General features: G+C 44.9%; 1 protein-coding gene across 5 annotated transcripts; it reads left to right on the forward strand.

The window, feature by feature from the left end:
• Positions 1-102,096: 102,096 nt before the first annotated feature.
• Positions 102,097-242,410, forward strand: gne (glucosamine (UDP-N-acetyl)-2-epimerase/N-acetylmannosamine kinase). 5 transcript variants are annotated; one of them, XR_011885311.1, is made up of 13 exons: positions 102,097-102,181; positions 134,747-134,923; positions 147,981-148,432; positions 162,656-162,808; positions 181,227-181,439; positions 185,446-185,533; positions 190,388-190,598; positions 192,018-192,147; positions 205,655-205,876; positions 217,897-218,079; positions 221,390-221,503; positions 229,313-229,870; positions 241,850-242,410. XR_011885311.1 is itself a non-coding variant. In XM_072252154.1 (12 exons), the coding sequence occupies exons 2-12, from the start codon at positions 134,763-134,765 to the stop codon at positions 229,546-229,548; spliced, it is 2,163 nt and encodes a 720-aa protein (XP_072108255.1). In that variant the 5' UTR covers positions 102,097-102,181; positions 134,747-134,762; the 3' UTR covers positions 229,549-234,752. The 5 variants fall into 5 exon arrangements, 3 of the variants coding, with proteins under 3 accessions (XP_072108255.1, XP_072108256.1, XP_072108257.1); XR_011885310.1 differs by lacking the exon at positions 241,850-242,410 and adding an exon at positions 237,590-237,877; XM_072252154.1 differs by lacking the exon at positions 241,850-242,410 and having other exon boundaries at positions 229,313-234,752.
• Positions 242,411-252,513: the final 10,103 nt, after the last annotated feature.

Consider the following 252,513-nt stretch of genomic DNA (forward strand, 5'->3'; position numbering starts at 1 on the left):
TGGTCATCTCTGAGGCTGAAGTACACAGGTATTTCCAACGAGTGGACAGTCACAAGTGTGCGGGACCGGACGGCATCCCAGGGCGAGTACTCAGGATGTGTGCGGCACAACTGGCAGGTGTGTTTACAGACATTTTTAATCTTCCCTCTCTCAGTGTAGAGTGCTCTCCTGCTTCAAAACATCTAGCATTATCCCTGTATCTAAAAGCACCAAGGTAACATATCTGAATGACTGGCATCCTGTCACATTCACCTCAATAATAAGCAAATGCTTTGAGAGGCTGGTCAAGGACTACATCTGCAGCTTGCTACCACCCACACTGGACCCCCTACAATTCACCTACTGACCCAACCGATCGACAGATGACACAACAGCCACTGCTCTACACACCGTCCTTACACTTCTGGAGAAGAAGGATGCTTATGTGAGAATGCTATTCTTGGACTACAGTTCAGCATTTAACATCATAATTCCCTCCAGGCTCGACAAGAAGCTCAGAGACCTCAGCCTTCACCCTGCCTTGTGTAGCTGGATCCTGGACTTCCTGTCAGATCACCGGCAGGTGGTAAGAGTGGGCTCCCTCACCTCTGCCCCTCTGACCCTCAACACAGGTGTCCCTCAGGGCTGTGTCCTAAGCCCCCTCCTTTACGCTCTGTATACCCATGACTGTGTCGCCACCCACAGCTCCAATCTGCTAATTAAATTTGCTGATGATACTACATTGATTGGCCAAATCTCAAATAATAACAAGGCAGCCTACAGAGAGGAATTCATCATCCTGACACAGTGGTGTCAAGAAAACAACCTCCCCCTCAATGTCCCAAAACCAAAGGAGCTGGTTGTGGACTACAGGTGGAATGGAGATGGGCTAACCCTTATTGACATCAATGGATTTGGGGTTGAGAGGGTGAACAACTTTAAGTTCCTCGGCATCCACATCACTGAGGATCTCATTTGTTCTATACATACCGGTTGTGTGGTGTAAAAAGCACAACAATGCCTCTTTCACCTCAGACGGTTGAAGAAGTTTGGAATGAGTCCCGAAATCCTAAGAACTTTCTACAGGGGCACAATTGAGAGCATCCTGACTGGCTGCATCACTGCCTGGTATGGGAACTGTACTCCCCTTAATCGCAGGACTCTGCAGAGAGTGGTGCGGACAGCCCAGTGCATCTCTAGATGTGAACTTCCTATGATTCAAGACATTTACAAAGACAGGTGTGTAAAAAAGGGCCCGAAGGATCACTGGGGACCTGAGTCACCCCAACCACTGTTATGTACACGCAACAGTTTAAAAGAACCAGCAGCAGTAGGATACACCTGGAGCCTGGTTTTGATGTTAAAAACCACTATTTATTAGTAACTACTTAATATAGTGACTTAAATCAGGTAAACCAAATGTTAGCAGTGTTATGAATATGTATGTGGGTGAATACGCGTTCAAGCTCGAGTGGCAAGATCTAAAGTCTGACGATGGTAATGTAAGAAAGTTCAGTTCAATGCTCGGAGTTGGTGGGGGAGAGAGAGGTGTTTGTAATCCACAAAGGCAGAAGAACAAATAAACAAGTGCCGTCGGTCTTCTGTCATCCAGCTCCAAATCCACTCTCGAGTTAGCCAGACGCAGCTTATCACAAAGGGGACCGTCTTCGAGGGTAAGCTACCACCCAGGCAAGGGTAGACACACCGGTAGCCTCCACAGAGTCAGCCCTTCTACATACCGTGATAGCCACTGATCCATTATCCTGATCGAACCTCAACCCACCCTTGTGGGCACTCGAAAGTTTCATTCAGTGACTCTTCTGTCACTGGCTTCCTATTCATTGACCGGTGGCTTTGACCGGTGTTCCACTCTGTGTGTCCCGAGTGAGTCATCTGACCTTGCTTAAATAAACACGCTGCGAAGCATCTGTAGCATCAACTGTCCATCACATAACTCCACCTCTCTCTCACCATAGCAACCCAGAAGCAGGCAGCAGTACTGTAGTCAGTTTCTCGCTCTCTCTTTTAAAGGCACAGTCCATGTCCATCACACTACAAACTGTTCCAGCTGCTACCATCCGGGAAGCGGTACCGCAGCATTAAACCCAGGTCCAGCAGGCTCCGGGACAGCTTCTTCCACCAGGCCAACAGACTGATTAAATTACGCGGACACAATTGTATTTCTAAGTTATTGACGGTCCTGTTGTATATCTTACTGTACATACTATTTATTACAAATTAATATAATTTGCACATTGCACATTCAGACGAAGACATAACATAAAGATTTTTACCCCTCATGTATGGGAAGGATGTATGAAATAAATTCAATTTGAGTGAGATGAGGAACTGCTATGTGTTTGTTCTTCCAGAAACCTGGTTCCAGGACAACATTCGTGCAACATCAATCTATAGGCCGTGACACTCAGGGACTTGGGTTATATTATTATTATTTTATTTTTTTGTAACAGTATGTTTTTCTGCTATCAAAATTTTATGCACTGTGTATGAGCGTTGGTCTGTGTTTTACACCTTGCCCCCGGAGGAACACAGTTTCACTTGGCTGCAGCCATGGGTACGGCTGAGTGAACTCCAGGACCTTGAACTCAGGTTGGTTTTTGATATGCAAAATGACTATATTCTTCCAGCCGAGATATTTCAAACTGCAGAGTGACCCGGGACAGTGTGGGCTCTATATTTCTATATTCTGCTGGCACCGAATCAATGTTCGTCTGCAGCGTTCTCCACAGCCAGCTCCATCCGATGTACAGACTCAGCAAAGTGATCAATAAATACTGAGCTGGTGGATTGCATCAGGCTCTGTACACAGGCAAAGTAATCTGCAGCAACTCGAACAACCTCAACCATTCATTACAGGGGCAGATCCAGTATTCATTCACTGACCCAACAATTTCCATCTCCATAGCTTCCTTCAGTGTCAGAAGATGCATGCACCTTAGCTGCCATAGGAGTTGCCACAATTTTCCTGGTCAGAACTTTCCACAGATTGGTTAGCCTCTGAGAAAGACAGTTCTCCTCATTTCAGCCCTAAACAACTGACCCTCTCCCACTGGAGGATGCACCACTGATTTTGGAGTCTCCACCAAGAGGAAGCTGCCTCTTGGCATGTACCCATGGATATATACAGGCCCCCCAACAGTGGCTGGGATGTGGACCACAGATTACAATGGGAAATAGAAAAGCCGAGACAAAAGGGCAATGTTATGGTAGTCATTGGAGATTTTAACATGCAAGTCAATAAGTCGATTGGGAAAATCAGGTTGGAAATGGATCTCAAGAGAGTGAGTTTGTTGAATGCCTCAGAGATGGCTTTTTAGAGCAGTTTGTCATTGGGCCTACTAGGGGATCAGCTATACTGGATTGGGTGTTATGTAATGAACCAGAGGTGATTAGGGAGTTTACAGTAAAATAACCCTTAGGAACCAGTGATCACAATACGATTGTGTTCAATTTGAAATTTGATAGGGAGAAAGTAAAGTCTGATGTAGCAGTATTTCAGTGGTGTAAGGGAAATTACAGTGTATGAGAGAGGTGTTGCCAAAGTAAATTGGAAGGAGCTGCTGGCAGGGTGTCAGCAGAGCAGCAATGGAATGCATTTCTGGGAAAAATGAGGAAGGTGCAGGACATATGTATTCCAAAAATGAAGGAATACTTAAATGGTAAAATAGTACAACCATGGCTGACAAGAGAAGTCAAAACTATTGTAAAAACAAAAGAAAGGGCATACAACAAAGCAAAAATTAGTGGATTGGGAAGCTTTTCAAAACCTACAGAGAGCAACTAAAAAAATCATTAGAAGGGAAAAGATGAAATATAAAAGCAAGCTAGCAAACAATATCAAGGTGGATAGTAAAAGATTTTTCAAGTATGTTAAAAATAAAAGAGAAATGAGAGTGGACATAAGACTGCTAGAAAATGAGGCAGGAGAAATAATAATGGAGGACAAGGAGATGGCTGATGAACTAAATGAGTATTTTGCGTCAGTCTTCACTGTGGAAGACAACGGCAGTGTGCCTGATGTTGTAGTGTGTGAAGGAAGAGAAGCGGGTGCAATTACTGTTACAAGATAGAAGGTGCTCAAAAAGCTGAAAGACCTAAGGGTTCATGAGTCACCCAGACCAGATGAACTGCACTCTAGGGTTCTGAAAGAGGTAGCATCAAAGATTGTGGAGGCATTAGAAATGATCTTTCAGAAATCACTGGAGTCTGACATGATGTCAGAAAGACTGAAAAATTGCAAATATCACTCCACTCTTTAAGGAATGAGGAAGGCAGCAGAAAGGAAATTATAGACCAGACAGCCTGAACTCAGTGGTTGGAAAGATGTTGGAGTCAATTGTTAAGCATGAGCTGATAGAGTACTTGGTAACACCAGGACAAGATAGGACAAAGTCAGCATGGTTTCCTTCAGGGAAAATCCTGCCTGACGAACCTGTTGGAATTCTTTGAGGAGATTACAAGTAGGATAGATAAAGGGGAAGCAGTGGATGTTGTATATTTGGACTTTCAGAAAGCCTTTGACAAAATGCCACACATGAGGCTGCTTACCTAGTTCAGAGCCCATGGTATTACAGGGAAGTTACTGACGTGGTTAGAGCATTGGCTGACTGGTTGAGGCAGTGAGTGAGAATAAAAGTATCCTTGACTGTTGGGCAGCCAGTGACTAGTGGTTTTCCACAGGGGTCAGTGTTGGGAACACTTCATTTCATGCTTTATATAAATGATTTAGATAATAAATAGATGGCTTTGTTGCCAAGTTTGCAGATATACAAAGATTGTTGGAGGGGCAGGTAGTGTTGAGGAATGGGTAGGATGCAGAAGAACTTATACAGATTAGGAGAATGGGCAAGAGAGTGGCAAATGAAATACAATGTTTGAAAATGCATGGTCATGCACTTTGGTAGCAGAAATAAATGTACAGACTATTTTCTAATTGGGGAGAAAATCCAGGAATCTGAGATGCAAAGGAACTTGGGAGTCCTTGTGCAGAACACCCTGAAGGTTAACTTGCAGGTTGAGTCGGTGGTGAGGAAGGCAAATGCAATGTTAGCATTCATTTCAAGAGGTCTAGAATACAACAGCAAGGATGTGATGCTGAGGCTTTATAAGGCACTGGTCAGGCCTCACCTTGAGTATTGTGAACAGTTTTGGTCTCCTTATCTAAGAAAAGATGTGCTGGCATTGGAGAGGGTCCGGAGGAGGTTCACAAAGATGATTCCAGGAATGAAAGAGTTTTCATACGAGGAATGTTTGATGGCTCTGGGTCTGTACTCGCTGGAATTCAGAAGGATGGTGGGGGGGGATCTCATTGAAACCTATTGAATGTTGAAATGTCGAGACAGAGTAGATGTGGGAAGGATGTTTCCCATGGTGGGAGAGTCTAGGACAAGAGGGCACAGCCTCAGGATAGAGGGGCACCCTTTCAAAACAGAGACGCAGAGAAATTTCTTCAGCCAAAGGGTGGTGAGTTTGTGGAATTTGTTGCCACATGTAGCTGTGGAGGCCAGGTCGTTGGGTGTATTTAAGGCAGAGATTGATAGGTTCTTGATTGGACATGGTATCAAAGGCTACAGGGAGAAGGTCAGGAACTGGGGTTGAGGAGGAGATAGAAGAAAAAGGATCAGCCATGATTGAATGGTGGAGCAGACTCGATGGGCCAGATGGCCTAATTCTACTCCTATTTCTTATGATCTTCTTCCAATTTCCAAAGATGTACGGTTAGGGTTAGTTATTGGTGGGCATGCTCAGTTGGAGCCAGAAGCATGGTGATACCTTTGGGGTACCCAACATGATCCTTGTCGATTTGATTTAGCATAAAGGGCACATTTCACTGTATGTTTCAATGTACATGTGACATATAAAGCTAATCTTATAATCTTACTCTATCACCCCTCAGAATATGTCAAAACATTCGTCAAGAAGGTGAACCCTCGCAAGGTGTCAGGGCCCTTTGGTGTACCAAGCAAGGCTCTGAGAACCTGTGTCTACCAGCTGGCTGGAGTGCACAAGAACATTTTCAATCACTCACTGCTACAGTCAGAGGTTCACACCTGCTTCAAAAGAGCACCAACCATGCCAGTCCCAAGAAAAGCTGTGTGAGCTACTTCATGACTATTGTCTGACAGCACACCCACCTACTTTGCGAAGTTATGAGGTTAACTCTAGCCATGAGGTCATGTTTAGAATCAACTCCAGTCACCAAAGTCTCTTGCAGATTTCTATGGAGGATTCTGACTGGTTGCATCACTTACTGGTATGGAGGTTCCAAAGCACAGTGTCACAAGAGACTGGCTTATAAACTTAGCCACCCTAGTCCAGTGGCCCTATCTGAATTAAATTCCATCAACCATTTTTCCAGCTTGTCCAGGTCATGCTGCAAGCATTGTTAACCTTCCTCACCGTCCACTACACCCCAGTCTCAAAGTTCAAAGTTTAAAGTTCAAGGTAAAATATATTATCAGATACATACACATCACCAAATACAACTCTGACATTCTTTTTCTGCGGGCATACTTAGCAAATCTATAGAACAGAACCTGTAAACATCAGGAACTATAAACTGTAAACGAACTATGCAAATGAAGCTCGAAATAAATAACTATAAATAACAAGGATGATCATAACATGACTGAGTCCACTGTGAAATTAGAAAAAGAGAAGCTGAAATCTGATGTGTCGGTATTTCAGTGGAGTAAAGGAAATTACAGTGGCATGAGAGAGGAACTGGCCAAAGTTGATTGGAAAGGGACACTGGTGGGAAAGACAGCAGAGCAGCAGTGGCTGGAGTTTATGTGAGAAATGAGGAATGTGCAAGACAGGTATATTCCAAAAAAGAAGAAATTTTCGAGTGGAAAAAGGATGCAACCGTGGATGACAAGAGAAGTCAAAGCCAAAGTTAAAGCAAAGGAGAGGGCATACAAGGAAGCAAAAATTAGTGGGAAGACAGAGGATTGGGAAGTTTTTAAAACCTTACAAAAGGAAACCAAGAAGGTCATTAAGAGAGAAAAGATTAACTATGAAAGGAAGCTAGCAAATAATATCAAAGAGGATACTAAAATCTTTTTCAAGTATATAAAGAGTAAAAGACAGGTGAGAGTAGATATAGGAACAATAGAAAATGATGCTGTAGAAATTGTAATGGGAGATAAGGAGATGGCAGAGGAACTGAATGAGTATTTTGCATCAGTCTTCACTGAGGAAGACATCAGCAGTATACTGGACACTCAAGGGTGGCAGGGAAGAGAAGTGTGTGCAGTCACAATTACGACAGAGAAAGTACTCAGGAAGCTGAATAGGCTAAAGGTAGATAAATCTCCCGGACCAGATGGAATGCACCCACGTGTTCTGAAGGAAGTAGCTGTGGAGATTGCGGAGGCATTAGTGATGATCTTTCAAAAGTCGATAGATTCTGGCATGGTTCCAGAAGACTAGAAGATTGCAAATGTCTCTCCGCTATTTAAGAAGGGGGCAAGGAAGCAAAAAGGAAATTATACACCTGTTAGCTTGGCATCGGTGGTTGGGAAGTTGTTGGAGTTGATTGTCAAGGATGAGGTTACAGAGTACCTGGAGGCATATGACAAGATAGGCAGAACTCAGCATGGATTCGTTAAAGGAAAATCCTGCCTGACAAACCTATTACAATTTTTTGAGGAAATTACCAGTAGGCTAGACAAGGGAGATGCAGTGGATGTTGTATATTTGGATTTTCAGAAGGCCTTTGACAAGGTGCCACACATGAAGCTACTTAACAAGATAAGAGCCCATGGAATTACGGGAAGTTACATACGTGGATAGAGCGTTGGCTGATTGGCAGGAAACAGAGAGTGAGAATAAAGGGATCCTATTCTGGTTGGCTGCCGGTTACCAGTGGTGTTCCACAGGGGTCTGTGTTGGGGCCGCTTCTTTTTACATTGTACATCAACGATTTGGATTATGGAATAGATGGCTTTGTGGCTAAATTTGCTGACGATACAAAGATAGGTGGAGGGGCCGGTAGTGCTGAGGAAATGGAGAGTCTGCAGAGAGACTTGGATAGATTGGAAGAATGGGCAGAGAAGTGGCAAATGAAGTACAATGTTGGAAAGTGTATGGTTATGCACTTTGGCAGAAAAAATAAACGGGCAGACTATTATTTAAATGGGGAAAGAATTCAAAGTTCTGAGATGCAATGGGACTTGGGATTCGTACAGGATACCCTTAAAGTTAACCTCCAGGTTGAGTCAGTAGTGAAGAAGGTGAATGCAATGTTGGTATTCATTTCTAGAGGAATAGAGCATAGGAGCAGGGATGTGATGTTGAGGCTCTATAAGGCGCTGGTGAGACCTCACTTGGAGTACTATGGGCAGTTTTGGTCTCCTTATTTGAGAAAGGATGTGCTGACGTTGGAGAGGGTACAGAGAAGATTCACTAGAATGATTCGGGGAATGAGAGGGTTAACATATGAGGAACATTTGTCTGCTCTTGGACTGTATTCCTTGGAGTTTAGAAGAATGAGGGGAGACCTCATAGAAACATTTCGAATGTTAAGAGGCATGGACAGAGTGGATGTGGCAAAGTTGTTTCCCATGATGGGGGAGCCTAGTACGAGAGGGCATGACTTAAGGATTGAAGGGCGCCCATTCAGAACAGAAATGTGAAGAAACTTTTTTAGTTAGAGGGTGGTGAATCTATGGAATTTGTTGCCACGGGCAGCAGTGGAGGCCAAGTCATTGGGTATATTTAAGGCAGAGATTGATAGGTATCTGAGTAGCCAGGGCATCAAAGGTTATGGTGAGAAGGCGGGGGAGTGGGACTAAATAGGAGAAAATGGATCAGCTTATGCTAAAATGGCGGAGCAGACTCGATGGGCCAAATGGCCTACTTCTGCTCCTTTGTCTTATGGTCTTATGGTCTTTTCAAATGCCTTACTGAAGTCCACTGCCTTGCCTTCATCCACTTTCCTGGTAACGTCCTCAAAAAACTCTATAAGATTAGTTGGACATGACCCACCACCTACAAAGCCATGCTGACTATGCTCAATCAGTCGCTGTCTATCCAAATACTTGTATATCCTGTCCCTTAGAATTACTTTCAGCAACTTTCCCACAGCTGATATCTGACTCACTGGCCTATAATTTCCGATTCTCTTTAGAGCCTTTTTTAAATAGCAGAACAACATTGGCTATCTTCCAATCTTCTACTACCTCCCCTGTTAGTAAGGATGATTCAAATATCTCTGCTAAGGCCCCAGCAATTTCTGCGCTTGCCTCCTGTAGAGTCTGAGGGATCAGCTTGTCAGACCTTTGGATTTATCCACCCTGATTTACTTTAGGGTAGCAAACACCCCCGCCTCTGTAATCTGTACAGGATCCCTGAAGTTGATGCCACTTTGCCTCACTTGAATGGCCTCTGTACCCACCTCCTAAGTAAATACAGACACAAAGAATACATTTAAGATCTCCCTCATTTATTTTGGCTCCAAATGTGGAATACCATTCTGATTTTGTCCCTTGTAATCCTTTTGCTCTTAACATATCTGTAGAATCCTTTTGGATTCTCCTAATGGTGACTGACAGGAAATGATAAAGTTGTGGTGACTGGAGATGTGGAGGGGTGGGTCAGTGGCTGGAGGTGTTGATCAGCCTTACTGCTTAGGTAAGTAACTGTTTTTGAGTCTGGTGGTCCTGGTGTGGTTGCTATGTAGCCTCCTCCATGATGGGAGTGGGACAAATGGTCCATGAGCACAATAGATGGGATCCTTCATGATGTTACTGGGCCTTTTCATGCACATTCCTGCATATATGTACTTGATGTAAAAATGGAATAAAATGACTTACAGAGGCATGAGAGAGGAGCTTATCCAGGTGGATTGTCAGGGGATACTAGCAGGGATGACAGCAGAGCAGAGGTGGCTGAAGTTTTGGGAGTAGTTCACAGGCTCAGGATAGATGTGTCCCACAGAAGAAGCAGTTGTCAGATGGCAAGGCTAGGCAACTGTGGCTGACAAGGGAAGTTAAGGACTGCATAAAAGCCAAGGAAAGGGTATATAAGGTAGCAAAAGTGAGTGGGAAGCTGGATGATTGGGAAGCTTTTAATATCCAACAAAAGGCCACTAAAAAAGCTATAAGGAGGGAAAAGATGAAATATGAGGGCAGCAACACGCATAAAAGTTACTGTTGAACGCAGCAGGTCAGGCAGTATCTCTAGGAAGAGGTACAGTCGATGTTTCGAGCTGAGTCCCTTCGTCAGGACTAAGGGTCCCGGCCCGAAACGTCGACTGTACCTCTTCCTAGAGTTGCTGCCTGGCCTGCTGCATTCACCAGCAACTTTTATGTGTGTTGCTTGAAATTCCAGCATCTGCAGATTTCCTCATGTTTGCGTTTTTAAATAAGAGGGCAGACTAGCCAATAATATAAAGCAGGCAAAAGTTTAGGGGTAACATGAGGGGGAACTTCTTTACTCAGAGAGTGGTAGCTGTGCGGAATGAGCTTCCAGCAGAAGTGGTTGAGGCAGGTTCGATGTTGTCGTTTAAAGTTAAATTAGATAGATATATGGACAGGAAAGGAATGGAGGGTTATGGGCTGAGTGCAGGTCAGTGGGACTAGGTGAGAGTAAGCATTCGGCACGGACTAGAAGGGTCGAGATGGCCTGTTTCTGTGCTGTAATTGTTATATGGTTAAATGGTTATATAGGTTACCAAAAGTTTTTTCAGTTATATAAAGAGTAAAAGCGAGGTGACAGTTGATATTGGACCACTGGAAAATGATGCTGGTGAGGTAGTAATATAGGGCAGAGAAATGGCAGATCAACTTAATGAGTACTTTGCTTCAGTCTTCACTGTGGAAGACACTAGCAGGGTGCCAGAGGTCCGTGAGTGTCAGGGAGCAGGAGTGAGTGCCATTGCTATTACAAAGGAAAAAATGCTAGACAAACTGAAAGGTCTTAAGGTGGATAAGTCACCTGGACCTGGACTGCATACCAGAGTCCTGAAAGAGGTTGCTAAAGAGATAACGGATGTATTGGTCATGATCTTTCAGGAATCACTTAATTCTGGCATAGTCCTGGAGGACTGGAAAATTACAAATGTCACTACACTGTTTAAGAAGGGAGGAAGACAAAAGAGAGGGAATTATAGGCCAATTAGCCTAATCTCAGTGGTTGGGAAAGTGTTGAAGTCTATTATTATGGATGAGGTTTCGGGGTACTTGGAGAAAATGATAAAATAAGTCAAAGTCAGCATGGTTTCTGTAAAGAGAAATTTTAACTGACATATCTGTTAGAGTTCTTCGAGGAAGGAACAAGCAGGGTGGACAAAGGAGAGGCAGTGGACGTCATTTACTTGGATTTTCAGAAAATGTTTGAAAGTGTCATGAGGCTGATAAAATAAAATAAAATCCTGTGGCGTTAAAGGAAGGATACTGGCATGGATAGAGAAATGGCTGACAGGCAGGAGACAGAGAGTGGGAATAAAAGGGGGCTTTTCTGTTTGGCTGCCAGTGACTAGTGGTGTTCCTCAGGGGTCAGTATTGGGACCGCTACTTTTCACATTGTTGGTCAATGATTTAGATAATCGAATTGATACTTTTGCGGCAAAGTTTGCAGATGATACGAATTGGTGGAGGGGTAGGTAGTGCTGAGGAAGCAATGCGATTGCAGCAGGACTGAGACAAATTGGAAGAATGGGCAAAAAATGACAGATGGAACACTGCTGGGAAATGTACGATAATTCTTCAGTTCATTACATGTTCATTGAGAATTTTGAATTAATTTGGTAGGACAGGAGGAACCACAACTTCTTCCAGTTCTTATGTTCATATTCATTAAACCCTTGTTTACCTACTGGAAAATTATTTCAAAAGATTTCTCACTTGAGGACCTGAGCTGTAGGGAAAGGTTGAACACGTTCGGACTTTATTCTCTGGAATGTAGAAGAATGACAGGAGATTTAATTGAGGTGTACAAAATTTTGAGGGGTATTGATAGGGCAAATGTAAGCAGGCTTTCTCCACTGTGTGTGGGGTAGACTACAACCAGAGATCATGGGTTAAAGGTGAAAGGTGAAATGTTTAAAGGGAACATGAGAGGGGAACTTCTTCACTCAGTGGGTAATGAGAGTGTGGAATGAGCTGCCAGTGGAAGTGGTGGATGTGGGGTCAATTTCAATATTTAAGATAAATTTGGATAGGTCCATAGTTGGGAGGAGTATGGTGGCTATGACCCAAGGCATAGGCAGGTCATATAGACTAGGCAGACTAGTGGCTCGGCACAGACTAGATGGGCTGAAGAGCCTCTGTGCTGTACTTTGCTATGACTCTTGTGTTCTATTACTCCAATGCAGATCCTATTCTTTTCCTGTTACACTGATGATTGGATTGGTTCTGTACAGAATGGGAACATTTCGCTACATTTGCTGCCAATTTCCACACTATTTCCATTTCCATATGATCTACATCTGCCACTGCATTTCCCTTTCTTGATACTCCTGTCTCCATCTCAGTGGATAGGCTCACAAATAAAATCCATTTGATCTTTGACTTACTCCCTGTTTCCTCACCCTCAGTAACGGGACCTTCGACCAAATCTCTGGACCTTATTATCCAAACTTCTCTCTCCATTGTTTAACAATCTTCTTAAACCCCACTGATTACAAGTTCTGTCATATCTTACCCACCCTGTATAGTTCAGAATGTAATCTTTTGTTCCATTTCTATTTGCAAAGCCAAGTGCTCTGCCAACACAGGAGTTATGTTGAAATTCATTGTTTTCTTCAGTTACATTTTACTGACTGGTGTGTCACAATGCCCATTGGGAGGTGAAATCCTCTTTCCCATCACTAATTGAAACCATTGGTTATTGACTAGTTAGTGATTCGTTAGGACATTACTCATGACAGCTGGGAGTGGGCGGAAATGGAAACAATAGTAATAATAAGTGTCTGGATGGAGAAGACTGGTGGTGATGGCAATGCATGTCTTCTGTGACAATTTTGCCTATTGAGCTGATGGTCTCTCATTCCTCTATTTCTCCAAATTTGCCCTTCCTTTTCCTTCCTCTATTGGCACGAATGAGAGCAGAAGGAATTGGAGCTGGTGACAAGCTGGTAGCTAGTTGGAAGGTCGGTTAGGAACATGGGAAACTATTTTGATTGATGGAATGGCAACACACTGAGATCCAGAGGGAGCTGAAACAAGCCTCTGCTGTGCATCATATTTATTAATTGCCTGAGGGAATATATAGAGTCATAGAGAACTACAACACAAAAACAACCTGTCGCTCCATTCTACCTGAGAAACAAATTCCCCCTAACATGCATCTCGCAAGAAACTGGAGAAACACACAAGGGAAGAGGAATAGGAGATGGGAATGGAGTGAGATAAATTATGTTTTGAACTATATCTTATTAACTAATTTTGGTAATATTTTGCTTTATGAAATGTGTGTGATATGTGTTTTGTTTAGGTGTATACATGCATGACAATAAAATTGAGCTTGAACTTGCAGAGTCAGGCAGCATTGAAACAGCCCAACTGGTCCATTCTGTCCATGATGCTCCAGCCAAGCTCGTCCCACTTGCCAGCATTTGGCCCATAACCTTCTAGACCTTTCTAATCCATGTACCTGTCCAATGATCTGTTCAAAAAGGATCTAGTGCTTTCCTGGTGTATATGACGAACAAACTATTCTCCGGTTTCCAGCCAGGTACAAGTATTGATTTTAACCAATGTTTCAATGACAAGCTCTGCCATCGTTATCAAGGATGATGCCTGGGCATGTCTAATCCGATGGTATTTTTACCCCCATCGTCCATCCCTCCCAATTGGTTAGTCTTCATCCAATCAGGTTTCTGCACTCCCACCTTGTTTACAATTGTATTTCAACTCTTACTTAGAGTGAGACCTTCATCTTTGTTAAAATACTTTTTCTCTCATTTTACTTCGATAGTTTCCTTCACCAAGTGATCCCAAAAGCCATTGGCGTGGCACAGTGGCTTTGCGCTGTTGAAGTTTATTTAATACCATTACGAATGTAATGTTCTGTTACCGCTGATTATTCCAGGTAACCCAAACTGTGCCAGTGGGCTTTGAGTGTGTGCCTTCAGGCTTCTGTACTTCCTTCCTGTGGGAACAGTGAGAAGAGGGTGTGACCGGGTGGTGGGGGTCCTTAATGATGGACAGCCTCTTTCTGAGGCACTGCTCGCTAAAGATGTCTTGGATAATATGGAGGCTACTGCCCCAGATTGACCTGACTAATTTTACAACTCTCTGCAGCTTACTTCGATCCTGTGCAGTAGCCCCCGCCTCCACATAACAGAGGGTGAAGTAGCTGTCAGCTTACTCTCGACAGTACATCTGTGGAAGTTTTCAAGTGTTTTAGGTGACAAATCAAATCTCCACACAGTCATGTGTATACAGAGAGTAGAGCAGTGGGCTAAGCACACACCCCTGAGGTGCGCCAGTGTCGATCATCGGCGAGGAGGATATGTTATCACCAATCCGCACAAATTGTGGTCTTCCAGTTAAGAAGTTGAGGATCCAATAGCAGAGGGAGGTACAGAGGCCCAGGTTCTGTAATTATCAATCAGGACTGTGGGAATGATGATATTAAATGCTGAGCTATAGTCGATGAACAGCATCCTGATATAGGTGTTTGTGTTGTCCAGGTGATCCAAGGCTGTGTGGAGAGCCATTCAGATTGTGTCTGCCATAGACCTTGTTGAGGTAGGAGTTGATTCTAGCCATGACCAACCTCTCAAAGCATTTCATCACTGTAGATGTGAGTGCTACTGGGCGATAGTCATTAAGGCAGCTCACACTACTCTTCTTGGGCACTGGTATAATTGTTGCCCTTTTGAAGCAGGTGGGAACTTAGAGATTGAAAATGTCCTTGAACACCCCCGCCAGTTGGTTGGCACAAGTTTTCAGAGCCTTACCAGATACTCCATTATCCTTGCGAGGGTTCACTCTCCAGAAAGACAGCCTGACATCAGCCTCCAAGATAGAGATCACAGGGTCACCAGGTGCAGCAGAGATCTTCACAGCTGTAGTTATATTCTTCCTTTCAAAGTGAGCCAAAAAGGTGTTGAAGCAAATCACACAAAATGCTGGAGGAACTGAGCAGGCTAGACAGCATTGATGAAGAAGAGTAAACAGTCGACCTTCATCAGTCCTGGTGAAGCATCTTAGCTCAAAAGCTGGAAGTACTGCTCACTTACGGAAGGTGAAATGTCTTTCAGAGGCTCTTCTTTTCCGACGTAGTGATTGCCGCAGGATTACTGTTTGTTTTGCCATATAGGAGGTCTCTTGCATGTGGCCTCTCTCGCACTACTGTGTCCAGAGCAACCTCTTCACGTGGCATCCTGCTCTCACTGAGTTTGCAATGTCATGCCACGGCCGAGTGCAGAGCGGTGTAACTGGTGGGTAGGCTGGGCTCAGCAGCCTTGGCTGGCAGTCTGCCTAGGAGAGGGACAATCCAATACCAAACTCGGATAGAAGGGGCTCGTTAGTCTTGCCAGGCAGTCTGCCTAGGAGAAGGAAAACTCCGATTCCAGACCCACATAGTTGGGACTCGTTAGCCTTGTCAGGCAGTCTGTCTCGGAGAAGGAAAATTCTGATACTCATCCTACAGCCTTGCAGTTGCCACAGTCGTCACAGCTCACCATGCCATTGTGGAACGTCCCCCAACATAAAGAGCAGAATTGGTCCAAAAGCACCAATCCTCACTATGAACCTACGCATCGCAGGAGGGAAGAAAAGTCCTACTGCGATGGAGTTTTCTCTCCTGATCTTCACAAGCGAAGAAGCAGCCATCATCATCATCATCACTGCCATTCATGGTATTGGATTTTGTCTTGCAGGAAGTAAGACATAAGACGTAGGAGCAGAACTAGGCCATTCAGCCCATCGAGTCTGCTACCATTTCATCATGGCTGATTTATTATCCCATTCAACTGCATTCTCCTGACTTCTTACTGTAATCTTTGATGCTTGATCAATCAAAAGCCTATTAACCTCCACTTCAAATGTGCCCAATGACATGATCTCCACAGTAATCTGTGGCGATGAATTCCATAGATTCATCACCCTGGGTAAAGTAATTCTTCCTCATCTCTGTTTTAAACGGACATCACTCTATTCAGAGTCTGTGGCCTCTGGTCCTAGACTCTCCCATTATCAGAAACACCTCAGACTCATCTGAACTAAACTCCATTTGCCATTCCTCGGCCCATTTATTCAGTTACTAAGGACTCCCACCTCTGGTAATATTTGATCTTCCGTCCATGGACTCACTTTACACCGCACGCTGTCAGAGCAGTGCTCCCAGGATAATCAAGGACACGACCCGCCCAGCCAACACACTTCTTGTCCCTCTTCCCTCCGGGAGAAGGCTCAGGAGCTTGAAGATTCGTATGGCCAGATTTGGGAACAGCTTCTTTCCAACTGTGATAAGACTGCTGAACGGATCCTGACCCGGATCTGGGCCATACCCTCCAAATATCCGGACCTGTCTCTCGTTTTTTTTGCACTACCTTACTTTCCATTTTTCTATTTTCTATTTATGATTTATAATTTAAATTTTTAATATTTACTATCAATTTGTACTCCAGGGAGCACGAAGCGCAGTATCAAATATCACTGTGATGATTGTATGCTCTAGTATCAATTGTTTGGCGACAATAAAGTATAAAGTATAACCTTCTTTACTTTAATGAGGACTGGCAGTAAGGTAGTCTGGGGAAGAGAACAGAGCAGACTAATTTTTTGTGTTTGTACCCAAGAGCTTCCTGTTGGAAAAGGAAGAACAGATTACTTTATTAGAGAGTATTCTGGACTTATGTGAATATGGCAGATATTAATTCAAATGAGAATCAGTCTTCAGTTCTTAATATAAATGTAAATAAGTTCAGGAAGCTTGCAATTCATCTTCAGTTCTTATTGTAAATTGCAAGCAGTAAATTGAAGTTAAACTGGCCCACAGACCAAGAGACTGCATGTGCATCAGCCTAACATTAAGACAATGGGGCTGTGTTAATTGGTTTGCATCAAACCAGGCAATATGGGTTGAATAATTTGCACCATTGTGACTGGGTTTCAAGCCGACAGACCAGACAGATGTTGTCACTGAGTATATCAACCATGATCACAGGCATAAGCAATCGGTAGTTTTGTGTACACAGAGAGAGTCATGACAAACTAATTTTGGGTGTCTGGCTCTGTAGAAGTTTTTAGAATATTTGAACATAAAAATGGCGCCAGAGGGTGACTTCTCCCAGAGCATCAGCAAAGCAGTTTAAATTCTTCTTCTCTCTAATGCTTTTTGTTTTCAAGGTAGCTGGGGGCTTGTCGGAGTCTGTGATCTATAGCTGCATTCAACCTGCTATTCTTCTCGGCGGTGAGCTTCTGTTCACAGAGCTCATCAATTGGCTGCCTTTCGATATCTCCAACGGTAACCTGGAAGACTGGCGTCTTCCTATGGACGGCTCGATTCCCTGCCAGTGTTATCCAACTGAAGCGTCGTGAGAGATCGGAACTTCGAGACAGCAAGTGTGGCTGTCAGAGGCCTCTGTACGTGGGTGATCACGCTCTCTCTTTCTCGATGGTGGGGGGAGCTTGCTGCCAAGTTTTGAGTTGGGGAACTCAAAGTTAAGAAGTGACACTGCAGACTGTAACAGCGAGCTGTTGTCTCCCTTCTCGCTGTGGAGGGAGTGACATCTCTCCCTTGTTGGTGAGGGAGAGCCCGTGGCATGTTGAACTGTTGGGTGAACAATGGTTTTTGATGGATTGCAGTTCATGGTCTCTCTTTGCTGTTGCCTGCATGGTAGGTGGTGGGGGGCGCTGATGCTCACTGCTCGAATAAGAGGGGCAAGGGGAGGGGGTTGATTCTTTTGTTGCTGTTTGTGAATGGCATGGGGGAGGGGGACTTAGAGGTTCTTACAGTTTTTCTATCATTCATTCTTTGGGGTTTTTCTTCAGTTCGGTGGATGTCTGCGAAGAGTAAGAATTTCAGTTTGTATACTGTATACATTCTCTGATAAATGGAGCCCCTTTGAACCTTCATTATCTGCCAACATGCAATTCAAAGGAAGCATTGTCAAACCAAAGTTTTGAAGTAAACATTGTCACTGTAACTATTGACATTGTACTGAATCACCTGCTGATTCAGTACAACATTTGATCTTAAGGGTATAAACATGTGATGGACTTTTGGGCCTGCGAGCCTCTACCGAGAGTGTCTCCAGACTGACGCCTGCTTGTTGTGTTGAGTAAAGACTTTCATCTCACCGGCTTCAGTGTCTCTCTGGTGACTTTGATCACAGTCACAACGACCTCATTTCCCAAATGAATGACAAGAATAGACTGAGATTTGAAATACAGTTGCGGGCTGTGCTTTCTGAGTATTAAACGCCAGTGCAGGCGGTGTTTTTATTTTGGGACCTAGAGGAAATTATTGTGGTATTTTAGGAATAGCTTGTAGTTGGAATAGAGGGATTTGGTTCAGATGTACACACGTTATACAATTCCCCCAAGGCCCAAGGCACACTACACACTACCCACCCACATAAATTGGGCAGCGCTCAATAGAAATCCAGAGTACTTGGTGCTCAATCAAAAACACCAGCTTCTGCAATAATAATACTCAATTATGTTCTGCTTGGGTGGTCTCCAACCTGACAGCATGAACACTGATTGCTCTAAATTCCAGTAATTTCTTCCCCCCCCCCCTCAATTTTCATTACTCATCCTGGCTCGTCTGTCACTCCTTCTCTTCTCCTCACCTGCTCATCACCTCCCACTGAGGCCTTTCTCCCATGTCCACTCTCCTCTCCTATCAGAATCCTTCTTCTCCAGCCTCTTACCTTTTCCACCCATCACCTCCCAGCTTCTCGCTTTATCGCCCCTCCCCCATACGGCTTATTCATCTATCACCTGGTCTCACCTATAACCTTCTAGTTTGCCCTCCTTCCCCCCCCCCCAACCCCACCTCCTCACCCACCTTCTTATTCTGGGGTCTTCCCACCTCCTTTCCAGTCCTGAGAATTAGGTCATTTGGCCCATCGAGTCTGCTCCACCATTCCATCATGGCTGATTTATTTTCCCTCTCAACCCCATTCTCCTGCCTTCTCCCTGTAACCTTTGACACCGTGACTAATCAAGAGCCTATCAACCTGCACTTTAAATATACCCAATAACTTGGCCTCCACAGCTGTCTGTGGCAATGAATTCCACATATTCACCACCCTCTGGCCAGAGAAATTCCTCTTCAACTCCATTCTAAAAGGACGTCCCTCTGTTCTGAGGCTGTGCCCTCTGGTCCTAGACTCCCCCACTGTAAGAAACATCCACTCTGTCTTGGCCTTTCAAATAGGTTTCAATGAGATTTCCCACCCACCCGACAGGCCCAGAGCCACCATGACCCCTCACGTGTAGCGTTCTCAGTATATCCCAGAGGAGCAGGACTGAGAGGGACTGTGTGCAGGATCAGACAGTACACAGACCCTCAGCCCAATGTACAACATCCCATGGCCCTATTCTCCCCTTGTCTTCCAAATATTTATGTCACAATCAACAGATTAATTGATTATTATCCCAGTGCTGATTGTGAGCGACACATGCACAAAATTCTGGAGGAACTCAGCAGGCCAGGCAGCATCTATGGAAAAGAATAAATAGTCACCATTTTGAGCTGACACCCTTCATTAGGACCAGAAAGGAAGGGGGGAAGAAGACCCAATAACAAGGTGGTGGTGGTGGGGGGTGGGGTTGAGAGGAGGACAGGCTGGAAGGTGATAGGTGAAGCCAGGTGGGTGGGGGAGGAGGGATGAAGTAAGAAGCTGGGAGATGATAGGTGGAAAAGGCAAAGGGCTGGAGAAGAAGAATCTGATAGGACAGGAGGGTGTTCCATGGGAGAAAGGGAAGGAGAAGGGGCACCGGGGGAGGTAAGAGACCAGAGTGGGGAAATTGATGTTCATGCCATCAGGCTGGAGGCTACCTAGATAGAATACGAGGTGTCGCTCCTCCATCCTGAGAGTGGCTCCTCCATAAATGGATAGACATGTCAGAATAGAATTTCTTTATAATCTGTTCAATTCTTTACTATTGTACTGCAGTAAGTTCCTGAGTGAACAGGTTTAAGCTCCTGTCTAGCCTGACCTTTTCTGTGTTAAATTCCAAATGAGAAGTTGTAATAAATGTAGACTTCAATTAGTTGCAAGAGCAGACAATTTGCTGAAGCCAGTAGGTTGTCCCTACATGAGAACAAGCCCAAACACTCCTTTAAAATTATAGCACTAATACCCTTTTTTAAGTTTAATGATGATACCACTGGTGATGGCTGAATCAAAGGCAGCCATGGATCAGCATATACAGGAAGGTAATTGAACACACAAGCTTTTCCAGATAATGGAAATTCAGAGCAATACACAAAATGCTGGAGGAACTCACCAAATCAGGCAGTTGACATTTCAGGTCGAGACCCTCCTTCAGGGAGATTGAAAATCTAGTTGCATATGCCACAAGCTCTACTCAACGTCAGCAGAACCAAAAAGATGATTATTGGCTTCAGGAGGAAGCAACTGGAGGTCTATGAGCCAGTGCTCATTAGTGGATTGGAGGCAACTTTAGATTCCTTAGTGTTATTATATCAGAGGATCAGCACCTAAGTGCCATTACAAAGAAGTCATGACAGCATCTCCACTTTCGCAGAAGTTTGCATAAATTCAGCATGGTACCAAATACTTTGACAAACTTCGATGGAAGTGTGGTGGAGAGTATCCTGACTGGTTGTATCATGGCTTGGTAATAGAGTCATAGAGAATATTAGAGAAGTACAACACACAAACAGGCCCTTTGGCCTATCTAGTCCATTGCAAACCCATTTAAACTGCTGACTCCCATCGATCTGCACTGGGATCATAACCTTCCATATCTCTACCATCCATGTACCTATCCAAACTTTGCTTAAACATTGAAATCAATCTCGTATTCACCACTTGTGCTGGGAGCTCATTCCACATTCTCACAAACCTCTGAGTGAAGACGTTTCCCCTCATGTTCCCCTTAAACTTTTCACCTTTCTGCCTTAACCCATGACCTCTGGTTGTAGTCCCACCCAACCTCAGTGGAAAAGACCTGTTTGCATAAACCCTATCTATCTCCCTCATAATTTTGTATACCTCTATCAAATTTCCTCAATTTTCTACATTCTAAGGAATACAGTCCCGACCAATTCAACTTTCCCTTATAACTCAGACCTGGCAACGTCCTTGTAAATTTTCTCTGTATTCTTTCCACCTTATTTACATCTTTCCTGTATCTAGGTGACCAAAACTGCACACAATGCTCTAAATTGAGCCTCACCAACACCTTATACAACTTTGACATAACATCCCATCGCCTGTACTCAATACATTGATTTATGAAGGCCAATGTGCCAAAAACTTTCATTATGATCCCATCTACCTGTGACACCACTTTCAATGAATTATGGACCTGGATTCTCACATCTCTTTGTTCTACCACACTTCTCAGTGCCCTACTCTTCACTGTGAAAGACCTACCCTGGTGGGTCCTACTGAAGTGCAAAACCTCACACTTGTCTGCGTTAAATTCCATCTGCCATTTTTCAGCCCATTTTTCCAATTGACAAAGATCCCCCTGCAAGTCAGGATAGCCTACCTCACTGTCCACTACACCCCCAATCTTGGTGTTAGCTGCAAATTTGCTGATCCGGTTCACCACATTATCATCCCAATCATTGATATAGATGACAAGCAACAGTGGACCCAGCACTGATCCCTACTGCACACCACTAGTCAGAGGCCTCCAGTCAGAGAGGCAACCATCTACTACCACTCTCTGGCTTCTCCCACAAAGTCAATATCTAATCCAATTTACTACCTCATCTTGATTGCCAAGTGACTTAACCTTTTGACTAACCACCCATGCCGAACACTTTGCTGAAGTCCATGTAGAAAACATCCACTGCCTTGCCTTCATCCATTTCCTTAGTAACTTCCTCGAAAAACTCTATAAGATTCATTAGACGTGACCGACCACGCATGAAGCCATGCTGACTATCCTCATTAAGTCCATGTCTATCTGAATACTTATATATCCGGTCCCTTAGTATACCTTCTAATAACTTTCCCACTACTGATCTCAGACTCACTGGCCTATAGTTTCCTGGTTTATGTTTAGACCATTTGTTAAACAGCAGAACATCATTGGGTACCCTCAATCCTCTGGTACCTCCCCTGTTGATGAGGATGATTTAAGTATCCCTGCTAGGGCCCCAGCAATTTCTGCATTTGCCTTCAGGAGAGTTCGCGGAACACCTTGTCAGGCCCTTGGGTTTTATTCACTCTGATTTGCTTCAGAATAACAAACATCTCCTCTGTAATCCGTACAAGGTCCATGAACCTGATGCCGCTGGGCCTCTCTTCTATAGACTCTGTTTCTGTCTCCTGACTAAATACAGATGCCAAAAAAAATTTAGATTTCTCCCATCTGCTTTGGCTTCACAAATGGATTATCATTCTGGCATTCCAGCGGACCAGTTTTATCCCTTGCAATTCTTTTGCTCTTAGTGTGCCTATAAAATCCCTTAGGATTGTCCTTCACATTGTCTGCTAGAGCAATTTCATGCCTTCTTTTAGCCCTCATGACTTCTTTCTTGTGCCCCTTTGCATTTCTTGTACTCCATAAGCACCTTATTTGTTCCTACCTGCCTATACCTGCTATGCACCTCCTTTTTTCTCTTAACCAGGACCTCAATTTCTCTTGAAAACCAAGGTATGCTACACTTGTTATCTTTGCCTTTTATTCCGACAGGCAGATACAAGCTTTGTGCTCTCAAAATTACACATTCAAAGACCTCCCACTTACCAAATACACCTCTGCCAGAAAACAGCCCATCCCAATCCACACTTGACAGATCCTTTCTGAAACTATCAAAATTGGCCTCAAACCCACAGAATCTCAATCCACAGAACAGACCTATCTTTTTGCATATTTATTTTGAAACTAACGGCATTGTGATCATTGGAGGCAAAGTGTTCTCTGACACAAACTTCTGTCACCTGTCCCGTCTCACTCCCTAATAGGAGATCAAGTATTGCACACTCTGTCATTGGGACTTCTATGGACTGATTAAGAAAACTTCCCTAAACTCATTTGATAAACTCTGTCCTACTTATAACAAAATCACCTACTATAACAACCTTACGTTTCTTGCAACAGTCTGTGATCTCTTGACAAACTTGTTCCTCAGAATCCTAGGACTGTTGGGTGGTCTGTAATATAGCTCCATTAACGTGGTCATAACTTTCTTATCTCTTAGTTCCACCCATAACACCTCACTAGACAAGTTCCTGACAGAACACTGCCATGACATCTTCCATGACAAGTAAAATAACCACTCCTCCATTAATCCCTCCCACTCTGTCACATCTAAAACAATTAATTGACCTGGATGAGGAAGTGGAGGAATGGGTTAGTAAGTTTGCTGATGACACAAATGTTAGAGGTGTTGTGGATAGGGTGGAGGGCTGTCAGAGGTTACAGCAGGACATTGATAGGATGCAAAACTGGGCTGAGAAATGGCAGATGGAGTTCAACCCAGATAAGTGTGAGGTGGTTCATTTTAGTAGGTTAAATATGATGGCAGAATATAGTATTAATGGTAAGACTCTTGGCAGTGTGGAGGATCAGAGGGATCTTAGGGTCCGAGTCCATAGAACACTCAAAGCAGTTGCGCAGGTTGACTCTGTGGTTAAGAAGGCATATGGTGTATTGGCCTTCATCAATTGTGGAATTGAATTTTGGAGCTGAGAGGTAAAGTTACAGCTATATAGGACCCTGGTCAGACCCCACTTGGAGTACTGTACTGTGCTCAGTTCTGGTCGCCTCACTACAGGAAGGATGTGGAAGCCATAGAAAGGGTGCAGTGGAGATTTACAAGGATGTTGCCTGGATTGGGGAGCATCCCTTATGAGAACAGGTTGAGAGAACTCGGCCTTTTCTCCTTGGAGTGAAGGAGGATGAGAGGTGACCTGATAGAGGTATATAAGATGATGAGAGGCATTGATCGTGTGGATAGTCAGAGGCTTTCTCCCAGGGATGAAATGGTTGCCACAAGAGGACACAGGTTTAAGGTGCTGGGGAGTAGGTATGGAGGAGATATCAGGGGTAAGTTTTTCACTCAGAGAGTGGTGAGTGCATGGAATGGGCTGCCGGCAACGGTGGTGGAGGTGGATACGATAGGGTCTTTTAAGAGACTTTTGGATAGATATATGGAGCTTAGAAAAATAGAAGGCTATGGGTAAGCCTAGTAATTTCTAAGGTAAGGACATGTTCGGCACAACTTTTTGGGCCAAAGGGCCTGTATTGTGTGTAGGTTTTCTATGTTTCTATGTAACAGAACCCTGGAATACTGAGCTGCCAGTCCTGTCCCTCCTGCAACCTAGTCTCACTAATGGCTATAATGTCATAATTCCAGGAGTTGATCCATGCCTTGAGCTCATCGGCCTTTCCTATGATGTTTCTTGCATTGAAATATAAGCAGCTCAGGGCATTAGTTGCACCATGCTCAATCTTTTGATTCCTGACTTTGTCTGAGGTCTTACCAACATCCGCCTCCACAACCTCTCCACTAACTGTTCTGGCACTCTGGTTCCCATCCCCCTGCAACTCCACTGTGCAGCTTTAGAAAACCTTCTCACTAGGATATAAGTCCCCCTCCAGTTCAGGTGCAAACCATCTCTTTCTGTACAGGTCCCACCTTCCCTGGAAGAGAGACCAATGATCCAAAAATCTTATGCCCTCCCTCCTACACCAACTCCTTAGCCACGTGTTAAACTGTATAATCTGCCTAGCTGTGGCCTCACTAGCACGTGGCACATCCTGAGATCACAACCCTGGAACTCCTGACCTTTAACTTAGCACCTAAATCCCTGAACTCCCTATGCAGAACCTTGTCACTTGTCCTATCCATCTCATTGGTACCGACATGGACCATGACTTCCGGCTGTTCAAAGCTCCAAGAAAAAACTGCCATGAGTTGTCTTTTTCTACTCAGTCAGTGGACCTAGAAACATAGAAAACCTACAGCACAATTCAGGCCCTTCGGCCCACAAAGTTGTGCCGAACATGTCCCTACCTGAGAGATTACTAGGCTTACCCATAGCCCTCTATTTTTCTAAGCTCCACGTACCTATCCAAAAGTCTCTTAAAAGACCTGAGTGAAATTCTCTAATCTCAAGCTTCTGATCTCCTGACTGGTTGTTGGTCAGAGCTCTAAAAAAAATCTGCCATGAGTTCCTTCCTTTTTCTACACCATTAGTGAGCCTGACTGGACTTCCCTCCTCTCTAGCTTCTGATCTCCGGATCAGTTGCTGCTCAAAGCATGGTATGGAAACACCAATGCCCAGGTGCAGATAAGTCTACAGAAAATGGTGGACGCGGCGCAGCCCATCACGGGGTAAAACACTCCCTACCATGGAGCACAGCCCAAGAAAGCAGTAGCCATCATCAATGACCCTCACCATCCAGGCCATGACCTCCTGTCATTACTACCCTTGGGCAGGAGGTACAGAATTTCAGGTGCCACGCCACCAGGTTCAGGAAGTTAATACCCCTCAACCACTGGGCTCCTGAACTGGCACGGATAACTTCACTCACCCCAACACTGAACTAATTCCACAACCTAGAGACTCACTTTCAAGGACTTGACAACTCATGTTCTCATTATTTATTTATTTGTACAATTTAGCTTCTTTTTTAGCCCAGAATTTTGGAAATTCTACTGTATTATTTTTTACAGTAAATGCCTGCGGGAAGATGTAGTATATGGTAACATGTATGTACTTTGATATTAAATTTACTTAGACTTTGATTTTGACTTTGAATTAAGATCCTGTCTCTCAGTTGGGCAGGTTTTATAAAATATTTGAGGAGCAAATTTGAAGAATGAATGACAGCCTAATCTGCACAGTGTTCTCCAGAACCTGCTGATCCAATGGAAAAGGTTGCTGATGTCTGTAAATGTCATCTCTGTTCTGATGGAGCGCTTTTAAAAGAGACATTTCTCTTATGTTATATTAATATGGCATACTATTTGGATTTGACCTATTTTAATATTGACATGCTATGTAGGGGAGAAAAATCACATTTGTTCACAAACAAATTCCTCCTTTATTTGGTAATTCTAGTTACTGAGTAGTGACTTGTAGCTTTATATTCTTATAGAAACATAGAAAACCTACAGCACAATACAGGCTCTTCGGCCCACAAAGCTGTGCCAAACATGTCCCTACCTTAGAAATTACTAGGCTTATCTATAGCCCTCTATTTTTCTAAGCTCCATGTACCTATCCAAAAGTCTCTTAAAAGACCCTATTGTATCCGCCTCCATCACCGTTGCCGGCAGCCTATTCCACGCACTCACCACTCTCTGAGTAAAAAACTTACCCCTGACATCTCTGTACCTACTCCCCAGCACTTTAAACTTGTGTCCTCTCGTGGCAACCATTTCAGCCCTGGGAAAAAGCCTCTGACTATCCACACGATCAATGCCTCTCATCATCTTATATACCTCTATCAGGTCACCTGTCATCCTCCATCGCTCCAAGGAGAAAAGGCCAAGTTCAGTCAACCTTTTCCCAAAAGGCATGCTCCCCAATCCAGGCAACATCCTTGTAAATCTCCTTTGCACCCTTTCTACGGATTCCACATCCTTCCTGTAGTGAGGTGACCAGAACTGAGCACAGTACTCCAAGTGGGGTCTGACCAGGGTCCTATATAGCTGCAACATTACCTCTTGGTTCCAAAATTCAATTTCATGATTGATGAAGGCCACTACACAGTACGCCTTCTTAACCACAGAGCTAACCTGTGCATCTGCTTTGAGCATCCTATGGACTCGGACCCCAAGATCCCTGTGATCCTCCACACTGCCAAGAGTCTTACCATTAATAGTATATTCTGCCCGTCATATTTGACCTACCAAAATGAATCACCTCACACTTATCTGGGTTGAACTCCATCTGCCACTTCTCAACCCAGTTTTGCATCCTATCAATGTCCCGCTGTAACCTCTGACAGCCCTCCACACTATCCACAACACCTCTAACCTTTGTGTCATCAGCAAACTTACTAACCCATCCCTCCACTTCCTCATCCAGGTCATTTATAAAAATCACGAAGAGTAAGGGTCCCAGAACAGATCCCTGAGGCACACCACTGGTCACTGACCTCCATGCAGAATATGACCCTTCTACAACCGCACTTCTGTGGGCAAGCCAGTTCTGGATCCACAAAGCAATGTCCCCTTGGATCTCACGCCTCCTTACTTTCCAAATAAGCCTTGCATGGGGTACCTTAACAAATGCCTTGCTGAAATCCATATACACTACATCTACTGCTCTTCCTTCATCAATGTGTTTAGTCACATCCTCAAAAAATTCAATAAGGCTTGTAAGGCATGATCTGCCCTTGACAAAGCCATGCCGACTATTCCTAATCATATTATACCTCTCCAAATGTTCATAAATCCTGCCTCTCAGGATCTTCTCCATCAACTTACCAACCATTGAGGTAAGACTCACTGGTCTATAATTTCCTGGGCTATCTCTACTCCCTTTCTTGAATAAAGGAACAACATTCACAATCCTCCAATCCTCCGGAACCTCTCCCGTCCCCATTGATGATGCAAAGATCATCACCAGAGGCTCAGCAATCTCCTCCCTCACCTCCCACAGTAGCCTGGGGTACATCTCATCCGGTCCCGGCGACTTATCCAACTTGATGCTTTCCAAAAGCTCCATCACATCCTCTTTCTTAATATCTACATGCTCAAGCTTTTCAGTCTGCTGCAAGTCATCACTACAATCACCAAGATCCTTTTCCATAGTGAATACTGAAGTGAAGTATTCATTAAGTACCTCTGCTATTTCCTCTGGTTCCATACACACTTTCATAGAATATAGAACAGAGAATAGTACAGCACAGTACAGGCCCTTCGGCCCATAATGATGTGCCGACCCTTAAACCCTGCCTCCCATATAACCCCCCACCTTAAATTCTTCCATATATCTGTCTAGTAGTCTCTTAAATTTCACTAGTGTATCTGCCTCCACCACTGACTCAGGCAGTGCATTCCACGCACCAACCACTCTGTGAGTAAAAAACCTTCCTCTAATATTCCCCTTGAATTTCCCACCCCTTACCTTAAAGCCATGTCCTCTTGTATTGAGCAGTGATGCCCTGGGGAAGAGGCACTGGCTGTCCACTCTATCTATTCCTCTTATTATCTTGTACAACTCTATCATGTCTCCTCTCACCCTCCTTCTCTCCAAAGAGTAAAGCCCTAGCTCCCTTAATCTCTGATCATAGTCCATACTCTCTAAACCAGGCAGCATCCTGGTAAATCTCCTCTGTACCCTTTCCAATGCTTCCACATCCTTCCTATAGTGAGGTGACCAGAACTGGACACAGTACTTCAAGTGTGGCCTAACCAGAGTTTTATAGAGCTACATCATTACCTCGTGACTCTTAAACTCTATCCCTCGACTTATGAAAGCTAACACCCCATAAGCTTTCTTAACTAGCCTATCTACCTGTGAAGCCACTTCCAGGGATCTGTGGACATGTACCCCCAGATCCCTCTGCTCCTCCACACTACCAAGTATCCTGCCATTTACTTTGCCTTGGAATTTGTCCTTCTAAAATGTGCCACCTCACAATTCTCTGGGTTGAACTCCATCTGCCACCTCTCAGCCCACTTCTGCATCCTATCAATGTCTCTCTGCAATCTTTGACAATCTCTATACTATCCATAACACCATCAAACTTTGTGTTGTCTGCAAATTGCCAACCCACCCTTCTACCCCTACATCCAGGTCGTTAATAAAAATCACAAAAAGGTCCCAGAACCGATCCTTGTGGGACACCACTAGTCACAACCCTCCAATCCAAATGTACTCCCTCCACTACGACCCCTGCTTTCTGCAGGCAAGCCAATTCTGAATCCACCTGTCCAAACTTCCCTGGATCCCATGCCTTATGACTTTCTGAATAAGCCTACCATGTGGAACCTTGTCAAATGCCTTACTAAAATCCATGTAGATCACATCCACTGCACTACCCTCATCTATATGCCTGGTCACCTTCTCAAAGAACTCTATCAGGCTTGTTAGACACGATCTGCCCTTCACAAAGCCATGCTGACTGTCCCTGATCAGACCATGATTCTCTAAATGCCCATACATCCTATCTCTAAGAATCTTTTCCAACAGCTTTCCCACCACAGACGTAAGGCTCACTGGTCTATAATTACCCCGATTATACCTACTACCTTTCTTGAACAAGGGGACAACATTCACCTCCCTCTAATCCTCCGGTACTATTCCCATGGACAACGAGGACATAAAGATCCTAACCAGAAGCTCAGCAATCTTTTCTTTCACCTCATGGAGCAGCCTGGGGAATATTCCGTCAGGCCCCGGGGATTTATCCATCCTAATGTATTTTAACAACTCCAACACCTCCTCTCCCTTAATATCAACATGCTCCAGAACATCAACCTCACTCATATTGTCCTCACTATCATCAAGTTCCCTCTCATTGGTGAATACTGAAGAGAAGTATTCATTGAGGACCTCGCTCACTTCCACAGCCTCCAGGCACATCTTCCCACCTTTATCTCTAATCGGTCCTACCTTCCCTCCTGTCATCCTTTTGTTCTTCACAATATAGATAGACAGACAGATATACTTTATTGATCCCAAAGGGATAGTGAAGAATGCCTTGGGGTTCTCCTTTACCCTACTCACCAAGGCCTTCTCATGCCACCTTCTTGCTCTCCTCAGCCCCTTCTTAAGCTCCTTTTTTGCTACCCCATATTCCTTAATAGACCCATCTGATCCTTGCTTCCTAAACCTCAAGTATGCTGCCTTCTTCCACCTGACTAGATTTTCCTCCTCACTTGTCACCCATGGTTCCTTCACCCTACTATTCTTTATCTTCCTCACCAGGACAAATTTTATCCCTAACATCCTGCTAGGCATCTGTTAGTCTTGCTTTACCATGGATCTGCGCCTGGAAAGTCTCACTCTCCAGGGCGCAGGCCTGGGCAAGGTTGTATGGAAGACCGGCAGTTGCCCATGCTGCAAGTCTCCCCTCTCCACGACACCAATGTTGTCCAGGGGAAGGGCAAGGGCCGATACAGCTTGGCACCAGTGTTGTCGCAGAGCACTGTGTGAGTAAGTGCCTTGCTCAAGGATACAACACGCTTCCACGGCTGGGGCTCGAACTCACGACCTTCAGGTCGCTAGTCGAATGCCTTAACCACTTGGCCACGTACCCATCCTGCAAGAGATCTCTAAACATCGACCACATGTCTATAGTACATTTCCCTGCAAAAACATCATCCCAATTCACACCCGCAAGATCTAGCCTTATAGCCTCATAATTTGCCCTTCCCCAATTAAAAATTTTCCTGTCCTCTCTGATTCTGTCCTTTTCCATGATAATGCTAAAGGCCAGGGAGCGGTGGTCACTGTCCCCCAGATGCTCACCCACTGAGAGATCTGTGACCTGACCCGGTTCGTTACCCAATACTAGATCTAGTATGGCATTCCCCCTAGTCGGTCTGTCCACATACTGTGATAGGAATCCGTTCTGGACACACTTAACAAACTCTGCCCCATCTAAACCATTGGAACTAATCAGGTGCCAATTAATATTGGGGAAGTTAAAGTCACCCATGATAACAACCCCGTTATTTTTGCACCTTTCCAAAATCTGCCTCCCAGTCTGCTCCTCGGTATCTCTGCTGTTACCAGGGGGCCTATAGAATACCACTAGTAGAGTAACTGCTCACTTCCTGTTCCTGACTTCCACCCATACTGACTCAAAAGAGGATCCTGCTACATTACCCACCCTTTCTGTAGCTGTAATAGTATCTCTGACCAGTAATGCCACCCTTCCTCCCCTTTTTCTGCCCTCTCTATCCCTTTTAAAGCACTGAAATCCAGGAATATTGAGAATCCATTCCTGCCCTGGTGCTAGCCAAGTCTCTGTAATGGCCACTACATCATAATTCCATGTATGTATCCAAGCTCTCAGTTCATCACCTTTGTTCCTGATGCTTCTTGCATTGAAGTACATGCACTTTAGCCCTTCTACCTTACTGTCTTTACACCATTTATTCTGCTTCGCTTTCCTCAAAGTCTCTTTATATGTTAGATCTGGCTTTACTCCATGCTCTATACTTGCAGTTCTCACATGCCCTTTATCCTCCTCCACCTCACTATCTGCTCTGACACTCTGGTTCCCCTCCCCCTGCAAATCTAGTTTAAACCCCTCGGAGCAGCACTCACAAACCTTCCCGCAAGGATGTTATTGCCCCTCCAGTTTAGGTGCAACTTGTCCCATCTGAACAGGTCCCACCTTCCCACTGTCAAACTTCATAGGTCCTATTCTTTCACGTTTTATCCTCTTGCTCTTCACATACTTGTAGAATGCCTTGGTGTTTTCTTTAATCCTGCTCGCCAAGGCCTTCTCATGGCCCCTTCTGGCTCTCCTCATTTCCTTCTTAAGCTCCTTCCTATTAGCCTTATAATCTTCTAGATCTCTAACATTACCGAGCTCTCTGAACCTTTTGTAAGCTTTTTTTTTCTTCTTGACTAGATTTATTACAGCATTTGTACACTACGGTTCCTGTACCCTTCCATAACTTCCCTGTCTCATTGGAACGTACCTATGCAGAACTCCACACAAATATCCCCTGAACATTTGCCACATTTCTTCTGTACTTCTCCCTGAGAACTTCTGTTTCCAATTTAAGCCTCCAATTTCCTGCCTGATAGCCTCATAAATCCCCTTACTCCAATTAAACATTTTTCTAACTTGTCTGTTCCTATCTCTCTACAATGCTATTGTAAAGGAGATAGTATTATGATTACTATCTCCAAAATGCTCTCCCACTGAGAGATGTGACACCTGACCAGGTTCATTTCCCAATACCAGATCAAGTACAGCCTCTCCTCTTGTAGGCTTATCTACATATTGTGTCAAGAAACCTTCCTGAACACACCTAACAAACTCCACCCCATCTAAACCTCTTGCTCTAGGGAGATGCCAATCGATATTTGGGAAATTAAAATCTCCCATCACGACAACTCTTATTATTACACCTTTGCAGGATCTGTTTCCCTATCTGTTCCCCAATATCCCTGTTACTATTGGGTGGTCTATAAAAAACACTCAGTAGAGTTATTGACCCCTTCCTGTTCCTAATCTCCATCCACAGAGACTCCGTAGACAACCCCTCCATGGCGTCCACCTTTTCTGCAGCCGTGACACTATCTCTGATCAACAGTGCCACACCCCCACTTGTCTTGCCTTCCTCCCTGTCCTTTCGGAAACATCTAAAACCCGGCACTTGAAGTAACCATTCCTGACCCTGAGCCATCCAAGTCTCTGTAATGGCCACCACATCGTATCTCCAACTACTGATCCACGCTCTAAGCTCATGCACTTTGTTCACAACACTCCTTGCGTTAAAATAGACACATCTCAAACCTTCGGTCTGAGTGTGCTCCTTCTCTATCACCTGCCTATCCTCCCTCACACACTGTCTCCAAGCTTTCTCTATTTGTGAACCAACCGGCTCTTTCTCAATCTCTTCAGTTCAGTTCCCACCCCCCAGCAATGCTAGTTTAAACTCTCCCCAATAGCCTTTGCAAACCTCCCCGCCAGGATATTGGTCCCCCGGGATTCAAGTGCAACCTGTCCTTTTTGTACAGGTCACACCTGCCCCAAAAGAGGTCCCAATGATCCAGAAATCTGAATCCCTGCCCCCTGCCCCAATCCCTCAGCCACGCATTTATCTTCCACCTCATTCTATTCCTATAGTCACTGTCACGCGGCACAGGCAGTAATCCCGAGATTACCACCTTTGTGGTCCTGTTTCTCAACTTCCTTCCTAACTCCCTGTAGTCTGTTTTCGGGACGTCTTCCCTTTTCCTACCTATGTCTTTGGTACCAATATGCACCATGACCTCTGGCTGTTCTCCCTCCCACTGCAGGATATCTTGGACGCAATCAGAAACATCCCGGACCCTGGCACCTGGGAGGCAAACTACCATCTGTGTTTCTTTCCTGCGTCCACAAAATCACCTGTCTGACCCCCTAACTATAGAGTCTCCTATCACTACTGCCTTCCTCTTCCTTTCCCCACCCTTCTGAGCCACAGGGCCAGACTCTGTGCCAGAGGCATGGCCACTGTTGCTTCCCCCAGGTAGGCTGTCGCCCCCAACAGTATTCAAACAGGAGTACTTATTGTCTTGAGTTTCACAATACATATATTCTAAACTTGCTGGAGGATCACATTGAAACCTATCAAATGTGGTGGATAACTGTGTGGCAGATTGGGGGACGGTGTGTAGTGGTGTGCCTCAGGGATCTCTACTGGGTCCAATGTTGTTTGTCATATATATTAATGATCTGGATGATGGGGTGGTAAATTGGATTAGTAAGTATGCAGATGATACTAAGATAGGTGGCGTTGTGGATAATAAGACCATAAGACAAAGGAGCAGAAGTCGGCCATTCGACCCATCGAGTCTGCTCTACCATTTTATCATGAGTTTATCCATTCTCCCATTTAGTCCCTCTCCCCCGCCTTCTCACCATAATCTTTGATGCCCTGGCTACTCAGATACCTATCAATCTCTGCCTTAAATACACCCAATGACTTGGCCTCCACTGCTGCCCGTGGCAACAAATTCCATAGATTCACCACCCTCTGACTAAAAAAATTTCTTTGCATTTCTGTTCTGAATGGGGGCTCTTCAATCCTTAAGTCATGCCCTCTCGTACTAGACTCCCCCATCATGGGAAACAACTTTGCCACATCCACTCTGTCCATGCCTTTCAACATTTGAAATGTTTCTATGAGGTCTCCCCTTATTCTTCTAAACTCCAAGGAATACAGTCCAAGAACGGACAAACGTTCCTCATATGTTAACCCTCTCATTCCCGAAATCATTCTAGTGAATCTTCTCTGTACCCTCTCCAACGTCAACACATCCTTTCTTAAATAAAGAGACCAAAACTGCCCACGGTACTCCAAGGGAGGACTCACCAGCACCTTATAGAGCCTCAACATCACATCCCTGCTCCTATACTCTATTCCTCTAGAAATGAATGCCAACATTGCATTCGCCTTCTTCACCACCGACTCAACCTGGAGGTTAACCTTAAGGGTATCCTGTACGAGGACTCCCAAGTAGGTTTTCAAAGCTTGCGGGGAGATTTAGGCCAGTTGGAAGAGTGGGCTGAAAGATGGCAGACGGAGTTTAATGCTGATAAATGTGAGGTGCTACATTTTGGTAGGACTAATCAAAATAGGACATACATGGTAAATGTTAGGGCATTGAAGAATGCTGTGGAACAGAAGTATCTAGGAATAATGGTGCATTGTTCCCTGAAGGTGGAATCTCATGTGGATAGGGTGGTGAAGAAAACTTTTGGTATGCTGGCCAATAATTGAGTATAGGAGTTGGGATGTAATGTTGAAATTGTATAAGGCATTGGTAAGGCCAAATTTGGAGTATTGTGTACAGTTCTGGTCACCGAATTATAGGAAAGATGTCAATAAAATTGAGAGAGTATAGAGGAAGTTTACTAAAATATTGCCTGGGTTTCATCTCCTAAGTTACAGAGAAAGGTTGAACAGGTTAGGTCTTTATTCTTTGGAGCGTAGAAGGTTGAGGGAGGACTTGATAGAGGTGTTTAAAATTATGAAAGGGATTGATAGAGTAGACGTGGATAGGCTTTTTCTATTGAGAATGGGGGAGATTCAAACAAGAGGACATGAGTTGAGAGTTAAAGGGCAAAAGTTTAGGGGTAACATGAGGGGGAACTTCTTTACTCAGAGAGTGGTAGCTGTGTGGAACGAGCTTTCAGCAGAAGTGGTTGAGGCAGGTTCGATGTTGTCGTTTAAAGTTAAATTGGATAGATATATGGACAGAAAAGGAATGGAGGGTTATGGGGCTGAGTGCATGTCGGTGGGACTAGGTGAAAGTAAGAGTTCGGCATGGACTAGAAGGGCTGAGATGGCCTGTTTCCGTGCTGTAATTGTAATATGTTATATTGTTATAAATACTGAAAGGCTTCGATAGAATGGATGTAGAGAAGATGTGTCCTATAGTGAGTGAGTCTAGGACCAGAGGGCACAGACTTAGACTAGAGGGACGTCCCTTCAGAACAGAGATGAGAAAGAATTTATTAAACCAGAGGGTAGTGGATCTGTGGAATTCATTCCCACAGACGGTTGTGGAGGCCAGGTCATTGAGTGTATTTAAAGCAGAAATTGATAGGTTCGTGATTAGTCTGGGTGTCAAAGGTCACAGGGAGAAGTCAGGAGAATGGGGTTAATTAAATGTTATGCATTCTCCTTCTAAGGAGATATCGGAATGCGTAATACCTCTGGATGCGGAGGAGGCTTTTGATCTGGTTGAATGGAATTACTTGTTTAAAACCTTAGAAAAATTTAATTTTGGGCCCAACTTTATTCAATGGATTAAATTACTTTATTTATCCCCCTCTTACTAATTTTCAGAACTCTAAACTATTTGAACTCCAAAGTGGAACTAGACAAGGGTGTCCTCTGAGTCCTCTGCTTTTTGATTTTAGAACCTTAGCTATTGCTTTTCGAGAATCCGGTGATATCACTGGTATTCTAAGGAAAGGTATTACCCACAAAGTTTCACTTTATGCTGATGATTTATTGCTTTTTATTTCTAATGTTGAGACCTCCTTACCTTCTACACTTTCTTTACTTTCCTACTTCAGCCAGTTTTCAGGATATAAATTGAATTTACATAAGAGTGAACTGTTTCCCTTGAACAATTTGGTACCAATTAATACTAACCTTGTTTTTAAAATTCTAAGAAATCAACTTACCTATTTGGGTGTAACAATTATTAAGAATTATAAACACTTATTTAAGGAAAATGTTCTTGCCTTAATGAAATATGTGAAAAGGGCACTATCCAGTTGGTCGCCTCTCCCTCTATCATTGATTGGTTGAATTAATTCTATTAAAATGAATATCTTGCCTAAATTTATATAGCTTTTTCAGGCCTTACCTGTTTTTACTCCTAAGTCTTTTTTTGATTCTCTTGATTCAATTCTATCTTCTTATATATGGAAGAATAAACAATCTCGATTAAACAAAAACAACAGGAATTCTGCAGATGCTGGAAAGTCAAGCAACACACATCAAAGTTGCTGGTGAACGCAGCAGGCCAGGCAGCATCTGTAGGAAGAGGTGCAGTCGATGTTTCAGGCCGAGACTCTTCGTTAGTCCTGACGAAGGGTCTCGGCCTGAAACGTCGACTACACCTCTTCCTACAGATGCTGCCTGGCCTGCTGCGTTCACCAGCAACTTTGATGTGTGTTGCTCAATTAAACAAAGCCCACTTTCAAAAAGTTAAAAAGAATGGAGGTTTAGTTTTACCAAATTTTAGGTTCTATTACTGGGCAGTCAATATACGAAATCTTACGTTCTGGTCATATTACATTAACCGTGAAGACTGTCCAGTATGGGTCTCTTTGGAAGCTAATTCTGTTATGAAATTTTCTATTATCTCTCTTCTTGGATCCTCACTTCCTTTATCTTAAAATAAATTAACTGACAATTTGGTAGTTCAGCATACTTTGAGGATCTGGCTACAATTTAGAAAATATTTTGGTTTATTGAGATTTTCTCTCTCTAGTCCCATTTTTTTCTAATTGTTTCTATAAACCTTCTATGACTGATGTATTTTTTAAAGAATGGGATAGATTAGGTATTAAGTGCTTCCAAGATTTATTTGTTGGAGGGAGTCTCTCTTCTTTTAAGCAATGGTCGGTTAAATATAACTTACCAAATACCCACTTTTTTCAATATCTACGGATTAGAGACTTCCTGCGATCTCAATTACATACATTTCCTATGTCCTGATAAGAACTTAATAGATGTAATTTTTAATTTGAAACCTTTTCATAATGGCTCAATATCCAATATTTATGGCATGCTGTTTGGAATGACAGGCTCCTTTAGACAAAATTTAAAAAGCCTGGGTACAGGATTTACAGATTTCAATTTCTGAAGAGACTTGGAATGTAATTACTTGGAATGTAATTTTTAAATTGCTTAATACCTCATCACTATGTGCTCGGCGATCCCTCCTACAATTTAAAGTGGTCCACAGGGCTCACATGTCCAAAGACAAGCTATCTCGTTTTTATGTGGACATATCTCCCCGTTGTGACAGATGTAACAATGGAGAGGCTTCATTAATTCATATGTTTTGGACATGTCCAAGTCTTAAAAAATACTGGAAGGAAGTATACCAAACTTTTGCTGTACTTTTTACAGTAAATTTTAAGCCTAATCCTTTGACTGCCATGTTTGGTATTGTTGGAGAAAGAGGCATAACTTTGGAGACATCTGATTTGCATGTATTGGCCTTTTTCTCTCTCATGGCTAGGAGGACAGTGTTGCTTAAAGAGAAGGACGTTGCTCTGCCTACTCACTCTCAATGGTTACGTGATGTTATGTCATGCTTAAATTTAGAGAAGGTCCATTGTTCAATTTCTGATTCTAATCAAGACTTTAAAACACTGTGGGACCTTTTTGAACTATTTTCAAAACCTTTGATCCGGCGTTAAAGTACAGATGTTGGCTAATAACATAAATCATTATGTGATAAGGATTTTATTTTGTCTTTCTTTTCTTTACCAAACAGCTTTCATCTTGGTAGTGGGTTTAGATTTTTTTTTATAATAAAACTATTATAATTCAATTTAATTCATTTGTTTGATTATGAATATGGGTACTGTGACTGCAATACTGTGATTTCAATATAGTGCATTCTGTACTCCATAAGGCATCCGTTAGTCTTGCGAGACCATGGATCTGCGCCTGGAAAGTCTTCACTCTCCAGGGCGCAGGCCTGGGCAAGGTTGTATGGAAGACCAGCAGTTGCCTATGCTGCAAGTCTCCCCTCTCCACGACACCGATGTTGTCCAAGGGAAGGGCATTAGGACCCATACAGCTTGGCACCAGTGTCGTCGCAGAGCAATGTGTGATTAAGTGCCTTGCTCAAGGACACAACACGTTCCCTCGGCTGGGGCTCGAACTCATGACCCTCAGGTCGCTAGTCCAATGCCTTAACCACTTGGCCACGTGCCCACATTCTGTACTATTATATTTTTTATTCATAATATGTATCCTCATGAATTCTGTATTTTTCTATATGAAATTTAATAAAAAATATTGAAAGAGAGGGATACTAAATTGGCCATGATGGAATGGTGGCGCAGACTTGATGGGCCGAATGGCCCAATTTTGCTCCTATGGCTTATGGTCTTATGGCACTTTGAACACAGAAACGTGGGACAGGATTTGGTGATAGTCTTTGTCTAGAGAGGATAATCAAATACTCTTCAGGACAGATCAGCAACAACAGAGAGGAGAAGATAAACTCCACTTCGCTTTAAGCCTTTCTGAGGAAGATGACATTTCCATGAAAACCCCGAAAGTGCTGGAAATTTTCAAGTTAGACAGGATCTGTCGAAAGAGAGAGAAACTTCATGTTTCAGGTCAAATACCTTTCATCAGAAATCCTGGAAGTCTTCAAGTTCTGAAGTGTGACAAGAACTTTGAGTTCCGATTAAAGGCCATCAGTCTAATTCAGTGGCTACCTGGCCTGCTGAGTATCTGTTCTTATTTCCGTGGCAGCATCTTCTGTGTTTTGTATGAACGCAATTTCCAATTGTGAGTTACATAGAATGACCTAATAATCCTCTCACCCATTTAACATATCCCCATCAACACTGGAATTGGGTTTAATGTCGCTGACATAGTGTATGCCATGAAATTTGTTGTTTTGCAGCAGCATTATAGTGCAATACAGAAAAGTACTATAAATTACGATTCTGTAGGTATATTGAAAACTAGTGCAAAAGGAGAGCAAAAAGAGTGTGGTAGTGTTCATGGGTTTATTGTCCATTCAGAAATCTGATGGCGGAAGAAAAGAGATGTTCATGGAACATTGAGTGTGTTTCTTCAAGCTCCTGTATCTCCTCCCTGATTCTCTGATGGTAGCAATGAGAAGGCATATCCTGGGTGATGGCGGTCCTTAATGATGGATGCTGCCTTTTTGATGCATTGCCTTTCGAAGAAATCCTTGGTGCTGGGGAGGTTAGTGCCCATGATGGAACTGAATGAATTTACAACTTTCTGCAGCTTTTTCAGATCCTCATATTACACAAGGCCACTTCAACCAACCTACGTTATCAACTTTGAATTCTTCTCTCCCTCCATGCACCAGGCTCCTTGAAGTCATAGAATCACAGAACACTACAGCACAGAAACAGGCCCTTTGGCCCATCTAGTCCACACTAAACTATTATCCTCCCTAGTCCCATTGACTCACAGCTGGTCTCCAGCCCTCCATACCCCTCTAATTCATGCACGTATCTAAATTTCTCTTAAATGTTGTAACCAAAACCGCATCCACCACTTCTGCCAGCAGTTCATTCCACACTTTCACCAATCTAGTCTGTGCCAAACTATTATGCTACTAGTCCTAACCCTGCACCTTTACCACAACCCTTCATACCCATCTCTCAGCCAGGAATTTATCTAACTCTCTCTTAAACGTTGACATCAAATCCACACCACCACTTATGCTGACAGTTCATTCCACACTCTCACCACTCTCTGAATGAAGAAGATTTCCCTCATGTTCCCATTAAACATTTCACTTTTCACCCTTAACCCTTGATCTCTGGTTGTAGTCTTAACCCAATCTCAGTGGAAAAAGCCTGCTTGCATTAACTCTATCTATTCCCCTCATAATTTTGTATACCTCCATCAAATCTCCCCTCAATCTCCATGAAACAAAGTCCTATAATCTATTCAACCATTCCCTATAACTTGGGTTCTCCAATCCTGGCAACATTCTTGTGATTTTTTTCTGTACTCGTTCAACGATATTGGTATCTGTCCCACAGGCAGCTGACCAGAACTGTGCACAATACTCCAAATTTGGCCTCAACAAAGTCTGATACAACTTCAACATAATGTCCCACCTCCTGTCCCTGTACCCTGATTTATGAAGGCTAATGTGCTAAAAGCTCTCTTTATGACCCATCTACCTGTAACACTACTTTCAAGAAATTATGCATCTGTATCCCAGATCCCTTTATCCGCACCCCTCAGTGCCCCACTGCTTACCATATAAAACCTATCCTATCCTGGTTGTCCTTGCAAAGTGCAACACCTCACACTTGTCTGCATTAAATTCCATCTGCCACCTTTCAGCTCATTTTTCCAGCTGGTCCAGATCCCGTAGCAAGCCATGATAGCCTTCCTCACTGCCTACTACACCTCCAATCTTGGTGTCATCTGCAAATTTGCTGATTCAGTTTACCATATTATCACCCAGATTGTTCATATAGATGACAAACAACAACAGACCCAGCACCAATTCCCGCAGCACTCCACAAGCCACAGGCCTCCAGTCAGAAAGGCAACCATCTACTTCTTTCTTTTCAAATCTTTTTATTGTTATATTATGTCTGTCTATCTGTCTAGGTACCACATCCGATACGGACTTTGGTGACCATGGTTTTCCATATAGATCTATCCTTCGTTTTTTGTATGACTTCCATTTCCTTGATGTGTAGCCACCTGGCTGTGCTTCTGATATACATAAGCAGAGGTCTTCCTCTAGGTTTACTCCTCTCAATCTTTCCAGAGAGTATGAGTTTATCTAGTTCATCTTTCCGCATGATGTGTCCTAGGAATCTGAGTTGTCTTTCTCTTCTTGTTGGTATGAGTGATCGAACTGCTTGGGCCCTTCTGAGAACTTCTTCATTTGATGTGTGTGTGGTCCATGATATTTTAAACATTCTCCTGTAGAACCATAATTCAGCTGCTTCTCGTCTCTTTTGTTATATTATACAAAAGAAATAACATGAGTACATTTAATAACAACACTTACAATGTCTCAAAAAAGACATTATCTTAAAGATTGAAAAAAAATTGTGATAACAGAAAAAAACCTACTAAGCAGAAAAAGTGAGAAAAAAAAACCCATTAGGTGTACAACCCCGGAGCCATGAGTCATACAAAAAGCTTCTAAAAATAAACATCAAACCACCAGCAAGAAAAGAAAATATACCAAAAAATTTACAATTAGATCGTGGAAAAAATCTATCCATTAGCTCAAATGATAATAACGAGCAAATGAGCCCCATCTTTTCTCAAAATCAAATAAAGGTTCAAAGGATCGACTTCTAATTTTCTCCAAACTAAGACATAGCATCACTTGAGAGAACCATTGTGACAAAGTAGGAGCTGATGTATCCTTCCACTTCAACAAAATGGCCCTCCTAGCTACCAATGAAACAAATGCAATAAAGGCAACCATCTACTAACACTCTCTGGATTCTCCTGCTAAGCCAATGTTGAATACAATTTACTACTTCATCCTGAATGCCAAGCAGCTGAATGTTCTGGACCCACCTCCTATGTGGGACTTTGCTCAATGCCTTGTAGACAACTTTCACCACAGTCTGCCCTGCAGTTCCCCGTATTTTCAATGCAGTCTCTTTCATCTTCAAACATGGATTAGGTACTGGCTACATGATCTGGGTCCTACCTCATTGGCCCGCACCCAAAGTCACTTTGTCCTTCATACATTAAATTATAAAGAAAGCACGGCAGCACCTCTTGTTCTTAGAAGTTTGCGAAGATTCAGCATGACATCTAAAACTTTGACAAACTTTGATAGATGTGTGGTGGAGAGTAATTTGACTGGTTCCATCTCGATCTGGTATGGAAACATCAATGCCCTTGAATGGAGAAGCTGAAAAAACCAGTGGATACAGCTCAGTCCATCAGGGGTAAAACCCCCACCCCCACCTCCAACCCCACCACTCAGCACATCTACATGAAACATTGTCGCAAGAAAGCAGCATCCATCATCAGGGAGCCCCTCCACCCAGACCATGCTTTATTCTCACTGCTGCCAACAGGAAGAAGGTACAGGAGCCTCGGGACCCACACCTCCAGGTTTAGGAACAGTTATTACTGCTCAGCCATCAGGCTCTTGAACCAATGTGGATAACTTTACTCAACTTCGCTCACCCCAACACTGAACTGTTCCCACAACCTATAGACTCACGTTCAAGGACTCTTCTCATGTTCTCAATAATTATTGCTTACTTATTTACTATTATTATTATTTTCTTTTGTATTTGCAGTTTGTTGTCTTTTGCACATTGGTTGCCTGTCCTGTTAGCACGATTGAGAGCATCCTGATGGGCTGCATCACTGCCTGGTATGGGAACTGTACCTCCCTCAATCGCAGGGCTCTGCAGAGAGTGGTGTGGACAGCCCAGCACATCTGTAGTTGTGAACTTCCCACTATTCAGGACATTTACAAAGACCGGTGTGTAAAAAGGGGCCCAAAGGATCATTGGGGACCTGAGTCACCCCAATCACAAACTGTTCCAGCTGCTACCATTCTGGAAGTGGTACCGCAGCATAAAAGCCAGGACCAACAGGCTCCGGGACAGCAGACTGATTAATTCACACTGATTTGATTGTATCTCTACGTTACATTGACTGTTCTATTTATTATAAATTATTATAAGTTACTATGATTGCACGTTGCACATTTAGACGGAGACGTAACGTGAAGATTTTTACTCATGTATGTGAAGGATGCAAGAAATAAAGTCAATTCAACTCAATTCAATCTTTCCATGACTATTATATTTCTTAGATATACTGTGTATGGCCACAAGTAATTGAAACTCAGGGCTGTACATCGTGATATATATGTACTTTGATAATACATTTTCTTTGAACTTTGAACTAGTGCCTGCATGTGCCCAACATTACAATATTTAACATTGCCAGACTCAGGTCAATGTTTAAATTCAGTGATTCACCTGCAGGAGGGTTGGGGAAGCTGAGCAAAGTAAACTTCATGTGGTGATCCAAATGACTCCCTACCTATAGTCTTGTTCTTCAACAGGGTCACAATCTATAGTCTTGCTCCTCAACAGGGTCACAATCTATAGTCTTGTTCTTCAACAGACTCACTATCTATAGTCTTGTTCTTCAACAGACTCACTATCTATAGTCTTGTTCTTCAACAGGGTCACTATCTATAGTATTGTTCTTCAACAGGGTCACTATCTACAGTATTGTCCTTCAATGTCCTGGGTATGACTCTAAACTTCAACCGGTGATGAGGCTCTGATTGGGGACTTTCAGAGCTTTGGGGAAAGTGGAGTTACCCCTTAGTCATTTATTGCTCCCAGGGCAGCTCTGACCCAGAACGGTAGCACCTGCAAGGGTTCCTGCTCGGGATACAAGCGAAGGCCAACGGCAGATCCAGCAAGTTCAGTAACTGAACTTATGACGGAGAAGGCGAATGAGCTAGGACCTCAAATGTCAATGGCTATAGTACAGGCGAATTAACATTTGGGAAGAGAAATGGTTATTTCTTTAGTTCACCCAACGGTAGGCAATAGCAAACCACAGTTTCTAGAATCCTAGAATCTATTTGCTAAGAAAACCATGGTCAAACTCTCAAAATGTATCACACAACAACAGCATCAAGAGGATCTTCAAGGAAATTCTGAAGATGCTTTGCTCGGTAGTGTTGATTCTGGTCAGCAGGGGATCCCCGACCGTCATCAAGCTACTGCTCATAAAATTAAAGTAAGGCAAAAGAAAATTATTGCCACTTGGAATGTAAGAACGCTATATCAAGCAGGAAGATTGGACAATGTGCTAAATGAAATGGAAAGACTAAAGATTAACATCATGGGAATTAGCGAAGTTCATTGGATAGGTGCTGGTACATATCAGAATAGAAGTAAAACACTAATTTATTCTTGTGGAACATCCCATACTAATGGACTAGGAATTCTTATGGATGAAAACATGGAAAAAAGTGTTTTAGGACATTGGCAATATCAGAAAGAGTGCTCCTCGTTAGATTCAGAGGACAACCATTTGATTTAGCAATTATACAGGTATATGCACCAACAACAGATGGAAACAAATGATGATATAGATAAATTCTATGAAGAGCTTGAACAAACAAAGAATGGATGCAAATCTCAAGATATTGTTATTGTCATGGGAGATCTAAATGCTAAAGTAGGACAAGGTGCTGATGGAAATACCATAGGAAAATTTGGACTTGGGGGAAAGAAATGAAAGAGGTAAGAAATGGGTAGAATGGTGCAAGATGAATAATCAGGTCATTATGAATACCTACTTTAAAAACCATCCAAGACACTTGTGGACCAAGTGATAACACTAGAAATCAAATTGACTTTATTACTATAAACCAAAGATTTAGAAACTCAGTGACTCAATGCAAAATATATCCAGGTGCAGACTGTAATAGTGACCATAACTCAGTAGTATGTCATGTAAAAGCAAAACTTTAAAGACTAAAGAAGTGAAAGCCTGAACAATCCCTTGACTACTTACAATTAATTAAAGAAGAAAACTTAAGACAAAAATTTACAATTGAGGTAAGGAATAGATTTCAAAGTCTAGAAATGGAATCTGTTGAAGATGATAGCAATCATGTAGAAATGAAATTTAACTCTGTAAAGGATGCCTTTATCAGAAAAGTCAGTGATTCCTAAAAAAGAAAAAAGCATAAATAAATGGATGACAGATGAAATCAAAAATCTAATGGAAGAAAGGAGACAGAAGAAAGCAAATACTATAGAATATAAGTCCTTAGATTAAAAAAAGTTAAAAGCTTATGTCAAAAAGCCAAAGAAGAATGGTTAAACCAGGAATGTGAGCAAATGGAAAGAATCCTTATTACTGATCCAAAAAAGTTACATCAACAAATCAAGAATATCACTGATAAAAAGCTCCTCTGTTCTTCAGGTGGATGTCTGAAAGCAAAGGACGGTACCATTGTCATGGAAAAAGATGAGATTATGAACAGATGGACTGAGTATATTCAGGAATTGTTTGAAGACAATCAAGGCGAAAAAACAGAAATTAAGAAAAACATTGAAGGTCCAAGTATTTTAAAATCTGAAGTTTGTAATGCAATAAATAAGATGGAGAAAGGAAAGGCAGCAGGTCCTGATGAATTAGTAATAGAACAAATTATCGCCCTTGAAGATTATGGAATTGAAAAACTTACTGATTTAATCAATGACATTTATGAGACTGGAATAATACCAGAAGAGATGAAAAAATTAGTATTTATCACTCTTCCTAAGAAACCTGGAGCAATAGAATCTGAATTAAATAGGACCATAAGTCTAATGAGTCATATCACCAGGATACTTCTAAGAATTTTGATGACAAGAGCTAAAAGTAAGATTCAGGGCCCCAGACAGCCCTTCCAGGTGAGGCGACACTTCACCTGTGAGTCGGCTGGGGTGATATATTGCGTCTGGTGTTCCTGATGTGGCCTTCTATATATTGGCAAGACCCAATGCAGGCTGGGAGACCGTTTTGCTGAACACCTACGCTCTGTCCACCAGAAAAAGCAGGATCTCCCAGTGGCCACACATTTTAATTCCAAGTCCCATTTCCATTCTGATATGTCTGTCCACGGCCTCCTCTACTGTAAAGATGAAGCCACACTCAGGTTGGAGGAACACCACCTTATATTCCGTCTGGGTAGCCTTCAACCTGATGGCATGAACATTGACTTCTCTAATTTCCGCTAATGCCCCACCTCCCCTTCATACCTCATCCGTTAGTTATTTATTTATTATTATTATTAATTTTTTTTCTCTCTCTCTCCTTTTTCTCCCTCTGTCCCTCTCACTATACTCCTTGCTCATCCTCTGGGTTCCCCCCCCTCCTTTTCCTTCTCCCCGGACCTCTAGTCCCATGATCCTCTCATATCCCTTTTGCCAATCACCTGTCCAGCTCTTGGCTCCATCCCTCCCCCTCCTGTCTTCTCCTATCATTTTGGATCTCCCCTTCCCCCTCCCACTTTCAAATCTCTTACAATCTCTTCTTTCAGTTAGTCCTGACGAAGGGTCTCGGCCCAAAACGTCGACTGTACCTCTTCCTATAGATGCTGCCTGGCCTGCTGCGTTCACCAGCAACTTTGATGTGTGTTAAAAAAAATAAGAGACATCTTGGGAACCAAAGTTGGCGGTGAAAACATCAATAATTTCAGATATGCAGATGACATTGTGTTAATTGCAAATACGGAGGAAGAACTACAAAACTTAATTGATATAGTTGTTGAAGAAAGTGCAAAAATGAGTCTATATATCGATTGCAAAAAGACAGAATGTATGGTGATATCCAAAAAGAAGGAGAATCCTATCTGCAGGCTGAGAATAAACAGGGAAGACATAAAACAAGTACAGAACTTTTGCTACTTAGGAAGCTGGGTGACATCAGATGGCAGGTGCGACATGGACATCAAAAGAAGCATAGGGATGGCAAAAGACGCCTTTACGAGAATGAAGAGTATACTGACCAATACCAAACTAGGCATGACAACCCACCTCAGAGTACTGAAATGTTACAGTTATCCAGTTATGTTATATGGCTCAGAATGTTGGACAACATCTAGTAACATGAGGAAATGAACAGCAGAGATGTGGGTTTTGAGGAGGATGCAAAGAATATCATGGACGGAACAAATATCCAATAGGGATGTCACGAACAGAGCAAACACAAAAAGAGAAATAATGTATGAGATCATGAAAAGGCAACGTAACTTTTTGGACACAAACATGAGGAAATCTGAAGATGCTAGAATTTCAAGCAACACACACAAAAAATGCTGGTGAACGCAGCAGGCCAGGCAGCATCTATAGGAAGAGGTACAGTCGACGTTTTGGGCCGAGACCCTTCGTCAGGACTAACTGAAAGAAGAGATAGTAAGAGATTTGAAAGTGGGAGGGGGAGTGGGAGATCCGAAATGATATGAGAAGACAGGAGGGGGAGAGAAGGAGCCAAGAGCTGGAAAGTTGATTGGTAAAAGGGATACGAGGCTGGAGAAGGGAGAAAGAAAGGGGAAGGCAGGAAGCCCAGAGGATGGGCAAGGAGTATAGTGAGAGGGACAGAGGGAGAAAAAGGAGAGAGAGAAAGAAAAAAAATTAATAATAATAAATAAATAAATAAATAACGGATGGGGTACGAGGGGGAGGTGGGGCATTAACGGAAGTTAGAGAAGTCAATGTTCATGCCATCAGGTTGGAGGCTACCCAGGCAGAATATAAGGGGTTGTTCCTCCAACCTGAGTGTGGCTTCATCTTTACAGTAGAGGAGGCCGTGGATAGTCATATCAGAATGGGAATGGGACGTGGAATTAAAATGTGTGGCCACTGGGAGATCCTGCTTTCTCTGGTGGACAGAGCGTAGGTGTTCAGCGAAATGATCTCCCAGTCTGCGTTGGGTCTCGCCAATATATAAAAGGCCACATCGGGAGCACCGGACGCAGTATATCACCTCAGCTGACTCACAGGTGAAGTGTCGTCTCACCTGGAAGGACTGTCTTGGGCCCTGAATGGTGGTGAGGGAGGAAGTGTAAGGGCATGTGTAGCACTTGTTCTGCTTACAAGGATAAGTGCCGGGAGGGAGATCGGTGGGAAAGGATGGGGGGGACAAATGGAGAAGGGAGTCGCGTAGGGAGCGATCCCTATGGAAAGCAGAGAGAGTGGGGAGGGAAAGATGTGCTTAGTGGTGGGATCCCGTTGGAGGTGGCGGAAGTTACAGAGAATAATATGTTGGACCTGGAGGCTGGTGGGGTGATAGGTGAGGACCAGGGGAACCCTATTCCTAGTGGGGTGGCGGGAGGATGGAGTGAGAGCAGATGTGCGTAAAATGGGGGAGATGCGTTTGAGAGCAGAGTTGATGGTGGAGGAAGGGAATCCCCTTTCTTTAAAAAAAAAGAGGACATCTCCTTTGTTCTGGAATGAAAAACCTCATCCTGAGAGCAGATGCGGCGGAGTCGGAGGAATTGCGAGAAGGGGATGGCATTTTTGCAAGAGACAGGGTGGAAAGAGGAATAGTCCAGTAGCTGTTCGGCTTATAGTAGACATAAGTACATAAGCTGTCTCCAGAGATAGAGACAGAAAGATCAAGAAAAAGGAGGGAGGTGTCGGAAATGGACCCGGTAAACTTGAGGGCAGGGTGAAAGTTGGAGGCAAAGTTAATGAAGTCAACAGAGTCATTGTTTACAGTGTTGTCCTTCAACAGAGTCATCTTCCACAGTATTGTCCTTCAATAATAGTCACTGTCCACAGCATTGTCCTTCAACAGTTCACTGTCTGCAGTATTGTCCTTGAACAGAGCTGCCGTCTCTTCATCTTACAACTGCGGTAATGTCCCACATCCTGTTTCCTATCCATAAATTTTCTGAGTAAGTGGTTGAAATCATGATTTATTTTTAAAACAAGAAGTACAGTAGAATCTGTCCCTTCAATTAGTGGCAGGGAACCCTGTGCAGCTATGGGTTATCTTTAACATTCCTTATTACTGGGTAGCAAACAGTGGAAATATTAAGGTTAAAGGATTAGTTTTATTTGTCAAAGTACTTCAAAACATACAGTGAAATGCATCACTTCCATCAAGGAGGGGGCAGCCCATAAGTGTCATTCTGCTCCTAGTGCCAACGTAGCACGTCCACAATTTCATAGTACGTCTTCGGAAGGTGGGCGGAATCCGGGGCACCCAGAGAAAACCAACGTGGTCACGGGGAAACCATACAGACAGCATCAGAAGCTGAACTTCAATCTGGCACTCTAAAGTGTTACACTAACCACAGCGCTTATCGTGCGGCCCCATGCTTTAGCCTCCTAATCACGTGTCCACCCAGTCAGAAGCCCTTGTTGCAGCTAACAATGAAAGGCAGACACAAGAAGCACTGCAGGTGCCGCAAATCTTCAGCAACACACATAAGGTGTTGAGGAAATCAGCAGGCAGGCAGCGTCTATGGAGGGAAATATTTCAAGCTGAGACCCTTCATTATGGACAGTTGATGATTTGGGCTGAGACTCATTATCAGGACTGGACGATCAAAGGCATTTTCTTTGAAACACTGATGTAACTCCTCTCCCTGGTGATGACGAGCAGAACGTGTACGTAGGAATGTCTGTAGTCACATCACAGGCAACATAAACTGCATTTGATTATTCTGAAGTCCCTCAACCATCAGACTCTTAAACCAGAGGGAATAACTTCACTCACCCCATCACTGAACTGTTCCCACAACCTATGGTATCACTTTTAAGGACTCTACATATCATGTTCTCAATATATATTGATTATTTATTTATTATTATTTTGTTTTCATCTCTTTGTTTTTGCACAGGTTTTGCACATGGGAAGGGGCCTGAATTACTGGATATGCTTGGGGTCGAGAAATCCAGGACCATGCCCTACCACCCGCAGGGTGATCCTCAGCTTAATTAACGGGGTCTTCTTTCCACCATGCGATCTCCTCCAACCCCCTCGACCCGCCGCCTGGGACCAACCTCGGTGGTCGACCAGAGCGCGTCCAGCACATCCTTCCTCTTCGGTTCTCCTCCTGACAAACCGTTCCCTCCCTTATCAATAATATAACCCAAACAAGCAGGGAGAGAGAGAACTCCTTACATCGCAGCTATTATTACAGAAAAGCCATTTTATATAACATACAAAGAAGCCATTTTGGACACCTCAGCAGCCAGTGTAACCAAGATCCAGTTATATTTGTTTGTCTTATGCGTGGTTTTCCTATTGTGTTGGTACTTGCTGTGAATACCTGGAAGAAAATTAATCTCAGGGTTGTATGTGGTGACACATATGTACTTTGATAATAAATTTACTTTGAACTTTAAATCATCAATTTTATTTGGCACACCATTACTAACTTCATTGTTATAATGAGTGAATGTTTTGCTTTTTGTAAAATATTAACTTACCAACTGAGAACAAAGGAAGCAATTCAGACAAATGGGTCTGAATGTTGATTATTCCCAATATACTGCCTGAAAGTCTAGTCCTGACATCAGAGTGGACCACGATAGCCAGCACTGTTGCAAACTAATTTAATTGTAAATACAAATGCCCTGTCAGAGAGGATTACTGAAGTTCAATATCAGCATTTTGATGCACACGTCGCACTGAGGTGGTAAATAAATCCAAGGATATGACAATAATTCCTTGTCATAAATCAATAGATGTCTGCCAAGGGACAACCACAGCCATAAATCCCTGGCACTTCTATCAAAGGTAGAGAATGCATTGGAGAAAATCTTTAGGGACAGGATTTATTCACATATGGAAAGGAATGAACTTCCTAGTGGAAGCATCCTGGTAAATCTCCTCTGTACCTTTTCCAATGCTTTCACATCCTTCCTATAGTGAGGCGACCAGAACTGGACACAGTACTCCAAGTGTGGCCTAACCAGAGTTTTATAGAGCTGCATCATTACATCACGACTCTTAAACTCTATCCTTCGACTTATGAAAGCTAACACCCCATAAGCTTTCTTAACTACCTTTTCTACCTGTGAGGCAACTTTCAGGGATCTGTGGACATGTACCCCCAGATTCCTCTGCCCCTCCACACTACCAAGTATCCTTCCATTTACTTTGTACTCTGCCTTGGAGTTTGTCCTTCCAAAGTGTACCACCTCACGCTTCTCCGGGTTGAACTCCATCTGCCACTTCTCAGCCCACATCTGCAACCTATCAATGTCTCTCTGCAATCTTCGACAATCCTCTACACTATCCACAACACCACCAACCTTTGTGTCATCTGCAAACTTGCCAACCCACCCTTCTACCCCCACATCCAGGTCGTTAATAAAAATCACAAAAAGTAGAGGTCCCAGAACCGATCCTTTTGGGACACCTCTAGTCACAACCCTCCAATCCAAATGTACTCCCTCCACTACAAACCTCTGCCTTCTGCAGGCGAGCCAATTCTGAATCCACCTGGCCAAACCTCCCTGGATCCCATGCCTTCTAACTTTCTGAATAAACCTACCATGTGGAGCCCTGTCAAATGCCTTACTAGAATCCATGTAGATCACATCCACTGCACTACCCTCATCTATATGCCTGGTCACCTCCTCAAAGAACTCTATCAGGCTTGTTAGACACAATCTGCCCTTCACAAAGCCATGCTGACTGTCCCTCATCAGACCATGATTCTCTAAATGCCCATAGATCCTACCTCTAAGAATCTTTTGCAACAGCTTTCCCACCACACTGGTGGGAAAGGCTCACTGGTCTCATTACCCGGACTATCACAACTACCTTTTTTTGAACAAGGGGACAATATTCACCTCCCTCCAATCCTCCGGTACCATTCCCGTAGACAGTGAGGACATAAAGATGTAGCCAGAGGCTTAGTAATCTCTTCCCTCGCCTCATGGAGCAGCCTGGGGAATATTCCGTCAGGCCCTGGGGACTTATCTGTCCTAATGTATTTTAATAACTCCAACACCTCCTCTCCCTTAATATCAACATGCTCCAGAACATCAACCTCACTCATATTGTCCTCACCATCATCAAGTTCCCTCTCATTGGTGAATACCGAAGAGAAGTATTCATTGAGGACCTCGCTCACTTCCACAGCCTCCAGGCACATCTTCCCACCTTTATCTCTAATTGGTCCTACATTCACTCTTGTCATCCTTTTGATCTTCACATAATTGAATAATGCTTTGGGGTTTTCCTTTACCCTACTCGCCAAGGCCTTCTCATGCCCCCTTCGTGCTCTTCTCAGCCCCTTCTTAAGCTCCTTTCTTGCTTCCTATATTCCTCAATAGACCCATCTGATCCTTGCTTCCTAAACCTTATGTATGCTGCCTTCTTCCACCTGACTAGATTTTCCTCCTCACTTGTCACCCATGGTTCCTTCACCCTACCATTCCTTATCTTCCTCAACGGGACAAATTTATCCCTAACATCCTGCAAGAGATCTCTAAACATCGGCCACATGTCCATAGTACATTTCCCTGCAAAAACATCATCCCAATTCACACCCGCAAGCTCTAGCCTCATAGCGTCATAATTTGCCCTTCCCCAATTAAAAATTTTCCTGTCCTCTCTGATTCTATCCTTTTCCATGATAATGCTAAAGGCCAGGGAGTGGTGGTCACTGTCCCCCAGATGCTCACCCACTGAGAGATCTGTGACCTGATCCGGTTCGTTACCTAATACTAGATCTAGTATGGTATTCCCCCTAGTCGGCCTGTCAACATACTGTGATAGGAATCCGTCCTGGACACACTTAACAAATTCTGCCCCGTCCAAACCCTTGGAACTAATCAGGTGCCAATCAATATTAGGGAAGTTAAAGTCACCCATGATAACAACTCTGTTATTCTTGCACCTTTCCAAAATCTGTCTCCCAATCTGCTCCCCGGTATCTCTGCTGCTACCATGGGGCCTATAGAATACTCCCAATACAGTAACTGCTCCCTTCCTGTTCCTGACTTCCACCCATACTGACTCAAAAGAGGATCCTGCTACATTACCCACCCTTTCTGTAGCTGTAATAGTATCCCTGACCAGTAATGCCACCCCTCCTCCCCTTTTTCTGCCTTCTCTATCCCTTTTAAAGCACTGAAGTCCAGGAAAATTGAAAATCCATTCCTGCCCTGGTGCCAGCCAAGTCTCTGTAATGGCCACTACATCATATTTCCATGTATGTATCCAAGCTTCAGTTCATCACCTTTGTTCCTGATGCTTCTTGCATTGAAGTACATGCACTTTAGCCCTTCTACCTTCCTACCTTTACACCCTTTATTCTTCTTCTCTTTCCTCAAAGCCTCTCTATATGTTAGATCTGGCTTTACTCCATGCAAATTAGTTTAAACCCTCCCGAACCATGCTAGCAAACCTACCTGCAAGGATATTGCTCCCCCTCGAGTCACCAAGTAGCAAAAAAATGGTATAAATGTTGGAGAGCAGTCAGACTTGTTAGGAATGGTCAAAGAAGAACAAGAAGAATGACAGAAAGATGGGGTACTAGAATTCATTTTCCGCCTTCGATTTCCTCGAATGACTGCAGATGACTGATTTGTCTACAACTCATCGGTATGTATTTTTAGCTGATAGGATTTGTACCTGTGGTTTGGAAATCTATTCTGTTTTTGAAATGGTTTGTGATTTAGAAATCTTATATAAGATAGAAATCCTCCTAGTTTTCAATGTGTTTGAAGAATTTTATGTAAATTTAAATGTATATGAATAAAAATAAATGAATTTCTTTCTTTAGCTGTAAGTATGTCCTCCTTGGTCGGGACGGGAGAGCCACTGCTCAAGTAGTGGGTATTAGCAGCTAAACTCACCACGGAGGACCAACAGGGAAGTGATTTAGTCTTTGAGAGTGGGTAGCTCCAGAATAACCTCCCTTTGATGAGGGTAACTGTTGTTGTCAATATCTGATAGGGCTTAAGATCTTCAGTTGAGTTCAGAACTTCACAGACAGCAAATCCAATACCATCACACACAAAATGCTGGAGGAGCTCAGCAGGCCAGGCAGTATCTATGGAAAAGAGCACAGTCGACATTTTGGGCTGACAGCCTTAATGGAAAAAAAAAAGATGAGGGGTCAGAGAAAAATGTCTCTGACAATTGGTGATTGAAATATGGGGCTGGAGAAGGGGGAATCTGACAGAAGATGACAGAAGCCATAGAAGAAAGAAAAGGGGGGAGGAGCACTAGAGACAGGTGATGAGTGGGCGAGGAGATAAGGTGAGAGAAGGAGACAGGACTGGGAACTGGTGCAGGGTGATGGGGGCATTACCAGAAATTCAAGAAATCGATGTTCATGCCATCAGGTTGGAGGCTACCCAGATGGAATATAAAGTGTTGTTCCTCCAACCTGAGTGTGGCCCCATCGCGACAGTAGAGGAGGCCGTGGACTGGCATGTCGGAATGGGAGTAGAAGTAGAATTAAAATGGATGGTCACTGGGAGATCCCATTTTTTCTGGTGGACGAGAACATAGGCACCTCACCTGGAGGGACTGTTGGGGCCCTGAGTGGTAATGAGGGAGGAATTGTAGGGACAGGTGTAGCACTTGTTCTGCTTGCAAGGATAAGTGCTAGGAGGCAGATCAGTGGGGAGGAATGAATGGACAAGGGAATCACATAGGGAGCGATCCCTGCAGAAAACAGAAAATGGGGGAAGGGAAAGATGTGCTTGGTGGTGGGATCCCATTGGAAGTTGCAGAGAATTGTGTGCTTGACGTGGAGGCTGGTGGGATGGTAGGTGAGGACAAGAGGAACCCTATCCCTGGTGGGGTGGCAGGAGGATGGAGTGAGAGCAGACATGCAGGAAATGGAAGAGATGTGGTTGACATCAGCTTTCATGGTGGAGGAAGGGAAGTCCCTTTATTTAAGAAGGAGAACATCTCCCTAGTTCTCAAATAAAATGCCTCATCCTGAAAGCAGATGTGGTGGAGATAGAGGAATTGAGGGAAGGAGATGGCATTTTTACAAGTAAAGGGTGGGAAGAGATATAGTTCAGGCAGCTGTGAGAATCAGTAGGTTTATAACGGAAACAACAGGAATTCTGAAGATGCTGGAAATTCAAACAACACACATAAAAGTTGCTGGTGAACGCAGCAGGCCAGGCAGCATCTCTATGAAGAGGTGCAGTCGACATTTCAGGCCGAGACCCTTCGTCAAGACTAACTGAAGGAAGAGTGAGTAAGGGATTTGAAAGTTGGAGGGGGAGGGGGAGATCCGAAATGATAGGAGAAGACAGGAGGGGGAGGGATGGAGCCAAGAGCTGGACAGGTGATAGGCAAAAGGGATACAAGAGGATCATGGGACAGGAGGTCCAGGAAGAAAGACGGGGGGGGGAACCCAGAGGATGGGCAAGGGGTATATTCAGAGGGACAGAGGGAGAAAAAGGAGAGTGAGAGAAAGAATGTGTGCATAAAAATAAGTAACAGATGGGGTACGAGGGGGAGGTGGGGCCTTAGCGGAAGTTAGAGAAGTCGATGTTCATGCCATCAGGTTGGAGGCTACCCGGACGGAATATAAGGTGTTGTTCCTCCAACCTGAGTGTGGCTTCATCTTTACAGTAGAGGAGGCCGTGGATAGACATGTCACCTCCAACGGGATCCCACCACTAAGCACATCTTTCCCTCCCCTCCTCTCTCTGCATTCCGCAGGGATTGCTCCCTACGCAACTCCCTTGTCCATTCGTCCTCCCCATCCCTCCCCACTGATCTCCCTCCTGGTACTTATCCGTGTAAGCGGAACAAGTGCTACACATGCCCTTACACTTCCTCCCTCACCACCATTCAGGGCCCCAAACAGTCCTTCCAGGTGAGGCAACACTTCACCTGTGAGTCGACTGGGGTGATATACTGCGTCCGGTGCTCCCGATGTGGCCTTTTATATATTGGCGAGACCCGACGCAGACTGGGAGACCGCTTTGCTGAACATCTACGCTCTGTCCGCCAGAGAAAGCAGGATCTCCCAGTGGCCACACATTTTAATTCCACATCCCATTCCCATTCTGACATGTCTATCCACGGCCTCCTCTACTGTAAAGAGGAAGCATGAACATCGACTTCTCTAACTTCCGCTAGGCCCCACCTCCCCCTTGTACCCCATCTGTTATTTATTTTTATACACACATTCTTTCTCTCACTCTCCTTTTTCTCCCTCTGTCCCTCTGTCCCTCTGAATATACCCCTTGCCCATCCTCTGGGTCCCCCCCCCTTGTCTTTCTTCCTGGACCTCCTGTCCCATGATCCTCTCATATCCCTTTTGCCAATCACCTGTCCAGCTCTTGGCTCCATCCCTCCCCCTCCTGTCTTCTCCTATCATTTTGGATCTCCACCCCCCCCCCCCCAGCTTTCAAATCCCTTACTCACTCTTCCTTCAGTTAGTCCTGACAAAGGGTCTCGGCCTGAAACGTCGACTGCACCTCTTCCTAGAGATGCTGCCTGGCCTGCTGCGTTCACCAGCAACTTTTATAGGAGGTTTATAATGGACGTCAGTAGATAAGCTATCTCCAGACATAGAAACAGCAAGATTGAGAAAGGGGAGGGAGGTGTCGGAAATGGACCAGGTAAATTTGAGGGCAGGGTGGAAGCTGGAGGAAAAGTTGATGAAGTTGACGAGCTCTGCATGGGTGCAGGAAACAGCCTCGATGCAGTCATCGATGTAGCGTAGGAAAGGCTGGGGAGTGACACCAGTGTAGGCTTGTAACATGGACCGTTCCACATAGATGACAAACAGGCAGGCATCGCTGGGATCCATGTGAGTGCCCATCCCATGGCTACACCTTTCGTTTGAAGGAAGTGGAAGGAGCCGAAGGAGAAATTATTAGGAGTGAGGACAAGTCCCACCAGACGGAGGAGGGTGGTGGTGGAGGGGAACTGGTTGGGTATCCAGGAACTGGGAAATCATTGTAGCTGTTAAAAACACTGTTTCAGTCAGACTGTGTACATTCCTGATTGTCATGTTCCAGAAAGGATGTGGAGGCTTTGCAAATGGAGAAGAGATTCACCAGGATGCCTCCTGGATTAGAGTGTAAGGAAAGGTTGAACAAATCGTGAGGTAGATCTTGGGGCTTGCTAGTATATTTCACTTATCAGGAGACGGGTCATTTTCAGTAAGTTGCAGATGACATGGAAGTTGGTGGTGTTATAGATAGTGTAGAAGGCTGTCGTAGGTTACAAAAGGACATTGACAGGATGGAGAGCTGTTCTGAGAAGTGGCAGATGGGAAGTGATTCACTTTGGAAGATCAAACTTGAAAAAAGGGTACAAGATCAATGACTGGATTCTTAGCAGTGTGGGGGTACAGAGGGACTGTGGGGTCCAAGTCCATAAATCCCTCAAAGTTACCATACATGTTGAGAAGGTGGTTAAGAAGGAGTGTGGTGTGTTGGCCTTCATTAGTCAGGAGGTTGTTTAAAAGCTGTGAGGTGATGTTGCAGCTCTACAAAACTTTGGTTTCACCTCACTAGGAATATTGTCACAAACACGAGAAAGCCTGTTGAAGATGGAAATCCAATCAGCACACACAAAATGCTGGAGGAAATCAGCAGATTAGGCAGCACCAATGGAAAGGAGTAAACAGTCGACGATTTGGGCCGAGACCCTTCATCGGCCCAAAACGTCGATTGTTTACTTTTTTCCTTGGAGTATTGTGTTCATTTCTAATCACCCCTTTACAGGAAGATGTGGAAGCTTTAGACCATAAAACTTAAGACATAGGAGCTTCAGCCCATCGAGTCTGCTCCCCCATTCCATCATGGCTGATCCCAGATCCCACTCAACCCCATACACCTGCCTTCTCACCATATCCTTTGATGCCCTGACCAATCAGGAAACAATCAACTTCTGCCTTAAATATATGCATGGACTTGGCCTCCACCGCAGTCAGTGGCAGAGCATTCCACAGATTCACTAAACTTTGGCTATAAAATTCCTCCTTACCTCTGTTCTAAAAGGTTGTCCCTCTATGTTGAGGCTGTGCCCTCCAGTTCTGGACACCCCCAGCATCGAGAGGATGCAGAGGAGATTTACTAGGACGCTGCCAGGATTAGAGCATGTCTTATGCAGAAAGACAGAGTGTGCTGGGGCTTTTCTCTTTGGAGTGAAGGAGGACGAGTGGCAACTTATTGCAGGAGTATACGCTGATAAGAGGCATACAGTGAGGGGATGGCCGCTGCCTTTTTCCCAAGGTGCAACAGCCAGATCCAGAAGATGACTGTTTAAGAAGCGTGGAGGATAGCTTACGAGATGTGTCAGAGGTGGGCGTTTTACACGGAGATTGGGAGGCGTCTGGAACGCACTGGCAGGGGTGGTGGTAGAGGAGGATACAATTAGAGCAGTTAGAAGACACTTAGGTCGGCACGTGGATGAAAGAAAAATGGAGGGTGATGGGCTGTGTAGAAGAGAAAGGATAGATCGCTCGTGGATAGGTGTGTATAGGTCAGCACATCATCACGGCTGAAGCACCTGTACTGCTCTGTGTACGATGTTTTAAATGTAGGTGGTGTTCTCTGAAGTGTCAGAGGCTGAGGGTGACCTGATAGAACAAGTAGATGAAATTACGAGAATGGGTAGTTAGTCTTTTTCTCGGGATTGAAATGGTAAATACTAGGGGACATGGAGTTAAGGTGAGAAGGGAAAGTTTAAAGCAGATTTGCAAGGTAAGTGTCTTACTCAAGTGTGGCGGGTGACTTTATTGGGCTGCCAGTGGAGTTGCTGATAGTTATTATGATAACATTTAAGTGGCATTTTGAAAAGTGCATGAACAGGTAGGGAAAGAGGGATGTAGACCATGTGCAGACAGAGGGATTAGTTTAGAATAGGCATCATCTACAGTAGTGGTCACCAACCTTTTTAAGCCCAAGATCCCCTACCTCGACCTTAGTGAAAGGCAAGATCTACGTACTAAATCATTTAGGGAAAAACCAGCTCAGATTGTACTGCCAATTTGAGGCCCTTTATCTGGACTAATTGTATTTGAATTACACAAAATACTTTTGTCAAACTTTCAAATTAATTCAAACAAGAAAACACTGTAACTAGCATATCTTTCTTTAAGAATATTACAATACTTCACACCTTTAATTCTAAGTTTCATTATTTAATTTTATTTCAACAGGAAAAATAAATGAATAAAAATTGGCTGTTGTACTCAGTGTGATGACTGGGGCTGAATACTTATTGCTAGTTCCCTGAAATTTGGCTCATAACTACAGACAGCCAGTCTGAGACAGTCTGTGAGGTGTCTGTCAGTAAGACAGCTCCTGTACTTAGATTTAATAATTTTTCATCTGTGAAAATGCAATTTCACATAGATAAGTTGACCCGAAGCAGGTACTGACTTTTAGTGCTATAAAACCAACACGCACATTGCGCATTTCTCGGCCCCATCAGTAGTAATTGCCACCAGTTTATGAATGGGGATGTCATTTTCACGGACATATTTTTTAAACTCATTATAAATATCCTCACCTCTCGTTCTCTCCTTAATTGCAAAAGAGTGAGGAAGTCCTCCTTTGTTGTAAAATCCTGGAAAGCCATTCTGACAAATACAACAAGCTGAGCTGTTTGCATTACATCCAGAGGTTCATCGAATTGTAGTGAAAAATATCCACGTCCTCTGACGGTGACTCTACCCTCCTTGTCACTGTTGCAGGGCCAAGCGGTATATTATGTATTGCGGTTGTGATGTCGTTTTCGTTTTTAAAGTCATTAAAAACAGTCTCTGCGGTAATGGCCATTGCTTCCTTAAATAAATCGCCATCTGTAAAAGGCTTCTTGTGTTTAGCCAAAAGGTGACTTACATGAAATGATGCTTCAATAGCAGCCTTATTTTGAGCAGCATGTTTTGTGAAAAACGATTGCTGGGCCTTCAACCCTGATTTCAGCTCCTCAGCTTTCCAGGCACGAATTGCGCTCTTTGGGGGGTAGGTGTCTTTAAATTCCTGGTGGTTGGTGTTGTGGTGCCGCTCCAGATTCCCTCTTTTAGTCAGTGCTTGTGTTTGGTTTCACAACATACATACACACTTGTCTTTCACCAAGGTAAATAGAAATTCCTCTTCCCATTCTGGATGGAATTTGCACATTTTCGCCTTCTTTTGTGGAGCCTCTGCCATGTTATCAGGATATCATGAGCGAGTGCCATATATTGATGTTTGCGACAGTCTGTACTCTTATCCAGTGGTCCTCAACCTCCGGGCCGGAAGAATGCAGCGGTACAGCGGTGGCCGGAATGCACCCAGCAGATCTTTAAGAAAAAAAGCCGAAATAAACAAGCTAATTAATTACGTGCTGGGCGGCACCTAATTAATTAGCTTGTTTATTTTGGCTTTTTTCTTAAAGATGTGCTGGGTGCATTCCGACTACTGCTGTACCGCTGCATTCTTCGTAGCCCGGTGGTTGGGGACCACTGTGTATCTAATTTAATTGGTCACTTTGATGCAGCACAAGCTACGCTGAAAATGCAGTTCATGGCGGGCGTGCTACACACATGCGCACTAGGCAGAAAGAACGGAATTAAAACCCCGCAACCCGGAAACAATCTCTCTTTACAAACAGATTTGTAGCAGAGGTATTGCTATATTACCATTATTCTAATTAGTATTACTTATTTTTATAATGCTCACATTACAACAGTATTTGTGTATTTATTTTTGAATTTTTTCGGGATCTACTGGGAAAGTCTCAAAGATTGACCGGTCGACTGCGATCAACGGGTTGGCGACCCCTAATCTACAGCATAGATATGATGGGCTGAACGGCCTGTTCCTTTACTCTAGTGCTGTATGTTCTGTGTTCCATGAATGAAAATAACATTGATTAATTGGTTTTGTACTAAAGTAATAAATTAGGAATCAATATCAAATATATTGAAGGCCCTCATTCATATTTAATCAGAAATAATATCTGAATTTTGTTGGCACATTTGCTCAATATTACATTTTCGTGAACTCAAGCATCAGGTGATTTTAGTTTGTAAAGTGAATAGACGAGAGCCACAGTGGAACCTTACACTGACTACACAGTGACAGAAGAGCAAACTGAAATTCCAACCCCAATAACTGAGCTGTTCCACTAGACTACACTCACTAACCTAGTGAACAGTGAGTGATTTCCCCACCGCTGGTTTAGTTACAGACACCAGCTACTGTCAGTTCAACACTAGGCAATATCACTAGCCCAAGTAAATGATGCCAGAAAATAGGTCTAAATTCCATTCACAGCAAGTTGTCTTAGGTCTGTGCACGCAGGCACCTCCCAGACCCCACCCAACTAACAGGAAGCATCTGCCGCACATCACCTGCAGCCTATTTCAACCTAATTCTCCTTGAACCAGCCAGCCTCAACCAGTTGTTGCTAGCCTTCACTCTCCCTGCCTAAGGTTTACCTTGCTGCCTGGTGTATATGGTTTCGGTTCTCTCTTGTCTCCTGCTGTGTTATTTTCCAGTCTATTGTCTATTATCCTGGCCTGTTATTGTTAACATCGTCATCCACTGCTGAATCGTCTCTGCTGCTCTGCTTTTGGGCTAAGCCTCCGCTTCATTTCCTGACAGGTTGTGGGTTTCTACCAACCAATGATTCTCCCCAACAGGCGAATACCCACCTACCCTCAATGTTTGAAGGCATACAGTCCCATTGCCAGTTTTCACACAATCAACATCCAAAGGATCAGAAATGACCAGAAAGTTAAGCAGACCGGGCACATAAATCCTGTGAGTACAAGAGTGGGTCAGAGGCTAGGTATCCTGGACAGAAGAATTCACCTCCTGGTTCTGCCAAAACATATAAGGACTGTGATGGAGTAGTCACCACATGCCTCTTCGAGAGCGGGAAGCTCTACATCCTCAACGTGGGGTCTCAGCATCTTCCACTGAGAAATTACTGAACCTCTGCTTGCCAATCTTGGTGAAGAGCAAGACTACACTACCAGCAGCTTTATTTATCTACCTGACTGTCTGCATTTAGAGGTACAGTGTGGAACAGGCCCTTCTGGCCCAAAGAGCTGTGCTGTCCACCAAACCCCAAGTTGATCCCAGACCAACCACAGGACAATTTACAATAACCGGTTAACATCATCCTGTACATCTGTGCACGGTGGGAGGAAACCAGAGCACCCGGAGGAAACGTGTGCATTCCATGGTGGGGGGGGGGGGACATACAAGCTTCTTACAGACTGTGTCAGGATTGATCTCTGAACTTTAACACCCTGAGCTGTCATTGTGTTACACTGTGGCAACCGCCAGCTTAGTTCTATGCCTGGAGAGTGCAGCTCCGAGAGCTTTCACCACCTGGGCAAAAGCAGAACAGCTGACCAGAACTCTCTGAACCACTCTAAACATTCACTCCCTCCTCCATTATTTCTCAGTATCAACACCACAAAATCTACAGCAAAGACCACTCAGACTGCTCACAATGCTGAAGCGATCTTTAATCAATCCTAAAGGTGTCAGTGAGCATAATTTTAAGGCGATTGGCGAACAGCATGACATAAGACCCTGGAGCAGAATTAAGCCATTCAGCCCATCAGGTTGGCTCTAAAATCCCATCATGGCTGATCTATTATTCCTCTCAACCCCATTTTCCTAACTTTTCCCCGTAATCTTTCATGCCCTTAGTAATCAAGAACCTTTCAACTTCTGCTTCAAGCATACCCAATGACTTGACCTCCACAACTGTCTGGTAGCAATGAATTGTACAGGTACCCCAGCCTCTGGCTGAAGAAATTCCTTATCTTTGTTCTAAATGAACATCCCTCTATTCTGAGGCAGTGTCCTCTGATCCTAGACTTCCCCACTGTAGGAAACATCTTTTCCACAGGCACTCTATCCAGGCCTTTCAATATCTGATTGGTTTCAATGAGATTCTCCCCCTCATTCTCCAGACTCCAGTGAGTACAGAATCAGAGCCACCAGACGCATCTGTAGGAGGGATGTCAGAGGAAGGCTTTTTCCACAGAGAGTGGTGGGTGTGGGGACCGCACTGCCAGGGGTGGTGGTAGAGGCAGATACAATCGAGACATTTGGATCGGCACACGCATGAGGGAAAAATGGAGGGTTGTGGGGGAGGGAAGAGGTAGATTGACCTTGGAGTAAGTTAAAAGTTTGCATAACATTGTGGGCTGAAGGGCCTGTACTGTGCTGTTCCATGTTCTGCATCACAATGTTAGCCTATATCAATTATAATACTAAAATTATCTGCCCAATGTCTTATTATTAATGTTACAGAAGAAACAATCTGTTTTCAGGTTGCGGTCTGAAGCGAAGATTATCTGCCCAGTTGAAGAATGGTATATGCAAGACAGCATTGCTCTAACATTGTGTAATTAAATTAGTAAATAGATTATCACTGTAGGTGGGCAGCAAGAGCCAAGCTTCCCCCATGCATTGTCCTGGCACAGACCCCAACCAGCTGGGAATGTATTTAATAATAATAGATCTCACAGAAACATAGAAAATCCTACAGTACAATACAGGCCCTTCGGTCCACAAAGTTATGCTGAACATGTCCCTACCATAGAAATTACTAAGCTTACCTATGGCCCTCTATTTTTCTAAGCTCCATGTATCTATCCAAAAGTCTCTTAAAAGACCCTATCGTATCCGCCTCCACCACCGTTGCCAGCAACCCTTTCCACGCACTCACCACTCTCTGAGTAAAAAACTTAACCCTGACATCTCCTCTGTACCTACTCCCCAGCACCTTAAACCTGTGTCCTCTTGTGGCAACCATTTCAGCCCTGGGAAAAAGCCTCTGACTATCCACACAATCAATGCCTCTCATCATCTTATACACCTCTATCAGGTCACCTCTCATCCTCTGTCGCTCCAAGGAGAAAAGGCCGAGTTCTCGCAACCTGTTTTCATAAGGCATGCTCCTCAATCCAGGCAACATCCTTGTAAATCTCCTCTGCACCCTTTCTATGGCTTCCACATCCTTCCTGTAGTGAGGTGACCAGAAATGAGCACAATACTCTAAGTGTGGTCTGACCAGCGTCCTATATAGCTGCAACATTACCTCTCAGCTCCTAAATTCAATTCCATGATTGATGAAGGCCAATATACCGTACACCTTCTTAACCACAGAGTCAACCTGCGCAGCTACTTTGAGCGTCCTATGGACTCGGACCCTAAGATCCCTCTGATCCTCCACACTGCCAAGAGTCTTACCATTAATACTATATTCTGCCATCATATTTGACCTACCAAAATGAACCACCTCACACTTATCTGGGTCGAACTCCATTTGCCACTTCTCAGCCCAGTTTTGCATGCTATCAATGTCCCGCTGTAACCTCTGACAGCCCTCCAGACGATCACCAACACTGCCAACCTTTGTGTCATCAGCAAACTTACTAACCCATCCCTCTACTTCCTCATCCAGGTTATTTATAAAAATCACGAAGAGTAAAGGTCCCAAAACAGATCCCTGACCGACCTCCATGCAGAATATGACCTGTCTACAACCACCCTTTGCTTCTGTGGGCAAGCCAGTTCTGGATCCACAAAGCAATGTCCCCTTGGATCCCATGCCTCCTTACTTTCTCAATAAGCCTTGCATGGGATACCTTATCAAATGCCTTGCTGAAATCCATATACACTACAGCTACTGCTCTTCCCTTATCAATGTGTTTAGTCACATCCTCTAAAAATTCAATCAGGCTTGTAAGGCATGACCTGCCCTTGACAAAGCTATGCTGACTACTCCTAATCATATTATGCCTCTCCAAATGTTCATAAATCCTGCCTCTCAGGATCTTTTCCATCAACTTACCAACCACTGAAGTAAGACTCACTGATCTATAACGTCCTGGGCTATCTCTACTCCCTTTCTTGAATAAGGGAACAACATCTACAACCCTCCAATCCTCCGGAACCTCTCCCGCCCCCATTGATGATGCAAAGATCATTGCCAGAGGCTCAGCGATCTCCTCCCTCACCTCCCACAGTAGCCTGAGGTACATCTCATCTGGTCCCAGTGACTTATACAACTTGATGCTTTCCAAAAGCTCCAGCATAACATATAACAAGGGCGAAGTCAGACAATGTTAAGGAACGAGAAATGGGGCATCTTGCTAATGGCACAACACTGTGACCTCAAATTCATCCCAGAGTCAAAGGTGATACCTAGAAATTATATCAAGAACAGAATGCCAAGGAGGGGAAGTGCCATCATGGTATATATGACAGGATTAAAGGAAGTGATGAGGAACCACACCCTGAAGCTTATGGTCAAGAGACAGGATCCTCAATGTTCTCTGTGGGAATGGGGATGGGATTACCTGTCCCTTTGTGGGAATGGAATAGGATTCTCTGTCTCCCTGAGGAAATGTGGATGAAATTATCTATCTCTCTGTGGGAATTGGGATGGGATTCTCTGTCCCATGATGGGAATGGGATAGGATTCATTGTATCTGTTGGAATGGGGATGGGATTCTCTGTCTTTCCGTGGAAATGGGATGGGATTCTCCATCTTTCTATGGAAATGGGACTGGATTCTCTGTAATCTCTGTAGAACTGGAGATGGGTGTCTCTGTAGATTCTCTGTCTCTCTGTGGGAATGGGGATGGAATTCTCTGCCTCTCTGTGGAAAAGGGAAGGGATTATCTGTGTCTCTGTGTGAATGGGATAGGATTTCCTGTCTGTGGAAATGGGATAGGATTCTTTGTCACTCTGTAGGAAAGGAGATGGGATTTTCTATCCCATGTGGGAATGGTTTTGGGACTATCTGTCTCTTTGTAGGAATGGGATGGGTTCTCTGTCTCCCTATGAGAATGGGTATGGAATCCTCTGTCTCTCTGTGGGAAAAGGAAAGGATTCTCAGTCTCCCTGTGGAAATGGGATTGGATTCTCTGTCACTCTGGGGAATTGGGATTGGATTTTCTGTCTCTCTGTGGAAATGGGATGAGATTAGAACATAAAACATATAGATGGGCTGTAATGTGCTGTAGAACAATCTACAGCACATTACAGGCCCTCTGGCCCACAGTGTTGTGCCAACCATGTAACCCACTCTAGAGGCTGCCTAGAATTCCCCTACCGCATAAACCTCTGTTTTTCTAAGCTCCCTATTCCTAAGAGTCTTTTAAAAGACCCTATTGTATCCGTCTCTACCACCTTCACTGACAGTGCAATCCACGCACTCACCACTCTCTGTGTGAAAAACTTACCTCTGACATCTCCCTTGTACTTCCAAGCACCTTAAAACTGTGCCCCCTCATGTTAGCCAATTCAGCCCTGGGGAAAAGCCTCTGACTATCCACGCGATCAATGCCTCTCATCATCTTATACACCTCTATCAGGTCACCTCTCATCCTCCACCGCTCCAAGGAGAAAAGGCCATGTTCACTCAACCTATTCTCATAAGGCATGCTCCCCAATCCAGGCAACATCCTTGTAAATCTCCTCTGCACTCTCTCTATAGTACCCACATCCTTCCTGTAGTGAGGTGATCAGCACTGAGTACAGTACTTGAAGTGGGGTCTGACAAAGGTCCTATATAGCTGTAATATTACCTCTTGGCTTAATCCCTTGGTTGATGAATGCCAACACACTGTATGCCTTCTTAACCACACAGTCAACCTGCGCAGCAGCTTTGAGTATCCTATGGATATGGACCCCAAGATCTCGCTGATCCTGCACACTTCCAAGAGTCTTTCCATTAATATTATATTCTGTCTTCAAATTGGCCTACCAAAATGAACCACTTCACACTTATCTGGTTTGAACTCCATCTGCCACTTCTCAGCCCAGTTCTGCATCCTATCAATGTCCCGCTGTAACATCTGACAACCCTCCAGACTATCCACACCACTCCCAACTTTTGTGCCATCAGCAAATTTACTACCCTTCTACTATCTCATCCAGGTCATTTATAAAAATCACAAAGAGGAGGGGTCCCAGAACAGATCCCTGTGGAACACCATTGCGATCACTGTCCTCCATGCAGAATACAAACCACCCAGAACCACCCTTTACCTCCTCTGGTCAAACCAATTTTGGATCCACAAAGCAAGGTCTCCAAGGATCCCATGCCTCCTTACTTTCTGAATTCTCTGTCTCTCTGTGTGAACGGGATGGGATTCTCTATGGTTGTGTGTGAACGGATGGGATTCATTATGGCTCTGTGTGAATGAGATGGGATTGTTAATGGTTGTGTGTGAACGGGATGTGAATCTCTGTGGTTGTGTGTGAAAGCGATGGGATTGTCTATGGTTGTGTGTGAACGGGATGGATTCTTTACAGTTGTTTGTGAATGGGATGGGATTCCCTATGGCTGTGTGTGAAAGCGATGGGATTGTCTATGGTTGTTTGTGAACGAGATGGATTCTTTACGGTTGTTTGTGAATGGGATGGGATTCATTATGGTTGTGTGTGAACAAGATGGAATTCTCTGTCTGTCCGTGGAAATGGGAATGGGATTCTCTATAGCTCTGTGTGACGGGATGGGATTGTCAATGGTTCTGTGTCAATGGGATGGTATTCTTTATCTTCTTGCAGGAATTGGGATGGGATTTTCCGTCGCTCTAAATTGTGCGGATACCGCAAGGATTTTGCCTTGCCGGTGTCAATGGGAACTTGCTGGAGTGTGTGGAAATGGACCTGGTCTCTCTCCCTGGAATGTGGGAATATCTAAAGGTTATTTATTTAGTGACAGGTAGCTGTTTGGGACGACTAATTATCCTGCCTGCTCCGATGGGGTGCGAACGTGAGAAAGTGCTACGACTCCACAACCTTTGTCGCTGCAAACCTGTTGTCTGCGCCATTCCTTTTGGACTCCTAAGGGTATCTCAGAGTGAGAGGCCACGGGATATAACGAGAGAGAGAGGCCTCACGGACGCTGAACATCACCTTGCAGAGTTGCTTGGAGATGCGGGTCCGAGCAGCAACGCGTTTCCGCATACCGCCGTGCGGAGTTGCGCTGTCAGTTCAGGCACCGACCTCCCCGCTCCGCTCTGTCAGCAGTTTTCAGTTAACCCAGCCGCTACTTCCTGCCAAATTTCACCCTTGTTTACCGGGGGGGGGGGTAATTACTCCTCCGCTGGGTTTGAATGCTGAATGGTGCTCGCTAAATTACAGCTAACCTGCCTAGCCGTGCCGGTGTAAACACTTAGATAGGGCTAACGATATGCTCCTAGGGAACCCTGTATCCGGTATGTTTCAGGTTACGCTAGACATCAATGTGACTACAAGGGCAATGGGCGCCTCCTCCAATAAGCGCTTTGTGCCAAACACTGTGCTCTACCGCTCGGGGATCGCTTCACTCCGCGCCCTTGAAGGAACATTTATCGCACTCAGCGCAATCCCAAGGTCACGGAAGGTCTCGTTAACGCACGGGGTCGTCCCTCCAGTACCTCTCCCGGGAGATGAACCCGAGAGGTCACAGCATAGCCCGTGGCGGGATGTCTCTCCTCGCCCTCGCTATAGAGCAAGCAAAGTCAAATCTTCCCCCGGTACCAGTCCACAGGGGTGAAGGGACATGAGAGCGGGGACAGTGCGGACAAACAGCATACCGAAACCGTATCTATAAACATGGTGAACGCAAAGTAGTAACGATGTGTCAGCCCGATTACTTTCATTGTGACCCGGGCCGGGCCGGTCTCCCGAGAAACGCAAACTGATTACTGAATATTTCCGAAAGATTCATGACTGTTTAATGTCATTTCCTGTATACAAGTGAATGAAATTATTCTTACTCCGGATCCGATGCAGCACAGAAAAAATACACAATCAGATAAAGAACACAATATTTTAAAACACGATAAATATAAATACATTTGGTAATTTATATACAGAGATTGTAAGTCCATAAAGTGACGCTAGGTTGTATGTAAGACGATTGACAGGAAATGATAAAGTAGTGGTATTTGGGGGTGTTCATAACTATCCTTACATTCCTAACAGTTTCACAGTCGAGTTGCGTCTGCAAATTGTGATTAAGTTACAATTAAAAACGAGGCAACACTTTAACTTGCAGCCTGCGGCTTGGGTACCGAGCGGAGGAGAGCAGCGACAAGGAGCCGGTCTCTTACCTGTGCTGAGAGAGCGGGTGGGTGCTGAAAGAACAGCTCCGGTGGGGTCCCGCCACGTCCCGCGTCTCGGCAGCACTAGCTCATCTCTGCTCCGCACACACACTAAAAATAGCTCCCCACCCCTTTTCCCCTCCTCCTGCGCCAATCTGCTCATGTCCACACTCAGCAAACTCTCTCCTCACTCAACATAAATTACCACCCCCCCCACCATCCCCCCGGTTACACGGACAGAATCAGAATCAGGTTTATCACTAACGTCTGTCGTGAAATGTGTTGTTATGCAGCAGCAATTCGTTGTACTACTGTACTACATAATATAACTATATATATGCATATATATATATAAAAGTAAGTATATATATATATATACACACATACACATATACTGTATGTATGTATATATATATATACACACACACACATGTATTTTGCTCTGTGCAAAACAGAGCAAAAAATAGTGAGGTAGTCTTCTCGGGTTCAATATCCATTCAGAAATCTGGTGGTGCAGGGAAAAGCTGTTCTTGAAACGTTGAGTGTGTGTCTTCAGATTCCTGCACCTCCTCCGTCAGAAGAGGGCATGTCCTGGGCGATGGGGGTATTTAACGACGGATGCCGCCTCACTGAGGCATCGCCTTTTGAAGGTATCCTGGGTGCTGGCTGAGTCTACAACTTTCTGTATGTTTTCCGATGCTCTGCAGTCACCCCATCCATATCAGGTTATCAGTCCGATGCGATTTAATGCCGTGCATTGTCACAAATTTTCCGGTCGGTGAGCACTTGGGAAGTTTTACTGCCGCACAATTATTAATAATCGTCGGCCGTCCCTCTCCAATGCACGCGCGCGCACACACACACACACACCTTGTAGTATGCACACAGATTTATCTATACTGACGGTGCTTGAGGTATAAACATCGTTCTGATTTTATGTAGCGGAATGTTTATCGTTATCTGCCTGATCCGAAGAGTGGGCTGTCATTGTGCAACGTGAACCGCCGGATGACAATTTTATCCGGCACAGCACCCCGCATGAGAGGCGATTCACATTGTGGTGGGGAGCTCAGGTTATTAAAGCGAGTTAGAGGCATTGCAGGAATGTGACGCCGCAGCAATGAATGTTCACAGCCAACAGTAGTCAGAGATCTAGTGAAGTCGATTGGGCAGGGAGAGCCTTACTTTCACCGAGACCCGAACCCTCTTTATTGGGAGTCAAACCGCACGCCCCTGCATCCAGGCAAGCATTCTTCATAATTTCAAACGCTGGACCGCGCTAATGAACGTAGAGAGCTCTCCCCCTAGGCCGGCTACCCGGAAGGCCGCTCCCCCACCAGGGGAGCCGGCACTGAGATGTAGGGGAACCCCTGGCTTCTCCAGCCGCGATGAACAGTGCGAGGAGCGCCGGCGCTCCGCAGGAGAAGCTGAGGCGGGCTCACACAGGCCCGGCAAACCAGAAAACCCGCGGCTCCTCGGGGCTGGTCCGAATGACGGGCAAAAGATAAACGTTTAAAAAGTGCCGCGGGTGAGAGTGGGAGGTAGGGGGCGGCAAGCGGGAGACTGTGTGCCGATTGCGGAGGCACCGGGAAAATGCTGACAGGGTGATGATGAAGAGGCGGAGAGTGAGAATCGACTCGGTGACTGACGTGACCTTGCAGAGGATCTGTGGGCGGTGCGAACGAGCGAGGGAGAGACCGGTCCTCGCCGCAGCCGCTGAGGGATGGGGTCATATTGTCATCGCACTGAAACAGGCCCCCTCAGCCAATCTGAACTATTATTCTCTCTAGTCCCATAGATCCGCACCTGAACCATACCCCTCCCACCTATGTACTTCCCCAAACTTCTCAGAAATGTCGCAGTCGAAACCGTATCCACCACATCCGCTGACAGCTCGTTCCACACTGTCACCACCTTCTGAGTGAAGCAATTCCCCTTAAATTTTTCACCTTCCGTCCCATAACCTCCAATCCTAGTCTTACCCAACCTCAATGGAAGCCTGCTTGCATTTACCCATCTGTACCCCTCATCATTTTGCATACTGTACCTCTATCAAATCTGCCATGATTCTCCTATGCTCCAGGGAATAAAGTCCAAACCAATTTATACACCTCACGTCCTTAAGTCCCGGCAGCAGGCTTGCAAACTGTCTCTGTACTCCACTCTTTCAAATGTATTAATATCATTCCTGCAGACCAGCGACCAAAACTGCACACAATACTCCAAATTAGGCCTCACCAGTGTCTTATTCAACTTCATCATAACATACCATCTCTTGTAGTGAATACTGTGATTTATGAAGCCCAATGTGCCAAAAGCTTTCTTTATGATCCTATCAACCCGTGACACCACTTTCAATAAATTATGGATCTGGTAAAGACAAATGTAGGTCCCCTGCAGACAGAACCAGGTGAATTGATTATGGGGAGCAAGGACATGGCAGACCAATTGAATAATTACTTTGGTTCTGTCTTCACTAAGGAGGACATAAATAATCTTCCAGAAATAGTAGGGGACAGAGGGTCCAGTGAGATGGAGGAACTGAGCGAAATACATGTTAGTAGGGAAGTGGTGTTAGGTAAATTGAAGGGATTGAAGGCAGATAAATCCCCAGGGCCAGATGGTCTGCATCCCAGGGTGCTTAAGGAAGTAGCCCAAGAAATAGTGGATGCATTAGTGATAATTTTTCAAAACTCATTAGATTCTGGACTAGTTCCTGAGGATTGGAGGGTGGCTAATGTAACTCCACTTTTTAAAAAAGGAGGGAGAGAGAAACCGGGAAATTATAGACCGGTTAGCCTAACGTCGGTGGTGGGGAAACTGCTGGAGTCAGTTATCAAGGATGTGATAACAGCACATTTGGAAAGAGGTGAAATGATCGGACAAAGTCAGCATGGATTTGTGAGAGGAAAATCATGTCTGACGAATCTCATAGAATTTTTTGAGGATGTAACTAGTAGAGTGGATAGGGGAGAACCAGTGGATGTGGTATATTTGGATTTTCAGAAGGCTTTTGACAAGGTCCCACACAGGAGATTAGTGTGCAAACTTAAAGCACACGGTATTGGGGGTAAGGTATTGGTGTGGGTGGAGAGTTGGTTAGCAGACAGGAAGCAAAGAGTGGGAATAAACAGGACCTTTTCAGAATGGCAGGCGGTGACTAGTGGGGTACCGCAAGGCTCAGTGCTGGGACCCCAGTTGTTTACAATATATATTAATGACTTGGATGAGGGAATTAAATGCAGCATCTCCAAGTTTGCGGATGACACGAAGCTGGGTGGCAGTGTTAGCTGTGAGGAGGATGCTAAGAGGATGCAGGGTGACTTGGATAGGTTGGGTGAGTGGGCAAATTCATGGCAGATGCAATTTAATGTGGATAAATGTGAAGTTATCCACTTTGCTGGCAAAAATAGGAAAACAGATTATTATCTGAATGGTGGCCGATTAGGAAAAGGGGAGGTGCAACGAGACCTGGGTGTCATTATACACCAGTCATTGAAAGTGGGCATGCAGGTACAGCAGGCGGTGAAAAAGGTGAATGGTATGCTGGCATTTATAGCGAGAGGATTCGAGTACAGGAGCAGGGAGGTACTACTGCAGTTGTACAAGGCCTTGGTGAGACCACACCTGGAGTATTGTGTGCAGTTTTGGTCCCCTAATCTGAGGAAAGACATCCTTGCCATAGAGGGAGTACAAAGAAGGTTCACCAGATTGATTCCTGGGATGGCAGGACTTTCATATGAAGAAAGACTGGATGAACTGGGCTTGTACTCGTTGGAATTTAGAAGATTGAGGGGGGATCTGATTGAAACGTATAAGATCCTAAAGGGATTGGACAGGCTAGATGCAGGAAGATTGTTCCCGATGTTGGGGAAGCCCAGAACGAGGGGCCACAGTTTGAGGATAGAGGGGAAGCCTTTTAGGACCGAGATTAGGAAAAACTTCTTCACACAGAGAGTGGTGAAGCTGTGGAATTCTCTGCCACAGGAAACAGTTGAGGCCAGTTCATTGGCTATATTTAAGAGGGAGTTAGATATGGCCCTTGTGGCTACGGGGGTCAGGGGGTATGGAGGGAAGGCTGGGGCGGGGTTCTGAGTTGGATGATCAGCCATGATCATAATAAATGGCAGTGCAGGCTCGAAGGGCCGAATGGCCTACTCCTGCACCTATTTTCTATGTTTCTATGTATTCCCAGATTCTACTGCACTGCTCAATGCCCTGCTACTCAATGTGTAAGTCCTATCCTGGTTTGTCTTCCCAAAGTGCCCCTCCTCACACATCTACACTAAATTCCATCTGCCATTTTTCAGTCCATTTTTCCAGCGGTCCAGATCCCGCTGCAAGCTTTGATCGACTTCCTTAGTCTTCACTACACCCTCAATCTTCGTGTCATCTGCTAATTTGCTGATCCCATTCACCCCATTAGCATCTAGATCATTGATATAGATGACAAACAACAATGAACCTAGTACCGAACCCTATTTCACACTACTAGCCACAGGCCTCCAGTCAGAGAAGCAACCATCTACCGCCACTCTCTGCCTTCTCCCATGAAGCCAATGTTGGATCCTATTGGCTAATTCACCCTGAACGTCAAGTGACTGAGCTTTCCTGACCAACCTCACATGTGGGACTTCACTTGAAGTGGGGTGGGGGGGGCGGGTTGTACACCCCCTTATCTGCTAACACCCGCAGAACCATGTGCACCTCAAATACCCCATTCACCATTCCTCATTCTGGTTTCCCTCTCTCACCTTATCTCCTTACCTGCCCATCACATCCCCTGGTGCTCCTCCCCCTACACTTTCATCCATGGTCTTCTACCCTTCCATCAGATTTTCCCTTCTCCAGCCCTTTATCTTTTTCACCAATCAACTTCTCAGCTCTTTACTTCAGCTCTCTTGCCTTCTGGTTTTACTCATTATCTACCACCTTGTACTTCTTCCTCCCATGTCCCCACATTTGTACTCTGACTTCTCATCCTTTGTTTTCTGTACCTGAGTGTCACAGCCCAAAATGTTGACTGTTTACTCTTTTCTGTAGATGCTGTGTGGCCTGCTGAGTTGCTCCAGCATTTTGTGTGTGTTGCTTGGATTTCCAGCAACTGCAGATTTTATTGTGTTTGGGAGTCCTTGTGCAGGATTCTCTAAATTTTAATTGGCGGGTTGAGTCAGTGGTGAGAAGGTAAGTGTGAAGTTAGTGTTCATTTCAAGAGGACTTGAATATAAAAGCAACAACGAGTTAGGACAAGGGACAGAAGTCTGTGTAGGGGAGCACTTTGGTTCCACTGATCATAGAAAACATAGAAAATAGGTGCAGGAGTAGGCCATTCGGCCCTTCGAGCCTGCACTGCCATTCAGTATGATCATGGCTGATCATCCAACTCAGAACCCTGTACCTACCTTCCCTCCATACCCCCTGACCCCCGTAGCCACAAGAGCCATATCTAACTCCCTCTTAAACATAGCCAATGAACTGGCCTCAACTGTTTCCTGTGGCAGAGAATTCCACAGATTCACCACTCTCTGTGTGAAGAAGTTTTTCCTAATCTTGGTCCTAAAAGGCTTCCCCTCTATCCTCAAACTGTGGCCCCTCGTTCTGGACTTCCCCAACATCGGGAGCAATCTTCCTGCATCTAGCCTGTCCAATCCCTTTAGGATTTTATACGTTTCAATCAGATCCCCCCTCAATCTTCTAAATTCCAACGAGTACAAGCCCAGTTCATCCAGTCTTTCTTCATATGAAAGTCCTGCCATCCCAGGAATCAATCTGGTGAACCTTCTTTGTACTCCCTCTATGGCAAGGATGTCTTTCCTCAGATTAGGGGACCAAAACTGCACACAATACTCCAGGTGTGGTCTCACCAAGGCCTTGTACAACTGCAGTAGTACCTCCCTGCTCCTGTACTCGAATCCTCTCGCTATAAATGCCAGCATACCATTCGCCTTTTTCACCGCCTGCTGTACCTGCATGCCCACTTTCAATGACTGGTGTATAATGACACCCAGGTCTCGTTCCACCTCCCCTTTTCCTAATCGGCCACCATTCAGATAATAATCTGTTTTCCTATTTTTGCCACCAAAGTGGATAACTTCACATTTATCCACATTAAATTGCATCTGCCATGAATTTGCCCACTCACCCAACCTATCCAAGTCACCCTGCATCCTCTTAGCATCCTCCTCACAGCTAACACTGCCACCCAGCTTCGTGTCATCCGCAAACTTGGAGATGCTGCATTTAATTCCCTCATCCAAGTCATTAATATATATTGTAAACAACTGGGGTCCCAGCACTAGTCACCCCCTGCCATTCTGAAAAGGTCCCATTTATTCCCACTCTTTGCTTCCTGTCTGCTAACCAACTCTCCACCCACACCAATACCTTACCCCCAATACCGTGTGCTTTAAGTTTGCACACTAATCTCCTGTGTGGGACCTTGTCAAAAGCCTTTTGAAAATCCAAATATACCACATCCACTGGTTCTCCCCTATCCACTCTACTAGTTACATCCTCAAAAAATTCTATGAGATACGTCAGACATGATTTTCCTTTCACAAATCCATGCTGACTTTGTCCGATGATTTCACCGCTTTCCAAATGGGATGTTATCACATCTTTGATAACTGACTCCAGCAGTTTCCCCACCACCGACATTAGGCTAACCGGTCTATAATTCCCCGGTTCCTCTCTCCCTCCTTTTTAAAAAAGTGGGGTTACATTAGCCATCCTCCAATCCTCAGGAACAAGTCCAGAATCTAATGAGTTTTGAAAAATTATCACTAGTGCATCCACTATTTCTTGGGCTACTTCCTTAAGTACTCTGGGATGCAGACCATCTGGCCCTGGGGATTTATCTGCCTTTAATCCCTTCAATTTACCTAACACCACTTCCCTACTAACATGTATTTCGCTCATTTCCTCCATCTTACTGGACCCTCTGTCCCCTACTATTTCTGGAAGATTATTTATGTCCTCTTTAGTGAAGACAGAACCAAAGTAATTATTTAATTGGTCTGCCATGTCCTTGCTCCCCATAATCAATTCACCTGTTTCTGTCTGTAGGGGACCTACATTTGTCTTTACCAGTCTTTTCCTTTTTACATATCTATAAAAGCTTTTACAGTCAGTTTTTATGTTCCCTTCCAGTTTTCTCTCATAATCTTTTTTCCCCTTCCTAATTAAGCCCTTTGTCCTCCTCTGCTGAACTCTGAATTTCTCCCAGTCCTCAGGTGAGCCACTTTCTCTGGCTAATTTGTATGCTGCTTCTTTGGAATTGATACTATTCCTAATTTCTCTTGTCAGCCACGGGTGCACTACCTTCCTTGATTTATTCTTTTGCCAAACTGGGATGAACAATTGTTGTAGTTCATCCATGCAACCTTTAAATGCTTGCCATTGCATATCCACCGTCAATCCTTTAAGTGTCATTTGCCAGTCTATCTTAGCTAATTCACGTCTCATACCTTCAAAGTTACCTCTCTTTAAGTTCAGAACCTTTGTTTCTGAATTAACTATGTCACACTCCATCTTAGTGAAGAATTCCACCATATTATGGTTACTCTTACCCAAGGGGCCTCTCACGACAAGATTGCTAATTAACCCTTCCTCATTGCTCAAAACCCAGTCTAGAATAGCCTGCTCATAACACCATTAGTTTCAACTTGATCATGGACAAGGATAGATCTGGCCCTAGGGTTGAGGTTCTTAACTGGAAGAAGGCCAAATTTGAAGAAATGAGAAAGGATCTAAAAAGCATGGATTGGGACAGGTTGTTCTCTGGCATGGATGTGATCGGTAGGTGGGAAGCCTTCAAAGCAGAAATTTTGAGAGTGCAGAATTTGTATGTTCCTGTCAGGATTAAAGGCAAGGTGAATAGGAATAAGGAACCTTGGTTCTCAAGGGATATTGCAACTCTGATAAAGAAGAAGAGGGAGTTGTATGACATGTATAGGAAGCAGGGAGTAAATAAGGTGCTTGAGGAGTATAAGAAGTGCAAGAAAATACTTAAGAAAGAAATCAGGAGTGCTAAAAGAAGACATGAGGTTGCCTTGGCAGTCAAAGTGAAGGATAATCCAAAGAGCTTTTACAGGTATATTAAGAGCAAAAGGATTGTAAGGGATAAAATTGGTCCTCTTGAAGATCAGAGTGGTCGGCTATGTGCGGAACCAAAGGAAATGGGAGAGATCTTAAATAGGTTTTTTGTGTCTGTATTTACTAAGGAAACTGGCATGAAGTCTATGAAATTAAGGGAAACAAGTAGTGAGATCATGGAAACTGTACAGATCAAAAAAGAGGAGGTCCTTGCTGTCTTGAGGAAAATTAAAGTGGATAAATCCCCGGGACCTGACAGGGTGTTCCCTCGGACCTTGAAGGAGACTAGTGTTGACATTGCAGGGGCCCTGGCTGAAATATTTAAAATGTCGCTGTCTACAGGTGAGGTGCCGGAGGATTGGAGAGTGGCTCATGTTGTTCCGTTGTTTAAAAAGGGATCGAAAAGTAATCCGGGAAATTATAGGCCAGTAAGTTTAACGTCGGTAGTAGGTAAGTTATTGGAGGGAGTACTAAGAGACAGAACCTACAAGCATTTGGATAGACAGGGACTTATTAGGGAGAGTCAACATGGCTTTGTGCGTGGTAGGTCATGTTTGACCAATCTATTGGAGTTTTTCGAGGAGGTTACCAGGAAAGTCGATGAAGGGAAGGCAGTGGATATTGTCTACATGGACTTCAGTAAGGCCTTTGACAAGGTCCCACATGGGAGGTTAGTTAGGAAAATTCAGTCGCTAGGTATACATGGAGAGGTGGTAAATTGGATTAGACATTGGCTCAATGGAAGAAGCCAAAGAGTGGTAGTAGAGAATTGCTTCTCCGAGTGGAGGCCTGTGACTAGTGGTGTGCCACAGGGATCAATGCTGGGTCCATTGTTATTTGTCGTCTATATCAATGATCTGGATGGTAATGTGGTAAATTGGATCAGCAAGTTTGCTGATGATACAAAGATTGGAGGTGTAGTAGACAGTGAGGAAGGTTTTCAGAGCCTGCAGAGGGACTTGGACCAGCTGGAAAAATGGGCTGAAAAATGGCAGATGGAGTTTTATACTGACAAGTGTGAGGTATTGTATGTTGGAAGGACAAACCAATGTAGAACATACAGGGTTAATGGTAAGGCACTGAGGAGTGCAGTGGAACAGAGGGATCTGGGAATACAGATACAAAATTCCCTAAAAGTGGCGTCACAGGTAGATAGGGTCGTAAAGAGAGCTTTTGGTACATTGGCCTTTATTAATCAAAGTATTGAGTATAAGAGCTGGAATGTTATGATGAGGTTGTATAAGGCATTGGTGAGGCTGAATCTGGAGTGTTGTGTTCAGTTTTGGTCACCAAATTACAGGAAGGTTATAAATAAGGTTGAAAGAGTGCAGAGAAGGTTTACAAGGATGTTGCTGGGACTTGAGAAACTCAGTTACAGAGAAAGGTTGAATAGGTTGGGACTTTATTCCCTGGAGCATAGAAGAATGAGGGGAGATTTGATAGAGGTATATAAAATTATGATGGGTATAGATAGAGTGAATGCAAGCAGGCTTTTTCCACTGAGGCAAGGGAAGAAAAAAAACAGAGGACATGGGTTAAGGGTGAGGGGGGAAAAGTTTAAAGGGAACATTAGCGGGGGCTTCTTCACACAGAGAGTGGTGGGAGTATGGAATGAGCTGGCACGAGGTGGTAAATGCGGGTTCTTTTTTAACATTTAAGAATAAATTGGACAGATACATGGATGGGAGGTGTATGGAGGGATATGGTTCGTGTGCAGGTCAGTGGGACTAGGTGGAAAATGATTCAGCACAGCCAAGAAGGGCCAAAAGGCCTATTTCTGTGCTGTAGTTTCTATGGTTCTATGCTTCAATGTAATGTTGAGACCTTAGAAAGCACTGGTGAGCCCTCAGTTGGAGTATTGTGTGCCGTTTGGGCCCTTATCTTAGAAAGGATCTGCTGACACTGGAGAGGCTTTAAAGGAGGTTCAAGAAAATGATTCCAGGATTGAACAGCTTGTCATATGAAGAACATTTGATGGCTCTGGGACTGTATTCACTGGAATTCAGAAGAATGAGGGGGTGACCTCATTGAAACCTGTTGAACGGTGAACGGCTTCAACAGCATGAATGTGGAGAGGAAGTTTCCTATGGTGGGAGAGTCTAGGACCAGAGGGCACAGCATCAGAATAGAGAAGTGTCCATTTAGAATGGTGACTAGGAGGAATTTCTTTTGCCGGAGAGTGGTGAATCTGTGGAATTCATTGCCACACACAGCTGTGGAAGCCAAGTCTTTACATATACTTAAGGCAGAGGTTGATAGATTCTTAATTGGTCAGGGCATGAAAGGATTCTGGAAGAAAGCGAGAATTAGAGCTGAGAGGGAAAATGGATCACCCATGATGAAATAGAGGAGCAGACTCGATGGGCCAAATGGTTTAATTCTGCTCCTATATCTTATGGTCTATCCAGCTGGGAGCTCCACATATTGATTATTTAACAAAATCTGTAGGACCTGAGTTATATAGAAAGATTGAATAGGTTAGGAGATTTGGAGGAGATATTCAAAATTATGAGGGGTAGAGATAGGATGAATGCAAGCAGGCTTTTTTCCACTGAGATTGGGTGGGACTACAACTAGAGGCTATGGGTTAAGGATGAAAGGTGAAATGATTAAGGGGAACATGAGGGGAAACTTCTTCATTCAGAGGGTTGTGAGAGTGTGGAACAAGCTGCCAGCACAAATGGTGCATGTGAGCTCGATTTTAACGTTTAAGAGAAGTTCAGATAGGTACATGAATGGTAGATGTACGGAGGGCTTTGGTCTTGGTGCAGGTGGATGGGGGCAGGTAACTTAAATGGCTTGGCATAGACTAAATGGACTGAGGGAGTTGTTTCTGTGCTGTACTTTTCTATGACTCTAAGACTGTAAAAGTTTCCAGGGGTGAATGATATCTCCCCCAGGTTATTACAGGATGCAAGGGAAGAGATTGCTGTGCCTTTGGTGATGATCTTGTGTCTTCATTGGCCAAAGGAGTAATACCAAAAGATTGGACAATGACAAATGTTATTTCTTCATTCAGGAAAGGTAATAGGGAATTATAGACCAGTGAGTCTTATATCAATGGTGGGCAAACTACTGGAAATATTCTTAGAGAGAGGATTTATGAGGATTTGGAGAGGAATGGTCTGATTAGGAGTGGTCAACATTGCTTTGTGAGGAGCAACACACATAAAAGTTGCTGGTGAATACAGCAGGCCAGGCAGCATCTCTAGGAAGAGGTGCAGTCGACGTTTCAGGCCGAGACCCTTCGTCAGGACTAACTGAAGGAAGAGTGAGTAAGGGATTTGAAAGTTGGAGGGGGAGGGGGAGATCCAAAATGATAGGAGAAGACAGGAGGGGGAGGGATGGAGCCAAGAGCTGGACAGGTGATAGGCAAAAGGGATACGAGAGGATCATGGGACAGGAGGTCCGGGAAGAAAGACAAGAGTGGGGGGACCCAGAGGATGGGCAACAGGTATATTCAGAGGGACAGAGGGATAAAAAGGAGAGTGAGAGAAAGAATGTGTGTATAAAAATAAGTAACAGATGGGGTACGAGGGGGAGGTGGGGCATTAGCGGAAGTTAGAGAAGTCGATGTTCATGCCATCAGGTTGGAGGCTACCCAGATGGAATATAAGGTGTTGTTCCTCCAACCTGAGTGTGGCTTCATCTTTACAGTAGAGGAGGCCGTGGATAGACATGTCAGAATGGGAATGGGATGTGGAATTAAAATGTGTGGCCACTGGGAGATCCTGCTTTCTCTGGCGGACAGAGCGTAGATGTTCAGCAAAGCGGTCTCCCAGTCTGCGTCGGGTCTCGCCAATATATAAAAGGCCACATCGGGAGCACCGGATGCAGTATATCACCCCAGTCGACTCACAGGTAAAGTGTTGCCTCACCTGGAAGGACTGTTTGGGACCCTGAATGGTGGTAAGGGAGGAAGTGTAAGGGCATGTGTAGCACTTGTTCCGCTTACACGGGTAAGTGCCAGGAGGGAGATCAGTGGGGAGGGATGGGGGGGACGAATGGACAAGGGAGTTGTGTAGGGAGCGATCCCTGCGGAATGCAGAGAGAGGAGGGGAAGGAAAGATGTGCTTAGTGGTGGGATCTCGTTGGAGGTGGTGGAAGTTACAGAGAATAATATGTTGGACCCGGAGGCTGGTGGGGTGGTAGGTGAGGACCAGGGGAACCCTATTCCTAGTGGGGTGGCGGGAGGATGGAGTGAGAGCAGATGTACGTGAAATGGCGGAGATGCGTTTAAGAGCAGAGTTGATAGTGGAGGAAGGGAAGCCTCTTTCTTTAAAAAAGGAAGACATCTCCCTCGTCCTAGAATGAAAAGCCTCATCCTGAGAGCAGATGTGGCAGATGTCACTCCCTACGCAACTCCCTTGTCCATTCGTCCCCCCCATCCCTCCCCACTGATCTCCCTCCTGGCACTTATCCGTGTAAGCGGAACAAGTGCTACACATGCCCTTACACTTCCTCCCTTACCACCATTCAGGGCCCCAAACAGTCCTTCCAGGTGAGGCAACACTTCACCTGTGAGTCGGCTGGGGTGATATACTGCGTCCGGTGCTCCTGATGTAGCCTTTTATATATTGGCGAAACCCGACGCAGACTGGGAGACCGCTTTGCTGAACACCTACGCTCTGTCCGCCAGAGAAAGCAGGATCTCCCTGTGGCCACACATTTTAATTCCACATCCCATTCCCATTCTGACATGTCTATCCACGGCCTCCTCTACTGTAAAGATGAAGCCACACTCAGGTTGGAGGAACAACACCTTATATTCTGTCTGGGTAGCCTCCAACCTGATGGCATGAACATCGACTTCTCTAACTTCCGATAAGGACCCACCTCCCCCTCGTACCCCATCTGTTACTTATTTTTATGCACACATTCTTTCTCTCACTCTCCTTTTTCTCCCTCTGTCCCTCTGAATATACCCCTTGCCCATCCTCTGGGTTCCCCCCCCCCCCCCGTTTTTCTTCCCGGACCTCCTGTCCCATGATCCTCTCGTATCCCTTTTGCCAATCACCTGTCCAGCTCTTGGCTCCATCCCTCCCCCTCCTGTCTTCTCCTATCATTTTGGATCTCCCCCTCCCCCTCCCACTTTCAAATCTCTTACTCACTCTTCCTTCAGTTAGTCCTGACGAAGGGTCTCGGCCTGAAACGTCGACTGCACCTCTTCCTAGAGATGCTGCCTGGCCTGCTGCGTTCACCAGCAACTTTGATGTGTGTTGCTTGAATTTCCAGCATCCGCAGAATTCCTGTTGTTTGTGAGCAGCAGGTCGTCTCTCATGAGCCTAGTTGACTTTTTGAGGAGGTGATAAAACAAGTCAACATAGAACATAGAACATAGAATAGTACAGCACAGTACAGGCCCTTCGGCCCACAATGTTGTGCCGACCCTCAAACCCTGCCCCCCACCTTAGATTCCTCCATATATCTGTCTAGTAGTCTCTTAAACTTCACTAGTGTATCTGCCTCCACCACTGACTCAGGCAGTGCATTCCACGCACCAACCACTCTCTGAGTAAAAAACCTTCCTCTAATATCCCCCTTGAACTTCCCACCCCTTGCCTTAAAGCCATGTCCTCTTGTATTGAGCAGTGGTGCCCTGGGGAAGAGGCGCTGGCTATCCACTCTATTATCTTGTACACCTCTATCATGTCTCCTCTCACCCTCCTTCTCTCCAAAGAATAAAGCCCTAGCTCCCTTAATCTCTGATCATAATGCATCCTCTCTAAACCAGGCAGCATCCTGGTAAATCTCCTCTGTACCCTTTCCAATGCTTCCACATCCTTCCCATAGTGAGGAATGAGTCAATGAAGGTGGAGTGGTGGGTAGGGTGTGTATGAATTTTAGTTAAGGAGTTTGACAAGGTTGCTCATCATAGGCTCATTCAGAAACACAGGAGGTATGGAATCCAGGGAAACATTGCTGCAGAAGCTTGAATTCAGAATTGATTTGTCCATAGATGGTAGAGGGTAGTAGTAGATCGAGAATATTCTGCATGGGGGTTGGACCCTTTCCATCTGCGGCATGCCTTTTTCTCATTACTACCATCAGTGGGGATGTACAGGAGCCTGAAGACTTACACTCAATGTTTTAGGGCAACTTTTCCCCCTCCACTATTAGGTTTCTGAATAGACCATGGACTTATAAGCACTAGTTCATATTCCTTGTTTTTGCACTAAGTAATTTCTGGATATTTATGTCTTGCACTGTATTGCTGCCAGAAAAGCACAAATATTAATCTGCCTCTATTTTTTTCCTGTATGGTTTCCACATCTGAGAACTTGCCCCTACCCTGACTGCCCCTTCAGTCAGCTCATCTCAATGCAGCCTTTGTACACAGCACTCACCTACACACTTCCACCCACGCTCCCTTCCCTGTGGCCCAATGGCCAGCTTCACCATGAATTAATATTCTTTATATTTTTATACTTTATTATCGCCAAACAATTGGTAGTAGAACGTACAATCATCACAGCAATATTTGATTCTGCGCTTCCCACTCCCTGGATTACAAATATTAAATATTAAAAATAGTTAAAATTAGTAAATAATAAAAATTTAAATTATAAATCATAAATAGAAAATAGAAAATTGGGAAGTAAGGTCGTGCAAAAAAAACTGAGAGGCAGGTCCGGATATTTGGAGGGTACGGCCCAGATCCGGGTCAGGATCCGTTCGGCAGTCTTATCACAGTTGGAAAGAAGCTATTCCCAAATCTGGCCGTACGAGTCTTCAAGTTCCTGAGCCTTCTCCCGGAGAGAAGAGGGACAAAAGTGTGTTGGCTGGGTGGGTCGTGTCCTTGATTATCCTGGCAGCACTGCTCCGACAGCGTGCAGTGTAAAGTGAGTCCACGGACGGAAGATTGGTTTGTGTGATGTGCTGCGCCGTGTTCGTGATCTTCTGCAGTTTCTTTTGTCTCGGACAGGACAACTTCCATACCAGGTTGTGATGCTCCCTAGAAGAATGCTTTCTACAGTGCATCTATAAAAATTAGTGAGGGTTTTAGGGGACAGGCCAAATTTCTTTAGTTTTCTCAGGAAGTAAAGGCGCTGGTGGGCCTTCTTGGCAGTGAACTTTGCTTGGTTGGACCAAGTCAGGTCATTTGTGATATTGACCCCAAGGAACTTAAAGCTTTTGACCTGTTTCACTTGCGCACCACCGATGTAAATTGGGTCGTGCAGTCCGCTACTCCTTCTGAAGTCAACAACCAATTCCTTCGTCTTGCTGACGTTGAGGGATAGGTTATTGTCTTCGCACCATGCCACCAGGTTCTTAATTTCCTCTCTGTACTCAAACTCATCATTACCCGAGATATGGCCTACAATTGTGGTGTCATCAGCAAACTTATATGCTGAGTTTGATGGAAACTTGGCTACACAATCATGGGTGTACAGTGAGTACAGCAGGGGGCTGAGTACACAGCCTTGTGGGGCACCGGTGCTCAGAGTGATTGTAGAGGAGAGCTTGTCCCCTATTTTTACAGCCTGGGTCCTGTCTGTGAGGAAGTTGAAGATTTCTTGTGTGATTAAGTACACTTTACACAAAATTACTTTTGCTGAGACACAGAGACTGTAAGATGGTGGCACGCAAGGTTGCAGTGACTACTCTAGGTCCAACCAAACATGTAACTATTTATCCTTTACATCTTTTTTACGATTGCATGACACTGCTGGATATCAGGAACATCAAGTAAACATAAGAACATAAGAAATAGGAGCAGGAGTAGGCCAACCGGCCCATCGAGTCTGCCCTGCCATTCAATAAGATCATGGCTGATCTGTCCATAAACTCAGCTCCATCTATCTGCCTTTTCCCCATAACCCTTAAGTCCTAGTCTAGAGAGTTTCGGTGGGAGGAGAGTGCAGCGTGCATAGCCCTCCGGTGAAAAATGATATCGTATTCATTAAATAGGGGCCATGGACAATTCTGATTTGATGGAGACAGATGTGAAAGCACAGAGGAACATCTGAAGAAATTTCTGAAACGCCCGTTCGCTGCTGTCATTACTGCGCAATCTTGAATCTTCCGGAGGGAAGGCCTCAAAATCCCTGGCTTTGCCTGCTGTTGGTGACCGAGATTGAGGTTGAATTGCTCGGATAGAGATGGTGCTCGGTACTTGGTGTCGGAGGGCTGATCAGAGCTCGAAGTTTTCGGACGACTCAGAGTCGGACTGTGGTCGGACATGGCAGGGAGAGATTTTCTTCCTTCTCCTGTCTGCGTGAGATGTGGGACATTTGAGAGACTTTGAACTTTTTACTGTGCTCATGGACTGTTCTTCATCAAGTTATGGTATTGTTGCACTGTTGTAACTATATGTTATAATTATGTGGTTTTTGTTAGTTTTTCAGTCTTGGTCTGTCCTGTGTTTTGTGATATCACACCGGAGGAAATATTGTATCATTTCTTAATGCATGCATTACTAAATGACAATAAAAGAGGACTGCGTGTCTTCATAATCATAAATGATTACCAACGCATCTACTATAACCTCCGCCAATTCCCTCAGCACCCTGGGATGCATCCCATCAGGACCAGGGGACTTAGCTACCTTCAGGCCCTCTAGTTTGCTCATCACTATCTCTTTAGTGACAGTGATTTTATCGAGGTCTTCACCTCCCATTTCGTCCATAACATCATTCTTTGGCATATTAGACGTGTCCTCCACTGTGAAGACCGACACAAAATAGTCATTCAATGCCTCAGCCATTTCGTTATCACCCAATATTGATTTCCCCTTCTCGTCTTCAAAGGGACCTACTTTGACTTTAGCCACCCTCTTCTGCTTTATATATTTATAAAAACTTTTGCTATCTGTATTAGGAAAAGGTACAGTCGACATTTCAGGCCGAGACCCTTCGTCAGGGTCCTGACGAAGGGTCTCGGCCTGAAACGTCGACTGTACCTCTTCCTAGAGATGCTGCCTGGCCTGCTGCGTTCACCAGCAACTTTGATGTGTGTTGCTTGAATTTCCAGCATCTGCAGAATTCCTGTTGTTTGCTATCTGTTTTTATATTTTGTGCTCATTTACTTTCATACTCTATCTTCCCTTTCCTTATTTCTTGTTTAGTTGTTCTTTGCTGCTTTTTAAAGTTTTCCTAATCCTCCAGTCTCCCACTACCCTTAGCGACTTTGTACACGAGCTTTTAATTAAGTACTGCAGATCTACCCCACTCTTGAGTTATTCAATAGTGAAGGAGCTGGACTTGGTGCAGACCATGTTGCTGCCTGCTACAGGAAGGCATTAGTGTCGGTGCGCGAAGGTGGTGTACAGACGAACAAATGGATCGTACAATTGTCTTGGATGTTTTTCTTGTGATCGCAAAACCCTGTTGGACATTGGTAGTGTAGAATGCTTCAAACCTGGTTCATTGGAGAGGGGAACTGAGAGGCCTCAGCTGTGGTGCAGACTAGGCCCTCGTGCCACAGGGTCCCCTATTGCAGCGGCCCAGGGAAGAGATGCTGGCGGCAGTACGGGAGAGAGCAGAGGTGCAGTGGGCACACTGGAATCCATGCTGGGTTGGAGGCTCTCCCCTCCCACCCGTGCTGCTCTCCAGTGATTGCTCAGTGGAAGACAGGGGGATTGCATTTGCCTGTGGCTGCACTAGTGTGCGATATTTGGACTGCTGTGGGCTTGTTCTTGCCGACAATATCCATGAATTATCAACCTACAGGACACAACACTCAGGGACGTGGGTTTTATTATTACTTTTCTGTGTGACTGTATATTTACTGCTATCTTATACGTGCTATGTGCTTTGAGCTGTGTATGGCTTGGTATTTTGTTTAGCTCTGGATGAATACCATTTCATCTGGCTGTATTCATGGATGTTCATGCATGGTTGAATGACAATTAAACTTCAGTTTGATTTGCTTGAAATGCTGGAACCTGGAGCAACAAATAATCTGCTGGAGGAACTCAGGGGGTCAAGCAGCATCTGTGTGGGAAAAGAATTGTCAACGTTTCAGGTTGACACACTGCATCATACGGGAAGCAATGTACAAACTTGCTTATAGAGAATGGTGGAATTGAATTCTGAACTTTGAATCCCGAGCTGTAATAGTGCCATGCTATCATGCCAACTATAGTTGTGAAGCATGCAACTTGCAGTGTCACAGTGTGGTTACAAATTTCCCTAGAACCATATACAATGTATGCAAAATTCGATAAAATGTCTAAGCTCTCATTTTATGCTGCATTATTTTATATAAAACAAAATCATTGATGTCAATCTGGGACAAAATTGTACAAAAGCTTCAAAAACATGTTACTGCTAAAGTCCTAAAAAGAGTAGCGATCGTTGTCTGTCACCTCACACACCCCCAAAACAAGGAGTACGCCTTCTTGATCACACTGTCCAGCTTTGTTACCACTTTCAGGGAGCTATGGACTTGCATCTTAGGAACCCTCTGTATATCAATGCTCCTGAGGATCCTGCCATTTACTGGGTATTTTCCTCTTACATTTGATTGTCTGAAGTGCAACACCTCACACCTGTGCAGATTAAACTATATCTGCCATTTCTCTGCCCACATTTCCACTGGTGTACCTACATCTTTGAGCAAACTATTTACATATATCACATACAAATTGATTTGATCCTTGTGGAACACCACTGGTCAGAATAACACTCATCATGTCTCCTATGGTCAAGTCAATTTTGCACGTCCAGGGACCTTTCGTCAGGGTCTTGGCCTGAAACGTTGGCTGTACCTCTTCTTATAGATGCCGCCTGGCCTGCTGCATTCACCAGCAACTTTGATGTGTGTTGCTTGTCTTACTAAATTGGTGGTTTGCTGATGGTGCACCTTGAAGGGCTGGAAAGTCCTATTCCATGCTGTATTTCTAAATAAAAATAAACAAATACAGAAATGAATAAATAATGATGGCAGGCAGCTGGTTAAGGTAACAGCAATAGAAATTGCAAATTGAGTCTCCCTGTCTGAGTGTGATGTTTGGTATTCTTGGCTGACTTAATAGGGCAGAGATTCAATAAAACCAAACAAATTTTACCACATTGAGCGACACAAGAAGCAAAAAGCAATTTACTAAGAGCACTTTGACCCAGGAATGCAATAGCTCTTCCACCTCACAATGTATAGAGAAACAAATGGACAGAATGGTGTTTCAAACATCCTTCATTTATCTCTGCATCTACTAATTTGACAGTTCATCTGTAAAGGGGTTCATCAAAATGGAATTGTGCTGTTCAGACCTGTAATGGACGTGGACACAGCTGATTAATGTAGTGTCTTTACCTTCAATACATAATAACATCAACAGGCTGCCTGGCCTCGTTCTACGTTGCACAGAACACATTAAATGACATCATTATTCCATTCAAAGATCCAGCAAAAGGCCATCATGTGGACAACCATCCTTCTTACAATAGACAGTAATTGAAATAAATAACCCACTGAAGCAGTACAAAGCAAATTGGTTATGCTCACACAAACACAAGAGATTCTGCAGATGCTGGAAATCCAGAGCAACACACACAAGATTCTTGAGGAACTCAGGTCAGGCAGTATCTCTGGAAGTGGATAAACAGTTGAATTTTTGGACCAAAAACCTACATCAAGAAATTGGTTACGTTGCCCAGATGATCCCATCAACACCAACATCTACACTAGCCAAGCATGCCCACAGTCATGACCACTGCCCCAGCTACTCCCACCATCATCTTCGTCTGACTACCCCTGCACAATCCCTTCCACTGACACCCGCTGTGCTTTTGCCCAGTCCCACACTGCTACACAGCAGCTGCCATCTAAGCATGCCAAATGATACCCAGTGGCCCTACTCACTGGTACTCAGCCCACGTAATACCACCCTCCACACATTACTTCCATGGTTCTGGGGCTTTCTACTACCTTTTGCTCTTTCTCACTACTTGGCACACCTCTCTCAGCACAGTTTATTGTTTTTATGTTAAACATTTCTGTGGATGGGGTGTATGAGGGGTCCAGGGAAGGGTAGCACCTCTGGTGAAAGGGCTTGTCGCGGCCCTCTCGAGACAGCTTATTGACTTTGGGTCTTCAGCCTTCACCTGTGGTTCCAAGTAGTGGCCACACCCTGATACACCACTTCGACAGGTGGGCTAAACCAGGTGAAGGCAGCCGGTGACATCGGGATATGCCCTGTCACACCAGCTTCTGATGCAAACCAGTCAGTTTTGGTGGTCTGGGCAAGTGAAATCACTAGTGAGATCCAACGGCCAGGAAGGCAGTTCCACAGTACCCCATGGAGACTGAAGGGCATGGTGTAGCAGAGACTGCAACCAAGGAGGTCTCCAGTTGTGATGGTCACTCGTACCACTAGAACAGGCTTCTGACGTTGAGAGGGTGGAACTGCCCAATGCAATGGTTCTTCCACCTTAAAAGCTTTCCCACACGAGTTCCTATCATTACCATCGAAATCGATGGACAACCAACATTTCTGCGGAAAGTAATTAAGGATCTCTCTTCCAAGTTTCCACAACTCCTTCTACCAGCCAAATCTCAGTGCTGCGCCAATTCTGGATCTTCAGTATCCTTGGCTTTATTCATTCCATCATTAATGACAATGCCTTCAGTTGCCTCAAGGTGTAACTCTGTATACTCCTTAAATCCCTTCCTCCCTCAACCAAACGTTTGGTCAAGAATCACATCAAATCTTCCTGTGATTAGGCTCTCAGGCACCGACTCCAACATGCAGTCAGTGACATCTGAATAGGTACACTTATATACCTGCTCATTAATGTAAATAATTAATCAGCTAATCATGTGGTAGTAATTTTCTGCATAACAGCATGCAACATAGTCAACAGGTTCAGTTGTTGTACAGAATGGTGAAAAAATGTGATCTAAATGACTTTGTCTGTGGAATGATTGCTGGTGGCAGATGGGTGGTTTCAGTACCTCAGAAACTGCTGATCTCCTGGGATTTTCATGCACAACAGTCTCTCGAGTTCACAGAGAATAGTGTGAAAAACAAAAAAAAAGAGTGGCACTAGATGTTGAACCTTGAAGAGGATGGGCTACAGCAGCAGAAGAACACGAACGTATTAGCTACAGGGGAAACTGGAGGTACAGTGGGCCAGCGGCGGGGGGGGGGGGGGTGGTACAGAGGGTATGGGAGATACAGGGGGCTCAGGGGTGGTACAGAGGGTATGGGAGATACAGGGAGTTCAGGGGTGGTACAGAAGGTACGGAAGATACATGTAGTTCGTGGGCATGGGGGGTACAAGGGAACAGGAGGTAGAGGGAGTACAAGGTAATGGGGGTACAAGAGGTTTAGGAGGTACAGGGGATATGGGGGTATAAGGGATTATGGGAGGTACAGTGGGTAAAGGTGATACAGGGTACACAGGTAGTACAGAGTACACAGGAAGTACAGGAGATACAAGGGGTTCAGGAAGTTCAGGAGGTACAGGGGATATGGGGGTACAAGGTAACAGGGCTACAGGAGGCTTAGGAGCTACAGTGGGTACAGGTGTTACAGGGTACACAGGAAGTACAGAAGATACAGGGGGTTCAGTGGGTTCAGGTGTTACAGGGTACACAGGAAGTACAGGAGGTACAAGGGGTACAGTGGGTACAGGGAGCGCAGGAGACACAGTAAGTACATGAGGTAGAGAGGTACAGGAAGTATGGGTACAGGAATACAAGAGGTATGGGAGGTACAGTGGGTTCAGGAGGTACAGGGGGTATGGGGGTACAAGGATAATGAGGGGAACAGGAGGTACAGTGGGTACAGGTGATACAGGGTATTCAGGTGGTACTGGGAGCTACAGGGTGTACAGGAGATATATGGGGTACAGGGGGTATAGAAGGTATGGGGCCCAGGATGTAAAGGGGGTACAGCAGATACAGAGGGTACAAGGGTACAGGAGGTAAAGGGGTAAAGAGAGGTACAAGGGGTACAGGAAACACAGGGGATACCGAAGGTATGGGAGATTCAGGATGTTCGGGGGGAGGTTACTAGGGGTAAGGGAGATACAGGGAGTCCATGAGGGTACAGGTGTACACGGGGTACGGGCATATGGGGCATACAGAGGGGGTGGGATGTACAGGGAGAACGGGAGGTATGGGGTGACAGGATATACAGGAGTACAGGGTTTACTCAAGGTACAGGAGGTACAAGGTGTACAGGGGATTAGAGAGGTAAAGGAGGTACAAGGTGTACAAGAGGTATGGGGAGTACGGGGTGTACAGGGCTACAGGGGTACAGGAGGTATGGGGAGTACGGGGGTACAGGAGGTATGGGAAGTACGGGGTGTACAGGAGGTATGGGGAGGACAGGGGTGTACAGGAGGTATGGGGAGTATGGGGTGTACAGGAGGTATGGGGAGTACAGGGTGTACAGGAGGTATGGGGAGTACGGGGTGTACAGGAGGTATGGGGAGTACAGGAGGTACAGGAGGTATGGGGAGGATGGGGTGTACAGGAGGTATGGGGAGTACGGGGTGTACAGGAGGTATGGGGAGTATGGGGTGTACAGGAGGTATGGGGAGTACAGAGGGTACAGGAGGTATGGGGAGTACAGGGTGTACAGGAGGTATGGGGATTACAGGAGGTACAGGAGGTATGGGGAGGATGGGGTGTACAGGAGGTATGGGGATTACAGGGTGTACAGGAAGTATCGGGATGACAGGGTGTACAGGAGGTATGGGGAGTACGGGGGGTACAGGAGGTATGGGGAGGACAGGGGGTACAGGAGGTATGGGGAGTACGGCGGGGTACAGGAGGTATGGGAAGAACAGGGTGTACAGGAGGTATGGGGAGCACAGGGTGTACAGGAGGTATGGGGAGTACGGGGGGTACAGGAGGTATGGGGAGGACAGGGGGTACAGGAGGTATGGGGAGTACGGGGGGGTACAGGAGGTATGGGAAGAACAGGGTGTACAGGAGGTATGGGGAGTACGGGGTGTACAGGAGGTATGGGGAGTACGGGGTGTACAGGATGTATGGGGAGTACAGGGTGTACAGGAGGTATGGGGAGGACAGGGTGTACAGGAGGTATGGGGAGTACAGGGTGTACAGGAGGTATGGAGAGTACAGGGGGTACAGGAGGTATGGGGAGGACAGGGGGTACAGGAGGTATGGGGAGCACAGGGTGTACAGGAGGTATGGGGAGTATGGGGTGTACAGGAGGTATGGGGAGTACAGGGTGTACAGGAGGTATGGGGAGTACAGAGTGTGCAGGAGATATGGGGAGTACAGGGGGTACAGGAGGTATGGGGAGGACAGGGTGTACAGGAGGTATGGGAAGGACAGGATGTACAGGAGGTATGGGGAGTACAGGGTGTACAGGAGGTATGGGGAGTACAGGGGGTACAGGAGGTATGGGGAGGACAGGGTGTAAAGGAGGTATGGGGAGTACAGAGGGTACAGGAGGTATGGGGAGGACAGGGTGTAAAGGAGGTATGGGGAGGACAGGGTGTACAGGAGGTATGGGAAGGATGGGGTGTACAGGAGGTATTGGGAGTACGGGGTGTACAGGAGGTATGGGGAGGACAGGAGGTACAGGAGGTATGGAGAGGACAGGGGGTACAGGAGGTATGGGGAGTACAGGGTGTACAGGAGGTATGGGGAGTACGGGTGTACAGGAGGTATGGGGAGTACATGGGGTACAGGAGGTATGGGGAGTACAGGGGGTACAGGAGGTATGGGGAGTACAGGGGGTACAGGAGGTATGGGGAGGACAGGGAGTACAAGAAGTAAAAGGGTTACTGGGGGCACAGGAGGTACAGAAAGTAGAGGAGGTACAGAGAGCATGGAGGTACAGGAGAAACTGGAGGAGGAGGAGGTACAGGAGGTTCGGGGATACAGGAAGTTCCGGAGTTACAGAGGGTACCGGGGGGAACTGGAGGATTAGAGGTACAGGGGGTATGGGAGATACAGCCGGCAAACGCAACAGAAGCATTTCCTCACGGGTCTGATGAAGAGCTTTAAAAAGTAGGAAGGTTTTCGACGGGAGTCGGTGAGTGGAGTACTGCACAAACGCAACAGAAGCGCCCACGTAGGTCCAGTGAAGAGCTTTATCAAAGAGAGGTATTCCTTAGCAGAGCAGTCATCACCAGATTGGTTTGAGTCAGAGTAGTAAAGCTTTGGTTCAACAGGGCTTTGGCAAGAACAGGTGGAGGCAATGTAAATCGGTCAGTTCATTTCTTATTTCTTTTTTTCTGAATTAATTTTGAGAGCATAGTGGGTATGTCTGCAGAGCCAGTGTTCTGCTGTGGGTGTCAGATGTGGGATTTCGAGGAGACTTCCAGCCTTCCCAAAAGCCAGGTACATCGAGATGCAGCTCCTTAGAGACCGTGTTAGGGAACTGGAGCTGGAGCTCGATGACCTTTGGCTTGTTGGGGAAAGTAAAGCGTTAGTAGACAGGAACTACAGAAAGGTAGTCATCCCAGGGCTACAGGAAACAGATAAATGGGTGACTGTCAGGAGAGGGAAGGGAGAACGTCAGACAGTAGAGAGCACCCCTGTGGCAGCCCCCTCAACAAAAAGTTGAGTATTGTTGGTGGGGGGGAGGAAGCAACAGTGGCCGTGTCTCTGGCACTAAGTCTGGCCCTGTGGCTCAGAAAGGCAGGAAACTGAAGAGGATGGCAGCAGTAATAGGGGACTCTATAAGGGAAGCTGAGAAACAGGACCACAAGGGTAGTAATCTCAGGATTGCTGCCTGTGCCACAAGACAGTGAGGATAGGAATAGAATGAGGTGGAGGATAAATGTGTGGCTGAAAATTGGAGAAAGGAGCAGGGATTCAGATTTCTGGATCACTGGGACCTCCTGTGGGGCAAGTGTGACAGGTTGCACTTTAATCAATGTTTACTAGAGCTGTTGGGAGTGGTTCAAACTGTTATGGCAAGGGGATGGGAACCAGTGTGATAGAGCTGAGGATGACCCAGCAGGTTTACAAGTAGATGATGTAATATGTAATATGAACGTAATGGTGGACAAGCCAATGATTGGGTACAAATACAGACAGAGCAAAGAGTGGCAAAATTCCAAAGGGCAAAGAATGCAGGACTGAAGGTGCTGTATTTAAATGCACACAGCATTCAGAATAAGGCGGATGAACTCATGGAGTAGTTAGAGAATGGTTGGTATGACGTGGGCATCACTGAGTCATGGCTGCAGGAAGACATAGGAGGTGGTGTGGCTCTGTTGGTAAGAGATGGAATTACATCTTTAGGAAGAGGAGGCATAGGGTCAAAGAACATCGAATCTTTGTGGGTGGAGTCAAGAAACTGCAAGGGTGAAAAAACCATTATGGGAATCATATATAGCCATCTAAATAGTAGCCAAGATGTGGGGTTGAGATTGCAAAGGGAGCTGGAAAAGGCATGTAATAAGGGTAATATCACAATTGTAATGGGTGACTTCAAAATGCAAGGGGATTGGGAAAATCAGGTTGGGGTCAGATTGCAAGAGAGAGAATTTGTTGAATGCCTATGAGATGACTTTTTAGAGCAGCTTGTGCTTGAGTCTACTAGGGGAAAGGCTATCTTAGATTGGGAGTTGTGTAATAACCCCAATTTTATTAATTAGCTAAATTTAAGAAACCCTTAGGAGGTAGAGATCATAATGCTATTGAATTCATGCTGTAATTTGAGGGAGAGAAACAAAAATTAGATGTATCAGTATTACAATGCAATAAAAGGAATTACAGAGGCATGAGAGAGGAGCTTGCACAGGTGGATTGGAGAAGGATACTGGTAGGGATGATGGCAGAACAGAGGTGGCTGGAGTTTCTGGGATTTGTTCACAAGACGCAGGATAGATATGTCCCAAAGAAGTTGTTCTCAAATGGCAGGGGTAGACAACCGTGACTGACAAGGGGAGCTAAGGACTGCATAATAGCCAAGAAAAGGGCATATAAGGTAGCAAAAAGGAGTTGGATGATTGGGAAGCTTTTAAAATCTAACAAAAGGCAACTAAAAAATATATAAGAGAAAAGATGAAATATGAGGGCAGACTAGCCAATAATATAAAGCAGAATATAAAAGTTTTCAGTCATATAAAGAATTAAAGGGAGGTGAGAGTTGATATTGCAGCACTGGAAAATGATGCTGGTGAAGTAGCAATGGGGATAAAGAAATGGAAGATGAACTTACTATGAACTATGCTTCAGTGTTTACTGTGGAAGACACTAGAAGAGTGCCAGAGGTCTGTGAGTGTCAGGGAGCAGGACTGAGTGCCATTGCAATTACAAAGGAAAAAGTACAAGGTAAACTGAATGGTCTTAAGGTGGATAAGGTGGTCTTAAGGTTCCCTCCCTCCACTTTCTGCTTCCGAAGGGATCACTCCCTATGCAACTCCCTTTCCATTCATCCCAACCCACTGATCTGCCTCTTGGCACCTATCCATGCAAGCGGAACAAGTACTACACCTGCCAGTACACGTTCTCCCTCACTATCATTCAGGACTTGAACAATCCTTCCAGGTGAGGCGACACTTCACCTGTGAGTCTGTTGGGGCCATATACTGTGTTTGGTACTCTTGGTGTGGCCTCCTCCATATCGGTGAGACCTGGCATAGATTGGGAGTCCACTTCATTGAGCACCTACGCTCCATCTGCCAGAAAAAGTGGGATCTCCCAGTGGCCACCCATTTTAATTCCACGTCCCATTCCCATTCCGTTATGTCCGTCCATAACCTCCTTCACTGTTGTGTTGAGGCCACACTTTGGGTGGAGGAACAGCACCTTATATTCCGTTTGGGTAGCCTCCAACCTGATGGATTGAACATCGATTTCTCAAACTTCGAGCAATGTCCCAGGCCCCCCCTTCCTTCACCATTTCCCTTCCCCTATTCTCTCTTTCACCTTATCTTGTTGCCCACCCGTCGCCTCCCTCTGGTGCTCCTCTCCCCTTTTTTCTTTCTTCCATGGCCTTCTGTCTCTTTCACCGATCCACTTCCTAGCTCTTTGTTTCATCCTTCCCCCTCCAAGTTTCACGTATCCCCTGGTGTTTCTCTCTCCCCTCTCCCACCTTTCAAATCTACTTCTCAGCATTTTTTCTCCAGACCTACCAAAGGGATTTGGCCGAAAACATCGACCGTGCTTTTTTCCATAGATGCTGCCTGGCCTGCTGAGTTCCTCCAGCATTTTGTGTGGGTCGATTGGATTTCCAGCATCTGTAGATTTTATCTTGTTTGTGATAAAAGGGGCCTCTTCTGCTTGGCTGCCAGTGACTACTGGTGTTCCTCGGGGTCAGTATTGGGACCTCTACTTTTCACATTGTTTGTCAATGATTTAGATCGTGGAATTGAGGGATTTATGGCAAAGTTTGTGGATGATACGAAGATAGGTGGAGGGGTAGGTAGTGCTGGAGAAGCAATGTGATTGCAGCAGGACTTAGGCAAATTGGAAGAATGGGCAAAAAAATGGTAGATGGAATACAGTGTTGGAAAATGTATGATAATGCATTTTGGTAAAAATAAACAGTGCACACCATTATCTAAATGGGGAGAAAATTCAAACATCAGACGTGCAGAGGGACTTCGGAGTCCTTGTGCAAGACTCCCAGAAGGTTAATTTACAGGTTGAGTCTGTGGCAAAGAAGGCAAAAATATTGTTGGCATTTATTTCAAGTGGAATAAAATATAAAAGCAATAATGCTGAGGCTTTATAAGACAGTAATCAGGCTGCACTTGGAGTATTGTCAACAGTTTCGGGCCCCATATCTCAGAAAGAATGTGTTGTCATTGGTGGTAGTCCAGAGGAGGTTTCTAAGGATGATTTTGGAAATGAAGGGATTAACATTTGAAGCACATTTGGCAGCTTTGGGCCTGTACTCACTGTAATTAAGAATGTGTGGGGATCTCATTGAAACCTACTGAATACTGAAAGGACTAGTTAAGGTGGATGTGGAGAGGATGTTTTCTCTGGTAGGAGTATTTAGAACTAGAGGGTACAGCCTCAAAATTGAGGGGTGACCTTTTTAGTACAGAAGTAAGGAGAATTTTTTTTTTATAGCCAGAGTGGTGAATCTGTGGAATGCTCTGCCACAGACTGTGGTGGAGGCCAAGTCCATGGGTATATTTAAAGCAGAAGTTAATAGATTTTTGATTGATCAGGGCATCAAGGGACATGGTGAGAGGGCAGGTGTGTAAGGTTGAATGGGATCTAGGATCAGCCATAATGAAATGGCGGAGCAGACTCAATGGGCAGAATGGCCTAATTCTGCTCCTATGTCTTATGGTCTTATTGGAAGGACAGTAGTTAGAAGCTCAAGATATGTGGCTGTCATAGGGAGTGGGTGAGCACGTGGTCAAAGAGTCAGAAGACAGCAGAGATCACTGAAGGGGAGTAGTGAGAGAGTATCTCACTGAAATCCTGTTGATGAGAAGATCTAAACTCCTTCAGGGTAGGCATCTCTTGAAAGGACTTCACAGTGGAGCAGCAAATCATAAGCTCCAGAGCTTTGGCAGATGTAAAAGCACACTAAAGCCCGGTGAGTTTAATGGGAGCCAGGGAAACAGCATCCAGAGTCAGCCAGTGTTAAACTTTAATCAGGATTTCTGATAGAGGACTCCCAAAGCTTTAGAGGAGCAAATGTTAGCTTCTAATAGTCATAGTCATAGTCATACTTTATTGATCCCAGGGGAAATTGGTTAAATGCATTTACAGTATTGAAGAATTAAAGAATGATAATATTCAATCCAACTACTCTTGAAGGTGGCAGTACAGGTAAATAAGATGGTGGAGAAGCACATAGGTATTTGTCTTTAAAGTTGGAATACATTGAATAGAAAAATGGGAAGGTTATGCTACAAACATAAGAACATAAGAAATAGGAGCAGGAGTAGGCTATTTGGCCCAACGCTCTGCCATTCAATATGATCTGGCTGATCTGGCCATGGACTCATCTCCACCTACTTGCCTTTTCCCCATAACCCTTAATTCCCCTACTATGCAAAAATCTATCCAACCTTTTCTTAAATGTATTTACTGAGGTAGCCTCCACTGCTTCATTGGACAGAGACTTCCACAGATTCACCACTCTCTGGGAAAAGTAATTCCTCTTCATCTCTGTCCTAAATCTACTCCCCAGAATCTTGAGGCTATGTCCCTATTCCAGTCTGATGCGGGCACGTGGCCAAGTGGTTAAGGCGTTCGTCTAGTGATTTGAAGGTCACTAGTTCGAGCCTCAGCTGTGGCAGCGTGTTTGTGTCCTTGAGCAAGGCACTTGTTCACACACTGTGCGAGGAGTGGCGCCCCACACAGACTTCCAATCTGCGCCTTGTAAGGCATGAAAATGCCCGACACAGGCCTCTCATTGTCTGAGACGACGTTCCCTCCCTCCCCTCCCTAGTCTCACCTACCATTGGAAACAACTTTCCTGCCTCTATCTTATCTATCCCTTTCATAATTTTATATTTTTCTTTAAGATTTGCTAAGGCTACTGAGGAGAGTTTAAACTAGAATTGTTGGGGCGTGGGAACCAAACTGAAGAGACTGGGGAAGAGACGGTTGGCTCACAAATAGAGAAAGCTAGGAGACAGCGTGTGAGGGAGGAGAGCCAGGTGATAGAGAGGGGACGTGCTCAGACCGAAGGTTTGAGATGTGTCTGTTTTAACCCAAGGAGTGTTGTGAACAAAGCGGATGAGCTTAGAGCGTGGATCAGCACTTGGAGCTATGATGTGGTGGCCGTTACAGAGATTTGGATGGCTCAGGGACAGGAATGGTTACTTCAAGTGCCGGGTTTTAGATGTTTCAAAAAGGACAGGGAGGGAGGCAAAAGAGGTGGGGGCGTGGCACTGTTGATCAGAGATAGTGTCACGGCTGCAGAAAAGGTGGATGCCATGGAGGGATTGTCTATAGAGTCTCTGTGGGTGGAGATTAGGAACAGGAAGGGATCAATAACTTTACTGGGTGCTTTTAATAGGCTGCCTAATAGTAACAGGGATATCAAGGAGCAGATAGGGAGACAGATCCTGGAAAGGTGTAATAATAACAGCGTTGTCGTGATGGGTGATTTTAATTTCCCAAATATCGACTGGCATCTCCCTAGAGCAAGGGATTTAGATGGGGTGAAGTTTGTTAGGTGTGTTCAGGAAGGTTTCTTGACACAATATGTAGATAAGCCTACAAGAGGAGAGACTGTACTCGATTTGGTATTGGGAAATGAACCTGGTCAGGTGTCAGGTCTCTCAGTGGGAGAACGTTTTGGAGATAGTGATCATAATTCTATCTCCTTTACAATACCATTGGCGAGAGATAGGAACACACAAGTTAGAAAAGTGTTTAATTGGAGTAAGGGAAATTATGAGGCTATCAGGCAGGAACTTGGAAGCTTAAATTGGGAACAGATGTTCTCAGGGAAAGGTATGGAAGAAATGTGGCAAATGTTCAGGGGATATTTGTGTGGAGTTCTGCATAGGTACGTTCCAATGAGACAGGGAAGTTATGGTAGGGGACAGGAACCGTGGCATACAAAGGCTGTAGTAAATCTAGTCAAGAAGAAAAGCTCAGAAAGGTTCAGAGAGTTAGGTAATGTTAGAGATCTAGAAGATTATAAGGCTAACAGGAAGGAGCTTAAGAAGGAAATTAGGAGAGCCAAAAGGGGCAATAAGGCCTTGGTGAGCAGGATTAAGGAAGACCCCAAGGCCTTCTACAAGTATGTGAAGAGCAAGAGGATAAGACGTGAAAGAATAGGACCGATCAAGTGTGACAGTGGGAAAGTGTGTTTGGAACCGGAGGAAATAGCAGAGGTACTTAATGAATACTTTACTTCAGTATTCACTATGGAAAATGATCTTGGTGATTGTAGTGATGACTTGCAGCAGACTGAAAAGCTTGAGCACGTAGGTATTGAGAAAGAGGACGTGCTGGAGCTTTTGGAAAGCATCAAGTTGGATAAGTTGCCGGGACCGGATGAAATGTACCCCAGGCTACTGTGGGAGGTGATGAGAGGTTCCGGAGGATTGGAGGGTTGCGGATGTTGTTCCCTTATTCAAGAAAGGGAGTAAAGATAGCCCCGGAAATTATAGACCAGTGAGTCTTACTTCAGTGGCTGGGAAATTGATGGAGAAGATCCTGAGAAGCAGGATTTATGAACATTTGGAGAGGATTAAGAATAGTCAGCATGGCTTTGTCAAGGGCAGATCGTGCCTTACAAGCCTGATTGAATTTTTTGAGGATGTGACTAAACACATTGATGAAGGTAGAGCAGTAAATGTAGTGTATATGGATTTCAGCAAGGCATTTGATAAGGTACCCCATGCAAAGTTTATTGAGAAAGTACGGAGGCATGGGATCCAAGGGGATATTGCTTTGTGGATCCAGAACTGGCTTGCCTACAGAAAGCAAAGAGGGGTTGTAGAGGGGTCATATTCTGCATGAAGGTCAGTGACCAGTGGTGTGCCTCAGGGATCTGTTCTGGGATCCCTACTCTTCGTGATTTTTATAAATGACCTGGATGAGGAAGTGAAGGGATGGGTTAGTAAGTTTGCTGATGATACAAAGATTGGGGGTGTTGTGGATAGTGTGGAGGGCTGTCAGAGGTTACAGCGGGACATTGATAGGATGCAAAACTGGACTGAGAAGTGGCAGATGGAGTTCAACCCAGATAAGTGTGAAGTGGTTCATTTTGGTAAGTCAAATATGATGGCAGAATATAGTATTAATGGTAAGACTCTTGACAGTGTGGAGGATCAGAGGGATCTTGGGGTCCAAGTCCATAGGACGCTCAAAGCAGCTGCGCAGGTTGACTCTGTGGTTAAGAAGGCATACATAAGGTGTATGTGTGGGCATGTGGCCAAGTGGTTAAGGCATTGGACTAGCGACCTGAAGGTCGTGAGTTTGAGCCCCAGCCGAGGGAACATGTTGTGTCCTTCAGCATGGCACTTAATCACATATTGCTCTGCGACGACACTGGTGCCAAGCTGTATAGGTCCTAATGCCCTTCCCTTGGACAACATCGGTGTCGTGGAGAGGGGAGACTTGCAGCATGGGCAACTGCTGGTCTTCCATACAACCTTGCCCAGGGCTGCGCCCTGGAGAGTGAAGACTTTCCAGGCGTAGATCCATGGTCTCGCAGGACTAATGGATGCCTTTGCCCTTCATCAATCGTGGGATTGAGCTCAGGAGCCGAGAGGTAATGTTGCATCTATATAGGACCCTAGTCAGACCCCACTTGGAGTACTGTGCTCAGTTCTGGTCGCCTCACTACAGGAAGGATGTGGAAACCATAGAAAGGGTGCACAGGAGACTTACAAGGATGTTGCCTGGATTGAGGAGCATGCCTTATCAGAATAGGTTGAGTGAACTTGGTCTTTTCTCCCTGGAGAGTTGGAGGATGAGAGGTGACCTGATAGAGGTGTATAAGATGATGAGAGGCATTGATCGTGTGGATAGTCGGAGGCTTTTTCCCAGGGCTGAAATGGCTAGCACGAGGTGCTTTGGGAGTTTTAAGGTGCTTGGAAGTAGGCACAGAGGAGATGTCAGAGGTAAGTTTTTTTATGCAGAGAGTGGTGAGTGCGTGGAATGGGCTGCTGGCAAAGGTGGTGGAGGCGGTTAGGATAGAGTCTTTTAAGAGACTTTTGGATAGGTACATGGAGCTTAGAAAAATAGAGGGCTATGGGTAAGCCTGGTAATTTTTAAGGTCGGGACATGTTCGGCACAACTTTGTGGGCTGAAGGGCCTGTATTGTGCTACATACATCAAAGTTTCTGGTGAACACAGCAGGCCAGGCAGTATCTCTAGGAAGAGGTGCAGTCGACGTTTCAGGCCGAGACCCTTCGTCGATGCTGCCTGGCCTGCTGCGTTCACCGGCAACTTTGATGTGTGTTGCTTGAATTTCCAGCATCTGCAGAATTCCTGATGTTTGCGTCTTTAAATTCACTACTGTATTGTGCTGTAGGTTTTCTATGTTCTAAGATCTCTTCTCTCTTCGGAATTTTTTAAATCAACTTTATAAACCTTTCATTAAAGCACATCTCCACATCTCCAGGATCGGCTGTCACCTGGGGTAGAGACGAGACAGGACAGGCTCGCTAGAGTGGAAGGGAATGAAGGGGAAAGGGTTAGAGAGGCACAGGTTTTCTAAGGGGACAGATAGTAGAAACTTTTTCGCACCTCAGAGACCACAGGTTTGGGTGAAGAGGTTAAGGGGGATGTGAAGAATAATCTGCCCCTGAGTGGGTGGTGAAGACACAGACTTTCTGAAATGCTGAGAATTGCTGAAGTGCAAAACGCTACGGACTAAATACAATAAGACTATACAGATAGTTTGAGGTCGGAATGGACAGGATGGGCCGAGGCGCCTCTTTCTTTGCTCTATAACACGAATAACATAAAAGGGCCGTAAACTCGCAATGCCGACCTGTGCGGTAAGAGAGGCAGGGCTGGGGTCCTGTCGTAGCTGAAAGCCAGCAGCCAAAAGCCGATCCCACAGGCTACAGATATCGCCGCCCTAAGTAGGCCTCCAGTTACCGTAACCATGGCGATACATCGACGTGGCCGGCCCGGGACGGAACCTTGGCAGGGCGGAGCTGGCAGTCGGGGGGAAGACAGACGTGGTCGGAGCGGCGAGAGCGGCTGAGGTGAACGGTACGGAGCGGCGTCGGGACGGGGGTACAGGGCGGGTGGGGTGGGTACAGACCGGGACCGGGGGGGTCCGTGTGCGGGTACAGACCGAGACCGGGACCGGGGGCCGTGTGGGGGTACAGACCGGGACCGGGGGCCGTGTGGGGATGGTACAGACGGAGGGGGGCGTGGTGGTGGTACGACTAGATCCGGGACCGTTGGTCCGTGTGCGGGTACAGACCGGGACCGGAGGGGCCGTGTGCGGGTACAGACCGGGACCGGAGGGGCCGTGTGCGGGTACAGACCGGGACCGTGGGTCCGTGTGTGGGTACAGACCGGGACCGGAGGGGCCGTGTGCGGGTACAGACCGGGACCGTGGGTCCGTGTGTGGGTACAGACCGGGACCGGAGGGGCCGTGTGCGGGTACAGACCGGGACCGTGGGTCTGTGTGCGGGTACAGACCGGGACCGGAGGGGCCGTGTGCGGGTACAGACCGGGACCGTGGGTCCGTGTGTGGGTACAGACTGGGACCGTGGGTCCGTGTGCGGGTACAGACCGGGACCGGAGGGGCCGTGTGTGGGTACAGACCGGGACCGTGGGTCCGTGTGCGGGTACAGACCGGGACCGGAGGGGCCATGTGGGGATGGTACAGACGGAGGTGGGGTGGGGGCGTGGTGCTGTTACGACTAGATCCGGGACTGGCGGTGGGGCTGACGGAAGGGAGAGAGTGAGGTGGTGGTGGGGGGAATTCTACTACCAGGGCGGGCCATTGCCTTGTAAGTGTCCGGAGGGAGAGGTGAACGGGACGGAGGTGGGATACGAACGGATCATCGGGATCTCTGTTCCCCCATCTGAGATATTTATCTGGATCGCTGCGTACGCAGGACATTAGGGTTCCCAGATCCCCCCTATCCGGTCAACAATCTCTTTGCCCCCCCTACCATCAGACAGGAGGTACCGTAGCATTAGGACAAGGACTGTAGGTTAGGAAACAGCTTCTTCCTCTAGGCCGTAAGACTAAGTTCTCTGCCAACACCCCGGTCTCATCACCTTTGCGTCAGTAGTTTTATACTCTTAACTTTTTAACTTGCGTTGGGAATATACCTTATTATTAATTCATTTGTGGCAATATCACTTTGTGTTATGTGTGTGTGTGTGTGTTGTCTGTACCTTGGTCTGGAGGAACGTTATTTCATTGGTGGGTATACGTGTATACAGTTGAGTGACAATAAACTGAACTTGAACTAGGACTATGTCAGATGGTGAGGGGCTGGGGGAGAGGATGAGGTACAGGTTGGGGTGTGAGGGGGTCTAGGGTGAGGGGTGGTGAAGTATGGGCCGTGGGATTGTTGGGGAGATGGGTGTATGGGCTGGGGTCTGGGTGGTGGGGTATGGGAGAGTTCCAGTGAAGAGGGAATAGATGAGGAGAGCCTGACAGTAGGGGAGCCCAGGACTGAAAAGGAAAGGATGGTGTGAATAGGCAACAAGGAAGCCCAGTGTGGAGAAAAAGGTGTTGACTGATGTTGTTGAGGAAGCAATGAGTCTGCAGAAGGATTTGGGCAGATTAGGGAATGGGCAGATGGAATATAATATGAGGAAGTGTACACTCATACACTTTGGTAGAATGAATAAAGCCGTAGATTACTTTCAAAATGGGGAGCTAGTTCAAAAATTGGAGGTGCAAAGGGGCTTGGGAGTCTGGGTGCAGTATTCCCTAAAGTTGAGTTGGTAAGCAAAGAAGGCTGTTGCAAAGTTAGTATTAATCTCGAGAGGACTATAAAAGCAAAGATGTAGTGCTGAGGCCTTAAGGCATTGATCAGATCACATTGGGTAGTGAAACTGTGGAGTTCTTTACCACTGACAGCTGTGAAGGCCAAGTCATTGGGTATATTTAAAGTAGAGGTTAATAGTTAGAAGTAAGGGGTTTCAGAAGTGACAGGGAGAAGGCAGGTGAAGGGGTTGAATTTACATTTTCAAGGGATAATAAATCAGCCATGATGGAGCAGAATCGACGGGCTGAGCAGACTAATTCGGTTCCTTTGTCTTATAGTGAAAATGGTCCATTGTTGGACAGTCCTCTGGTGCTAATATATTGTTACGTACAGTAACCACCTTCTTCTTAAGCTCGTCACCCCTACTGGGGTGTAGGCTGCCAAAAGGAGCTCACCAGAGTCCTCTGCCCTGAGCTGAAGGTTGATTGGCTCTGTGGCTTCCATTTTCACCACACGACTTCATATATCTTCTAGACAAAGGTCCTTCCTCTGACAGAGATAAAGTTTTTGGAGCCTTTCTGTAGCTCCAGGCTTTTACGGGATGAGGCTGCTCACCCCATGACCAACTCTTCTCCTTTCGTAGCCGGGCTTGGGACTATCCATGGCTGAGTTACAGTAATCTTTTACATGGCACTATGTTTGTATTTTCTTTGTCTTATTTTCAGTCCATCTGCTCCTTAAATCCTCACAGCATTCTGTTAAGTTTCTTTTCCATAAAAAAGTTGACTCTGCTTATATATTTTTAAAATATCTTGATGATAGGTACTAGTGTTTTACCAATAGCAGATGGAAGGTGGACAGGTCTATCATTTCCTGTTTCCTGTCATAAGAAAATACACAAGAAGATAAGAAAGTGAAGCAGGTGTAAGCCATTAAATAAGATTATGTTTAATCATTTACTTTGGCCACACTTTCCAGAAATACCTTATCTTGATTCACAGGTCTTCTCAGTAACAGAGCTTATCTAGTTTACTTGAAGGAAATAATTCAAAGGTTCATCACACTCCAAATAATGAACCACCTACTCAAATACCTTCCCTGCCCTTTGTAAGAATTTAGTATGGATTGTGTAATTTGTCTTGCTGCAGCTTTTTTGGTGACCCCACCCACCATAGTTTTTTCCAATGGCTTTAGTTGATTTTAGGTTGCATGATTTAATGAAATCCAAGGATCCTGCTATGCCCGAGAGTCTGTTGGTCCATCAGTATGTTAAGGAAAATCATTGTGATATGTTCACCATTTTTACTGATCGAAATATAATTTTGCAGGGAATGTCAGAGTGTTTGTTTTAAATTACAGGTAACAGTAAAAAAACATCTTACTATTTATCATTGTATACTGCAGAACTGGTTGCCATTATTTTGGGCTTGCAGTGGGTGGAGGAAATCTGCCCTTGCAAAGTTATAATTTATTCAGATTCTTTTTCAGTTTTGATTAGTCTTAAAACAGGTCATTCTTGCAGCAGGTCAGATTTACTGCTGGAAGCTCTTCAAACTTTATTTCACATTCAAAGTATTAGTCTACATGTCTTCCTCTTCTGGGTCCCTGCACACAGTGGTGTGGAGGGGAATACGCGAGTTGATTGTTTGGTCAAAAAAACTGTTAAAAGTTCATCTGTGGATATAGACTTTGCACTTAGCAAATCCAAAGCTAAGGGGTTGGTGGGGCTCAGAATTAGGGGATTGTGGTAAGACTTGAGGGATAATGGGCATGAGGGGAGACCCCTTTAGAGAGTACTTAAAACTGCTGGATTGATGGGAGAAGGGGGAAGACGAGAAGGGGAGGAATTGTATTGACTCGACTTAGAATTGGGTAGGCTATGCTTAATCATTGTTGGAAAACCTCACTCTGTGGTGTGTCGGATTTGTTGTTATTATGAAACAGCTGAACACATTCTTTTACAATGTGAGGCACACAAGGTTGACAGAAAGCAAACGCAGGCTGCACTACCAGCTTTACAAACTTTACAAAGTTATGGAAGTGACTTTAATTCATAATATTGTCTTTCATTATTTAAAATCCATAGGGCTTTTTGGGGTAATTTAGCTTTCATTTGATTAAGATATAGTAAGGGTTTTATTTCCCAACTCTCTACATGACACTCCAATCCAGTTGGTGGCGGTAGTGCACCTTTAAGTTGGACTGCAACCACCATTATAAGTCAGAAGAAGAAGAATTTAAACACGAGGAATTCTGTAGATGCTGGAAATTCAAGCAACACACATAAAAGTTGCTGGTGAACGCAGCAGGACAGGCAGCATCTCTAGGAAGAGGTACAGTCGACGTTTCAGGCCGAGACCCTTCGTCAGGACTAACTGAAGGAAGAGCTAGTAAGAGATTTGAAAGTTGGAGGGGGAGGGGGAGATCCAAAATGATAGGAGAAGACAGGAGGGGGAGGGATGGAGCCAACAGCTGGGCAGGTGATTGGCAAAAGGGATACGAGAGGAGCATGGGACAGGAGGCCCAAGGAGAAGGAAAAGGGGGAGGGGGAAAAACCCAGGGGATGGGCAAGGGGTATAGTCAGAGGGACAGAGGGAGAAAAAGGAGAGTGAGAGAGAGAATGTGTGTATAAAAATAAATAACGGATGGAGTACGAGGGGGAGGTGGGGCATTAGCGGAAGTTAGAGAAGTCGATGTTCATGCCATCAGGTTGGAGGCTACCCAGACAGAATATAAGGTGTTGTTCCTCCAACCTGAGTGTGGCTTTATCTTTACAGTAGAGGAGGCCTTGGATAGACATATCAGAATGGGAATGGGATGTGGAATTAAAATGTGTGGCCACAGGGAGATCCTGCTTTCTCTGGCGGACAGAGCGTAGGTGTTCAGCAAAGCGGTCTCCCAGTCTGCATCGGGTCTCGCCAATATATAGAAGGCCACATCGGGAGCACCGGACGCAGTATATCACCCCAGCCGACTCACAGGTGAAGTGTTGCCTCACCTGGAAGGACTGTCTGGGGCCCTGAATGGTGGTAAGGGAGGAAGTGTAAGGGCATGTGTAGCACTTGTTCCGCTTACACGGATAAGTGCCAGGAGGGAGATCAGTGGGGAGGGATGGGGGGGGGACAAATGGACAAGGGAGTCGCGTAGGGAGCGATCCCTGCGGAATGCAGAGAGAGGGGGGGAGGGAAAGATGTGCTTAGTGGTGGGATCCCGTTAGAGGTGGCGGAAGTTACGGAGAATAATATGTTGGACCTTGAGGTTGGTGGGATGGTAGGTGAGGACCAGGGGAACCCTATTCCTAGTGGGGTGACGGGAGGATGGAGTGAGAGCAGATGTGCGTGAAATGGGGGAGATGTGTTTGAGAGCAGAGTTGATGGTGGAGGAAGGAAAGCCCCTTTCTTTAAAAAAGGAGGACATCTCCCTCGTCCTGGAATGAAAAGCCTCATCCTGAGAGCAGATGCGGCGGAGACGGAGGAATTGTGAGAAGGGGATGGCATTTTTGCAAGAGACAGGGTGAGAAGAGGAATAGTCCAGATAGCTGTGAGAGTCTGTAGGCTTATAGTAGACATCAGTAGATAAGCTGTCTCCAGAGATAGAGACAGAAAGATCCAGAAAGGGGAGGGAGGTGTCGGAAATGGACCAGGTAAACTTGAGGGCAGGGTGAAAGTTGGAGGCAAAGTTAATGAAGTCAACGAGTTCAGCATGCGTGCAGGAAGCAGCGCCAATGCAGTCGTCAATGTAGCGAAGGAAAAGTGGGGGACAAATACCAGAATAGGCACGGAACATAGATTGTTCCACAAAGCCAACAAAAAGGCAGGCATAGCTAGGACCCATACGGGTGCCCATAGCTACACCTTTAGTTTGGAGGAAGTGGGAGGAGCCAAAGGAGAAACTATTAAGAGTAAGGACTAATTCTGCTAAATGGAGCAGAGTGGTGGTAGAGGGGAACTGATTAGGTCTGGAAGAAGAATTTTGTATGTTTGTTTAAATTCCAGTGAGTAAAGGGCAAATGTATTTGATCTCTTCTCAGAACTTAAACCTTTTCTGGCCCAAATTTCAGAAATCAATCTGGTGAACTTTCACTACCCTATTTTTGTCACTACCTTATCCTAGGGTTCATGTTCAATTTTTTTTATTCTTAAATTTTAAATGGATTAAACAGATGATGTTGCTGAGTTGATGCCCTTCACCACTCTTTCAATGTATTAGCATGTTCAGGAAATGAAACAAAACAGTGTCATGTTACTGGCACTATTATTAAAAAAAAACAAACACTCCTATTAATAAGGGAAAGAGCAGCAATGACAATGACAAGTGACCATTGCAGGATGAGTGTGTCTTTGAGTGGGGAATGGGGTGTGGGTGAGGGGGCATCAGGGCATTCAGACAGGTCGTACATGTATGCTGGGTGACAAGAAGTCTTAACAGATCGAAAGATCAGACTTACAATATTCTTGGTAAATTTTCACTGCGTTTACCCCTTACTCAAATTCCTTTTGTGAACTTTCAGTGATTTGTGTACAAAGAAGCACTGGTCTCTCTGAAAACCAGCAGCTTTCAGTCTCTCTTTTCCAAAATGTCCTCCCATTTTTTCCCAGAATATATTTCTCTGCCAACCATCTCTGGTCACCTCACTATAGGAAGGATGTGGAAGCATTGGAAAGCGTACAGAGGAGATTTACCAGGATGCTGCCTGGTTTAGAAAGTATGCATTATGAGCAGGGATTAAGGGAGCTAGGGCTTTACTCTTTGGAGAGAAGGAGGATGAGAGGAGACATGATAGAGGTGTACAAGATAATAAGAGGAATAGATAGAGTGGATAGCCAGCGCCTCTTCCCCAGGGCACCACTGCTCAATACAGGAGGACATGGCTTCAAGGTAAGGGGTGGGAAGTTCAAGGGGGATATTAGAGGAAGGTTTTTTACTCAGAGAGTGGTTGGTGCGTGGAATGCAGTGCCTGAGTCAATGGTGGAGGCAGATACACTAGTGAAGTTTCAGAGACTACTAGACAGATATATGGAGAAATCTAAGGTGGGAGCTTATATGGGAGGCAGGGTTTGAAGGTTGGCACAACATTGTGGGCCGAAGGGCCTGTACTGCGCTATACTATTCTATGTTCTATGTATCATCTGTAATTTTGATTCTTTCATCCAAATCATTGGTATAGGATGCAAACAGCTGGGGCCCCAGCACAATCCCTGCTGAACCCCTTTCAAGATGACCAGTTTATTTTTACTTTCTTTTTCTGACCATTGGCTGATTATTAGTCAATGCCAGTGTATTTACCCATTCTTGTGCTCTTATTTTGTTTAATTATTTACTTGTATTTGTTACGTCTACGGTAATATGGTTAGCGGAGCATTATGTGACACCAGCTGTAAGGTCCGAGTTCGGTTCCCACCGCTGTCTATAATGGGATTGTCTGTTCTCACCGTGACTATGTGGGTTTCCTCCCACATGTCAAAGACATGCGGTTAGTGTTAGTGAGTTGTGGGCATGTTCTGTTGGTGACAGAAGTGACATACAGTTAGTGTTAGTTGTGGGAATGCTCTGCTGGTGACAGAAGTGACACATGGTTAGTGTTAGTGAGTTATGGGCATGTTCTGCTGGTGACAGGTGACAAATGGTTAGTGTTAGTGAATTGTGGGCATGTTCTGTTGGTGATATTTGTGGACTGCCCAGCATAATCCCCACTGATTTGATTTGACGTAAACCACACATCTTAGTATGTTTTGATGTACGTGTAATAAATAAAGTTAGTCGTTTAAATATAGTGATGGCCTCGAGTTCACCATCAAGTATTTTTCTCGTTATAACTCAAGAATAACATGGGATGGTGGTAGAGGCAGATGCGTTAGGGACAGTTAAGAATCTCTTAGATAGGCACATGGATGGTAGAAAAATGGAAGGCTATATAGGAAGGAAGCTTTGTTTTTTAAAAGAGTAGGTTAAAAGGTCAGCACAAGATTGTGGGCTGAAGGGCCTGTATTATGCTGTAATTTCCTATGTTCAATACATATGATATGATAGACCTCACAATCTACTTTGCTATGGCTTTGCACCTTATTGTCTACCTGCACGACATTTTCTCTGTAACCAGAACACTTTATTCTCTGTTCTGTTATTCTTTTCGAACTGTTGTCACGAAATGATCTTCAAGGTTGGCATGAAAGGAAAGATTTTTTGCTGTACCTTGGTACATGTGATAATTGTAAAATAATTTGCCAATGGCCTGCTCTTGCCTTGACCTTAGCATTGGGCAGCCTTGCTGCTATCATGGATCATTGCCTCTCCAAACCAAGCTGTTCATTGCTAAGTTCATGTCCAGACTCAAAACAGAAGCAGGAAATTTTGAGAGTGGAGGGTTTGGATGTTCCTGTCAGAATAAGAGGCAAGGATAACAAGTTTAGGGAACTTTGGCTTTTGATATTAAAGTCCTGGTTAAGAGAAAAAAGGAGGAGGTGCGTAGTATGTGTAGGCAAGTAGGAACAAATGAGGTGCTTGAGGTGCATAAGAAATGCAAGAAGGAAATCATGAGAGCTAAGAGAAGACATGAGGTTGCTCTAGCAGACAAAGTGAAGGAGAATCCTAAGGCCTTCTACAGATATACTAAGAGTACAAGGATGGCAAGGGACAAAATTGGTCGTCTAGAAAATCAGCCGAAAGAGATGGGAGGCATGGTAAATGGGTTTTTTGGCATCTGTATTTACTCTGGAGATGGGTACAGAGTCTATATATGTGAGGCAATGCAGCAGTGTGGTCATGGACCCCATACAGAATACAGAGGAAGAGGTGTTTGCTGTCTTGAGGCACATTAGAGGATATAAATCCGCAGGGCCTAATGATGTGTTTTCTCAAACCCGTGGGAGGCGAGTGCAGAAATTGTAGGGGCCCTGCCAGAAATATTTAAATCATCCCCAGCCACGGGTGAGGTGCTGACAGATTGGAGGGCTGCTAATATTGTTCCGCCGTTTAAGAAGGATTCTCAGAAAAGGCCAGGAAATTATAGGCAGGTGAGCCTAACATCAGTCAAGGGAATGTTATTGAAGTATTTGAGAGACTGGTTAAATAATTATTTAGATAGACAGGTACTGATGAGGCTTTGTGTGTGGTAGGTTGTGTCTAAATAGTTTTTTGAGAAAGTTACTGGGAACGTTGACGAAGGCAAGGCAGTGGATGTTGTCTACGTGGACTCAAGCAAGGCCTTTGCAAAGTCCCATATGTGAGGTTGGTCTAGAAAGTTCAGTTCTTGGCATTCAAGCTGAGGTTGTAAATTGGACTGGACAACTAGAAGAAGCCAGGAGCGGTAGTAGAGGGCAGCCCATGATTGAATGGTGGAGCAGACTTGATTGGCTGAATGGCCTACTTCTGCTCCTATATCTTATGGTCTTAATGTTTACAATAAGGTCACCTTTCATTCTTGTAAAATTCAAAGAGTACAGGTCCAGCTTCTTTAGATGTTTGTGATAATGCAGCCATCTTAACTCAGGAGAAGTCTGGTGAACCAGTTTGGACTGCATCTATTGCCAGTATGTCTTTCTGTAAATGGAAAGGATTAACACTGCGCAGTACTCCAGGTGGGGTCCCGTCAATATCGTGTGTGATTGTAAAAATACTTCCCTTTTTCTGCATTCCAACCACCCTTGCAATAATGTCCAATTACTATTTGTCTTTTAAAGAACTTGTACCTACCTAATGACCTGTTGTCGTTCTCCTAGATCCCTTTGTATTCCACTTGTTTGCACAGCTGTTACACTATACTGACTCTAGCATTCCAAACTACTTCATTTTCTCAATTCCTATTACAGTAGATTCCTGCTAATTTGGCCGTTGGTTAGTTGGACAGCTATTTATTTCGGACAACTCTTAAAGAACAAAAACTAAATTGAGAAAATAGTCATGGTTCCCTTTATTTATTTGGGACACTGTGCTGCCTAATTCGGACAGGGGACTGTTGCCGAACAGTTTCTAACTAGAGTCACTCATGTGCACTTGTGTGGCCATTAGATACTACGCTGTGCTTAGAGCTATCAGTTGTTAAATAACATCAGCTGCATGTATCCATGTTCAAAAAATAGTGATTTTTGTCAGTGACAGTTGGCAAGAAATCAGCAGTAAGATAATTCAGAACATTGGCGATGCAAGAAATGGCCAGAAGTGAAAATGAAACAATAGATACCCAATAGTAACAGAGACATCGAGGAGCAGATAGGGAGGCATATTCTGGAATGACGCAATAATAGGTTTGTTGTGATGGATGATCTTAACTTTCCGAATATTGACTGGCATCTCCTTAGGGCAAGGGGTTTAGATGGGGTGGAGTTTGTTAGGTCTGTTTAGGAAGATTTCCATCTATAAATTTGCTGACGATACAACCAATGTTGGTAGAATCTCAGGGATGATAGGGCAAACAGGAGTGGAGTGATGCTTCAGCACAAACCTGGCACTCAACATCAGTAAGATGAAAGAGCTGATTGTGGACTTCAGGAAGAGTAAGACGAAGGGACACATACCAATCCTCATAGAGGGACCAGAAGTGGAGAGAGTGAGCAGTTTCAAGTTCCTGGATGTCAAGATCTCTGAGGACCTAACCTGGTCCCAACATGTGGATGTAGTTATAAAGAAGGCAAGACAGTGACTATACTTCATTAGCAGTTTGAAGAGATTTGGCATGTCAACAAATACACTGAAAAACTTCTATAGTTGTATCATGGAGAGCATTCTGACAGGCTGCATCACTGTCTGGTATGAAGGAGCTATCACACAGGCTGAAAGAAGCTGCAGAAGGTTGTAAATCTAGTCATCTCCATCTTGGGTACTAGCCTACAAAGTACCCAGGACATCTTTAGGGAGCGGTGTCTCAGAAAGGCAGCGTCCATTATTAGAGACCTCCAGCACCCAGGACATGCCCTCTTCTCATTGTTACCATCAGGTAGGAGGTACAGAAGCCTGAAGGCACACACTCAGCAATTCAGGAACAGCTTCTTCCCCTCTGCCATCTGATTCCTAAATGGACATTGAACCCTTGGACACTACCTCACTTTTTTTTAATATACGGTATTTCTGTTTTTGCACTTTTTTTTTATCTGTTCAATATATGTAATTGATTTACTTTTTAAAAATTTTATTTGTTATTTTTTTCTCTGCTAGATTATGTATTGCTTTGAACTGCTGCTGCTAAGTTAACAAATTTCAGGTCACATGCTGGTGATAATAAACCTGATTCTGATGCAATAAGTACAAATAAGTACAATATAAATATATGTATTTCTTGAGATAAGTATAGCACTGTCTATTTTTGCTTCTGTTTAGCTTATCAACACTTTTGAAATTAGTCAGACCTTATGGCTCTTCTGGAGAGGGTGAGGGCTATCTTCGGGAAAACACACAGTCCTGATATTCTTCTCTCGCCCTCTTCCCGTCCCCTGCTTTCTCGACTCTCTCACTATTTCCCAAGCAGAGCGGGATAGCTGCTCAGCCAAGCTTTCCCTCTGTTTGATCACGCTGACGGACAACCCTCTGTCCTTCATGTCTGTAGTCGTCTCTTCCACTGTCTGATACAGTTGCGTCCTGTCTTCATAAAACATTCGCAGTTTAAGCACATCCTCTTGCTTATATCTACATGCTCAAGCTTTTCAGTCCACTGTAAGTCATCCCTACGATCGCCAAGATCCTTTTCCATAGTGAATACTGAAACAAAGTATTCATTAAGTACCTCTGCTATCTCCTCCGGTTCCATACACACTTTTCCACTGTCACACTTGATTGGTCCTATTCTCTCACGTCTTATCCTCTTGCTCTTCAGATACTTGTAGAATGGCTTGGGGTTCTGTCTGCCAAGGCCTTCTCATGGCCCCTTCTGGCTCTCCTAAGTTCATTCTTAAACTCCTTCCTGCTAGCTTTATAATCTTCTAGATCTCTATCATTACCTAGTTTTTTGAACCTTTCATAAGCTCTTCTTCCTGACGAGATTTACAACAGCCTTTGTAAACCATGGTTCCTGTACCTTACCTTCTTTCCCTGTCTCAGAACTCCACGCAAATATCCTCTGAACATTTGCCACATTTCTTCCATACGTTTCCCTGAGAACATCTGTTCCCAATGTTTGCTTCAAAGTTCCTGCCTGATAGCTTCATATTTGCCCTTTCTCTAATTAAACGCTTTCCTAACTTGTCTGTTCCTATCCCTCTCCAATATTATAGTAAAGGAGATAGAATTGTGAAATTGTAGACCAGTGAGACTTTCTTCAGTGGAAGGAAATTGTTGGAGAAGTCCTGAGAAGCTGGATTTATGAGCATTTGGAGAGACATAATCTGATTAGGAATAGTCATCATGGCTTTGTCAAAGGCAGGTCATGTCGTACAAGCCTGATTGAATTCTTTGAGGATGTACTAAACACATTGAAAAGGTAGAACAATGAATGTAGTGTATATGGATTTCAGGAAAGCATTTGATAAGGTTCCCCATACAAGGCTTCTTCAGAAAGTAGGGAGGCATGGGATCCAAGGAGACCTTTTTTTTTGGTGGATCCAGAATTGGTTTGCCCACAGAAAGCAAAGAGTGGTTGTAGATAGTTTGTATTTTGCATGGAGGATGATGACCAGTGGTGTTCCACAGGGATCTGTTTTGGGGCTCCTCCTCTTTGTCATTTTTATGTGACCTGGATGAGGAAGTAGAAGGGTGGGTAGAAAGTTTGTTGATGATACAAAGGTTGGGGGTGTTGTGGATAGTCTGGAGGGCTGTCAGAGGTTACAGTGGGACATTGATAGGATGCAAAACTGGGCTGAGAAGTGGCATATGGAGTTCAACCCAGATAAATATGAAGTGGTTCATTTTGGTAAGTCAAATTTGAAGAAAGAATATAATAATGGTAAGACTCTTGGCAGTGTGGAGGATCAGAGAGATCTTGGGGTCCGTGTCAATAGGACACTCAAAGCTGTTATGCAGGTTGACAGTTTGTTGACCGTCATCAATTGTGGCATTGAGTTCAAGCGCCCAAAGATAATGTTACAGCTGTATCAGACTTTAGTTAGACCCCAATTGGAGTACTGTGTTCAGTTCTGCTCACTTCATTACAGGGAGGATGAGGATACTATAGAAAGGGTGCAGAGGTGATTTACAAGGATGTTGCCTGGATTAGAGAGCATGCCTTATGAGAATAGGTTGAGTGAACTTGGCCTTTTCTCCTTGGAGCGATGGAGGATGAGAAATGACTTGATAAAGGTGTATAAGATGATGAGAGTCATTGATTGTGTGGATAACCAGAGGCTTTTTCCCAGGGCTGAAGTGGCTAACATGAAGGGGCATAGTTTTAAGGTGTTTGGAAGTAGGTACAGGGGGATGTTGGGGGTAAGCCTTTCACACAGAGTGGTAAGTGCGTGGAATGCACTGCCAGTGACGCTAGTGGAGGTGGATACAATAGGGTCTTTTAAGGGACTCTTAAATAGGTACATGGAGCTTAGAAAAATAGAGGGCTATTAGTAGGGAAATTCTAGGCAGTTTCTAGAGTAGGTTACATGGTCTCGCAACACTGTGGGCCAAAGAGCCTGTAATGTGCTGTCGCTTTCTCTGTTCGTTACTTCAACAAGTTGGGAGTTATGTAGGCATTGACAATCATCTTGAATGTTACAATGAAAATCAAGATTTCGAGGATGCAATTGTCTCTAAGGAACTGTATGAAGGCAGTCCATTATCTGCACCAGGTGTATGCACTGATATGTTCACAGTCAATCACAGCAAATGAATTCCTCCATCGATATCTATTAGGAATTAATACACTGTTTTACAGTACTTTAGGGGTATTGGCAGTTTTCTAATTTGTTCTTTATTTCATTTAAGTACATAATTTGTTACTCAATTAAATGGCAGTTTGTCTTTTTTTATACCTTTTAACTGTTTCCATGAAACCACTAATTGGGGAAGCCGCTGAACTGGGCCAAAATGTATTGGTCCTGATGTGTCCCAATTAACCGGAACCAATTGTTTTGTAAATTCAGTCAGTTTAAGAGGATCATTCATTAATGATGACTCATCATACATAATTTTGATTGTTTTTCTTTGTCTATCTTACTTGTATCTGTTGTGATCTTGTACAATACATGAAATATGCCTTTTAATCTCCTTTACTTCCAGAACTTTTCCAGCTTATCTAACCTAGCAGCTAAAATTCCTAATTCCTGGAACCATTCCAGCAACTGTGTCTGAACCCTTGAACCTGTACTGAAGTACAGTGATCAACTCTTAACACAATATTTCCAGTTGAAATATTAACTAGAGCTTCATGAAAAGTTTGCAAATCTCCTCTACAGCCGTACGCATCTGTACTATTTCCCGACATCTGTGCTCATTACCTCTGTCTATGAAGAACAAGGTTGCGTTCCTTTTCTACTGTGCCTACACCCTCATTACGCCCTGTAGCTTCAAAGATGAACTCCCAGCTCCCTTTGTTCAATTCAAGTTAAGATTGTTTAATGTCATTTCCAGTACAGTACACAGGCATAGAGGAGAGGGAAATAACTGTCACTCCAGATCTAGTGTAGCACAGAAAACACCTCCATTTTATTTTACTGCAATACAGCCCTTCCAGACCTTTGTGCCGTGACGTCTGATTTAACCTTGGGCTAATTAGGGGACAATTTATAATGACTGATTAGTCAACCAACCGGTGCAGCTTCGGAATGTGGGAGGAAACCAGAGCACCTGGAGGAAGCCTGCCCGAACACAGAGAGAACGTACAAATTCTCACAGGCAGTGATGGGAATTGAACCTGGGTTAGATAAAGAACACAATAATTAAAACTTAATAAATATTAATACATAAGATAACTTATTTAGAATTAGGTTTAATATCACTGGCATACAGTATGTCATGAAATTTGTTGTTTTGCAGCTTTGGTGCATTACAATACATAATAAAAACTATAAATTAAAATAAGCATATATAAAAAATAACGAGTGCAAAAAGAGAGGAAAGATAGTGAGGTAGTGTTCATGGGTTCATTGTCCATTCAGAAATCTGATGGCAGAGGGAAAGAAACTGTTCCTGAAATGTTGAGTGTCTGTCCTCAGGCTCCTGTGCTTCTTTCTTCATTTTAGCAATGAGAAAGAGAGCGTGCAATGGGTAATGGGGGTCCTTGTGTACGTTGATTGTATGTCCATAAAGTGGACCAGGCACAGGAGTGTCTGTACATAGGGTGACTCTGATAGGAATGATAAGGTAGTGGTGGTTGGGGTGTGGAGGGATGGGTTAGTGGGTGGAGGTGTTGATCAGCCTTACTGCTTGGGGAAAGTAACTGTTTTTGAGTCTGGTGGTCCTGGCGTGGATGCTACGTAGCCTCCTCCCTGATGGGAGTGGGACTAACAATCCATCAGTAGGAAGTGTTCATGGTTCCTGAGCACATTTCAAACAGCATTATTAAATCTATATTACTCACCAGGTTCTTCTGCCATAATGAATTGGGCAACATTTCTCTGCATTAAATTGCATTATGTCTGTCATTCTGATACCTAATCTGTGTTCTGTTGTAGTTGACTGGCATCATCCTTCTTGTTTTCCACATCCTGGAGTCTGATGTTATTAGTACGTTTTGGCAATTCTACGCTGTATTCGTAGAGCAATATCTGAAAATCATTGGTGCTAGCAATCATCTTTGGATAGCACCCTTATCTAAGATCCATCAACTCGAAGCCAGTTTTTAAATATAATTTAAATTTTTTTTTGCTCAGCATAACAAAACTTTCAATTTCCAGATACACTTACATTTACATTTCTTCACCTCACAGATTTCAGGCATCAGAACACTTCCATCAAAATATAGACATCACCACAACATCCTATACAAAAGCCCTTATTATTATAGCAGACAGGTTTGCATCTACATACTGCAGAAAAGGTTGCCATGTTTTATGAAAAATATTTGTTTTTGAGTGTACCATACATGTCAAAAAGTCCAAAGGAATGTATTCCATGATTAATTTACACCAACCAAAAAGTCTGGAGGCCTTATCGGATATCCAACAAAGTAAAATGTTCTTCCTCGCACAAAAAGTCAGGATGTTAAAAAGTTTTTTTCTGATGTGCATTAATAATACGACTGCTGGGTCGGCCTAAGAGAAAAGACAGTGGATCCAGTTCAAACTCCATCTTCAGAATCTTTTTCATTTCACCCAAAATATCACTCCAGTATGCCTGAAGTTTGGGACAAGTCCAAAGCAGTTCTGGTATTTACTTTACATTTAGAGCACATTGGAGAAACCCCCCGTCTTAAATTTCGAGAGACGATCTGGAGTCAGATGGGCTCCATGCAGAATTTTGAGTTGCAATACTTTAGTTCTATTACAAACTGAAATCATCTTTGCATTATCACAGATGTCTTCCCATGTTTCAGCTGTAATTTCTGCTCCCAGCTCTTCCTCCCAGACCCTTCCCAGCTGCTCAGCCTCTCCACAGGAACATTCCCTCAGGATGCTGTAAAAAGTACTAATGGAGACTTCTCTCCTAGAATGAAACACCCTCTTTTCTATGTCAGAACTATAGAAATCAGTTTTCTGTATATTATCTGAAAGAAATGAAAAAGATCTTTGTTGGGTATGTTAAATTTCTGTACTGTTTGACTAAAAGACGTCATCGTTCCTTCATGAAACAAATCTCCGAGATGGGAAATACCCTTAGAAATCCAAAGTTTAAATCCAGAATCCATTATGCCAGGCTGAAAATCTGGACTGCCGGTTATTGGAGTGAAGGGTGATGGTTTTGCTGCATTGCCCTCAATTTGTCGCACTGCCCTCCAAACCCTGACTGTATCGTTACCGGATTGCGACAATATTCCTTAACTAGTTTCATCTTATTGAGGAAAAGCAAATTAATAAGAGGGCATTTTGCTTGTGAAGCTTCAATGTCTAGCCAAACTGAGGAGGGGTCCCTGCAAACCCAGTCAAGCACATAAGATAAAAAGGAACTTAATTGATATTTTTTGATGTCTGGAAAATCCAGATCCCCTCGACTACTGGGAGCTGTAACTTGGACATTTTATACAGGGTCTTTTTTTGTTCCAGATGAAAAAACAAACCAGCCATCTATTTTTTTTAAGTGTTTGTTGGGTGAAAATGACTGGAATCATTCGTATTGGGTAGAGCAGACGAGGAAGAATGTTCATTTTGAGCAAGGGTATTCGGCCAAGCCAAGAAATGGGAGGAGTGCTCCATCGCTCAAGATCCTGTTTGATTTTGTCAAATAACTGTGTAAAGTTAGCTTCGAACAGTTGATCAAACATGGGTGTGATAAATATGCCTAAGTAAACAAAACCTGTCTGTGACCATTTGAAGGGGAAAACACCCTGAGCGTCAGGTACCTGCTGCAGATTCCCCAGAGGCATAGCCTCTGACTTAGTAAAGTTGATTTTATAACCTGAAAAGGCGCTAAATGAATTGGTGCATTGTATAAGGTGCTGCACTGATATAGCAGTGCTTGATAAGAAAATTAGAACGTCATCCGCATACAATGTAATTTCATGTGACTTTAGTCCTATGTCTGGAGCAGATACTTTGGGGTCTCGCTGAACAGCCTCAGCCAATGGCTCAGTCACTAGTGTGAAAAGTCGTGGTGATAAAGGGCAGCCCTGCCGACTGCCCCTCAGAATTCTAAAATTATCCAACCTAATACCATTAGTGAGAATCGCAGCCAAAGGGTCGTTGTAAAAAAAACCTTCACCCACTTAATAAAGTTAAGTCTTTAGGGGCTTCCTGAAGATGATTTCAGTTAGTGACAATCCAGTTTTTTTCTCGGGGGGTGACCCTCATATGCAATAATGCTAATGGCAATATCTTTAACTAATTAAGGCTGCGAGTTTTGCCAATTTGGTTTTTAACATACCATTTGCCCTCTCCACTATACCTGCAGCCTGGGGGTGGTGGTGGTGGTGGGGAAATGTCGACTCAGACCATGAGAGGTCTGCGTCGGGCATTTTCATGCCTTATAAGGCACAGATTGGAAGTCTGTGTGGGGCGCCACTCCTCGCACAGACACTAGAGCAATGTGTGGTTAAGTGCCTTGCTCAAGGGCACAAACATGCTGCCACAGCTGAGGTTCGAACTAGCAACCTTCAGATCACTAGATGAACGCCTTAACCACTTGGCATGATTACCATTTGGCATGCCCAACACAGGTGGTGAGAGCAATGGAATTGTTATTGAATGGATAAGGCATTGCATATTTCCTCATTTAATTTTTGCTGCAAAGTGGGGACCGTTATCTGAGCTCCATGTTTCTGGTAGCCCATACTGGGGGATTACTTCTTGCCAGAGTATTTTAGCTGCTGTCAGGGCTGTATTATTTGTGGCAGGGATTGCCTCGATCCATCTACTAAACATGTCTATGATCACTAAGCAATATTTGTAACATTGTACTGCAGGTAGTTCAATAAAATCAATTTGCAAACATGAAAAGGGGCCTCCAGGTAAGGGAGTAGCGCCTGACACACATGATGTCCCCTTTCCCACGTTATTCTTACAGCACATTAAACATGCTTTTGCCCCTTTCCCACGTTATTCTTACAGCACATTAAACATGCTTTTGCCCCTTTCCCACGTTATTCTTACAGCATATTAAACATGCTTTTGCCCTCTTTGCTGCCATTAATTTCGGATGCCACCATGTTTGCAGTAAACTGTTCACCCTTCCCTCCTTTCTGAGGTGAGTACAACTATGAACATAATCAAGGAGGATTGGTAGAAATTGGGTCAGGACGCAGACCTGTCCCGCAGGGGTGTACCAGAGACCCGTCTGTGACCACAGTCTGCGCTGCTCCTCAGGGGTGTCCCCCTGGAGCGTACGGAAGGCTTGCACGTCTGGCATACCCGTGCTGTCTGAGAGGCGCAGGGGGTTTTGGTGGGGCACCGATGGGACTATAATTTCGAGTGTCTGGGCTGTGGCTTTGGCAGCCTCATCGGCCATGGCATTACGGGTGGAGATTTTATCAGTCTGGTGGGTATGAGCAGAGCACTTGATAATGGCCAATGTTTTTGGAAGTTGCAAGGCAGTGCGGAGATTCTGTACAAACGTAGCATTGCTAATAGAATGTCCTGAGGAAGTGAGGAAACCCCAACACTTCCAAAGCGCTCCGTAGTCATAAGCTACCCCGAAGGTGTATCGAGAATCAGTGTAGATTTTGCATGTTTGAGAAAGTAAGGAGGTAAGGGAAATTGCTTTGTGGATCCAGAACTGAAGGCAAAGTGTGGTTGTAGACAAGTCATATTCTACATGGAGGCCAGTGACCAGTGGTGTGCCTCAGGAATCTGTTCTGGGACCCCTACTCTTTGTGATTTTTTTATAAGTGACTTGGATGAAGAAGTGGAGGGATGGGTTAGTAAATTTGCTGATGACACAAACATTGAGGGTGTTGTGGATAGTGTGGAGGGCTGTCAGAGGTTACAGCGGGACATTGATAGGATGGAAAACTGGGCTGAGAAATGGCAGATGGAGTTCAACCCAGATAAGTGTGAGGTGGTTCATTTTGGTAGGTCAAATATGATGACAGAATATAGTATTAACGGTAAGACTGTTGGGAGTGTGGAGGATCAGAGGGATCTTGGGGTCCGAGTCCATAGGACACTCAAAGCTGCTGCACAGGTTGTCTCTGTGGTAAAGAAAGCGTATGGTGTATTGGCCTTCATCAATTGTGGGATTGAGTTTAGGAGCCGAGAGGTAATGTTGCAGCTATATAGGACCCTGGTCAAACCCCACTTGGAGTACTGTGCTCAGTTCTGGTCACCTCACTACAGGAAGGATGTGGAAAGCGTAGAAAGGATGCAGAAGAGATTTACAAGGATGTTGCCTGGATTCGGGAGCATGCCTTATGAGAAAAGGTTGAGTGAACTCGGCCTTTTCTCCTTGGAGCAACAGAGGATGAGAGGTGACTTGATAGAGGTGTATAAGATGATGAGAGGCATTGATTGTGTGGATAGTGAGAGGCTTTTTCCCAGGGCTGAAGTGGCTAGCACGAGAGGACACAGTTTTAAGGTGCTTGGAGGTAGGTACAGAGGAGATGTCAGGGGTAAGTTTTTTATGCAGAGAATGGTGAGTGCGTGGAATGGGCTGCCAGCGACAGTGGTGGAGATGGATACGATAGGGTCTTTTAAGAGACTCCTGGACAGGTACAAGGAGCTCAGAAAAATAGAGATATATAGGTAACCCTAAGTAATTTCTAAGGTAGGGATATGTTCAGCACAGCTTTGTGGGCCGAAGGGCCTGTATTATGCTGTGGATTTTTCATGTTTCTATGTTTGTTGGTAGCGAGGAGGCGGGCACGAGTGAGAGCAAATAATTCAGCTTTTTGTGCTGACACGGCTGGTTGAAAGGCTGCCTGCTCGAGCACCATGTCATCTGTGACTACAGCATATCCAGAACATCTCTGGCCTTGAGGACCCATTGACATACAAGGTTATGTTGGGGTCCTGTAGGGGTTGATCTGTGAGGTCCTCGTGGGTTGTAGTGAGGAGTTGATTTCGCAGCACACAATCGTGTTCAGAATTGTTTGCAACCTGAGGTGGCGACGTTAGGAAAATGCCCGGGTTTAAAGTGGAGCAGTGAGAAAATGTCAGCAGTGGGTTGCTCAGTAAGGCTGTCTCACAGCGATTTTGTCGTGCCTGAGGGAGGTACTGTGTCTGTCGGGAGATCATAAGCTCCACCACCAAGTGGGAGGAGAGCACATTTACAGGCTGATGTAAGGTAATATTAGAAGCTGCAGTTACCAGGGTATATACTGCCTTCCCTGAAACTGCACCCATTGGGGCTGTTGGTATGTTTGTTCAGACCCCTGGAACCCCGAGAGGGCAGTGGTGGCCCCGGAAAGCCGGAGTCCATGTTCCGACACTATCTCATGATCGAGCGTGGAAGTGGTTGCCCCTGTATCAATCATAAACAGAAGTTGAATTCCAGCTTCTTGAAGGATTATGTTGGGTTCTTCTTGCGGGTCGCTACTTACAACGGGTAACGTTTTCGAGGGTCAGTTAGCAAAACGATCGTTCATGGAGAATGGGGTGACTGCCCGGTTTGGTCTTGGGCGTCTTTGCTGTCCCCAGGGGCATTTGGGTCATTAAACGGAGGGTAAGGCCGGTTGGGGAATTGATCCCCATCCCGGTCTCCCGGTTCTGGCATATGGTCACCATGCCAGCTGTAGGTGTCCCTCACCCCGCTGGACAAATTCACGCTCAACTGCAACTCCCTTTAAGGCGGGTCTGGACTCTGTGCTGGGATCCCAGTAGTAAGCTGCAGCCTGCCGCATCCGATTATGGTCATTATCTGGCCAGTCCATATTGTTGGTCTTAATCATCGTGGCTAACTTAAAACTGGAGCAGCAGTGTATTAAATTGAGGGGGAGTATTCCCATTATTGAAGATCTGGTCCCCCGCGTAACACTCGTAGTATGATACAAAGCACTCCCAGTAATCCAACCCTGATTCCCTGGGTTTCGGCTTACATTCTAGTACCTTGGTGATGTTAACAGGCTGTTGGAGTGCCCTTTCCAAGCCCTGAATTATCCGGTTGGTCTGATCCTCATCGCTTGGCACTTGGCACCCAGAGTAGATGTGGAAAGGATGTTTCCCATGGTGGGAGAGTCTAGGACAAGAGGACACAGCCTCAGGATAGAGGGGTGCCCTTTCAAAACAGAGATGCAGAGAAATTTCTTTGGCCAAAGGTTGGTGAATTTGTTGCCACTTGCAGCTGTGGAGGCCAGATCATTGGGTATACTTAAGGCAGAGATTGATAGGTTCTTGACTGGACACGGCATCAAAGGTTACGGGGGTGAAGGCTGAGAAGTAAGGTTGAAGAGAAGAAAAAAAAATTAGCCATGATTGAATGGCAGAGCAGACTCGATGGGCCAGATGGCCTAATTCTGCTCCTCTGTCTTATGGTCTTGTGGCCTAAATCAGCCATGATGGAATGACAGAGCAGAGTTGATGGGTTGAATGGCTGAATTCTGTTCCATTGTCTTGTGATCAAATTGTGAGGGGTATAGATAGGGTAAATGCAAGCAGGGTTTTCAACTGAAGTTATGTGAGAGTAGAATTAGAGGTCATGGATTAGGGGTGAAAGGTGGAATGTTTAAGAGGAACATGAAGGGGAGCTGCTTCATTTAGAGGGTGGTGAGAGTGTGGAACGAGCTGCCAGCGGATGTTTTTGTTTGATTTCAACATTGAAGAGAAATTTGGATAGGTACATGGATGGGAGAAGTATGGGGGGCTATGGTCTGGTGCAGGTCAAGGGAATTGGGTAGATGATCAGTTTGGACTGGATGGAAGGTCCTGTTTCTGTGCTGTCAAGGTCTTTTGTTAACCAGCCTTTTATGTGACTCTTTGTTAATACCTTCCTGAAATCCATATGGAGATCATTGCATTTCCTGCAATCTCATAGACATAAGAGATTCGGCCGATGCTGGAAGTCTTGAACAACACACAAAATCCTGGAGGAACTCAGCAGGTCAAGCGCCATCTATGGAGAGGAATAAACAGTCGATATTTTGGTCTGAGACCCTTCATGAGCCCTAGAAAGGAATGGGGGCAGAAGCCTAAGTAAAAATGTGAGGGGACAGAGAGGAGATGAATAAAATGAGAAGACTTTGATATAGAGTAAGGGGAAGAGATTAGAGGAGATGCGAAGGGGACCTTTCTCACCCGGAAAGTGGAGCACTTGTACTTGGAATACTCCTCTGGAGAGCAGTGCACGCAGAGTTTCTGACCATGTGTAACGAGAACTTAAACAGTTCTTGTCCTGGGTGACAGCTTCCCCCAGGTTGTTAGATGTTTAAACACCCTGCTGCCTCCTAGCACACATGTACACCTTGTCTGAATGCTCTGCTGCCCCCTCTCCACACGCCACACCCCCCACACAACTCACAGACACCCTCTCACCCTGCACTGATTATTTTTTATCTTTCATTGCTGCTGTTTGACATATTTACAGTATACAACTGCTTGTTTTATTATAGTAGTGCAGGTAACAGTACTCCGTCTTACACAAGCATGCACCTCACACTTTGCCAACCTGTCATCCTCAGGCCTTGACACTCAGGTACTTCTGTTAATATTCTTCTGTGACTGTGTGCTGGATCATAACTACACAGTCGTGCTAGAAAGCTTGTGAACCCTGTGGAATTTTCTGTTTCTGCATAAATATGACGTAAAAGATGATCGGATCTTCACACAAGTCTTAACAACTAGATAAAGAGAACCCAATAAAATAAATAACACAAAAAACATTATACTTGTTCATTTATTTATTGAGAAACATGATCCAATATTGCATGTATTTGTTGGAAAAAATATGTGAACCTCTGGGATAATGCCTTCTACAGAAGCTATTTGGAGTCAGGTGTTCCAGTCAATGAGATGAGATTGGAGGTGTGGGTTGTAAAGGTGCCCTGCCCAATATATTAAAAAAAAGGTACACAAAGTCAAGTTACTGACAGAGCCTGCTCTTCTCAAGAAAGTTCTGTTTATGTGCACCATGCCTCGATCAAAACAACTTTCAGAGGACCTTGGAGGAAAAATTGTTAGAGATGCATGAAGCTGAAAAAGGCTACAGAAACATTTCTAAAGACCCGAGTGTTCATCAGTCCGCAGTAAGAGAAATTGTCTACAAATGGAGGAAATTCAGCACTGTTGCCACTCTGCCTAGGAGTGGACATCCTGCAAAGATCACACCAAGAGTACGTGTAATACTGAAGGAAGTGAAAAACCCAAGGGTAACATTAATAAACCCACAGAAATCTCTAGGACTTGCTAAACTCTTTATTCATGTGTCCACTATAAAAACTCTAAACAAGAATAGTATGTTTATGGGAGGACACCACAGAGGAAACCGCTAGTCTCCAAAAATAACATTGTTACATGTCTCAAGTTTGCAAAAGACCACTTGGATGTTCTGAAACACTTCTGGGACAATGTTCTGTGGACAGATGATGCAAAAGCTGAACTTTTGGTTAAGAAGGCATATGAAGCATTGGCCTTCATCAATCATGGGATTGAGATTAGGAGCTGAGAGGTAATGTTGCAGCTATAAAGGACCCTGGTCAGACCCCACTTGGAGTACTGTGCTCAGTTTTGGTCGCCTCACTACAGGAAGGATGTGGAAGCCATAGAAAGGGTGCAGAGGAGATTTGCAAGGATATTGCCTGGATTGGGGAGCATGCCTTATGAGAATAGGTTGAGTGAACTTGGTCTTTTCTCCTTGGAGTGACAGAGGATGAGAGGTGACCTGATAGAGGTGTATAAGATAATTGAGAAGAATCAATCGTGTGGATAGTCAGAGGCTTTTTCCCAGGGCTGAAATGGCTAGCACGAGAGAGCATAGTTTTAAGGTGCTTGGAAGTAGGTATAGAGGAGATGTTGGAGTAAGCTTTTTTTTTATGCAGAAAGAGGTGAGTGCGTGGAATGGGCTGCCGGTGGCGGTGGTGGAGGTGGAAACAATAGGGCCTTTTAAGAGATTCCTGGATAGGTACATGGAGCTTAGAAAAATAGAGGTCTATGGGTAAGCCTAGGTAGTTCTAAGGTAAGGACATGTTCAGCACTGCTTTGTGGGCTGAAGGGCCTGTATTGTGCTGCAGATTTTCTATGCTTCTATGTTTTTGGCAGAAATGCACATTGCTATGTTTGGAGGCAAAAGGGCACTGCACACCAACACCGAAACCTCATCCCACTGTGAAACATGGTGCAAGGAGCATCATGGTTTGGGGCTGCTTTGCTGTCTCAAGGCTTGGACAGCTTGCAATTGTTGAGAGAACAGTGAATTCAAAACTGTATCAAGACGTTTTACAGGAGAATGGCAGGGTAGCAGTCCATCACGTGAAACTTAATAGAAGCTGGATAATGTAACAAGACAATGATCTAAAAGACCAGAGTAAGTCAACAACAGAATGGTGAAAAAAGAAGAAAATTTGTGTTTTGGAATGGCCAAATCAAAGTCCTGACCTTAATCCTGTAGAACTGTTGCAAGCAGTTCATGCAAGGAAGCCCATCAATATCCCGGAGATGAAGCAGTTTTGTAAGGAGGAATGACCTAAAATTCCTCCAAGGTGATGTGCAGCACCGATCAACAGTTACCAGAAATGTTTGGTTGAAGTTATTGCTGTACAACGGGGTCATACCAATTACTGAAAGCAAAGTTTTTTCACCAAATACATGTAATATTGGATCATTTTTCTCAATAAATAAATGAGCAAGTATGTTTTTTGTGTTATTTATTTAATTGTGTTCTCTTTATCTAGTTTTAGGACTTGTATGAAGATCTGACCACAGTTTAGGTCATATTTACACAGAAATAGAAAAAATTCTACAGGGTTCACAAACTTTCTAGCACCACTGTATGTGCTGTGCGTGGTTATATCTGCTTTGAGCCCAGAGGAATGATGTTTCATTCAGCTGTATACATGTATATAGCTGAATGACAATAAACTTGAGCTTAAATCACCCAGGCATCAAAAGTCGTGGGCCAAGTGTTGATTGATTGAACCTTTTTTAATATTAATCCAATATCCTTTCCTGTACACAAGTGTAAGGAGAATGAAATAATTGTTACTCTATTTTGTTGCAACACAAAAAAACCACAAAAGTTAACAAACATAGTAATAATAAAAAATGCAATAAATATAGATACGTAAGATAACTTGTATGCTTAGATTGATAGTACGTCCATAACGTGACGCTAGGCACAGGAGTGTCTGTACGTAAGGTGACTGACAGGAAATGATAAAATAACCCACCCCTCCACACCTCTAACCACCACTACTTCATCATTTCCTGTCAGTCACCTTATCTACAGACACTCCTGTGCCCAGCATCACGTTATGGACATACAGTCAATCAATGTGCTATCTGATGTACTTATATTTATTGTGTTCTTTTTATAATTATTGTGCTCTTGTGTGTTTTTTTTATGTGCTGTATTGGAATTGGAGTAACAATTATTTTGTTCCCTCTCTCTATCTCAAGCATAAGACATAAGAGCAGAATTAGGCCATTCAGCCCATCGAGTCTGCTCCGCCATTCTATCATGGCTGATCCTGAACCCACTCAACCCCATACACCTGCCTTATCGCCTTAATGTATGATGCCCTGATCAATCATTAAACTATCAATTTTTCCTTTAAATATACCCATGGTTTTGGCCCACACAGCTGACTGTGACAGAGCATTCCATAGAGTCACTACTCTCTGGCTTAAGAAGAAATCCTCCTTGCCTCTGTTCTAAAGGATCACCCCTCAATTTTGAGGCTGTGCCCTCTAGTTCTGTGTACCCCCATCATAGGAAGCATTCGCTCCACATCCACCTTATCTAGTCCTTTCAAGATTCGGTAGGTTTCAATGAGATCCCCCATATTCTTCTAAATATGGGGGAATCTCAAAGCTGCAAACGTTCCTCATATGTTAACCCCTTCATTCACGGAATCATCGTCGGGAACCTCCTCCGGACTCTCTCCAATGACAACGTATCCTTTCTGAGATATGGGGCACAATACTGTTGGCAATACTCCAAGTGCGGCCTGACTCAGACTGCTAGGAGCCTACTGCATTACAGGAAAAGTACTAGCATAGTCAGAAGATTCTTTGCCTTCTGCCAGTCAGACAATCTCCTATCCATGCTAGTACCTGTCCTGCAATACTATGGGCCTCTAATGTGTTTAGCAACCAGATCTAAGGAGGATGTGTTGGTTTGCAGAGGGTCCAGAGAAGGTTCAAGAGAATGATTCTGGGAATGACAGGCTTAAGCTATGAGGAGCATTTGGTAACTCTGAGCCTGTACCTTCTGGACTTCAAAAGACTGAGGGGAGATCTCACAGGAACTTTTCAAACATCGAAAGGCCTAGATAGAATGGTCATGGAGAAGTTGTTTCCTATAGTGGGGGAGTCTAGGACCAGAGGGCAGAGCCTCAGAATAGAAGGACGTCCATTTAGAACGGAGATGAGGAGGAATTTCTTTTGTCAGAGAGTGGTGAATCTGTGGAATTCATTGCTGCAGGCAGCTGTGGAGGCCAAGTCATTGCGTATATTTAAGGTGGAGGTTGATATCAGTCAGGGCATCAAAGGTTATAAGACCATAAGACATGGGAGCAGAATTAGGTTGTTTGGCCCATCGAATCTTCTGCGCTGTTCAATCATGGCTGTTCCTTTTTCTTTCCCCTCCTCAGTCCCACACCCCAGCCTTCTCCCTGTAATGTTTGATGCCGTGGCCAATCAAGAACCTGTCAAGCTCTGCCTTAAATACACTGGACAACCTTGTCTCCACAGCTGCCTGTGGCAATGAATTCCACAAATTCACCACCCTCTGGTAAAAGAAATTTCTCTACATCTCTGTTTTAGTGACCACCCCTCTATCCTGAGGCTGAGACCTCTTATCCTAGACTCCCCCGCCATGGGAACCATCCTTTCCACATCTACTCTGTCTAGGCCTTTCAAAATTCGAAAGGTTTCAATAAGATCTGCCCTCATCCTTCTAAATTAGAGTAGGTACAGGCACAGAGCCATCAAAAATTCCTCATATGATGATCCTTTCATTCCCAGAATCATCTTTGCGAACCTCCCCGAACCCTGTCCAATGCCAGCACATCCTTTCTTAGATAAGGAGCCCAAAACTGTTCACGATTCTCAAGGTGAGGCCTCACCAGTGCCTTATAAATCCTCAACATCACATCCCTGCTCTTATATTCTAGACCTCTTGAAATGAATGCTAACATTGCATTTGTCTTTCTCACCTCTGACTCAACCTGCAAGTTAACCTTCAGGGTGTTCTGCACAAGGACTCCCAAGTCCCTTTGCATCTCAGATTTTTGGATTTTCTCCCTGTTTAGAAAATAGTCTGCACATTTATTTCTACTACTAAAGTGCACGACCATGCATTTTCCAACATTGTATTTCATCTGCCACTTTCTTGCCCGTTCTCCTAATCTGTTGAAGTCTTTCTACAGCTTTCCTGTTTCATCAACACTACCTGCCCCTTACCAAGCTTCGTATCATCTGCAAACTTGGCAGCAAAGCCATCAATTTTATCATCTAAATCATTGATATGCAGCATAAAAAGGAGCTGTTCCAGCACCGATTCCTGTGGAACACCCCTAGCTACTAGCAGCCAACCAGAAAAAGATCCTTTAATTCCCACTTGCTGCCTCCTACCAATCAGCCAATGCTCTAACCATACTAGTAACTTCCTTGTAATACCATGGGCTCCTAACTTGGTAAGCAGTCTCCTGTGTCACCTTGTTAAAGGCCTTCTGAAAATATACAATGTGCATTGCATCTCCCTTATCTATCCTACTTGTAATGCCTTCAAAGAAATCCAGCAGGTTTGTCAGGCAAGATTTTCACTTAAAGAAACCATGCTGACTTGGTCTTATCTGGTCCTGGGTCACCAAGTATTCCATAACCTCATCCTTAACAATTGACTCCAACATCTTCCCAACCACTGAGCTCAGGCAATTTTCCAGTGCTCCAAAACCATGCCAGAGTCCAATGATTCTTGAAAGATCATTATTTATGCCTCCATAATCTCTACTGCTACCTCTTTCAGAACCTTAGGGCATAGTTCATTTGGACCGGGTGACTTATGTACCTTAATAAGGTCTTTTGGCTTTTTGAGCACCTTCTCCCATGTAATGATAACTGCACTCATTTCCCTTCGCTTACACCTGCAACACTCCTAGTGTCTTCCACAGTGAAGACTGATGCAAAGTACTCATTGCTTTCATGTTTTCATTTTTCCCTTCTAAGGACTCTTTTAGTTGCTTTCTGTAGGTTTTTAAAAGGTTCCCATTCCTCTATTTTTGTTTTGTTGTATGTCCTTTTTTTTGCTTTTACATTAGCTTTGACTTCCATTGTCAGCCATGGTTGTATTATTTGCTATTTGAGTATGTCTTTCTTTTATGAATACATCTGTTCTGCACCTTCCTTATTTTCCCAGAAACTCACGCCACTGCTGCTCTGCTGTCATCCCTGCCAGCATCTGCTTCTAATATACTTTGACCATCTCCTCTCTTGTACCACAGTAATTTCCCTTACTCTACTGAAATACTGCTATGTCAGACTTTACTTTCTGCCTATCAAATTTCAAGTTGAGCTCAATCATATTGTGATCACCACCTCCTAAGCGTTCTTTTACCTTAAGCTCCTTAATCACTTCCGGTTCATTACATAACTCAATTCAGTATAGCTGATCCCCTCGTCGGCTCAACGATGAACTGCTCTAAAAAGCTATCTCGTAAACCTTCAACAAATTCTCTCTCTTGAAATCCATTACCAACCTGATTTTCCCAAACTACCTGCATGTCAAAAGGGCAATGTGATGATGGTCATGGGAGATTTTAACATGTCTTTTCTATTCCTCATTGTAATCTGTAGTTCACATCCCAGCTACTGTTGGGAGGCCTGTATATAACTGCCATCAGGGTCCTTTTACCCTTGCAGTTTCTTAACTTAACCCACAAGGATTTAACACCTTCTGATCCCATGTCACATCTTTCAACTGATTTGATGCCATTCTTTACCAGCAGAGCCACACCACTCCTCTGCCTTCCTTCCTATCCCTCTGATACAGTGTGTAACCTTGGATATTTAGCTCCTAACTACAACCATCCTTCAGCCATGATTCAGTGATGGCCAGAACATCGTACCTGAAAATCTTTAATAGTTCAACAAGATCATCCACCTTATTTCTTATACTCCGTGCATTGAGATATAGCACTTTGAGTACTGTGTTTGCTACCCTTTTTGATTCTGTATCCCTAGTGCACTGATACTCACCCTGTTGGCTGCAATTATGTCCTATCATCTGCCTGCCCTTCCTGACAGCCTGACTGCACGCTATCTTTGCTTTTTTACCATCTTTTCTATCCTCAGTCTCTTCACTCCAGTTCCTATCCCCCTGCCAAATTAGTTTAAACCCTCCTGAAAAGCTCTAACGAACCTGTCTGCGAGAATATTGGTTCCCACCCCCGGTTCAGGTGCAATCTGTCCCTGTCATATCTCCCCCAGAAGAGATCCCATTGATCCAAGAACCTGAAGCCCTGCTCCCACACCAGCTTTTCAGCCGTGCATTTATCTGCCAAATCATCCTCATTGGCGCGTGGCACAGGTAGCAATCCAGAAGTTAATGGACAGCATTCCAGGGCGGGTATACAAAATGTGTGCGTCACAACTGGCTGGTGTGCTTGCGGACATTTTAAATCTCACCCTTTCCCAGTGTAGAGTGCCCTCCTGCTTCAAAACATTCACCGTTGTCCCTGTACCTAACAAAGACCACGATAACATGTCTGAATGACTGGTGTCCTGTCACACTCACCTCAATAGTAAGCAAATGCTTTGAGAGGCTGGTCGAGGACGACATCTGCAACATGCTACCACCCACACCGGACTCCCTACAATTCGCCTACCGACACAACCGATTGACAGACGACGCAATGGCCACAGGTCTACACACCGTCCTTACACACCTGGACAGGGAATGCTACAGGGAAGAAGTCATCTCTCTGACATAGTGGTGTCAAGAAAACAACCTCTCCCTCAATGCCACAAAAACAAAGGAGCTGGTTGTAGATTGCAAGTGGAATGGAGATGGGATAACCTCTATTGACTTCAATGGATCTGGGGTTGAAAGGGTAAACAGCTTTGTTCCTTGGCATCCACATCACCGAGGACCTCACGTGGTCTGTATACACCAACTGTGTGGTGACAAAGGCACAACAGCGCATCTTTCACCTCAGATGGTTGAGGAAGTTTGGTATGGGCCCCCAAATCCTAAGAACTTTCTACAGGGGCACAACTGAGAGCATCCTGACCGGCTGCATCACTGCCTGGTATGGGAACTGTACTTCCCTCAATCGCAGGACTCTGCAGAGAGTGGTGTGGACAGCCCAGCGCATCTGTGAATGTGAACTTCCCACTATTCAGGACATTTACAGTGATATGGGTGTATAAACGGCCCGAAAGATCATTGAGGACCCAAGTCACCCCAACCACAAACTGTTCCAGCTACTACAGTCCGGGAAATGGTACTGCGGTATAAAAGTCAGGACCTACAAGCTCCAGGACAGCTTCTTCCACCAGGCCATCAGACTGATTAATTCACACTGACACGATTGTATTTCTAAGCTATATTGACTATCCTATTGTATATCTTACTGTACATGCTATTTATTACAGATTACTATAATTTGCACATTGCACATTCAGACGGAGACATAACGTAAAGGTTTTTACTCCTCAAGTCTGTGAAGGATGTAAGAAATAAAGTCAGTTCAATTCAATTTACTTACTGCTCTGGATGGCGTGCTTCTCGGCTTCTGCTTAGCTCTCTCAATTCTCTCAAGGACCTCTTTGCTTTTCCTTCCTATGACTTTGGTAGCAATGTGTGCCAAGACACTTGGCTTGGCTCTCCCTCCCTCCCTCCTTCCCTCCCTCTCCAAAATGCTGTGGATGTAATCTGAGACATCCCTGGCACCTGGGAGGCAACGTACCATCTGGGTATCCCATTCACATCCACAGAACCTCCTGTCTGCTGCTCTGACTATTGAGTCCTCTATCACTACTGCTCCCTTCTTCTCTCTCTTTCCCTTCTGCACCATGGGCTCATAATCATGTTATGGGGTGAAGGCAGGAGAATGGGTTTGAGAGATATAATAAATCAGCCATGATGGAATGGCAGAGCAGACTTCAGTTGAATGGACTAATTCTGCACCTGTGTCTTATGGTCTAAGCCTGAGACATGACATTGACGGACATTGTAGCTTGGCAACATCTTTACTAGAAGAACACTGTGGGCTAAAGGGCCCGTATAGGTCTGTGCAGTGTTCCCTTGAAGGTATGTGCATGTGCACACATCTTTGTTACTAGCACAAATAGGAATATAAACGATGCACAAAAGGTTGCCTCCCTCTACCTTGTTGGCATGTTAAGTATATTTTACCATTGTACACAATCACATTTCCTTTTCCGGTTTCTGATGTGGGCAGTGTTGCAATGATTTATCTGCAGATTATAGAACTGGCTTATTTATACTGTTTTCAATTGAAGGAATTATGGATTTACTATATCTAATTCCAAAGAAACTAAAGGCATGAAGTGCAAAAGAACTGCTAGTTCATTTAAAGTGGAATGGCTTCATGAAACAGTAGAAACTGCTACTCCGAAAGTTCATGAGGCCGGGAACATGCAGCTACGGGAAATATTTACGTACAATACAGAAACTAGTGTTACCTGCGTGTATTGTCGCCATGCAAAAATTGCTGGAGAATTTGCAAGTGAGAAGAAGTAGAGTGATATTTAGAAACGTGACTTTTTAAAGTGTCATTTTGCAAGCAAATCACATATGGATGGTGTGCAAATTTTATGTTTTGTTTGACCATTTCAAACAACTTCAACATTTGAAAAGTTTGATATTGTTACGTGCTGTTGTATAATATATGAGAAATAGGACTTATTGATGTGTATTATTTTATCTCTTTAAACAAGGAACAACAAACTGGACGATAGTTTATTATCCTTGGAATAGCTTCAGATTTACTTCCACTTAAAAATTCAGTGTGCATATGTTGTTACTGGGCAAAAAATTGCACAGCAGAAGATTTTTGAGCACAGTGGTCATTACAAATTAGAGGGAACATTGGTTCTGTGTTCTGAATTGTATTTTGAGGAATGTAGTTATGCTTTTGTCTGTTTTCTGAACTGTAATAGCTAAAGTACCCATAAGGAATTGCTTCAAAATGTTATCATAAACCAGCTGTTCTGTACTCTAGTTTGTGTAGTTAAAAGTGGCTACCCTTTAACTATGCTGTGCACGTATGCCATTAACCATTTGCACTTTGGCCAGATTTATATTCCCTTCTGTATGTTTTCAGGAATTCCTTCAGCATCATGGAGAAGGACAGAAACAAGAAGCTGCGGATCTGTGTTGCCACATGCAACCGGGCAGATTATTCCAAACTGGCACCGATCATGTTCGGTATCAAAGAACAACCTGATGACTTCGACCTAAAGGTTGTTGTCTTAGGATCTCATTTAATTGACGATTACGGGTAAGTAGAAAAGCATATATTTTGTGTCAAATTTAGGCAGCTTGTAGGCATTCTGCTTTCCTAATGCTCTCCCTGCAACTGTTGACATGAATGTTTGGGGCAAACATCTGACTTGTGTATATACAATCCAACTTTTGTGTTTCCAATTTCCGGGGTGCCTCGGTGCGACTCGAGTAGCAGCAATACACTCAATGGATTCGATTAGATATTCCCATTTCAGCCTGTTACAGCTAAAAAGCACAACTGCTTCCAAGGTCAGTACAGTCAGCAAAGATGTCTTATTGCATTTAAACGAACTATCGTTGCTCGAAACTGATGGAAACAACGCAGATTATGGTCGGAAGTGCCCACATAGGATACCTCGGAGGATGCGCGGGTGTAGAGTGGGGTTACAAGTGTGTTTAAGGAAACTGGGTTTTAAACTCCCAATACAGACTGTCTTGCTGGCAAACGTGCAGTCTCTGGTGAATAAAATCGATGATCTCAGAGCCAGGGTGCTGAATCAGAGGGACATTAGGACCACATCTGTCCTTTGTTTCACAGAATCCTGGTTAACCCCTTCCGTACAGGATGCAGTGATTCAGATCGATGGGTTTTCTATACACCATCAGGATAGATCTATAGAGTCTCTCAAAAGCAGAGGTGGGGGAGTATATCTCATGATCAGCTTTTCTTGGTGCACAAATATATCAGTGCAGCCTCAATTCTGCTCACCAGACCTGGAAGATCTAGCAGTAAAGTGCCGTCCTTTTTACCTACTGCGGAGTTCTCTGTGGTCATTTCGGTAGCTGTTTACATTCCACCTCAGGCCAATGTCAAGCAGGCTTTAGATGATCTGAGCAATGGGATCAACATGCACGAAACAGCGCACCCCAACGCCTTCACTACTGTTTTGGGGGATTTTAACCAGGCCAGTCTGAAAAAAAATCACTAAGCAATTACCATCAACAGATCACTTGCAATACCAGAGGAAACAACACACTGGACCACTGTGACACCACCATCAAGAATTCCTACCGTGCTATTCCACGCCCTCACTTCGGGAAGTCTGATCACTTGGCTGTACTTCTACTCCCTGAGTATAGCCAGAGACTGAAAACTGCAGCACCAGCAGTGAGGACCAAGAAGGTTTGGACAAGGGAAGCACAGGAGCGCCTACAGGACTGCTTTGAATTGGTGGACTGAACTGTATTCAGGGATTCATCTTTGAACCTGGATGAGTATGCTGCAGTTGTTACCGACTTCATTAAAAACTTTCTGGATGAGTGTGTGCTGACAAAGACTTACTGTACATTCCCAAGCCAAAAGCCATGGATGAACCAGGAGGTACATTGTCTGATGAAGACGAGATCTGTGGCATTCAAGTCTGGCGACCCAGACCTGTACGAGAAAACCAGGTATGATTTGCGGAGGGCTGTTTCAAGGGTGAAGAGACAAATTCGAATGAGGTTGGAGGCGACATCGGATGTATGGCAACTCTGGCAGAGTCTGCAAGACATTACTTCCTACAAAGCGAAACCCAATAGCACAAATGACAGCGATGCTTCACTACCAGATGAACTCAACACCTTCTATGCCTGCTTTGAAAGGGAGAACACAACTACAGCTGTGAAGATCCCTGCTGCACCTGATGACCTTGTGATTTCCGTCTCAGAGGCCAAAGTTAGGCTATCTTTAAAGAGAGTGAATCCTTGCAAGGCAGAAAGTCTTGATGGAGTACCTAGTAAGGCTCTGAAAACCTGTGCCAATCAACTAGTGGGAGTATGCAAGGACATTTTCAACTTCTCACTGCTATGGGTAGAAGTTCCCACTTGGTTCAAAAAGGCAACAATTATACCAGTGCCTGAGAAGAATAATGTGAGCTACCTTAATGACTATCGCCCGGTAGCACTCACATCGACAGTGATGAAATGCTTTGAGAGGTTGGTCATGACTAGACTGAACTCCTGCCTCAGCAAGCACCTGGACCCATTGCAATTTGCCTATCGCCACAGTAGGTCAACGGCAGATGCAATCTCAATGGCTCTGCACACGGCTTTAGACTACCTGTACACCTATGGCAGGATGCTGTTCATCGTCTATAGCTTAGCATTTAATACCATCACTCCCACAATCCTGATTGAGAAGTTGCAGAACATGAGCCTCTGTACCTCCCTCTGCATTTGGACTTCGAGGGTGAGGATCCAATTGCAGAGTGAGGGCTACTGCACAGGACCGAAAGAAGCTGCAGACGGTTGTAAATCTAGTCAGCTCCAACTTGGGTACTAGCCAACAAACTACCCAGGACATCTTCAGGGAGCGGTGTCTCAGAAAGGCAGTGTCCATTATTAAGGACTTCCAGCACCCAGGGCATGCCCTTTTCTCACTGAGGGTAGGAGGTACAGAAGCCTGAAGGCACACACTCAGCAATTCAGGAACAGCTTCTTCCCCTCTGCCGTCCAATTCCTAAATGGACACTACCTCACTTTTTTTTTAAACATACAGTGTTTCTGTTTTTGCACGTTTTTTAAATGTATTCAATATAGTACACTGTAATTGATTTACTTATTATTTTTTAATTTTATTTATTATTATTACTATTATTTTTTTTTCTCTGCTAGATTATGTATTGCATTGAACTGCTGCTGCTAAGTTAACAAATTTCAAGTCACATGCCGGTGATAATAAAGCTGATTCTGATTCTACAATGCCTGTAAAAAGTATTCACCCTCTCCTTGGAAGTTAATCACAGTGGATTTTTTTTTGGCTTTTTTGACGTGATCAACAGAAAAGGACTCTTTTGTGTCAAAGTGTAAACAGATCTCTACAAAGTGATCTAAATTAATTAGAAATATAAAACACAAAATAATTGATTGCATAAGTATTAACCTCCTCCTAGTCAGTATTGGGGGGGAAGGGGTGATCTACCTGTCAGGAAGCAACAGCAGTCGTGGCTCTGTCACAGAGTCTGGCCCTGTGGCTCAGAAGGGAAGGGAACTGAAGAACATGGCAGCAGTGATAGGGGACTCTATAGTCAGGAAGACAGGTAGGCGATTCTGTGGATGCGAAAAAGAAACATGGATGTCGGTTTGCCTCCCAGGTACCAGGGCTCACTTTTAACATTTAAGAAAAACTTGGACAGGTACATGGATGAGAGGTGTATGGAGGGATATGGTCCAGGTGCAGGTCAGTGGGACTAGGCAGCAAAATGGTTCGGCACAGCCAAGAAGGGCCAAAAGGCCTGTTTCTGTGCTGTAGTGTTGGAGGTGTTGTGGATAGCGTGGAGGGCTGTCAAAGGTTACAGTGGGACATTGATAAGATGCAAAACTGGGCTGAGAAGTGGCAGATGGAGTTCAACCTAGTGTGAGTGAGAGGTGGTTCATTTTGGTAGATCAAATATGGTGGCAGAATATAGTATTAATGGTAAGACTCTTGGCGGTGTGGAGGATCAGAGGGACCTTGGGGTCCGAGTCCACAGGACACTCAAAGCTGCTACGCAGGTTGACTCTGTGGTTAAGAAAGCAAATGGTGCATTGGCCTTCATTAACCGTGGGATTGAGTTTAGGAGCCGAGAGGTAATGTTGTAGCTACATAGGACCCTGGTCAGACCCCACTTGGAGTACTGTGCTCAGTTTTGGTCGCCTCACTATCAGAAGGATGTGGAAATCATAGAAAGGGTGCAGAGGAGATTTACAAGGATGTTGCCTGGATTGGGGAGCATGTCTTATGAAAATAAGTTGAGTGAACTTGGCCTTTTCTCCCTGGAGTGACGGAGGATGGGAGGTGACCTGATAGAGGTGTATAAGATGATAAGAGGCATTGATCATGTGGATAGTCAGAGGCTTTTTCCCAGGTCTGAAGTGGCTAGTACAAGAGGGCACAGTCTTAAGGTGCTTGAAAGTAGGTACAGAGGAGATGTCAGGGGTAAGTTTTTTATGCAGAGAGTGGTGAGTGTGTGGAATGGGCGCCAGCGATGGTGGTGGAGGCGGAAACGATAGGGTCTTATAAGAGACTCCTGGACTGGTATATGGAACTCAGAAAAATAGAGGACTATGTGTAACCCTAGGTAATTTCTAAGGTAAGGACATGTTCAGCACAGCTTTGTGGGCCGAAGGGCCTGTATTGTGCTGTAGGATTTCAATATTTCTATGTTTCTAAATCTACTCCTCAGCTTTTTTTCCCTCCAGACCAGCTGAGGAGTCTCGGCTTGAAACGTCGGCTGTACTTTTTTTCATAGATATTGCCTGGCCTACTGAGTTCCTCCAGCATTTTATGGACTCTCACAGCTACCTGGACTATACCTCTTCCCATTCTAGAATGAAGGAGATGTCCTCCTTTTTCAGAGAAAGGGGCTGCCCTTCCTCCACCATCAATACTGCACTCAACTGCATCTCTTCCATTTCACGCATGTCTGCTCTTATCCCATCCTCCTGCCACCCTACCAGGAATAGGGTTCCTCTCGTCCTCACCTACCACCCCATTAGTTTCCGTGTCCAGCACAAAGTTCTCTGGATTTTCTGCCATCTCCAACTAGATCCCATCAGCAAACACATCTTTCCATCCCCCTCCCCCCCACTTCCTGCTTTCTGCAGGGGTCACTCCCTGCACGACTCCCTTGTCCATTCATCACTCCCCACTGATCTCCCTCCTGGCATTTATCCTTGCAAGCGGAACAAGTGCAACACCTGCCTCTACCATTCAGGGCCCAAACAGTCCTTCCTGGTGAGGTGACATTTCACCTGTGAGTCTGTTGGGCTCATTTACTGTGTCTGGTGCTCCTGGTGTGGTCTCCTGTACATCAGTGAGACCCGACGTAGATTCGGAGACTGTTTTCGGGAGCCCTACACTCCGTCTGCCACAAGAAGCGGGATCTCCGTGTAGCCACCCATTTTAATTCCCATTCCCATTCCCATTCCCATTCCGATATGTCAGTCCATGGCCTCCTCCACTGTCACGATGTGGACACGCTTAGGTTGAAGGAACAACACCTTGTATTCCGTCTGGGTAGTCTCCAACCTGATGGTATGAACATCGATTTCTCAAACTTCCTGTACTGGCCCCCACCCCTCTCTCCCTTTTCCTTGTCCCTTTTCCCTCTCTCGCCTTATCTCCTTGCCTGCCCATCGCCTCCCTCTGGTGCTCCTCCACCTTTTCTTTCTCCCATGGCCCTCTCCGGCTCTCTATCTCTTTCACCAATCAACTTCATCCCTCCCCCTCCCGGTTCCACCTGTCACCTTGTGTTTCTCTCTCCCCTCCTCCGTCTTTTAAATCTACTCCTCATCTTTTTTTTTCTCCAGTCCTGCTGAAGGTTCATGGCCTGAGACGTCGATTGTACATTTTTCCATTGATTCTGCCTGGCCTGCTGAGTTCCTCCAGCATTTTGTGTGTGTTGATGGAATACAGTGTTGGGAAATGTATGATAATGCATTTTGGTAAAAAGGAACAAAAGTGCAGACTATTATCTAAATGGGGAGAAAACTCAAACATCAGAGGTGTAAAGGGACTTAGGAGTCCTCGTGCAAAGCTCCTGGAAGGTTAATGTGCAGGTTGAGTCTGTGGTTAAAAAAAAGGCAAATGCAATGTTGGCATTCATGTTAAGGAGAGTAGAAGATAAAAGCAAAGAAATAATGCTGAGGCTTTATTTGACACTAGTCAGGCTGCACTTGGAGTATTGTCGGCAGTTTTGACCATAAGATATAGGAGCAGAAGTGGGCCATGGGCTGATTCAATTCTTCCAGTCATCCCCACTCCCCTGCCCTCTCTCCATACCCTTTGATGCCCTGGCTAATCAAGAACATGTATCTCTGCCTGAAACACACCCAATGACTTGGCCTCCCCAGACTCTCGTGGCAACAAATTCCACAGATTTACCAGCTTTTGACTAAAGTAATTTTTCCGCATCTCTGTTTTAACTGGACGTCCTTCAATCGTGAAGTTGTGCCCTCTTTTCCTTGACTCTCCTACCATAGGAAATAACTTTGCCATATCTTGTCTGTTCAGGCCTTTTAACATTTGGAATGTTTCTATGAGATTCCCCCTCATTCTCCTGAACTCCAGGGAATACAGCCCAAGAGCTGCCAGACGTCTCTCATACCGTAACCCTTTCATTCCTGGAATTATTCTCGTGGATCTTCTCTGAACCCTCTCCAATGTCAGTATATGCTATCCACAATAAGGAGCCCAAAACTGCACACAATACTCCAATGTGGTCTCAAGAGTGCCTTATAGAGCCTCAACATCACATCCCTGCTCTTATATTCTATACCTCTAGAAATGTATGCCAACATTGCATTTACCTTCTTCACCACCGACTCAACCTGGAGGTTAATCTTTGGGGTATCTTGCACAAGGACTCACAGTCCCTTTGTATCTCTGCATTTTGAATTCTCTCCCCATCTAAGTAATAGTCTGCCCATTTATTTCTTCCTCCAAAGTGCATGACCATACACTTTACAATATTGTATTTCATTTGCCACTATTTTGCCTATTCCCCTAAACTATCTAAGTCTCTGTACAGGCTCTCTGTTTCTTCATCACTATCCGCTCCTCCACCTACCTTTGTATCATCAGCAAATTTAGCTACAACTCCATTAATCCCATAGTCCAAATCATTGACATACATCATAAAAAGCAACGGTCCCAACACTGACCCCTGTGGAACTCCACTGGTAACCGGGAGCCAGCCAGAATAGGATCCCTTTATTCCCACTCTCTGTTTTCTGCTAACCAGCCAATGCTCCATGCATGCTGGTAACTCCCTGTAATTCCACGGGCTCTTATCTTGCTAAGCAGCCTCATGTGCGGCATCTTGTTAAAGGCCTTCTGAAAATCCAAGTACACCATGTCTACTGCATCTCCTTTGTCTACCCTGCTTGTAATTTCCTCAAAAAAAATTACAGTACGTTTGTCAGGCAGGATTTTCCTTTCAGGAAACCATGCTGGCTTTGGTCTGTCTTGTCATGTGCCTCCAGGTACTCCGTAATCTCATCCCTAACAATTGATTCCAACAACTTCTCAACCCCTGATATCAGGCTAACAGGTCTATAGTTTCCTTTCTGCTGCCTCCCACCCTTCTTAAATAGCAGAGTAACATTTGCAATTTTCCGGTCATCCGATACAATACCAGAATCTATCGATTCTTGAAAGACCATTACTAATGCCTCTACAGTCTTTCCAGCTACTTCCTTCAGAACCCGAGGGTGCATTCCATCAGGTCCAGGAGATTTTATCCACCCTCAGACCATTAGGCTTCCTGAGCACCTTCTCAGTCATAATTTTCACTGCGCATACTTCACTTCCCTGACACTCCTGAATGTCTGGTATACAGTACTGCAGATGTCTTCCACTGTAAAGACTGATGCAAGATACGCATTCAGTTCCTCTGCCATCTCTGAGTCTCTCATTACGATATCTCCAGCGTCATTTTCTACTGATCCTATATCTATCCTCGACTCTCTTTTACCCTTTATATACTTAAAAAAAACTTTTAGTCGCCAGCTTCCCTTCATAATTTAACTTTTCCTTAATGACCACCTTAGTTTCCTTCTGCAAGTTTTTAAAAGCTTCCTAATCCTCTATCTTCCCACTAGCTTTGGCTTCCTTGTATACCCTCTCTTTTGCTTTTACTTTGGTTCTGACTTCACTTGTCAGCCACAGTAGTGTCCTTCTTTCATTCGAAAATTTCTTCTTATTTGGAATATATCTGTCCTGCACTTCCCTCATTTTTTGTGTAAACTGCAGCCATTGCTGCTCTGCTATCCTTCCTGCCAGTGTCCCTTTCCAGTCAACTTTGGCCAGTTCCCCTCTCATGCCATTGTAATTTCCTTTATTCCACTGAAAGACCGACAAATTGGATTTTAATTTCTCCTCCTCAAATTTCAAAGTGAATTCGATCACATTGTGATCACTGTTCCCCAAGGGTTCCTTAACCTTAAGCTCTCTTATCACCTCCGGGTCATTGCACAACACTCAATCCAGCATGGCTGATCCCCTAGTGGACTCAACAACAAGCTGTTCTAAAAAGCCATCCCTTAGACATTCTACAAATTCTCTCTCTTGAGGTCCAGTACTGACCTGATTTTCCCAATCCACTTTCATGTTAAAATCCCCAACGATTATCATGACATTGGCCTTCTGACACGCTTTTCTATCTCTTGCTGTAATTTGTAATTCACATCCCGGCTGCTGTTTGGAGGGCTGTTTACAACTGCCATTAGGGTCCTTTTACCCTTGTCATTTCTTAACTCAATGCATAGAGACTCTACACCTTCTGATCCTATGTCATCTCTTTCTAATGATTAATATTATTTCTTATACAGAGGGCCACACCACCCCCTCTGCCGCCTAACCTATCTTTCCATACCCCGTATATCCTTGGACGTTCAGCTCCCAGTGGCAGCCATCCTTTAGCCAAGTTTTAGAGATGGCCACAATGTCATACTTGCCAATTTGTAGCTGAACTTCAAGATCATCCATTTTATTTCTTATGCTGTGTGCATTCAAATATAACACTTTCAGTCCAGTATTTGTTGCTTTCTGTTTTAACTGCACCATGCCTCCATTGCCCTGTAACTCATCCCACTGGCTGTGATAATGCCTCCTCTCCTGTCTGTCCTTTCTATAATCTCTGCTTCACACTACCTTTGACTTATTTCTGTTTTCCCCTTCCTCAGCCCTTTCACTCCGGTTCCCATCCCCCTGACAAATTAATTTAAACCCTCCTGAACAGCTCTAACAAACTTGCCTGCTGGGAGTTTGGGCGCCATATCTCAGAAAGGATGTGTTGGCAGTAGACAGAGTCCAGAGGAGGTTCACAAGGATAATACCAGGAATGAAGGGGTTAACGTATGAGGGGCATTCGGCAGCTTTGGACCTGTACTCATTGTAATTTAGAAGAATGCTTGGGGATCTCTTTGATACCTACTGAATGTTGAAGGGATTAGATAAGGTGGATGTGGAGAGGATGTTTCCTGTGGTAAGAGTGTCCAGAACTAGAGGGCACAGCCTGAAAATTGAGGGGCTTTCCTTTAGAATAGAGGTAAGAAAGAATTTTTTTTAGCCAGAGAGTAGTGAATCTGTCAAATGCTCTGCTACAGACTGCAGTGGAGGCCAGGGCCGTGGGTATATTTAAAGCAAAAATTGTTAGTTGCTTGATTGGTCAGAGCATCAAAAGTAATAGAAACATAGAAAACCTACAGCACATACAGGCCCTTCGGCCCACAAAGTTGTGCTGAACATGTCCCTACCTTAGAAATTACTAGGCTTACTTATAGCCCTCTATTTTTCTAAGCTCCATGTACCTATCCAAAAGTCTCTTAAAAGACCCTATCGTATCCGCCTCCACCACCGTTGCTGGCAGCCCATTCCATGCACTGACCACTCTCTGAGAAAAAACTTAATCCTGACATCTCCTCTGTACCTACTCCCCAGCACCTTAAACCTATGTCTTCTTGTGGCAACCATTTCAGCCCTGGGAAAAATCCTCTGACTATCCACATGATCAATGCCTCTCATCATGTTATACACTTCTAGCAGGTCACCTCTCACCCTCCGTCGCTCCAAGGAGAAAAGGCCGAGTTCACTCAACCTATTCTCATAAGGCATGCTCCCCAATCCAGGCAACGTCCTTGTGAATCTCCTTTCTATGGCTTCCACATTCTTTCCTGTAGTGAGGCAACCAGAACTGAGCACAGTACTCCAAGTGGGGTCTGACCAGGGTCCTATGTAGCTACAACATTACCTCTCGGCTCCTAAATTGAATTCCACGATTGAGGAAGGCCAGTACACTGTATGCCTTCTTAACCACAGGGTCAACCTGTGCAGCTGCTTTGAGCGTCCTATGGACTCGGACCCCAAGATCCCTCTGATCCTCCACACTGCCAAGAGTCTTACCATTGATACTATATTCTGCCATCATATTTGACCTACCAAAATGAACCACTTCACACTTATCTGGGTTGAACTCCATCTGCCACTTCTCAGCCCAGTTTTGCATCCTATCAATGTCCTGCTGTAACCTCTGACAGCCCTCCACACTGTCCACAACACCTCCAACCTTTGGTGAGAAGGCATGTGTATGGGGTTGAGTGGGATCTAGAATCAGCCATGATGGAATGGCAGAGCAGACTCAATGGGCTGAATGGCCTAATTCTGCTCCTATGTCTTATGCTCTTGTGTCTGACTTTCACAAACCTTCCAGAGCCTGCTGCAGTGAAACATCCCCACAACATGAATGCAGCCACCGCCATACTTTATGGTTGGAAAGGTGTGTTTCTGATGATGTATGCTGTTTGGCTTATGCCAAACATTGTGTTTCATCTGATGGCCTAAAAGCTCAATTTTGGTTTCATCAGACTGTAGAACCTTCTTCCATCTAACTTCAGAGTCTCCGATATGCTTTCTGGGAAACTCTGGCTGAGAGTTCATGGAAGTTTTTTTTTTCTCTTTGCCACTCTCCCATAAAGCTGTGACTGGTGAAGTGCCCAGGTAAAAAGTCGTTGTATGTGCAGACTCTCCCATCTCAACCACTGAAGCTCGTGAAACCCCTTTTTATTTGACACCTCTGGAAATGTGGCTCGTTAGTCCCTCACTCACAGCCACTGGGCTCCGCGGCGAGGAACCCACTTTTCACAGGTTTCGTACATCTAGGGTGTATGTGACTTTGGTCTCGCTAAATCTCTAAGGCTGGGATGTCTCGCCCACCCAAGCCCTGCTTTGTGTGAATGCTGTGTGATTTACTGTCCTCGGCAATCGCCTGTCGGCAAAAATTAACAAATCATTCTCTGCATATAATTATAAAGAAGTATTTTTAAGAATGTTAACTTAAGCAAGCAGTTATTAAAGGAAAGAAAGAAAAAACAGAAAGGGCCCATTATTCTTAAACAGCCAACTGTGCACTTCAGTTGGAGCCGATCTTGACCTTGTCTGTGACTCACACTCTGTACTCTCGGTCTGTGTGAAAGCACACAGCACGTTCTGAATGTCTCTCAAAGTCCATCTCGAACAAACGGGTCTCTCACGAGAGTATTGGTCCTTCCTCCTTGAAGCCACTCATCTGCACAAAGCACCTTGTGCAACAGGGACTCATCCTCAGCCATCTTCCCTCCTGTCCTCTCCCAGCTCCCGACGAAGGAGACCTCGACCCACAAACCTCTCCGCCCAGCGTTCTTCAGAACCTTCTCCCAGCTCCACCATCCTGATCGGCTGACACCAGATTCCTAAGTTGAACAGCAAAGTCTCTCATCTCCGCTCAAACTGAAAAGGCTGAAAGCAGACAGACTGCTCTTACAGAACTGTTAAAATGAAATACCTACAGCATAGCAGAAAAATTTTAACCAGGGCTTTACAGTTGTAACTCTTCCAGAGTTTTTTGGTGGCCACCCTCACTAGTGGGTATTATCAGATCCCCATGAGTGAGGCTGACAAAGGGAAGACGGCATTCAGATGTCCACTAGGATTCTTCCAGTTCGAAAGGATGCCCCAGGACACATTAGGAGACCCTTCAACGTTCCAGCGTGTCAGGCAGAAAACGGTGGGAGATATGAACTTGCTTGAGGTGTTGGTGTACCTGGATGATCTCAGAGTGCTCGGGTCCACCTTGGAGGAGCATGAAGCGAGGCTATTGAAAGTGCTGGGCTGCCTGAAAGCTGGAGGGTTAAAACTTTCCCTGGACAAGTGCCAGTTCTGCTGGACGTCTGTCAGCTATGTTGGGCACATAGTCTCACGGCATGGAGTAGCTGTGGAGCTGTCTAAGATAGAGGTGGTGACCACCTGGTCAAGGCCCCGGACTGTGAGTGCCCTGCGCTCGTTCTTTAGCTTCTGCAGATACTATCAGAGGTTCGTGAAGGAATACCCTAAGGTGAAGCACCCTTTTAATCAGCTTCTAAGAATTGAACAGTCAGATCCAACAAATGGGAACAAGTTGTGTGATATGGGCTGGAAGGGCGTGGTACTGTGCTGTATCTTAAATTTAAATTAAATGACCATGTGGGAGATATGCCAGTGATGTAGATATGCTGGATACTGTGGCACTGCAGGCATCCTCTGCTGTCCGGGAACAAGGTGCATGGCCACATTTTGGACTTGTAAACTTGGGTTGCGAACAGTTCACAGAGGAATGGAGTGCTGCCTTAGGAAGCATCTGAGTTATTCACACTGATACGGGCGCCACATGGTGTCGTGGTTAGTGCGATGGTATTACAGCTCAGGCCGTCAGGGTTTGCAGTTCAGTTCCAGTGTTCACTCTGATCGGGTTGGTATGTTCCTTCTGGTGTACGGGCTTCACCTGGGTGCTCCGGTTTCCACCTGCAGTACGAAGATGTGTCATGTAGCAGGTGAATTGGTCATTGGGTTGAGTTGCATGGTCAGAAAGACCTGTTCCATGGTAAATCTCTAAACACAAAATTAAAAGATCAAATCAGCGAAGATTGTGCTGAGCACCACTCGGTCACCATGCTTCCGCGGCATACAGAGCGTACCGTAACTTACTAACCCTAACCTGTACATCTTCAGTATATGGGAGGATACCAGAGCACCCAGAGGAAATCCAAGTGGTCACAGAGGTACACAAACTCCCTAAAAGCAGTGGCAGCAATTGAACCTAGATCTTAAAGCTTCTGCTGTAATAGGGATTCATGACTGCGCCATCACGAAGCTAAACGGCCTCCCAGTGGTAATTTAAAAAGAGTCGATAGTGAGTGCCGAGAGTGAGCTATGAATGTGCAGCTAAACCAAGCTGACACCTCAGTCTGTGTATTAATGTGTATTTGACCAAGCTGACATTTCAGTCTGTGTATTTGACCAAGCTGACACCTCAGTCTGTGTATTAATGTGTATTTGACCAAGCTGACATTTCAGTCTGTGTATTTGACCAAGCTGACACCTCAGTCTGTGTATTAATGTGTATTTGACCAAGCTGACACCTCAGTCTGTGTATTAATGTGTATTTGACCAAGCTGACACCTCAGTCTGTGTATTAGCGTGTATTTGACCAAGCTGACATCTCAGTTCATCTACTAACAGTCAATGTAGCAAAAGATAGACCAACACTTTGCTTACTGTTTGTGTTTTTCCCTTTCAGGAATACATACCGAATGATCGAACAAGATGATTTTGACATCAACACAAGGTTGCATACGATAGTCCGGGGTGAAGACGAGGCTGCTATGGTGGAGTCAGTGGGCCTTGCTTTGGTAAAATTGCCAGATGTGTTAAACCGTTTGAAGCCGGATATCATGATTGTTCACGGAGACAGGTTTGATGCGTTGGCAGTCGCGACCTCGGCGGCGCTGATGAATATTCGGATCCTGCACATTGAAGGCGGTGAGGTTAGCGGTACCATCGATGATTCAATCCGACACGCTATCACTAAGCTGGCCCATTACCACGTGTGCTGCACCCGCAGTGCCGAGCAGCATCTCATCGCCATGTGTGAGGAGCACGACCGCATCCTGTTGTCTGGCTGTCCCTCTTATGACAAGCTTCTCACAGCAAGGTCCAAGGACTACATCAGCACTCTGCAGACCTGGCTGAGTGAGTAATCATATCTGATAGGTATAGATGAAGTCATTTTCCACTCTTGTTTGTTTTCTATTCTAGTTAGCACCATAAGACAGAGGAGCAGAATTAGACTATTCAGTCCACTAAGTCTGCTCTGCCATTCCATCACAGCTGGTTTATTATCCCTCTCAATCCCATTAGTCTACCTTCTTCTTTTAACCTTTGACACCCTAACTAACCAAGAACCTATCAACCTCTGCTTTAAATATACTCAATGACTTGGCCTCCACAGCTGTCTGTGGCAATAAATTCCACAGATTCACCACTCTCTTTGGCTAAAGAAATCCCTCCTCATCTCTGTTCTAAATGGACGTCCGTCTATTCTGAGGCTGTGCTCTCTGGTCCTAGACTCCCCCACTGTAGGAAACTTCCTCTCCATATCCACTTTATCTAAGCCTTTCAAATTCAATAGTTATCAATTAGATCCCATCCGACTCTTCTAAACTCTGGCAAGTGCAGGCCCAGAGCCATCAAAAGCTCCTCATATGTTAACCCTTTCATTCCCGGAATCATTCTTGTAAACCTCCTCTGGATTCCCTCCAATGCCAGCACACCATTTTTTCAATAGTGGCCCAAAACTGCTCACAATATTCCATGGCTGGCTTGACCAATGCTTTATAAAGCCTCAGCATTACATCCCTGCTTTTATAATTAGTTGTGTCTTGTAATTTATCTCACTTAATTGAAGATAGTTGTTTGCATTTTTATACTGTCTGTGGCATCTGTCTGATATTTTCCTTTAAAATGTGACATTGTTTCTACATTCTTTCCATAACAGAATTTCAAATTTTTTCAGTAACTTTATTTGTCACATGTACACCGAACGATATAGTGAAATGCATCGTTTGCTTCAACGACCAACACATCTGAGGATGTGCTGGGGCAGCCTGGAAGTGGCACCGACATAGCATGTCCACAATTCACTAACCCTTACTAACTCATCTGTCTTTGGAATGTGGGAGAAACTGGAACACCCAGAGGAAACCCTTACAGTTAAGGGGAGAGCAAACAAACTCCGTACAGTGGCGGGAATTGAACTCCGGTTGCTGGCGCTTTAAGTGTTACACTAACCTCTACACTACTGTACTGTCCTGATGTGCTGGGCTGAAGGGCCTGTAATGTGCTGTAGATCTCTCTGTTTCTATGTATCACTATCACAGTGGAGTAAAGGGGATTACAGGGGCATGAGAGAGGAGTTGGCCAGAATTGATTGGTAAAGGACACTGGCAGGGATGATGGCAGAGCAGCAATGGCTGGGATTTCTGGAATCAATTCAGAAGAACATAAGAACACATGAAACAGGAGCAGGAGTAGGCCATCTGGCCCGTCAAGCCTTCTCTGCCATTCAATACGATCATGGCTAATCTGGCTGAGGACTCATTTTCACCCACCTGCCTTTTCCCTATAACCCTAATTCCTCTACTGTGGAAAAATCTATACAACACTGTATTAAATATATGTACTGAGGAATGCACAGGATATATACATCCCTAAGAGGAAAAAGTATTCTCAAGGAAAGATGACACAACCGTGGCTAACAAGAGAAGTCAAAGCCATAAAAGAGGGTATATAATAGAGCAAAGATTAGCGGGAAACTTCAAAAACCAACAGAATGCAACTAAAAAGTAATTAAGAAGGTAAAGATGGAATATGAAGGTAAGCTAGCCAATAATATTGAAGAGGATACCAAAAGTTTTTTCATATACATGAAGTATAAAAGAGGTGAGAGTGGATATCGGACTGCTGGAAAACAGTGTTGGAAAGGTAGTAATAGGGGACTAGGAAATGGCGGATGAACTGAGTAAGTATTTTGCATCAGTCTTCACTGTGGAAGACACTAGCAATATGGTGGAAGTTCCAGGTATTAGGGGGCATGAAATGTGTGAAGTTACCATAACTGGAGAGAAAGTTCTTGGGAAACTGATGATAGATAAATCACCTGGATATCAGGCTTACACCCCGAACAGCCAGATTTGGGAACAGCTTCTTTCCAACTGTGATAAGACTGCTGAACGGATCCTGACCCGGATCTGAGCCGTACCCTCCAAACATCCGGACCTCCCTCTCGGTTTTTTTTGCGCTACCTTACTTTCCCTTTTCTATTTTCTATTTAAGATTTATAATTTAAAATTTTAATATTTACTATCTATTTGTACTCCAGAGAGCGCGAAGCGCAGAATCAAATATCGCTGTGATGATTGTACGTTCTAGTACCAATTGTTTGTTGACTATAATGTATAAAAGATTTCTGAAAAGGGTTGCTGACGTGATTGTGGAGGCATTAGTAATGATCTTTCGAGAATCACTAGATTCTGTAATGGTTCTAGAAGACTGGAAGATTGCAAATGTCACTCCACTCTTCAAGAGGGGAGTGAAGCAGAAGAAAGGAAACGATAGGCCAGTTTGTCTGACCTCAGTGGTTGGGAAGATATTGGAGTTGATTATTAAGGATGAGGTCTCAGGGTACTTGGAATACATGGTAAAATAGGCTGTAGTAAGTTTCCTCGAGGGGAAGATCTTGCCTGACAAATCTGTTGAAAGTCTTTGAAGAAATAACAAGCAAGATCAACAAAGGAGAATTGGTTTAAGTTGTGTACTTGGATTTTCAGAAGGCCCGTGACGAAGTACCACACATGATACTGCCTAACAAACTACGACCCTGTGGCGTTACAAGAAAGATTCTAGCATGGATAAAGCAGTGGCTGATTGGCAGAAGGTAAAGAATGGGAACAAAGGGAGCCTTTTCTGTCTGGCTGCCGGTGAGCGATGGTGTTCCACAGGAGTCTGTGTTGGGACTGATTCTTTTTGTGTTACATGTCAATGGTTTGGATGATGGAATTGATGGCTTTGTTGCAAAGTTTGCAGACAATATGAAGACGGGTGGAGGGCTAGATAGTTTTGAGGAAGTAGGGAGGCTACAAAAGGACTTGGACAGATCAGGAGAATGGGCAAAGAAGTGGCAGTTGGAATACAGTGTCAGGAAGTGAATGGTCATGCACTTTGGTAGAAGAAATGAAAGGGTTCACTATTGTCTAAAGGGAGAGAAAATACAAAAAAATCTGAGGTGCAAAGGGACTTGGGAGTCCTTGTGCAAGATTTCCTTAAGGTTAATTTGCAGGTTGAGTCTGTGCTGAGGAAGGCAAATGCAATGTTACCATTCATTTCAAGAGGACTAGAATATAAAAGCCAAGGATGTAATGTTGAGACTTTATAAAGTACTGATGAGGCCTCACTTAGAGTGTTGTGAGCTGTTTTGGGCCCCTTATCTTAGAAAGGATGTGCTGAAACTGGAGCGGAGTCAAAGTAGGTTCACGAAAATGATTCCAGGATTAAATGGCTTGTCATATGAAGAGTGTTTGATGGCTTTAGGCCTGTATTCACTAGAATTCAGAAGAATGAGGGACGACCTCATTGAAGCCTATCGATTGGTGAACGACCTTGATAGAGTGGATGTGGAGAGGCTACTTCCTATGGCGGGTCCACAGAACACATCCGGAGATCAGAGGACACATCCTCAGAACGGAGGGGCGTCCTTTTTGAATGGAGGTGAGGAGGAATTTATTTTTAACAGAGTAGTGAATCAGTGGAATTCTCTGCCACAGGCAGCTGTGGAGGCCAAATCTTTATGTATACTTAAGGCTGAGGTTGATAGATTCTAGATTGGTCAGGGCATGAAGAGTCATGGGGAGAAGGCAGGAGATTGGGGCTGAGAGAAAAATTGGATCAGCTGTGATGAAATGGTGGAACAGCCTTGATGGGCCAAATGGCCTAATACTGCTCCTATACCTTATGGTCTTATGTTCTTACATGAGGCCAGGATATCGGTATTACGTGAAGTGTTGGGGATAATGATGAAGCCCAGGTATTGGTGTTATGTGTAGAGGATGGGGAGAACAATGAGGTCAGGGTACTGGTGTTATGTGTAGAGGGTGGGGAGAACAATGAGGTCAAGGTATTGGTGTTATGTGTAGAGGATGGGGAGAACAATGAGGTCAGGGTATTGGTGTTATGTGTAGAGGGTGGGGATAATGATGAGGCCAGGGTATTGGTGTTATGTGTAGAGGATGGGGAGAACAATGAGGTCAGGGTATTGGTGTTATGTGTAGGGGATGGGGAGAACAATGAGGTCAGGGTATTGGTGTTATGTGTAGAGGGTGGGGATAATGATGAGGTCAGGGTATTGGTGTTATGTGTAGAGGGTGAGGATAATGATGAGGCCAGGGTATTGGTGTTATGTGTAGAGGATGGGGAGAACAATGAGGTCAGGGTATTGGTGTTATGTGTAGAGGGTGGGGATAATGATGAGGCCAAGGTATTGGTGTTATGTGTAGAGGGTGGGGATAATGATGAGGCCAGGGTATTGGTGTTATGTGTAGAGGGTGGGGATAATGATGAGGCCAGGGTATTGGTGTTATGTGTAGAGGGTGGGGATAATGATGAGGCCAGGGTATTGGTGTTATGTGTAGAGGGTGGGGATAATGATGAGGCCAGGGTATTGGTGTTGTGTGTAGAGGGTGGGGATAATGATGAGGCCAGGGTATTGGTGTTATGTGTAGAGGGTGGGGATAATGATGAGGTCAGGGTATTGGTGTTATGTGTAGAGGGTGGGGATAATGATGAGGCCAGGGTATTGGTGTTATGTGTAGAGGGTGGGGATAATGATGAGGCCAGGGTATTGGTGTTATGTGTAGAGGGTGGGGATAATGATGAGGCCAGGGTATTGGTGTTATGTGTAGAGGGTGGGGATAATGATGAGGCCAGGGTATTGGTGTTATGTGTAGAGGGTGGGGATAATGATGAGGCCAGGGTATTGGTGTTATGTGTAGAGGATGGGGAGAACGATGAGGCCAGGGTATTGGTGTTATGTGTAGAGGGTGGGGATAATGATGAGGCCAGGGTATTGGTGTTATGTGTAGAGGGTGGGGTAATGATGAGGCCAGGGTATTGGTGTTATGTGTAGAGGGTGGGGATAATGATGAGGCCAGGGTATTGGTGTTATGTGTAGAGGGTGGGGATAATGATGAGGCCAGGGTATTGGTGTTATGTGTAGAGGGTGGGGATAATGATGAGGCCAGGGTATTGGTGTTATGTGTAGAGGGTGGGGATAATGATGAGGCCAGGGTATTGGTGTTGTGTGTAGAGGGTGGGGATAATGATGAGGCCAGGGTATTGGTGTTATGTGTAGAGGGTGGGGATAATGATGAGGTCAGGGTATTGGTGTTATGTGTAGAGGGTGGGGATAATGATGAGGCCAGGGTATTGGTGTTATGTGTAGAGGGTGGGGATAATGATGAGGCCAGGGTATTGGTGTTATGTGTAGAGGGTGGGGATAATGATGAGGCCAGGGTATTGGTGTTATGTGTAGAGGGTGGGGATAATGATGAGGCCAGGGTATTGGTGTTATGTGTAGAGGGTGGGGATAATGATGAGGCCAGGGTATTGGTGTTATGTGTAGAGGGTGGGGAGAACGATGAGGCCAGGGTATTGGTGTTATGTGTAGAGGGTGGGGATAATGATGAGGCCAGGGTATTGGTGTTATGTGTAGAGGGTGGGGTAATGATGAGGCCAGGGTATTGGTGTTATGTGTAGAGGGTGGGGATAATGATGAGGCCAGGGTATTGGTGTTATGTGTAGAGGGTGGGGATAATGATGAGGCCAGGGTATTGGTGTTATGTGTAGAGGGTGGGGATAATGATGAGGCCAGGGTATTGGTGTTGTGTGTAGAGGGTGGGGATAATGATGAGGCCAGGGTATTGGTGTTATGTGTAGAGGGTGGGGATAATGATGAGGTCAGGGTATTGGTGTTATGTGTAGAGGGTGGGGATAATGATGAGGCCAGGGTATTGGTGTTATGTGTAGAGGGTGGGGATAATGATGAGGCCAGGGTATTGGTGTTATGTGTAGAGGGTGGGGATAATGATGAGGCCAGGGTATTGGTGTTATGTGTAGAGGGTGGGGATAATGATGAGGCCAGGGTATTGGTGTTATGTGTAGAGGGTGGGGTAATGATGAGGCCAGGGTATTGGTGTTATGTGTAGAGGGTGGGGATAATGATGAGGCCAGGGTATTGGTGTTATGTGTAGAGGGTGGGGATAATGATGAGGCCAGGGTATTGGTGTTATGTGTAGAGGGTGGGGATAATGATGAGGCCAGGGTATTGGTGTTGTGTGTAGAGGGTGGGGATAATGATGAGGCCAGGGTATTGGTGTTATGTGTAGAGGGTGGGGATAATGATGAGGCCAGGGTATTGGTGTTATGTGTAGAGGGTGGGGATAATGATGAGGCCAGGGTATTGGTGTTATGTGTAGAGGGTGGGGATAATGATGAGGCCAGGGTATTGGTGTTATGTGTAGAGGGCGGGGATAATGATGAGGCCAGGGTATTGGTGTTATGTGTAGAGGGCGGGGATAATGATGAGGCCAGGGTATTGGTGTTATGTGTAGAGGGTGGGGATAATGATGAGGCCAGGGTATTGGTGTTATGTGTAGAGGGTGGGGATAATGATGAGGCCAGGGTATTGGTGTTATGTGTAGAGGGTGGGGATAATGATGAGGCCAGGGTATTGGTGTTATGTGTAGAGGGTGGGGATAATGATGAGGCCAGGGTATTGGTGTTATGTGTAGAGGGTGGGGATAATGATGAGGCCAGGGTATTGGTGTTATGTGTAGAGGGTGGGGATAATGATGAGGCCAGGGTATTGGTGTTATGTGTAGAGGGTGGGGATAATGATGAGGCCAGGGTATTGGTGTTATGTGTAGAGGGTGGGGATAATGATGAGGCCAGGGTATTGGTGTTGTGTGTAGAGGGTGGGGATAATGATGAGGCCAGGGTATTGGTGTTATGTGTAGAGGGTGGGGATAATGATGAGGCCAGGGTATTGGTGTTATGTGTAGAGGGTGGGGATAATGATGAGGCCAGGGTATTGGTGTTGTGTGTAGAGGGTGGGGATAATGATGAGGCCAGGGTATTGGTGTTGTGTGTAGAGGGTGGGGATAATGATGAGGCCAGGGTATTGGTGTTATGTGTAGAGGGTGGGGATAATGATGAGGCCAGGGTATTGGTGTTATGTGTAGAGGGTGGGGATAATGATGAGGCCAGGGTATTGGTGTTGTGTGTAGAGGGTGGGGATAATGATGAGGCCAGGGTATTGGTGTTATGTGTAGAGGGTGGGGATAATGATGAGGCCAGGGTATTGGTGTTATGTGTAGAGGGTGGGGATAATGATGAGGCCAGGGTATTGGTGTTATGTGTAGAGGGTGGGGATAATGATGAGGCCAGGGTATTGGTGTTATGTGTAGAGGGTGGGGTAATGATGAGGCCAGGGTATTGGTGTTATGTGTAGAGGGTGGGGATAATGATGAGGCCAGGGTATTGGTGTTATGTGTAGAGGGTGGGGATAATGATGAGGCCAGGGTATTGGTGTTATGTGTAGAGGGTGGGGATAATGATGAGGCCAGGGTATTGGTGTTACCTGTAGAGGGTGGGGATAATGATGAGGCCAGGGTATTGGTGTTATGTGTAGAGGGTGGGGATAATGATGAGGCCAGGGTATTGGTGTTATGTGTAGAGGGTGGGGATAATGATGAGGCCAGGGTATTGGTGTTATGTGTAGAGGGTGGGGATAATGATGAGGCCAGGGTATTGGTGTTATGTGTAGAGGGTGGGGATAATGATGAGGCCAGGGTATTGGTGTGTGTAGAGGGTGGGGATAATGATGAGGCCAGGGTATTGGTGTGTGTAGAGGGTGGGGATAATGATGAGGCCAGGGTATTGGTGTTGTGTGTGGAGGGTGGGGATAATGATGAGGCCAGGGTATTGGTGTTATGTGTAGAGGGTGGGGATAATGATGAGGCCAGGGTATTGGTGTGTGTAGAGGGTGGGGATAATGATGAGGCCAGGGTATTGGTGTTATGTGTAGAGGGTGGGGATAATGATGAGGCCAGGGTATTGGTGTTACCTGTAGAGGGTGGGGATAATGATGAGGCCAGGGTATTGGTGTTATGTGTAGAGGGTGGGGATAATGATGAGGCCAGGGTATTGGTGTTATGTGTAGAGGGTGGGGATAATGATGAGGCCAGGGTATTGGTGTTATGTGTAGAGGGTGGGGATAATGATGAGGCCAGGGTATTGGTGTTATGTGTAGAGGGTGGGGATAATGATGAGGCCAGGGTATTGGTGTGTGTAGAGGGTGGGGATAATGATGAGGCCAGGGTATTGGTGTGTGTAGAGGGTGGGGATAATGATGAGGCCAGGGTATTGGTGTTATGTGTAGAGGGTGGGGATAATGATGAGGCCAGGGTATTGGTGTGTGTAGAGGGTGGGGATAATGATGAGGCCAGGGTATTGGTGTTATGTGTAGAGGGTGGGGATAATGATGAGGCCAGGGTATTGGTGTTATGTGTAGAGGGTGGGGATAATGATGAGGCCAGGGTATTGGTGTGTGTAGAGGGTGGGGATAATGATGAGGCCAGGGTATTGGTGTTATGTGTAGAGGGTGGGGATAACGATGAGGCCAGGGTATTGGTGTTATGTGTAGAGGATGGGGAGAACGATGAGGCCAGGGTATTGGTGTTATGTGTAGAGGGTGGGGATAATGATGAGGCCAGGGTATTGGTGTTATGTGTAGAGGGTGGGGATAATGATGAGGCCAGGGTATTGGTGTTATGTGTAGAGGGTGGGGATAATGATGAGGCCAGGGTATTGGTGTTATGTGTAGAGGGTGGGGATAATGATGAGGCCAGGGTATTGGTGTTATGTGTAGAGGGTGGGGATAATGATGAGGCCAGGGTATTGGTGTTATGTGTAGAGGGTGGGGATAATGATGAGGCCAGGGTATTGGTGTTATGTGTAGAGGGTGGGGATAATGATGAGGCCAGGGTATTGGTGTTATGTGTAGAGGGTGGGGATAATGATGAGGCCAGGGTATTGGTGTTATGTGTAGAGGGTGGGGATAATGATGAGGTCAGGGTATTGGTATTACCTGTAGAGGGTGAGATGATGACGCACAAGTGACAGTGACAGCTTTAATCCAATGTTGTTTGTCAGTGCTCCGGTGAATGGGTGGGTCATGTTCAGCTGCTTGGGATTTTGCAGCCATCGAGCAAAGTCGTGGGTATACAAAATTCTGAGGGGTGCAGGTAGGGTGAATGAAGTCAGGCTTTTCCCATTGAGGTTGGGTGAGACTAAAACTAAAGGACATGGATTGAGGGGATAGGTGAAATGTTTAAGGCGGTGGGCATGTGGAACGAGCTGCCAGTGGCAATGGTGAATGCCGGTTCGATTTCAGCATTTCGGAATAGTTTGGATAGGTACGTGGATGGGAGGGGACTGGAAAGCTGTAGTCCAGGTGTCGGTCAGTGGGACCAGGCGGAGTAACAATTGGGCATGCACTCGATGGGCTGGGTGTTCTGTTTCTGTGCTGTAGTGCTCCATAAGACTACGGTTCTAATTCAGGATGATTGTTTGCATCAAGAAGGTCAGCGTGTGTTCATTGAGCTCGTGTACTCGATATCTACCTCCCCGTTCCTTAGCGGTGCTCAACTGTACAGTAAGCTGAGTCGATAATAAAGCATACAGCAGAGCTGTTTTCCAATTAGTAGATTGTGGCGACCCACTTTCTGGCACACACGAACCGGCTCACAACAGCGCGCGCAGGCAGAGGGCCGGCCCCAAAAAGGGCACCAGGCCATCTTCACCAACAGGGGGAAAATCCCGCGTGCAGAAAGGGTCTGGGAATATGCATTCCCCACAGCAGTCCCGCCCCAGGGAGGGCGGGAGCGGGAAGGCTTTAAAGCAGGCCGCGAAGTTTGAATAAATCTCTTTCATCGCAACTCTAACTCACCGACTCCGTGTGGTTATTCTAGCGCTGTGTGTAGCACACCGCTACAATTGGTGACCCCGACAGCCCAAACGATATTTGGACCAGAGATGACCGATGCCGCATCTGTTCACGCAGTTTCCTTAAAACTGCCAAGCTTCTGGACGCTGCGACCCCAATTATGGTTCGAACAAGCAGAAGCACAATTCCACATTCGGCAGATAACCTCGGAGTCTACTCGCTACTACTACGTGCTGAGCTCCCTCGACCAGGAGACAGCTGCACAAGTTGAGGAGTTTATACAGTCGACCCGGAGGACGGCAAATACACAGCATTCAAAGCCCTGCTCATAAGGACTTTCGGACTCTCACGGCGCGAACGAGCACGCCGCTTAATGCACCTGGATGGTTTGGGAGACAGGCCGCCGTCAGCATTAATGAACGAGATGCTGGCCCTGGCTGAAGGACACAAACACTGCCTCATGTTTGAGCAGGCGTTCCTAGAGCAACTGCCCGAGGACAAATGCCTGCTGCTGTCCGACGCAGATTTCAGCAACCCCGGGAGGTGGCAGCCCGGGCAGATGTGCTGTGGAATGCCAGGAAAGAGAGAGGGGCATCCGTCGCACAGATCACCAAGCCGCGTGCCCAACGACAGACCAGACCAGGCTCGGCAGCAGAGCCCACAAAACCTGGCGACGGGAGTGAGGAGCCCACGAACAGTGGTGTTTCTACCACCAGTGGTGGGGCACAGAGGCCCGCTGCTGCAGACCACCCTGCAAATTCCCGGGAAACGCCAGGGCCAGCTGCCGCTGATGGCTATGGCGGCTGACCATTAGGACAGCCTCCTGTACGTCTGGGACAAGCAGTCAGGACGCCGCTTTTTGGTCGACACCGGAGCAGAGATCAGCGTCTTACCTCCAACGAGTTACGACACCCGCAACAGAGAACCGGGACCCACCCTGAAGGCCGCAAATGGCAGCACAAGACGAACCTACGGCACCCGCACGGTGCGGCTACAGTTCAGCTCCAGCCAGTTCACGTGGGACTTCACACTGGCTGCCGTGGCCCAACCAATCCTGGGGGCGGATTTTCTGCGAGCCCACAGCCTGCTGGTCGACCTGCAAGGGAAGCGATTAGTCCACGCCAAGACTTTTCAAACGTTCTCCCTGGGTGAAGCACAGTTGCCAGCCCCACACCTGGACTCCATCACGCTGTCCAACGACAAATTCACCAGGGTCCTGGCGGATTTCCCATCAGTACTGACACCGCAGTTCACGGCAGCCATGCCCAGACATGGAGTACAGCACCACATCCCGACCCAGGGACTACCCCTCCACGCCCGTGCTCGAAGGCTTCCCCTGGACAAGCTCCGACTGGCGAAGGAGAAGTTCAAGAAGATGGAGGAATTGGGGATCATACGACGGTCCGACAGCCCATGGGCCTCCCCCCTGCACATGGTGCCCAAGGCAACGCGGGGCTGGAGACCATGCGGTGACTACCGCAGACTGAACGAGGCTACAACACCAGACCGCTACCCTGTGCCGCACATTCAAGATTTCGCAGCAAACCTACACGGCGCAAGGATCTTTTCCAAGGTAGACCTCGTCCGGGGATACCATTAAATCCCTGTACATCCGGACGACATCCCCAAAACAGCGCTTATCACCCCGTTCGGACTTTTCGAATTCCTCCGAGTGCCGTTTGGTCTAAAGAATGCCGCACAGACTTTCCAGTGGCTGATGGACGCGGTGGGACGCGACCTGGACTTTGCATTCATCTATTTGGATGACCCTCATAGCCAGCAGTAGTTGGCAGGAGCATCTGTCCCACCTCTGCCAGCTCTATTCCCGCCTGAGCGAATTCGGCCTTACAATCAACCCAGCCAAATGCCAGTTCGGACTCGACACCATCGACTTCCTGGGCCACAGGATTACTAAAGACGGGGCAACCCCGCTGCCCGCCAAGGTAGACGCGGTCCGCAATTTCCCCCGACCTAACACAATCAAAGGCCTGCAGGAATTCGTGGGTATGGTGAATTTCTACCACCGTTTCCTCCCCTCAGCAGCCCGAACCATGCGACCCCTGTTCACTCTAATGTCGGGTAAGGGCAAGGACATTACCTGGGACGAAGAGGCCACAAGCGCTTTCGTTAAAACCAAAGAAGCCTTGGCAAACGCCGCAATGCTAGTGCACCCCAGAACGGACGTTCCTACTGCCCTCACGGTGGACGCATCCAATACAGCGGTCGGTGGAGTGCTGGAACAACTCATCGAGGGTCGCTGGCAACCCCTGGCATTCTTCAGCAAACACCTACGACCACCTGAACTCAAATACAGTGCTTTCAACCGGGAGCTATTGGCACTATACCTGGCAATCCGGCATTTCAGGTACTTCTTAGAAGGCAGGCCCTTCACCACGTTCACAGACCACAAACTGCTTACCTTTGCGTTCATGAAGGTGTCCGACCCCTGGTCGTCCCGCCAGCAGCGACATCTGTCCTACATCTCCGAGTACACGACGGACATCCGGCATGTCTCTGGAAAGGGCAACGTCGTGGCGGATGCACTTTCCAGACCTACCATACAGGCCCTGTCCCAGGGGGTAGACTATGCGGCGCTGGCAGAGGCACAGCAGGCAGACGCTGAGATCCCCAGTTACAGGACTGCAGTCTCTGGTTTGCAGCTCCAAGACCTCCCCGTAGGCCCAGGTGAGAGGACCCTACTATGTGATGTAGCTACCGGCCAACCCCGCCCCGTCGTCCCAGCAGCCTGGCGCCAGCGGGTTTTCGAGTCCATTCACAACTTAGCGCACCCCTCCATCAGGACAACCGTCTGGCTGGTCGCCAACAGGTTCGTGTGGCATGGACTTCGTAAGCAGGTCAGTGAATGGGCCAAAACGTGCATGCAGTGCCAAACGGCCAAGGTGCAGCGGCACACCAAGGCTCCGCCGCAGCAGTTCGAACCCACCCGCCGGAGGTTTGACCACATCCATGTGGATATCGTGGGGCCCCTGCCAGTGTCGCGAGGAGTGCGGTACCTCCTAACGATGATAGACCGGTTCACCAGATGGCCAGAGGCAGTCCCGCTCACCGACACCACCTCCGAATCCTGTGCCCGAGCACTGATCGCAACCTGGGTAGCACACTTCGGGGTACCAGCCCACATTACCTCCGACAGGGGCGCCCAGTTCACCTCCAGCCTGTGGTCAGCTATGGCCAGACTTTTAGGATCGCAGCTACACCACACAACTGCCTACCACCCACAGTCGAACGGACTAGTGGAGCGTTTCCACTGTCACCTGAAATCGGCTCTCATGGCCCGGCTGGAGGGGCCTAACTGGGTGGACGAGCTTCTCTGGGTCCTGCTCGGAATCCACACGGCGCCCAAAGAGGATCTGCACACCCCGTCGGCCGAGTTGGTGTACGGCGCACCCTTGGTAGTCCCAGGAGAGTTCAAGGGGGCAAGAGGAAGAACCCACAGCAGTCCTGGACAGACTACGGGAGAGGCTCGGTAACCTGGCCCCCATCCCCACTTCACAGCACGGACAGAGCCCGACCTGCGTACCCAAAGACTTGCAGAACTGTGAGTTTCTTTTTGTACGACAGGGCAGACACCGGGCACCGCTACAGCGGCCCTACGAGGGGCCGTTTAAGGTGATCAGGAACAACAGGTCCATGTTCATGCTGGACATTGGGGGGAGAGAGGAGGTTTTCACGGTGGACCGACTCAAACTGGCCCATGTGGACTTGGCGCAGCCGGTCCAGGCTCAGGCACCACGGTGCAGGGGCAGACCTCCCAAACAGAGGCCGATCCAGACGGTGGACATTGGGGGAGGTATCGCCGGTTCTGGGGGGGGGGGGTTATGTGGCGACCCACTTCCTGGCACACACGAACCGGCTCACAACAGCGTGCGCAGGCAGAGGACCGGCCCCAAAAAGGGCGCCAGGCCATCTTCACCAACGGGGAAAATCCCGCGCGCAGAAAGGGTCTGGGAATATGCATTCCCCACAGCAGTCCCGCCCCAGGGAGGGCGGGAACGGGAAGGCTTTAAAGCAGGCCGCGAAGTTTGAATAAATCTCTTTCATTGCAACTCTAACTCACCGACTCTGTGTGGTTATCCTAGCGCTGTGTGTGACACACTGCTACAAGTTTTAAGTTCTGTAATGATGCTTTTCGTATTTTTATAAATTACCATTTGAATTGATAAGTAGTTCATGATTGACACGAACTGATAACAGATATATACTACGATATCCCATTAATATATGCGGTTACTTTCCTTATTGTGGATATGTTTAAAAATAATTTCTGGAACTGCATCTATTGTGTGCTTGCTGTGGATTTTGTAATGGTTCATGGTGAACTTGCTCTGCTTTTGTAGGTGAAGATGTGAAACCTCGAGAGTACATTGTGGCTCTACAGCATCCAGTCACCACCAATATTAAACATTCCATTAAGATGTTCGAGTTCACGCTCGACGCGTTAATAACATTCGGCAAGCGCACATTGATCCTGTTTCCCAACATTGATGCAGGTGAGCAGAAAATTCCACAGCTTCGTGTTTAATTCTTGGCCCCTGTATGTTCTCCCTCCGTTAAAGGAGCTCTTGCTCTCACTTTCCTCTCCCACTTCCACTCCCCCCTCCCTCCTCCTCACACTCAGCATCCTCCCACTCTGCCTCCGTGTCCTCCTACTCCCCATCCTCGGCCTCGTCCCCAGCCTCCCACTCCCCCTCCTCGGCCTTGTCCCCGGCCTCCCACTCCCCCTCCTCGGCCTCGGCCTAGTCCCCGGCCTGCCACTCCCCATGTCCCACCTCCCCCCCCCCCCATGTGTCACCCCCCCTCCACATTCAAATCTCCCGCCCCCCTGCATCCATCCCAGCCCCCTCATCCATCCCACCACCTCCCGCCTGCCCTCATCCCCACCCACCCCCCCGTCTCCCACCCGTCCTCATCCCCACCCCACTTCTGCCTCCCACCCCCCTCTGCCTCCCACTTGCTGATTTTGTTACAACTTCCCTACTAAAACAGGACATGGGTCCACGGATTCCTGTTTTCTTTCTTGCTCTCTTCACTAGTTGGATATATTTGCTTTTCCCATTGCAAGGAAAGTTCTACAAACTGTGGAACTTTGAAAGAAGGCTTTCTTGGTGGCCACTTTCATGAAAACCCTGGAAAAACTCTTCTCCACCAAGCTGATTTCTTCAATACAGTTGCAAGGAAAACTTTGTGAACCCTTTGCAATTGCCTAGCTTTCTACATTAAAGACTCATAAACTGTGGACTGATCTTCATCTAAGTTCAAAGTTCAAATACAAAGTAAAATTTATTATCAGAGTTCATACATATCACCACACACAACCCTATGATTCTTTTTCTGTGGCAGACTTAGCAAATCTATAGAACAGTAACTGTAAACATCAGGTACTGTTTAATGTAAACAAAATGAGCAAATGCAAATAATCAATAAATAGCAATAAATAATGAGTATGAAATAACAAATAACCAGAGTCCTTAAATGAGTGTAGTTAACCCCTTTTGTTCAAGTCCCTGATGGTTGTGGGGTAGTAGTAAGTCACAATAGAAACACACACAATCTGCTGAAACTAATAGTTGGCAGATTGGCATCTATGATGTTGCAGGCATCACTGAATCATGACTGAGAGATTGTAGCCGGGAGCTTAGCATCCAAGGATACACATTGTATTGTATTGAAAGGAGTGGAGGAGGCATTGCTCTGTTGGCAAAAATAAAATTAAATCATTAGAAAGAGGTAAAGTGGAGTCAGAAAATGTTGAGTCGTTTGTAAATAGAGCTAAGGAACTGCAAGGGCTTAAAAAAAACCCTGATGGGAGTTGTACACAGACCCTCATACAACAGTAATGATGTGGCCAACAAATTACAATGGGAGATAGAAAATGCATGCCAAAAGGGCAGTGTTACAGTAGTCAGGGGGGACTTCGATGTGCTGGTAAATTGGGAAAATCAGGTTGGTGCTGGATTACAGGAGGGAGAATTTCTCAAGTGCCTATGAGGTGGCTTTTCAGAGCAGCTCGTGGTGGAGCCCACTAGGGGATCAGCTATTCTGGATTGAGTGTTGTGCAATGAACCAGAGTCAATTCGAGAGCTTATGTTAGAAGAACCCTTAGGGGGAGGTATCGTAATACGATTGAATTCACCCTGAGTTTTGGGAAGGAGATGTATCAGTATTACAGTGGAGTAAAGGGGTTTACAGGGTTATGAGAGAGGAGTTGGCCAGAATTGATTGGAAGAGACCACTGGCAGGGATGACGGCAGAGCAGCAATGGCTGGAACTTCTGGAAGCAGTATCTAAGGCACAGGATATACACATCCCAGAGAGGAAGAAGTATTCTAAAGGAAAGGTGACACAACAGTGGCTGTCAAGAAAAGTCAAAGCCAAAGAGAGGGCATATATTAGAGCAAAGATTAGTGGGCAATTAGAGGATTGGGAAGCTTTTCAATACCAACAGTAAGCAACTAAAAAAGTAATTAGAAGATAAAGATGGAATATGAAAGTAACCTAGCCAATAATATCATAGAAACGTAGAAACAAAGAAATCTACAGCACATTACAGGCCCGTTGGCCCACAATGTTGTGCTGACCATATAACCTACTCTAGAAGCTGCTAGAATTTCCTCACCATTTTTCTAAACTCCCAAGTATCTATCTAAGAGTCTCTTAAAAGACCCTATTGTATCCACCTCTGCCACCGTCACTGGCAGTGCATTCCACACACCCACCACTCTGTGTGAAAAACTTGCCTCTGACATCCCCCTGTACCTACTTCCGAGCACTTTAAAACTATGCCCCTTCGTGTTAGCTATTTCAGCCCTGGGGAAAAGCCTCTGGCTATCCACACAATCAATGCCTCTCATCATCTTATACACCTCTATCAGGTCACCTCTCACCATCTGTTGTTCCAAGGAGAAAAGGCTAAGTTCACTCAACCTATTCTCATAAGGCATGCTCTCTAATCCAGGCACCATCCTTGTAAATCTCCTCTGCACACTCTCTATAGTTTCCACATCCTTCCTGTAGTGCGGCGACCAGAACTGAACACAGTACTCCAAGTGGGGTCTAACTACAGTCTTATATAGCTGTAACATTACCTCACGGCTCTTGAACTCAATCCCATGGTTGATGAAGGCGTAACAACACTGTCAACCTGCACAGCAGCTTTGAGTGTCCAAAGGATGTGGATCCAGAGATCTTGCTGATCATGCACACTGCCAAGAATCTTACCATTAATATTATGTTCTGTCTTCAAACTTGACCGAATGAAATGAACCACTTCACACTTATCTGGGGAGAAAGGTCCATCTTCTCAGCCCACTTCTGCATCCTATCGATGTCACACTGTAACCTCTGACAACCCTCCAGACAATCCACAACACCCCCAACTTTTGTGTCATCAGCAAGCTTTCTAACCCACCCTTCTGCTTCCTCATCCAGGTCATTTATAAAAATCACAAGAGAAGGGTTCCCAGAACAGATCTCTGAGGCACACCACTGGTCACCGTCCTCCATGCAGAATACAAACCATCTACAACCACCTTATGCCTTCTGTGGTCAAGCCAATTTTGGATCCACAAAGCAAGACCTTCTTGGATCCCATGCCTCATTACTTTCTGATAGACCCTTGCATTGAGAATCTTACTGAAATCCGTATACATTATATCCACTGCTGTACCTTCATTAGTGTAACACACATCGAAGTTGCTGGTGAACGCAGCAGGCCAAGCAGCATCTGTAGGAAGAGGTATAGTCGACGTTTCAGGCCGAGACCCTTCGTCAGGACTAACTGAAGGAAGAGTGAGTAAGGGATTTGAAAGTTGGAGGGGGAGGGGGAGATCCAAAATGATAGGAGAAGACAGGAGGGGGAGGGATGGAGCCAAGAGCTGGACAGGTGATTGGCAAAAGGGGATACGAGAGGATCATGGGACAGAGGTCCGGGAATAAAGACAAGGAGGGAGGGGGACCCAGAGGATGGGCAAGAGGTATATTCAGAGGGAGAAAAAAGAGAGTGAGAGAAAGAATGTGTGCATAAAAATAAGTAACAGATGGGGTACGAGGGGGAGGTGGGGCCTAGCGGAAGTTAGAGAAGTCAATGTTCATGCCATCAGGTTGGAGACTACCCAGACGGAATATAAGGTGTTGTTCCTCCAACCTGAGTGTGGCTTCATCTTTACAGTAGAGGAGGCCGTGGATAGACATATCAGAATGGGAATGGGATGTGGAATTAAAATGTGTGGCCACTGGGAGATCCTGCTTTCTCTGGCGGACAGAGTGTAGATGTTCAGCAAAGCGGTCTCCCAGTCTGCGTCGGGTCTCGCCAATATACAAAAGGCCACATCGGGAGCACCGGACGCAGTATATCACCCCAGCCAACTCACAGGTGAAGTGTTGCCTCACCTGGAAGGACTATTTGGGGCCCTGAATGGTGGTAAGGGAGGAAGTGTAAGGGCATGTGTAGCACTTGTTCCGCTTACGCGGATAAGTGCCAGGAGGGTGATCAGTGGGGAGGGATGGGGGGGTCGAATGGACAAGGGAGTTGTGTAGGGAGCGATCCCTGCGGAATGCAGGGGGGGGGGGAGGGAAAGATGTGCTTAGTGGTGGGATCCCGTTGGAGGTGGCGGAAGTTACGGAGAATAATATGTTGGACCTGGAGGCTGGTGGGGTGGTAGGTGAGGACCAGAGGAACCCTATTCCTAGTGGGGTGGCAGGAGGATGGAGTGAGAGCAGATGTACGTGAAATGGGGGAGATGCGTTTAAGAGCAGAATTGATAGTGGAGGAAGGGAAGCCCCTTTCTTTAAAAAATGAAGACATCTCCCTCGTCCTAGAATGAAAAGCCTCATCCTGAGAGCAGATGCGGTGGAGACGGAGGAATTGCGAGAAGGGAATGGCGTTTTTGCAAGAGACAGGGTGAGAAGAGGAATAGTCCAGATAGCTGTGAGAGTCAGTAGGCTTATAGTAGACATCAATGGATAAGCTGTCTCCAGAGACAGAGACAGAAAGATCTAGAAAGGGGAGGGAGGTGTCGGAAATGGACCAGGTAAACTTGAGGGCAGGGTGAAAGTTGGAGGCAAAGTTAATAAAGTCAACGAGTTCTGCATGCGTGCAGGAAGCAGCGCCAATGCAGTCGTTGATGTAGCAAAGGAAAAGTGGGGGACAGATACCAGAATAGGCACGGAACATAGATTGTTGCACAAAGCCAACAAAAAGGCAGGCATAGCTAGGACCCATACGGGTGCCCATAGCTACACCTTTAGTTTGGAGGAAGTGAGAGGAGCCAAAGGAGAAATTATTAAGAGTAAGGACTAATTCCGCTAGACGGAGCAGAGTGGTGGTAGAGGGGAACTGATTAGGTCTGGAATCCAAAAAGAAGCGTAGAGCTTTGAGACCTTCCTGATGGGGGATGGAAGTATATAGGGACAGGACATCCATGGTGAAAATAAAGCGGTGAGGGCCAGGGAACTTAAAATCATCGAAAAGTTTAAGAGCGTGAGAAGTGTCACAAACATAGGTTGGAAGGGATTGAACAAGGGGTGATAAAACAGTGTCGAGGTATGCAGAAATGAGTTTGGTGGGGCAGGAGCAAGCTGAGACAATAGGTCATTAGTGTGTTTTGTTACATCCTCAAAGAATGCAATCAGGTTCATAAGGCATGACCTGCCCTTGACAAAGCCATGATGACTATCCCTAATCAGATTTCGTCTTTCCAGATGCACATAAATCCTGCCTCTCAGGATCTTCTTCAACAACTTGCCCACCACTGAAGTAAGACTCACTGGTCTATACTTTCCTGGGTAATCTCTACTCCCTTTTTTGAACAAGGGAACAACATTTGCAACTTTCCAATCCTCCAATCATTGCCAGAGGCTCAGCAATCTCCCCTCTCGCTTCCCACAGTAGCCTGGGGTATATCTCGTGTGGTCTCAGTGACTTATCTAATTTAATACCTTTTCAGCACATCCTCTTTCTCAATGGCTATGCACTCAAATGTTTCCGTCTGTTGTAAGTCACCCCCACAATTGCCAAGGTCCTTTTCACTGGTATTCATTAAGTACTTCTGCTACATCCTCTGGCCCCATGCACATGTTTCCACTATCAAAACTGACTGGTCCTATTCTCACAAAGCTCATCCTCTTGCTCTTCACATACTTGTAGAATACCTTAGGGTTTTCCTTAATCCTGTTCACCAAGGCAGGACTAACGAAGAGTCTCAGCCCGAAACGTCAACTGTACCTCTTCTTAGAGATGCTGCCTGGCCTGCTGCGTTCACCAGCAACTTTGATGTGTGTTGCTTGAATTTCCAGCATCTGCAGAATTCCTCATGTTTGCGCTATTGTACAGGAGACAGTGTTGTGATCACTGCCTCCAAAATGCTCTCCTACCGAGAGTTCTAACACCTGGCCAGGTTCATTTCCCAATACTAGATCAAGTACAGTCTCTCCTCCAGCTGGCTTATCTACATATTGTGTCAGGAAACCTTCCTGAACACCACACTTCCCGGCCTTCTCCCTACAACCTTTGATGCCATGTCCAATCAAGAACCTATCAATCCCTGCCTTTAGTACACCCAACCACCTGGCCCAACAGCTGCATGTGGCAACAACTTCCACAAATTCACCACCCTTTGGCTAAAGAAATTTCTCTGCATCTCTGTTTTGAAAGGGCGCCCCTCTATCCTGAGGCTGTGCCGTCTTGTGCTAAACTCTCCCACCATGGGAAACATCCTTTCCACATCTACTCTGTCGAGGTCTCTTAACATTCGAAAGGTTTCAATGAGATCCCCCCTCATCCTTCTGAATCCCGGCGAGTACAGACCCAGAATCATCAAAAGTTCCTCATATGATAACCTTTCATTCCTGGAATCATCCTTGTGAACCTCCTCTGGATCCTCTCCAATGCCAGCACATCTTTTCTAAGATGAGGGGCCCAAAACTGTTCATAATACTCAAGGTGAGGCCTCACCAGTGCCTTATAAAGCCTCAGCATCACATCCCTGCTCTTGTATTCCAGACCTCTTGAAATGAATGCTAACATGGCATTTGCCTTCCTCACCACCGACTCAACCTGCAAGTTAACCTTCAGGGTGTTCTGCACAAGTCCCTCTGCATCTCAGATTCCTGGATTTTCTCCCCGTTTAGAAAATAGTCCGCACATTTATTTCTACTACCAAAGAGTGTGACCATTCATTTTCCAACATTGTATTTCATTTGCCACTTTCTTGCCCATTCTAATCTGTCTTAAGTTCTTCTGCATCCTACCTGTTTGATAAGGAGAAAGTAAAGTCTAACGTAATAGTATTTCAGTGCAGTAAGGGAAATGACAGTGGTATGAGAGGAGTTGTCCAGAGTAAACTGGAAGGAGCTGCTGGTAGGGATGACAGCAGAGCAGCAATGATGTGTGTTTCTGTGAAAAATGAGGAAGGTGCAGGACATGTGAATTCCAAAAATGAAGAAATACTCAAACAGTAAAATAGTACAACTCTGGCTGACAAGGGAAGTCAAAGCTATTGTAAAAGCAAAAGAAAGGGCATACAACAAAGCAAAAATTAGTGGGAAGATAGAGGATTGGGAAATTTTTAAAAACCTACAGAGAGCAACTAAAAAGATCATTAGAAGGGAAAAGATGAAATATGAAAGCAAGCTGGCAAATCATATCAAAGTTGATAGTAAAAGTTTTTTCAAGTATGTTAAAAATAATAGAAAAATGAGAGTGGATAGAGGACATCTAGAAAATGAGGCTGGAGAAATAATAACGGGACAAGGAGATGACTGATGAACTGAATGAGTATTTTGTGTCAGTCTTCACTTTGGAAAACACTAGCAGTATGCCTGATGTTGTGTTGAATTGAATTGACTTTATTTCTTACATCCTTCACATACATGAGTAAAAATCTTCACGTTACATCTCCATCTAAATGTGTAATCATAATTTTTGATCAATAGAGCAGTCAGTGTAGTATAGAGTATACGCAAATTACCGTAAGTTAATCAGTCTGATGGTCTGGTGGAAGAAGCTGTCCCGGAGCCTGTTGGTTCTGGCTTTTATGCTGCGGTACCATTTCCCGGATGGTAGCATTGGGGTGACTTGTAAATGTCCTGAATCATGGGAAGTTCACAACTACAGATGTGCTGGGCTGTCCACATCACTCTCTGCAGAGTCCTGTGATTAAGGGAGGTACAGTTCCCATATCAGGCAGTGATGCAGCCAGTCAGGATGCTCTCAATTGTGCCCCTGTAGAAAGTTCTTAGGATTCCGGGGCCGATACCAAACTTCCTCAACTGTCTGAGGTGAAATAGATGCTGTTGTGCCTTTTTCACTACACAGCTGGTGTGTACAGACCACGTGAGGTCCTCGGTGATGTGGATGCCGAGGAGCTTAAAGCTGTTTACCCTCTCAGCCCCAGATCCATTGATCCAAAGAATTCCTACAGGTTTGTCAGGCAGGAGCTTCCCTGAAGGAAACCATGCTGACTTTGTACTATCTTGTCTTGTGTCACCAAGTACTCCATCACCTCATCCTTAACAATTGATCCTAACACCTTCCCAGCCACTGAGGTCAGGTGAACTGGTCTATAATTTACTTTCTGCTGCCTTCCTCCTTTCTTAAAGAGTGGTGTGACATTTGCTCTTTTCCAGTCCTCTGGCACCATACCAGGGTGAAATGATTTTTGAAAGATCGTACTTTATACCACCACAATCTCTAACGCTACCTCTTTCAGAACTCTAGAGTGTACTTCCTCTGCTCTGGGTGACTTCTGTACCTTTAGGTCTTTCAGCTTTTTGAGCACCTTCTCTCTTGTGACAGTCACTGCACCCACTTCTCTTCCTTCACATATTACATCAGGCATACTGCTAGTGTCTTCCACAGTGAAGACTGACGCAAGATATTCATTTAGTTCATCAGCCAACCCCTTGTACCCGGTTATTATTTCTCCTGCCTCATTTTCTAGCGGTTCTATATCTATATCTCATTTCTCTTTTATTTTTAACATACTTGAAAAAACTTTTACTATCCACTTCGATATTATTTGCTAGCTTGCTTTCACATTTAATCTTTTCTAATGATGTTTTTTAGTTGTTCTCTATAGGTTTTTAAAAACTTCCTAATCCTCTATTTTCCCACTAATTTTTGCTTTGTTGTATGCCCTTTCTTTTGCTTTTACAATAGATCTGACTTCGTTTGTCAGCCACAGTTGTACTATTTTACTGTTTGAGTATTTCTTCATTTTTGGAATTCACATGCTCTGCACCTTCCTCATTTTTCCCAGAATGCACACCATTGCTACTCTGCTGACATCACTGCCAATTTACTATGGCCTTGAGTACCATATTTGCTATCCTTTCTGATTCTGCATCCCTGATGATTTGATACTCAGCCTGTTGGCTGCAACTAAATCCCATCACCTGCCTGCCCTTCCTGACAATCGGACTGCGCGCTATCTTTACCTTTTTACCATAAGTCCTTTCCTGAGTCCCTTCACTCTGGTTCCCAACACCCCGCCCCCCCCCCCCCACCAAGTTAGTTTAAACCCTCCCCCAACAGCTCAAACAAACCTGCCCGCAAGAACATTGGTCCCCCTCGGGTTCAGGTGCAACCTGTAATTTTTGTACATTTCATACCTCCCCCAGAAGAGATCCCAATGATCCAAGAACCTGAAGCCCTGCCCCCTGCACCAGCTTCTCAGCCACGCATTTATCTGCCAAATCGTCCTGTTTCTACCCTCACTGATGCATGGCACAGACAACAGTCCAAAAATTACTACCTGGGAGGTCCTGCTTCTGTATGTTTGTGTGTTAATAGCCGAGGCAGATTGTATTTATCTATTATTGTGACTTCGATGAAGATCAGATTATGAGTAATTAATGCAGGAAGCCAGGTAATTGCAAACGGTTCACATACTTTTTCTTGCAACTGTACATCTTTAATCATGTTGATATCTTTGCCCACACCTGGTTATAGTGTTTACCATGTCATATGAACCTAGAAGATGTGTTTATTTGCTGTTCCTTTCTTATATAATTTCTCCTGTCTCAGTGTGTAGAGACCCACGTTAATTTAAAAATATCTTTTGCTTTTTACTTCAGAATATCTTATAGTTTGTTTACTGTATGTTGCTGGCTTTCTCTTGTGTTCCAATTGCCATCTCATCAATACCTTTGACTGCCGTCTCATGCCATCCCCTGATCAATTCCTTCCTTAGACTGCTGTCTCCTGATCAGTACCTTGCTTACACTGCAATCTCCTGATCGATATCTTCATTAGACTGCCGTCTCCAGATCATGGCCTTTGTTCCTTAGGCTGCCGCCTGCCGATCACGGCCGTCCTTAGGAGGCTGCCGATGAATGCCTTCCTTCGATTGCCATCTCCCGATGAATGCCTTCTTTAGATTGCCATCTCCATAAGACCACAAGACATAGGAACAGAATTAGGCCATCTGGCCCATTGAGTCTGCTCTGCCATTCAATCACGGATGATCCTTTTTTCTATCTCCTGCTCAACCCCAGTTCCTGGCCTTCCTGTAACCTTTGACGCCATGTCCAATCAAGAACCTATCAATCTCTGCCTTAAATACACCCAACAACCTGGCTTCCACAGCTGCACGTAGTAACCAATTCAAATTCACCACCCTTTGCCTAAAGAAATTTCTCAGCTTTTCTGTTTTGAAAGGGTGCACCTCTATTCTGAGGCTCTGCCCTCTTGTCCTAGACTCTCCCACCATGGGAAACATCCTTTCCACATCTGCTTTTCTAGGTCATTCAACATTCGAAAGGTTTCAATGAGATCTCCCCTCATCCTTCTAAATTCCATTGGATACAAACCCAGAGCCATCAAACGTTCCTTGTATGATAACCCTTTCGTTCCTGGAATCATCCTTGTGAACCTCCTCTGGACCCTCTCCAATGCCAGCACATCTTTTCTAAGATGAAGGGCCCAAAACTGTTCACAATACTCAAGGTGAGGTCTCACCAGTGCCTTATAAAGCCTCAGCATCACATCCCTGCTCTTGTATTCTAGACCTCTTGGAAATGAATGCTAACATGGCATTTGCCTTCCTCACCACCGATTCAACCTGCAAGTACCTTCAGGGTGTTCTGCACGAGGACTCCCAAGTTCCTTTGCATCTCAGATTTTTGGATTTTCTCCCAGTTTAGAAAATAGTCCACAGATTTATTTCTACTACCAAAGTATCACCAAAGTCCGCATCAGATATGGTACCTAGACAGACAGACAGACCAAAGTGTATGACCAGGCATTTTCCAACATTGTATTTCATTTGCCACTTTCTTGCCCATTCTCCTAATCTGTCTAAGTCCTTTTGCACACTGCATGCCTCTCTACCAATCTTCGTATCATCTGCAAACTTGGCAACAAACCCATCTATTCCATCAACAAAATCATTTATATACAACATAAAATGAAGTGGTCCCTACACCGACCCCTGCGGAACAACACTAGTCCCTGGCAGCTAACTAGAAAGGATCCTTTTATTCCCACTAACTGCCTCCTACCAATCAGCCAATGCTCTAACCATGTTCGTAACTTTCCTGTAATACCATGGGCTGTTAACTTGGTAAGCAGCCTCATGTGTGGCACCTTGTCAAAGGCCTTCTGAAAATCCAAATATACAACATCCACTGCATCCCCTTTATCTATCCTACTTGTAATCTCCTCAAAGAATTCCAACAGGTTCGTCAAGCAGGATTTTCCCTGAAGGAAACCATGCTGACTTTGTACTATCTTGTCCTGGTGTCACCAAGTACTCCATCACCTCATCCTTAACAATTGACCCTAACATCTTCCCAACCACTGAGGTCAGGCTAACTGGTCTATAATTTACTTTCTGCTGTCTTCCTCCTTTCTTAAACAGCAGAGTGACATTTGCAATTCCCAGTCCTCTGGCACTATGCCAGAGTCCAGTGATTTTTGAAAGATCATTTCTAATGCCACCACAATCTCTAACGCTACCTCTTTCAGAACCCTAAGGTGCAGTTCCTCTGGTCCAGGTGACTTATATACCTTTAGGTCTTTCAGATTTTTGAGCACCTTCTCTCTTATAATAACTGCAGCCACTTCTCTTTCTTCACACACTACAACATCAGGCATACTGTTCACTGTCTTCCACAGTGAAGACTGATGCAAAAAAAAACTCATTTAGTTCAGCAGCCATCTTCTTGTCCTCCATTATTATTATTTCTCCTGCCTCATTTTCTAGCGGTCCTATATGCACTCTCATCTCTCTTTTATTTTTTACATACTTGAAAAAACTTTTACTATCCTGATCAATGCTTTCCTTAGACTGCCGTCTCCAAATCAATACCTTAGACTTCTGTCCCCGATCAATACCTTTATTAGTCTGCTGTTCAGTCCCTTCATTAGGCGCAGTCTCCTGATCAATACCATCCTTGGGTTTTGGAAGGTATCTCCAGTCTCCTGATCAGTGCCTTCCTTACACTGTCTTCTCCTGGTCAATACCTTTCTTACACTGCCATCTCCCCATCAGTGCTTCCTTAGACTGCCGTCTCCCGATCAGTACATCCTTGCACTGCCACCTCCCGATCAGTACATCCTTGGACTGCCGTCTACCGATCAGTGCCTTTTTTAGACTGCTGTCTCCTGATCAGTACATCCTTGGACTGCCGTCTCCCGATCAGTACATCCTTGGACTGCCGTCTACCGATCAGTGCCTTTTTTAGACTGCTGTCTGCCGATCAGTGCCTTTTTTTAGACTGCCGTCTGCCGATCAGTGCCTTTTTTAGACTGCCGTCTGCCGATCAGTGCCTTTTTTAGACTGCCGTCTGCCGATCAGTGCCCTTTTTAGACTGCCGTCTGCTGATCAGTGCCCTTTTTAGACTACCGTCTCCCGATCAGTGCCCTTTTTAGACTGCCGTCTCCCGATCAGTGCCCTTTTTAGACTGCCACCTGCTGATCAATAGATATCTTCGTTAGACTGCTGTCTGCTGATCAACACCTTCCTCAGACTGCCCTCCCCATCAATACCTTCCCTAGACTACTTCCCTGACTAATATCTGCCTTCGACTACAGTCTCCTGATCGATATCTTCCTTCAACTGCTCTTGTCGGTGAGCATCTCTCAGAAAAGAAAACCTCCCATCTTTGTCCTGCCTGGTCTGTGTCAGAATCCATACTCGGTTACCGTCCTTTATCCTGGTCTACCAAGCCAGTCAAATCAGCAGGCATGTAGAAATGGGTGGGAAATGCCAGCAGCTCTCAGTGCTTTAATAAGGAAACCCAGAGTGGTTTTCACTGGGAGTTTGAGGAGGTGTTCAGAATCATGTAGAGTGTCAACAGAATAAAGAAAGACCAGCTTACTTGGCAGGATACTTGGTAGTGTGGAGGAGCAGAGGGATCTCGGGGTACATGTCCACAGATCCCTGAAAGTTGCCTCACAGGTGGATAGGGTAGTTAAGAAAGCTTATGGGGTGTTAGCTTTCATAAGTCGAGGGATAGAGTTTAAGAGTCGCGATGTAATGATGCAGCTCTATAAAATTCTGGTTAGGCCACACTTGAAGTACTGTGTCCAGTTCTGGTCACCTCACTATAGGAAGGATGTGGAAGCATTGGAAAGGGTACAGAGGAGATTTACCAGGATGCTGCCTGGTTTAGAAAGTATGCATTATGATCAGAGATTAAGGGAGCTAGGGCTTTACTCTTTGGAGAGAAGGAGGATGAGAGGAGACATGATAGAGGTGTACAAGATAATAAGAGGAATAGATAGAGTGGATAGCCAGCGCCTCTTCCCCAGGGCACCACTGCTCAATACAAGAGGACATGGCTTTAAGGTAAGGAGTGGGAAGTTCAAGGGGGATATTAGAGGAAGATTTTTTACTCAGAGAGTGGTTGTTGCGTGGAATGCACTGCCTGAGTCAGTGGTGGAGGCAGATACACTCGTGAAGTTTAAGAGACTACTAGACAGGTATATGGAGGAATCTAAGGTGGGGGCTTATATGGGAGGCAGGGTTTGAGGGTCGGCACAACATTGTGGGCCGAAGGGCCTGTACTGTGCTGTACTATTTTCAGCTATGCTGGGTTTGTGCACGGAGAGAACCAGTGAGCTGAGGGAAACTGATGCAATGCCTTCCATAAAGGGAATTGGATGGATACTTGATGAAAAAAGTGCAGAACCATCCAGATAGTAGTAAATGAATTGCCCGTTGGGAAACGGCAGGTATTGCGTAACTGGGTTAAGTCACTTTGTAGAAGTTCTGTCATTCTAGAGATATGAATAAACATCTCTGCAAACAAGACAAAATTTGCATATGCTGGAAATCTAGAGCAACACACACAAAATGCTGGAGGAACTCAGCAGGCCAGGCAGCATCTATAGAAAAAATTACAGTCGATGTTGTGGGCCGAAACCCTTCGGCAGGACTGGAGAAAAAAACCTGAGGAGTAGATTTAAACGTAGAATGTCATGCCACTGTTCAAAAAAGGATGTAGGCAAAGGGCAGGTAACTCTCGGCCAGTTAGAAAATGATTGAAGCTATCATTAAAGAAGAAATAGCGAGGCATCTGGAAAGAAATGGATCCATCAGGCAGACGCAGCATGAATTCAGCAAAGGCAGGTCCTGTTTGACAAACTTACTGGAGTTCTTTGAGAACATAACAAGGGCAGTGAATAGAGGGGAACTGATGGGCGTTATTTACTTGGGTTTCCAGAAGGCGTTTGATGAGGTGCCACATAAAAGCCTTATCCATGAAATAAAGATGCATAGAGTTGGGGTGATGTATTGGCATGGATAGAGGATTGGTTAACTAATAGAAAGCAGAGAGTTGGGATTCATGGGTGTTACTCTGGTTGTCAGTCAGCGGTGACTGGTGTGCCGCAGGGGTCGGTGCTGGGCCCACAACTGTTCACGATATACATTAATGATCTGGAAGAGTGGATGGAGTGTAGTGTATCTAAGTTTGCTGATGATACTAAATTGAGTGGGAAAGCAAATTGTGCAGGAGATATGGAGAGTCTGCAGAGAAATATAGATAGGTTAAGGGAGTGAGCAAGGGTCTGGCAGATGGAGTACAATGTTGGTAAATGTGTGGTCATCCACTTTGGAAGGAAAAATGAAAGAGCAGATTATTATTTAAATAGTGAAAAATTGCAGCATGCTGCTGTGCTGAGAGACTCGGGAATGAGTACTTGTGCATGAATCACAAATGGTTGATTTGCAAGTGCAGCAGGCCATCAAGAAGGCAAATGGAATGTTGGCCTTCATTGCTAGAGGGATTGAATTTGAGAACAGGGAGGTTATGCTGCAACTGTACAGGGTACTGGTGAGGCTGCACCTGATGTACTGTGTGCAGTTCTGGTCTCCATACTTGAGGAAGGATATACTGGCTTTGGAGGTGGTGCAGAGGAGGTTCACCAGGTTGATTCCAGAGATGAGGTGTTGGACTATGAGGAGAAATTGAGTCGCCTGGGACTGTACTTGCTATAATTCAGAAGAATGAGAGTAGATCTTATAGAAACATATAAAATTATGAAAGGGGTAGATAAGATAGAGGCAGGAAAGTTGTTTCCACTGGTAGTTGAGACTAGCAGTAGGGGACATAGCCTAAAGATTTAGGGGCATAGATTTAGGACGGAGATGAGAAGAAAGTACTTTTCCCAGAGAGTGGTGCATCTGTGGAATTCTCTGCCCAATGAAGCAGTGGAGGTTACCTCGGTAAATATATTTAAGACAAGATTGGATAGATTTTTGCATATTAGGGGAATTAAGGATTATGAGGAAAAGGCAGGTAGGTGGAGATGAGTCCGTGGCCAGATCAGCCATGATATTATTGAATGGTGGGGCAGGTTCGATGGGCTAGATGGCCGACTCCTGCTCCTATTTCTTATGTTCATATGTGATAGGTGAACGCTGTCCGCCAAAACAAGTGAGATCTCCCAGTGGCCACTCATTTTAATTCCACTTCCCATTCCCATTCTGATTTGTCCATCCATGGCCTCCAACCTGATGACATGAGCTTCTGTTTCTTAAACTCCTGATAATGCCCCCCAACATACCCCACCTTCTCCATTTCCCATCCCCTTTTCCCTCTCTCACCTCATCTCCTTGCCGACCCATCACCTCCCTCTGGTGCTTCTCCCTCCTTTTTCTTTCTTCCATAGCTTTCTGTCTCACCAATCCACTTCCCAGCTCTTTACTTCATCCCTCCCCTCCAGGTTTCACCTATCACCTTGTGTTTTTCTCTCCCCTCCCCCTACCTTTTAAATCTATTCCTCAGCCTTTTCTCTCCAGTCCTGCTAAAATTTTTCAGCCCGAAACATCAACTATACTTTTTCCATAGATACTGCCTGGGCTGCTGAGTTACTCCAGACACGAGGAAATCTGCAGATGCTGGAAATTCAAGCAACACACATGAAAAATGCTGTTGAATGCAGCAGGCCAGGCAGCATCTCTAGGAAGAGGTACAGTCGACGTTTCGGGCCGGGACCCTTCGTCAAGACTAACTGAAAGAAGAGATAGTAAGAGATTTGAGAGAGGGAGGGGGAGATCTGAAAAATTGGAAAGACAGGAGGGGGGAAGGGATGCAGCTAAGAGCTGGAAAGTTGATTAACTGTCCAGCTCTTAAATCTACCCCTCCCCCAGTCTTCTCCTGTCATTTCTGATTTCCCCCTCCCCCTCCCACTTTCAAATCTCTTACTATCTCTTCTTTCTGTTAGTCTTGATGAAGGGTCTCGGCCTGAAACGTCGACTGTACCTCTTCCCAGAGATGCTGCCTGGCCTGCTGCGTTCACCAGCATTTTTTGTGTGAGTTGCTGTTCATCTCTGTAGTTGCTTTAAGTTTGCTTTTTATGAAATCTGCCTGCAACGTGTGTATTTCAAAGTTCAAAGTAAGTTTATTATCAAAGTACATATGTGCCACCATATGGTACCCTGAGGTTTATTTTCTTGTGGGCATACTCAGTAAATCCAAGAAATATAATAGAATCAATGAAAGACTGCATGCATCAGAATGGACAAACAACCAATTTGCAAAAGGCAAGAAATGATGCAAATACAAACAAACAAACAAATAAATAACAATAAGTATTGAGAACATGAGATGAAGAGTCCGTGAAAGTGAGTCCATTGGTTGTGGGAACATTTCAACGTTGAGGTGAGTGAAGTTGAGTTGTTACCCCTCTAGTTGAGGGGTAGTAACTGTTCCCGAACTGTATTTGATATGGTAGTGCAGTTTGTGATGGCTGGGGAAGTTCTTGATCTTTGTTTTGCAGTATACATCTCTGGATAAGAATCCCTGGGCAAACTGCCCTGACTCACTGCCCTCATTCTGATGGCTGAGCATTTTGCTTGGAGCACTCTGCGTCTGGGAGCAGTGATTGGGGCTGTGCGATGATGCCAGAGGTCTGAACTATACTCAACTGGGTAGTTCTGACTGGAATCCTGAAACAGGGCACCTTGTATTCCTAGTGCGCCCTTTCTCTTGGAAATGTGCACTGATCTATTACACAGGCTATTTGCTTGCGGTTGCTGTTTACATGAGTTATTTTCATTTCACATTGGGTGTCTGATGGTCTTTTTTATGGGTTATTTTATTGTTTTATTTTTATGGGCTGGGTGTGGTTTTTCATTCTCTGCACATTGGGTGTTAGACAATTTTTTTCACATATATGGGTTTATTTCTAGGTTTTATTGCTTTGTGGCTGCCTGTTAGATGACTCTAAAGGTTGTATTAATGTATACTGTACATACTTTGATAAATGCACTTTGATAGCTGGTCTGAACACTTATTTATAGATGGTGTCTGAATATGTTGCGTCCAGTTTATGATAACTTTCTTATAGAGTCATAAAACACAACAATACAGAGACAGGCCCATCAGCCCATGTGCTTAATACCGAACTATTAACCTGGATAGTCCCAGAGTCCTTCATCCTCATACCCATCCAAATTTCTCGTGTTGAAATCAAACCCACGTCCACCACTTCCACTGGCAACTTGTTCCACACTCTCACCACCCACTGAGTGAAGATGTTCCCCCTCAGGTTTCCCTTAAACATTTCACCGTTCACCCTTAACCCATGACCTCTAGTTGTAGTCTCTCCCAGCTTTACTGGAAAAAGCATGCTTGCATTTCCCCTATCTATACCCCTCATAATTTTGTGTACCTCTATCACATCTCTCTTCATCACATTTCCCCTATCTGTACCCCTCATAATTTAGTATACCTCTATCACATCTCTCTTCATTCTTCTACTCTCCAGGGAATAAAGTCCAAAACTATTCAATCTTTCCCTATAATTCTGGTCCACAAATCCTGACAGCATCCTTGTATATTTTCCCTGTACTCTTTCAATCTTATTTCTGTATTTCCTGTAGGTAGATGACCTGAACTACGCATAGTACTCCAAATTAGGCCTCACCAACTTCAACATAGCATCCCAACTCCTGTACTCAATACTTTGATTTATGAAGGTCAATGTGCAAGAGCTCCCTTTATGACCCTGTCTATCTGTGTCGCCACTATCAAGGATTTATGTATCTGTATTCCCAGATCCCTCTGTTCTGCTACACTCCTCAGTGCTCTACCACTTCCCGTGTAAGTCTTATCCTGGTTGGTCCTCCCAAAGCGCAACACCTCACAATTGGTCCACACTAAATTCTTGTAAAGACACTGCCCAGAAGAAGGCAATGGCAAACCACTTCTGAAGAAAAACTTGTCAATAACAATCCAGGTCATAGGAAAACCATGACTGCCTACATCATAAGACCCAGCACCTAACAAATGAACTTCCATTTTTAAAACTTTACACGTACTTGTGCATATTTTCCATATCATCTTATAAATGTTAGCCTTGCTCTTAGTAACCCGTGACAAGATAGTCTGATTTTTTTTTTCAATGGGCCACCGGGCTGACTATGAACTGATTCTATCAATTTTGATTTATGCTTGTAGGAAGCAAAGAAATGGTGCGAGTGATGAGAAAGAAAGGGATTGAAAAGAATCCAAGCTTCCGGGCTGTGAAGCATATCCCCTTTGAACAGTTTATCCAGTTAGTTGCACACGCTGGCCTGATGATTGGCAACAGTAGCTGTGGGGTGCGTGAGGCAGGTGCGTTCGGCACACCTGTCATCAACCTGGGGACGCGTCAGACTGGACGGGAAACAGGTAAACTCTGGCACAGATCTCACTGCATACTCTTGCTGAATATTTCTGCTAATTGAAGAGCTGTACACCTGGGAAATGGGGAGGAATCCAAGTTCAAGTTTATTGACACATGACTACATATAGAATCAGAATCAGGTTTATTATCACTGGAAACACGAGGAAATCTGCAGATGCTGGAAATTCACGCAACACACATAAAAAATGCTGGTGAACGCAGCAGGCCAGGCAGCATCTATCGGAAGAAGTACAGTCGACGTTTGGGGGCGAGACCCTTCGTCAGGACTAACCGAAAGAAGTGATAGTAAGAGATTTGAGAGGGGGAGGGGGAGATCCGAAATGATAGGAGAAGACAGGAGGGGGAGGGACGGAGCTAAGAGCTGGAAAGTTGATTGGCAAAAGAGATATGAGGCTGGAGAAGGGAGAGGATCATGGGACAGGAGGCCTAGGGAGAAAGAAAGGGGGAGGGGAGCCCAGAGGTTGGACAGCAGGCAAGGAGTTATATTCAGAGGGACAGAGGGAGAAAAAGGGAAAAAAAAGGGATGGGGTATGAAGGGGAGGTGGGGCATTAACGGAAGTTAGAGAAGACAATGATATGTCTATCCACGGCCTCCTCTACTGTCAAGGTGAAGCCACACTCAAGTTGGAGGAACAACACCTTATATTCTGTCTCGGTAGCCTCCAACCTGATGGCATGAACATTTACTTCTCTAACTTCCATTAATGCCCCACCTCCCCGTACTTTCAAATCTCTTTCTATCTCTTCTTTCAGTTAGTCCTGACGAAGGGTCCCGGCCCAAAACATTGACTGTACCTCTTCCTATAGATGCTGCCTGGCCTGCTGCGTTCACCAGCAATTTTTATTTATTATCACTGGCATGTGTCGTGAAATTAGTTAACTTAGCAACAGCAGTTCAATGCAATATATAATATAGAAGAAGAAAAATAATATTTAAATAAGTGGATCAATTAACGTATAACTATATTGAATAGATTAAAAGTTGTCCAAAAACAGAAGTAATATATATTTAAAAAGTGAGGTGGTGTTCACGGGTTCAATGTCTGTTTAGGAATCTGATGGAAGAGGGGAAGAAGCTGTTCCTGAATCACTGAGTGTGTGCCTTCAGGCTCCTGTACCTGTTACCTGATGGTAACAATGAGAAGAGGGCATGTCCTGGAGGATTGGGTCCTTCATAATGGACGTCGCATTTCTGAGCCACCAGTCCTTGAAAATATGTTGGATACTACAGAGTCTAGTACCCAAGATGGAGCTGAGTAAATTTACAACCCTCTGCAGCTTCTCTCAGTCCTGTACAATAGCCCTCCCTCCCCCATACCAGACAGTGATGCAGCCCGTCAAAATGCTCTCCACGGTACATCTATAGAAGTTCTTGCGTGTATTTTTTGACATACAAGGTCTCTTCAAATTGCTAATGAAGTATAGTCGCTGTATATATGCAACCAAACGAAACTATGTTCATCCGGACCATGGTACACGCACAAAACATACAGCACACATAGCACCTAAACCAAAATATTGCCATAAAATATAATTCAAAATGTATGTAGTGCGCAGCACAGGTAAACAGTAAATGTCAAAAAATTTTTAGGGGATGGAGACGCCAGTGAACCTCTTGGTTTTTATTATCCTCTGTAGGGTCTTGTGGTCCGATGGCTTGCAGCTTCCATACCACACAAAGATGCAGCCAGACTTGGCACTCTCAGTGTTACTCCTGTAGACTAGGGGCAGGGAGCCTTGCATGCCTCAGTTTCCTCAGAAAGTGTAGATGCCGCTGTGCCTGTAGGAGTTTGTAGGTTTTCCCCATGACAGCCTGGCTTTCCTCCGGGTGCTCCGGTTTCCTCCGCAAGTCCCAAGAATTACTGGTTGGTAGGTTTATTGGGCACTGTAAGTTCTCCTGTGATTAGGCTGCAATTAAGTTAGGGGATTGCCGGACAGTCCGGGTCAAAGGGCCAGAAGAGCCGTTTCCATGCTGTGTCTCAATAAATAAACGAACATAATAATAAGAACAACAAAATAAATATTGTGTAAAAAGAGAGCAAAAATAGAAAAATAATATAGTGAGGTAATGTTCATGGGTTCAGTGTCCATTCAGAAACCTGATGGCGGAAGGGAAGAAGCTGTTCCTGAAACATTGAGTGTGTGTCTTCAGGCTCCTGAAGAGGACATTTCCTGGGTGATGGGACTTCTTAATGATGGATGCTGCCGTTTCAAGGCATTGCCATTTGAAGATGTCCTCGATCCTGGTTGGGATAGTGCCCACGATGGAATTTACAATTGCAGATTACAAGGCCTCAGTTTAAATCCAGCACCGCTGGTTGGGATAAGATCTACACCCATAACCTTAAAGTCAAACTAGTTGTTAGCAACAGAGTTAATTTATCCAGCCAGGCCGGTTCCAAGTGCTGTCAGATTGGGATTAGGCGAGACAAAAGCACGGTGAATCATCGTTTGGTCAGTTGTGTGCCTCATTACAATAACTTCCCTATTTCTGTGTGCTTTCGGATCAGGGAGAACTCAGTGGGGGGAGAGGGGCAGTCCATTTCCCCAGTGCTGATAGCAAGAGCTGTTTCTGGAAGACGCTTTGTCAGATTTGTAATCAGAAAGTGCAGGACATTGCAACATAAATGAATGCAGTCTAACATCAAGGATCAACTTTATTCACTGTCTGCACAGGAGTGGAAACCGATATGGTCTTCTGCTGCTGTAGTCCATCCACTACAATGTTCGATGAGTTGTACATTCAGAGATGGTCTTCCGCACACCACTGTTATAATGTGTGATTATTTGAGTTACTGTCACCTTCCTGTCAGCTTGAACCAGTCTGGCCAGTCTCCTCTGAGCGCTCTCATTAACAAACCGTTTTACCCACAGAACTGCCATTCACTGGATGTTTTGTGTTTTTCACACTGTTCTTTGTAAACTCTAGAGATTGTTGTGCATGAAAGTCCCAGCAGATCAACGTTTCTGAGACACACAGGCTACACTGTCTGGCACCACAGTCATTCAATGGCCAAAGCCACTTAGGTCACATTTCTTTCCCATTCCGACATTTGCCGTGAACAACAGAACGTCTGGACCACGTCTGCATGCTTTTATGCATTGAGTTAATGCCATATGATTGGGTGATTTAGTATTTGTTTTAACGAGCTGGTGTGCCTAGTAAAGTGGCCACTGAATGGACATTTGAATTAGGAATTTTCAGTTATAAGAATTAAAGGATTATATTTAAAAACCTACAGATTAAAGTACAAATATGGAATAAAATATGCAGCAAAAAGAGAGACACCAGCATGTATTTACCCCCCACCCTATCCTACTTGCCTCACCCCTCCCACCTCTCCCCTACCCCTTCCTCCTACCCCCTCCCCCTCTGCCCCTTCCCCTCCCCCCTCTGCCCCTTCCGCCCCCCCATTGCCATTGAGAAACAAACAAGCAACAACAAGCCTGAAGTAAAAGTTTCAGAAATGTAGAATTCCCACTTCTCCCTCCCCGCTTTAAACATTAAGAAAGTATAGTTCACTATGTGATTGCATGGTTCAGAGACTAGGAGGAATTTATTTTGTCAGAGGGCGGTGAATCTGTGGAATTCTTTGCCAAATCATTGAGAATATTTGAAGCAGAGGCTAATGGGTGCCAATGTTTACAGGGAGAAGCCAGGAGAGAGGGGATAATAAATCAGCCATGATGGAAAGGCGGAGCAGACTCAATGGGCTAAGTGGCCAAATTCTGCTCCTAAGTCTCATAATCTTATTGTTCACCCTTCTTTCCCCAGCAAGCACACTTTTCACGTAGCGCAGGGAAAGGTGAGGCAATCTATAGAGATTCAGCTCAAAGGGGCCTGGGTAATTGAAGGCTACACTCATAGGGTGGAGGAATGGCAGGGGGATTTGGATCAATCAGTAATCCGCACTGCTTCTAGGCCATAAAGTAAAATAATTTTCTTCTACTTTGAATACATTTTTACCCCCTGTTCCTTTGCGGCTTTAGGTGAAAATGTTCTTCATGTTCGGAATGCTGAATGTCACAACAAAATACTTCATGCTCTGCAGCTCCAGTTTGGGAAGTTGTACCCATGGTATGCTGATAGTTTTACTTTACAACGCGACAGTATGGCCTGAATGTGCAGAACAATGCCAGGGAACGGTGATTTCACTGCTAAGGGAGTGGGGCCATTGGGCACATCTGCTTTACACTACATTCAACCAATAGCACAAAGGTCATGAACTGGCTAAATAAATTCCTCTTCATCTCTGGTTGCCCTCTATTCTGAGGCTGTGCCCTCTGGACCTAGACTCCCTAACTATTGGAAACATCCTCTCCACATCCACTCTATCTGTGCCCTCTGGTCCTAGACTCCCCCCACTATAGGAAACATCCTCTCCACATCCACTCTGTCTGTGCCCTCTGGTCCTAGACTCCCCCCTACAGGAAACATCCTCTCCACATCCATTCTATCTGTGCCCTCTGGTCCTAGACTCCCTCACTACAGGAAACATCCTCTCCACATCCACTCTATCTAGGCTTTTCAACATTTGATAGTTTTCAATGAGATCCACCCTTATTCTTCTAAATTCCAGCAAATACAGGCCCAGAGCTTATAAGATAAGCCTTTTATTCTCGGAATAATTTTCGTGAACATCCTTTGAATCCTCTCCAATGTCAGCACATTCTTTCTTAGATAAGGGGCTTATTTTATCATGTGCTTCCAAGTATACTGAGATCACATCCTTGACAATCAACTCTAAAATCTTCCCAACCACTGAGGTCAGACTAACTGACCTATAATTTCCTTTTTACTGCCCCTCTCCCTTCTTGAAGGGTAGAGTGACATTTACAATTTTCTAGAAACATGCCAGAATCTAGTGATTCTTGAAAGATCATTAGTAATGTCTCCATAATCTCTTCATCTACCTCTTTCAGAACCCCCAGGTGTAGTCCACCTTGTCCAGGTGATCTATCTACCTTCAGATCTTTCAGCTTCCTAAGCACCTTCACCCTAGGAAAAGCAACTGCACTCACTTCTACCCCGACACTAGAACTCTTGGCAACAGCTAGTGTCTTTCACAGTGAAGACGGACGCAAAGTACGTACTTAGTTCTTCCACCATTTCCTTGTCCCCCCATTACTATCTCCAGCATCGTTTTCCAGCAGTCCAATATCTACTCTCCCCTCTCTTTTACTGTTTAAATATCTGAAACACCTTTTGCTATCCACTTTGATATTATTGGTTAGCATACCTACACATTTCATCTTTTCACTCCTTATGGCTTTTCACTTCCTTCTGTTGGTATAAAGGCTCCCAGTCCTCCAACTTCCACTAACTTTTGCTCTATTATATCCCTCTCTTGCCTTTATGTTGGGTTTGGCAGGTTGTGCCGTCCTGCCTTTTAGAAAACTAGTTCTTTGGGATGTATCTATCATATGCCTTCCAAATTCTTCCCAGAAACTCTGGGTATTGCTGCTCTGTTGACATCTCTATTAGTGTCACCTTCCAATCACGTTTGGCCAACTCCTCTTGCATGCCTCTGTACTCCACTGTAATACGGATACATTTGGTTTTAGCTTGTTCCTCCCAAATTGCAGGGTGAATCCTATATTATGATCACTGCCTCCTAAGAGTTCTTTACCTTAAGCTCCCTAATCAAATCCGGTTCATTACACCACACCTAATCCAGAATAGCTGCTCCCTCTTGGGCTAAAGCCACCTTGTAGGCATTCTACAAGTTTCCTCTGTTGGGATCCAGCATCAACCTGATATTCCCAATCTACCTGCAGTTTGGAGTCCCCCACGACTATTGCAACAATGCCCTTTTGACATACTTTTTCTATTTCCTATTGTAATTTGCAGCCTACATAAGACCATAAGACATCGAAGCAAAATTAGGCTTTCAGCCCAACGACTCTGCTCCCCCATTCCATCCTGACTGATCCCAGATCCCACTCAGCCCCATACACCTGCCTTCTCAGCATATCCTTTGATGCCCTGACCATTCAAGAAACTATCAATTTCCACTTTAAATATACCCATGGACTTGACAGAGCATTCGACAGATTTACTACTCTCTGGCTAAAACAATTCCTCCTTATATCCATTCTAACAGGGAGCCCCTCAATTTTGATTTCTGGGGATACCCCTACCATAGGAAACATCCTCTCCATATCCACTTTATCTAGTCCTTTCAACATTTGGTAGGTTTCAATGAGATCCCCCCACATTCTCCTAAATTCCGGTGAGTACGGGCCCAGAGCTTCCAAACACTCCTCATATGTTAACCCCTTCATTCCCAGAACCTCATGAACCTCCTCTGGACTCTCTCCAATGACAACACATCCTTTCTGAGATATGGGGCCCAGAATTGTGGACGATACTCCAAGTGTGCCCTGACTAGTGTCTTATAAAGCCTCCACATTATATCTTTGTTTTTATATTCTATTCCCCTTGAAATAAATGCCAACATTGCATTTGCTTTCTTTACCATAGACTCAATTTATAAATTAACCTTCTGGAAGTCTTGCATGAGGACTCCTAAGTCCCCCTGCACCTCTGATGTTTGAACTTTCTCTCCGACAGTTTCTGCCCTTACCTCCTGTAGGGTCTGAGGGAACACTTTGTCAGGTCCTGGGGATTTATCCACCCTGATTTACCTCAGGGTAGCAAACAACACCTCCTCATTGCCTCACTTCTTGTATACTCTGTATCCATCCCTTGAGTCCATACAGATGGAAAGCATTCTTTTACGATCTCTCCCCCCCCACCAGCCATGTGTTGATCCATGTCCTGAACTCATCCGCCTGTCCTGTTCTACTTCTGGTATTGAAATATATGCAATTCAAGCTTCTCATTCCTGACTTTGTCTGACGTTCTACCAGCATCTGCCTCCACAACATCTCCTCTAACTGTTCTTGCACTCTGGTTCCCATCCCCCTGTAACTCTAGTTTAAACCCCGTCGTGCAGCATTAACAAACCTTCCCTTTAGGATATTAGTCCCCCTCCAGTTCAAGTGCAAACCACCTCTTCTGTACAGGTAACACACACAAAGTGCTGGAGGAACTCTGCAGGCCAGGCAGTATCTATGGAAAAAGTACCGTCAATGTTTTGGGCTGAGACCCTTCATCAGGACACATAGACATGTGCCCTGTGGACAATACTCCCACCCGTTGGTGTCTGTCTTGGCCCAAAACGTCGACTGTACTTTTTTCCATCGATGCTACCTGGCCTGCTGAGTTTCTCTGGCACTTTGTGTGTGTTGCTTGGATTTCCAGCATCTGCAGATTCTCTCTTGTTTGTGTCTTCTGTACGTGTCCCACCTTCCCTGGAAGAGAGCCCATGATTCAAAAATCTCCTACATCAACTCCTCAGCTGCATGTTAAACTGTGTAATCTTCCTAGTCCTGGCCTTACTAGCACGTGGCAGTAGCCTTGGTGTGTAATCTCCCTAGTCCTGGCCTTACTAGCACGTGGCAGTAGCCTTGGAGGTCCTAATTCCCTGAACTCTCTATGCAGAACCTCGTCACTGGTCCTGCCCAGATCTTTGGTACCTATGTGGACCATGACTTCCGGCTGCTTACTGTCCCACTTAAGAATACTGAGGATTTGATCCGAGATATCCCATGCCCTGGCACTTGGGAGGCAACATGCCTTCGGAAAATCTTCTCACCCACCGACCCTCCTGTCCATTCCCCTAATTAACAAATCACCACAGCGTGCCTCTTTTTCTCCCCCCTTCCCTTCTGAGTCACAGAGGCAGATTCAGTGCCAAAGACCCGACTGCTGTTGCTTTTCTCTGTTCAGTCCCCGCCCCCCCCGACAGTATTCACAGTGGTATACCTGTTGTTGAGGGGGGTAGCCACAGGGTACCCTCCACTGGCTGCTTAACCCTTTCCCCTCCTGACTGGTACCCCTGGGATTCAGGTGTAACCCGTCTGTTTTGTACAGGCCACACCTTCCACAGAAGAGATTGCAATGATCCAGAAATCTGAAACCCTGCCCACTGCACCAGTTCCTCAGCCCCATATTCATCTGCCAAATCATCCTATTCTCACTGGCGTGTGGCATGGTCAGCAGTCCAGAGATTACTACCCAGGAGGTCCTGTTTTTCAGCTTTCTACCCATGTCCCTAAATTCTGTCCTTAGGACTGATGCCAATATGTGCCAAGACTTCTGACTGCTCACCGTGCCCCTTTAGGATGTCATGGACCGGATCCAAGACGTCCCTGACCCTGGCATCTGGGGGGCAAGATACCAACTGGGTGTTTTGGTTGCATTCACAGAATCTCATGTCTACTCCAACTGTGAAATCCCCTATCACTACTGCAGTCCTCTTCTCCCCATCCCTTCCGAGCCACAGTGCAGAGACCTGATCACTGCGGCTTCCTCCGATATGTTCCTTCCCCAGGAGTATCCAAAGCGGTATACTTATTACTGAGGGAACGGGCACAGGGGTATTCTGCAATGGCTGCCCATTTCCTTTTCTTCTCCTGACAGTCACCCAGGTGCCTGCCTCCAGCAACTTAGGAGTGCCTACCTCCCTGTAACTCCTGTCATTTCCTCGGTTTCCTGTTTGAGCTGCAGCTCCAGTTCTTTAGCACATTCTCTGATGAGCTGCAGCTTGGTACCTCTGGTTATCGGGAGGTTGGCAGTCTCCCAGAATTCCCACATTTCCCACAGAGGACGCAACACAGCCCCCGGAGCCGTCCTCACTGCTCTCAGTATGCACTAACGGGCGAAGAAGAAACTTACTCGCCCAAGCCTGTTCTTGTGAAGGCATCCCCAACTCCAGCACTGATCCACTTACACGATGACTCCTCTACTTGCCCCTGCTTTATTTTTATTTGCCCTTGCTAACGAAACGTGATTTGATTGGGCTGCGGAGAAACACCGAAAGCCCACAATTGCTTCTTTTTAAACCTTTTAAAATTGTATTTCAAGTTCGAAAATATATGGCGATGGAAACGCAGTCCCACGGATATTGAGGTTTCTGAAGACAATAGATGTGACTGAGCCTCTGCAGAAGAAGTTTTGTTTCCCACCAGTGAAGGAGTGCGGCTCGCAGGATATCGACCACATCCTGGAAATACACAGTGCCTTAGCTGTGGACTTGGGTGGAACAAACCTGCGAGTAGCTATTATCAGTATGCAGGTAACGATCCTTTCCTCAGATTATCTATTGTCAGTATGAAGGTAATGAATCTTTCCCCAGATAATCTATTGTCAGTATGAAGGTAATGATTCTTTCCTCAGATTATCTATTGTCAGTATGAAGGTAATGATTCTTTCCTCAGATTAGCACAAACTGGATGTCCCTTGTCCACTTGCCTGTGTTGTTCTCACGAAATACAACATCAATATGCCACTTTAATACAGAAAAACACGGCACAAATTTAAGTACAGCATGGTAGCATAATTGTTTACAGTGCCAGTGATGGCAGCTCCACTCCTGCCACTGCCTGTAGTGAGTTTGTTCATTCTCCCCGTGGCTGAAGGGTTCCTGTGGGGGTGACACTTGTGGACTGCCCCCAGTACAGTCTCAGACCATGTTGGTCATTGACATAAATGACAGATTTCACTGTATGTTTCTGTGTACGTGACTGATAAATCTAATCTTTATAATCTTTAATCAAAAATAAATAGGCAATACTCAAAAGCTTTAAGATGAGCTGATAAAAAGGCTGGTTAATAGCTGTTCTAAAATAGGAGCACAGTGAGGAGCATCTTACAAGGGATTCCCGAACGTGTTCCTGTGGTTGGGGGTTTGAGGGTCTTACAGGGGATTCCCGAACGTGTTCCTGTGGTTGGGGGGTTTAAGGGTCTTACAGGGGATTCCCGAACATGTTTCTGTGGTTGGGGGTTTGAAGGAGGGTCTTACAGAGGATTCCGGAACGTGTTTCTGTGGTTGGGGCTTGAGGGTCTTACAGGGGATTCCCGAACGTGTTTCTGTGGTTGGGGGTTTGAAGGGAGTCTTACAGGGGATTCCCAAACGTGTTCCTGTGGTTGGGGGTTTGAGGGTCTTACAGGGGATTCCCGAACGTGTTCCTGTGGTTGGGGGTTTGAAGGGAGTCTTACAGGGGATCCCCGAACGTGTTCCTGTGGTTGGGGGTTTGAAGGGAGTCTTACAGGGGATTCCTGAACGTGCTCCTGTGGTTGGGGGTTTGAGGGTCTTACAGGGGATTCCCGAATGTGACTGGTTGTTGAGGGAAGGCTGCAGCTGATGTTACCATTTCTTGGGTAATTGCACAAGGAGAGCTCGGAGACAAGAAAGTTAAGTCATGAGGATGAAAAATCAGGGAATTGAAGCTAAAATATCAGAAAAATCGTAATACTTGCTGAGTGGGACTAGGTGCAGGGCACAGCCTTGCCATGGAATGTTGGATGAGCTGAAACCTACACAGAATGGGGTGTCTGTGCTACCAAACGTTTTCCCTAACGCAGGTACAGATACGTTTCAGGTCTGGATGCTCCTTCTTTGATTTTACATGAGATATGTTGGCTGTAGCTCTGTTTGCTGTAACTGAGATATTACAATTTCTGATTTAAGTTTGATTGTTTACAAACCCTGCAGGGCGAAATCATAAAAAAATATGTTCGAACCAATCCCAAAACTTACAATGAGAGAATCGAGTTGATTCTGAAGATGTGCACAGAGGCTGCAGCAGAGTCTGTGAACCTGAACTGCAGAATACTTGGAGTTGGTAAGTTGGAAACTTCAGGGCTGTTGGGAGTCTTCACTCGGTGAGTGCTGTAGGAGCTGTCTGCTTCAGTGAAATTATGCAGTTGTATGATCCTGTTAATTGACAGTGTAAGTTTTCTACGTAATTTATCAATCTCTAAATCAGTGTGTCTGACATATCCTTTTACAATGATAAACTCTCAATAATATTGATCAGTTAGCCACAGAGAGAATCTGTATTTACTGACAAACACCTTTATTGGCTCAGTTCACAAACACGTGAATTTACACAGCTGAATAACTCTGTGCGTAACTACTAGATGTTCCTGACCCTAGTCAAGAAGAGTAAAAGTCTTTGGCCAGGTGTTTCTCTTAAACCTGATGTAATCTTCATGTTTCTGATATGGGGTATCCACTGTCTGGATGTGGTTGGTCTCCACAGAGCGGTCACTGCCTGTGCTCTGAAAATCCTCTATTTTTACACCATAGGACATGGGAGCAGAATTTGGCCATCTAGCCCATTGGAGTCTACTTTGCCATTCAATCATGAGTTGAGGGGCCCAAAACTGTTCACAATACTCAAGGTGAGGCCTCACCAGTGCCTTATAAAGCCTCAGCATCACCTCCCTGCCCTTATATTCTATATCTCTTGAAATGAATGCTAACATGGTATTTGCCTTCCTCACCACTGACTCAACCTGCAAGTTAACCTTCAGGGTGTTCTGCACAAGGACTTCCAAGTCCTTTGCATCTCAGCTTGTTGGATTTTCTCCCCATTTAGAAAATAGTTTGCACATTTAGTTCCACTACCAAGGTGCATGACCCTGAACTTTCCAACATCGTATTTCATTTCCCACTTTCTTGCCCATTCTCCTAATATGTCAAAGTCCTTCTGCAGCCTTCCTGCTTCCTCAACACTACCTGTCCCGACACCAATCTTTGTATCATCTGCAAACTTGGCAACGAAACCATCTATTCCATCATCTAAATCATTTATATACAGCATAAAAAGAAGTGGTCCCAACATCGACCCCTGCGGAACATCACTATTCACTGGCAGCCATCCAGAAAAAGATCCTTTTATTCCCACTCACTGCCTCCTTCCAAACAGACAATGCTCTATCCATGGTAGTAACTTTCCTGTAATACCATGGACTCTTAACTTGGTAAGCAGCCTCATGTGTGGCACCTTGTCAAAGGCCTTCTGAAAGTCCAAGTATACAACATCCACTACACCTCCTTTATCTTTATTCTTACTCTTATCTGTGATGTTCCAATTTTGTTGGCTCGAGGTCATCTGACTGACCTGTGTCAGATTCTCATTGGATGTCGCCAAGACTACAACAACAACAACAACAACACACACAAACTGCTGGAGGATCTCAGCAGGCCAGGCAGCATCTGTGGCCAAAATGCCGACTGTACTCTTTTCCATAGATGCTGCCTGGCCTGATGAGTTCCTTCAGCAATTTGTGTGTGTTGCTTGGCTTTCCAGCATCTGCAGATTGCCTCTTGTTTTCTACAAACAGTACACCCAAACATTGGGCCAGAATGACCAGATCACAGGCCACTCCTTCTACAAGCTTGCAATTTTACATAATAAACAGCTTCTCATCTGAAAATGGTCTCTGGTTTAACACATCATCAGCAGAAACTCTACACGTCCATGCTCAGCTAATTACTCTCTTTCTTTAAATTAATTTTTTTATGCGTTTCTACAGTATAGCTACAGAAAAAAATCAACAAAATGGAGATTTATACAGTGCAAAACAAACATGTCCAATATATAATTCATAACAATAAAGAAAAAGCACCCAAAATAAAATCATGTAAGATTAGTATCCTCCCCAACCTCCCACTGGAAAAAAAAAACAGGCCAACCTTTATTAATCGGAGCATTCGACCCCACAGAGTTGTAAATATATATATATGAAAATATAATGCCGACTACCGAAACTATAATGTGATTCACAACAAAAAACCGTAAAACTTACAGGAAAAAAAAGCTGAAAGTGAGGGATTGTAGTACAAAAAAAAGGATAAACTTAATCTAAAGAAGAGTTGTGAAAGTATTCAAGAAAAGGTCCCCACACCTTATGAAACTTTATGTCCGAAATAAGAAGTGAATAATGAATCTTTTCGAGGTCTAAACAGGACATAATATCACTAAGCCATTGAGCGTGAGTGGGTGGGGCAGCATCTTTCCACCTAAGAAGAACTAACTGTCCAGCCAGGAGAGAGGCAAAAGATAATGTTTGACGTTTAGTCGGACTCAAGTGCATGTTTACTTCGCCCAAGGTGCCAAAAAGAGCAATCAGAGGGTTAGGTTCTAAGTGGCAATTAAGAATATGGGATTTGTTTTTATTTCAAAATATACTTTATTCAAAAATAAAATTATATACAATAAACCATTCAATAACTTTCCATCCTTCACATATGTTTCCATTATGGTCTGTACGTATCCATACTTTTGGCCACCCACGTGGCACTCCATTGGTTCACCTTTCCACACCATTGTTGAGGGGTATACTCCCTGCCACCCGACCCCTCCCACTTCCACGGGAGAAGAAACCTAAACTGTGGCCCTTCCCCACCGGGCCCTTGCGGTGGCTGCACCGAGTTGCAGTGCTCCCCTCAGCACGTACTCCTGCAGCCGAGAATGTGCCAGTCGGCAGCATTCTCCCACGGACATCTCCATGTGCTGGTAGATCATCACTCCATACCAATCTTTCACTCTTCCCTAGGAGTTTTGTTAGGGGGAGAGCGATATCTGCAAAGTTCTTACAAAACTTATGATAATACCCAACCATTCCCAAAAACCTTCTCAAAGCTTTCTTGCCAGTTGGAACAGGAACCCCAGCAGTAGCTTGAACCTTGGCCTGTACAGGAGCCAGTTGGCCTTGGCCTACTGCATAGCCAAGATAAATAACAGTAGCATGACCACATTCACTCTTATCAAGGTTCACGGTAAGATTGACCTTGGACTGCCTTTCAAACAGCCTTTCTACTGCTGCAATATGCTCTTCCCACGTGTCATTCCAGACCACTAAATCATCGATGTAAGCCCCTGTGTTTCCTAACCCTCTAGACACAGAATTGATCATTCTTTGAAATGTCCCTGGTGCATTTTTCATCCTGAAAGGTAAGACATTGTATTCATACAGTCCAGACGGTGTCACAAATGCTGATATCTCTTTAGCCCTCTCTGTTAAAGGACCACCCCATTATCCTTTTAACAAGTCAATTTTTGTGAGGTACTTAGCCTTCCCCACTCTATCAATACAGTCACCCACTCTCTTTCCTTGTTCCTTCTTGTTTCCAATTTCTTGTTCAACCATTTTACTTTCCTCTAAATTCATTCTGTAAGGATGCTCTTTGATGGGCTGGGCTGAATTTATAATGACATCATGTACTTTAGCTGTACACCATCTTGCAATGTCAGGGAATAAATCTTTATGCTTGCTAATTAATTCCTTCACTTGTTTTTGTCGTGTAGGTTCCAATTGATGGACCTTATCAGTAATATTTTTCAAAACAATGGAATTCTTAAATCTTATTGATACTAGATTCAGCGGGTTAAAATGATTTTTCATCTCATTTCCAGCCTCCAGGACTCCATTTGTTTTCATAACAGTACCTGCAGGTGCTACCGTATCCAACAAGTGTTTTATTTTAATTTGAACATTCTGCAAACTTTCCTTTGCAAGGTCACAAACCTTATTAAATCCTTTCTGCACGTTGACCCATATTTCCAAATCAGACCACAGTTCTCTGAGTAGGGTCAAAGGTCCTTTTGGCCTGTGACTGAACACAGGTTCAGACAGACTACTATCCAATGATTTTTGAATCGTATCTTCAACAGCAAATAAGAGTAGGGGAACCCTCTCATCCCAATTTTTCCCATTTTTCACACAATATGTTTTAATCATGGTATTAAGAGTGGAGTTGAACCGTTCCAAGGCTCCCTTGGACTCTGTGTGATATGCAGATGATACAATGTGCTTAGCTTTCAATTCTCCAACCATCTCCTGGAATGTTCTCGAAATAAAGTTACTACCCTTGTCAAATTGAATTTCTTTGGGCAGACCAATCAGTGAGAAAAACTTACTGAATGCTTTTACCATAGTCTTGGCCTTGATGTTTCCAAGAGGCACGGATTCAGGGAACCTAGACACAGCACACATAATTGTTAACAAGTACTGATGACCAGCTGCAGTCTTTGGCAATGGGCCAACACAATCTGCTATGACCCTAGAAAAAGGTTCACCAAAAGCAGGTATCGGTTTAAGAGGTGTTACCTGAATAACCTGATTAAGTTTCCCCTCAACCTGGCGGGTATGGCAATAGATTAGAGGTTAGCCAAGACTACCCTATTATTATACAATTTCCCAGAGACAATAATAAGACGACCATTTGTATCTGATACTTTGTTGTGAAGCTCAGAAGGAGCATTCTGCTTAATAAGGATTAAAACCCCCCTGGCTTTAGCGGGAAAAGCAGAATGGAAGTGCTGTCCCACCCACCTAGACATAAGGCGAGAGTTATCAAAACTACGAATGGGGGTTTCTTGCAAAAAAGCAATGTCAGCTTTGAGCTGCTTAAAATGTGAAAATACTTTCCTTCTTTTCACATTCCAGTTTATAAAATTCAACGGGCTAACCATTGTCATATAAAAAAACATAAAGGGTAGTAGGCATAAATAGGAACAAACATTCAAATAACAGCTCTGGGGCAAAAGTATAAGACAAGAAAATCAGGACGAAAAAGAAGTCCTGAGTAACAAAGAACAACTAAGGGTTGTATAAATAGTATTGGTACTAGGCAACCCTCCCCTCCCTCTAATCCCAAAGCAAGAAAGCTACCAAAGAACAGCAGCAAGCTCTTCAGAAAAAAAACTACCCCTAAACCCAAATTTCAGTTTCTGAATATCTTCATGAGCTCTGTTTAATTAACAGTTCATAAAGAAACCAGAGAACTTGTGCACTACGAATTAAAATCGTACATAAAGAAAAAAAAGGAACAGTACCATCAGAGTATGAGACTTAACTCAAAGTAATAATCCAGAGTACCGTACCCACAAAAAACTATAAAAAAGAATTCAGTAATTAAAAATTTAATTTAAAAAGAAAACGGAAAAAAACAAAGAGAGAGGAAAAAAGTACTAATCGGTCATTTTAAATAATCAAATCAAGTCTGAACGAGTTGCCATGGCAGGGAGACTTTCGATAAATTTATGAACTTCTGTAACAGAGTTAAACCACTTTCAATAATTTAAAAGTTTAAAAAGAAAACAAGGAAAAAAAAACCAAAGAGAGGAGAAAAAAGTACTAATCGGCTATTTTAAATAATCAAAATCGAGTCTGAAGGAGTTGCAATGGCAGGGAGACTTTAGATAAATTTCTAAGTTTCTGTAACAGAGTTGAACCATTTTTTGTCTCCAGTACAAAGAGTTATTCGGAGATGGGCAGGATAACACAGAGAGGGCCTGAATCCACGATTGTAGAACTCTTTCATAACGACTTAGTATTCGGCATGCAGCCTCAAAATTTGAGGAGCATAATCTTCAACATTATGAATGCAATGACCCTTATATTGCAATTTTCCTCTCCAACATGCTTCCATAGTCAAAAGGTTTTTCACCTGATATCGATGAAAACAGAGTATAACTGGATGTGGCCTAGAGCCTAATTTGGGCTTGGCCAGAAATGAACGGTAAACTCTGTCTAACTCGGGTAAAGTCGGAAGAGTGTCTTTCCCAAAAATCTCACAAAGTAAAGAAGAAAAAAATTCAACAGGAGATCCACTTTCGATAGCCTCTGGCAGACCGAGGAATCGTAGATTATGCCTTCTGCTCCGAGCTTCGAGATCAGTTAATTTAGATGTTAACTTGGTGTTATACTCACTCAGGTTAGAACAAACGGCTTCCAGCTGCTGAACATGACATTTTAAATCTTCGGTCTCTGAGTCAAGATGATCCAGACGTACGGCATGATCCTCCACTTTGGAATTAATTTGATCCAATTTTGACTCCAACAAACTGAAAGAAGACTTATATTTGGACTTAAATTGAGATATAATCTCTTGTCGGTGCTGTTCCAAAATGGTGATAATATTGGCAGAGGAGCCGGAGACAGTGGCAGTCGCAGAGACTTCTTTTTTCCCAGATTTAGAGGGCCTTGAAGCCATTGTAAGACAGCCGTATTCGTAGGCAGGTAGGAGAACAAAAAAAGTTAGCAGATTGGGGTAAAAAAAAAGAAGATAAGAAGTGCGGAGGTAAGAAACAGTTTTAAGCGGTTAACCTATCGCCATCTTACCGGAAGTCCATTACTCTCTGATTAAGACCATAAGATGTAGGAGCAGAACTAGGCCATTTAGTCCATTGAGTCTACTCCGCCATTTCATTATGGCCGATCCAATTTCCCTCTCATCCCTGATCTGCTGCTTTCTCCCACCTATCCCCATACCATGACCTATCTCGAATCTGTTGACCTCTGTCTCAAGTTGCAGGGAGCGAGTAGCTGGATGACTCTCCGGAGAAATGGAAATGTGAATGGCAGTTAGCACAGAGCACCCCTGTGTCCATTCCCCTAAAAACATAAGTATACTGCTTTGGCTATTGTTGTGGGGGATGACCTCCCAGGGAAATATCATGGATTTACTGGCGCTGAGAATGGGTCCGTGGTGCAGAAGGCAAAGAGGCAGGAGAGGAGAGCGATAGTGATAGGAGGCTCAATAGTCAGGGAAACACACAGGAGATTCTGCAGACGTGAGTGGGACACCCGGGTGTTATGTTGCCTCCCAGGTGCCAGGGTCAGGGACATCTAAGATTACTTACACAGCATATTGGAGAAGAAGGAGAGCAGCAACCAGACGTCTTGATGTGGTACATGTTGGTACCAGTGACATAGGAAGGAAAAGCAATGAGGTCCTGAAAAGAGAATTTAGAGAGCTAGGTGGAAGCTGAGAAGCGGGACCTCCCAGGTAGTAATTTCAGGATTGCTGCCTGTTCTACACAACAGTCAGGGTAGAAACAGGATGATTTGGCTCACTAATGCGTGGCTGAGAAGCTGGTGCAGGGGACAAGGCTTCAAATTCTTGGATCATTGGGATCTGTACAAAAGGGACAGGCTGCAGGGAGGTTTGTTAGAACTGTTGGGGAGGGTTTAAACTAATTTGGCAGAGGTGTGGGAACCAGAGTGAAGGGACTCAGGATGGTCAAAAAGCAAAGATAGCGTGCAGTCAGACTGTCGGGAAGGGCAGGCAGATGATAGGACATAATTGCAGCCAGCAGGGTGATTTATCAGTGCATTAGGGGTACAGAATCTAAAAAGGAAGCTACTGTGCAGGTTGACTCTGTGGTTAAGAAGGCATACGGTGCATTGACCTTCATCAATCGTGGGATTGAGTTTAGGAGCCGAGAGGTAATATTACAGCTATATAGGACCCTGGTCAGACCCCGCCTGGAGTACTGTGCTCAGTTCTGGTCGCCTCACTACAGGAAGGATGTGGAAACTACAGAAAGGGTGCAGAAGAGATTTACAAGGATGTTGCCTGGATTGGGAAGCGTGCCTTATGAGAATAGATTGAGTGAACTTGGCCTTTTCTCCTTGGAGCGACGGAGGATGAGAGGTGACCTGATAGAAGTGTATAAGATGATGAGAGGCATTAATCAGGTGGATAGTCAGAGGCTTTTTCTCAGGGCTGAAATGACTAGCACAAAAGGGCACAGTTTTAAGGTGCTTGGACGTAGGTACGGAGGAGATATCAGGGGTAAGTTTTTTACAGTATATGAGGTGTTGCTCCTCCAACCTGAGTTTAGCCTCATCCTGGCAGTAGAGGAGGCCATGTATGGACATATCTGAATGGGAATGGGAAGCAGAGTTGAAGTGGGTGGCTACCGAGAGATCCTGTCTGTTGTGGCAGACGGAGTGGAGGTGCTCAACGAAGCGGTCCCCCAATCTGCGTCGGGTTTCACCGATGTAGAGGAGACCGCACTGGGAGATGCAATAGATGACACAAACAGACTCATAAATAAAGTGTTGCCTCACCTGGAAGGACTGTTTGGGGCCCTGAATGGTGGTGAGAGAGAAGGTGTAGGGACAGGTGTAGCACTTACGCTTGCAGGGATAAGTGCCAGGTGGGAGATCGCTGGGGAGGGACGTGTGGCAAGGGAGTCGAGGAGGGAACGATCCCTGCGGAAAGCGGAGAGGGGTGGAGAGGGATAGATGTGCTTAATGGTGGGGTCCTGTTGAAGGTGGCGGGAGTTGCGGAGGATAATGTGCTGGATCCGGAGGCTGGTGGGGTGGTAGGTGAGGACAAGGGGAACTCTGTCCCTGTTGTGGTGACGGGAGGATGGGGTGAGAGCCGAAGTGCGGGAAATGGAAGAGATGCTGGTGAGGGCATCATTGATGACAGCAGAAGGGAAACCACGATCCTTAAAGGAAGAGGACATTCAAAATGTCCTGGAACGGAGAGCCTCATTCTGGGAGCAGATGCGGCAGAGACAGAGGAACTGGGAAAAGGGAATAGCATTTTTGCATGTGGAAGGGTGGGAAGAGGTATAGTCGAGGTAGTTATGAGAGTCAGCGGGCTTATAGAAGATGTCAGTGGACAGTCTGTCTCCAGAGATGGAGACTGAGAGATCGAGAAAGGGGAGAGAAGTGTCCGACATGGACCAAGTGAGTTTGAGGGCTGGATGGAAGTTAGAAGCAAAATCGATGAACTATGCAGATAGATTGAGAAAATCAGGTTGGAAATGGATCTCAAGTGAGTGACTTTGTTGAATGCCTATGAGATGGCCTCAAACAGTGGTATGAGAGAGGAGTTGGACGAAGTAAATTGGTTGGAGGTGCTGACAGGGATGACAGCAGAGCAGCAATGACGTGAGTTTCTAGGAAAACTGAGGAAGGTGCAGGATTGACGTATCCTAAAAACAAAGAAATACTCAAATGGCAAAATAGTACAACCGTTTCTGATGAGGGAAGTCAAAGCTAATGTAAAAACAAACGAAAGGCATACAATAAAGCAAAAATAAGTGGGAAGACAGAGGACTGGGAAGTTTTCAAAAACCTACAGAGAGCAACTAAAAGAGCCATTAGGAGGGAAAAGATGAAATATGAAGTTAAGCTAGCAAACAATATCAAAGGGGATAGTAAAAGCTTTTTCAAGCTTTTAAAAAAAATAAGAAAGCTGAGAGTGGATATAGGTCCGCTAGAAAATGAGGCCGGAGAAATAATAATGGGGGCCAAGGAGATGGCTGATGAGCTAAATGAGTACTTTGCATCAGTTTTCATTGTGGGAGATACTGTCATTGTGCTAGATGTTGAAGGGTATGAGGGAAGCGAAGTGAGTGCAGTTGCTATTACAAGGGAGAAGGTGCTGAAAGACCTAAAGATACATAAGTCACCCGACCAGTTGAACCCTGGGGTTCTAAAAAAGGTAGCAGTCGAGATTGTAGACGCATTAGCAGTGATTTTTCAAAAATCATGGTGCCAGAGGACTGGAGAATTTCAAATGTCACTCCACTCTTTAAGAAAGGATGAAGGCAACAGAAAGGAAATTATAGACCAGTTAGCCTGACCTCAGTGGTTGGGAAGATGTTGGAGTCAATTGTTAAGGATGAGTTGATAGAGTACACTGTGACACAGGACAAGATAGTACAAAGTCAGCATGGTTTCCTTCAGGGGAAATCTTGCCTGATGAACTTGTTGGAATTCTTCGAGGAGATTGCATGGAGGATAGCTAAAGGGGAATTGGCGGAGGATACTGGTGGGGATGACGGTAGAGCAGAAATGGCTGAAGTTTTCAGGGAATATTTCACAAGGTGCAGGATAGATATGTCCCACAGAGAAAGAAGTTCTCAAATGGCAGGGGTTGACAACTGTGACTTCAAAGGAAGTTAAGGACTGCATAAAAGCCAAGGTAAGGGCATGTAAGGTAGCAAAAGTGAGTGCGAAGGTGGATTATTGGGAAGCTTTTAAAATCCAACAAAAGACAAGTAAGCTATAAAAAGGGAAAAGATAAAATATGAGGGCAGACTAGCCAATAATATAAAGCAGGATTCGAAAAGTTTTTTCAGTTACATAAAGATTACAAGGCAGGTCAAAGTTGATGTTGGACCACTGGAAAATGATACTGTTGAGATAGTAACGGGGGACGAAGAAATAGCAGGTGTACTTAATGGGTAATTTGCATTTGTTTGCACTGTGGAAGACACCAGCAGGTGCCAGTGGTCTGTGAGTGTCTTTGTTATTACAAAGGAAAAAGTGTTAGGCAAGCTCAAAGGTCTTAAGGTGGATAAGTCATCTGGAACAGATGGTCTACATCCCAGAGTCCTGAGAGAGTTGCTAAAGAGATAACGGATACATTGGTCGTGGTCTTTCAAGAATCACTTCATTCTGGGTGGATTGAGGAGAACTGGAAGATTGGCGATGTCGCTCCACTCTTTAAGAAGGGAGGAAGACAAAAGAAAGGAAATTATAGGCCAATTAGCTTAACCTCAGTGGTTGGGAAAGTGTTGGAGTCCATTATTAAGAACGAGGTTTTGGGGTACTTGGAAACTAATGATAAAATAAGTCAAAGTCAGCATGGTTTCTGTCAAGGGAAATCTTGCCTGAAAAATCTGTTGGGATTCTTTGAAGAAGTAACAAGCTGGGTGGACAGAGGAGAGGCAGTGGATGTCATTTACTTGGATTCTCAGAAGGCATTTGATAAGGTGCCACACATGAGGCTAACAAGATAAAGTCCTGTGGTGTTACATGAAAGATATTGGCATGGATTGCAGAATGGCTGACAGGCCAGAGGCAGGGAGTGGGAATAAAAGGGGCCTTTTCTGGTTGTTTGACTAATGCTGTTCCTCAGGGGTCAGCATTAGGACTGCTACTTTTCATATTGTTTGTTAATGATTGAGGTAATGGAATTGATGGCTTTGTGACAAAGTTTGCGGATGATATGAAGATAGGTGGAGGGGTAGGTAGTGCTGAGGAAGCCATGCAATTGCAGCAGGACTTAGACAAATTGGAAGAATGGCCAAAATGTGGCAGATGGAATACAGTGTTGGGAAATGTATGATAATGCATTTTGGTAAAAGGAACAATAGTGTGGACTATTATCTAGATTGGGAGAAAGTTCAAGTATCAGAGGTGCAGAGAGACTTCGGAGTCCTGGTGCAAGACTCCTAAGGTTAATTTACAGGTTGAGTTTGTGGTAAAGAAGGCAAATGCAAAGTTGGCATTTATTTCAAGGGCAATAAAATATAAAAGCAAGGAGATAATGCTGAGCCTTTATAAGACACTGGTCAGGCTGCACTTGGAGTATTGTCAACAGTTTTGGGCCCCATATCTCAGAAAAGATTAGCTGTCATTGGAGAGAGTCCAAAGGAGGTTCACGAGGATGATTCCAGGAATGAAGGGGTTAACATATGAGGAGTGTTTGGCAGCTTTGGGCCTGTACTCACTGGAATTTGGAAGAATGTGGGGCAATCTCATTGGAAGGCAGTGAATATTGAAAGGACTAGATAGGTTGGATGTGGAGAGGATGTTTCCTATGGTGGGGGTATGTAGAACTAGAGGGCACAGCCTTAAAATTGAGAGTCAACCCTCTAGAACAGAGGTAAGGAGGAATATTTTTAGCCTGAGAGTGAATCTGTGGAATGCTCTGCCACAGACTGCGGTGCATGCCAAAACTGTGCATATACTCAAGGCAGAAGTTGATCATTTCCTGATTGGTCAGGGCATCAAAGGATGTGGCAAGAAGGTAGGTGATTGGAGTTGAGTGGGATCTGTGATCAACCATGATGGAATGGTGGAGCAGACACGATGGGCTGAGTGGCCTAATTTTGCTGCTATGTCTTATGGTCTTATGGGATGCAGTGGATGTTGTATATTCGGACTTTCAGAAGGCCTTTGACAAGGTGCCACGTATGAGGCTGCTTACCAAGTTAAGAGCCTATGGTATTACAGGAAAGTTACTGGCATGTTTAGATCATTGGCTGCTTGGTAGGAGGCAGTGAGTGGGAATAAAAGGATCCTTTCCTGGTTGGCTGCCAGTGACTAGTGATGTTCCATAGGGTTCGGTGTTGGGACCACTTCTTTTTATGCTGTATATAAATGATTTAGATGATGGAATAGATGGCTTTGATGGAGGGGCAGTTGAAGAAATGGGTAGTCTGCAGGACTTGGACAAATAAGGAGGATGGGCAGGAGAGTGACAAATGAAATACAATGTTGGAAAATGCATGGCCATGCACTTTGGTAGTAGAAATAAATATGCGGACTATTTTCTAAATGGGGAGAAAATCCAAAAATCTGAGATGGAAAGGGACTTGGGAGTCCTTGTGCAAAACTCCCTGAAGGTTAACTTGCAGGTCGAGTCGGTGGTGAGGAAGGCAAATGCAATGTTAGCATTCATTTCAAGAGGTCTAGAATACAAGAGCAGGGGTGTGATGCTGAGGATTTATAAGGTACTGGTAAGGCCTCATTTTGAGTATTGTGAGCAGTTTTGGGCTCCTCATGTAATAAAAGATGTGCTGGCTTGGAGAGGGTCCAGTAGAGGTTCACAAGGATGATTCCAGGAATGAAAGGGTTATCATACGAGGAACGTTTGACAGCTCTGGGTCTGTACACGCTGGAATTCAGAAGGATGAAGGGGGATCTCATTGAAACTTTTCGAATGTTGAAAGGCCTAGACAGAGTAGATGTGGAAAGGATGTTTCCCATGGTGGGAGAGTCTAGGACAAGAGGGCACAGCCTCAGGATAGAGGAGTGCCCTTTCAAAACAGAGATGCGGAGAAATTTCTTTAGCCAGAGGGTGGTGAATTTGTGGAATTTGTCACCACATGCAGCTGTGGAGGCCAGGTCATTGAGTGTATTTAAGGCAGAGTTTGATAGGTTCTTGATTGGATATGACATCAAAGGTTACAGGGAACTGGGGTGAGGAGGAGATGGAAAAAAAGGATCAGCCATTATTGAATGGCGGAGCAGACTCGATGGGCCAGTTGGCCTAATTCTGCTCCTATGTCTTATGACCTTATGGTTTCTTAAATGTTAAAATTGAACCCACATCCACCATTTCTGCTGGCTGCTCATTCCACATTCTCATCACCTTCTGAGTGAAGAAGGTCTTCTTTCATATTTTACCTTTCAACCTTAACCCATGACCTCTAGTTGTAGTCTCACCTAACCTCACGGGGAAAAGCCTGCTTGCATTCACCTTATTTGTACCCCTCATAATTTTGTATACCTTTATCAACATCTTTGTAAATTTTCTCTGTACTCTTTCAACTTTATTTACATCTTTCTTCCAGGTAGGTGACTAAAACTGCATATAATACTCCAAATTAAGCCTCACCAACGTCTTATACAATTTCATCATAACATCCCAAATCCTGTACTGAATACATTGAATTTTGAGGGTCAATTTGGCAAAAGCTTTCTTTATGACTCTATCTATGCTTGACATCACCTCCAAGAAAGTGTGGACCTGCTTTGTTCTTCAATGATATTTTGTCTCCTCTGTGTTTCGCTCTTCAGGCATTTCCACAGGAGGCCGTGTCAACCCCAAGAAAGGAATTGTGCTTGACTCCACCAAGCTTATTCAGGAGTGGGTGGCAGTGGATCTTCGGACTCCAATATCCGATACACTTCACCTGCCAGTGTGGATAGACAATGATGGTAATTGTGCTGCTTTAGCAGAGAAGAAGTTTGGCAGTGGCAAAGGGGTGGAAAACTTTGTGGTGTTCATCACCGGCACAGGTAAGCAACAGAGAGCATCGAATAAACCACTTTTTTACTTGTATATCATGCACTAAGCAGTTCATGGATCTTGTCTAAAGTGTGCACAAAGAAGACCATAAGATATAGGGGCAGAATTGGGCCATTTGGCCTATCGAGTCTGCTCTACCATTTCATCATAGCTGATCTATTTCCCTCTCAGTCCTAATCGCCTGCCTTCTTCCCTGTATCCCTTCATGCCCTGACCAATCAAGAATCTATCAACCTCTGTCTTAAATATAGAAACATAGAAAATAGGTGCAGGAGTGGGCCATTCAGCCCTTTGAGCCTGCACAGCCATTCAGTATGATCATGGCTGATCATCCAACTCAGAACCCTGTACCTACCTTCTCTCCATACCCCCTGATCCCTTTAGCCACAAGGGTCATATCTAACTCCCTCTTAAATATAGCCAATGAACTGGCCTCAACTGTTTCCTGTGGCAGAGAATTCCACAGATTCACCACTCTCTGTGTGAAGAAGTTTTTCCTAATCTCGGTCCTAAAAGGCTTCCCCTCTATCCTCAAACTGTGACCCCTCGTTCTGGACTTCCAAAACATTCGGAACAATCTAGCCTACATCTAGCCTGTCCAATCCCTTTAGAATTTTATATGTTTCAATCAGATCCCCCCTCAATCTTCTAAATTCCAGAGAGTATAAGCCTAGTCGATCCAGTCTTTCATCATATGAAAGTCTGTCATCCCAGGAATCAATCTGGTGAACCTTATACTCAATGACTTGACCTCCACAGCTGCCAGTGGCAAAGAATTTCACAGATTCAGAACTCTCTGGGAAACAAATTCCTTCTCATCTCTGGTCTCAGTCTAAAATCACTCTATTCTAAGGCTGTGTCCTGTAGTCCTGTAGTCCTAGATTCCCCACCATAAGAAACGTCCTCTCCACATCCACCCTATCGAGGCCTTTCAACGTTTGATCGATTTCACTGAGATTACCACTCATTCTTCTGAATTGCATTGATAGAGGCCCAGAGTCATCAAATGCTTCTCATATGATAAGCCTTTCAATCCCAGAATCATTTTAATGAACCCTCTTTGAACCCTCTCCAAGGTCAACGCATCCTTACTTAGATAAGAGGCCCAAAACTGCTCAAAATATGCTAATTTAGACCTCATCAGTGCCTTATAAAGCCTCAACATTACATTCTTGCTTTTATATTCTGGTCCTCTCAAAATGAATGCTAACGTTGCATTTTCCTTCCTCGTCACCGACTCAACCTGCAAGCTAACTTTCAGGGAATCCTCACAAGGACTCCCAAGTCTCTTTGGATCTCACCGTTTTGAATTTTATCTCCATTTAATAAATAGTCTACCCTTTTATTTCTTCTGTCAAAGTGCATAACCATACACTTCACAAAGCAGTATTCCATTTGCCACTTCTTTGCCCATTCTCCTAATCTGTGTAAGTTGTTCTGTATCCTGTCTGCTTCCTCTGACCCACCACCTATTGTCTGCAAGCTTGGCCACAAAGCCACCATCCAAATCATTGAAGTACAACATAAAAAGAAACGGTCCCAACACCAAACACTGCGGAACGCCACTAATCACTGGTAGCCAATCAAAAAAGGCTCCCTTTATTCCCACTCTTTGCCTCCTTCCAGTCTGTCAGTGATCTATCCATGCTGGTTTCTCTCCTTCAATACAGGGGTTCTTGACTTGTTAAGCAGCCTCATGTGGCACCTTGTCAAAAGCCTTCTGAAAATCCGATTACTCAACATCCACTGATCCTCCTTTGTCTATCCTGCTTGTCATTTCCTCAAAGAATTCCAGCAGATTTGTCAAGAAAGATTTTCAGGTAAGGAAACCATGCTGACTTCGGCCTATTTTGTCATGTGCCTCCAAGTACCCTGGAACCACTTTCTTACAGTTGATTCCAACATCTTTCCAAACCTGAGGTCGGACTAACTGGCCTATAGTTCCCTTACCTCTGCCTTTCTCCCATCTTGAAGAGTGAAGTGACATATGCAATTTTCCATTGCTCTGGAGCCATTCCAGAATCTATTGATTTCTGAAAGATCATGACTAATACCTCCACAATCTCTTCAGCCACCTCTTTCAGAACCCTCGGTTGCACACCATCTGGTGTAGGTGACTTATCTACCTTCAGACCTTCGGTTTCCCAAGCACCTTCTCCCTAGTAATGGCAACTTCAGCTAATTCTGCCCCCCCTCGCCGACAACTTGAAATTCCACCATACTGCTAATGATTTCCACAGAGAAGACTGATGCAAAATATGTATTCAGTTCATCCGCCATTTTGCCCCCCCCATTACTACCTCTCCAGCATCATTTTCCAGCAGTTCAATATCCACCCTCGCCTCTCTTTTATTCTTTGTATATCTGAAGAAACTTTTAGCATCCTCATATTATTGGCTAGCTTAACTTCATATTCCATCTTTTCTCTCTTGATGCATTTTTTATAGTTGCTTTCTGTTGATTTTTAAAACTTCTTAATCTTCTAAATTCCCACTAATTTTTGGTCTATTTGGTGAACGTAGAACATAGAAATCTACAGCACATTACAGGCCCTTCGGCCCACCATGTTGTGCCGACCATGCAACCTACTCTAAAGACTGCCTAGAATTTCCCTAGCACATAGCCTTCTATTCTTCTAAGCTCCATGTACCTATCCATGAGTCTACTAAAAACCCTATAGATTGCGCCTCTGCCACCGTCTCCAGCAGCCCATTCCATGCACTCACCACACTCTGCGTTTTTAAAAAAAAACCTGACAAACATCAACTTACCCCTGACATCTCCTCTGTACCTACTTCCAAGCACCTTAAAACTGTGCCCTCTCGTGTTAGCTATTTCAGCCCTGGGAAAAAACCTCTGACTATCCACATGATTAATGCCTCTCAGCATCTTATACACCCCTATCAGGTCACTTCTCATCCTCCATCGCTCCAAGGAAAAAAGACCGAGTTCACTCAACCTATTCTCATAAGGCATGCTCCCCAATCCAGGCAACATCCTTGTAAATCTCCTCTGCACCCTTTCTATGGTTTCCACATCCTTCCTGTAGTGAGGTGATCAGAACTGAGCACAGTACTCCAAGTGGGGTCTGACCAGGGTCCTATATAGCTGCAACATTACCTCTCAGCTCCTAAACTCAATCCCACGATTGATGAAGGCCAATGCACCGTACACTTTCTTAACCACAGAGTCAACCTGTGCAGCTGTTTTGAGCGTCCTATGGACTTGGACCCCAAGATCCCTCTGATCTTCCACACTGCCAAGAGCCTTACCATTAATACTATATTCTGCCATCATATTTGACCTACCAGAATGAGCCACCTCAAACTTATCTGGGTTGAACTCCATCTGCCACTTCTCAGCCCAGTTTTGCATCCTATCAATGTCCCGCTGTAACCTCTGACAGCCCTCCAGACTCTCCACAACACCCCCAACCTTTGGGTCATCAACAAACTTATCAACCCATCCTTCTAATTTTTCATCCAGGTCATTTATAAAAATCACAAAAAGGAACACCACTGGCCACTGTCCCCCGTGCAGAAGACGAACCATCTACAACCACCTTTTGCCTTCTGTGGGCAAGGCAGTTCTGGATCCACAAAGCAAGGTCTCCTTGGATTCCATACCTTCTTACTTTCTGAATGAGCCTTGCATGGGAAACCTTATCAAATGCCTTACTGAAATCCATATACATTACATCCACTGCTCCATCTTCATCAATGTGTTTTGTTGTATCCTCAAAGAATTCAGTCAAGCTCATAAGGCACGATCTGCCCTTGAAAAAGCGTTGCTGACTATCCCCAATCAGATTATGTATCTTCAATGTGCAGAAATCCTGCCTCTCAGGATCTTCTCCAACAACTTGCCTGCCACTGAAGTAAGACTCACTGGTCTGTAATTTCCTGGGCTATCTTTACTCCCTTTCTTGAGCAAGGGAACAACATTTGCAACCTCCAATGCTCCGGTACCTCTCCTGTCCCTATTGATGATGCAAGGGTCATCACCAGAGGCTCAGCAATCTCCTCCCTCGCTTCCCACAGGAGCCTGGTCCTGGCAACTTATCTAACTTACTTTCTTTTCAAATCTTTTTATTATTATTATCCAAAATTAACAAGAGTACATCGAAGTAGGCAACACTTACAATGTCTCAAGAAAAAAAACATTGTTTTGAAGATTGAAAATATTTTGGTGACAAAAAAAGAAAAAAAGAAAACCCTACTAAAGCAAAGAAAAGTGAGAGAAAAACCCATTAGGTGTTCAACCCCGGAGCTGTGCGTCACACAAAAAGCTTCATTCATAAACATCAAACCGCCAGCAGGCAACTTATCTAACTTAATGGTTTTTAAAAGCTCCAACACATCCTCTTTCTTAATGTCTATATGCTCAAGCATTGCATTCTGCTGTAAGTCATCCCCACAATTTCCCATTGCCATAATTGGTGAATACTGAAGCAAAACAAGTATCTCCGCTACCTCCTCCGACTCCATGCACACGTTTCCACTATCGCACCTGACTGGTCCTATTCTCACACGGCTCATCCTCTTGCTCTTCACATACTTGTAGAATTCCTTGGTGTTTTCCTTAATCCTGCTCACCAAGGCCTTCTCATGGCCCCTTCTCGCTCTCCTAATTTCCTTCTTAAACTTGTTCCTGGTAACCTTGTAATTTTCTAGAGCTCTAACAGTACCTTGTTTCTTGAACCTTTTGAGAGCTTTTCTTAACTAGATTTTCCACATCCTTTGTACACCATGGATTTTTTATCCTACCATCCTTTCTCTGCCTCAATGGAACATACCTATGCAGAACGCCATGCAAATATTCCCTGAACATCTGCCATATTTCTTCCGTGCATTTCCTGAGAACATCTGCTCCCAAGTTCTTCGCTAATAGCTTCATATTTCCCCCACCACAATTAAATGTTTTCCCAAATTGTCTGCTCCTATCCCTCTCCGATGTTATGGCGAAGGAGATAGTGTTGTGGTCACTACCTCCAAAATGCTCTCCCACCAAGACACCTGACCAGGTTCATTTTCCAATACCAGATCAAGTACAACTCCTCCTCTTTTAGGCTTATCTACACATTCCTGAACACACCTAACAAACTCCACCCCATCTAAACTCCTTGTTCTGAGAAGATGCCAGTCAGTATTAGGAAGGTTAAAATCTCCCATCACAGCAACCCTATTATTATGGCACTGTTCCAGAATCTGCCTCCCTACCTGCATAAAAAGAAGACACACCTCAAGTCATCAGGTTGATTCTGCATCTTTGCTCTATCATCTGCCTCTCCTTCCTCACAAACTCCCTACAAGCTGTCTCAACCACCCCATTCTCTGTCTCTTCAGTTTGTTTCCCACTCCCTGCAAATCTAGTTTAAACTCTCCCCAATAGCCTTAGCAAACCTCCCTGCCAGGATATTGGTCCCCCTAGGATTCAAGTGCAACCCGTCCTCTTTGTACAGGTCACACTGGCCCTAGACGAGGTCCCAATGATCCAGAAATCTGAATCCCTGCCCCCTGCTCCAATCCTTCAGCCACACAATTATCCACCACCTCACTATATTCCTATACTCACTGTTGCATGGCACAGGCAGCAATCTTGAGATTACTCTCTTGAGGTCCTGTTTCTCAGCTTCCTTCCTAACTCCTGGTAGTCTGTTTACAGAATCTCCTCCCTACTTCTTACGTCGTTGGTACCAATATGCACCACGACCTCCGGCTGCTCATCCTCCCATTTCAGGATATTGTGGACGCGATCAGAAACATCCCGGACCCTGGCACCTGGGAGGCAAACTATCATTATGTTTCTTTTGCGCATTCACAGAATCACCTGTCTGTCACCCTATCGATAGAGTCCCCTATCACTGCTGCCATCCTGTTCCGTTCCCTACCCTTCTGAGCCACAGGGCCAGACTCTGTGCCAGTGGTACGGCCACTGTTGCTTCCCCCAGGTAGCAGCCCCCCCCCCCCCCACAACATTACTCAAAATGGAGCGCTTATTGTTAAAGAGAACAGCCACAGGTGTTCACTACCTGATGCTCTTCCTTCCCCCTCCTGATAGTCACCCACTTAACTGTCTCCTGTGGCCCCAGTGTGACTACCTGCCTGTAGTTCCTGTCAATCACCTCCTCACTTTCCCTAAGAAGCGGAAGATCATCGAGCTGCAGCTCCAGTTCCCTAATTCGGTCTCTAAGGAGCTGCACCTCTGGCCATCAGGCAGGCTGGACATCTCATGGATATCCCACATCCGACACCCAGAGCAGAAAGCGTGCCTTGCAGTCATACCCACTATTTTTAAGTTAGATGAAAAAAGAGAGATGGAAGTAACTTGTATCCTTAACTCCCCTAGGTATGTCCTTGCTGAAGTCCTGATGAGCCAAAGCCCTACTACTCTGACTCGCGCTACTCTAACGACCGCCCTGCTAGGCAGTGTCTCCCTTTTATCCCTTCTCAGCGGCGTTGTGCATTTCTCACAATTGAATCTGCCCTCTCTTTGGCTTTAAAGTTGGCTTTGATTTCACATGTCCGCACGGTTACATCATACTTCCTGTAGAATACTGCTTCTTCTTTGGGGTGTATCTATTCTGCACCTTCCGAATTGCTCTCAGAAACTCCAGCCATTGCTAGTCTGTCATCATCCTTGTTATTGTCCCCTTCCAATCAACTTTGGCCATCTCCTCTCTCATGGCTCTGTAATTCTCTTTACTCCACTGTAATACTGATACATCTGACCTTAGCGTGTCTCTCTCTCTCTCTGTCTCTCAAATTCCAGGGTGAACTCTGTCATATTATGATCACTGATTCCTAAGGGTTCCATTACCTTAAGCCATCTAATCAAATCTAGTTCATTGCACAATACCCAATCCAGAATAGCTGATCCCCTAGTGGCTTCAACCACAAGCTTCCCTGAAGAGCCATCTTGTAGGCATTTGATAAATTCCCCTTCTTGCAATTCTGGACCAACCTGATTTTCCCAATCTACGTGCGGATGGAAATCCCCCATGACTATTGTAACATTGCCCCTTTAACATGCTTTTCACTTTTCTTGTTGTAATATGTAGCCCACATCTTTGCTGCCGTTCAGAGGTCTGGATAAACTTTCATCAGTATCTTTTTACCCTAAGCTCTACGCACAACGATTCTACACCTAATCCTTTGTCACCTCTTTCTGATGATTTGATTTCACTTTTTACCTTCAGAGTCACCTTACCCTCTGCCTACCTGCTTGTCCTTTCAATACAATGTGTATCGTAAGATGTTAAGCTCCCAGTTATGATCTTCTTTCAGCTACGATTCAGTGACGCCCATCGCGTCAGAAAATGTTAATCTGTGATTGTGCTGCGTTCATCTCCCTTATTCCATATACTGCATGCATTCAAATATATAACACCTTCAATCCTCTATTTGTCACTCTTTTTGATTTTGTACTCCTTTAATATTTCAGCTCATCACTTCGACTGCGATTTTGCCATATCATCAACCTATCCTCTCTATACATTGCCTCTGTTTATAAACCAACAGCCCCATCTCAGCCCTATTGCTCTGGTTCACATCCCCCGCCAAATTATTTTTAACCCTCCTGAACAGCTTTATAAAACTTGCTCGCAAGGATGTTAGTCCCCCTCGGGTTCATGTATAATTCATCCCTTGTCTACAGGTTGTACCTTCCCCGAGAAGAGATCCTAATGATCCAGAAATCTGAACTCCTGGCCCCTGCACCAGTTCCTCAGCCACGCAGTTATCTACCAAGTCATTCTATTTTTACCCTCACTGGCACGTTGCACAGGCAGCAATCCAGAGATTACTACCATGGAGGTGCTTCTTTTCATCTTTCTACCGGGCTCCTTCAATTCTCTCTTCAGGACCTCCTCACCTTTCCTACCTATATCTTTGGTGCCAAGATGTACCAAGACTTCCAGCTGCTCACCTTCCCCTTTTAGAATGCAGTGGACCTGATCCGAGACACCCCTGACCCTGGCGCCTAGGAAGCAATATACCATCTGGGTGTCTCTATCACACCCACAGAATCCCATGAGAACGTAAAGAAATAGGAGCAGTCTTCACTGTCTAAGATATTAGCAGTGTGCCAGAGATCTGTGAGTGTCAGGGAGCAGGAGTGAGTATCATTGCTATTATAAAGGGAAAAAAATGCTAGGCAAGCTAAAAGGTCTTAAGGTGGATAAGTCACCTGGACCAGATGGACAACATCCCAGAGTCCTGAGAGAGGTTGCTGAAGAGATAATGGATGCATTGGTCATGATCTTTCAAGAATCACTTGATTCTGGCATGGTTCTGGAGGACTGGAAAATTGCAAATGTCACTCCACTCTTTAAGAAACACACACAAAATGCTGGGGGAACTCAGCAGGCCAGGCAGCATCTATGGGGGAGAAAAGTACAGACGACGTTTTGGGCTGAAACCCCAGCCTTGCGAAGGGTTTCAGCCAGAAACCTCAACTGTACTTCTTTCCATAGCTGCTGCTTGGCCTGTTGAGTTCCTCCAGCATTTTGTGTGTGTTGCTCAGATTTCCAGCATCTGCAGATTTTCTCTTGTTTACTTACTTTACACTTTATTGTCGCCAAACAATTGATACCAGAACATACAGTCATCACAGCAATATTTGATTCTGCACTTCCAGATTTTCACTCTAAGAAGGGAGGAAGGCAAAAGAAGGGAAATTATAGGCCAGTTAGCCTAACCCCAGTGGTTGGGAAAGTGTTGGAGTCTATTATTAAGGATGAGGTTTCCGGGAATATGGAGACTAATGATAAAATAAGTCAAAGTCAGCATGGTTTCTGTCAAGGGAGATCTTGCTTGACAAATCTTTTGGGATTCTTTGAAGAAGTAACAGGCTGGATGGACCAAGGAGAGGCAGTGGATATAATTTTCTTGAATTTTCAGAAGGCATGTGATATGGTACCACACATGAGGCTGATTAACGAGATAAAATCCTATGGCGTGACAGGAAAGATTCTGGCATGGATAGAGAAATGGCTGACAGGCAGGAGACAGCGAGTGGGAATAAAGGGGACCTTTTCTGATTGTTTGCCAGTGTCTGGTGGTGTTCCTCAGGGGTCAGTATTGGGACCGCTACTTTTCACATTGTTTGTCAATGATTTAGTTAATGGAATTGATGACTGTGGCAAAGTTTGTGGATGCAGGAAGATTGTTCCTGATGTTGGGGAAGTCCAGAACGAGGGGTCACAGTTTAAGGTTAAAGGGGAAGCTTTTTAAGACCAAGATGAGGAAAAACTTCTTCACACAGAGAGTGGTGAATCTGTGGAATTCTCTGCCCCAGGAAACAGTTGAGGCCAGTTCATTGGCTATATTTAAGAGGGAGTTAGATATGGCCCTTGTGGCTAAAGGGGTCAGGGGTATGGAGAGAAGGCAGGTACGGGGTTCTGAGTTGGATGATCAGCCATGATCATACTGAATGGCGGTGCAGGCTCGAAGGGCCGACTGGCCTACTCCTGCACCTATTTTCTATGTTTCTATGAAGGCCAATGGACTATATGCCTTCTTAACCACAGAGTCAACCTGCGCAGCAGCTTTGAGTGTCCTATGGACTCAGACCCCAAGATCCCTCTGATCCTTCACACTGCCAAGAGTCTTACCATTAATAATATATTCTGCCATCATATTTGACCTACCAAAATGAACCACCTCACACTTATCTGGGTTGAACTCCATCTGCCACTTCTCATCCCAGTTTTGCATCCTTTTGATGTCCCGCTGTAACCTCTGACAGCCCTCCACACTATCCACAACACCCCCAACCTTTGTGTCATTAGCAAACTTACTAACCCATCCCTCCACTTCCTCATCCAGGTCATTTATAAAAAATCACAAAGAGTAGGGGTCCCAGAACAGATCCCTGAGGCCCACCACTGGTGACCGACCTCCATGCAGAATATGACGCGTCTACAACCACTCTTTGCCTTCTGTGGGCAAGCCAGTTCTGGATCCACCAAGCAATGTCCCCTTGGATCCCATGCCTCCTTACTTTCTCGATAAGCCTTGCATGGGGTACCTTATCAAATGCCTTGCTGAAATCCATATACACTACATCTACTGCTCTTCCTTCATCAATGTGTTTAGTCACATCTCAAAAAATTCAATCAGGCTCGTAAGGCACGACCTGTCTTTGACAAAACTGTGCTGACTACTCCTAACCATATTATGCCTCTTCAAATGTTCATAAATCCGGCCTCTCAGTATCTTCTCCGTCAACTTACAACCAACCATTTGTACGCATTTATTAGCTTATCTTTCCTTACATTCATGTAACGGCTCTATCATACTTGTTCCCATTGCCTGCCATATTATTTAAAACCACTCCCAACAGCTCAAGTAAATCTGCTGGGAAGAATATTTGTACTCCTCGGATTCAAGTTCAACCCATCCCTTTTGTGCAGGTCACACCTGCTCCAGAAGAGGTTCCAATTATCCAGAAATCTGAATCCCTGCCCCCTGCTCCAATTCTTCAGCTGGCATTTATGTGCCACCTCTTCCTATTCCTATCCTCACTGTCACATGGCACAGGCAGCAATCCGAGATTACTACTCTTGTGGTCCTGCTTCTCAACTTCCTTCCTAACTCCCTGTATTCTTTTTTCAAGACCTCCCTTATTCTACCTATGTCATTGGTACTAATATGTACCATGACTTCTGGCTGCTCACCCGCCGTTTCAGGATACTGTGGACACACTCAGAAGGGTCACGGACCCTGGCATCTGGGAGGCAACTACCATCCATTTTTCTTTTTAGTGTCCACAGAATCACCTACCTGTCCCCCCTAACTATAGAGTCTCCTCTTACTGCTGACATCCTCTCCATTCCCTACCCTTCTGAGCCAGAGGCACGGCCGCTGTTGCTTCCCCCCACCACAAAAATACTCAAAATGAAGTAGTTATTGTTGAAGGGGTGGCCACAGGGGTGTTCTCCTCTATCTGATGTTTTTCTTCCCTCTCCTGACAAGCACCCATTTTTCTTTAGCCTTGAGGTGACTACCTCCCTGTAGCTCCTGCCTACCACTGCTTCAATTTCCGAAGGTCATCGAGTTGCCAGTCTCGTACCTTAACATGGTCTCTAAGGGACTGCGCCTTAATGCACCCGGTGCAGATGTGACCATCAAGGTGTCTGGTCGTCTCCTGGAAATCCCACATCTGACACGCAGATCAGAAGACTGGCCCTGTAGGCATACCCTCTACTCTCTCAAGAGTTAACTGAGAAAAACAAAGTAAGAAATATGGAATGAACGTACCTACTTACCCTGCCTCCAGCTGTTCTCACCAAAGCCCTGTTGAGCCAAAGCTTTACCACTGTGACTCAGACCACTTGGACAATGACCAGATGGTACCCTTCTTTTATGGAGGCTGGATTTTTAAAACTCTTTGCCAGACATATGAGGAGCATTTGATGGCTCTGGGCCTGAAATTGCTGGAGTTTAGAAGAATGAGATGTTACCTCTTGAAAGTTATCAAATATTGAAAAGTCAAGATACAATGGATACGGAGAGGGTGTTTCCTATACTGGGGAATGAAGGGCCAGAGGGCACAGCCTCAGAATAGAGGAATATCCATTTAGAACAGAGATGGGGAGGTATTTCTTAAGCCAGTGGGTGATGAATCTGTGGAATTCATTGCCACAGATGGCTTTGGAGGCCAAGTTATTGAGTATATTTATTTAAAGTGAAGGTTGATAGGTTCTTGATTTGTCAGGGTGTCAAAGATTACGAAGAAAAGGCAGGTAATGGATTTGAGATGGATTTTAAACCAGTCATGATGGCATGGCTGAGCAGAGTCCATGGGGTAGGTGGCCTAACTCTGCTCCTATGTCTTAGGGTCTTATAGCTATGATAGCTCAGTACTGTTACCCAACCACTTTCACATCCTTCATCCCTTTACAACACAGTGATGCATTGATCTGTCCTGGGCTCTGAAATGTATGTTGTGATGATGGTGAAATAATTTGGAAAAGGGTGATTACTAACCAAAAATGTTACTGCGACAGGAATCGGAGGGGGAATTATCCAGAACAGCAACCTGATACACGGCAGCATGTTCTGTGCGGCTGAGCTCGGACACATCGTGGTATCGCTGGATGGGCCCGAGTGCATGTGTGGGGGCCGGGGTTGTATTGAGGCCTACGCGTCAGGCTTAGCATTGCAAAGAGAGGCCAAGAGGTTGCACGATGGTAAGTGATGGTCTGTTTCAAGGTATAATACCTCTTATTGATTTAAACAAGAGATTACACGATGTTGTCAGTCTGTTTCAAGGTAAAATACCTCTTATTGATTTAAACAAGAGATTACATGACATTGTCAGTCTGTTTCAAGGTATAATACCCCTTATTGATTTAAACAAGAGATTACACCATGTCAGTCTGCTTCAAGGTATAATACCCCTTATTGATTTAAACGAGATTACACGATGGAAAATTTCAGTCTGTTTCAAGATAAAATACCCCTTATTGATTTAAACAAGAGATTACACTGTGGCAAAGAGTTCGATAGATTCCACAGATTCGCCGTTCTCTGGCGAAAGAAATTCCTCCTCATCTCTGTTCTGAAAGGAAGCCCCTCTATTCTGAGGCTGTCCTCTGGTCATTGACTCTCCCACCGTAGTAAACATCGTCTCTACATCCACTCTGTTAAGGCCTTTCACCATTTTTTAGGTGTCAATGAGGTCACCCCTCATCCTTCTGAATTCTAGTGAGTACAGGCCCAGGGCCATCAATCACTTTTCATATGAGAAGCCATTCAATCCTGGAATCATTTTCATGAACCTCCTTTGAACCCTCCCCAGTTTCAGCACATCCTTTCTAAGAAAGGGGGCCCAAAACTGCACACAATACTGCAAGTGAGGCCTCACCAGTGCTTTATAAAGTCTCAACATTACATCCTTGCTTTTATATTCTAGTCCTCTTGAAATGAATGCTAACATTGCATTTGCCTTCCTCACCACAGACTCAACCTGCAAATTAACCTTTAGGGAATCTTACACAAGGACTCCCAAGTCCCTTTGTGTCTCAGTTTTTTTTGTATTTTCTCTCCACTTAGAAAATAGTCAGCCCTTTCATTTCTTCTACCAAAGTGCATCACCATACACTTCCCGACACTGTTTTCCATCTGCTATTTCTTTGCCCATTCTCCTAATCTAAGTCCTTCTGTAGCCTCTCTATATCCTCAAACCTACCTACCCCTCCACCTATCTTCATATCGTCTTGCAGACTTTGCAACAAAGACGTCAAATCCATCATTCAAATTATTGAATTATAATGTAAAAAAGAATCGGTCTCAACACAGACCCTGTGGAACACCACTAGTCACCGGCAGCCAGTCAGAAAAGGTTCCCTTTATTCCCACTCGTTGCCTCCTTACCAATCAGCCCCTGCTTTATCCATGCTAGAATCTTTCCTGGTATAGCCTGTAAAGCAGCCTCATGTGAGGCATGTTAGAAACGTAGAAACCCTACAGCACAATACAGGCCCTTCGGCCCACAAAGCTGTGCTGGAACATGTCCTTACCTTCGAAATTACCTTGTCAAAGATTTCTGAAAATCCAAGTACACAGTATGAACCAACCTTTGTCTATCCTCCTTATTATTTCTTCAAAGAATTCTAGCATATTTCCCCTTGAGGAAACCATGGTAACTACGGCCTATGTTATCACGTTTCCTCCAAGTACCCTGAGACCTCATCCTAAATAATCGACTCCAAAATCTTCCCAACCACTGAGATTTGTCTAACTGGCCTATAGTTTCATTGCTTCTGCCCTTCTCCCTTCTTGAAGAATGGAGTGACATTTCCAATTTTCCAGTCTCCCGGAACCATTCCAGAATCTAGTGATTCGTGAAAGATCATTACTAATGCCTCCATGATCTCGTCAGCCACCTCTTTCAGATCCCTGGGGTGTATACCATCTGGTCCAGATGACTTATCAACCTTCAGACCTTTCAGTTTCCCAAGAACCTTCTCTCTGGTAATGGTAACTTAACACTCTTCATGACCCCTGAGACCTGGAACTTCCGCCATACTGCTAGTGTCTTCCACAGTGAAGCTGTCGCAAAATACTTATTTAGTTCATCCACCGTTTTTTTTTATGCAATGGTGTCAGTCTGTTTTAAGTATAATACCCCTTATTGAGTTAAACAAGCAACCATACAAAGTAGCTTCAAACTGGAGTCCAAGAGCTAGTTGTTTGCCACATGGGCACAGTGATATCACAGCTCGGATTGTCGCTGTTTGAGGTTCAATTCTGGCATCCTTTGTAAAAGTTTGAACGTTATTCCTGTGAGCTGATAGGTTTCCTTCAGGTGCTGTAGTTTGCTCCCACAGTCCAAAGTTTGATATGCGTTGATATAAAACGGTTGATATGCTAATTAGTTGGCCATTGTAAATTCCCCTGGGATCAGGGTTAAAATGGTGGGTTGCCGGGTGGTGTGGCTAGTTGGGCCAGAAGGGCCTGTTGTGTGCTTTGTCTCTAAATCAATAAATGTAACTGTCCTTGTTCTGTGAACCTTGGATTCAAACAGATTCAATCACTCCCCCTCACCCTCCACACACTTCCTACCCACCTTCCCCTCAGCCCGTGAATGAGCACTGGATCTTGGTCTGTTCCCCTCACAGAAATGTGCAAAACCCTCCGTGCTAAAACTGGATGAGGCAGCTGACAAAGTGTGTGAGATGATAAGAGACTTGGATAAAGTGGATAGCTAGAGACGTTTTGGCAGGGTGGAAATGGTTAATACGAGTGGGCATAATTTTAAGGTCATTAGAGGAAAGTATAGGGGGGAATGTCAGAGGTAGATTTTTCACATGCAGTGTGGTGTGTCCATGAGACGCAATGCCGGGGTTGTGGTAGAGGCAGATACATTAGGGACATTTTAAGAAATTCACATGGATGACAGAAAAATGGAGTGTTATGCAGGAAGGAAGAGGTAGATTGATATTTAGAGCAGGTTAAAGCATTGTGAGCCAGTACTATGCTGCAGTGTTCTTGGTGTTATGTTGTCTATGTCCTAGGTGTCATGCTTTTGAACCACCACCCCGCTTCCCACTCGCCTGGATTCAATAACTGGGACCCTCTCATCATCGTGAGATGGTGTAGATAACAAATTCCACGTCACATGCCGGTGATATTAAACCTGATTCTGATTCTGAATTGACAGCTTTGTCTAGAAAACTGAATGCATTTCCTGTGTGCTCCATTTTTGCTTTGGCAGCTCAGTAGTGTAGTGTGGTTAGTGTAATGCTTTACAGCACCAACAATCCGGCTTCAGTCCTGATGCTGCCTGTCAGGCGTTTGCATGTTCTCCCTGTCACCGCATGGGTTTTCTCCAGGCTCTTCAGTCCAAAGGCGAACAGGTTAGCAGGTTAACTGGGCAGTGTGGGCTCGTGAAGGCCTGGAAAGGCTTGTTACTGTGCTGTATTTCTAAAATAAATCAAAGCATACCTGCTTGGTGATATGTTGCTCAGGAGAGTATTTCTGTTTTCCCTCTTTTAGAAGATTTGCTGCTGATGGGCGGAATGACAAAAAGTGGCGAGACCACTGGTGCAGTCGACCTCATTCGAGCTGCCAAACTTGGAAATGTTGAAGCTCAAAAGGTCCTCAAAACAGGTAACACACATTTGTTCTTGTCCTATTCGTTTTAAGGAGTATAATGTTGGTTGTTTGTTGTATCCGGCGATAAGAGGGAAACCTGTGCAGGAGAATTATCAAAGTGGAAAAGCCTTTGCAGTGCGACACTTCAAGTCTCTTGGCCTTGGAGGTCCGGGTCCAGTGGTATGTGTAGGTAGTTGGCACAAACTGGTGACTTCCTTGGTTACAGCGGACAACTCACTGCTATGGGCGGAAGTTCCCACTTGCTTCAAAAAGGCCACAATTATACCAGTGCCTAAGAAGAATAATGTGGGCTGCCTTAATGACTATCGCCCGGTAGCACTTACATCGACAGTGATGAAATACTCTGAGAGGTTGGTCATGACTAGACTGAACTCCTGCCTCAGCAAGGACCTGGACCCATTGCAGTTTGCCTATTGCCACAATAGGTCAATGGCTCTTCACATGGCCTTCGATCACCTGGACAACACAAACACCTATGTCAGGATGCTAACGGCAGGAATTCTGCAGATGCTGGAAATTCAAGCAACGCACATCAAAGTTGCTGGTGAATGCAGCTATAGTCGATGAACAGCATCCTGACGTAACACACTAGGAAGAGGTGCAGTCGACGTTTCAGGCCGAGACCCTTCATCCTGAAACATCGACTGCACCTCTTCCTAGAGATGCTGCCTGGCCTGCTGCGTTCACCAGCAACTTTTATGTGTGTTACGTCAGGATGCTATCCATTGACTATAGCTCAGCATTTAATACCATCATTCCCACAATCCTGATTGAGAAGTTACAGAACCTGGGCCTCTGTAACTCCCGCTACAATTGGATCCTCGACTTCCTAACTGGAAGACCACAGTCTGTGCAGATTGGTGATAACATCTCCTCCTCGCTGACGATCAACACTGACACACCTCAGGGGTGTGTGCTTAGCCCACTGCTCTACTCTCTGTATACACATGACTGTGTGGCCAGGCGTAGCTCAAATACCAACTATAAATTTGCTGACAATACAACCGTTGTTGGTAGAATCTCAGGTGGTGACAAGGGGGCGTACAGGAGTGAGATATGCCAACTAGTGGAGTGATGTCGCAGCAACAACCTGGCACTCAAGTAAGACAAAAGAGCTGATTGTGGACTTCAGGAAGGGTAAGACGAAGGAACACATACCAATCCTCATAGAGGGATCAGACGTGGAGAGAGTGAGCAGTTTCAAGTTCCTGGGTGTCGAGATCTCTGAGGATCTAACCTGGTCCCAGCATATCGATGTAGTTTTTGATTGAAGCACGACTGCGCAAGTCCGTGGACACCAGCGGGTTAGACTGGCGGGAAGAATATAAAAGAACACAAACACGAGGAAATCTGCAAATTCAAGCAACACACATCAAAGTTGCTGGTGAACGCAGCAGGCCAGGCAGCTTCTCTAGGAAGAGGTACAGTCAACGTTTTGGAAGGGTCTCGGCCCAAAACGTTGACAGTACCTCTTCTGAGAAACTATAAAAGAAGACAGCTTTATAGAGTGGGTGCCAGAGGAGTGGGCGATGAAGTAGAGGGAGAAAGAGCAGGAGGGTTTGGTTCAACGGGACTTTGGTGATAGTGGGTTGAGGTGAGGTAAGCTTCTTGTGAGGAACAGGAAGTATGTCTGTGAGGCCGGTGATCTGTACTGGGTGTCAGATGTGGGATGTCCAGGAGACTCACAGCCTCCCAGACTGCCACATCTGTGCCAGGTGCATCGAGCTCGAGCTCCAGCTCCTTAGGGACCGTGTCCAGGAACTGGAGATGCACCTTGATGACCTTCGTCTGGTCAGGGAAAGTGAGGAGGTGATAGAGAGGAGCAAGGGGACAAGTAGCCACACCGAGGCTGTGGGATACAGTACACCACAGCGTCACATACGGTTAGAATAACATGACTTCCATTGGCTCGCAAATGAATACAAGTCCCATTATCACTAATTATAACCCAAACATGCTGCTACAGAGAACCCCTTAATCAACATATAACATTACAGAGAAGTCATTTTGTTAGCCTTAAGGCTGATATATACTTGTGCGTCAAATGTATGCCGTAAGTACGGCATAGCTGCGTACCCTACACCGAACCCTATGCCGTAGCCTAACGCGCACCTCTCCCAAAATGTAACTACGCGACGCAGACCGAACAACTGTGATTGGTCCGCTTGGTAGCATTGCATTTCCTCCTGCGCTGCAACAGCTTCCCATTGGGCGACTGAAGGGCAGGGAAGGAACTCCGGCTGCAACGTTTTCCATAAAGCTTTACAGACCTGCAAAATTATGGAGGACCCTGTGCTTGACGCTAGTTTGTAGCTAGTATCATAAAATCTACCTGCCGACATCTGAAAATATTTGAAATGCATTTCCTTGTCCATGTATCTCAGTGGCCAGACAAGCACAGAAAATTCACCCTCCTTCAGTTTCAGTCGCCATTGTTTGAAGTTCGAGTTTCTTCGTGTTGAGTTTCAACATGAAGAAACTCAACAGTGTCATAGAAACCCCACCACCAACTAGCGTTTTGGTGGTGTATTGCAGACACACCAACACACAAGTATAAATGCTCACAACGGCGTAGCCCACTTGCGTAGGCTACGGTGTAAGCTAGTACATACAAGTATAAATAAGCCTTTACAATTAACATTACAGTTAGTATTACTGAGAACCCTACATACAGTAAACCACAGCGTCACTGACCTGGGATCGACCCTGAACTCACTCACTGAGCGTTGACTGCCATGGCCCACACACGCCTGTTTCGGGTCAAGTGGATCAATTCATTAGTATTCATTTCCAGTCCTCTAGCTGCTGTCTCCATCATCATTTGTCTTTGCCTTCCTCTTGCTTTCTCCCCTTCAATCTTTCCCATAATTACTGTGCATTCTAACTCCTCTTTGCTAATCACATGTCCAATGAAGTTACGTTGCCTTTTCTTATCTCATACATTACTTCTCTTTTTGTGTTTGCTCTGTTCATGACATCCTTGTTAGATATTCGTTTTGTCCATGATATTATTTGCATCCTCCTCAAAACCCTTATCTCTGCTGCTTCAATTCGTTTCCTCGTTACTAGATATTGTCCAACATTCTGAGCCATATAACATTACTGGATAACTGTAACATTTCAGTACTCTGAAGCGGGCTGTCATGCCTAGTTCAGTATTGGTCAGTATAGTCTTCATTTTCGTAAAGGTGTCTTTTGCCATCCCTATTCTTCTTTTGATGTCCAAGTTGCACCTGCCATCTGATGTCACCCAGCTTCCTAAGTAGCAAAAGTTCTGTACTTGTTTTATGTCTTCCCATTTATTCTCAGCCTGTAGATAGGATTCTCCTTCTTTTTGGATATCACCATACATTCTGTCTTTTTGCGATTGATAGATAGACCCATTTTTACACTCATTATTTTTTGTAATATTTTTTCACTGTACACATTAAATAAATCAGGGGAGAAAACACACCCTTGTCTAAAGCCTCTCTTGATTTTCCTAAACTAACTCACTTCTCCATCTATTCTTACAGTGGCAGTTTGTTCCCAGTACAGATTTCTGATTAGGCAGAGGTCTTTCGAATCTAGATCTAGCGTTTCCTGTAATATTTCAAATAACTTATTGTGCTTCACTTTATCAAATGCTTTTGTGTAGTCGATAAAACAAACAAACAAATCTTTTTGCACTTGAATTGCTCGTTCTGATAGTATCCTTAACAGCAATATTGCGTTTCTTGTACCTTTGTCTTTCACAAAACCACATTGTTCTTTACCCATTTCGGCTTGCATCTTACTTTTAGCTCTTGTCATCAAAATTCTTAGAAGTATCTTAGTGATGTGACTCACTAAACTTATGCTCCTATGTAATTCACATTCTATTGCTCCAGGTTTCTTAGGCAGAGTGATAAGTACTGATTTTTTTCATCTCTTCTGGTATTATTCCAGTCTCATACATGTCATTGATTAAATCAGTAAGTTTTTCAATTCCATAATCTTCAAGGGTGATAATTTGTTCTGTTACTAATTGATCAGGAGCTGCTGCGTTTCCTTTCTTCATCTTATTTATTCCATTATGAACTTCAGATTTTAAAATACTTGGACCTTCAATGTTCTTCTTAATTTCTGGGTTTTTGCCTTGATCGTCTTCAAACAATTCCTCCAGTAAACCACAGTGTCACTGGCCCGGGATTGACCCTGACCGCAGTCACTGTCTGTACAGTAAACCAGTGTCACTGGCCCGGGATTGACCCTGACCTCAGTCACTGTCTGTACAGTAAACCAGTGTCACTGGCCCAGGATTGACCCTGACCTCAGTCACTGTCTGTACAGTAAACCACAGTGTCACTGGCCCGGGATTGACCCTGACCTCAGTCACTGTACAGTAAACCACAGTGCCACTGGCGCGGGATCGGTCCTGACCTCAGTCACTGTCTGTACAGTAAACCACAGTGTCACTGGCCTGGGATCAGTCCTGACCTCAGTCACTGTCTGTACAGTAAACCACAGTGTCACTGGCCTGGGATCGGTCCTGACCTCAGTCACTGTCTGTACAGTAAACCACAGTGTCACTGGCCTGGGATCAGTCCTGACCTCAGTGACTGTCTGTACAGTAAACCACAGTGTCACTGGCCCAGGATCGACCCTGACCTCAGTCACTGTCTGTACAGTAAACCACAGTGTCACTGGCCCGGGATTGACCCTGACCTCAGTCACTGTCTGTACAGTAAACCACAGTGTCACTGGCCCAGGATTGACCCTGACCTCAGTGACTGTCTGTACAGTAAACCACAGTGCCACTGGCGCGGGATCGGTCCTGACCTCAGTCACTGTCTGTACAGTAAACCACAGTGTCACTGGCCTGGGATCAGTCCTGACCTCAGTGACTGTCTGTACAGTAAACCACAGTGTCACTGGCCTGGGATCAGTCCTGACCTCAGTCACTGTCTGTACAGTAAACCACAGTGTCACTGGCCTGGGATCAGTCCTGACCTCAGTCACTGTCTGTACAGTAAACCACAGTGTCACTGGCCCAGGATCGACCCTGACCTCAGTCACTGTCTGTACAGTAAACCACAGTGTCACTGGCCCGGGATTGACCCTGACCTCAGTCACTGTCTGTACAGTAAACCACAGTGTCACTGGCCCGGGATTGACCCGACCTCAGTCACTGTACAGTAAACCACAGTGCCACTGGCGCGGGATCGGTCCTGACCTCAGTCACTGTCTGTACAGTAAACCACAGTGTCACTGGCCTGGGATTGACCCTGACCTCAGTCACTGTCTGTACAGTAAAGCACAGTGTCACTGGCCCGGGATTGACCCTGACCTCAGTCACTGTCTGTACAGTAAACCACAGTGTCACTGGCCCGGGATTGACCCTGACCTCAGTCACTGTCTGTACAGTACAGTACAACACAGAGCCACTACCATACCTTAAGGATAAGGCGATTGGACAGCCAGAGAATTTTTTGCAGGTGAAAATGGCTAATGCAAGCGGGTATAACTTAAGGTTAGTAGTGGGATGTCAGAGGTGAGTTTTGTACGCAGAGTGGAACACACTACTGGGGTGGTGGTAGAGGTAGATATATCAGGGGATTTCAAGATATTGTTGGGCACAGAGAAATGGAGGGCTTTGTGGGAGGGAAGGGTTAGATTGATTTTAAAAGTTGGCATAACATCGTGGGCCAAGAATCTGTACTGTGCTGTAATATTCTGTGTAAGGGGGGAAAGATGAAGTGGGAAATTACGGAAATATTTATGGAGAAGGAAGGGTGTTGACATGAAAATGTCCAAGAGACTGCAGTGTGTCAGAGGGAAGGAAGTGCTCTTCCTTGAAAGTTCCAACAAGGTTTCAACATTTGGGAGAAGCTTGGATGGGTGCCTGGATGGTAGGGGCATGGAGGGCTCTGGTCCTGGTGCAGGTCGATAGGAGGAGGCAGTTTAAATGAATTGGCACAGACTAGATGGGCCTATGGGTCTGTTTATTTGCTGTACTCTTCTATGACTCTGTGGTCAGAGGCCCTGAGATAGAGGGGTGGATGTGGTGGTGATTTTGTGATAGGACCATAAGATACAGGAGCAGAATTAGGCCATTTGGCCTATCGAGTCTGCTCTGCCATTCCATCATGACTGATTTATTATCCCTCTCAATCCCATTTTCCTCCCTTCTCCCTGACCTTTGACATCTCTTTTTTAAATACATCCATCTGTGGTAATGAATTCCCCAGATTCACCACCCTCTGGCTAAAGAAATTCCTCCTTATCTCTGTTCTGAAAAGGACGTCCTTCTATTCCAAGGCTCTGCCCTCTGGCGATGGGTCACTGGAACACACTGAAGAGGTGTTGTATTCTGATATTTAAATCCAAGATTCTTTTAGAGGTCAGAAAAGAAGCACAAATCTTGTTGCTTCATGCTTGTGTACTTAAGTGTCCATAGAACAAAAAGAAATTGAACCAAACAGTAACAGAGGTCTGTGAAGCCAAGAGAGACAAAAGAACTAAGGCTACATCCACACTGGACCGGATAATTTTGAAAACGCAGATTTCGCATAAAAACGATAGGCATCCACACCAGGCGTTTTTGAAAATACCTCTGTCCACATTAAAACGGATATTTGGGCGAATCTCCTCCTACTGGGCATGCGCAGGACACACAGAAAACAAGCGAAGAGGAAACGGTACACTTGGTGCGTGTTTGTCCAGTACAGACTAGAAAAACTTAAAAGGAAATTGCCAAATGGTATACTTGGTGCACATTTGTCCAGTTACGGACTAGAAAAACTTAAAAGGAAATTGCAAACGAAAGACTTGGTGCACATTTGTCCAGAAACATTTCCTACAGCCATCATCTCTTTACCGATGAAAGGGACGACAGCTACAACTAAATGCAATAAGGCTTGTTACTGAGCAAAAGTGAAATTTGCTGTTACCTCATTTGTTTGCCTTTACTTTTGCCATGTCTTTGTGTATTATTTTGCTGTATTTAACGTGCAATAAAACGAATTACAGGGCAAAAGTGACAATTGCATCTATTGAATATTTGCACAAGCAATACATTAATAAAGCACCTTGTTAAATGTATAAAACATGTCTGCATCAGTGTTATCTTGTATTTCCACACAATGTTACATTAGGCTGTTACACATCTATTGTCAGATATTGTTGTTGTGGTGTTGGAGGTTGTGTTCAAGAAAACTATGAAATGCTGCGCTGCCACCACCATTTGTTCCGGCACGTCACGACAGCAGTTTTAAAAGTATCCGGTTACCCCGTACACTACAACGGCCAGCCAATGTCTTCAGATTTACACACTCTGGAGAGTGTTTTAGAAAAGCTCCGTTTTCGGGGGAGGAAAACGCCGTTTCAGTGTGGACGGAGGGTCAAAACGAAGAGAAAAAGCTTCAGTTACGGATTTATCCGGTCTAGTGTGGACGTAGCCTGAGATGGTTCTGCTTTGTGGTCAGTTATTTTATACCCATAGAAAACGAAAATTCCATTCAAATTTATAGATAAGATCAACCAATGAGATAGCTCTTATTCAAATAATGTACTACCAAGTGAAGCTTCCAGAATCGTGCCCGTATGATATCCACTAGGGGAACACACTGAGCTTGCATGTGCTTATTGTGACCACTAGGATACATAATAAATTGTTATATGCATATAGAAACTGCTTAAAATGCAAGAGGATAATTGTTAAACAGCAAAAAAAATTACAATTAAGCAGTCCAATCTAAGAATTAACAGTCTGGTCCAGCAAAGGTCATTGTTTGAACTATTGTGTTGTAATGTTTCTTAATGGGATCTCATTCTCACCCACAGCTGGCTGTGCTCTTGGGCTTGGCATTGTGAACATCCTGCACACAGTGAACCCCTCTCTGGTGGTGCTGTCTGGGGTCCTGGCTGCCCATTATGAGGACGGTGTGAAAGAGGTGATCAGCCAGCGGGCTCTGCGCTCAGCACGCACGGTGGAAGTGGCCGTCTCCAGCCTGACTGAACCAGCACTGCTCGGAGCCGCCAGTATGGTCTTAGATTACGCCACACGCCGAACCTATTAACCCCGCAGAATCTCTCACTTATGCCGTCTCCATTATTTAATATTTATTCACCGTTCAATGTGACTGCTCCTCTTGGCTGCCCAGCCATCGGCAGCCATGTCTACAGCTGCTGAGTACAGGATGGATCAGAGTAAAGATTCACATCAGGTTGTGGGATGGTTTATAAACTGCCTTTGGCTCGAGTTAATGTTCTGCCAATTGCAAAGTGATAACGTTCTGTTCCAATCAAACCCAGCTCTCAGAGTCCAGCCAACGACATACCCTGGCATCCCTCCTGAAATGAATGATGTTTCTGGCCTGAGGTGAGGCCGCTCGGTAAGAGGTAAGGCTAGTGTAGGTATGAGTCATTTCCCACTAGCTCCCATTATCCAGTATTTAAGAAGGAGGCTATTTGGCTCATCACATTTGTGCAATCCCCTTGGTCCCATTTTCTCTCCTTACTGTTCTGTCACCATAAGGTGCCCACCAGTCCAGTAATGACCCCATTACCATTTCCATCAGTCTCTCTTTTTTTCCCCCTGTAAAATGAATAAAAGGTCCTTTTTGGCCTTGACTTTAGAGTCACAGAGTCACACTCTACAGAAACAGGTCCATGTATGAGATTCTGGAGATGCTGCAAATGCAGAATAACACACACAAAATGGTGCTGGAACTCGGCAGTCCAGGCAGCATCTGTGGAAAAGAGTACAGTCGATGTTTCGGGCCGAGACTGTTCAGCAGGACAGGAAAGGAAAGGGGCAGAAACCAGAAACAGGTCATTTAGCTCTCCAGGTCTATGTTAACTAACGAGCACCCATTTCCAGTAATTCTGTTGTCCAGCACCTGATTCATTGCCTTCCGTGCTATATACACACACACACACGCTGCAAAGCATTTGAGTTGTCGGTGTCCAGGGACCCACACTAACTTTCATCACATTTGATTGATTTCCTGATGTAAAACAAAGTGTTCATCTTGTCCTTCCTTGCAGGTTACCCAATGTTCTCTCTGGTCATTCTTAGAGTCACAGAAGAGAATCAGGTCCTTCAGCCACTCTAGTCTGTGCTGAACCAGTAATCTGCCTAGTCCCATCAAACTGCACCTGGACCATTGCCCTCTATACCCCTCTCATCCATGTACCTATCCAAATTTCCCTTCAATGTTGACATTGACCCCTATATCCACCACTCCTGCTGGCAGCTCATTCCATCCACACCCTCACCATCTTCTGAGTGAAGAAGCTTCACTTCCTGTTTCCCTTAAACTTTCCACCTTTCACCCTTAACCCATGACCCCTAGTTGTAGTCTCTTACAACCTCAGTGGAAAAAGCCTGCTTGCATTTACCCTATCTATACCCCTCATAATTTACATAGAAACCTACAGCACAATACAGGCCTTTCGGCCCACAATGCTGTGCTGAACATGGCCTTACCTGAGAAATTACTGAGGGTTACCCGTAGCCCTCTGTTTTTCTGAGCTCCATGTACCTATCCAAATGTCTCTTAAAAGACCCTATCATATCTGCCTCCACCACCGTTGTTGACAGCCCATTCCATGCACTCACCACTCTCTGCGTGAAAAACTTACCCCTGATATCTCCTGTGTACCTATTTCCAAGCACCTTAAAACTGTGCCCTCTCATGTTAGCCATTTCAGCCCTGGGGAAAAGCCTCTGACTATCCACACAATCAATGCCTGTCATCATCTTGTACACCTCTATCAAGTCACCTCTATCAGGACTCGGACCCCAAGATCCTTCCGATCCTCCACACTGCCAAGGTTCTTACCATTAATACTATATTCTGCCATCATATTTGACCTACCAAAATGAACCATTTTAGACTTACCTGGGTTGAACTCCATTTTGCTGCAAGTTTGTCATTGTCATCATGGTCCATAAGACCATAAGTCATTGGAGTAGAATTAGGCCCCTCTGCCTACTGAGTCTGTTCTGCCATTGAACTGTTGCTGCTAGGTTAACAAATTTCACGACACATGCCGGTGATAATAGACCTGATTCTGATTCTAACTGGAGCAGAATTAGGCCCCTCTGCCTACTGAGTCTGTTGTGCCATTCCATTGCGCCTGATTATTACCCCTCCCAATCCCAATCTCCTGCCTTCTCCCTGTAACCTTTGATGCCCTGACTAATCAAGAACCTATCAATCTCTGTTTTAAATATGCTCAAGACTTGTCCTCCGCAGCTAGCCATGGCAATGACTTCCACAGATTCACTATTCTCTGGCTGAAGAAATTCGTTCTCACCTCTGTTACAAAGAGATGTCCTTCTGTTCCCAAAACTGCCCACCGGTCCCAGAATCAACCGCTGTGGGAAACACCCACTCTGTCAAGCCTTTCAATATCCGATGGGTTTCAGTGAGTTCCCCCCCCCGCCAATTCTTTTAAACCCCAGTGAACATGGGCCCAGCGCCATCAAATGCTCCTCATACATTAACCCTTTCATTCCTGAGTTCATTCTCATAAACCCTGTCTGGACCCTCTCCAATGCCAGCACATCTTTTCTTAGATAAGGGGGCAAAACTGCTCCCCTTTGCCATATTGGCTGCTTTCAGTTGCGGCCTGTAGGAACCTTTGCCCTTCTGTGGTCCTGTCATATTTCCCGCTGGCAGATTTGTCCCATGTCTCTGGGGCCAGGTCTTCCACTGAGGTGCCTCCAAACGAGAACCCAAGCAGGGTGCTGCTGGATTTCTCAATCAGAATATCACAGGCACTTGTCCTGAAATTAGTTCTTTTGTGGCAGCGGTACATTGCAATACGTAATAATTTTTAAAGCTATGAATTACATCAGAAACATTAGCTGTGGAGATTGCGGAAGCAGTAGCGATGATCTTTCAAAAGTCGATAGATTCTGGCGTGGTTCCGGAGGACTGGAAGATTGAAAATGTCACTCCGCTATTTAAGAAGGGGGCAAGGTAGCAAAAAGAAAATTATAGACCTGTTAGCTTGACATTGGTGGTTGGGAAGTCGTTGGAGTCGATTGTCAAGGATGAGGTTGCAGAGTACCTGGAGGCAAATGACAAGACAGGCAAAACTCAGCATGGATTCTTTAAAGGAAAATCCTGCCTGACAAACCTATCACAATTTTTTGAGGAAATTACAAGTAGGCTAGACAAGGGAGATGCAGTGGATGTTGTATATTTGGATTTGCAGAAGGCCTTTGACAAGATGCCACACATGAGGCTACTTAACAAGATAAGAGCCCATGGAATTATGGGAAAGTTACATACGTGGATAGAGTGTTGGCTGATTGGCAGGAAACAGAATGTGGGAATAAAGGGATCTTATTCTGGTTGGCTGCCGGTTACCAGTGGTGTTCCGCAGGGATCAGTGTTGGGGCTGCTTTTTTTTACATTGTACATCAACAATTTGGATTATGGAATAGATGGCTTTGTGGCTAAGTTTGCTGACGATACGAAGATAGGTGGAGGGGCCGGTGGTGCTGAGGAAACAGAGAGTCTGCAGAGAGATTTGGATAGATTGGAAGAATGGGCAAAAAAGTGGCAAATGAAATACAATGTTGGAAAGTGTATGGTTATGCACTTTGGCAGAAGAAATAAACGGGCAGACTATTATTTAAATGGGGAAAGAATTCAAAGTTCTGAGATGCAACGGGACTTGGGAGTCCTCATACACGATACCCTTAAGGTTAACCTCCAGGTTGAGTCGGTGGTGAAGAAGGCGAATGCAATGTTGGCATTCATTTCTAGAGGAATAGAGTATAGGAGCAGGGATGTGATGTTGAGGCTCTATAACGCACTGGTGAGACCTCACTTGGAGTACTGTGGGCAGTTTTGGTCTCCTTATTTAAGCAAGGATGTGCTGACGTTGGAGAGGGTACAGAGAAGATGCACTAGAATGATTCCAGGAATGAGAGGGTTAACATATGAGGAACGTTTGTCCACTCTTGGACTGTATTCCTTGGAGATTAGAAGAATGAGGGGGAGACCTCATAGAAACATTTCGAATGTTGAAAAGCATGGACAGTGTGGATGTGGCAAGTTGTTTCCCATGATGGGGGAGTCTAGTACGAGGGGGCATGACTTAAGGATTGAAGGGCGCCCATTCAGAACAGAAATGTGAAGAAATTTTTTTAGTCAGAGGGTGGTGAATCTATGGAATTTGTTGCCACGGGCAGCAGTGGAAGCCAAGTCATTGGGTGTATTTAAGGCAGAGATTGATAGGTATCTGAGTAGCCAGGGCATCAAAGGTTATGGTGAGAAGGCGGGGGAGTGGGACTGAATGGGAGAACGGATCAGTTCATAATAAAATGGCGGAGCAGACTCGATGGGCCGAATGGCCTACTTCTGCTCCTTTGTCTTATGGTCTTATTAAGCAATTAAATTATGTAAATAGTTCAAAAAGAGAGCAAAATTACTGAGGTAGTGCACATGGGTTCAACGTCCATTCAGAAATCTGATGGCGGAGGGGAAGAAGCTGTTCCTGAAATGTGGAGTCTTTAGGCTCCTGTACTTCGTCCTTGATGGTAGAAATGAGAAGAGGGCATGTACTGGGAGATGATAAATGCTGCCTTAGGCACCATTTTTTGAAGGTGCCCTCGATGTTGGGGAGGCTTGTATCCATGATGCAGTTGGCTGAGTTTACAACTTTCTGCAACTTTTTCCAATCCTGTGTGGTGGCCCCTACCAGAGGGAAACGTAACCAGTTAGAATGCTCCCCACAGTACATCTTTAGAAATCTGTGAGAGTCACTGGTGATGTACCGAGCCTCCGCAAACTCCCACTGAGAGGCAGCTTTCTTGCAATTGCACAATGTGTTGGACCAGGTCAGGTCTTCAGAGGTGTTGACACCTTGTTCAGAAGGTGATATGTAACTGATGCCAGAGGCTGTAAGGGGTGGGTGGGGGGTGGTGAACAGTGTGGTAGTGTTCAGGGCTCTGTGAGCACCAGAAATTAGTACAAGTAGGCCACTTGGCCCTTCATTCCTTCCCCATCATTCAGAATGATTCACACCTCTCCTCCCTCCAGGGCCCTGTCCTGCCTTATGTTCAGGCCAGGGCATCTAGGACCTTGCACGACGGGTGGGCATCTTGATGAGGCCTCGGAAAGCAGGGCAGCACTGACATCTGTGGAGATTCAAGAGGGTCTCCGGGGCCAATACAATGCGCAGAGTCAGTAACAGTGAGACTACCTCTGCTTTCCAGTGAATAGGATACAAGAGGGTGGGGTGGGGACAGGTGCACTGTGGTGGGTGGCTGAGGTGAGATGAGGGTGGGGACTGATGGACTGGAGGGTGGGGTGAAAGATGTGTACAGGGGTAGGGTGGGGACAGGTGTACTGTGGTGGGTGGCTGGGGTGAGATGTACAGGGGAGGGTGGGGACTGATGGACTGGAGGGTGCGGTGAGATGGATATGTACGGGGGAGGGTGGGGACTGATGGACTGGAGGGTGGGGTGAAAGATGTGTACAGGGCAGGGTGGGGACAGGTGCACTGCGGTGGGTGGCTGGGGTGAGATGGATATGTACAGGGGAGGGTGGGGACTGACGGACTGGAGGGTGGGGTGATATGGATATGTACAGGGGAGGGTGGGCACTGACGGGCTGGAGAGTGGGGTGAAATGGATATGTACAGGGGGAGGGTGGAGACTGATGGACTGGAGGATGGGTGAGATGTTCAGGGGAGGGTGGGGACTGATGTGTGCGTAGGCTAGAGTAGGGAACAGCTGTGAGTCAGGCTCAGACCAGTGGCCTTGAAATAGATGTATCCCGTGAATTCTCTTCACCCTCTGAACTAATGTGTTGGCTTGACCATTGCATTGGGTTGGGACTGAACGTTTTTGGTACGAGCTGAATCCGAGGTGTTTACTGCAGGGATAAACAGTGTTTCAACACATTTACTGCTGTCTGTTGGCGGTGGGAGAGGTGAGAATTAACTGGCCAACCTTCCCCTCCCCTGGACTTCAGACAAGTGAATATCTGTGCTGGCTGCCTGCACCTTCCTCACGTTCCTGTGAGGATTTATCTGTAGATTGTTGAACTGTATACTACACATGGTGAAATGAAGCAGTTTCCGAGGTTTGACTCGGCGAGCGGGACAACACACACACACACACACCTGCCCTTTGTAACTTTACAAACTCTTGAGCGGTCCCCTGGGCCAGCCTGCTCAGACACAAAGGCAACAGCAGATGCAGACTCCTTGCTGTTTGTCACGGTCTTCCCTCTGTGTGTGACAGTTTTCTGCTGGTCGCCTGCTCCCACCGCTTGATGTTAAGTATGAACCCTCACTTGGGGAGTAACTCACCTCTGCCTGAGGCAGGAGGAGCTGAAATTAACTGACACAGCAGTTTGCACAAGTCTGGGCTGGACACTTAGTGCAGCTTTGGAGATGCTCACACTGATAGACGGCTGGACAGAAGAGAGAGCGGGGGCGCTGTCACTGACAGACGGCTGGAGAGAGGAGCGGAGCGATCGGGAGCTTGGGGGAAGGGTGCCCTCACTTTCCTACTTGCATTTGACCATAAGGTACAGGAGCAGAATTAGGCCATCTGGCCCAGTGAGTCTGCTCCTCCATTTCATCTCTTACTGGCTAACAGCTTAATGATGATTGTAAATTGTCCTGTGATCAGGCCGGAGTTGAATCGGTGGGTTGCGGCGAGGTGTGGTTCAGTGGGCCGGAAAGGTCTGTTCCCGCTGTATCTCTAAATAAGTGATCTGGTGACCTGGGTTATGTTGAGAAAATATTTGCAAGTCGTTTGAAGCTTTTTGGGATTTGCTGTTGTGATGGTAGAAACTGTGAAAACACAAGGATTTCTCCAAAAAAAAAATCCATTTGAAAATAAATTGTTAGGCTGCGTTAGTCCATTGAAAGTTGCTACATTTCGGGATGAAATGTCAACTCTCGGCTGTTTGAACGTATTTCTGGTGTTTTCTAATGTTTGTTTGCTTGGTTACAGACTCATTCCTTGACAGCTTGTCTTTAACCTTAAACACTATGGCACCACCCCCCTGTATTTTGTGTGTAAATAAAAGTATTTAGGCAAACCTGAAATAAAAAAATGGTGGTTGACAGAAAATTAATGTAATGTAAAAAGTCTTGTGAAAGACTGAAAAAAAGAAACACGAGAAGATTTATATTTTTATTTAAGGGAGCAATTCAGGAACTTGTGGGATTAATTCATCCAATAACCGATTACCAATGTAACAAATACTGAATCGCCCATTAATTGTGGAATTGAATTCAAGAGTTGCAAGGTAATGTTTCAGCTCTGTAAAACTGATTGAGAATAGGTTGAGTGAACTCGCCCTTTTCTCCTTGGAGCGATGGAGGATGAGAGGTGACCTGATAGAGGTGTATAAGATGATGAGAGGCATTAATGGTGTGGATAGTCAGAGGCTTTTCCCCAGGGCTGAAATGGCTATCACGAGAGGGCATAGTTTTAAGGTGCTTGGAAGTAGGTTCTGAGGGGATGTCGTTTTTTACGCAGAGAGGCCTAGGAAATTTCTAAAGGGCCTTCATTGTGCTGTAGGTTTTCTGTAGTTGACCACAATCGGAGTAATGTGTTCAGTTCTGGTTTCCTCCTTATAGGAAGGGTGTGGAAGCTTTAAAGAGGCTGCAGAGGAGATTTACCAGGTTGCTGCCTGGATTAGAGAGCATGTTTTATGAAGATAGGTTAAGAGTTTTTTCCTTGAGAGCAAAGGTAATGACAGAAGTGTATTAAAACTGTTAGAAGAGACCCTGCACCTTTTCCCTCGGGTTGCATTGGTCAGTACCAAAGGACATATGCTTAAGGTGACTGGAGGAAAGTACTGGAGGGGTGGGAGAGATATCAGAGGCGAGTACAGTATTTTGTTTACATAGAAAATGGCTGTGACAATTTCATTAAATGCCTCAGAGAAAACAATTGCCCTGCTCTGTATCCTGAACCTCTTCTGCACCCTTGGAAGCTATAGTGTGGCAATCCGAATCAGACTAACCTGAAATTTGCGGTGGACTAGTTAAACGAAAGTAAATACAAAAAAGAGCAAAATAGTCGGGAAGGGATTGCGGAAACTTTGTGTAATGTTTTTAACGCTCTTGCAGATCGATAATATCCGCTAGAGAGCAACACGTTGTTCAACAGCAGTGATAAGATAAACTGTTACTGAACAGGGGAGAGTCCCCACTACCACAAATTTTGCAGTCGAGTATCCCGCCCGCAGGCGTCAGCACACCCGAAGTGCAATGGGACTGGGAGAGCCGGTGAAGATCGTCCACCTTGAAGCCACAGCAATCCAGTGGCACCTTGCTCCCTACGTTACACTCTTTCAAACCTCGCACACTGAAGTCGGATGGTGTTCCTGATCCCAGCCCCAGGAGTGGAAGCGCTGGTCTCTGCAGCCATCGCCGCTGCACGGGGGGGGGGGGGGGGTTGGGGGAGTGCCGGATTACGAGCCGAACCACACCAGGCTCCCCCCCCCCCCCCCCCGTGTCAGCACTGCGAGGCCCGCCGTGCCCTGGAATGAACGCCGGGGATCGCAGCTCTCGATCACGGCTCAGGTGTGTTGTACCTTGGCGCCGGATATCACGTAACAGAAGGGCACCCATCAGCACCTTTCTGACCACGATCTCCCCCCTGGGTGACAGGCCGGATATCACGTGTCAGGAGGGGCACCTATCAGCACCTTTGTGATCACGGTCTCTCCGCTGACTGACAGGTAAGGGTGCTCTGGGCTGGCTGCCACGTGAACACAGGCTTTCCCAATACTCCTTAATAACAGCATTTTCAAGGTCTATTTCTTATAAATTCACATACTCCTGCCCCGAAGTTATTAGCCTATGTGTTCCTATTCTATGTCGTTTGTCTTGGGTTGTAGTGTTGTTGATACTTTCCCTCACCGTAATATTTGCATATCTTCTAAAAAAGAAAAAACAGTTTTTATTAACGCAACACACATCAAAGTTGCTGGTGAACGCAGCAGGCCAGGCAGCATCTCTAGGAAGAGGTACAGTCGACGTTTCAGGCTAAGAAAGTGAGGGGGGGGGGAGGTTCTGTTGGCCGTTTAGTAAATGCCTATTTCCGCAGCGAGCCACAGGGTGTCGCTGTAGAGGCGATGGGGTTCCATCGAACAGTATAGTCCATTCAGCCTAGCATGGTCTGCTGACCCTTATAAACGAGGAGGGTTTAACCTAATGTCGCAGGGGAACTGGTGGGAACTGGAGTGAAAGGACTCAGGATACTTTATTGTCGCCAAACAATTGGTACTAGAACGTACAATCATCACAGCGATATTTGATTCTGCGCTTCACACTCCCTTGATTACAAATATTAAATATTATAAATAATTAAAAATAGTTAAAATTAGTAAATATTAAAAATTTAAATTATAAATCATATTTGGAGGACAGATGGTAAAAAAAATAGCAGCATTACACCTGTGAAAGGTTTCACTGCTAATGTGCAATGACTTTCTGTAGAGGCAATGTTTGGGTTATGGTTAGAGATAACTGGATCTTTGGAATGTGAGCTGGGACCTTTCTTCGGCATGAGATGAAGAGGGAAGACGCTGGAGAGAACCGGTGATTCAGTGGAGAAAGGTGCCGCAGTCGACTGAGGATTGATGGATATGTGTGACTTCTGGAGGAGTTGTGCTCCAACTTGTGCACATTTGACTGTTTAATTAAAATGGGCCCTTTTAGTTGTTTTTCTTTCTTTTCTAACTCTTTAGTTAAGTGAAGATTCATAAATATAATTCCTTTAATCGTATGCAGTGCTGTCTGTTGTTTCTTGGCACTGAGTCGTACCAAATTACACAGCATCCACACAAACCAGGGTCTGGGGTGGGAGAGCTGTGTCAATCTCATGGGTTTGGCGGGACCGGAGGGTGCCTTCCCTCGACTTATGCAGCCAAGGACATCAGCAGGGTTTCAATAGCGTGCAGTCTGACTGTCAGGAAGGGCAGGCAGATGACAGGACAGTTTTGCAGCCAGCAGGCTGAGAAGTAGTGCATTTGGGATGCAGAATCAAAAACGGTAACAAATACAGTACTCAAAGTCACAATGCACGGAGTATAAGAAATAAGGTGGCTGATCTTGTTGCACTATTACTGATTGTCAGGTTTGATGTTGTGGCCATCACTGAATCGTGGCTGAAGGATAGTTGTAGTTGGGAGCTGAATGTCCAAGGTTACACGTTATATTGGAGGGATAGGAAGGTAGGCAGAGGGGGTGGTGTGGCTCTACTGGCAAAGACTGACATCAAATCCGTAGAAAGATGTGACATAGGATCGGAAGATGTTGAATCCTTGTGGGTTGAGTTAAGAAACTGCAAAGGTAAAAGGACCCTGATGGCAGTTATATACAGGCCTCCCAACAATGGCTGGGATAGGAAATAGAAAAGGCATGTCAAAGGGCAATACACACGAAATGCTGGGGTAATTCAGCAGGCCAGGAAGCATCTATGCAAAAGAGTACAGTTGACATTTTGGGGTGAAACCCTTCATCAGGACTGGAGAGAAAAAACATCGACTGATGCTGCCTGGCCTGCTGGGTTCCTCCAGCATTTTGTGTGTGTTGCTCGGATTTCTGGCATCTACAGATTTTCCCTTGTTTGTCAAAAGGGCAATGTTATGATCGTCATAGGAGATTTCAACATGCAGATCAATTGGGAAAATCAGGTTGGTAGTGGATCTCAAGAGAGTAAGTTTGTTGAGTACCTACGAGATAGTTTTTTTTTTAGAGCAGTTTGTCGTTGAGCCTACTAGGGGATCAGCTATATTGGACTGGGTGTTATGTAATGAACCGGAGGTGATTAGGGAGCTTAAGGTAAAAGAACCCTGAGGAACCAGTGATCACAATATGATTGAGTTCAACCTGAAATTTGATAGGGAGGAAGTAAAGTCTGACGTAGCAGTATTTCAGTGGAGTAAAGGAAATTACAGTGGCATGAGAGAGGAGTTGGCCAAAGTAAATTGGAAAGAGATGCTGTCAGGGATGACAGCAGAGCAGCAATGGCTTGAGTTTCTGGGAAAAAAATGAGGAAGGTGCAGGATAGATGTATTTCAAAAACAAAGAAATATTCTATTGGCAAAATGATACAACCGTGGCTGACATGGGAAATCAAATCTAAGTCAAAGCAAAAGAAAGGGCATACAACAAAGCAAAAAATAGCGGTAAGAATAGGATTGGGAGGCTTTTAAAAACCTACAGAGAGCAACTGAAAGAATTATTAGGAGGGAAAAATGAAATGTAAAAGCAAGCTAGGTAACAATATCAAAGTGGATAAAAAAAGCTTTTTCAAGTGTATAAAAATTAATAGAGAGATGAGAGTGGATAGTGGACTGCTAAAAAAAAGAGGCTGGAGGAATAGTAATGTGGGATAAGGGGACGGCGATGAACTAAAGGAGTATTTTGCATCAGTCTTCCTGTGGAAGACACCAGTAGTGTGCCAGATATTGAGAGTGTGAAGGAAGAGAAATGGGTGCAAGAGAGAAGGTGCTCAGAAAGCTGAAAGACCTAAGGGTACATAAGTCACCCGGACCAGATGAACTGCACCCTAGAGTTCTGAAAGAGAGAATGTGGTGGCATTAGTAAGTGCACAGATATAAATGTTAGAAGAGAAGTAAGAAAGAATATAAAAAAGTTACCACAAACAGTCTAACAGGAGAGGGTGTAGGTTAATTCATTATAGAGCCTCATGGCCGAGGGTAGGAATGACCTCATATAGCGCTCTTTGGAGCAGCACAGTTGTCTTAGTCTGTCACCAAAATGCTCCTCTGTTCAGCCGAGGTGGTGTGCAGAGACTGATGGTTTATGTGTGAGGGAAGGTTAGATTGATCTTGGAGTACGTTAAAAGACACAACTTTGTGGGCTGAAGGGCCTGTACTGGGCTGTAATACTCTATGTCTAAGGATTTGTATCTGTTTGTGTAAAGAAATGATGCCCCTCTGTCCTGAGGCTGTGTGCCCTCTTGTCCTAGAATCACCCATGTGGGAATCATCCTTTCCACATCTACTCCACGTGGGAATCATCCTCCGTCTCGGCCTTTCAACATTGGAAAGGTTTCAATGAGATTCCTTCTAATCCGGACTTCCTTCTAAATTCCAGCCCCCAGCTCCCTGTGTATAGTCTGCCTTCATGTTAAGATCTGAAATATTTAACAATGAAATGTGGGGTGAGAAAAATTAACTTCAGTCAAGGAGCCACTGGTTCAGGATCAGGCACATCTCCAGCATATATTGTGGAATTTGATGTCTTTACCGCAGCAGTACAATTAATAGATAATAATAAACTCTGAATTACATTATCTATATTAAATGACTGTGTGGCTACCATCTATAAATTCACTGATGTTACAACGTACAGGAGTGAGATATGCCAACTAGCGGAGTGGTGTCGCAGCAACAACCTGGCACTCAACGTCAGTAAGATGAAAGAGCTGATTGTGGACTTCAGGAAGGGTAAGATGAAGGAACACACACCAATCCTCATGGAGGGATCAGAAGTAGAAAGAGTGAGCAACTTCCATTTCCTGGGTGTCAATATTTATGAGGACCTACTAACCTCACCTCTTACTTTGCACTACTTGTTTAATTTAACTATTTAATATAGAGACTTACTGTAATTCACAATATTTTGCCTCTATTATTATGTATTGCATTGTGCTGCTCCCTCAAAGTTAACAAATTTCATGACAAATGCCAGTGATATTAAACCAGATTCTGGTTCATGGGATGTTGGAGGGGAATGGAATCGTCGACACTGAGGTTTTCTTCTTTTCCATTTTTAAGTTGTTAGTTTTGCCCAAGTCGTTTAGTTTAGTTTAGTTGGGTTTTTTTTCTTTTGGGTGGGTTTTTTTTTTTCTCTTTTTCTTTCTTTTTCCTTTTTTTTTTGCTTTATATTATCCGTGATCAGTTCTATATGTATGGGAGTTTTGGTAATTTCCACTATTTGGTTTTGCAATTACTCTTTTTTTAAATGTAACAATGCATCTCATATTATCTGTATTATTGCTATGTTTTGTTTCTATATTTTGAAATTAATAAAAAGATTGAAAAAGAAAGATTCTGGTTCATGGGTTCTCTGTCCATTCAGAAATCGGATGGCAGAGGGGAAGAAGCCGTTCCTGAATCGCTGAGTGTGTGCCTTCAGGCTCCTGTACCTCCTACCTGATCGTAACAGTGAGAAAAGGGCATGCCCTGGGTGCTGGAGGTCCTTAATAATGGACGCTGCCTTTCTGAGACACTGCTCCTTGTAGTGTTAGAGATTGTGGTGGCATTGGCAATGATTTTTCAAAAATCATTGGACTCTGGCATAGTGCCAGAGGACTGGAAAATTGCAAATATCACTCCACTCTTTGAGAAAGGAGAAAGGCAGCAGAAAGGAAATTATAGACTAGTTAGAACATTGAATCTTTGTGGGTGGAGTTAAACTGCAAGGGTGAAAAAAAATTATGGGAATCATATATAGCACTCCAAATATAGCCAAGATGTGGGTGGGGTTGAGACTGCAAAGGGAGCTGTGAGAGGCATGTAGTAAGAGTAATGTTGCAATTGTAATGGGGGACTTCAATATGCAAGGGGATTGGGAAAATCAGGTTGGTGTCGGATCGCAAGAGAGGGAATTTGTTGAATTCCTATGAGATAGATTTTTAGAGCAACTTGTGCTTGAGCCTACTCGGGCAAAGGCTATCTTAGATTGGGTAATAACCCGGATGTTATTAGGCAGGTTAACGTAAAGGAACCCTCAGGCAGTGATCATGATATGATTCATTTTGCAATTTGAGAGAGAGAAGCACTACTCATGTGTATCAGTATTGCAATGGAATGAAGGGAATTACAGAGGCATGAGAGAGGAGATTGCCCAGGTGGATTGGTGGAGGGTACTGGCAGGGATGATGACAGAGCAGAGATGGCTGAAGTTTCTGGGAATAGTTCACAAGGCAGAGGATAGATTTGTCTCACAGAAGAAGAAGTTCCCAAATGGCGGGGTAGGTTACCATGACTGACAAGGGAAGTTCAGGACTGCATAGAAGCCAAGGAAAGGGCATATAAGATAGCAAATGTGAGTGGGAAGTTGGATGATTGGGAAGCTTTTAAAATCAAACAAAAAGCAACTAAAAAAGCTATAAGAAGTGAAAAGATGAAATACGAAGGCAAACTAGCTGAAGCAGAATTAAGGAGAATACCAAAAGCAGAATCCCAAAAGCTTTTTCAGTAATATAAAGAAGAAAAAAGGAGGTGAGAATTGATATTGGACCACTGGAAAATGATGCTGGAGAGGCAGTAATGGCAGATGAACTGAATGGGTACTTTGCATCAGTCTTCACTGTGGAAGACACTAGCAGTGTGCCAGAGGTCCGTGAGTGTCAGGGAGCAGGAGTGAGTGCCATTGCTATTACAAAGGAAAAAGCGCGAGGCAAACTGAAAGGTCTTAAGGTGGATAAGTCACCTGGACCAGACAGACTACATCCCAGAGTCCTGAGAGAGGTTGCTGAAGAGATAATAGATGCATTGGTCATGATCTTTCAAGAATCACTTGATTCTGGTATGGTCCCAGAGGACTGGAAATTTGCAAATGTCACTCCACTCTTTAAGAAGGGAGGAAGGCAAAAGAAAGGAAGTTATGGACCAGTTAGCCTGACCTCAGTGGTTGGGAAAGTGTTGGAGTCTAGTATTAAGAATGAGGTTTCAGGATACTTGGAGACGAATGATAAAATAAGTCAAAGTCAGCCTGGTTTCCCTGAAGGGAAATCTTGCCTGACAAGTAGAGTTCTTCGAGAAAGTAAGCAGCAGGGTGGACAAAGAGAGGCAGTGGATGTCATTTACTTGGATTTTCAGAAGGCATTTGATAAAGTGCCACACATGAGGCTACTTAACAAGATAAAATCCTGTGGCGTTAGAAAAAAGATACTGGCATGGATAGAGGAATGGCGAACGGACAGGAGGCAGTGAGTGGGAATAAAACAGGGTCTTTTCTGGTTGGTTGCCAGTAACGAGCGGTGTTCCTTAGGGGTCAGTATTGGGACTGCTACTGTTCACAATATTTATCAATGATTTAGAAACATAGAAAACCTACAGCACAATACAGGCCCTTTGGCCCACAAAGCTGTGCCGAACATGTACTTACCTTAGAAATTACCTAGGCTTATCCATAGCCCTATATTTTTCTAAGCTCCACGTATCCATCCAGGAGTCTCTTAAAAGACCCTATCGTTTCCGCCTCCACCACCGTCGCCAGCAACCCATTCCATGCACTCACCACTCTCTGCGTAAAAAACTTACCCCTGACATCTCCACTCTTTGCCTTCTGTGGGCAAGCCAGTTCAGGATCCACAAAGCAATGTCCCTTGGATCCCATGCCTCCTTACTTTCTCAATAAACCTTGCATGGGGTACCTTATCAAATGACTTGCTAAAATCCATATACACTACATCTACTGTTCTACCTTCATTAATGTGTTCAGTCACATCATCAAAAAATTCTATCAGGCTCGTAAGGCACGACCCCCCCTTTGACAAAGCCATGCTGACTTTTCCTAATCATAGTATGCCTCTGCAAATGTCAGTGCTTTTGGGGAGGGTTTAAATTAGACTTGCAGGGGGATGGAAACCAGAGTGCCAGAGCAGATAGTGGAGCAGGAGTGAAAATAAATGATGTTAAAAGTTCATGCAAAGTCACAAATAGAAGGGTTGTGTGTGGTGGTAATAATCTTCTGAGGTGTGTCTATTTCAATGCAAGGAGTATTGTGGGTAAGGCTGACGAGCTGAGGGCGTGGATTGACACATGGAATTACGACTTTTTAGCCATTAGTGAAACTTGGCTACAGGAGGGGCAGGACTGGTAGCTTAATGTTCCAGGGTTCCGATGTTTCAGACGTGATAGAGGCAGAGGAATGAAGGGTGGGGGGGTGGCATTGCTAGTCAGGGAAAATGTTACAGCAGTGCTCAGGCAGGACAGATTAGAGGGCTTGTCTACCGAGGCCATATGGGTGGAGCTGAGAAACAGGAAAGGTATGACCACATTAATGGGGTTGTATTATAGACCACCCAATAGTCAGCGAGAATTGGAGGAGCAAATCTGCAGAGAGAGAGCAGATAACAGGAAACATAAAGTTGTGATAGTAGGGGATTTTGATTTTCCACGTATTGATTGGGATTCCCATACTGTTAAAGGTCTAGACGGGTTAAGAGTTTGTAAAATGTGTTCAGGAAAGTTTTCTAAATCAATATATCGAGGTACCAACTAGAGAGGATGCAATATTGGATCTCCTATTAAGAAACGAGTTAGGACAGGTGATGGAAGTGTGTGTAGGGGAACATTTTGATTCCAGTGATCATAACACCAATAATTTCAACTTGATCATGGATAAAGATAAATCTGGTCCTCGGGTTGAGGTTCTAAACTGGAAGAAGGCCAAATTTGAAGAAATGAGAAAAGATCTAAAAGGCGTGGATTGGGACAGATTGTTCTCTGGCAAAGATGTGATTGGTAAGTGGGAAGCCTTCAAAGCAGAAATTTTGAGAGTGCAGAATTTGTATGTTCCTGTCAGGATTAAAGGCAAAGCGAATAAGAATAAGGAACCTTGGTTCTCAAGGGATATTGGAACTCTGCTAAAGAAGAAAAGAGAGATGTATGACATGTATAGGAAACAGGGAGCAAATAAGGTGCTTGAGGTGCATAAAAAGTGCAAAAAAATACTTAAGAAATCAGGAGGGCTAAAAGAAGACATGATGTTGCTTTGGTAGTCAAGGTGAAGGATAATCCAAAGAGCTTCTACAGGTATATTAAGAGGAAAAGGATAGTAAGGGATAAAATTGGTCCTCTTGAAGATCATAGTGGTCGGCTATGTGCGGAACCAAAACAAATGGGGGAGATCTTCGGCAGTTGAACGGGGCACAACTGCGCAAGCACGTGTAAGTCGGACCTTGAGGCAGCGGGAGTGTTTAAAAGCCAGAAGATTAATGGGGCGGGTGACGTTGTTGCGGGCGACGGAGTAGAGGGAGACAGAGTAGGAAGGCTTTGGCTCCTGAGGCTTCAGCGAGCAGAGGCTGAGGACGAGCTTCACTCCGAGTGAGGTAAGGCCGGGTAAGTTCCTTTAATAAATCTAATTACCTTAGGAGTAGGTAATGGAGGCAGCAGTTAGGGCAGTCGAGTGCTCCGTTTGCAGTATGTGGGAAGTCAGGGCGAGCACAATCATCCCTGACGACTACACCTGTGATAGGTGCATCCAGCTGCAGCTCCTGACAAACCAAGTTAGGGAACTGGAGCTGGAGCTGGATGAACTTTGGATCATTCAGGAGGCAGAGGCAGAAATAGAGAGGAGTTACAGGGAGATAGTCACCCCTAAGAGTCAAGAGACAGGTAGCTGGGTGACTGTCAGGAGAGGGAAGGGGAATAGACAGAATGAGCAGAGTACCCCTATGGTCGTTCCCACCAATAATAAATACATCATTTTGGATACTGTTGATGGGGACGACCTACCAGGGACAAGTTGCAGTGGTTGCGTCTCTGGCACCGACACTGGACCCTCAGCTCAGAAGGGAAGGAGGGAAAAGAGGAGAGCAGTAGTGATAGGGGATTCAATAGTTAGGGGGACAGATAAGAGGTTCTGTGGAAGAGATCGAGAATCCTGGATAGTCTGTTGACTCCCTGGTGCCAAGGTCCGCGATATCTCGGATTGAGTTCTCGGTATTCTCAAGAGGGAGGGTGAGCAGCTGGATGTTGTGGTCCCTGTAGGGACCAATGACATGGGTAGGAAGAGTGATGAGGTCCTGAAAGGTGAGTTTAGGAAGCTAGGCGCCAAGTTAAAGGACAGGACCTTCAGGATAGAAATCCCAGGATTGCTACCAGTGCCACGTGCAGGCGGGTTTAGAAATAGTAAGATAGCGCAGATCAGCGCGTGGCTGAAGACATGGTGCAGGAGGGAGGGCTTCAGATTTGTAGATAATTGGGCAGTTTTCCAGGGAAGGTGGGACCTGTTCTGGAGGGACGGTTTACATCTGAACTGGAGGGAGACAAATATTCTTGCAGGTAGGTTTGCTGGAGAGGCTCCAGTGGATTTAAACTAGATACGAGATGGGAGGGGAACCAGAGTGTAGGAACAGATGTAGGGGAGAAGGAAGAAAAAGAAAATAGTAAAGTTGTTTGCACCATTAGTGATAAACAGAGAGTAAAAGGTGGACAATTTCTTAAATGCGTTTATTTTAATGCTAAGAGCATTATAAGAAAGGTGGATGAGCTTAAAGCATGGATTGATACCTGGAAGTATGATGTGGTAACTACCAGTAAAACATGGTTACAGGAGGAGTGGGATTGGCAACTAAATATTCCTGGATTTAATTGCTTCAGGTGTGATAGAATCAGAGGGACAAGAGGGGAGGTGTTGCATTGCTTGTCAGAGAAAATATTACAGCAGTGCTCTGGCAGGATAGATTAGAGGGCTTGTCTAGGGAGGCTATTTGGGTGGAATTGAGGAATGGGAAAGGTGTAGGAACACTTATGGGGGTGTATTATAGACCACCAAATGGGGAACGAGAATTGGAGGAGCAAATTTGTAAGGAGATAGCAGATATTTGTAGTAAGTACAAGGTTGTGATTGTGGGAGATTTTAATTTTCCACACATAGACTGGGAAGCCCATACTGTAAAAGGGCTGGATGGTTTGGAGTTTGTAAAATGTGTGCAGGATAGTTTTTTGCAGCATACATAGAGGTACCAACTAGAGAAGAGGCAGTGTTGGATCTCCTGTGAGGGAATGAGACAGGGCAGGTGACGGAGGTATTTGCTTGGGAGCACTTTGGGTCCAGTGATCACAATGGCATTAGTTTCAATATAATTATGGAGAAGGATAGGTCTGGACCCAGGGTTGAGATTTTTGATTGGAGAAAGTCTAACTTTGAGGAGGTGCAAAAGGATTTGGAAGGAGTGGATTGGGACAATTCATTTTATGGGAAGAATGTAGTTAAGAAATGGAGGTCATTTAAAGGTGAAATTTGAGGGTACAGAATCTTTATGTTCCTGTTAGGTTGAAAGGAAAGGTTAAAAGTTTGAGGGAGCCATAGTTTTCAAGGGATATTGGAAACGGTTCGAAAAAAGAGAGATATCTACAATAAATATAGGCAGCATGGAGTAAATGAGGTGCTCGAGGAATATAAAGAATGTAAAAAGAATCTTAAGAAAGAAATTAGAAAAGCTAAAAGAAGTTATGAGGTTGCTTTGGCAAGTAGGGTGAAAATAAATCCAAAGGGTTTCTACAGTTATGTTAGTAGCAAAAGGATAGTGAGGGATAAAATTGGTCCCTTGGAGAATCAGAGTGGATGGCTATGTGCGGAGCCAAAAGAGGTGGGGGAGATTTTGAACAATTTCTTTTCTTCGGTATTCACTAAGGAGAAGGATATTCAATTGTGTAAGGTAAAGGAAACAAGAAGGGTAGTTATGGAAAGTATGATGATTAAAGAAGAGGAAGTACTGGCACTTTTAAGGAATTAAAAGTGGATAAGTCTCCGGGTCCGGTCAAGATATTCCCCAGGACTTTGAGGGAAGTTAGTGTGGAAATAGCAGGGGCTCTGACAGAAATATTTCAAATGTCATTCGAAATGGGGATGGTGCCGGAGGATTGGCGTATTGCTCATGTGGTTCCATTGCTTAAAAAGGGTTCGAAGAGTAAACCTAGCAATTATCGGCCTGTGAGTTTGACGTCAGTGGTGGGTAAATTGATGGAAAGTATTCTTAAAGATGGTATATATAATTATCTGGATAGACAAGGTCTGATTAGGAACAGTCAAAATGGATTTGTGCATGGAAGGTCATATTTGACAAATCTTAATGAATTTTTTGAAGAGGTTACTAGGAAAGTTGACAAGGGTAAAGCGGTGGATGTTGTCTATATGAACTTCAGTAAGGCCTTTGACAAGGTTCCACACGGAAGCTTAGTTAGGAAGGTTCAATCGTTAGGTATTAATATTGAAGTAGTAAAATGGATTCAGCAGTTGCTGGCTGGGAGACGCCAGAGAGTAGTGGTGGATAACTGTGTGTCAGATTGGAGGCCAGTGACTAGTGGTGTGCCTCAGGGATATGTACTGGGTCCAATGTTGTTTGTCATATACATTAATGATCTGGATGATGGGGTGGTAAATTGGATTAGTAAGTATGCAGATGATACTAAGATAGGTGCAGTTGTGGATAATGAAGTAGGTTTTCAAAGCTTGCAGAGAGGTTTAGGCCAGTTAGAAGAGTGGGCTGAAAGATGGCAGTTGGAGTTTAATGCTGATAAATGTGAGATGCTACATTTTGGTAGGACTAATTAGTCCTGAAGAAGGGTCTCAGCCTGAAACGTCGACTGTACCTCTTCCTAGAGATGCTGCCTGGCCTGCTGTGTTCACCAGCAACCTTGATGTGTGTTGCTTGAATTTCCAGCATCTGCAGAATTCCTGTTGTTTGCATACATGGTAAATAGTAGGGCATTGAAGAATGCAGTCGAACAGAGGGATCTAGGAATAATGGTGCATAGTTCCCTGAAGGTGGAATCTCATGTGGATAGGGTGGTGAAGAAAGCTTTCAGTATGCTGGCCATTATAAATCAGAGCATTGAGTATAGGAGTTGGGATGTAATGTTAAAATTGTACAAGGCATTGGTGAGGCCAAATTTGGAGTATTGTGTACAGTTTTGGTCACTGAGTTATAGGAAAGATGTCAATAAAATTGAGAGAGTACAAAGAAGATTTACTAGAATGTTACCTGGGTTTCATCACCTAAGTTACAGAGAAAGGTTGAACAAGTTGGGTCTTTATTCTTTGGAACATAGAAGGTTGAGGGGGGCTTGATAGAGGTATTTAAAATTATGAGGGGGATAGATGGAGGTGACGTGGATAGGCTTTTTCCATTGACAGTGGGGGAGATTCAAACAAGGGGACGTGAGTTGAGAGTTAAAGGGCAAAAGTTTAGGGGTAATATGAGGGGGAACTTCTTTACTCAGAGAGTGGTAGCTGTGTGGAACGAGTTTCCAGCAGAAGTGGTTGAGGCAGGTTCGATGTTGTTTAAAGTTAAATTGGATAGATATATGGACAGGAAAGGAATGGAGGGTTATGGGGTGAGTGCAGCTCGGTGAGACTAGGTGAGAGTAAAAGTTTGGCACGGACTAGAAGGGCCGAGATGGCCTGTTTCCGTGCTGTAATTGTTATATGATTATATCGTAAATGGGTTTTTTGCAGCTGTATTTACTAATGAAACTGGCATGGAGTCAATGGAAGTAAGGCAAACAAGTAGTGAGGTCATGGAACCTATACAGATTGAAGAGGAGGAGGTGCTTACTACCTTGAGGCAAATCAGAGTAGATAATTCCCCAGGACCTGACAGGGTGTTCCCTCGGACCTTGAAGGAGACTAGTGTTGAAATTGCAGGGGCCCTGGCAGATATATTTAAGATGTCGGTATCTACGGGTGAGGTGCTGGAGGATTGGAGAGTGGCTCATGTTGTTCCGTTATTTTAAAAGGCTCTAAAAGTAATCCAGGAAATTATAGGCGGGTAAATTTGACATCGATAGTAGGTAAATTATTGGAAGGAGTACTAAGAGATTTGGATACAAGTATTTGGATAGACAGGGACTTATTAGGGAGAGTCAACATGGCTTTGTGCGTGGTAGGTCATGTTTAACAAATCTGTTAGAGTTTTTCGAGGAGGTTACCAGGGAAGTGGATGAAGGGAAGGCAGTGGATGTTGTCTACATGGACTTCAGTAAGGCCTTTGACAAGGTCCCGCATGAGAGGTTAGTTAGGAAGATTCAGTCGCTAGGTATACATGGAGAGGTGGTAAATTGGATTAGACATTGGTTCAATGGAAGAAGCCAAAGAGTAGTAGTAGAGGATTGCTTCTCAGAGTTGAGGCCTGTGACTAGTGGTGTGCCACAGGGATCAGTGCTGGGTCCATTGTTATTTGTCATCTCTATCAATAATCTGGATGATAATGTGGTAAATTGGATCAGCAAATTTGCTGATGATACAAAGATTGGAGGTGTAGTGGACAGTGAGGAAGATTTTCAAAGCTTGCAGAGGGACTTGGACCAGCTGGAAAAATGGGCTGAAAGATGGCAGACGGAGTTTAATACAGACAAGTGTGGGGTATTGCGGTTTGGAAGGACAAACCAAGGTAGAACATACAAGGTAAATGGTAGGGCACTGAGGAGTGCAGTAGAACAGAGGGATCTGGGAATACAGATACAAAATTCCCAAAAAGTGGCGTCACAGGTAGATAGGGTCGTAAAGAGAGCTTTTGGTACATTGGCCTTTATTAATCGAAGTATTGAGTATAAGAGCTGGAATGTTATGATGAGGTTGTATGAGGCATTGGTGAGGCCAAATTTGGAGTATTCTGTGCAGTTTTGGTCACCAAGTTACAGGAAGGATGTGAATAAGGTTGAAAGAGTGCAGAGAAGGTTTACAAGGATGTTGCCGGGACTTGAGAAACTGAGTTACAGAGAAAGGTTGAATAGGTTAGGACTTTATTCCCTGGAGCGTAGAAGAATGAGGGGAGATTTGATAGAGGTATATAAAATTATGATGGGTATAGATAGTGAATGCAAGCAGGCTTTTTCCACTGAGGCTAGGGGACAAAAAAACCAGAGGACATGCGTTAAGAGTGAAGGGGGGAAAGTTTAAAGGGAACATTAGGGGGGGACTTCTTCACACAGAGAGTGGTGGGAGTGTGGAATGAGCTGCCAGAAGAAGTGGTAAATGTGGGCTCACTTTTAACATTTAAGAAAAACTTGGACAGGTACATGGATAAGAGGTGTACGGAGGGATATGATCTGTGTGCAGGTCAGTGGGACTAGGCAGAAAAATGGTTCGGCACAGCCAAGAAGGTCCAAAAGGCCTGTTTCTGTGCTGTAATGTTCTATGGTTTCTATGAATCCTGCCTCTCAGTATCTTCTCCAGCAACTTACCAACTACTGAAGTTAAGACTCACTGGTCTATAATTTCCAGGGCTATCTCTACCCCCTTTCTTGAATAAGGAACATCCCCAACCCTCCAATCCT

This window comes from Mobula birostris, chromosome 3, assembly GCF_030028105.1.
Source record: "Mobula birostris isolate sMobBir1 chromosome 3, sMobBir1.hap1, whole genome shotgun sequence".
NCBI lineage: Eukaryota > Metazoa > Chordata > Chondrichthyes > Myliobatiformes > Myliobatidae > Mobula > Mobula birostris.

Excerpts from the sequence above, each read along its gene's own strand:
- gne (XM_072252154.1), top strand. The coding sequence starts at position 134,763 with ATGGAGAAGGACAGAAACAAGAAGCTGCGGATCTGTGTTGCCACATGC. Across the intron at positions 181,440-185,445 it reads TCAGACTGGACGGGAAACAG|GTGAAAATGTTCTTCATGTT; the intron begins GTAAACTCTGGC and ends TTGCGGCTTTAG. Across the intron at positions 221,504-229,312 it reads TCAAAAGGTCCTCAAAACAG|CTGGCTGTGCTCTTGGGCTT; the intron begins GTAACACACATT and ends TCTCACCCACAG.